This window comes from Leptopilina heterotoma, unplaced genomic scaffold (assembly GCF_015476425.1).
Source record: "Leptopilina heterotoma isolate Lh14 unplaced genomic scaffold, ASM1547642v1 Lhet_171, whole genome shotgun sequence".
In the NCBI taxonomy this organism is placed as follows: Eukaryota; Metazoa; Arthropoda; class Insecta; order Hymenoptera; family Figitidae; genus Leptopilina; species Leptopilina heterotoma.
Genome location: NW_025110887.1, coordinates 7,393 through 295,750, shown reverse-complemented (window position 1 = coordinate 295,750; position 288,358 = coordinate 7,393). Strand labels below are relative to the sequence as shown.

Below are 288,358 nucleotides of genomic sequence, written 5' to 3'. Positions count from 1 at the left end.
TTAGTTTTCCCGTTAGCTTCCCGCAAAATATGGTGCTATGTGGGCTGTCTCACAACTAGAGGTGTCTCACAACTGGAGACTCTCCTCTAATTTGCATATGAGTCATTCATGCCAACTAATTTTAAAAAATTATAATTTTTGCAGGATTGATTCTAAAGATATTAGGATCATCGAACAAAAAGAATTTTTTAAATGTTTTTTATATTTATTATAAAATAAGCATCTAAAGTGTATGAAGTCGTAAAAACTCTCAAATTTTCATCTATTAGAAAATATTAAGGAAAACACATAATTTACCATAAAAACGTAAAAAATTATTAGAATTTATTATGAATAAATTATTTTATTATTATAAATTAATAGAAACAATTATTAATAAGAAATATTAAATAAAAAATTATTTTAAAGTTCACCTGTCAAATAAACTATTTTTGCAAATTTAATTCGCTAAATGTGAGAAAGAGAAATCATTTAATTGAACAAAACCTTATGAAATATAAAGAAACTTTTAATAACTTTTAGTTTTTCTTATCACTTTCTTCCTTTTCTCTTCACAAATGTTAAAAAATAAGCAATTAAAACTGGCACTTTGCTTATTTTCACGATTTTGATTTCGATGATCCTAATATCTTTAAAATCATTCCTGCAAAAAATTATAATTTTTTTAAATTAGTCGGCAACGACTTTAGTCGACATAGAATGGAATGACTCATATATATAATATTTATTATGGATTTTAATTTATAATTTAATTTAAATAATAATAAATTACTAAATGTTTTGAAATTACTACAAAAAAATGTTTACTTAAGAAAAATAAAATTTTACTGTAGAACGTTATTTTTATTTATTTATCTAAAGTTGAAAATAAAGGCAGAAAAATATTTGACTTTATAATTTTTTAATATTCGCGGTCTCACCGATGCGCATGTGCGCAGGGTGCGCAGCCAATTTTTCCAATATTGCTGAAAATGTACACTCGTGCTCATTAATGCCTTCTCTCAGGGAAGGCACTAATTTGACGCGTTTTGCCCACTTTCTATATTTTTTATAGTTCGTGCCAATAATTCCATAGGAATTTTACTTTTCCATTTGCTGATTTTTTATACAATATAGATGGTAGGCAAAGTTCGTGAAATTAGTGCCTTCCCTGAGGGAAGGCATTAATGAGCACGAGTGTACTTCTTGCTGTCCGTCTCGAGTCACATGACGTCCAGTTTTATCGTTTGGTGAATGTCGTGATTGTTTGTTATTTATAAAAAGTGCGTGTGCGAATCACAGTTTTGTTTCTTTTATGTTTTATAAATATGTGTGCTTGTTTAAACTCGTTTTTTAATTGAAAAATTAAAAAATATAATGGTCATATCGCATAAGGGCATTTAAAGTTGATTTGCTTCAGATAGAAAGGATTGAAAAGTTTACATTTATTACGAATTATGATCTCAGCTAATGGTTATTATAGGTTATTTAGGAGATTATGTATGTTCAAGACTAAAGAGAAAAATGTTCATTATTAATGCCATGTTTATATAATAATATATTATATTTTTCATTACAATAATTATTCTTTTAATGTATGATTTTCAATTATCATTTAAATTGACCATAAACAAAAATTTATAAAAATTTCTCATGTTTAGTTTTTTTATCTTATTTTGAAATTACGTACAATTAAAAAAAATGAAAAATTTTTTATACAAATTGTTTTACAAATATGAGTCTTGTGCTTCTTTTAAATTACATCAAAAAACTTTTGTTCTAAAATTCGAAACTTGTTCATAATTGAAGATCGTTGTCGATTTTAATATTTTCTTTTTTAATACAATATTTTTCTTTTACATTTCTGAAACAAAATTTTGTAGGTACTTTTAATTTTACAGATAGAAAATATTAAATTTTTATATTTAAGACGCATTTTACATTTCAGATATAACAATTTTTAAAATGTGTCTTTATTTCTTATATTTTGTTGCTTTTAGTTGTTACATTTATGCAGTTTTCTTTTGTTCTCATGCTACATTTGGACATAATTTGATAATAGAATTTTGAATAATAAATTAAATTAAAAAAATTATTATTAAAAAAAAAAAAAATTATTATTTGACATGGGCGAATTTCCCTTTTTTACGGGTAGGGAAATTCTCGTCAAATTTTTTGTTTCACGAAAATAATGTGAAACCTTTAAGAGGGCAGTTTGAATTTTTATACTAGGGGATGGAAAGTTTTTTTTTAACCCTTATTGGGACTCGTAACCTTCTAGTAAGGTAGAGAAATCGGTGTGGTCGAACTCCGGACTATAGCAAGTGGAGAACGCCGGAGAACTTCGTGGGGAACCAATGCAACCCTCTGAATTGCATTGTGCAGTCACTGCTGCAGCGAAAGCCTTAGCTTGTCGAACCCTATCATGGTCGGCGAGCGAGATAGGGGGAAGGCGCGTGCGGGGCAGAGAGGCGGACAGTGGGGGCCTTAGTACTGCAGGCGGCGGGGGGGAGTTGATTCAGTACGTGGCACCGTGTCGGTCGAGAGCGATGAGCTGGCACCGTAGATAGGAGAGATTTGGCAGGCAGGCGGCGGGGGACCCAGGGCGGCTGGAGAGTGGCTTCCTTCCTTCCCTCCTTCCTTCCTTCTCCTTCTGGCTGATAGTTGAGGCTAGTAGCATGGAAATGTAGGAAATAGGTATAAGGACAAAAATCAGCAGACTTGCGTTAATTTCAAGTTAGCTTTTATTTTCTCAGTCAAACTACTTTCGACCTCTCCGTGCAATGAGAGGTCTTACAATAGTTCTCCAAGTACATCGTTCGGTGATCCGCTTATATGTCGACGGTGAGCGAAGTCACATTCGCACGAACCGTATACGCGCACCACACAGCACTTCATGTAATTCATTACTCAATTTTCGTTGCTTTACCGGTAAGTGGCCGAGAACAGGCGCCACCTACGGTGAAAATACCGTAAGGTCGCTCATTTTCCAGGATAAATCAAAAGATAATAATGAGAGGAAAATTCCCTCATGTCAAACCACAGGGTTGATCAATTCTGGAATTTGAGCGGTACAACCGAAGACTTAAAAACTAATGTTATTTACAATGTTGACGCGTCGATGAGCTGGGACCATTCACCTCGGTCGCCTCTACTCAACCTGGAGCGGTGAGGAGGACTTCCCTCGACGAACTGGGACCATTCACCTCGGTCGCCTCTACTCAACCAGGAGTGGTGAGGAGGTCTTCCCTCGATGTCGTTATAGTGGGGTTTTTCTAGGTCTTCCTCGTCGGCGAATCAGAGGATTACCAGAATGATTCACTGGATCGATTACCGCATTTTTCCTTGGGCGTCCTCGTCGGCGGATCGGGGGTGAGAATAAACCGTCTGCTTGATTGACGCTAGGGTTTGGAGGGAGCGGTGCTGATGTACTGTTGACCGTCTAGTTCAACGGGGTTTTTCGTGGTCTCCCTCTTCGGCGAATCGGAGGGATACCATCTATGGTGGTGTTGACCGTCTGGTTCAACGGGGTTTTTCGTGGTCTACCTCTTCGGCGAATCGGAGGGACACGAACAGGATCCTCTGGAGTGATCACGACCTTTTTCCTCGGTCGTCCTCGTCGGCGGATCGGAGGCGCTGCAGGGTAGATGTGGGTCACTATGGGATCTGATGGAGGCCTACTCTTAGGCCGCTCTCGACAACTAGTATCGGTTGGAGAGTTTGGGGAATTGTTGCTGATCTCCTGATCAGTAAGAGCGATGGTCCTGGGTCTCGCTGGCCATAATTGTGACGCGTGAGCTTTTGTTGTTCGGCTGAACAGGTTTACTTCATACACTTGCCCTTGTAGATGACGTATAATAGGGTATGGTCCTCTTCTTAGTGGAGCTAATGAGGCGTTAAACTGCTTTGAAGCGTCTGACAATTGGTAGTTTCTTAAATAAACGAGATCGCCCGGTTTGTAGGGAGAAATATCCGTCGGAGTCGTGGCGGTACTCAGATATTTGCCCTGATTTTCTCTGGCTTGAACAACTCTGTCCTTTGGATGTTGATAATTTGAGAAGGGGAGTGTCCAGTCACCAGGTCTTTTTAAATTGGATCCGAAAAGGATCTCACTTGGAGTGAGACCTGTAGCCGCATTTTTTCTTGTTCGGGTGTTATACAAGATTTCCGTTAAGTGTTGATCCCATCGTTGGTGTTCAGATGTAGAGAAAAGACGAAGTCGCATTCCTTTTTTGATCTCCTGGTTTCTCCTCTCCGTAGGGTTGGCCCTTGGGTGGTAAGGAGGGGTGGTCCAGCAAGATACGTCCCACTTGTCACACATTTTTACCCATTCGGCACTGGTGAATTGCGTACCGTTATCAGTGAGTAAATAACGCGGAAATCCGAAACGAAAGAAAACTTCCTTTTTCAGAACAGCAAGGATCGTTGAAGCTTTTGTTGAACCGATAGGGAATGCTTCTACCCAACGGGAGAATAGATCTGTGACTACGAGAAGATGTGTTTTTCCACGGGGAGTTCGGGGATATGGACCCATTAAATCTAACGCCACTGTTTCCCAAGGTTTCTTTGGATTTCGAGGACGAAGTTGATCTCGCAGTGGTGTTCGTAGTGGTTTACAGCATAAACAAAGATGGCAGCTTCTTACGTAGTTGGTAACTTCTTTTCTCATTTTTGGCCAAAGAAATCTTTCCTGAATTGCTCTGAGGGTTTCCTCGATACCAGGGTGTCCGGCAAGATCCGAATCGTGATATTCAGACAGGACGAGATCTCGTGATTCCTTAGGGACCAAAAATTGGTATTGATCTGGGGAATTTTTATTGCGTCGCCACAAGCCAAGGTCATCCACTCGATGGTCAAGAAAGAACATCTCCTCTGAGTTGGTACGGTTGATGGTGTTCTCTAGTCGTAGCCATTTTGAAACTAGACCCGAGATTTCGGTATCTTGTTGTTGAAAATCAGAAATTCTGTCATACAAACTCGTAGCTTGGATGGAAGTTAATTTGTGGGGTGAAGCTTCTTTCCCGAATGGTAATAGTCGATCATCTTCAGCCATATCTTCATCGGTGATCTTGTCTTCTGGAACCGTTGATTGGGCTATAGCAAGTTCGTCTAAGGCAGTTCTACATTTTTCTTGAGTGAAGCTGTACTCGTTCAACTGACAGGCCCATCGTCCTAGTTTTGCTCGGAGATGTTTGTTGGTATAAAGCCAGTTTAGAGCGTGTGGGTCCACCCGAAGAATAAACGGATTAGATTGCAATAGAACGGTATATTTTTTAAAGGACCAGACTATAGCGAGACAAGTTCGTTCATTTATGTCGTACCGAACTTCTACAGCGGAAAATTTTGCACTAGCGAAGCTGATGACCTTCCGACCTCCGGTAACTGGTTCTTGATAAAGAGCAGCTCCCATTCCTACGTCACTGGCGTGAGCTTGAAGAATCAAGGGTAACTCTGGATCAGGCCTATCCAAGTTTAAAGGGTTTCTGAATAGGTTTTTGACTTCCCAGAACGCTTGATCTGCTTGAGGAGGCCACTTCCATTTTCCAACATTTTTTCCAAGGAGTGATGTAAGAGGGGCTGTGATGAGAGAATAATTGGGGATATATTCTCGTAACCAGCCGCATACACCCAGAAATCGTTGAAGGTCTTTCTTAGATGATGGAATTTCTGCTTCCAGAATTTTTTTTTGACGTGATCGGTCTGTGGTTGATTAACTCTATCGGTGACCACATAACCATGATAGTCAATAGAGGTGACACCGTATCTACTCTTTTCTATTGAACATTGGAGCTTGTAAATAGAGAGTCGTTCCAACACTAATCCAAGGTGGTTCACATGATCTTCCCAGCAGTCGGAATAGATGATGATGTCATCCAAATATACCATGCAGAAGACGTGAAGATAGCCAGTGAGAACAATTTGGGTCATTAAAGTTTGGAAGGTGTTTGGGGCGTTCTTCAACCCAAAAGGCATCACCCGGTATTGATAAGTTCCTCCATCCGGTAAGGTGAAAGCCGTGTATTTTTTGGAAGCTTCATCCAACGGTACTTGCCAGTATCCTTTTTTCAAGTCGATCACAGAGAAGACTGTAGCTCTTCCCACCTCCTTGAGAATGTCATGGATCCGAGGGATTTCCGGAGTTGCATCCTTGGTGAACGAATTTAATTTTCTGTAATCGGTACAGAATCTTAATTTTCCGGCTCGATTGGAGGCAATGACGACCGAAGAACTGTAGTCGGCATCTGAAGGTTCGATGATTTTTTGCTTCAGCATTTCATCCTTTTGTTCCATCATGAAGTCTCTTTTTTCCTGACTGCAGCGGTAAGGACGAATTCGAAATGGCTGGTGAGGTAAAAGCTCGATTTTGTGGACCATGCAATTGGTTTGAGTCAATGGACCCACAGGGTTAACGGTTTCCCGAAACCGAGACAAAACATTTAAAATTAATGTTCGGTAATCTGTCGGAATGTCAGATACCGCCTTAATTAAACAAGGATCAGGATCCTCTACGAAGTAAGAAGGAGTTTGGTTTTCAAAATAGATTGTATCTCGGTTTTGTTTTCCCACATGGATACATCGGCGGGATCGGTCATAGACTACTTGGTGCTCCTCTATCCATGGGTCCCCTAAGACCATGGGATTGGAAATTTGATCCGAAACTAGGAACCTTGCTTCCATAGTCCGGTTAGTGATTTGAAATTTTAATTTAATTTCTCCGAGAATATTAAGGGTTACTCCTTTTTTTGCTACCTCTACTCTCTCGGTAAAAGGGGTTAACTTATTTAACTGTAGGGGAGAGAGGTAAGAGGGTTGAATAAAATTGTCGGTAGAGGCCGAATCAAACAAAACTCTAACTATTTTATCATTAAATTGAACAGAAAAAATTGGAACGAATGTTCTTTGAGTACATATACTCGAAAGGTGAGCTATTGGGGGGCAGCAGGGCCTCAAGTTGCCCCCTTTCGCCAGTTTCCCTGTTGGTCGGACGAAGTCTGCTGTTCCGGGGAAACTCGTTTGGGGCAATCACGGACGAAGTGACGATCTTCACAAAACCAGCACTGGGGAAGTTGATTCTTCTTGCCTTCAATGAGTTGAGAGGTAGTAGCACTGGTAGGATTCGAAGAGGGTTGTGCTCGAGGTTTGTCTGAACGTTTATTAGTACGATCAACATCTGCTTCGTCGAACTCAGCTTCAACTGCGCGTGTCATCAACGTTCCAAGGTCTTGAGGTTGGGAAGCTCTGATCCCCTGCCGAACTTGCGGACGTAGAAGCTCGAGTAGCGTAGCTACTTTGACTGCTTCCGGGGTCTCCGGTTGTAACCGCTGGAAAAGTAGGATCTTCTTTTGTAAAAATACTCCCACCGGCTCTTTCTCGGTTTGACGTTGAGAGTACAGCTGGGATAACAGCCGACCCGTGACAACTGGTCCATCGTATTTGTGAAGGAACAATTCGCTGAACCTAGCCCACTCGAAGGGAATTCCTTTGTAAGTGTCCCACCATTTTTCTGCTGCGCCATGAAGTCCTTCAGCAGCAAGGTCCACCTTCTGTTGATCTTGAGTGACCATAGTTACAAAATATTCCTCCATCCTTCGTAGGAAGTCTCGAGGATCTTCATGTTCCTTGCCGTGAAATTCCGGCTTTACCACGGTGGGATTAGTGGTGATGATCTGTAGTAGGTTTCTCAGCTCATCCCAATTTACAAGGGGTGAGTGCCTTGGTTGATTGGCACTCGGATTTACTGGACGTGGATTCCCGACCATAGGGGGTTGATTTCCAAGACTCGGATTTACCGGACGTGGAGTCCCGCCAATAGAGGGTTGGTTTCCAAGGTTGCCTGAAGTAATTCGTCTTGAGAATCCAGGGATGAGATCACTGTAGGCTGGCGGTGAAGTTCTCTCAGCTGCAGGTGTACGGTATCCAGGAGGCTGCGTTCCGGACGGGCCTGGTGTCGGTTCTTCCGTTCGCCGAGACATCATGGAATGGGGAGGGGGGGTATTTTCAAATCCCGCAAAATCGGATTGATCAAGAAGAGAATTTGAAATAGAGGTATTAGTTGGAGGTGTTCGTTCAACAGGCATTATTTTTAACCTTTGAAACGAAAAACGAAAAATATTTTAAAGGAGGGCGCCACCAGATTTAATTGGTCTGGACCATTGGAGGATTTAAAACAATAAGAGCTCCACAGGGTGGAGAGAAAAGAAAAAAAAATATTTTTTTTTTAACAATGTGCACCACAGGGGGTGACTGGTATTTTATTTTGAGCTAAGTCCCACAGGAGAGGGTGACTTAGAATTTTCTACCACAGGGGGTAGTTGGCATTTAATTTTAAGCTAAGTCCCACAGGAGAGGGTGACCTAGAAATTTTTCCACAGGGGGAAGAAAATTTTTTAAAAAATATTTGGAAGCCACAGGGGGCGGTTTTTGAAAGAGGAAAAATTAATTTTCTCACTGGAGAGCATTTAAGAAAAGAAAAATTAATTTCTTTCGAGAAGAGCATTTAAGACAAGCAGGGTGGGTAAAAGTAACTTTTTTAACTCGGGCCCCACGTTGGGCGCCATTTTGACATGGGCGAATTTCCCTTTTTTACGGGTAGGGAAATTGTCGTAAAATTTTTTGTTTCACGAAAATAATGTGAAACCTTTAAGAGGGCAGTTTGAATTTTTATACTAGGGGATGGAAAGTTTTTTTTTAACCCTTATTGGGACTCGTAACCTTCTAGTAAGGTAGAGAAATCGGTGTGGTCGAACTCCGGACTATAGCAAGTGGAGAACGCCGGAGAACTTCGTGGGGAACCAATGCAACCCTCTGAATTGCATTGTGCAGTCACTGCTGCAGCGAAAGCCTTAGCTTGTCGAACCCTATCATGGTCGGCGAGCGAGATAGGGGGAAGGCGCGTGCGGGGCAGAGAGGCGGACAGTGGGGGCCTTAGTACTGCAGGCGGCGGGGGGGAGTTGATTCAGTACGTGGCACCGTGTCGGTCGAGAGCGATGAGCTGGCACCGTAGATAGGAGAGATTTGGCAGGCAGGCGGCGGGGGACCCAGGGCGGCTGGAGAGTGGCTTCCTTCCTTCCCTCCTTCCTTCCTTCTCCTTCTGGCTGATAGTTGAGGCTAGTAGCATGGAAATGTAGGAAATAGGTATAAGGACAAAAATCAGCAGACTTGCGTTAATTTCAAGTTAGCTTTTATTTTCTCAGTCAAACTACTTTCGACCTCTCCGTGCAATGAGAGGTCTTACAATAGTTCTCCAAGTACATCGTTCGGTGATCCGCTTATATGTCGACGGTGAGCGAAGTCACATTCGCACGAACCGTATACGCGCACCACACAGCACTTCATGTAATTCATTACTCAATTTTCGTTGCTTTACCGGTAAGTGGCCGAGAACAGGCGCCACCTACGGTGAAAATACCGTAAGGTCGCTCATTTTCCAGGATAAATCAAAAGATAATAATGAGAGGAAAATTCCCTCATGTCATATTAAAAAATTATTATTTATTAATTAAATTGGTATAAAATAAGTAACAAAGTTTAATTTACTGTGTGAAAAAATTGAGTTTCAATTTCTTTTAGTGCAAAATAAGTATGTAGAATGTGCTTAGGATCTAAGATAAAATCATTACAAATTAAAAAAATTGGCGAAATTTTATGAAAATTGAATTTAAATTTGCGAATTTTTTTTAAAGAAGTATTTTTTTCAATTAGATTATTATTATAGTGAAAAAAGATAATTAAAAATTTTGTTTATTAGTTATAAAAATTGAATTCAGTAAAAATAACTTAATTTTTTAGTCCTTTTCTGAAACATAAAACTAGGAATAATTTTATACAAATAGTTATTTTTATAAAAAAAAACAATCCAGTTTTATTACTCTTGTTTAATTCGTGATAGTTTAAGTCTGTTTGTATGTACTATTTTTTGTTTATTTTTAACTTGTATTTTAACGTTTCCTTTATTTAAAATTTCTAATATTTTATGTGGTCCTGTATATTGATTTGCAAATTTATGAATTTTTCCTCCGTGTAGTAGAAATACTTCATCACCGAGTTTAAGATTTTGTGGATTACAATTTCTATCGTAATGAAATTTTGACTTTTCTTTTGCTAGAATCAAGTTTTCTCTAGCAATGTTTCTCATTTCATGAAGTCTCGTTATTAAGTCTGTTAAATATTGATCGTAAGTCTCCAATTTTTCATGTTCAAGTGGTGGATCGCTTGATGGCAATCGCGCTAATTTTCCAAAAATTAACTCGTACGGGGTGCACTTGGTGCCTTCATGAATGCTTGTATTATATGAGAACATGGCTAATTCTAACCAATCATCCCATTCTTTATTTTTATTGATAAATTGTTTTAAATATTCTCCTAAAACGTGATGAGATCTTTCGATTGATCCGTTAGACTGGGGATGAAAAGCGGTTGTTTTAAATTGTCGTATTCTAAATCTTTTTGCTAATCTTCTCATTAAATTACTTAAAAAATCTGTTCCCTGATCTGTTAATACTCCTTTGGGTGATCCAAAAATACAAATAAATTTTTTAATAAATGCATCAGCTATTGTACTTGCTTGATGATTTCAAAGTGCAATTGCTAATGAATATTTAGTTAAATTATCTTGTATTGTTAATATATATTCACTTCCATTTTTAGTTTTTGGTAATGGTCCAACGATGTCCATTGCTATTTTCTCGAATGCTGTACCTGGTGTATCTGTTATAACACTGTGTGACAAAATAAAAAAAGTTGCCTGCACTTTTATAGAGACCTAGTATAAGTTGTAGGTCTAGTAAAACTATGAACAATGATGTGTGAGAAATTTCCCAAACACCCCCAAAATTTAATTTTAGGGGCAAAAAACCGTTTTTTGCGTATTCGCATGTAAAGAATTACTCGTAACTTCCGTAATTTTCAACCGATTTTCAAAATTGTTCTTTTATTTAAAAGGGGATAAGCACACCTTTTTAACCGTGTATTGCTCGTTTACTCAAAGTAAAAATTGAGGAGCTGGATCGAAGAACCGGCTCTTCGCTCGAACTCACGCAGAAGATAGTCCCTTCGTCAGTTATGTCATGAAAATTTAAAACTCAAAAAAAAATATTTAAAAATTCTGACGTTGTAGAGGAGAAAAAAATACATCTTTTTTCTATTTACAATTTTTTTCTAGAATGCAAGTTATTAATACTAAAAAATAAAAACTAAAAAATTTTTTTCTGAAAAATTAATTACCTTTTGATAAATATATCGTCATTTCTCAGTCAAATATTAATGAAATGAACCGATTTTTTTTAGGCTTGCACAATACACCTTACCGAAGCCCACAGGCCAAAGTAAAGTCCAAAAAAACAAATTGTTTATTAATTATTAATTTTGAAAGTTGTTATTTACAACAACAGGAATTTCAATTTTCAACGAGAAAAAGTATGCGACGAAATTTCACATTATGAAAACTTCTCGCGAGAAAGTTTTTCCTTTATTATTCAGGAAGTTTTTCCAAAAAGAATTAAACCGATTCGATGAGAAATAAAGAAAATAAAAGAAAAATAGCGAAACAGTATTTTCGTTCGCAGCGAAAACCCTGTTCGGCAGCCATGTTTATCATATGACTCGTAGCTTACGCACGCTCACACACTCACGCTGCTGTGTAAAATAGAAATGTGTGCGTGCGTACGTTACAAGTCATATGACAAACATGGCTGCCGAACAGGGTTTTCGCTGCGAACGAAAATACTGTTTCGCTATTTTTCTTTTATTTTCTTTATTTCTCATCGAATCGGTTTAATTCTTTTTGGAAAAACTTCCTAAATAATAAAGGAAAAACTTTCTCGCGAGAAGTTTTCATAATGTGAAATTTCGTCGCATACTTTTTCTCGTTGAAAATTGAAATTCCTGTTGTTGTAAATAACAACTTTCAAAATTAATAATTAATAAACAATTTGTTTTTTTGGACTTTACTTTGGCCTGTGGGCTTCGGTAAGGTGTATTGTGCAAGCCTAAAAAAATCGGTTCATTTCATTAATATTTGACTGAGAAATGACGATATATTTATCAAAAGGTAATTAATTTTTCAGAAAAAATTTTTTTAGTTTTTATTTTTTAGTATTAATAACTTGCATTCTAGAAAAAAATTGTAAATAGAAAAATGATGTATTTTTTTCTCCTCTACAACGTCATAATTTTTAAATATTTTTTTTTGAGTTTTAAATTTTCATGACATAACTGACGAAGGGACTATCTTCTGCGTGAGTTCGAGCGAAGAGCCGGTTCTTCGATCCAGCTCCTCAATTGACAAATCCACAGTTGAAAATATTTGCTATTTATCGATTTTCATTCCATTTTTTCATCTTTAACGAGGTATTTAGAATATTATTCGAATTTACAGATTCTTTTCATAATAATTTCTTAAAAGTATACTTAATTCTGCGTAAAATGAGTATTTTTTGAAAACATTTTAATACAAATTGAGGGAGATACGTGAATTTAAAGATTTAAAAAATTTTTCTCCAAAGTTATAAATATTTCAATTTTGCTGTGAAATTTACATCAGGGCACTTTAAATTTTGTGTTCACTAAATTTAATTGATTAACTAAAATGGCATGCATGTCAAACTTGTTTTTGATAGATTTAAATAAAGACAGAGTCCGTATCGAGAGGGAGAGTCCGGTTAAATTTTAACTTTTCTATATTTATATTGTTTAAGTGTGTCAATGTTTTTCAAACATTATTTAGGATTCAAATCTATTCTATATTATTAACATTAATAAAATTATTCAGTATTGCGAAAAAAGCATATGAAAAGTTTGACAATAAAAAAGAATTTAAAAATCTGGTAGAAGTTCAAGTTTATATTTTTCGAAATTTTAAGGCATTCTTATATAAATTGTCAAATAATTATCTGTTATTCTTTATTTGAAGATTGTAGAATAGATTTTAATCCTAAATAAAGTTTGAAAACAATTAGACACACTTAAATAATATAAATATAGAAAAATTAAAATTTAACTGGACCCCCCTCTAAATACGGATTCTGTCTTTACTTAAATCTATTAAAAACAAGTTTGACATGCATACCGTTTTAGATAATCAATTAAATTTAGTGAACACAAAATTTAAAGAGCCCTGGTGTAAATTTCACAGCAAAATTGAAATATTTGTAACTTTGAAGAAAAAATTTTTAAATCTTTAAATTCACGTATCTCCCTCAATTTGTATTAAAATGTTTTCAAAAAATACTCATTTTACGCAGAATTAAGTATACTTTTAAGAAATTATTATGAAAAGAATCTGTAAATTCGAATATTATTCTAAAAACCTCGTTAAAGTTGAAAAAATGGAATGAAAATTGATAAATCGCAAATATTTTCAACTGTGGATTTGTCAATTTTTACTTTCAGTAAACGAGCAATACATGGTTAAAAAGGTGTGCTTTTCCCCTTTCAAATAAAAGAACAATTTTGAAAATCGGTTGAAAATTACGGAAGTTACGAGTAATTCTTTACATGAATACGCAAAAAACGGTTTTTGCCCCTAAAATTAAATTTTGGGGGTGTTTGGGAAATTTCAATCATACTACTTGTTTCAGTTTTTCAAGATGAACAAGTTAGAATAGGTCCGATTTAAAGTGCCATTTTACTGTCACACAGTGTAATCATTGGGTCTTTTGTTTTTACTCTAACTAATTTTTTTAATTGACATTGGAGGTGTTACGGTCTAATTTATAAAATAGACACAGTTTACTTTTTATCACTTCTGAGAGTGACAATTTATTATAATACTCAATATTACACTTTAAAGGCAGGAATAAGACTGAGTTGCAAATACGTTTTGCAGCTCATGTTGAATATAAAACAATTCAGGTGGGGATATATATTTGTGCTGACTATAACACCCCTCTCGCTAGATAGGATTTAGTCCCTAAAACCTAAGTTTTACATTTCTATTTAAATAAGGTTTAATATGTACTTCAAATTTCTATGTGGTTGTCTTTCGTAGAATATAACGACGTCAACATTACTCACTATTACATTACTCATTATTGTTACACATATTAGTCCTAATTTTTCTACTCAAAGATTTACATATTGTTTTAAACAATTAATTTAAATTTGTGATTGTTAACTTCATTTATGTCGTGTGGTAAATTGTAGTTTACATTTTGTGTTTACTGTATTTAATTCAGGTGTATAGTTGAGAGATACAGTTTTGGTTTTTTCTAACAGTGAATTACATTTAAAATCTTGTGATAACCTAGTGTGTATGATGTAATAGTATTATTTGTTGTCGCAAATGCTGTCTTGTCGTATTATTTCTCTGTAGCTTTAGTTAACCATTTTTCGTGCTTCTTTTTCCATTGATAGATTAATTTTGAATACTTCAGAATTGGTGAAATCATTTTTCTATCTATAAATTCTTTAACTTGATTTTCAAAATATTTTAACCTGTTTTCTTTTTTGAATGGGGGTAAATCTTTTGTTAGTCTTGTTTTGCATAATTTTCCTTGAACGTTAGGTTTTATTGTAACATTTCCAGTTTCTTTGTTCTTTTTCCATTCTTCAAAATTTTGTGTTAAAACATCTGTTTCGTCATAATGTTCGGTTATAATATCATTTTTATTATCGCTTGTTTGTGGAATGTCATCAAACCTCTGTATATCGGGTGACATATCTTCTTCTTCTTGTGTTGAATTAAGTTCATTGTCTTCTGCTCTTTCTGCTGATGCGGCTTTTTCGCTGTCCTCGTCTTGTATTGGAAATAATCTTGTTAGGCAGTCAGCTGCTTCATTTTCTTTTCCTTTAACATATTCTATATCATATTAGAACTCTTCTAAGCGTAATCTCCATCTTAATAATTTTGAACTAGGATCTTTTAAATTGTGTAACCAAATTAATGCTTTATGATCTGTCTGAATAGTAAAGGTCCGTCCCAATAAATATTGTCTTAGTCTTTTTGTAGCCCACACGATTGCTAATAATTCCTTTTCTGCTGTATTGTAATTTTGTTCTGCATGATTTAATAGTCTTGAAATATAGCAACAAGGATGTCCATCTTGATAAAGTACAGCTCCTATTCCTACATTACTGGCGTCTGTTGTCAAAACAAATCTTTTACTAAAATCTGGATATTTTAATACTGGTGATTTATACAGCAAATCTTTTAATAATTTAAAGCTTTCACTACAGTCTTTTATCCAATCGAAATTAGTTTCTTTCGCTGTTAATCTTGATAGTGGTTTAGCTATAAGTGCAAAGTTTTTAATAAACTTTCTGTAATATCCAACTAGTCCTAAAAATGATTGCATTTCTGTCACGTTTTTTGGTTGTTTAAATTTTTGAATTGCTTGTATTTTTAAAGGGTTTGGTTTTACTCCTTTATCTGTCATAATATGTCCTAAATATTCCAATTTTGGTCGAAGGTATTCACACATATCCGATTGTAATTTTAATCCCAATGTTTTTACTCTTTCCATGAATTTGGTTAAATTTTTATTATGTTCTTCTAATGTAGATCCGAAAATAACAATATCATTTAAGTATACAAAACATGCATCAACAATTAATCCTTGAAAAGCGTGGTCCATCATTCTTTGAAATGTGGCTGGTGCATTGTTTAAACCAATTGGCATTCTGATAAATTGATAATGTCCTCTAGTTGTGCTGAATCCTGTATATTGTTTACTTTCTTTTTGCTTCGGAATTTGGTGAAATCCTGAAGACAGGTCGAATGCTGAAAAGAATTTTGCTTTTCCCAACTGTGAAAGAACGTCTTCAGTCACTGGCAAAGGGTATACATCTTGATCTGTATCCTCATTTAATTTTCTAAAGTCATGGATTATTTTTCCAGTTTTTAATACAATTTTGTTACTAGTTAAATTTGTGCAGGAAGTTTCGTCGTTGTCTAGGGTGAAATTACTGTAATAATTTCCGATTATTCTCCAAATATCTTCTTTTGTATTTTTATCCAAATGAGCTAATCTTGTTTTATTTTTTAATTCAATTAATCGTTCAGGTACTTCTTTAGCTTTTAATTTTGTTTTATTTTTGAGCGTTTTATCGTTTGTGACGTCATAATCAGTTTTCTCTATATGTATTCCTTCAATTTTGTTTGGCACTTCCAAAGGTTGATTAGAATAATTATAAACAGGTGCCTTCATAATTCCGTTTTGTATTTTATAAACTCCGGTGGGAATATTTGGATGATCTTGTACTAAAATATCACTATCTTCTTTATTCATTATGATGTTGCAAATCCGCATTTTATTTTGCTCTACAAAATATCCATCTTCATGTAAAGGTGTCTTCCACTTTTCTATTATAAGGAATTTTGGGGTGATAGCATATTTTCATATTTTTGTAGAAATGGTAATCCAATTATTCCATCCTCGGGTAAAGGGAAATTTTCATTGACAATATAAAACAGTTGTTGTTTGCCGAAATAATTTAAATTAACAGCATATTCTGATTGGTACTTATCTTTACCCATACAAAAATTCTTTTTTACTTTAAAAGTCGTGTAATTGTTTCTGGGTATTTTATTTTCTTTTATTATGTTAACTGATGCTCCTGAGTCTATTAATAATCTGTATTCTTCTCCATTTTCAGCTCTCCGTATACGGATTGTAATTGTCCACTCAAGGTTGATATTCGACATTCTTGTCGTATTGCTCGTGGTGTTGCATTTCTTCCTCGGTCATTACCTGAAAGTCTGAAAATTCTTGGTCTTCGCGTGTCACTCTGATAACTTCCGGTGGTCTCTTCGGCAACCTGCCATCGCGAAAATTTACTGATGTAGTACATTCTTTTGTCATATGTCCCGTCTTTACACATTTGTAACATGATACCTGCTTTATCTGTGTTGGAACGTGCACTGCAAGTACATTTATTTTATTTGACAAATTCTGATAATCACTTTCTTGAAACCATAATTCTAATTCCAATGCTTGCATTTGAGCTTCATTTAAATTTAGCGGTCGTTGAGCTTTTATCTGTAATCCTATGTCTCGACGAATGTTCATCATGTATCTTTTTAAAATTTCACTTTCTTCATTTTCTATTGCAACTTGTCGTTTAATTGTGTTTGTGTATTCTGATTGAATTGCGTATTTTAATTCATGACAAATTTTCCTATATTTATTGTTGAAACTTTGAATATCTTCGGTAAGGTTTTGTTTGCAATTTAATAATTTTGATCGAAGCATTGATACTGAACCGATTTGCGTTAAATTTGCACGTAAAGCATTGAAAAGTTTTGCATAGCTGTCTAAATCTAAGTATCGTATTGCTCTTTCTGCGTTTCCGGTAATTTTTTCAGAAATTATAAAATCTAATAATAGGTCTGGTTGGTAACATTGTCCTTTTGCTCTTTTAACGTTTTTTATAAAATCTTCAACTCCACAATCATCTTGTCCCGTTAATGTTTTAATAGTTCTAATAATATCTTTAGCGGCAATTTTTCCTAAATTTTGATTTTGTATTAATTTTTTGATTATTTATTCTATTTGCTTGTTGTTGAACATCGGATTGCGATTCGTTATCACCGAAATGACTTTCGTTATGAAATGCATTTTCTGATTCGTTATCTGTTTCTTCGGTAGGATTTAACCCTAATTTTTTGCCTAATGTTATTATCTCATCTTTCCTGTTATTATTTTCATGAAATAAAATCGTAACTCCTACATTTAATCTTGAAAGTTGATCCACAGTTGATGAAAGAATCTGCTCCGTATTTGGCATTGTTGATGTTCCAAGTGGATTAAGGGTGGTTTTTGATTCGTTCTCCATATTTAAACTTTCGTCAGTAGAGTCAGAGTCTGTGTCAGATATGGAGTTTGTGTGTTTTAAATCCCTATAGGTGTGATATGTTAGACTACTAAATATTATTTTGTGTCGGGTGTAAATGAATGTTTCGCGTAACAATAATTATATGTGTGTTTAATTCTCTTCACTTGTTCAAGTGGCTACACACTTACAACAAGGTTAATCAGAGAAATAGTTTTATTTTATTGAGGAAACTAAGACTTACTAACACGCGTAGTCTAGTTACCATTTAATAAATCATACATATAAATCAAATATGATTCATTCGTTGAATAAGTATTACGTATTTCTGCTTCTTCTGGACCCTGGTGATGTGTGAAGAGTGGACGTAGACACTGCTGCAAAACACCCCCAAGTAAGTGGCTGACGTATCTGCCTAGTTCTCCAGTTGGATGAAATTCCTCCAGAAGTCGTCTTCTTCTGAGACTTATTGTCTAGATCGACAAGCTCAAGCACCTCAATTAATATGACGTATTAAATTTCTCGAAGGTATCCGTAGAGTACCCACAGAGCCTTTCCTCCTTAGGTTGAACAATTATATTTTCCGTAGAAAATCAGGTTCACACTCGAAGATAGCACAGTTTGACGAATTACTTTTACGTCGTTTGTTGCTATCCTGGCAGGATCGCCAAAATGTTACGGTCTAATTTATAAAATAGACACAGTTTACTTTTTATCACTTCTGAGAGTGACAATTTATTATAATACTCAATATTACACTTTAAAGGCAGGAATAAGACTAAGTTGCAAATACGTTTTGCAGCTCATGTTGAATATGAAACAATTCAGGTGTTCTTTCGTGGGATATTTTGTATGTCCACTGCATACAACAACGTTTACAAATGAATTTTCAAAAATTGACTTTATCATTGACAGGATTTCGTTCCAAGTTATATTATTTATTTGGGCTGTCTTTGCAATACTTATGCTTTTCAATTTTAATACTTCGCATAAATTTTTCATTGAAATAATTGTCGTTTTAATTCTTTTTATTGTATCAGCTAAATTTTCTTTTATTTCATTTTCTATAGGGAGAGCGATATGGTAATATATACCTCTCTTTATTTTTTCTGCTAAACCTAATTGAAGTTTACCAAAATTTGGCAATTTCTCACGTTTGGCAAGTGATCTGGAGCCATTATCTCGAGGATCTCCATTGACTGAAAGAAAGTAGGTTAGGTTGTCTCTACGCATTGGTAATTGGTCTCTACAGTCGACAATATATCTTTCTTGTTTTACATTTAAATTTTCACAATCTTCATTCTCCACTAAATTATCTTCTTCTTCAGATGATGCTTCAGAATTGGAATTTTCGTAGCCTTGATCAATTTCTTCGTGTTTCTTTAATTTTGATTTTTGTTTAATAAACTCAGGATCTGATTCAATTTCGTCAGGAATAACTTCATTATAAAATTTCTTATTTTTTGTATTACATACCTTTTTTGGTCTTCCCCTTCTCTTCTTGAAAAAGGAGGTATTCAAACGTGTGCTTTGTTTCTTCGGTCTACCTCGTTTCTTTGTTTTATGTGCTTTTATTACTTCATTTTCAATTTCTTGAATTTCTTCATTTTTCTTTTCTTGATTATCATTTTCTTCTATTTTTTTTTGATTTCTGGTTATAACGTTACAAGTTTCGTCACTTGTACAATAATTTCTTTTAATACTTTGGAGAATTTTTATTATCTCCGAATTCATGTAGCATTCATTGTCAATAATTATTTTTTCCATATATGGGAGACTTTTTCTTATCTCCAAATTCAAATAGAATGCATTGTCCTTAAATATTCTTTCAATAGATTGGAGACTTTTCTTTATCTCCAAATTCATGTAGGATTCATGGTCCTCAAATATTTTTTTAATAGATCGAAGAATTCTTAATATCTCCGAATTTTCATAGGATTCATTATCTTCAAATATTCTTTCAATATCATGGAGATTTTTTATTATCTCTGAATTCATATAGTTTTTATTTTCGTTTGCTACACAATGTATATATTCTTTAATTTTTTCTTGCACACATTTCATTACATTTTCCTGATTTTCCTGGGTTTTTTCAATTTCTTTTTCTTTTATTCCTTGGATTTTTTCTTCAATAATATCTTCGACTGGGTTTCTGGATAAGGCATCAGCATTAACATTGGTTTTGCCTGCTTTGTAGACAACATGAAAATCGTATTCAGCTAGTTTTAGCTTCCATCTTGTTACTCTTGAGCAAGGATCTTTTGAATTTTGAAACCAAACTAGTGGTTTGTGATCCGTAACTAACGTAATTTTTTTTCCATAAAGATATGGTCAAAAATGTTGCACACTGTAAATGATTGCCAATGCTTCCTTTTCATAGGTCTCATATATTCTTTCGCATTCGCTTAATGTTCGTGATGTATAAGCGACTGGTTGATCCTTGCCGATTATACCTTGTGATAATATGCCTCCTATTGCAAAACCTGAAGCATCCGTTGTAAGTATAAATAGTTGTGAGATGTCTGGTCTTTTTAATAGCGGTTCCTCACAGAGTTTATTCTTTAGCGTATCGAAAGCTGTTTGTTGTTTATCGGTCCAGAGAAAGGGTACATCTTTTCTTAAAAGTTGATTCATGGGATTTGCTATTTTTGAAAATCCGTCTATAAATTTACGATAATGTCCTGCTAGTCCTAAAAATTGTTTTACATTTTTTACATTTTTGGGTAGTGGAAATTTTTTAACAGCTTCTACTTTTTTCGGGTCAGGTCGTACCCCATTTTTATCGATTATGTGCCCTAAGTATCCTACTTCTAACCTCAAAAATTCACATTTATCTGGCTGGAGTTTTAAATTAGCAAAACGTAGTCGTTCCATAAGTTTCGAGAATTTTTCTTCATGTTCTTCTAAGGTGTCTGCATAAATCACAATGTCGTCTAAATAAACAAATAGTTCTGATCCTTGTAAACCCAACAATACCTGGTCAATAAGTTTTTGGAATGTGCTTGGTGAATTTTTCAGTCCAAAAGGCATTCTATCAAATTCATAGTGTCTAAATGGCGTTGAAAAAGCTGCCTTATAAGAATCTCTAGGATCCATTTTTATTTGATAGAAACCTGACGCCAAGTCAAAGACTGAAAAATATTGAGCATTTCCTAGTTGGTCAAGTAGGTCCGTAATATTAGGGAGTGGGTAAAATTGACCTACCGTTCGTTCGTTGAGTTTCCTAAAATCCAAAACTAATCTCCATTTTTTATTTCCCTGTGAATCATCTTTTTTGGGTACTATCCATATCGGTGTATTGTATAGTGAGTCGGAGTGTTTAATAATTTTTTGTTTCAATAATTCGTTCACTTGACATGTCATTTCTTCTTTATGGACAGGCGGAAATCTATATTGTTTAGTTACGATCGGAGTGTCATCGGTAGTTATAATTCTGTGCTTTATTAGGTCAGTCCCTTCTAAATATTCTCCAGGTATATGGAATCTATCTGAATAATTTTTTACTAAATTCATCATGTGTTGTAATTCTTCTTTATTTAAATGGTCGAGACGAAGTAATTTTTTTATTTCTTCAACTCTATCGTTGCCTGTAATGTTAAAAACATTTTCTGATTTAACATTTTTTGAAAATACATCAATGATTTTTTGAATTGATGAGTCTTCACTTTTAATATCAGATTTGTTTATTTGAGTTTCTTGTTTTATTTCATCAAAATCTTCTGAATTTACTTCAAAAATTGGGATGTCTATTGATTCATTTAGGGTGTTAATTGCTTTTAAATAAGCTAAGCCTTCTATGTTTGAAACTACTGCATCACCTAAGTAGACACCATCTTTTACTTTTAGTCTTGGAATATAACTTTCTTTTTTATCTTTATTTAAAATTTTTACATGAATATTATAGATTGATCTTGCCGGTATTGAAAAATAATTTTTTGAATCAAAATTAAATTTTTGTTTATTGATTTCTACATGTCCTTCTTCGTAATTAATTTTTACTTTATTTTTGACAAAAAATTCTGTTCCTAATATACCGTCATGTTTAATTGGAACTTCATTAGATAAAAGGTTAAAAGTTGTTGGAATTTCGAAAATATTAATCTCTACTTGTCCTGAAGTATAAACTGCGTGATCGTTAATTCTTGTTAATTTAAGACATTTATTTTCATCAATTTTTATATCAGAATTTAATGCGCGAAATTTCAACAGATTTGGTCCTGCTCCTGTGTCAATCATCATTGTTGTTGGGACTTTTAAATCTTTAGTGTCAATTCGAATATATGGAATTGTATTAGTTTTTGCTAAATTGATGTTTCTGGATGCATAGTAATTTCTTCTTAATTCTTCCTCAGAGCACCCTACTGAAGAGGAATTTTTGAGTTTTCCTGATTTTGTGTTTGTGAATTTGTTTGTTGTTGTTTATTGTTATCATCCCACATCTTTTTTCTACAATTGAGGCGTTCAGTCAAATAACTCGATCTTCGCTCGGCTGAAATTTGTGAAGCCAGTCAATGGCATGAAACATAGGGGGAAAAAAATTTCAAAATTTCGATATTTGAAAAACGCTATCTTAAAGAAAATCAAAAAGCACAACTTTTTTCTTATTGTCATTTTTTTATAGAACGATTATTTTTTACAAAAAAAAATAAAAAGTGAAAAATTTTTATTCTGAAATTTAATGAAATTTTTAAACATAAATCGCATTATCTATTACAAATATAAATGAATTTGATTGCAATTTGGTATGTATACTCATTAGGGTCTCCTGAAACTGAAAAAGTCTTAAAATTTTGAAAAATTATTCATTGTTTATATTTTTTTTATTATAAATGATGACGTGTCAACAATGAAGCTTTGTAACTTTCAACGAGAAAAAGTATGCGGGGAAGTTTTGAGTTCAGCAAAGTTGCAGTGAGAAAGTTGTTCCTCAATATTTAAGGAAGTTTTTTGGAAAATTTCAAATAAATTAGTTAACAAACAAAAAAGTTATGTAATTTTTAAAGAATGCGCGCGCTGCGCGTTGACTTCAACTTAACCTATAGAGACGTGAAATATGTCTATTTTCACAATTTTACCACTCACATATTATGCAGTTCATTTATTTCCATGCTTTATTATTTGAATAATAATAATTTTATTTGTTTACAAAAATTAGCACATTAAATTTAAAATTTAAAAATTTAAAAATTGCATATTTTTAATAACAATTTTATAAACAATTTAAATTATTTATGTTTTCTACCGCTCCTGTTGCAATGAAACTCATAGCAAGTATACTCAGTAGTCTCTTCTTGAAACCCAAAAAAAAATTTTTGTATTTTCAATTTGGAATGTACATAACGAATTTTTTATTAGAAACGCGCGTCCACTCCACAATGGGAAAAATTTGATTGTCGTGGAAAATTCAGTCTAGAAGTAACAAATATTATTTGTTTTTAATAATTTTTTTTTAAATGAAAGTTTATAAAATTGTGCACCCATCAGATTAAATCTGATATATTAACTTTAAAAAATATTAATGCTACGCATTTGTTAACTAATATTTTGGAATTTTTTTTCTCTTTTGTTCATATATGGGTGACTTCAAATAAAAGGGAATTCTGCCTTCGGTGCATGTAAAAAAATAATTTTCAATTAAGGGGTTATCAATATTATTTTCGGATGATTTATATTCTCAAAATTACGGAAATAAAATTCACCGAGCATTACATGCCAGAATTTTTATAAAAAAAATTATTTTGTTGCAGAATACCGTCAAAATACTGAAAATAAGGGACAGTAATGACATTCTGGCGAAAATTGAATTTCAGTCATTACATAAGTGTTTTAAAATATTCTGTGCAATGGCATTCGAAAATACTTGCAAATCTACCTGGAAATTCGTTATTCCTATAATTAATTTCTACCATTTCCTGGATTTTGGGGGACGGGACAGTAATGACTAAATAAGATCGAAATATTCTGCCGTATTTTCTGCCTGCCTGTCAAATAATAACGATAAACCGAAGGTAGCAAATTTTTTTTTTATTTTCGAGATTATGAATCAATATTATAGAAAATTTAACTCTAAAACCTATAACTGAGAGTAAAAAATTTTAAGGAGACTTGAGAAGTAAGTAGGTTTTTTCCAAGGTAAAATTTAAAAAGTGAGAGACATCTGTTCATGATTTTTTTTGCGTACAAAAATTAAAAAATTTTATCAAAATGTGTCGAGTTATCAGACTATAAGGGTAGATAAAGCAGTGGAAATTTTTTTAAAGTTTGAAAAGACATTTGAGAACATTATGAACGTTTGAAACTTACAGAAGTAGCCCGGGGACAGGGACAGCAATGACATTTCTGCCTATTTTTGTTTGTTTCTAATGGGTTATCTCGTTTTCTATTCTGCCAATTGGTATTAAACTTGGAGGGTAAATTTATTTCATCACTAACTACAGAAAAAAGCTTTACATTGACAAAAAACCAACTTGTAAGTCAATTTATGGAGCGGGGGACAGCAATATTCCCTTTTATTTGAAGTCACCCATATATTGTTAAATAAAAAAAATTAGTTAACAGTTTTCGAAATTCTACCGCCACAGATGGGAGCGCAATTTTACAAACTTTCATTTAAAAAAAATTATTAAAAACAAATAATATTTGTAACCTCTAAACTGAATTTTCTACAACAATCAACTTTTTCCCACTGTGGAGTTGGCGCGCGTTTTTAATAAAAAAATTCGTTATGTACATTTTCCAAATTGAAAATACCAAAATTTTTTTTTGGGTTTCAAGAAGAGACTACTGAGTATACTTCCTATGAGTTTCATTGCAACAGGAGCGGTAGAAAACATAAATAATTCAAATTGTTAATAAAATTGTTATTAAAAATATGGAATTTTTAAATTTACAATCATGCAAATATTTTCTTTTAAAAGAGTGAACAATTTTGTGTAAATAGTGTAAGTTTCATTATTTTAGTGTAAACGGCTTTTGAGTTATTAATTTTTTTTAAATTTTGTAAAATTTTGTTAATGCAAAAAAATAACAAAAATTTAAAATTTCAAAAAAACGGATAAATTGTTTTATTGTTTTGTTGTGAACTACAGATTTTCATAAAAGTTTTAACAGTTTAGAAAATCAACGAAATTTTTTTAACACAGTTGACCTGGCCTGACCCTACTATTGACAAAATTACAAATAGCAACAGTAACAAATTCATAAAAATATCAATTCCAGAAATGCAAATTAGGTTTCTATGGGCGTGAATATCAATCCGCGTTTTCCAAAACATAGCAAACTGACAGCTCAATATGGGAGGTTAGCCATGGCCGACTATATCAGGTTGCACCGTTTGCGTAGTACAGTAGAAATGAACGTAAGGAACAAAAATATTAAATGTCAATTATACTCTCATTGTTTACTATTACATTTATTATTTGTTTATTTATTTATTATTGTTATTATATCTATTATTATTTATTATTTTACTTACTTTTTTAAAATATTATTATGGAAATGTATTAAAACAATAAAGGAAAATTTTTTATGAAAAAATTATTAAACAAATAAAATTTCTAAACAAAAAAAAAGTAAATAATAAAAAATTATGAAATGTATAATTTTAAAAATTTTTAATGGTTATTTTTATTATTGATATTTTTAAGTATATGAAAAATCTAATTTAAATATTCCACAAAATTAGTTTTAAAGTAATTTTTTATAAGGAATTCAACGGTCATAAAATAAAAGCGGACAGAAAATATTTTGACCCTTTTTCAATTATCATTTTTCTTAAAAATTGGTGGATTTCGAAACACACGCGTAATTTGGTAGAAAATATGTTTTTAAATCCATGAAAAGAATTCCAAATGAAATCGATGATTTTCATAATTACCTATAGAAGTATTGTTTTGAAAAAAATCTTTGTTTTTAAACTGAAAATTCTAAAAATAACATTGTTATTCAATTTTTCTATATGGAAAATTATTTGTTTACTTATTTAGTTTCTGATCAAAATTTAATCTTAATTTTTCTGTATTTCTATTTTTCATCAATAAAAATTATGATATGAAATTATTTAGAAAAATAAATGTCAAAAAATGCCCTTTTTTAATAAAAAAAAAAGCTGCAATGTATTGAAAAAAGACGAAAATTTAATAATCTACTTCAAAAATTGTTAGAAAAAAATTGCAAACATCAACGTCGTTTTCTCAAGACAAAAATGGTTTTCATAATTGGAAATAAATTCTGAGTACCTCCGTGTTTCAGAAAAAGGACTTTTTTCATAAAAAAGATCCAATTTTATGACAAAAATTATGTTTAATAATATTTTCATAAAAAATTTACATTACTTTGTTTTATACTTTTCCATTATAATATTTCTAAAAAGTAAGAATAATAATAAATAATAATAGATAAATAAACAAATAAATATAATTATTTATATAATATTAAATAATAAAAGTAATGACTTATTATTTTTGTTGATCATCTACGTCCCTACATTACCATAGCGTAAATACTTTCAACACAAAAATGGTGCAACCTGTTATGGTCGGCAAAGGCCTACATCGAGCTGTTGCTTTGTTTTGTAAAACGCGGATTCATATTTACGCTCCTAGAAACATCTAATCGTCATAAGTAAGTTTGAATTATATTCTCTATTAAATATTATTTTTCCTTAAATCGCCCTTTTTTTCATTTTCTGTCTGAATTTTTCAAAATTAATTATCAAAGTCTTTTGGTGTAATTTTTTACTTTGATAATTAATTTTTAAAAATTCAGACAGAAAATGAAAAAAAGGTCGATTTAGGGAAAAATAATATTTAATAGAGAATATAAAACAAATTTTCTTATGACGATTAGATGTTTCTATGGGCGTAAATATTAATCCGCGTTTTACGAAACATATCAAACTGATAGCTCTATATGAGAAGTTGGACATGGCCGACCATAACAGGTTGCTCCGTTTGCGTGGTACAGTAGGAATGAACGTGAGGAACAAAAATATTAAATGTCAATTACTCTTATTGTTTACTATTATATTTATTATTTGTTTATTTATTTATTATTGTTATTATATCTATTATTATTTATTATTATACTTACTTTTTAAAAATATTATTATGGAAAATTATTAAAACAATAAAGGGAAATTTTTTATGAAAAAATTATTAAACAAATAAAATTACTAAACAAAAAAAAAAGTAAATAATAAAAAATTATGAAATGTATAATTTTTTAAATTATATTAGTTATACAAATTTTTTTAAACAAAATTATTTCAAATACCAAGATTAATTTTTTTTATAGACAATTTGAAAATTAATACACTGGGAATAATATTGACACATTCAGAAAAAATAAATTTTAATGGATAATTTTTTTTTATTATTTATCAACTATAGTTTATTTCTAAAAAAAATTATACATTTCATAATTTTTTATTATTTACTCTTTTTTGTTTAGAAATTTTATTTGTTTAATAATTTTTTCATAAAAAATTTTCCTTTTATTATTTTAATAATTTTCCATAATAATATTTTTAAAAAGTAAGTATAATAATAAATAATAATAGATATAATAACAATAATAAATAAATAAAAAATAATAAATATAATAGTAAACAATAACAGGGTTCCTACAGAATCTGGAAATCATGGAAATGGTATGGAATTTTTAAAAGGCTTCTGGAAATCAGGAAAATAATGGAAAAGGCCTGGAACTTTTGAAAGTTTCTAAATTTTTTCTGTTTTCTATTTTTTCTCTTGAATAGAAATTCAAATAATAACAAAGCTAAATGGCATAAAAGAGAAGAAAAAATATTGAATTTTAAGAAATTCGATTTTTCGGATTTTTGATAATTTTATATAATTTTAGATTTTTTACCAAAGAGTCGAGACTATTAAATAAGTAAAGTATTTTTCAAGAGCCCAAAAATAATGAAGTTAAATCCCATAAAAGAGAGGAAAAAATGTTGAATTTTAAGAAATCTGGTTTTTTGAATTTTTTCGAATTTTTGATAATTTTAGATTTTTTACCAAAGATTCGAGACTATTTAATAAGTAAAGTGTTTTCCAAGAGCCCAAAAATAATGAAGCTAAATGCCATAAAAGAGGAGAAAAAATATTGAATTTTAAGAAATTCGATTTTTCGGATTTTTGATAATTTTCTATAATTTTAGATTTTTTACCAAAGAGTCGAGTCTATTAAAAAAGTAAAGTATTTTCCAAGAGCCCAAAAATAATGAAGCTAGGCTTCGAAGTGACACACTTTTCCACTTTTTTTGGTCAAGCCTACTTTTTGCTACTTATTTTGTCAAAAAGCTACTAAATGCTACTTTTTTCCAAAAAAAGGTAAAAAAAATTTACAGAATTCAAGAATTTTAGTTTTTTTGGTGAATTTCGTAGATTTCAAAAAACCCGCCAAGTGAATTAAATTTATTATTGGACGCGTGATTATAATATATTATAATAATTACTAATTGTGGATGTTTATTAAATTACAACTTTTTAACGTTTCTAATTTTTCGTATCTAATTTTATTATTCTTTAAGCTTCTTAAAAAAATTAAAAACTAAATTTTTCACTATATAATTTAATAGTAATACCTTTTTTGACTTTATAAAAGTTCCATCAAGTATAGAAAAAATCAATTAAGAATGAAAACTTAATTCTTTTGGTTATATAAATTGTTTGATTAAAAATCCAAAATAATATTTGTTTAACGTGATTATTTATTATATTATGTTTACAAACTTTATGTCAAATTTAAAAATATTAATTGTATTTTCAATAATACAGTGTTTTAAGTCGGTTGTTCAATAATAAAAAAATCATTTATAAAGATTTAAGATCTATCTAGAAAAAAAATTATAATTTTTTTTATTGGAATTAAATTGCTCATAATTTATTATTGTACAAAATTATGGCTATGTGGATTCTAAAATTAAAAAAATTTATATGACTAAAAACAATCCATTTTTTTCCATTTTGATAGTTGTTATTAGTAAATTACTAAAAAATGTTTACGTTTCATTTTTAAAAATTAGATGGCTGATAAAAAGTTATTGATAGTTTTTTAAAAAATAATAAGGAGAAAGAAGGTGTCAATTTAACTTCTCAAAATTATGAGCCTGTTATTAAAAAACAAATTCTTATGAAAGATCTCATTTAAGTATTATTAACAATTACATTTCATTATGTAAATAAAACTTTCGAATGTAAAATATCGACAAAAAAGCTATTATATTTTCATGTTTTATGTTTATTTTTGAATTTTTGATAATTTTCGATAATTTTAGATTTTTTACCAAAGAGTCGAGACTATTAAATAAGTAAAGTATTTTCCAAGAGCCCAAAAATAATGAACCTAATGCCATAAAAGAGGAGAAAAAATGTTGAATTTTTTAGAAATTCGGATTTTTGAAATTTGATAATTTTTGATAATTTTAGGGGAGAGTCTCCAGTTGTGAGACACCTCCAGTTGTGAGACAGTCAATTTTTTTTAACATGCAATATTAAAAAGCAGATTGGTTTATATAAAAACATTTCTTTTTTTTTATAAGAGCCAACTTTTTCGTGTACACCGAAGCGGATATATAAACTGTTTTTGTTAAATACTAACACTGAGGGTGATAATCGACTAAAAAGCGTTTTTTCAATAAATGCAAAGTTCTTTTTTTCCAAGTTAATTAATTGGAAAAGGTAAATGTAATGCATTTTCTTTTAGGGTTTTCCTTATATTTTGTGATGCAATATTGCATTGTTCCAATCTGCGGTTGAAAATAATTTAACTTTCCTTTTTCAAAATAGCGCCAATTTCTGAGTGTGAGACACAGCATATCACCAGTTGTGAGACGGTGTCACCCATCTGGGCAGCATAAAAAATACGACTTTGCAGGCATACTATTTAAATGTTGTTTTGATTTTTTTTCTAGTATTTTTGGGCATGTCAAGTGGAAAAAAGTCAATTGATTCAGAAGAAATCAATTTTAATGCTCTTGTTGAAGCTATTAAATTGTGTTTATTTGATAGTCATATTTTGGCGAATAAATATTATTATTTAGTATATAATAATATATATTATTAATATATTTAATTATTTCTACTAAACATAACGTTTTATGTCAAACTTATTAAATTTTAGCAATTTTTAATGAGTGTCTCACAACTGGAGACATTTTTTTTTTTGAAAAAAGCGATGTGCTCGGAAAATGTATCGTAAATTTTTTTGAGTTCAACGAAACACTATACTTTCTTTTAATAAAAGTTGCGTATTTCTGTTACCTTTCGAACGGTGTATTTTATTTACAATTTTGTTTACCCGTTTAAAATTTACGGGTCAAAAATAAAACCCGTCTCACAACTGGAGACTCTCCCCTACATTTTTTACCAAAGAGTCGAGACTATTAAATAAGTAAAGTATTTTCCAAGAGCCCAAAAATAATGAAGCTAAATTCCATAAAAGAGAGGAAAAAATGTTGAATTTTAAGAAATTCGGATTTTTGAATTTTTGATAATTTTAGATTTTTTACCAAAGATTCGAGACTATTTAATAAGTAAAGTGTTTTCCAAGAGCTAAAAAATAATGAAGCTAAATATTATCAAAGAGAAGAAGTACTGTTGAATTTTAAAAAAATCGGTTTTTCGAATTTATGATAAATTTTGATAATTTTAGAATTTTTACCAAAGGGTGGAGACTATACGGCCATGACTATAGTCATGGCCGACTATATCAGGTTGCACCGTTTGCGTAGTACAGTAGGAATGAACGTGAGGAACAAAAATATTAAATGTCAATTACTCTTATTCAGGATTCCTACAGAAATCCGAATTTAAAATTCCATACCTTTTCCATGATTTCCAGGTCAAATTTTTACGAAATTCCAATAGAATTTTAAATCTAATTTCAATATTTTTGGGCTCTTTAAAAACACTTTACTTATTTAATGGTCTCCACCCTTTGGTAAAAATTCTAAAATTATCAAAATTTATCAAAAATTCGAAAAACCAATTTTTTTAAAATTCAACAGTTTTTTTTCTCTTTAATAGTATTCAGCTTCATTATTTTTGGGCTCTTTGAAAACACTTAACTTATTAAATAGTCTTGAATCTTTGGTAAAAAATCTAAAATTATCAAAAATTCAAAAAACCGAATTTTTTAAAATTCAACATTTTTTCCTCTCTTTTATGGGATTCAGCTTCATTATTTTTGGGCTCTTGGAAAATACTTTAGGGAAAAGTGCGGATAGATGCCCCCTTTCTCAGTTCTCCAATATGAAAGAAACTATATTTATGGATTATTAGTTTCTTTTATATACCTATTGGCCATAACAATTTTACTGTAAAGTACCAGCTCGCTGGCACCCCGGGGTTATTAGTTATAATAATGTAAAAATTTCAGATTGCTGAAAATGTCCAAAAATTTTCAAACTGCTGGACAAAATTCCTCATTACAAAAATCGAGGATATTTAACATGTAAGAAAATATTTTCAATTATTTAATTGTTTCAATTTAATCAGAGAAACATATTAGATCGACGTTTTCCATTTTTTATAATAATAGTTGTAATAAATGATAATAACTTACCGCGGGGGGCGTCTTACCCACCCAGGTGGGATATATGGCCAAATACAGACCTTTTGAATTTTCGTTCTGATTAATTTATTATTTATTGTAGGTATTTGGTCCTTACATATGTTAATGATAAATAGTAATAGTGTGTAAAAATCGAATAGTCAATTAAAAATATTAATATTTGTTGAATTTAGATGTAATTTTCGAATTGGGGGGGCATCTATCCGCACTTTACCCTACTTATTAAATAGTCTCGACCCTTTGGTAAAAAATCGAAAATTATCAAAAATTTAGCTTCATTATTTTTGTGCTCTTGGAAAATACTTTACTTATTTAATAGTCTCGACTCTTTGGTAAAAAATCTAAAATTATGGAAAATTATCAAAAATCCAAAAATCCGAATTTCTTAAAATTCAACATTTTTTCCTCTCTTTTATGGCATTTAGCTTCATTATTTTTAGGCTCTTGGAAAATACTTTACTTATTTAATAGTCTCGACTCTTTGGTAAAAAATCTGAAATTATATAAAATTATCAAAAATCCGAAAAATCGAATTTCTTAAAATTCAATATTTTTTCTTCTCTTTTATGCCATTTAGCTTTGTTATTATTTGAATTTCTATTGAAGAGAAAAAATAGAAAACAGAAAAAATTTAGAAACTTTTAAAAGTTCCAGGCCTTTTCCATTATTTTCCTGATTTCCAGAAGCCTTTTAAAAATTCCATACCATTTCCATGATTTCCAGATTCTGTAGGAACCCTGTTATTGTTTACTATTATATTTATTATTTTTTATTTATTTATTATTGTTATTATATCTATTATTATTTATTATTATACTTAGTTTTTAAAAATATTATTATGGAAAATTATTAAAATAATAAAAGGAAAATTTTTTATGAAAAAATTATTAAACAAATAAAATTTCTAAACAAAAAAGAGTAAATAATAAAAAATTATGAAATGTATAATTTTTTTTAGAAATAAACTATAGTTGATAAATAATAAAAAAAAATTATCCATTAAAATTTATTTTTTCTGAATGTGTCAATATTATTCCCAGTGTATCAATTTTCAAATTGTCTATAAAAAAAATTAATCTTGGTATTTGAAATAATTTTGTTTAAAAAAATTTGTATAACTAATATAATTTAAAAAATTATACATTTCATAATTTTTTATTATTTACTTTTTTTGTTTAGTAATTTTATTTGTTTAATAATTTTTTCATAAAAAATTTCCCTTTATTGTTTTAATAATTTTCCATAATAATATTTTTAAAAAGTAAGTATAATAATAAATAATAATAGATATAATAACAATAATAAATAAATAAACAAATAATAAATATAATAGTAAACAATAAGAGTAATTGACATTTAATATTTTTGTTACTCACGTTCATTCCTACTGTACCACGCAAACGGAGCAACCTGTTATGGTCGGCCATGTCCAACTTCTCATATAGAGCTATCAGTTTGATATGTTTCGTAAAACGCGGATTAATATTTACGCCCATAGAAACATCTAATCGTCATAAGAAAATTTGTTTTATATTCTCTATTAAATATTATTTTTCCCTAAATCGCCCTTTTTTTCATTTTCTGTCTGAATTTTTAAAAATTAATTATCAAAGTAAAAAATTACACCAAAAGACTTTGATAATTAATTTTGAAAAATTCAGACAGAAAATGAAAAAAAGGGCGATTTAAGGAAAAATAATATTTAATAGAGAATATAATTCAAACTTACTTATGACGATTAGATGTTTCTAGGAGCGTAAATATGAATCCGCGTTTTACAAAACAAAGCAACAGCTCGATGTAGGCCTTTGCCGACCATAACAGGTTGCACCATTTTTGTGTTGAAAGTATTTACGCTATGGTAATGTAGGGACGTAGATGATCAACAAAAATAATAAGTCATTACTTTTATTATTTAATATTATATAAATAATTATATTTATTTGTTTATTTATCTATTATTATTTATTATTATTCTTACTTTTTAGAAATATTATAATGGAAAAGTATAAAACAAAGTAATGTAAATTTTTTATGAAAATATTATTAAACATAATTTTTGTCATAAAATTGGATCTTTTTTATGAAAAAAGTCCTTTTTCTGAAACACGGAGGTACTCAGAATTTATTTCCAATTATGAAAACCATTTTTGTCTTGAGAAAACGACGTTGATGTTTGCAATTTTTTTCTAACAATTTTTGAAGTAGATTATTAAATTTTCGTCTTTTTTCAATACATTGCAGCTTTTTTTTTTATTAAAAAAGGGCATTTTTTGACATTTATTTTTCTAAATAATTTCATATCATAATTTTTATTGATGAAAAATAGAAATACAGAAAAATTAAGATTAAATTTTGATCAGAAACTAAATAAGTAAACAAATAATTTTCCATATAGAAAAATTGAATAACAATGTTATTTTTAGAATTTTCAGTTTAAAAACAAAGGTTTTTTTCAAAACAATACTTCTATAGGTAATTATGAAAATCGTCGATTTCATTTGGAATTCTTTTCATGGATTTAAAAACATATTTTCTACCAAATTACGCGTGTGTTTCGAAATCCACCAATTTTTAAGAAAAATGATAATTGAAAAAGGGTCAAAATATTTTCTGTCCGCTTTTATTTTATGACCGTTGAATTCCTTATAAAAAATTACTTTAAAACTAATTTTGTGGAATATTTAAATTAGATTTTTCATATACTTAAAAATATCAATAATAAAAATAACCATTAAAAATTTTTAAAATTATACATTTCATAATTTTTTATTATTTACTTTTTTTTTGTTTAGAAATTTTATTTGTTTAATAATTTTTTCATAAAAAATTTTCCTTTATTGTTTTAATACTTTTCCATAATAATATTTTAAAAAAGTAAGTAAAATAATAAATAATAATAGATATAAAAACAATAATAAATAAATAAACAAATAATAAATGTAATAGTAAACAATGAGAGTATAATTGACATTTAATATTTTTGTTCCTTACGTTCATTTCTACTGTACTACGCAAACGGTGCAACCTGATATAGTCGGCCATGGCTAACCTCCCATATTGAGCTGTCAGTTTGCTATGTTTTGGAAAACGCGGATTGATATTCACGCCCATAGAAACATCTAATCGTCATAAGAAAACTTGTTGAATATTCTCTATTAAATATTATTTTTCCCTAAATCGCCCTTTTTTTCATTTTCAATCTGGATTTTTTTTAATTAATTATCAAAGTCAAAAAATTTCACCAAGAGGGACGAAAAGAGGGGAAAAGAGTGGAAGTTGAGGAGAAATCGCTCGCTACGCCTATGCGTACTTTTAAATATTTCCCACCGTGCAGCGTCCTTAAGACGTTTTCGAAGTAAGACACTTTGAATAAAACACATTTTCTGTATTCGAGTATCTTCGGTAATATTCGTCTTGCCTCGTCTCGATGAAAGTTTCCCGCGCAATATCAATGCATACATGAATTTTTAGGTTATGTATCGATTCAAGCAGAAATTTCATCTGAATGAAGACACTTTAAACGTCTCCAAAATAGTCACTTTTAACGTTGTAATGATTGGGTTTTTATTTGCTGGGAATTCGCTCGCCGGATGGAGTCCGGGTTCCCTTAAATATTAATTAAATAAATAATTAACCATAGTTAATGGCGTGAAGCGCCATCTAAGAATTGATTTGCTGTAATTTCGAGGAGAGGTGTAGTCAATAATGAGACAATTAATTAAACCTTCGTAAGATAAATATATTGTAACAAAATAAAGAATAAAAGGTTTAAAACAAAATTAACAAAGAAAAATGAAATAAGAATAAAATAAATGAAAAATAACAAAATAGTAACGTAGCCTAATATAAAGAATATAAAACAAAAGAACTAAAATATAAAATAATAATCGTTGTAAAAGAATAACAATAATAAAAAAATAATAATAACAAATGTCTCGCCTCGTGTCGCTTTACCCCGAAGTGACTTCCCCCTGACTTGCAGGTTTTACACCCAAGTTCTCTCGCCTGAAAATAAAATAAAATAAAAGAAACCATTGCTTAGCTAAGCTCAAGATATTGAATTTCCCTACGCGGAACTAATCTAGAATTCGCCCCATTGCCCAACGTGACAAACGCGACTAGTACGTGCACTCTGAGGGAGTGGCCTGACTGGTAACCGAGTGACCAACTCCAATGTCGGTACGCTGCCGACATTCTTGCTTGACGCGCAGGGGTTGCGAAAGGAAACTCAACGGACGACTTCTTATCCAGGGTGCTCCCTGAGGGAAGAAATCGTCTCCGTCGCTTAGCCTCAGGTGTAATATGAGCTCCTATATACACCTGGGGGGCAGAGTTTCAGGTTGCAGGTGTCACCCTTTACCACGAGGTCCTCTCGTGAGAGCTCCCGCAGGGAGGTCCAAGTAGTAGAGTGCATTGGTCTCCGCATCTTCTCGTGAGAGCTCCCGCAGGGAAGTCGCAGAGACCAGGTCGAGAGAATGAAGGTGTTCACCTTAGCATGGTTGCTCCCATAACCAGGTGTACTTAACCTTTCTCATCGATAGCTTCACCAAGAGCCCCTTGAGTGAAGGTATCGATGTATCAGGAGGAGTGAGTTCGAAGCTCCTTGCCCGAAGTGCTCCTCGAGGCGTCGAGCCGCGAACTGAAAATTGAGAATCGTGCAACGAGAGATATAGAAAGACGGCTGCCGAGAGAGCGGTGACGGTGCGGGAAGGGGAGTCAGCGACGCAAGGCTTGTGCGCGTACGTGTCTCTCCTTCACGCTGCCGAGTGCACTGGTACCGCTGCATTTTATATGCGCGTACGCTATCGTTACAACGTCTTCCTGAAAGACATCCCAAAACGTCTTAAAAATAAGGACAAAAGTGTCTCAAATATAGACACCTGTTTTTGCAGTGTTTGTATTAGAATTCTTGTCAATTTCATAGTTTATGAGGCGAACAAAATAGTCACTAAAATTCAGACTTTTCCTATAAATTATAAAAATTAAATTTTTTCTAGTACTTTTAGTAAAAATCCTTGACTTTTCCCTGACATATTCTACTTTCCCTGACTTTTCCCTAAATTCCTTGACTTCCCTGACTTGTGATAACTCTGTTACACATATTTAAATGTCCTGGAAAAATAAGAAATATGTCCTGAAAATGTCCTGGAATTTTAAGTCATATTTTCAATAGACACCTTGAAGCTTTTTCATCCTAAATAAAATTTTTTCCAAATAAAAAATCGGTAATAAAGCAGAAAGCTTTTTTTCGTGAATCCTTTTAGTTTTTGTAATTACATCCGCGAGTTCGTCATTTTCCTTTTTTTTTTTTTTTTTTTCTTTTTAAATGACTTTAAGCAAGGCCAACTGTCAGAACACACACATTTATATACCATCTAGATTTGCGTTTCTACAGAACGACTTTTAAGGTTAGGAGTACTCGCATTTGCCTGGACCACCCGTCTAATGGGTTTTCTCGCCAGTGGAGAGGGAAACTGTAGAAAACCTCTCCGAGTACAACTCCGAGTTCGTCATTTTCCTTAAAAGTTAAAACTGGAATCTCATTTCTCGGAGGGAAAATTTCTAAGTTCTATGTCCAAAAGACGTCCCGGGGACGTCAATTGGACATTCTACACAGCAATTTTTCAGTTAAGCTTTTTCATACTAAATAAAAATATTTTCAAACAAACTGTCGGTAATAAAGCAGAAAGCTTTTTTCGTAAATCCTTTTAGTTTTTTGTAATTACATCGAGTTTGTCATTTTCCTTAAAAGTTAATACTGGAATCTCATTTCTCGGAGGGAAAATTTCTAAGTTCTATGTCCAAAAGACGTCCCTAGGACGTTCCGGGGACGTCAATTGGACATTATACACAGCAATTTTTCAGTTAAGCTTTTTCATCTCAGCAAAAGAATTCGCACTTTTTTATTAGTAAAAACTACTATTTTAGATTTAGAAAGGAAATTTATTTATACATAAAACTGAATAATTTTAAATTAGAGGAGATAAGATAAACAGGGAAGAATGAAGAGAAAATAGGGAATTTTGTTGAACAAAAATAGTAGACACCCGTTTCAGAAAGAATCAGGTTTTTCTCCTTTTTTCTAGTCAATACAGTGGAACCTCGATTATCCGAACCGAAAATCATTTTATCCGAACTTCTGTTATCCGAACTTTTTTTCGGTCTCTCGAATCTTTCATAGGAAAATAACGAAATTTATGCCAGAAAAATCTTTAAAAATTCGGAATTCTATGTTTTATTAATATATTATTATGAATTAATATATATTTACATATATATACTTATGCATATTTATAAAAAAGTATTAAATTAAATATATATAGTCCAACTATCCAATTTTTTTACTTTAATTATGAAAAAAATTAAAATCTCTATTATCCGAACTTTCGATTATCCGAACCTAGCCTTGCCTAGGTTAGTTCGGATAATCAAGGTTTCACTGTACTTTTATTAAACAAAATATCTTCATATTGTGCTGTTATTTTGTTACACTAAAATACTTGTTATTTTAAATATTTGTTATACACTAAAATATCTTCATGTTTCTAAAATATTTAAATATCTAAAAAGTAATTAAACAAATTGGTAAAAATTTGAAATTTTAAAAATTCATGATTTTAATTTTTTGAAAATTGTCATGATCAAATTGGACAACAATTTTTAAAGAAAATTCTATTATATTCAGTGGTTTAAGTAGTTACTAGTAATACTAAAGATTGTGGAAATATTAGTCCGATTTGCCAACTATTACTTTTGAGCTTAGTACACTTAAGAAAATTTGCCCTATATACAAATGCACGTTTGCAATTTAACATTTGTATATATTTCAGAGAATTCAAGGCGAATCAAAGTTTGTCATCAGCGATGTGTCTGCTGTAAGTGTCATTATGATGTATTGCCATAGTAATGTAATATTATATTATATTACTATCTATATCACCTCTAATATTTATAAATGTTGGAGGTGTAGAAAGATCTTAAATCTCAATCAAGTAATTTCGAGCTCATTTATGATTTATTCATTTTTTTCAGATAATTGCGACTTAATGCAGGAAATAAGAAAGTCGTCAATAATTATACATAATGGTGTCAACCATATAATAAATTACCTCGAATCGGGACATGAAGTCAGATCAAATTTAGCATCTGACACAACAAGTCACGAAACTCTGCCGAAGCAACCTTTAAAATCAGTTAAGGAACTTGAAGAATTTGATAGGCTGATTCAAAATAATTCTGTTGCCTTAGAACAATTTGTAATTTTTAAATTTACTAAATTTAATTTCATACTATCGACGTAAATTTTATAAACATCTGATTTTTAACACCACAGAAAACAATTATTGTCCAAAAACTATTAACTAAAATTTTTCTTCTTTGCCAATCATCCAAATCAGTCTTATTTTACAAATAACATTATTGCTGGTCCGTTTTTAATGTTAGCAAAGGAAAGTAAGCCGACGGGGTGGAAAGGATTTTGCAGCAGCCTGTAGAGCAGTAATGTCACTTATTATGACAGATACCTTAGCAAGGGAGTATTCGTGGAAAGGCGTGAAAGGAAACAGAAAATTTGAAGACAAAAATATAGCAGCAACTGTTATAGGTTCGAAATAAGCTTCAAAAGTTTTAGATTTCTAATACAAAAGCTGTTGCAGACTTAGTACATTTCAAATCAGGCAGATCGAATAAATTTGTTCCACTTTCCAATTTTTTTGCAAATAATAATAACAAAATAAATGTTTTTCCTGGTATCTTTTAGATTTTTTTGCATTCTTTTTAATGTTGTTTTAAATTTAAATAATGTTTTAAAATTAACAATGAAAAAGATGATTGTCTATAAATGTAAATAGAATCACAGCACAATATTTTTATTTATCAAAGGTTTTAACTATTTTTTGTCCGATCTTAAATTTCTATAATAATAAATGTCTTTAATATTAAATGTTTTTTAAATATTAAATTTGAAAAGCTTACTCTTAAATCATTTGTGGTGCTACCCAAAAGACAAAAGAATTTCTTGCATTACTTAAAAATAAAAATTATATGTGAAACAAATTTTCAACATTACTTTTTTGTGTTTTATTATTCAAAATTTTAATGTTGACTGTTGATGTTATTCAGTTTACCTAGTTTGAAATTGAATTAATATGCAATAATTCTACAGACAGTAATTTTTTTATTAAAAAACATAATGTTCTTGATTTAACACTTCTTCAGACTCCGAAAAGTAATAAACTTTGATTGAAAAAATAACATTATTTACTTAACTACGAAATACTAAATTATTAATTTAAGAATTCTGGTTAATACTAACAATTACTCGGCCCACAGTGGTCTGAAACCCGAATCTAGGTGGACAAAAGTAAAAAAATCAAAGTCTTCAAATAATTTTTTTTTTGTGAAATTATATTCTATGGTATCTAAACCATACGTTTTTGCTTATATAAACCGATAAAAAAAATTTATGTTGATGTTTAAACTCGTGAAATGCCAAGAGTCACGCATAGCTGGTTTTGTCGTAAAAATCAAAGCTTCAATGAAATGTATGTAGTGACCTTCTAAATCGTTACATTTAGATCAAACGAATATTGGTTTAAAGGTTTGATAAGTAGACTGTAAAATAGTGCAATAAACATTGCTATATTCACAATATTTTTATTTTATAACGCCCTTAAAGGTAAGTGTTGGAGACTTGTACATTACAAAATTCAAATTGACAAAACTTAATTTCCTTAGAATTTCTTAAAAATTTGTTTATGAGGAAATGTTCACTGATAGGTTATCTTTCATATGTGACATACACATCTTGCCCCTTTTTGAGATTTTCATAGTTAAAGCCCTTTGAACATGGTGATTATAATCGTGAAATCGGCTAAACGGAACTCTTTGTGGAAAATTATTTCGATAAATGGTTACACAACTGTATGTTTGATAGTTTTTTTAAGTCGATGATTTTTAATTTGAAGTCAGATTGCAAAAATTCAAAATGGCGGACTCAATATGGCGGACATCAAATTATACAATTTAATGGAATTTGATACAACTTTGTATTTAAAGGTTTTTAGGGTTGCTGATTACAAATCTGAAGTTAGTTTTTAAAAATTCAAAATGGCGGATCCAATATGGCGGACTTCAAAGTTAAAAAATTAATGGATTTCAAGAAAACGCAGATTACGAATCTGAAGTTAGTTTTTGAAAATTCAAAATAAATAAAAGAAAATCTATATCTTCCGGATATGATAAGTGAAATTGGTTGGAGCATATTTGACTATCAATTGGAAAATCAATTACAGTTATTAAGATAAAAAAAAAATTTTTTTTTAAATAAAAATATTTCATCACTTAAATTTTAATTTACTATTTTCTATTATTATTAATTAATAGCAAATAAAAACATTAATCTAAAAAGTAAATAAAATTTTAAAGTAATTTTCCCGAAGTTATAAATAAATATAATTTTTCATTAAAATCCACTAAATTTTTACATTTAACCTTCATCCTTTTTGTATCTGTTATTTTGAATTTTCAAAAACTTATTTCAGATTCGTAATCAGCGACCTCGAAAACCCCTAGATACGAGGTTTTATTAAAATTAATTAATTTTTTAACTTTAACGTCCGCCATATTGGATCCGCCATTTTGAATTTTCAAAAACTAACTTCAGATTCGTAATCAGCGACCTCGAAAACCCCTACATACGATGTTTTATTAAAATCATTAATTTTTCAACTTTATCGTCCGCCATATTGGATCCGCTATTTTGAATTTTTAAAAACTAACTTCAGATTCGTAATCAGCGACCTCGAAAACCCCTAGATACGATGTTTTATTGAAATTCGTTAATTTTTTAACTTTATCGTCCGCCATATTGGATCCGCCATTTTGAATTTTTAAAAACTAACTTCAGATTCGTGATCAGCGACCTCGAAAACCCCCGAGTAACGAATTTCAGCTCAATGAATTAAAGCATTTTTGAGAAAATAGTTTTGTCCACCTAGATTCGGGTTTCAGACCACTGTGCGGCCCAAGAAAATAAGTTTCTTTCTTTAAATAAACTCAAAAAAAAATTTTTTTGCAAACAACGAAATTCTAGTTGAATCAACCAATTTTCTTTCGTAGGAGAAATTCTGAAAAGTTTTCCAACAACCACGGAAAGTGCGATTGAAGGAGTTATTGCGGATTGGTTCAGGAGGACTGGAGATCGAATTAAACGAAACATTTCAAAAGGTGGACGTGCTTAATAACTGGACGAAACAGCCTTATTTGCGTATTACTTTGTTCTTAATAAAAAAATTAAAAATCAAAAGTTTGTAGTAAGAGAAATACTATTTTAATAAACAAAAAGTCACTGAAATTTGAACCCATCTTCTTTTTAACTTATTACAGTGGAACTTCGATTATTTGAACCCTCCATTATCCAAACTGTAAATCAATTTGTCCGAACTTTTTCGTCATCTTAAACAAAAACTTTCAATTTTTACACCTATTGGTACAAAAATCTCATAAAAATAAAGAAATTTTAGTGATTATTCGGTGAATTTTAATGTAATTTCCTCAAAGAAGACTCTTAATAAAAGATGTCTCTTAAATGAAAACATTATTCGCGAGAGCGTTTATAAAATACGTAACTCACGAAAACAAATAGAAAACATGCTCATTTAAAGTGACAGCTTTTGAAGGCTATGTTACAATTTGTAATATTTATTATTTTTAAAGTGTAAACAAATCGCAAAAATAGAAGTTAACAAAATTGTTTTATTAAAGCTAAATTAACTTTAAATAAAAAAATTCTTTGTTTGGCATTTTATATTGGCTTCAATTAAATAGTAAAATTTTGAAAAATTTGCCTAAACACTATTTCATATGAATAACGCTTTTTCTATTTTTTTCTTGAGTTATGTGTTTTATAATTTCTCTCGCGAATAATGTGTTTTCATTTAGGAGCCGTCGAAATGCCATTGAATAGTGTAAAAACATTTTAAAACAATCATTTATCTATAAATATAAACAAAAATAATTGCAATTTATATCATCCGAACCAGATCATGCCTATAAATTAGTTCGGATAATCCAGATATTTAAAAAATTCGGGAATTTGGTTTTTAAAATTTTTTTAGACCTGGAAAACCTGGGAAAATTAGAATTGTCAGGGAATTTTATAAAGTCTTATTCAGAAAATTCAATTTTTTTAATTTGAATATTAAAAATCTCAAGTTTTCAAGTTCACATTGTACAACATTAGTGCTTACATTTAAAATCAATGTAGCATTTCCAAAATTTTAGCTTCTTCAAGTCAATATTTTCCTTTGAGTAAATTTTAAATCAATATTTTTAAATGCATTTTAGAAAAACCAAAAATGTTATTAAAATGTTTAAAATACTCGATTAATTGTAAAAATTCTAAGCAAAACTAAATTTTAAAATTCCTATTATTTTTCTGTTTATTTTTTCATCTACTTTAAAATAGGTAAAAGGGTACCTTAGAAGCAAAAAATTGTACGTTATTGTTCATAATTTTTAGAATGAAATCTTCATTAAATCTTTATTACAGCTAAAATTAATTATTTATTTATTCATTACTTAAATTTTAATTACTCATAAAATTAAAAATTAATAACTTATGTTATTAATAATTTACTTGAAGAATTTTATATTTTTTTGTCGTAAAATTAGATAAAAATTTATCAAAAAAATGTTAATTGTGAGTCTCGAATTTTTTAAAAAGTGGTCTGAAAAACCTGGAAAAGTCATGGAATTTTAAAATCCATCTTCTGTGGCAATTCTGAAACATTTTTAGTGTATGTAATTATCTCTTATTTTTATTCTGCTCAACAACATAAAACAAAAAGCTTTATTATAAATATTTCTAGTATCTGTAATTGTGTCGAATTTTTTATTTTCGTTAATGCTGGAATCTTATTTCTCGGAGGAAAAATTTCTAAGTTCTATGTCCAAAAGATGTCCCTAGGACGTCCCGGGGACGTCAATTGGACATTATACACAGTAATTTTCCAGTTAAGCTTTTTCATACTAAATAAAAGGATTTTCAAACAAACTGTCGGTAATAAAGCAGAAAGCTTTTTTTGTAAATCCTTTGAGTTTTTTGTAATTACATCGAGTTTGTCATTTTCCTTAAAAGTTAAAACTGGAATCTCATTTCTCGGAGGAAAAATTTCTAAGTTCTATGTCCAAAAGACGTCCCTAGGACGTCCCGGGGACGTCAAATGGACATTATATACGGTAATTTTTCAGGTGGTCTTTCTCGTCCTAAATAAAAGGTTTTTCAAACAAATAGTCGCTAATAAAGCAAAAAGTTTTTTTGTAAACCTTTTTAGTGTCCGCAATTATCCGAAAATTGTCATTCTGATCAATATTGCATTCCAATTTGCACGTAATATTACAGTCATTTAAAAATGGCCGCCTAATTCTAAAAAATTCGAAAATCGACATCTCTATAAGGCTTCCCTCAAGAGGAAGCAAAATGAATAGATTGTTTCAAAGTTACGAATCTAAAATCACTTTTTAGAAATTCGAAATGTCGGATCCAATATGGAGGACAAATTATCATATTTGATTAGATTAAACATTGAAGAATAAGTTTTTACAATTAAAAAGTTTCATTATAAATATTTTATTATAGAAATAAATACTAAAAGTAGGCAGTTTTTTAGAAACGCGCCAAAAATTAGATTTTTAAAAAATAGTAGTTTTTGTAATTTTTAACTAATATTTTACATTTCCCTACTAAAAATAAAATCAGGAATGGTCAGACAAATGGTCAGGCCGCCTGACCACTTTAATCCACTTTTCTTACGATTCTGGATGGATCTCGTCAGAAATCTATCACAACTGATCAGGAGGAAGTTTAAAGTGGTCACAAGTTTGCTACTATCCCCTCCTCTTTGTTGACCCCGCCCATAATTGGTGACTATTTGAGACCATTTGTATCTCATTTTTGACCATATTTTTAAGCCACTTCTGTTTTATTTATTTAAACAATATGCAAAAAGTTGCAACAAATTAATTTTAAAAAATATATTTTATTAATTAATATCAGTTTGTTTACATACGGAACAACTTGAAACTAATTCCCGGAATTAAATTAAAATTTGGACCCTACGGGGATCGAACCCCGACGCATGACCTAACCTAGTGCCTAAACTAACTGCCCTAACGACTGCGACTACCGAACCGACTTACATATTTCTGGATTCAACTGTCTATATAAAGAGCAACTGTAAAATAGTAAAATTCAATTACCAATATTATCAATAAATCAGAATAAACTGTTAAATAATTTTTATTAATTAATTATATTTCAATTTAGTCATAATAGGTTATGTGAATTAATAAAAATTAACATTATTATTTGAATCAATAATAAATTAAGTCTTAACTTTACAATTTGGAATGTTTCATAAACTATAATACGAATACAGATTAATAATAATTATTATTATATCTGCATTTAAAATGAATTTAGTATTTAATATTAATTTAATTTAACATTATAATTTATAATAATAATGAATTATTAATGCAATATTGAAATTTTTATAAATTTTAAATTTAAATTATTAATAATTATTATAGTAAGAAATTATTCTATTAATGATTAATAATAATTTAAATATAACTGTATTTCAATTATAATGCAAATACTTCTCATAATAAGTACTGACTGGTATAGTAAATTACTAATATTATGAAACAAAATTTATTATTAATTAACTATATTAAATAATTACAAGTAAATATACATAATATATTAAATTAATATATTATAAATATACATTAAATAAATATATTAAATAATGTTAAAAGAATGGTCCGAATGTTTTGATTTATTTACCTACTTTTGGTGTATAATTAATTCGATAATTATTATACCAATTTGAAAAATGAGAACTTTTGTTAATAGCACAGCCACACAAAAAAAAAAAAAAAGTTCTGATCTGGGGGTCTCACTATGTAGACTTTATGTTTTTTGGGTCGCTGAATCCGAATCCGAGGTCCATTTAACCCCATCAGATCAGGATTTTGACATAACCTCAAAAAACTAATATGGCGGACACATTTTTGAAAAGTTCATCGGATTCGCTTGAAATTCGTTACTCGGGGGTTTTTGGGGTCGCTGATTACGAATTTGAAGTCTGATTTCAAAAATTCAAAATGGCGGATCCAATATGGCGGACAAGTTTTTGAAAAATTCATCGGATTCGCTTGAAATTCGTTACTCTGGGGTTTTTGGGGTCGCTGATTACGAAATTGATGTCGGTTTTTCAAAATTTTGAATTTGAAAAAATTTTGAAAAAAAAAAAAAAATTTGAATTTTGAAAAACCGACATCATTTTCGTAATCAGCGACCCCAAAAACCCCAGAGTAACGAATTTTAAGCGAATCCGATGAATTTTTCAAAAACTTGTCCGCCATATTGGATCCGCCATTTTGAATTTTTGAAATCAGACTTCAAATTCGTAATCAGCGACCCCAAAAACCCCCGAGTAACGAATTTCAAGCGAATCCGATGAACTTTTCAAAAATGTGTCCGCCATATTGGTTTTTTGAGGTTATGTCAAAATCCTGATCTGATGGGGTTAAATGGACCTCGGATTCGGATTCAGCGACCCAAAAAACATAAAGTCTACATAGTGAGACCCCCAGATCAGAACTTTTTTTTTTTTTTGTGTGGCTGTGTAGTTAAAAGAACAATTTTTATAATAGAATAATGTATTCTGAAATGTAAAAAATAAATTTGAAAGATTTTATATGTATATATAAATTTTCATGAGACTTTACCAAAATTAGAAAGATGTACCAAAATTTTTATAGGTTATGTGTTCACACATTTTAGAAATAGTCAAGAAAATGGTCACAGCTTCGAAAATGGTGGGAGTAAAGTGGGAGGAGCTTGGAAAGTATTTGGTTAGGAATGGTGAGAAACGTTCGAAAACGTCAGAAGTGGTGAGACTGTTCAGGAATGTTCAGAAATTCTGACCATTCATGACGATTCCTGATTTTATTTTTAGTAGGGTTGTACTTTTGAATAGTGGTACAATAAAATTAAAATATATTTTATGCTGCAGTTTTTAAAAAAAGCATTATAATTATTATATCCTAAGACAATTACTTTTATGTGATCACTGATTACGAATCTGAAATCACTTTTTAGAAATAAAAAATAGTTGATCTAATATAGCTGAAAAAATGTCAAAATTTAATGCAATTCGCTTGAAAAGTGTACCCAATAATAATATAATTTATTTTCATTATAGAATAGTATGATTCTGGGATTTCTCAATAGTGACTTCAGAGTCAGAATCAGCGACCCTATTAACCCCCGAATAATAAGGGTCCGTACACATAATACGTCACGCGGCTAGGGGGAGGGAGGGGGTCTGAGAATTGTGACTAAGTGTGACATGGGGGAGGGGGGGGGGTGAACTCATGTGTTACGTCACAATCTTTTAAATTCAAAGATTATAAGAAATTATATGTGACAATGTCACTTTTTCTAAATAAAACAAGTTAAAAATGCTTTAAACTATTTAATATCTATTATGTACCTATTTAACATCTATTGATTTATTATTTATAATATAATATGATAAATAATATATTCTCTTAATTTGAATCAGTTAAAAATCTTGGTTTTAACTGACAATCAGCAGTGACTGACTTTTTGCTTCTGAATCAGTTAAAAAAATAACTGAAAAATTATCCACAAAACACCGAAACATTTCTAAATATGTATATTAAAGATTTGCTTGCATACTTCAAAAAATTTACTTGCAAAGTTTAGTTAAAATTGTGTAAAGATTTAAATTTTTTACTACAATAAATGTTTATCGTCAAATTTTCTTAAAAATATAGCTTGAAACATTCCTGAACATTTTAATTACATTTTCGACTATAATTTCGTGAATATTTTCAGGAAAGTTTCGCGTTAAACATTTATTGAAGTGGGATATTTAAATCTTTACACAATTTTCACTAAACTTTGCATTTAAATATTTCGAAGCTTGCGAGTAAATCTTTAATAAATTTTTAGGATAGTTTCGGTGATATGTAGGTAGTTAAACGTGACTAAATGAATCAATCAAAAAAAATTGTATTGAAACATCAGTTATTTTTAACTAATTGTCAGAAAAAAATATTTTTAACTGATTCAATAATTTTGAGTGTAGGATATAATATATAATGTCAAATGTATAAAATTCACATTAAAATTTACGTGTGTGACGTGACGTTATAGGGGGAGGGGGGGGGGGGGGTTCAAGGTTTGTGACGAAGTGTGACATAGGGGGAGGGAGGGGTTAAAAATGGTCAAAAATCGCGTGACGTATTATGTGTACGGCCCCTAAGATTTAAACGAACCTAATCAAATTTTAAAAACTATCAGCCATATTGAATCCGTCGTTTCCAATTTCTAATAAGTGATTTCAGTTTTGTTATCATCGACCCAAAAACCCCCGAGTAACAAGTTTTAAAAGAATCTGATCAAATTTGATAATTTTGAAACAATCTATTAATTTTATTTGTTAGCATTTATTCATTTATAATGCTCTAGTGTCTTATAAAAATTTTTAATTAAAAAAAGCCATACGGTAAAAGTAACTATATATTACAAGCTGTAATTTTTGAAAAATTACAATGTTAAAAAGAATGACCCATATACATATACATATACTCAAGTATAAAATAGACTACCAATGCAACAGTAACGCTCCTGTATATAATTTGCTTGAATCTCACTCGCACTCATGCTTACTACTAATTCATAGTTTCTCTCTCTCTATCTCGGCTCACTGGTCACTCAATAGACTGCCTACTGGTTAAAAGAAACCCTTCAAACAATAGGCCAGGTACTCGAGCAGATATATATATATATATATATATATATTTCAAATATTTATATATATATATATATATCTTTCAAATATTTTACTGTCTCCTTCTTTTCTAGATACTAAATAACATTATCGGTCTCTGTTTATAACGCAGAAAATCTAACGCTATTGCTTTCTTCCTCTTTCAAAAGTAAATAACATTAGAATGTCTCTCTTTACCTAATTTGCATATCTACTGATTTCATATAAGGATAAATGAATCTAATTTGGGATGAGGATAAGTCAATGAGCCTACTAAATGTACTGAGAGAATAATTTATTTAAAAACCAACAAGAAAGAAAAGAATTGACAAAATACAATGAGTATAATTGAGTTTAGAAAATCTTACTTTTAAGGAATAACGATTACTGGTGTTGTATGAACTGGTGGTTGTATCTGGTTGTCCGATCTCCAATGGTGTTGAGGGCTAGACGCAATGGGGCCTGTGTCAGTTGTCCTTAATGGTTGAGTGTTGATCCTCTTGTTTACACTAATGATAGTGTATTGTATTTTGAAAATATCTGCTTTCTTCCAGACAGTTGTCGCCTCTTGAACAAATTTCGATGCTTCGAAATTTGTAATACTTCGATAAAAGATTTGTTGAAACTTGTAACTGCGTTTCAATATTATACTTTCGTTGATACTTGGGTTTATTTCCAATTTAATATATTTTTGGAAATTATTAAGTTGTACTTTAAATCACTGATTCGAACTTCGTTTCAAAAATAAAACTTGAAGATGTAATTCACTCGTTGATGATATACTCTTTATACTAGAGCGATGGTTTACGATGTGTACAGGTTGATTCCCAAAAAAATTACTCTCTGTACTGAAGATGTTATGAGGTTGGCTTTCAAATTATCACTCTCTGCTTTAATGAAACTGCTTGCCCTTTTTATATTGAATTTTCATAACTGTAATGATGCCGAAAAATTGTACACGTGCTAAAATTTGTTTCTCCTTGTGCTAGTTAATAGCGAAAGAATTTCTCTATGCGTTGTCGATATTTCCTCCAGGAGATTGTACGCATCGCCTTTCATTAAGTTTCTCGGCGTTTGTTGTTCACCTAAACTTCTCGGGATTTCCTGCTTTTCCTTTCTTTCGCTCGGCCTATGTTTTAGAAGGTTGTCGAATTGTCGCTTCATCGTTATTCTTTTTACATGAGTAATAATATTACTTTCCTTTCTTGGATTGTTATAGTTTCAAAATACATAGTAAAATATGCAAATAATATATGACAATAGAATACAATATTAAAATAGAAAAATGTATTAAATATAATACTAAAATAGAAATGTGTATAAATGATAATTACAATATTTTAATAGAGAAATATACTAAATATAATGCAATAATTAAAATATAGATTATAAGAGTTAAAAATATATAAGGTAAATACAATATAATATAAGAACACACATACATTAGTAATATAATTTATAGAGTAATAGGTTACGGACGTAACATAGGTATAAATTAATAATATTAATTAATAACATTAATTAATAATAAAAAATATTAATAATTATTAATAAAATTAATTAATAATATTAATAATTAATAAAATAAATTAATAACATTATAATTAATAAAATTAATTAATAAATATTTACAATCATTTATAATAAATCTAAAAATAATAAAATTAGTTAAAAATTAATTTTTTAAATTTCATTTTAGTTTAATTATAATTTTCTATTAATAAAAAATTTAATGGATTTATTATTATTAATTAATAATCAATTAATCATATTAAATAATAAAATTAATTAATAAATATTTATAATAATTTATAATAAATTATTTAAAATAATTTAAAATTTAATTACAGTAATCAATTTAGTTATTGATTGTTAACGTTGCAAATTAAATTACTAAAAAGTTATAATAATTAAAAAATCATTTAAACTGTTTTATTACATAGAAAATATTAAAAGTATATACCAATGCTTAAAATCTCTACTTACGGCACTGAACTGAAACATATGTGCAGTAGTTATTAATTTTCAGTATCCATTGCGTTGAACGGCCGAGTGCGTTAAGCGGTGCGACTTTAGTCCAGCGGGACCCGGGTTCGCTCCCCGTTACCCCCCAAAATTTTTTTGGTAAAATTGCGTTATCGTTTTAAGGTTTATATAGATTATAATTGTTTATACTAATAAAAAATATTTGTTTCAGTGTTATTGTTAATAATAGTGCATTAAAAAAATGGAAGTTTTTTGAAAACAGTAAATATTTAGGATATTCGAATTTAGAATTTTTTTTTAATTGAATTAAAAATCAAAAAGTAATATAGAAAATTACATGTAATAATTTACTATTTACATTATTTTTATATAATAAATTAACTAATTAATTAAAAATTATAAAATATTATATAATTTTTATTCTATTCCATTTATTATGTATATATTATTATGGATACAGAAATTTTCCAAAAATATTTTTTATGGAATTTCTTTGGTGCTAAATAGAAATTTTATATTAATTGCATGAAATAAATGTGTTAACTACAGTAAATCTTAATATTAAACAAATTTTTAGTATTTTAAAAGAATTAATTTGTCTAGTTTTTCTACAGAACCGTTGACCAGAATTTATAAAGTTGGGCTAGATAATAACTTGATGAAAAAAGCGTGACACTCCATTCCAGTTATTAGCGAGTTGGCTTTGTAAAGTAACTAGACAATTTCAAGCGCGACTGGACAGTTCCTTTATAATAACTAGGACAAATTTCTACTAGGGATGGACCCTTTTCATGTGGACGTCCACATATAGGTAATGAATTGGAGCAACACGATTAAGAAACAGAAATTAACAACAATAGAGAAAGTTTTTAATTGATATTAATCGATTTCTTCTATAAGGGACGCCAATATCGTTGTGCAAGTAAAAGAAGTCCAGTACTAGTTCAATGTTGGCGCAGTACTGACTAGAGAACATTAAAATTACACCCACATAGCACAATAGTATGAGGTAAGGTTATGTTGAGTACTAATCGTAAGGCTCATAAGGTTACACGATATTGCTGTGGTAGACCTGAGGTGAACTAAAAACTTACGCCATGGAGGTAATGTTACATGTTAGAGTGTGGTAAGTATATGACGGGTTCCACGTTAAGTGACCCAGGTCAAAATTTTAAATGTTTGGGATCGGGTTAAAATTTTGCAGAAACAGTAGTCCTATTAGATACAATTAAAAATACCAAATATTATTAATTTATTTAAAAAAATATTAAAACTGGAGGGGGTCAAAGTTTAAATTTTTGGTCTAACATGGAATATTTGAAAAATTTGTAGTTTCTTTAAAACAAAACGAAAATACGTTTTCTATTTTGGGTTTTTCTGCTGTTTTTCAACACTCTCTAATGGTGTAAACAAATGTAGAGAAAAAAAAGTGTTTGCCCTTGAAAAATTAAATTAAAAAATAAAATTTCATTTTTTCATCAAATGGACAGTTTTTATTTTTAAAAAAAAAATTTTATCATAAAGGTGAGGTTTTTTCCTAAAAAAAAATGTATAGGTCAAAACGTGGGACAAGAACTTTTAACTGGTCAAAATAAACATTTACTTCTGCAATCCACCGCCCCTGCTCGTTGTTGGGCTATATATTGTTTATAACAATTGAAATAAATTATTTTATGCTTTATTAATTATCTGGTGGTCATATTGGATGAATTTAAATTGATTTAGATCATGTGCATCAACGAAATAAGAAAATAAACCTCCTTTTTTTAAAAAAGTGTATTAATTTGTTAACTTTGATTTAAAAAAAATTATAAATAATTAAAATCTCCAAAATCTGCCTCGAAGGATGTCTTAAGAATTTATTCCCCTTTAACTTAAGACAAAGAACACTCAAATCGGTTAAAAATTGTAAGCTATAGACATTTTTTAATAGTAAATTGTAAAAAAAATTTTACTGTGGGACGGTGCACGGCAGAAGTAAATGCTTAATTTGACTAGTTAAAAGTTCTTGTCCCACGTTTTGACCTATACATTTTTTTTAGGAAAAAACCTCACCTTTATGATAAAATTTTTTTTAAAAAAATACAAACTGCCCATTTGATAAAAAAATGAAATTTTATTTTTTAATTTAATTTTTCAAGGTCAAAAAATTTTTTTTCTCTACATTTGTTCACACTATTAGAAAGTGTTGAAAAACAGCAGCAAAACCCAAAATAGAAAACGTATTTTCGTTTTGTTTTAAAGAAACTACAAATTTTTCAAATATTCCATGTAAATTTTTGACCTGGGTCACTTAACGTGGAACCCGTCATATATGATAAGGCTCAACCTTACACGTTAAGGTTGATATAACCTTACACGTTAAGGTTGATGTAACCTTACACGTTAAGGTTGAGGTAACCTTACACGTTAAGGTTGAGGTAACGTTACACGTTAAGGTTGAGGTAACGTTACACGTTAAGGTTGAGTTAAGGTTATATGTCAAGGTTGAGGTAAGGTAATTATTAAGTTGTAAGGTTGAGGTAAGGTTAAGGTAAGGTTGTGATAAGTTTACCAGTTATGGAAAATATTGACAAAATAATTAATAATATAATAAATAAATATTAAATTAGAAAGTTAAGTTTGTTGCTCTTCTCTATTTTGGAAACGTGACATGAAGCAGAAAATTTTGAAAACAAATTTGGGGGGACTGGGATTCGAACCCGGGATCGACGCGCATAAACCTAACATCCTAACTAACTGAGCTAAGTGGAGAACTGGTAGCGAGAAAATTAATTTTGCCTTTAAGGAGTTAATCATATTCTTGGTTCACCTTAAAGGCAAAATTGATTTTCCTTCTGACAGTTCTGTACTTAGCTCAGTTAGTTAGAATGATTGGTTTATGCGCGTCGATCCCGGGTTCGAATCCCAGTCCCCCCAAATTTGTTTTCAAAATTTTCTGCTTCATGTCAGGTTTCCAAAATAGAGAAGAGTAACAAACTTAACTTTTTAATTTAATATTTATTTATTAATTATATTATTAATTATTTTGTCAATATTTTCCATAACTCGTAAACTTATCACAACCTTACCTTAACCTTACAACTTATTAATTACCTTACCTCAACCTTGACATATAACCTTACCTCAACCTTAACATGTAACGTTACCTCAACCTTAACGTGTAACGTTACCTCAACCTTAACGTGTAAGGTTACATCAACCTTAACGTGTAAGGTTATCTCAACTTTAACGTGTAAGGTTACCACAGCCTTATCATATATACTTACCACACCCTAACATGTAACCTTACTTCCATGGCGGAAGTTTTTAGTTCACCTTAGGTCTACCACAGCAATATCGTGTAACCTTACGAGCCTTACGATTAGTATTCAACATAACCTTACCTCATACTATTGTGCTATGTGGGCATTGTGTTAAAATTAATTTTGCTGAATTATTTTTCTTATTAACGGCATATTAGTACTGAGCCAGTAGGTATACTCAGCAAGTACTGCAATTTCGCTATATTGTCGATTCTATGTTTGATAACGAAATTTTTGTTTCTAAACATATACTTTAAATAAAAATTAATTATTTATTGTTTTTTAAAAGTTAATATTCTCTTATTAAAAATGTTGACAAATTTTATTGAACAAAATAGTTAATAGGTAACAAATTCCATATTGTTTACAATAATAAAATTAACAATTATAAATGTTATTGTAGTTTTTTATTAGTATCTTTGGGATCACTATTTAATTCTAAAAAAATAATGACTAAACTAAAAATGGTTTTTAATAAAATAACTATGGGCAATTCCACGTAAGATTTCAGTTGACCTCTTAAAATCGACAAAAATTTTTTTTATCACTCATTTGTTCGAAAATGGCGTCCATTTTCTCCCATGTGCAAAAGTAACAGCTGATCCCATGCGTTATTTTTGCCCTTGGGAGAAAACGGCCGCCATTTTCATATAAGTCGAACAAGTGACTGACTTTTATTCCCTTTCGTCTGCTATCTGAAATCGCCACTTTTGTGCATTAGGAATAAAAAATATCGTTAGTAACATGGGAATAAAAGCATCCCAATTTGTTTACGATGATTTTTGTGACACTCGTTCCGGTCTCGGGGCGCCTACGGCGCGCTCGACCCCCACTCGTGTCACAAAAATCACCATAAACAAATGGCTGCCTTTATACTCTTGTTGATTAATATACTATTTTTTATATCCTGTATTGAAAAAAAAGATATATACGTATTTTTTATTTTTTTTGAGACCAAAGTTTTGAGTTATGAATTTTAAAAATTTTCGTTTTTTAAATGTAGATATATTTTTAATGTCAGATAACTCAAAAAATATTGCTTCTTTTAATTTTTTGACAGAAGAAAAAAGTTTTGTTTTTCTCTCTACTTTTGAATGATCATAAAAAAAATTTATGTTTGCATTTTTTATTAAACAAATAAAAAAATTTTTAAGCAAATTAATTTTTTTTAACTTTGGGTATGATACATTTTTTTTTCTAAGAACATACCTTGAAATGCTAAAAAGGTTTTGCAAAAAGTTTCAGAGTGGGCCTGACAAGTTTGATGGGATAAAATAAATAATTAAGCTAACCGTGCAGGTCGCTCGCACGCGACATACTGGGATTTTTTTACAATTTAGGTACTATTCAAAATTTTCTAGAGCCTACAAATACCGGATTTTGATTTCTTAGTCTTAAATTAAAGTTGATAAAATTCTTAAGACATTCCTAGAAGCTGATTTTAAAATTTTCATTGTTTATATTTTTTTTGTTATTCCATGTTAACAAATTAGACCATTTTTTGATAACAATTAAAAAGAACAACTATAACGACTCTTTGTTGACCGATGAATTAAAAAATTTTAAAAATTCTAAACGTTTTTGGGAGATGATCAATAGGGCACAGGTTAGAGGTATAGGAGTAGATTATATAGAAATGCAAATATGGGAAGACTATCTCAGATCACTCTTCCCACCATTGAGCCCACTTATAAGTTCAATATTAGATAACAATGCTTTTAACCCCCTCTTGGACTCAGAAATGACAATAGAAGAGGTTATTTTGAGTCTAAGAAAGTGTAAAAACGGTAAATCGCCGGGACCTGATAAAATACCCTACGAATTTCTAAAAAACTTGCCAGGAAATTTGATCTTATATTTAAATTCGTTATTTAATAAAATAATGGACAAAGAAAATGTACCGAAATCATGGGCCGAAACCTATCTTGTAATGATATATAAAAAGGGTCAATTTTCTGACCCCGCGAATTATCGTCCCATAGCTTTGATAAATTGTATGGCAAAGGTATTCTTGCAGATTCTATCAAAAAGACTGAATGTTTGGGCGAAAGAAACAAATCTCTTGCCAGAATGTCAGGCTGGTTTTAGAAAGCAAAGAAGTTGTGCTGACCACATATTTACTTTGTCTCTATTAATTCAGAATCGTTTACGCCTCGTGGACTTGAAGGGGGCTTTTCCCTCATTGAGTCATAAAATTCTTTGGGAAAAACTTTTAAAAATGGGATGCGACTCGAAACTCATTATAATAGTTAAAGATTTCTATGCGAAAGCCAGTGTTGCGGTTAAGGAACAAAGAGGGACATCACAATCGGTGAATTTCAATAAAGGTATAATGCAAGGGGAGGTGTTAAGCCCTATCTTATTTACTCTATTTATCGCGGATTTGGAAAAATTTTTAAAAGCTAAGGGTATTAGAGGGGTAGCTATAGACCATCTCACGGAAATTCTCCTGTTAGCTTATGCCGACGATCTGGCAATATTGGCAGACTCCCATATAACGATAAAAAAAATAATTAAAGCCTTTCATCAATATTGCCTCCTAAATGAACTAGAACTCAACATTTCTAAAACCAAAATAGTCATTTTTAGAAAAGGAGGTTTTGGACATAGTAAAAATTACTCCCCCTTTTTATACAATAAGTCGGAAATCGAAGTTGTCAAAAGTTATAATTATCTTGGTGTAGCATTCTCGCAATCAGCACTTTTTAATAATGCAACTGAGGACATATTACGTAAATCGAATATCGCTGTAAATTCTATGATAACTTTGATTAACAGACTGAGAATGGACTCCTGGGACTCAATTATGCACCTTTTTTCAAGTCTTACTTACAGTGTTGCGAAGTATGTCAATTTTGTTTGGAGTCTTAGGTATCTTGACGAATTGGAAAAATTACAAAACAATTTTCTTAAAATAATTCTTCAAGTCCCTAAAAATACTCCGGGATATGCAATAAGGTTGGAGTCAGGAATGCAACATTTATCTATTAGAGTCCTGGAGTCTGTTCTCGGTTGGATTGAAAAAGTTGAAAAAATGTCGCAAGATCGTTATCTGAAAATATGTATGAATCGAATGATAGCATTGGGAAAAACCGATATAAATAATATAAATGGAGGAAAATATAATTGGACGATACAGATTTCGAATATTTTTAAAAGTGCGGATTTAGAGGTTGATTGGAATTCCCTTTGGGATGGTAATAATAAAATCAAATTAATAAATGAATATAAACAAAAAATTTATCAATTAAATTTACAAAGGGCCCAATCTTCCTCTTCTCTCTCTTTATTTTCTCAGTTAACTCTGCAAAAAGGTCCACAAAAATATTTGAATATAGAAGGGCTGCCTTCTTACTATAGGAAAATATTTGCTCAACTCCATTTAAACAACAAATTCCAAAAGAAAATAATTATAAATAAGAAAATATTTATGATAGATCATTGTGATGTATGTAACTTTTGTTATCAGGATATTTCTCATACGGAATATCTTTTTCAAATTCTAGCCAATTATCAAGAGAGAAATCTATACATAAGCGAAAGTCAAGACATTATAATAATAAAAGAAACATTGCTTGATATTTTTGAAAACCCAAACATTAAATCGATTAAAAATATAGTTAGATTTATACTTAAGATTTCCAACACAAACTGTTAACGAATGAATCGAGTGGATGTGTGAGTTCTTCTGAGGCGATCCTTTCTGTTTTCTTTATTAAGTTTAAATTGTCAATTTTGTAAGAATCAGTTGATTCAAAACAAATAAATAAAATATACTATAAAAATTAGACCATTTTTGGGTAAAAACAAGTTTTATTTTTTTTCCATTGCACATGATCGACATCAATTAAAATCAGTGTACTATGACCACCAGGCATATATTAATACATAATGCAATTTATTTAAATTGTTATGAACAATGTTAATTAACAGAAAGATAAGACAATTTTGGTAAAAATAATTCTAGAGTTACTAATTATAGTAATTATCATTATTATTAACAATTATATAAACAATAATCAAGTTTATTTTGATTATTATTGTCCAAATAATTGTTATTGACAATGATAATTATTAACTCCGATGACTTAAGAATTTTGTTCCCTTTAATTTAAGACTAAGAACATCAAAATCCGATCAAATTTGTAGGCTTTAGACAATTTTGAATAGTAAATTGTAAAAACATCCCAGTGCATACCGCGTGCGAACGACCTGCATGGGCACACGGAAAAAAATAAAAAATTAATGATAATTAAACTTATTATGAGGAATGTAAATTTTACACTCCTCAGGTTAAGTTCTAAACAGAACTAAACAAACTTTTTTAAGTTTGACACTCCTGATAGTAAATTTGATCATTCTTTTTTCTCCGTGCAGCTTAAATATTTATTTAAACCCATCAAACTTGTCAGGCCCACTCTGAAAATTTTTGCAAAACCTTCTTAGCATTTCAAGGTATGTTTTTAAAGAAAAAAATAAAAAATTTATCATAATACCCAAAGTTAAAAAAAATTAATTTGTTTATACATTTTTTTAATAAAAAATGAAAAAAAAATTTTTTGTTATGACTTTTTTAAAAGTAGAGAGAAAAACAAAACTTTTTTTCTCTTGTCAAAAAATAAAAAGAAGCAATATTTTTTGTTATCTGACATTAAAAATATTTATCTACATTTAAAAACAAAAATTTTGAAAATTTATAACTCAAAAATTTGGCCTCCAAAATAAAAAGATGCGAATATGTTTTTTTCAATACAGAATAGAAAAAAAACATTTTTGTCCGATTTTAAGAGGTCGACTGTTTCTGCTCTAATTGAGCCCCTGGATTCCATAACTGCCGCTACGCGCGGTCTGGAAGGGATAATACCAGTCAGGTAGCAGTGAATGGCCCAGAGGCGCTCACTGACACCTGACTGGTATTATCCCTTCCGGACCACTGCTGTCTGAAGTGAAACCTAGTAATCGTATTGTCCGTATGATCAAAGTTCACTTTAGCTTTTCCGACGAATTTGATTGCTGCTCTCTCTACGCTCGAGCATCAACTAACAGCCTCGTAGGAAAACGGCTTCTTTCCGCACTCGGTGCACAATGTACTATTTTATCATTATAATTATTCAAATTATTGTTGAAAAAATATTATAAAGAATAGTTTTGAAAATGTCAGAAAAAGATAATAGAAATATTATGTTATTTTTTAATGTTTCGAAACTGCAGTGAACCCTTTGGTCGCAGACAGAACAAGCAGCCGTCACGGAGAAAAATGGAAAAATGATTTATGCAGTCAGTGTAGTACTCCTTTATAGAATAATATGTGACAGGTACACACTATAGTATTAGAAGTTTCATAGCTGAACAGTTTGGGACTCAACACAAGTTATCCCATTCATCAGCTTAAACAAGACTATTTATATAGTCTAAGAGGATGAGAAATTACTTTCTTATGTAATTGTTAAAAGAACGCGGACACACTGAGAAACTGGAGTATTGGACTAAACATCTGGAGGGACAAAACGTTGATATTTGAGAGTTAGCTATTGGATAACAATCTAAATGTTCAAATACACCATTAACAGATATTCGTGCCATTTCTCTTGGAGGGAAAATGAGTTTATAACAGAGGGACAAATTAACCATCTTGAGAAATCCCTTCCTTATCCGGCGCGAAATGAATAAATATGGCAACCTAACCCCTAAATTAAATACATAAAATGTCAGAAAAATAATTTCGCGCGCATCAGATCGTACACATTTTCTGCGCAACTTTTAACCCTCAGATATAATGGGAGGGAATATACAAGTAGATTTCCATTATCAATTCAAAATTTATTTTAGAAGGACTATTTAACTCTCTTCATAAGCAAAGGAAACATACACTTTTTGAACCTCTGAATTTGACTCTCCAGTTTTCTCAGTGCAGTGACTGTACAAAGCACAAGTCAATAATAGAAGCGAATATTGAACAACTAGTACTCAGTCCAGTTCTTTCGAAAAATGAACGCCGTGCACATAAAGTAGATACACTCGACTCTCGGATCTTTTGCATTCAGTTCTTTTACACTCTCGAGTCTTTTGCAATTTTTCTCCCGCACCTTTTACCTTTTACATTAAATAAATTAATGACTATCAAAGTGTCAAAACATTTATTTCACGATAACTTTGGTTATTTAAAGTAAATTATAACAGTTTCTCCATTATGTGATTAAATAGTATATTAAGCAACAAGAGGATAAAGGCAGCCATTTCCTTACGGTGATTTTTGTGACACGAGTGGAAATCGAGGGCGCCCCGAGACCTCCACTCGTGTCACAAAAATCATCGTAAAGAAATTGGCTGCCTTTATCCTCGTGTTACTTACGATATTTTTTATTCCTAATGCACAAAAGCGGCGATTTCAGATAGCAGACGACAGAGAGTAAAAGTCATTCACTTGTTCGACTTGTATGAAAATGGCGGCCGTTTTCTCCCATGGGCAAGAAAAATGTATGTGAACAGCTAATTTTCTTGCCCTTGCGAGAACACGGCCGCCATTTTCATACGGTCGAAGAAATGAATGACTTTCCTCCCTGTCGTCTGCTATCAGAAAGCGCCATTTTTGTGCATGTGGGATAAAAATTATATTAAAATTTTAATTATTATTAATGTAAATAATATTAAAACTAAAACATAAATACTGTCATTAATTTACATATTTGGTTATACATATTTTATTGTCTTGCGTTACCATGGCATTTGTTTTGGTAAAATGTATGAGAGGATTTGGTCCCTTAAGTGCAAAAGATCCGAGAGTCGAGTGTACCTACTCGAAAACCACAAGTTATTCCCTCTCTCTCACACTAATTAATTAATTATACATGGAAAAATGTAAGGTGCACATGCTATACCTTTCAGAAAATTTATCCAACAATTAACTTCACTTCATATAAAAACAATAGGAAATAATAAGTGTGAAGTGAATTGAATAGTAAAATTTTTAGACAGGGATAACCAATGCACCAAAAGGTACAGATACTGTCCCAAACATTTTTCCGTGTATGGGTGATTCTACAAACAAAGGACGAAAATCAAGAAAATTTGGACACAACATTTTTTTCTCATTTAAGGTCTGAAAAGTATTTTAACTTCAAGTTAATGGTACTAATAAAAACATCCATAAGTGGCCAGACAAAATATTAAATTTTACAAAAGTTATGGTTATTTATAAACAATTTATCCAGAGAATTAAAATCGTGTCAAGAAAATTCACATTAACATAAAAATTAATTAATGGATTTTTATAAAATTGGTTACTCGGGGGTTTACGGGGTTGCTGATTAAGAATCCAATGTCAGTTTTTCAAAATTCAAAATGGCGGATCCAATATGGCGGACGACTTTTGAAGAAACTGATTGTATTCGTATAAAAATCGTAACCCGGGGGTTTTAGAGGTCGCTGATTAAGAATGTAATTAAATGAATTTTAAAAAAATTGTTCGATTTTTATTAAATTTTATTTTGTAAAATATATTTAAACGTTAAATAAGTTATTAATCTAGAGGAAAAGTTAGAACTAACAATTTACAAGTTACCACCATTTTCGCAACTTTTGAATCAGATTGTTCAAGATTATTTAAAATACGGAATACTTGATGCATACGGAAATTTCCGAGGACTGAAAAGAAATCGAGTACCCGAAAAAATCGAATACTAAATACTTTGAGTACACCTCTAGTTTTTAACGTTGAGTTTAATTTTGAATTTACTTTTTAATAATTTATTAATTTATTTTTATTTAATTTATTTAAGTAATTAATAATTAATAATAATAATAATAAATTGTAATTAATTAGTTAATTATGATTATTAAAAATTATTTAAAATTTATTTATTTATTTTTATACATGTATGAACATGTAATATAGTAATATAGTAATATAGTAATATAGTAATATAGTATGTAATATAGTAGTAGAACTAAAAAACATAATTAAATTGTTTAAACAAATTGTAAAAACAATGGTTAATTTGAAAAAAGTTGACCTCGGATTGGTAATAAGCGAAACAGAAAATCACCGAGTAACGATTTTCAGACGAATATGTTAAGTTTCTCCAAAATCGTCAGCCATATTGGATCCGCCATTTTGATTTGAAAAATTTTAAAAACTGACATTAGGTTCTTAATCAGCAACCCCGAAAACCCCCAAGTAACGATTTTTACAAGGATCAATAAAAGTCATCAGTTTAATTAATTTTGGTTGTAATTTAATTAATAATTGTTTATAACAAATTACGGATGGTCTATTTGTTTCTATAAGCACAATTTCACAAATCATAGAATTGTAAAAGTAAGTTTAAGTGTCTAATAATAAAGAACTGCTTTGATTTTAGTGGGCTAAACTTTATTCATATTTGTTTGTTTATGTCAATGGGGCCGTACACATAATACGTCACGCGATTTTTGACCATTTTTAACCCCTCCCTCCCTCTATGTCACACTTCGTCACAAACCTTGAACCCCCTCCCTCCCCCTACAACGTCACGTCACACACGTAAATTTCACTATAAATTTTATACATTGGACATTATATATTATATCCTACTCTCTAAATTATTGAATCAGTTAAAAATAACTGATTTAGAAGCAAAAAGTCAGTCACTAATTCAAATAGTAATATTTTTTTTCTGACAATTTGTTAAAAATAACTGATGCTTCAATACATTTTTTTTATTGATTCAATTAGTCACGTTTAATTACATAGCACCGAAACTTTCCAAAAAATTTATTAAAGATTTACTCGTAAGCTTTGAAATATTTAAATGCAAAGTTTAGTGAAAATTGTATAAAGGTTTAAATATTCCACTTCAATAAATGTTTAGCGCGAAACTTTCTTAAAAATTTAACTTAAATTTTCAGGAAAATTTTCACGAAAGTATAGTCGAAAATGTAATTCAAATGTTCAGGAAAGCTTCAAGCTACATTTTTAAGAAAATTTGATGATAAACATTTATTGGAGTGAGAAATTTAAATCTTTACACAATCTTAACTATACTTTGCAAGTAAATGTTTCTAAGTATGCAAGCAAATCTTTAATATACATATTTAAAAAAGTTTCGGTGTTTTGTGGATAATTTTTCAGTTATTTTTAACTGATTCAGAAGCAAAAAGTCAGTCACTGCTGATTGTCAGATAATACCATGAATTTTAACTGATTCAATTTAAGAGAATATATTATTTATCATATTATAAATAATATACCAATAGATGTTAAACAGGTTCATAATAGATATTAAATAGTTTAAAGCATTTTTAACATATTTTATTTAGAAAAAGTGACATTGTCACATATAATTTCTTATAATCTTTGAATTTAAAAGATTGTGACGTAACACATGAGTTCACCCCCCCTCCCCCATGTCACACTAAGTCACAATTCTCAGACCCCCTCCCTCCCCCTAGCTGCGTGACGTATTATGTGTACGGACCCAATATAATTATTTATGCGAAATGAAAATTGAAAATTCAGTTATAGCAATTTCTTGCAAATTTAATTAGGATTATTTTAAGACCAGAAAATCGAACAATAGTTGAAAATTGTTAGTTTTACGCTATTTTTAGTGATATAGTATACATCCTATCTCAAAAGTGCCAGACGAATGAGAACCAGACGAATGAGAATTTGGCATTTTTTGTTTAAAAAAATAGAAAAATAACATTAAATGAAAAAATCCTTCAGTACTATCTTATAGAGAATAATAATCTACAAAACATAAGTCTATACACTGAGAAAACTGGAGTATTGGACTAAACATCTGGAGGGACAAATCGTTGATATTTGAGAGTTAGCTATTGGATAACAATCTAAATGTTCAAATACACCATTGACAGATATTCGTGCCATTTCTCTTGGAGGGAAAATGAGTTTATAACAGAGGGACAAATTAACCATCTTGAGAAATCCCTTCCTTATCCGGCGCGAAATGAATAAATATGTCAACCTAACCCCTAAATTAAATACATAAAATGTCAGAAAAATAATTTCGCGCGCATCAGATCGTACACATTTTCTGCGCAACTTTTAACCCTCAGATATAATGGGAGAGAATATACAAGTAGATTTCCATTATCAATTAAAAACTTATTTTAGAAGGACTATTTAACTCTCTTCATAAGCAAAGGAAACATACACTTTTCGAACCTCTGAATTTGACTCTCCAGTTTTCTCAGTGTAGAATAACCAAAAAATAAAATATTTTTTTAAAAAATGTATGCCAGACGAATGAGAATTTGTCTGGTCACAACACAATCTCCGTCACAAATTGAGAAATCTTGGTTAATAGATTAGAAGATTCAATAAAACCCGATTGGTATCACATTTAGTTTAGTTTGATTAACAACTACAACGAACAGTCACTTCATCAGAATGTTGATTTTTAATAATTTTTACATTTTTTGCACTGCCAGACGAATGATAAAAAATTCAGGGGACAAACTTCGCGAAGATATTTTATAAATAAGATGATATAGAGAAACGTCATAATTATTTTCATATTAGTAATCTACAACTATTCAAAATTACTAATTCAGTATGAAATTTCCGCAAAACATTTGAAAAGTGATATTTATTCTCAATATGAACTGTCATTCTCCCAAAGGGACATGCCAGACGAATGAGAATTTAGCACTATAATGTGTATTTTTTGCAAAAAAATATTTTTTTCATCAGTTTTTTTTCTGTGCCATAATAGAAACCATTAAGATTTACAATTTCCATTAAAAGTAAAATTATTCTTTCCAAAATTAATATACAAAACATGCTTCAGACATCAAAATTCCCTCTTTTGTAGAATCACCCGTATATTTCATTCAAGGTCAATTCACTATTTTGTACACGGAAAAAAAAGAATAATCAAATTTACCATGAGGAGTGTCAAACTTGAAAAAGGTTAAGAAAAAATTAATGTTTTTTATTTATTTATTATTAAATTCTAATAACCGTATCAAACTTAAATTATGAATATTGTTGACATCCATACTTACATTAATTACAAAGTAAAAATCACGCATGATCTAATTTATTTCATTGGTAAGGGATGTTTCTTGAATAGGAAACACTCGCTTCGCGTCGCGTCGGCCATTTATTTTGACAGCAGATGCATCTAAACAACTGTTGCTTGCTTGCTGGCAATTATATTTTTCGTTTATTTACGTGACAAATAAATAATTTAAAAACATTTTTAGCAGGAAAAATGGTATTTTATGTTAAGTTTACCTGCTTCAAATTTATACTCATCGAAATAAGCAGCTCAACATTAAAAATTCCAATTACTATAATATTATCAATACGACATCCAAACTACAATCAAAATTTGCGTCTTAACTTCAAATAACAGCCAAATAGCTTTTTTTCAACAAGACTTTTTAATCCCACTCTATCCTATTTATTGTAAAATATTTATTTTACATATAATTTTATTATATTTAAGGTAGTACGCTCGCTACAGTCACTCTCAAAAGTGAATTTTAATAAAATGCTATAGTATGGTGCAGTTACTGTAGCATTTTCTTGCTTGGACTGTACTGAATACATAGTCAGCCCTATGTACAGACACACTCACACACAAGTATACTAGTCAGATTAGAATATTATATTATATTATATCTTTTAACTGAAACGGTTTATATTGTTAAATCTTTTTGTTCTAAATTTTTCAAATATTCATTTATAATATATTAGTTTTTGAAAACAATCTATAGAAAATTTTAGAAGTTATTAGAAGAAATGTGCCATTTATATTCACTCTTTATAGGTTAACCATATTAAATGACAAACTTTTAACTTAAATATCTTGTAAAACAATATATGAGAATATATCAATCAATCCAAGTCAGGTTAATAATAAAAAACACATATGTCTATTTTTACGTTTCGACAGTCACAGCCGTCCTCTTCAGAACTAAAAAAAATTTTATTTTAATTTAAATAGAATTTTTACAAAAGAAAATATAAAAAAATTAAATAACAATTAAAAATTTATATAAATTAATTATTACCGAAAAAAGACATCACGAGCACTTATCAATTAATATTCATTGTCGGACATCACATATTAAACTAACGCAGAGAGAAAAATTGTCATTACAATAATCAAACTTTGTTTATAATTGCAAGTCAATGACCTGTAGAATGAATGCTAATGAGATTTCTTATAAGTGTTAGTGTAAACACACTAATAGAGAATGATCTATGAAAATATACTATATTGATAGAAAATAATTATGAATAATATAAAATTAAAAATAAAAATTAGTGTAACATTATTATCGAAAATTCTTAGAGAAAAATTTTTTATAACTTTGATTTAAATTTATAGTATCTTCTTTTCTATTTAAAGATTTTTTTTGTAAATTTATATGTATCATTTCAGAGATCAATCTCTTACGCCAAATAGGCTCACTATCAAGAATCGATGTACCATCCTAATCAAAATCGTGTTTTAGGACTCGATTATGCGCAGCAATAACATTTGTTTTGGATTTTTTATGTTCGTCAATTCTCACATTCAACATTCTCTTAGTTTCCCCCACGTAAGAAGCAGAATAGTCTTTACATTTTATTTTATAAATAATCGAAAAATGAACCACTTTACGAATTACATAAAAATAAAAATGCTTAACATTTTTATTGAGGACAATTGTATCCATCTAGAATTTTTACAAAAAAAGTTAAGCGAAATAAATGTATTATTAAATCAGAATTTTTCTCCAGAATTGTTAAAGCAAATTTTTAAAATTAATGATTGTTATATTTTTAATTATATGCGTAAATTTAGCAATAAATATGATAATAAAATCCAACTTCTAAAAAATAGAACAAACAATTATGAAATAAAAACTCAACCAAAATGGTTTATAAACATTTCTGGTATTGAGATTCCAGATAATGTAATAACAATCGCATCTTTGGGTAGTAAATTTAGTTTTGGTAATGACATCTCAACGAATTTGTTCATTGATTATATAAAATCTGTTGCATATTTTTTTAATGTAAATGAATACGACAATGATATTACCAACGAATTTAGAGATAAATTATTGCATTTTTTTCTCTAAGTTACAAGAAAAATTCCAATGAACATATAAGCATAGACCGTAAGATATTGTTAAAAAAACTAGAGGATACAAAAAAATTCATTAATAGTAATAAAGAGTTAATGTTTATGCCAGCTGATAAGGGTAACACCACTGTTGCGATAAATAGAACGGACTATATCACAAGGATAGAAACAATGCTTTCGGATGACGACTCATATGTGATTGTCAACGATAACCGATTATACAAATTGCGATCTGACTGTTATAATTTATTGAAGTCTTTAAATGAGAATGAACTTTTGGATAGAATCTATAATAACAGAGAATTAACTCAGACTAACACGATATTATCAAAATTTTATGGACTCCCCAAAATTCATAAAGACGGTTATCCTATGAGACCAGTTGTGTCAACTATTGGTTCTCCTACATATTCGCTTGCCAAATGGTTACATAAATTGTTAAATAGCTCAATTAATTTTCCGGATTCATATATTAAAAATAGCTTCACTTTTATTAAAAAAATAGAAAATGTAATTGTCCCTGATGACTATATCTTAATTAGTTTAGATGTAAAATCTCTTTTCACAAATGTTTCATGTAATCTAGTGTTACAAAGCATTGAAAGGAGATACTCATCTATTTCTAAAAAAATTGATATCTCGTTGGACGAACTTCAGAATATAATACGGTTCCTTTTTAATAACACCTTTTTCCAATTTAATGGAAAATTTTACAAACAATTGAAAACGGCCATTCTATTAATTTCCTTGACGTACTAATTATTAAACAAAATGACACCTTAATAACTGACTGGTTTATGAAACCTACTTTCTCTGGACGTTTTTTAAATTTTCACTCCCAACATCCTATATCACAAAAAATTGCGATCGTATATAACTTAATTGATAGAGCTATTAGACTTTCTGACAAAAATTTTCATGAAAAAAATATCAGAATTGTTAAAAAACTGCTGTGTCAAAATGGTTATCCATTGATTTTTATTAACAAATTTATTAAGAAACGCCTTAACGTTATTCATTCAAACCAGGAACGCAAAAATAAAACATTTTATTACAAAAAGGTTAAAAAGATTACTTTGCCATATTCAGAATTTTTATATAATAAAACTTCAAATCTTTTACATGAATACAATATAATAACAATTCCAAAATCTAATGACAGTTGTAATTACATAAAAAAAGGCAAAGATATAACAAATAAAAAAGAAAAAACTAATTGTGTTTATAAAATAAAATGTAAAGACTGTTCTGCTTCTTACGTGGGGGAAGCTAAGAGAATGTTGAATGTGAGAATTGACAAACATAAAAAATCCAAAACAAATGTTATTGCTGCGCATAATCGAGTGCTACAACACGATTTTGATTAGGATGGTACATCGATTCTTGATAGTGAGCCTATTTGGCGTAAGAGATTGATCTCTGAAATGATACATATAAATTTACAAAAAAAATCTTTAAATAGAAAAGAAGATACTATAAATTTAAATCAAAGTTATAAAAAATTTTTCTCTAAGAATTTTCGATAATAATGTTACACTAATTTTTATTTTTAATTTTATATTATTCATAATTATTTTCTATCAATATAGTATATTTTCATAGATCATTCTCTATTAGTGTGTTTACACTTACACTTATAAGAAATCTTATTAGCATTCATTCTACAGGTCATTGACTTGCAATTATAAACAAAGTTTGATTATTGTAATGACAATTTTTCTCTCTGCGTTAGTTTAATATGTGATGTCCGACAATGAATATTAATTGATAAGTGCTCGTGATGTCTTTTTTCGGTAATAATTAATTTATATAAATTTTTATTTGTTATTTAATTTTTTTATATTTTCTTTTGTAAAAATTTTATTTAAATTAAAATAAAAATTTTTTTAGTTCTGAAGAGAACGGCTGTGACTGTCGAAACGTAAAAATAGACATATGTGTTTTTTATTATTAACCTGACTTGGATTGATTGATATATTCTCATATATTGTTTTATATATTTGACCAAGTGATAAATTCTATTGATATTATTAAATATCTTGTTTTAGAAACAATCAATTGTTTTAAAATTCCCGTGCAGAAAATGCCCCACTTTGCCCTATTTAAAACAGGGTTCTGGTCGGGGCCTCGACAGTTTTCCCTATTAAAATTTTTTTTTAATAAAGTTTTTAGAATTCCTTTTTGTTGTAGAAGCTATTAACAATGAAAGGCAATCATTATTTTAGTTATTTAATAGTTTTTTTATTTTGTGGGTTTGACCAGTATTTCTGGCCAAAACCCCAAGTGGGGTGTTCACTAAATATGAAATAGGACTCTGATCAGGGCCTCGACAGTTTTCTTCGTTTTAAAAGCATGTAAATAAATTTAATTTTTTAAAATTAACTTTTTTAAAACAGTTATTTAAGTTAAAAAAGCGTGTTCTTTAAAAACACTTTATAAAATAGTTATGGTAATATATTTAAAAAACGAAAATACATATAACATTTTTTTCCTTTAAGTACAAAATTATAATAAAGTTTATTTATTAATAATAACAACTAAATTATAAATAACGAATAATAATAGTTATTAAATCATTAATTATTATACATTTATTTAAAAATAAAAATTATGAATTTAAAAAATAATAATTAATAAACAATTATTAATAAATTGTACTTAATGAATTTTAATAATTATTAATTTATAGGATGAATTTATCATTTGGTTTGTATATATATAGTATATTATTTTAATAATAATAATTGAGCTCCCGCGGGCAATAACTCGATCTGCGCTTGAACTGAAAAATCCAAGCCAGTCAAGCCGTCAAAAAATGAAAAAAAATAAAAGTCGGAATTTTTAATTTTAAAACATACTACCGTATAGAGCATAAAAATGCGCAACTTTTTTGTCTTTGAAATTTTTTTGTAGGACTTTTATTTTTAATAATAATGGAAAAAACTGAATTTTTTTTATTCTTCAATTTCAATGAATTTCAAAACATAAATCGACTTTTCTCAAACAAATCTGCATAAAATTAATTAAAAATTGATATACTTACGTATCAGGGTCTACTGAAGACGATAAAATGATTAAAACATTTTAAAAAATTAATTGTAAAATTATTTGTTAATGTAAATAAAGACCTGTCGGTAAATACGTTTTCTCAACTTTGAAGAGAAAAAGTATGCGGTGAACTTTCGAGTTGACAAAACTTCCAGTGAGACATTTGTTTATTAACATGTCAAGAAGTTTTTTGGAAATTTTTATTTAAATCGAATGAAAAATAAACAAGATACTTAATGTTTAAAAAAATATGCGTCGCGCGGCGTTTTGACATTTTGACGCGAAAGCTTTACGATAGGAGGAAATTATTGGTAACTATTGCTATTTTCTGTTGATTTATTTAAAAAATAATTTTATTATTAATATATCTGACTTTTTAAAATATATACATAACTTAAATTCTTTTGTTCTTAAAAATTTGTTAATACTGTTTGGTTTTTCAAACCAGATTAAAACATTAAATAATAAATAAAAGTGTTACACAGAGAAAACATACTCGATTCAAGTAAAAAAATAATTTTAATTGATTTTGTTTAATTTAAATTAGTTTGTAAGCTTAATCCTAATATATAGAAAATATCTACTACTTTGATTCAAAAATAATATTTGTTTGAATAATTATGTTTAATTCAAATATATTTTTTGTTTTGGTTTAAACAAAAAATACCTACGTTTAAAAATTTTATGTTTAATTTAAACTTAAAAGTTGATTATAAATAATTTAAAATCAACCATAAATTAAATATATTATTTTTATAAATGAACCAAAAAATATGTTTGAATTAAACTTACATTTATTTGACTGTAAAGCAAAAATATTTTAAGTTTGATTTAAAAGAAATTTGATTCAATTAAATAAATTGTTTTCTCAGTGTATTCTTAATCTGATTGTTTTACTTCTTTGGTCGTTTTCTTGAAGCACCTTGCACACACTCTACTTCTGACATTATTTAAATTTTTTTATTAATTTACAATTAATTTTCAATTTTAAAACACATGGATTATTAAAAAAACTTAACGACAGGAATAAAGTAAACTGTATTTTCTTCAAAAAAATACAAGGACCTGCTATGTTTAAATTAATGCACAGTATATAGTGCATCAAAACAATCTTAACCTTGGATTGAGTTAAAAGTTGGAAATAAGATTCAAAAAACGTAAAAAGCTGCCTATCATATATAAATGTACAGAATTGGTTTTATTTTAAATACAATACATGCATAAAATTATTTTTTAAATAAATCAACAGAAAATAGCAATAGTTACCAATAATTTCCTCCTATCGTAAAGCTTTCGCGTCAAAATGTCAAAACGCCGCGCGACGCATATTTTTTTAAACATTATGTATCTTGTTTATTATTCATTCGATTTAAATAAAAATTTCCAAAAAACTTCTTGACATGTTAATAAACAAATGTCTCACTGGAAGTTTTGTCAACTCGAAAGTTCACCGCATACTTTTTCTCTTCAAAGTTGAGAAAACGTATTTACCGACAGGTCTTTATTTACATTAACAAATAATTTTACAACTAATTTTTTAAAATGTTTTAATCATTTTATCGTCTTCAGTAGACCCTGATACGTAAGTATATCAATTTTTAATTAATTTCATGCAGATTTGTTTGAGAAAAGTCGATTTATGTTTTGAAATTCATTGAAATTCAAGAATAAAAAAAATTCAGTTTTTTCCATTATTATTAAAAATAAAAGTCCTACAAAAAAATTTCAAAGACAAAAAAGTTGCGCATTTTTATGCTCTATACGGTAGTATGTTTTAAAATTAAAAATTCCGACTTTTATTTTTTTTCATTTTTTGACGGCTTGACTGGCTTGGATTTTTCAGTTCAAGCGCAGATCGAGTTATTGCCCGCGGGAGCTCAATTATTTTATATTACAGTAGCTTAAAGTGAGAAAATGATTTGGAGAGATTGTTAAATTTAACACCTTCAATAGTTGATAACTATTTTTTAAACATAATTAATAAATTTGAATAAAATATTTATTAAATAAATATTAATTATTACTTATGGGTCAGTCCATTGACTTTCGTCTGAGAGTCGTTGCGACCATATTTTTAAAAAATCTAATTTTCATATATGTGAAACTCGATGATCTTCTGAGTTCATTAATCATAATATAATGTTACAAATTTTATTCCGTATAATAATATTAATTATCAAAAGTAGGTGGTTCACGATGTGATTTCGTAACCTTAAATTTTTCAACTTTTTAAAAGACGTTATTATTCAAAATCTATTAAATATTAGGGGTTGGTACTTACCACAAATATAAATCTTTCCATTCTGCACGTTCTAACGACCAAAATGAACTAAAAATTCTATTATTTGTGGACGAAAATTGATTTTAAAAATTTTTTTATCCAAAAAAATTACACTTTTTGTTTTACTTACAACTTTTTTGTCGGACCTCAAAAAAATTTGGGGTTTTGCAAATATTTCTTTAAGAACATAATTTATCTTCTATTGAAATTTAACGAAGGTGTTTTTCTTCGTTCTCAAAATAATAATTATAAAAAATTTTGTTCAAAAAGGTTAATTATAATGCTTGAAATAAACAACAAGCATTGTTATTTTAGTGTCAATATCAACTTCAAGTCTTAGAATTAACCTTTTTGAACAAAATTTTTTATAATTATTATTTTGAGAACGAAGAAAAACACCTTCGTCAAATTTCAATAGAAGATAAATTATGTTCTTAAAGAAATATTTGCAAAACCCCAAATTTTTTTGAGGTCCGACAAAAAAGTTGTAAGTGAAACAAAAAGTGTAATTTTTTTGGATAAAAAAATTTTTAAAATCAATTTTCGTCCACAAATAATAGAATTTTTAGTTCATTTTGGTCGTTAGAATGTGCAGAATGGAAAGATTTATATTTGTGGTAAGTACCAACCCCTAATATTTAATAGTTTTTGAATAATAACGTCTTTTAAAAAGTTGAAAAATTTAAGGTTACGAAATCACATCGTGAACCACCTACTTTTGATAATTAATATTATTGTACGGAATAAAATTTGTAACATAATATTATGATTAATGAACTCAGAAAATCATCGAGTTTCACATATATGAAAATTAGATTTTTTTAAAATATGGTCGCAACGACTCTCAGACGAAAGTCAATGGACTGACCCTTATACATTTGAAAACAAAAATTATAACCTTTATTAATATTATAAAATTAAGGAGGCAGAAAGGAGCGACAACCTCCAAAAGAAAAATGAATTAATCATAAAACCAAAATTTGTTAAGTTTTTCTATTCTTTAAATTATATTATTTTTATCATTTTCACTTTTAAATTAGTCAAAATGATTATAATATCTCATTATGTTATGTATGAATATGTTGTATATATAATGAATATATATGTTCATTTTTTTCCAATATAATAATATTTTTAATTACAGTAATTTTATTGTAATTTCTTTTGAATAAAATTAACCTCACAAAATAGGGCAATTTTAAGAAAAACTGACGAGGCCCTGACCAGTTTTTCCCTAAGCAGGGCATTGGTCGGGAATAGCGTCACACAATAGTCGGGCACTGGTCAGTTTCTCTACCCAGAGCCACACCAGAGATCGGGAAAACTGTTCAGTACCCTATCAGGCCCACATTTTAATTTCTGCACGGGTTGTGCAAGTTTGTAGATCTTGTTATTAACTATTCAGATTTTAAATTTCAGGGAATTCTATAGAAAAGAGGTAGGTAAACCTACAAGTACCACTTTCACAAAAAAATTTTTCTTCTATACCAGAATTAAGAACTAATTTAGTGCTAATTTAGTACCATATTTAAAAATTTAGAGCTGCTAAACTTTTAAAAAAAACATATGGTACTGCCAGCTTGACGTATAGCTACAAGTACCATACCCTAAAAAATAACAATTTTTAAGAAACTTTTTCAGAGGAATTTAGAACTAATTTAGTGCTCTAACATAGCATTAAAAAGAATTTTCCAAAAACTACCCTTAATCTCAAAAACTACCTAACGAAAAAAAAATATTTTTTCAAAATTTTTTTCATAGAAATTTAGAATTAATTTAGTGCTCTTACATAGAATTAAAAGGAGTATTTTACAAAAACTACCCTTAACCTCAAAAACTACCTAATAAAAATTAAGAAACAAATTTAAAAAAAAAAATTTTTCGATAGAATTTTAAAGCTAATAAAGTTCTCAAACTTAGTACTGAAAGATATTTTCCAATAACTAATTTTAACCTGAGCTAATTGAGTTCTTAAACAATGCACAAGAAAAATTTTCACAAAACTACCTTTTACCTCAAAAACTACAAGAAAATAAAGACATAATTATTTCTTAAAAATTTTTTCAGAGCAATTTAGAGATAATTTTGTGCTCAAGAATAGAAATTAAAAGTAATTCACAAAAACTACCTTTTACCTCAAAAAGTATCTACAGAAATTAAAAAGGCACATATTTTCAAAATTCTTTTCATATGATTTTAGAACTAATTTAGTGCTCTAACATAGCATTAAAAAGAATTTTCCAAAAACTACCATTAATCTCAAAAACTACCTAACGAAAAAAAAATATTTTTTCAAAATTTTTTTCATAGAAATTTAGAACTAATTTAGTGCTCTCACATAGAATTAAAAGGAGTATTTTACAAAAACTACCCTTAACCTCAAAAACTACATAGCAAACATAAAAATGTATATTTCTTCAAAACTTTTTTCAAAGGAATTTAGAGCTAATTTAGTGCTCTAACAGAGCATTAAAAAGAATTTTCTAAAAAATACCCCTAACCTAAAAAAGTAGACAAAGGAAATAAAAAGGCATTTTTTAAATTCTTTCTTCACAACAATTTAGAACTAATTAAGTGCTAATTTAGTACCATAAATAAAAATTTAGAGCTGTTAAACTTCTTAAGGAAATGTATGGTACTACATATGCTTGACGTATAGCTCCATAAGTACCATACCCTAAAAAATAAGAATTCTTAAAAAACGCTTTCACAGGAATTTAGAACTAATTTAGTGCTAATTTAGAACCATGTATAAAAAATTAGAGCTGTAAAATTTTTTAAGAAAACGTATGGTACTACAAGCTTGACGAATAGCATAGTACCATACCCTAAAAAATAAGAATTTTTAAAAGACGCTTTCACAGGAATTTAAAATTTAATTTAATTAGCACTAAATTAGTTCTAAAACTAATTTAGTGCTAATTTAGTACCATATATAAAAATTTAGAGCTGTTAAACTTCTCAAGGAAACGTATGGTACTACATATGCTTGACGTATAGCTACAAGTAGGTACGATACCCTCAAAAATAACAATTTTTAAAAACTTTTCCACGGGTATTTAGAACTAATTTAGTGCTTATCTAGTACCATATATAAAAATTTAGAGCTGTTAAACTTCTTAAGAAAACGTATGGTACTACAGGCTTGACGTATAGAGCTATAAGTTCCTTACACTATAAAGTAAGAATTTTTAAAAATCTCTTTCAACGGAATTGAGAATTAATTTAGAGCTCTAACATAGCATTAATTGTACTACATTTTAGTCTAAAAGTACTCATTTATTAGTGAGAGTCTACTAACTTTATTGTAAAATACCTACTAATTAAATGTAACTCTTTGCATACGTATAATTGGTTTTTTTCTATAAAATTATTAAGCTTCTAGTGTTAATTGAGTAGGTTCATACTAGAAATTAGTAAATTGTTCTATTGAATTAGTAAACGTTTCCATATTTTCTACTTAGTATAGAAATTTCTAATTCTTATTTAGATTGTGTAATATTATGTTCTGTATTAAGGTAGGTACTACTACACTTTAGAAGGCTCTTAAAAGACCAAATTTAAAAAAAAAATTTCTCAGGTCTTTTATTATAAATATTTAAAAAACTTTTTTGCCTATATTAGTTCATATTTGGAGAATAAAAATAATGGTTTGTTTTTAATTTTTATTTAATATCATAATTTGCAGACAGCATTCAGATCGAAACTCCAAAAAGTTAGTTGTCCAATTGCGGACAGTTTATCTCAAGATTGACAAATCGGAAACAAAAAATCCAAATTGCTTTTTAAAAAGGAAGGTGTCTTGCATAGAAATCTACCACCAATAATGAAAAATCGACTAAAATAAAAAAATAGCACTGTTACATACATTAGCACCAATGTTTCTAGTGGTCGTAACAAAAAGCTGGACCCCACAATCCCCTTAAAGACTTACTTAATTTGTCAATGACTTTTTACATTAATTGAATATTTTTTGAAAAATTTACTTTTATTTTTTACAATTGGTTATAAATACTTTAGGAGGTGTTTTCTGAAGTCATAAGGATTTAAAAAATACAATAAAAAAAATAAAATTTTTTTAAATTCTAAAGTGTAGTAGTACCTTAAAAAATAATTTTTGCTTTTCTACATATTTAACTGACGTTTATAACTTTTACTACACTTCAGAATTTTTAAAAATATTTATATTTAAATAATATTTCGTTTATTTGATTATTGAGAATTTTCGAAACAAAAATTTACTGGGGGAACTGTGAATTAAGTTTTCTTGAAGCTAAAATAAAAAAATGTGATTGTAAATTGTTGTTTCAAAGCTTTATGTCATTGTTTCACATCAAACAGTCACTAGAATGCGTAAAGTAATCATTTTACGCACTGAAAATCACTTTACACACTGTTTTCAGTGTTTAAAATTCAATTTTACAGGTTAGTGTTGCAAAAAATATGTTTCCTATGGAAAAAGTTTTTGAAAAATATGCCTTTTTATTTGTGTTAGGTAGTTTTTGAGGTTGAGGATAGTTTTTTGGAAAATTCTTCTTAATGATATGGTAGAGCACTTAATTAATTCTCAATTCCTGTTTTAGTGTACCATACGTTTTCTTAAATAGTTTAACTGCTTTAAATTTTTATATATGGTAATAAATTAGCATTAAATTAGTTCTAAATTCCTGTGAAAAAGTTTTTTAAAAATTCATATTTTTGAGGGTATGGTACTTGTAGCTATACGTCAAGCATATGTAGTACCATACGTTTCCTTGAGAAGTTTAACAGCTCTAAATTTTTATATATGGTACTAGATAAGCACTAAATTAGTTCTAAATTCCTGTGGGAAAGTTTTTAAAAATTCTTAATTTTGAGGGTATCGTACTTGTAGCTATACGTCAAGCATATGTAGTACCCCAAGTGCGAAATGCCAAGACTGCAAAATAACAGCCCATCATTGGTGCAGTAATGTCTGCCGAGAATTGGCAGTAGTTACTGGGCCATTATTGGCATAACGACTTCATTTTGGTCTCACTTGATGTTAAATCACTTTTTACAAACGTTCCTAAAGAATTAGTTTTGAAATGCACAAAATTAAAATGGAGAGAAATCAGGCAGCACACAGATATTCCCGACAATATATTTTTAGACATTTTAGAATTTTGTATTGATAGTGCGTATTGTTCTTTCGATGGTAAATTTTATAAACAGATTTTTGGTACTCCGATGGGTTCTCCATTATCTGGCACCATTGCTGACTTAGTGATGGAGAAACTTGAATCGGATGTCCTTAAGAAATTAGATTTTGAATGTATTTTTTATTTTAGGTATGTGGATGATGTTATTACATGTATCCACAAGGATAACGTTAATTGTCTTCTTGATGCCTTCAATGGATATAATAATAATATACAATTTACCATTGAAATTGAAAATAATGGTCGCATTAGTTTTTTGGACACCCTTCTAATAAGAGAGAGCAACTCTATCATGACTGATTGGTATCACAAAGATACTTTTTCTTGTAGATATTTAAACTACAATTCCAATGTTTCTGTTAAAGATAAAATTTCCATTGTTTATGGCTTGGTGGACAGAGCCATTAAATTGTCTGATAAGAAATTTTTTAATGATAATTTGAAATTTGTTCACGATATCCTAATTGAAAATAATTACCCTGTAACCAGAAGTTATTAATGTTTTTAAATAATTTTATAATTAAAGAAATTCGTAAATAAATGTAACAGAAACCTTTTTTTTAATAAAATTTTTCCTTTATTATCTAAAAATTAAGAAACTTTTAATTTATTCAATAAATTATTTATTTTATGATCTACAAGTTTTGAACGTTCAAATGAACGAAACACTTTTTATTAGAAATATTTTTATAAATAACTGTTCGCAATGAAAATTAAAAACTTAAATTTTACACTTAAAAACTTTAATAAATAAATTTCGTTCATTTGAACGTTCAGAACTTTAGGATCATTTTATTTTTGCATTTAAATAATTAAATTCTCGTAGAATTTTCTAGTAAAAATTGATTTCAAAATTGATTCTAGTCAAATTTTTAGATAATAATTAAATATTAAAAACATAACATGAATTTTGATATTAAAATATTTTTAAATTTAATTGCCAATGATGTGACGAAGATTGGCCCATTAAAGGCACATTAATGGCACTTTAATGGCAAAAATTTTGTATCTTTGATGGCAAAATATAATTACCAGAATTGGGGCGTTGCTTGGACCAATAATGGCACATTCACGGCAAAGTTGATCAATCTTTAATGTCAAAATTCAATTGCCAGTGATGTGACGAAGATCGGCTCATTAATGGCTCATTATTGGCACTTTAATGGCAAAAAATTTGTATCTTTCATGGCAAATTATAATTATAAAATCTGTATCTCCTGAACCGCTTTATGAAAAAATTTGAAAAAAATCAAGGTAGCTCATTTCAAAGAGTACTAAAAGAAAAAAAAATGTTTAAAAAAAATTTGAGATGCAAAAGCAAAGTAATTACCGATTTGGCCTGGAATGCCCCATGGGTCAAATCATACCTAACAAATCAAAGTTGTCCCTCAGTTCTCCGATTTTTGTGAAACTTTGAGAAATTGTAGGGGAATACATGCGAATAAAAATTCCAAAAAAGATTTTCGAAAATTTTGAAAATTTGTCGTTGTTCAGGGTTTTCAAATTTTTTTTTTGAAATTTTGAAAACGCAATATCTCAGAGACATATGGATGGATTTTAATGATTTTTTCAGGGATAACTTATTATTTACAAACAATTAAAATGAAAAAAATTACAAAAAATTTTTTTTTTGTTTTAAATAAAAAATTTAAAAAATATTGTTTAAACAAATTTTTTGTTTATAAGCGTATCATTAATTTTTTTCTAATAGCGATATTTTGATTCCTTAGGATTTCACGAGTATTTTGACATAAAGAAATCGATGGAGACTCTTAAACTTTCGGAGATATTGTATTTTTTGTCTTTGCGCGCAGGGCCAGAAAGCGCACTGAAGCAAAGGCTCTGTGTACAAGGTAACGGTCAAAATTACCTAATACTCGCGTAAATTTCAAACGAATTGAATTCTTTCTTTTTTAAATCAATTAATAACATTTTATTAATAAATAAATAATAAATAAATAATATTTTAATAATAAATAATTAAATAAAAAATAAAACTCGTAAATTTCAATCGAATTGAATTCTTTCTTTTTTAAATCAATTAGTAATATTTTATGAATAAATAAATAATAAGTTATTAATAAATAAACAAATAATTTGTCTGCGTAAAATAAAATAAACAAGTTAATGTAAATTAAAAAACAGTTCCTAGTAGATTATGTGACTACTTTTTAACTACTCTGATTTGTTCAACAAGTCCTACATTAAATTAAAAAACCTGTTTTAATCATCAAAAAGTAGTTAAAATAAATCAGATAAATAGAAAAATAAAAAAGTAATATATAATGGAAAAGTAACATTTTATTCGTTTACATAAAGCGAAGACCTAGTTCGCGAATCGAGTAATTCTTTATATGAAGAGCGCGCATGCGTAGACTCGACTCGGATAACTTCGTTTAGTCTCGTAACGCGACTGCGCGTCTGGAAGAGTGGATTTGTCAAAGAGGGGGTTCTAAGAGTCTCATTTCTAAATCAGCATTTGTTCGAGCACCCTCAATGTTTGTAGCAAGTGATAATTGTAGAACTATAGGTCTTTTTAATAGTCTTTTTCATAGTTTCAGGTTTTATTGCATGTTTTTCAGTGTCATTTTTGTGGTTTAAGGTTTGTTTGTTTGATTTGAGTTTTCTGTTTTTTTAGGTTTAAGTAAATGTAAATAAGTTTCTTTGCGTTTCTTTTTAATTTTCTTCTTAGGTTTAAATTTATAATTTCTTTTTCCCTACTAAAAATAAAATCAGGAATGGTCAGACAAATGGTCAGGCCGCCTGACCACTTTAATCCAGTTTTCTTACGATTCTGGATGGATCTCGTCAGAAATCTATCACAACTGATCAGGAGGAAGTTTAAAGTGGTCACAAGTTTGCTACTATCCCCTCCTCTTTGTTGACCCCGCCCATAATTGGTGACTATTTGAGACCATTTGTATCTCATTTTTGACCATATTTTTAAGCCACTTCTGTTTTATTTATTTAAACAATATGCAAAAAGTTGCAACAAATTAATTTTAAAAAATATATTTTATTAATTAATATCAGTTTGTTTACATACGGAACAACTTGAAACTAATTCCCGGAGTTAAATTAAAATTTGGACCCTACGGGGATCGAACCCCGACGCATGACCTAACCTAGTGCCTTAGCTAACTGCCTTAACGACTGCGACTACCGAACCGACTTACATATTTCTGGATTCAACTGTCTATATAAAGAGCAACTGTAAAATAGTAAAATTTAATTACCAATATTATCAAGAAATCAGAATAAACTGTTAAATAACTTTTATTAATTAATTATGTTTCAATTTAGTCATAATAGGTTATGTGAATTAATAAAAATTAACATTATTAATTGAATCACCCTACTAAAAATAAAGTCACAAAACGACAAAAAAATCATCAGAATTTCTGACGTTCTGAGACTGCATTTGTTACGATTGCAGCCACATAACGTCAGGCTTGTGTCATTTTTCATCAGAAAGCTTCAAAAGTAGTCAGGTTTTTTATACAAAGTCGCTCTTTTACCTGGAAAAAGGTCAACTGACCGTCATAAAATTGAAGGGAAATCTTTTTATTTGTTTATGTTTATATTTATTTAAACATTATACTTGTTTTTCATCGACTTAGAATTCTTCTCACAATATGTTCTTGTTATATAAACAATAATATATCCTTTAGAACTTAAATTCAAAAATGATATCAGTTTTTATTTATCAATTACGGTTTTCGAGATACGTTACAGTTTTCTTAAAAAAATGTTTTTCAAAATAAATTTTAGATATTTGCAATCGTGAAGATTTCTAGATTCTGAATTTATATTCATTTCACCTGAAATGTTAAAATTGCAAAACTTTTGAGCAATAAAAATCAGATTGAAGACCCGAAGCACGTAACAATAGACCCAAAATTCTATTGTGAAAAAAGGGCTACGCACAAATTTGAAGTTTTTATGGTACTTTACATTTACCAACTATCTTTCGGTGGGGGACTGTAAATTAAAAAAATGAATTCAATGAGAAATAATCACAATCCATAAACATCAGTATTCAACAGTAGGAGCATAAAAAACCCTGTAGTCAGAATTAACCAAAAGCTTCAAAAAACGTCAAAGTAGTCACAGAACATTAAAATTTCTGACGTTTTTTCATTATTCCTGATTTTATTTTTAGCAGGGCAATAATAAATTAAGTCTTAACTTTACAATTTGGAATGTTTCATAAACTATAATACGAATACAGATTAATAATAATTATTATTATATCTGCATTTAAAATGAATTTAGTATTTAATATTAATTTAATTTACCATTATAATTTATAATAATAATGAATTATTAATGCAATATTGAAATTTTTATATATTTTAAATTTAAATTATTAATAATCATTATAGTAAGAAATTATTCTATTAATGATTAATAATAATTTAAATATAACTGCATTTCAATTATAATGCAAATACTTCTCATAATAAGTACTGACTGGTATAGTAAATTACTAATATTATGAAACAAAATTTATTATTAATTAACTATATTAAATAATTACAAGTAAATATACATATATTAAATTAATATATTATAAATATACATTAAATAAATATATTAAATAATGTTAAAAGAATGGTCCGAATGTTTTGATTTATTTACCTACTTTTGCTGTATAATTAATTCAATAATTATACCAATTTGAAAAATGAGAACTTTTGTTAAGTTAAAAGAACAATTTTTATAATAGAATAATGTATTCTGAAATGTAAAAAATAAATTTGAAAGATTTTATATGTATATATAAACTTTCATGAGACTTTACCAAAATTAGAAAGATGTACCAAAATTTTTATAGGTTATGTGTTCACACATTTCAGAAATAGTCAAGAATTTCAGAAATGGTCACAGCTTCGAAAATGGTGGGAGTAAAGTGGGAGGAGCTTGGAAAGTATTTGGTTAGGAATGGTGAGAAACGTTCGAAAACGTCAGAAGTGGTGAGACTGTTCAGGAATGTTCAGAAATTCTGACCATTCATGACGATTCCTGATTTTATTTTTAGTAGGGTTAACTATGAAAAAGACTATTAAAAACACCTAGTTCTACAATTATCACTTGTTACAAACATAGAGGGAGCTCGAACGAATGCTGATTAAAAAATGAGACTCTTAGAAACCCATCTTTGACAAATCTTCTCTTCCGGACGCGCAATCGCGTCACGAGACTGAACGAAGTTATCCGAGTCGAGTCTACGCATGCGCACTCTTCATATAAAGAATTACTCGATTCGCGAACTAGGTCTTCGCTTTATGTAAACGAAAAAAATGTTACTTTTCCATCATATATTACTTTTTACTTTTCTATTTATCTGATTTATTTTAACTACTTTTTGATGATTAAAACAGGTTTTTTAATTTAATGTAGGACTTGTTGAACAAATCAGAGTAGTTAAAAAGTAGTCAAATAATCTACTAGGACTGTTTTTTAATTTACATTAATTTGTTTATTTTATTTTACGCAGACAAATTATTTGTTTATTTATTAATAACTTATTATTTATTTATTAATAAAATGTTACTAATTGATTTAAAAAAGAAAGAATTCAATTTGTTTGAAATTTACGCGAGTATTAGGTAATTTTGACTGTTACCTTGTACACAGAGCCTTTGCTTTAGTGCGCTTTCTGGCCCTGCGCGCAAAGACAAAAAATACAATATTTCCGAAAGTTTAAGAGTCTCCATCGATTTCTTTTTGTCAAAATACTCGTGAAATCCTAAGGAATCAAAATATCGCTATTAGAAAAAAATTAAAGATACGCTTATAAACAAAAAATTTGTTTAAACAATATTTTTAAAATTTTTTATTTAAAACAAAAAAAATTTTTTTTGCAATTTTTTTCATTTTAATTGTTTCTAAATAATACGTAATCCCTGAAAAAATCATTAAAATCCATCCATATGTCTCTGAGATATTGCGTTTTCAAAATTTCAAAAAAAAATTTGAAAACCCTGAACAACCAAATTTTTAAAATTTTCGAAAATCTTTTTTGGAATTTTTATTTGCATGTATTCCTTTACAATTTCTTAAAGTTTTACAAAAATCGGAAAACTGAGGGACAACTTTGATTTGTTAGGTATGATTTGACCCCCATATGTATATTCAAAAAATATTTATTATTACAAATAAAATACAAAATTGTTTCTTACGTATCACAATTTTTCATTCTCAATAGTAAAGAAATTTTAATTGTTTATATGGATTAACTGTTTTTATATTCGAAAAAGAATCTAAGCTTTTATTAATTTTATTATTTTTGACATTTTCTTACAAACATGAATATTTTTGAACTATATTATGGCCGTTTTCGACACTCGCCCCGTGTTAACTCCCGGTTAACGGATGGTTAGATCCAACAGAATGTTGTTGATGATTGGATAATTGTTAACTCGGGGTTAACCTTGGGTGAATGCTGAAAACAGCCTATAAGCGTCAGTACTAGAGCTCGCAATCCCTCATAGCGGGATCCGGCAATCCTGCGGAATCCCACACTATTTGTTGAATCCAACATACTTATAAAAAAGGAGAGGATTTCTAACGGTCAGGGAAAAGTCCGGGAATGTCCGTTTTACAGAGAAATGCCCAATATGTATTTTATATTATATGTATTTATATATTAATAAATTTCGGATTTCGAAAGTCTGACTTCATATTTGTCATTAACGAAAAACCCCTGAATAACACGTTTAAATCGAATTCCATCATTATTTTAAAAAATTTCCCCCATGTTGGATCCGCCTTTGTGAATTTTAAAAATCTGACTTCAGATTTGTAATCAGCGACCCCAAAAACTCTCGAGTAAAAAGTTTTAAGTGAATTTGATCAATGTAAACAAATTTACGCCATATTTATTGGATCCGCTATTTGTTAATTTTAAATATCTGACTTTAGATTTGTAATTAGCGACCCCAAAAGTCCTGACTAAGAACTTTCAAGTGAATTTGATTAATTTTAAAAAATAAGTCCGCCATACTGGATCCGCCATTTTGAATTTTGAAAATCTGACTTCATATTGGTAATCAGCGACCCCAAAAACCCCCGAGTAACAATTTTCAAGTGAATTTGTTCAATTTTTGAAAAAGTCGTCCGCCATATTGGATTCGCCATTTTGAATTTTGAAAATATGAAAAATCCGACTTCAGATTCTTAATCAGTGTACCTGAAAACCCCCTAAAGTGTACTTGATTTTTAAATTCCTTGACTAGAAAAATGTATGCTTCAAAGGGTTAATGATGACTATTACACCAACTAGTGTGGAATCTGAACGAGCACTTTCTGCCGCAGAATATCTCTGTAATAAACTTAGAAGTAGTTTAGCAGATAATACCATCGATACTCTTTGTTTCTTAAGATCTTATTATCAAAATGAAAATTAGAACATTTTGGACTGTCACGCGCACTAAAAAAATAGTGGAGGTGCTGTCACATACGTTGTTCCGCTACAGTCCAAAAGGTCTCTCAGTGTAGGTCTAGGTATAGAACTGTTATTATTTAAAATTTGCATAGTAACGCCATCTATCAACAACACTTCTTATTAACTTATCCTTTTTATCAACTTATTATGGTAATTCCACATGATGATAAAAAATATTTGTAGCTATCTGATACTAATTATTTAAAGAATGTAATTTTTTATTATATCGCATTAGTAACTTTTTAATATTCTTGTCTAGACAGTAAATTTTCAAGTCAAATTTTATATTTTACAGTATTATTCTATTATTAATTAATTTAACAGTAACTACATTGCCTGATATTGTTAATCATTAAAGTAATACTATCTTAGATTATATTTGTGAAAATTTATTAAATATAATTGCAAATTTTATAATGTAGTAATACTTGTAAAAAAATCTGGTGTAAAATAACACGAAACTTGTAATTTCACACATCAAAATTATAGGTTGTACGTAGTAAATTTATTTCGTTCCAAAAGTAGTTTTACTATTTTTAATAATTTTACATTATACGACTATGTAATTTAATAGTTTTGTGTAAATTTACTACGTCCGACGTAGGAAAATTTGATCACTATGTCCGACGTGGTATTTTTACATTGCGTGTATTTCTACACTTTGACGTAATATTACGTCGCACGATCTGTACAATTACATGGCGAATGTAATTTTCTTATTCCTTTAAAATTTTCAAAAAATTTTCAAGTTTTTATACACTGTAAAAAAATCTGCTGTAAATTTACTATGTCCGACGTTGGAAAGTTTGGTCACTATGTCCGACGTGGTATTTTTACACGCCGACTGTAATCTACATAACCTGCAAATATTTTTTGAAATAATATTTTCAGTCGTAACTTTTTGTATTTATGAAATATAGCCCAAAACTTTTTGTTATATTATTATTTACTTATAAATTAGCATATACTTTCTATAAATGTACATTATATACACTTTTTTAGAGTTATTTATAAAAACTTGAAAATTTTTTGAAAATCTTAAAGGAATAAGAAAATTACATTCGCCATGTAATTGTACAGATCGTGCGACGTAATATTACGTCAAAGTGTAGAAATACACGCAATGTAAAAATACCACGTCGGACATAGTGATCAAATTTTCCTACGTCGGACGTAGTAAATTTACACAAAACTATTAAATTACATAGTCGTATAATGTAAAATTATTAAAAATAGTAAAACTACTTTTGGAACGAAATAAATTTACTACGTACAACCTATAATTTTGATGTGTGAAATTACAAGTTTCGTGTTATTTTACACCAGATTTTTTTACAGTGTAAATAACTCTAAAAAAGTGTATATAATGTACATTTATAGAAAGTATAATATGCTAATTTATAAGTAAATAATAATATTACAAAAAGTTTTGGGCAATATTTCATAAATACAAAAAGTTACGACTGAAAATATTATTTCAAAAAATATTTGCAGGTTATGTAGATTACAGTCGGCGTGTAAAAATACCACGTCGGACATAGTGACCAAACTTTCCAACGTCGGACATAGTAAATTTACACCAGATTTTTTTACAGTGTTGCAAAAATTGGAATTTGAAGATTTTATAAAACCTAAAGGCCTAAGCACAACTACTTCGCGAATGTCGTTCGCGAACGCAATGCTTGGGTCAAAAAAGGACAGAGATATATTTGTGTCCTTTTCTAACTCATGCTTTACATTCGCGAACGACGTTCGCGAAGCAGTTGTGCGTTGGCCTTAAATATCTCTACATACCTGTGTATCAATTACAGTTGTTATAGTTGCAATATAATTGGCATTAGTTATACTTATGTCAGTACACTAAACATATATTAATAATATAAACAGTTTGAACTAATAAGAAATATATAGTATTGTCATCTGGTGGCGGAGTTTCGAATCATTTAGAAATTCATCGGTAACTATCAAAATTCCCCAAGTGCGAATTTCCCCAAGCGGCGTTTGACCCAATATGCTATAGTGAGTGCTGTTTTCGATGATGTTAGAGAAATCTGTAAAAATGATAAAATTTTAGTTCTGAGAAGTTCGCGAGATGCCGATATTGTTTCAGTTTTGTAACGAGCGACTATTATCTCGCTCGAATCGTGATTCGATATTAATCGAAATGCGATTAAAAGTCGCGGGAAAATATAATATTAATTTTATATTTAAAATAATATCCTGTCCATAGATTGAGAAGAACTTTCTGCGTTCGATTTAGTAAATATGTTCCTAAAATATTGTATTCTTCAAATATCTCTCTATCAATAGCCGAAATATAACAAAAGATGAAATACATATGTTTCGCAGACACAGTATGTCTTTGAAAATATCGCTACAAAAAATAGTAAGGTTTAAACACATTTCCAGCAATATGAGTTTGTGTATTGTCACTCTGAAGACAATATACCCTTAAAACTCAAACACAATTGTCAACCATAAACTAAGAGAGATAACCCCAAAGATGTCATAAAAAACTGTCTTTCAATTCTCAAGTAGACCCTCTTTGGAGGTAAAACCATAAAACACATCGGTTGACCAACGTACATTTTATCCTTTTTCTCAGGATAAAATCACGTACTGGAAAAACCCAGTTTTCAATACTTTTTAGAAATGTTAATTATTCCACTACTTTTATAAATAATTGTAATTTGCATATTACATTATTTCTATCAATCTAACATCTAATCAATTATTATAATATAATTGATAATGAATTAAGACTTGTAAATAAACTACATTCAAGCTTTATAGTTAAACAATTAATTTGTTATAACTATCATGACCATCAACTATGTATAATTCTATATAATATTTACTATATTTGTAACACGTATGTGTCATGTACAGGTGTAAATATAATTATTATAAATATAAATATTATTATTAGAATGTATGCATGTGTATATATATATTGAAATAATTATCATGTGATAATTATTGGAATCATAATGTTATGATGAATGTGTATGTATCAACATCGACAAGTATGACGTATGAGTCAGTATTAGTATTAGTAAAGTGCATAAATGTATCTACTATATAGTGGGGATACTACTATACTATACTATACTACTGTATAGTGGGGGATGCGCGTCATTTAGAACATGCGCATTTCCTCCAACATGGACTAACAGCGGAGAACAAGTCCGCTGGACTGTAACTACAGATTAGATTTAAGTTGACTATTGACTAGAAAGGTTGCTTCTAAGCTTCCTTAGTCATAACTTGTATTCTTGAACTTTTAGTAAATAAATATTTGGGTTTACTCTCAAGAAGACTGATTTCCTTCAATAATTAATGTTATTAATTATTGAATGATTTATTCTACTTGTGAGATTTTTCCCTCCGTTTTAACGGAATATTCACGTTTATTATAAGGTAGTCCAAGTTGGGTGGGGGAAATGCAATATGGCTGACATCAGCTGATTTACCGGAGGACAAACAATGCATTGAATTCAATGGGACAAATCAGTTTTTTAACCATAACTTTTTAAATATTCATTTTTGAACTATAGTGTAATGGAAAATTATTCTTTATTTATCGAAATCTATTTTTTAAAACAATAAAACCAAAAAATTTAATTTTATTGTTTTAAAAAATAGATTTCGATAAATAAAGAATAATTTTCCATTACACTATGGTTCAAAAATGAATATTTAAAAAGTAATGGTTAAAAAACTGATTTGTCCCATTGAATTCAATGCATTGTTTGTCCTCCGGTAAATCAGCTGATGTCAGCCATATTGCATTTCCCCCACCCAACTTGGACTACCTTATTTGAAATTTCCCGGTTCCTGTCAAGGATTTAACCAAATTCTGAACTCAACGAATCACCGAGCAGTAATCGCGTTTGCGCGAGTAATTTACATTTGTGCTCGTAACAGTTTGTGTATTTGTGAAATTGACATAGGCGTAGATTCGTAAATATTTGGACTTTGGAGAATGCAGAGAATAATATGTGTTGAGTGTTAATTAAAAAAGTAATTAATTAATAATTAATTAATTAGAATTAATTAATTAATTAATTAGACGTGACAAAGTTATTGCCTGTGTTAGTTAATTATATGGATAAGTGTCAAAAGTTCTCTAATGAAAAAAATGAGAATAATAATGGATACCAATTTTGAGGTTAGTTTCAATTTTATTTTCTATAATTATTTTTGTTTACTAATAATTTATATTTAATAATAATTATAATTAAAAATTAATTGTAAAATGAATCAATAAAAAAATTAATATTCAATTGAAAGGGTACAAAAGTTAAATCGCATAACATTTTTTAAGCAAGGGAAAAATCCCAGTAAGAAACGAAACATTGAAAAGTATTAAAAAGATTCTATTCTTTTGAATGCCATTTCTGTCCAATACTTTTCTATCCAGTGAGAGCAATATAAATAGTAACGATATCAATCCTCTTGAATACCCAGTAAGAAAGCAAAGATTAAGAAGCATTAAAAAAATTCTATCCTTTTGAATACCATTTCTACCCTATGCTTCTGAATTTTGCGACAGTAGTATAATAATATAATACTAATATTGTTGACATATAGAATGTTCAATTACTTTCAAATAACTGAACTCATGAATTATTTGCTATTTTAAAAAAGAATAATTATTAAATTATCAGTTAAGAGGGTTAAAAGTGTTTAAAGGTCTCTGAAATTTTTAGGTTATGATTTATTGTCTAACAGAATAACGTCCCTGACTCGTTTAAATGACGTTAAATTGGTAAACAATAAGTTTTTCAGCAAGTTTTTCTTTGAACACAAACACTTTTTACAAAATCTTCCACTGTATGTATCTTATAAATTACAAAAATCCAGAAGATTGCTTGAATGCATGCAGAAACGCGGTTCCAATGAAAAATTGAAAAGTGATATAATGACAGGCTGTAATAATTTCGGATGGGATTGAAAAGCATTCAGAAAAAAATTTTGTCTTTGTTAAAAATTACAAAAAGAATTGAATAGCATTCATTTTTAGACGAAACGTGGTCCTATCATGGTATAGAAAAGTATTGGACAGAAATGGCATTCAAAAGTATTGGATAATTTCTACTACACCATACAGAGTTTGAATTATTTCAATCCTTTTCAATTTTTCGTTTCTTACTGGGATAATTCATTAAAAAATGTACAAAGCATATCTTTTTATTTGTCTTTTTTTATTATTTATTTATTTATTTATTTATTATTTTTCTTTTTATTTATGGTGGTAAATAAATAATTGTATTAATTGTACATTTTTATTTTAACGTTTTATACATTCATATATTTTACAAATATTATTTATTATTATTATTATTATTATTATTATTATTATTTACACTATTTGAATTTTTATTATTTTTACATCATTACATTTATTTTTCTTGTTAATAATGCTTTTTTTATTGTTCTAAAATAAAAAAATTTAAATTGTCATTGTTATAAATAATTATTTTTAATTAAAATGAAAATTTCCAATTAGTAATTAACGTTCATAAAATGATTTGCGTGTGGAAATTAACTTTTCATTAAATTATAGAACACAATTAAGTAAATTAATAAAATAATAATCAAAATTTTTCTAATAAAACAATTTTTTTTAGCTTTCTGCAAGTGGACAGAGACACCAAAAGATGTCGAATCAACCTCAAGGCAACCAGAGACGAGGAAACAATTGAAATTGACTTTAAATTGCTTCAAGACTTGCTATCATTAAAAGAATTGTCAATTAATTAATTAATTAATTAATTTGCAGGATATAAAATTTAAAAAAAATGTATATTATATTTTTATATAATAATATATAATACACTGTAATATGCAAACATTCTTTTAATTTTCCACGTGAAATATTAAAACATTTCCGTCCGTTCCGTTTTTTAGTAAAATTAGAGTCTAATTAAAATTAATTGAATATCAATTAAATATTACGTTACTACTACTGCTGCAGCAAAATTTAATTTTAATTTGATTTCCATTGCTATAATATTTAAAATCTAAAAAAATTGAAATAAATTCAGATTTTATAAAACAGAAAATGTACAGATACTATACAATTGACAGCAAAAACGAAAAAAGTAATTACAATAATTTTTGCATAAAGAAAAAAATATTTGACGCTTTCATAACAACAGATTCATCATTTTGTAAAAAGTTATGTTTAATGAATTTAGATATTTTCAGAACAATTTTTTACGTTCAATGCACTCAGCCAAAAAAAATACATAAAAAATTGCAAATTTTCAAAGACAGGAATTTTTTTTTCATCATCTAAAGATTTTCTAGTTTCTTTTCAAATATAAAAAGACGTTTTTAAAGGTTTCAGGAGAGAGCAAAGTAATCCAAAGATTTTCTGAAAAAATCTTGACATTCAAGAAAATTAACTAAAAAAAAATTACGAAAATTCCAAATTTATCAAGACAGGAAATTTTTTTCTCGTACAACTAAAGTTTTTCCAGTTTCCTTTCAAGGAGAAAAACATTTGTCAAAAGGTTTGATAAGGGAGCAAATAAATTCACAGATTTTATGAAAAAATTTTGACGTTTGAAGAAACTTAAGTTTGTCTAGTTTTCATTCAAGGAGAAAAACATTTTTCAAAAAGTTTCGAGGAGGGAGCAAAGAAATTTAAAGATTTTCTGAAAAAATTTTGACATTCGATGAAATTATCCAAAAAAAGTAGAAAATTAAAATTTTTAAAGACAGGAAATTTTTTTCTCTATCCACTAAAGTTTTTCTAGTTTCCATTCAAGGAGAAAAACGATTGTCAAAAGGTTTAAGAAGGGATCAAACAAATCCAAAGATTTTTGGAAAAATTTTTGCGTTCGAAGAAACTTAGACAAAAATAAATAGGAAAATTTGCAAATTTTTAAAGACAGGAAATTTTTTTCTCCATCCACTAAAGTTTTTCTAGTTTCCATTCAAGGAGAAAAACATTTTTCAAAAAGTTTCAGGAGGGAGCAAACAAATCCAAAGAATATCTAAAAAAATTTTGACGTTCAATGAACTTTGCCAAAAAAAAGTAAGAAAATTCAAAATTTTTAGAGACAGGAAATTTTTTTTTGCATCAACTAAAGTTTTTCTGGATTCGTTTCAACAATAGAAAGATTTTCCAAAAGTTTTCAAGAGGGAGCAAAGAAATTTAAATATTTTCTGAAAAAATTTTGACATTCGATGAAATTAGCCCAGAAAAATAGAAAATTCTATACTTTTTAAGAAAGGAAATTTTTTTCTTAATTAAAAAAAGTTTTTCTAGATTCGTTTCAACAATAGAAGGATTTTCCAAAAGTTTTCAGGAGAGAGCAAAGAAATTTAAAGATTTTCTAAAAAAATTTTGACATTTGATGAAATTAGCCAAAAAAAGAGAAAATTTTAAATTTTTTGAGAAAGGAAATTTTTTACTCAATCAATTAAAGTTCTTCTGGTTTCGTATCAATTCTAAAAAGATATTTCAAAAGGTTTGAGGAGGGAGCAAAGAAATCCGAAGATTTTCTGTAAAAATTTTAACATTCGAAGATCTTGGACAAAAAAACGAAAATTCCAAATTTCTTAAGACAGGAAATTTTTTTCTTAATCAAAAAAAGTTTTTCTAGATTCGCTTCAAAAATAGAAAGATTTTCCAACAGTTTTTAGAAGGAAGCAAAGAAATCCAAAGAATATCTGAAAAAATTTTGACGTTCTATGAACATAGGTAAAAAAAATTCGAGAATTCAAAATTTTTAGAGACAGGAAATTTACATCTGCAGCAACTAAAGTTTTTCCACTTTTCTTTCAAGGAGAAAAACATTTTTCAAAAGGTTTAAAGAGGGAGCAAAGAGATCTGAAGATATTCTGACAAAATTTTGACATTTTAAGAACTTGGACAAAAAATAAGAAAATTCTAAATTTTTTGAGAAAGGAAATTTTTTCTCTATCAACTAAAGTTTTTCTGGTTTCGTATCACTTCTTAAAAGATTTTTCAAAAGGTTTGAGAAAGGAGCAAAGAAATCAGAATTCAGATTTTCTGAAAAATTTTGACATTCAAAGAACTTACCAAAAAAAATAGAAAATTCAAAATTTTTAGAGACAGGAAATTTATTTTTGTAGCAACTTAAATTTCCCTAAATTCGTTTTAACAATAGAAAGATTTTCTAAAAGTTTTCAAGAGGGAGCAAACAAAATCCAAAGAATCTTTGATAAATTTTGACGTTCGATGAACTTTGCCAAAAAAAAGTAAGGAAATTCAAAAATTTTTAGAGATAGGAAATTTATTTTTGCAGCAACTAAAGTTTCTCTAGATTCGTTTCAACAATAGAAAGATTTTCCAAAAGTTTTCAGGAGGGAGCAAAGAAATTTAAAGAGTTTCTGAAAAAATTTTGACGTTCAATGAAATTAGCCAAAAAAAATAGAAAATTCAAAATTTTTAGAGACAGGAAATTTATTTTTGCAGCAACTAAAGTTTTTCTAAATTCGTTTCAACAATAGAAAGATTTTCCAAAAGTTTTCAAGAGGGAGCAAACAAAATCCAAAGAATCTTTGAAAAATTTTGACGTTCGATGAACTTTGCCAAAAAAAAGTAAGGAAATTCAAAAATTTTAGAGACAGGAAATTTTTTTTTACATCAACTAAAGTTTTTCTAGATTCGTTTCAACAATAGAAAGATTTTCCAAAAGTTTTCAGGAGGGAGCAAAGAAATTTAAAGAGTTTCTGAAAAAATTTTGACGTTCAATGAAATTAGCCAAAAAAAATAGAAAATTCAAAATTTTTAGAGACAGGACATTTTTTTTTGCATCAACAAAATTTTTCTAGATTCGTTTCGACAATAGAAAGATTTTGCAAAATTTTTCAGGAGGGAGCAAAGAAATCCAAAGAATCTCTGAAAAAATTTTGACATTCAAAGAACTTACCAAAAAAAATAGAAAATTTAAAATTTTTAGAGACAGGAAATTTATTTTTGTAGCAACTTAAATTTCCCTAAATTCGTTTCAACAATAGAAAGATTTTCCAAAAGTTTTCAAGAGGGAGCAAACAAAATCCAAAGAATCTTTGATAAATTTTGACGTTCGATGAACTTTGCCAAAAAAAAGTAAGGAAATTCAAAATTTTTAGAGATAGGAAATTTATTTTTGCAGCAACTAAAGTTTCACTAGGTTCGTTTCAACAATAGAAAGATTTTCCAAAAGTTTTCAGGAGGGAGCAAAGAAATTTAAAGAGTTTCTGAAAAAATTTTGACGTTCAATGAAATTAGCCAAAAAAAAATTGAAAATTCAAAATTTTTAGAGACAGGACATTTTTTTTTGCATCAACAAAAGTTTTTCTAGATTCGTTTCGACAATAGAAAGATTTTGCAAAAGTTTTCAGGAGGGAGCAAAGAAATCCAAAGAATCTCTGAAAAAATTGTGACGTTCAATGAACTTTGCCAAAAAAAAGTAAGGAAATTCATAATTTTTAAATACAGGAAATTTTTTTTTTTGCATCAATTAAAGTTTTTCTAGATTTGTGTCAACAATTGAAAGATTTTCCAAAATTTTTCAAGAGGGAGCAGAGAAATCCAAAGAATCTCTAAAAAAATTTCGATGTTCGATGAACATAGGTAAAAAAAATTCGAAAATTCAAAATTTTTAGAGACAGGAAATTTATTTTTACAGCAACTAAAACTTCCCTAAATTCGTTTCAACAATAGAAAGATTTTCCAAAAGTTTTCAAGAGGGAGCAAACAAAATCCAAAGAATCTCTGAAAAATTTTGACGTTCGATGAACTTTGCCAAAAAAAGTATGAAAATTCAAATTTTTTAGAGACAGGACATTTTTTTTTGCATCAACAAAAGTTTTTCTAGATTCGTTTCGACAATAGAAAGATTTTGCAAAAGTTTTCAGGAGGGAGCAAAGAAATCCAAAGAATATCTGAAAAAATTTTGACGTTCAATGAACTTTGCCAAAAAAAAGTAAGGAAATTCAAAATTTTTAGAGACAGGAAATTTTTTTTTGCATCAACTAAAGTTTTTCTAGATTCGTTTCGACAATAGAAAGATTTTGCAAAAGTTTTCAGGAGGGAGCAAAGAAATCCAAAGAATCTCTGAAAAAACTTTGACGTTCAATGAACATAGGTAAAAAAAATTCGAAAATTCAAAATTTTTAGAGACAGGAAATTTATTTTTGCAGCAACTAAAGTTTCTCTAGATTCGTTTCAACAATAAAAAGATTTTCCAAAAGTTTTCAGGAGGGAGCAAAGAAATTTAAAGATTTTCTGAAAAAATTTTGACATTCGATGAAATTATCCAAAAAAAGTAAAAAAATTCAAAATTTTTTAAGACAGGAAATTTTTTCTCTATCAACTAAAGTTTTTCTGGTTTTGTATTACTTCTTAAAATCCAAAGAATCTCTGAAAATTTAGAATTTTCGAATTTTTTTTACCTATGTTCATCGAACGTCAAAATTTTTTCAGAGATTCTTTGGATTTCTTTGCTCCCTCCTGAAAACTTTTGCAAAATCTTTCCATTGTCAAAAAGAATCTAGAAAAACTTTAGTTGATGCAAAAAAAAATTTCCTGTCTCTAAAAATTTTGAATTTTCATACTTTTTTTGGCAAAGTTCATCGAACGTCAAAATTTTTCAGAGATTTTTTTGATTTTGTTTGCTCCCTCTTAAAAACTTTTGGAGAATCTTTCTATTGTTGAAACAAATCTAGAAAAACTTTAGTTGATGCAAAAAAAATTTCCTGTCTCTAAAAATTTTGAATTTTCATACTTTTTTTTGGCAAAGTTCATCGAACGACAAAATTTTTCAGAGATTCTTTGGATTTTGTTTGCTCCCTCTTGATAACTTTTGGAAAATCTTTATATTGTTGAAACGAATCTATAAAAACTTTAGTTGATGCAAAAAAAAATTTCCTGTCTCTAAAAATTTTGAATTTTCATACTTTTTTTTGGCAAAGTTCATCGAACGTCAAAATTTTTCAGAGATTCTTTGGATTTTGTTTGCTCCCTCTTGAAAACTTTTGGAAAATCTTTCTATTGTTTAAACGAATCTAGAAAAACTTTATTTGATGCAAAAAAAAATTTCATGTCTCTAAAAATTTTGAATTTTCGAATTTCTCTTACCTATGTTTATCAAACGTCAAAATTTTTTCAGAGATTCTTTGGATTTCTTTGCTTCCTCCTGAAAACTTTTGGAAAATCTTTCTATTGTTGAAACGAATCTAGAGAAACTTTAGTTGCTGCAAAAATAAATTTCCTGTCTCTAAAAATTTTGAATTTTCTATTTTTTTTGGCTAATTTCATTGAACGTCAAAATTTTTTCAGAAAATCTTTAAATTTCTTTGCTCCCTCCTGAAAACTTTTCGAAAATCTTTCTATTGTTTAAACGAATCTAGAGAAACTTTAGTTGCTGCAAAAATAAATTTCCTATCTCTAAAAATTTTGAATTTCCTTACTTTTTTTTGGCAAAGTTCATCGAACGTCAAAATTTATCAAAGATTCTTTGGATTTTGTTTGCTCCCTCTTGAAAACTTTTGGAAAATCTTTCTATTGTTGAAACGAATTTAGGGAAATTTAAGTTGCTACAAAAATAAATTTCCTGTCTCTAAAAATTTTGAATTTTCTATTTTTTTTTGGTAAGTTCTTTGAATGTCAAAATTTTTCAGAAAATCTTCGGATTTCTTTGCTCCCTTCTCAAACCTTTTGAAAAATCTTTTAAGAAGTGATACGAAACCAGAAAAACTTTAGTTGATAGAGAAAAAATTTCCTTTCTCAAAAAATTTAGAATTTTCTTATTTTTTGTCCAAGTTCTTCAAATGTCAAAATTTTGTCAGAATATCTTCAGATCTCTTTGCTCCCTCTTTAAACCTTTTGAAAAATGTTTTTCTCTTTGAAAGAAAAGTGGAAAAACTTTAGTTAATGATAAAAAAAATTTTGTCTTTAAAAATTTTGAATTTTCCTTTTTTTTGGCTAATTTCATCGAATGTCAAAATTTTTTCTGAAAATCTTTAATTTTCTTTGCTCCCTCCTGAAACTTTTTGAAAAATGTTTGTCTCCTTGAATGGAAACTAGAAAAACTTTAGTGGATGGAGAAAAAAATTTCCTGCCTTTAAAAATTTGCAATTTTCCTATTTATTTTTGTCTAAGTTTCTTCGAACGTCAAAAATTTTTCCAAAAATCTTTGGATTTGTTTGATCCCTTCTCAAACCTTTTGAAAATCGTTTTTCTCCTTAAAGGAAAGTGGAAAAACTTTAGTTGATAATGAAAAAAATTTCCTGTCTTTAAAAATTTGCAATTTTCCTATTCTTTTTTTTGGCTAATTTCAATGAATGTCAACATTTTTTCAGAAAATCTTTAATTTTCTTTGCTCCCTCCTGAAACTTTTTGAAAAATGTTTTTCTCCTTGAATGAAAACTAGACAAACTTTAGTGGATAGAGAAAAAAATTTTCTGTCTTTAAAAATTTGCAATTTTCCTATTTATTTTTGTCTAAATCTATTTGAACGTCAAAAATTTTTCCAAAAATCTTTGGATTTGTTTGCTCCCTCCTAAAACCTATTGAAAAATGTTTTTCTCCTTGCAAGGAATCTAGGAAAACTTTAGTTGATAAAGAAAAAAATTTCCTGTCTTTAAAAACTTTGAATTTTCTATTTTTAGGGTTCCGTACACCATAGGTGTACTGACGGAACCCTTATGAAATCACTCGTGTGTCCGTCCCAGCTACGCAAAATGGGCTGTCCCCCCCCCCCTTAACTTTTACAAATCTCAACCTAGTGAGCTGAAATTCGGTAGGGATCTTCAGTTTTAAGTGCAGATTACAGGAAAAATATAGCGAACCCAATTGCCGGACATATTTGCGAACTAGGAGGGAAAGAAATTGAATTTTTCAGAAAAAATTACAAAAAATGACCCTGTCCCCCCTCCTTAATTTTTACAAATCTCAACCTGGTGAGCTGAAATTCGGTAAGGATTTTCAGTTTTAAGTGCAGATTACAGGAAAAATATAGCGAACCCAATTGACGGACATATTTGCGAACTAGGAGGGAAAGAAATTCAATTTTTTCGAAAAAATTGAAAAAATTACCCTGTCCCCCCCTTTAACTTTTACAAATCTTACCTTGATGAGCTGAAATTCGGTAGGGATCATCAGTTTTAAGTGCAGATTACAGGAAAAATATAGCGAACCTGATTGGTGGAGATATTTGGGAACTAGAAGGGAAAGAAATTGAATTTTTTTGAAAAAATTGCAAAAAATGACCCTGTCCCCCCCCTTAACTTCTACAAATCTCAACCTGGTGAGTTGAAATTCGGTAGGGATCTTCAGTTTTAAGTGTAGATTACAGGAAAAATATAGCGAACCCGATTGACAAACATATTTGCAAAATAGGATGGAAAGAAATTCAATTTTTTCGAAAAAAATGCTAAAAATGACCCTGTCCCCCCCCCCCCTTAACTTTTACAAATCTCAAAATTATGAGCTAAAATTCGGTAGGGATCTTAAGTTTCAAGTGTAGATTACAGGAAAAATATAGCGAACTCGATTGACGGACATATTTGCAAAATAGGAGGGAAAGAAATTCAATTTTTTCGAAAAAATTGCAAAAAATGACCCTGTCCCCCCCCCTTAACTTTTACAAATCTCAACATTATGAGCTAAAATTCGGTAGGGATCTTAAGTTTCAAGTGTAGATTACAGGAAAAATATAGCGAACTCGATTGACGGACATATTTGCGAACTAGGAGGGAAAGAAATTCAATTTTTTCGAAAAAATTGCAAAAAATGACCCTGTCCCCCCCCTTAACTTTTACAAATCTCAAAATTATGAGCTAAAATTCGGTAGGGATCTTAAGTTTCAAGTGTAGATTACAGGAAAAATATAGCGAACTCGATTGACGGACATATTTGCGAACTAGGAGGGAAAGAAATTCAATTTTTTCGAAAAAATTGCAAAAAATGCAAAAAATGACCCTGTCTCCCCTCTTAACTTTTACAAATCTCAACATTATGAGCTAAAATTCGGTAGGGATCTTTAGTTTAAAGTGTAGATTACAGGAAAAATATAGCGAACTTGATTGACGGACATATTTGCGAACGAGGAGGGAAAGAAATTCAATTTTTTCGAAAAATTTGCAAAAAATGACCCTGTCCCCCCCCCTTAACTTTTACAAATCTCAACATTATGAGCTAAAATTCGGTAGGGATCTACCGAAGTTTCAAGTGTAGATTACAGGAAAAATATAGCGAACCCGATTGACGGACATATTTGCGAACTAGGAGGGAAAGAAATTCAATTTTTTTGATAAAATTATAAAAAATGACCCTGTTCCTGCGGTTAACTTTTACAAATCTCAACCTAGTGAGCTGAAATTCGGTAGAGATCTTTAGTTTCAAATGCAGATTACAGGAAAAATATAGCGAACTCGATTGACGGACATATTTGCGAACTAGGAGGGAAAGAAATTTAATTTTTACGAAAAAATTGCACAAAATGACACTTTTCTCTCCCCCTTTTTAACTTTTAGGAATCTTAATCTATATGTAATAAAAATACATATGTGTACCGAATTTCAGCTCAATATGTTTATATATGTTAATATTAATGTGGATTATAGTTATAGTTTTTTTTTAATCTATATGTAATAAAAATACATATGTGTACCGAATTTCAGCTCAATAGGTTTATATATGTTAATATTAATCAATTATGTTTCTTATATATATTTTTTTTTATAAAAAATGAGTTTTATTTTGGTGTACGGAACCCTCGATCTTAATGCGAGTGCAACTCGCACTTGCCCGATTTTTTTTGGCTAATTTTATTGAATGTCAAAATTTTTTCAGAAAATGTTAGAATTTCCTTGCTCCCTCCCCAAACCTTTTGAGAAATGTTTTAATACTCGATACGAAGCTAGAAAAGCTTTAGTTGATCGAGAAAAAGTTTCCAGACTTTAAAAATTTGGAATTTTCTATTTTTTTTGGCTAAGTTCTTTGAATGTCAAAATTTTTTCAGAAAATTTTCGGATTTCTTTGCTCCCTCCCCAAACCTTTTGAGAAATCTTTTAATACTCGATACGAAGCTGGAAAAACTTAAGTTGATCGAGAAAAAAATTTCCTGACTTTAAAAATTTGGAATTTGCTATTTTTTTTGTCTAAGTTCATCGAATGTCAAAATTTTTTCAGAAAATTTTAGAATTTCTTTGCTCCCTCTCCAAACCTTTTAAGAAATCTTTTAATACTCGATACGAAGCTGGAAAAACTTTAGTTGATTAAGAAAAAAATTTCCTGACTTTAAAAATTTGGAATTTTCTATTTTTTTTGGCTAATTTCATCAAATGTCAAAACTTTTTCCAAAAATCTTTAGATTTGTTTGCTCCCTTCTTAAACCTTTTGAAAAATCTTTTTCTCCTTCAAAGGAAACTGGAAAAACTTTAGTTGATGATGAAAATAATTTCCTGTCTTTAAAAATTTGCAATTTTCCAATTTTTTTGGTATAAGTTTCTTCAAAGGTCAAAATTTTTTCCATAAGTTTTTGGATTTGTTTGCTCCCTGCTCAAACCTTTTGAAAAATCTTTTTCTCCTTGAAAGGAAACTGGAAAAACTTTAGTTGATGAAGAAAAAAATTTCCTGTCTCTAAAAATTTTGAATTTTCTTTTTTTTTTGGCCAATTTCATCGAATGTCAAAATTTTTTTCAAAAATCTTTGGATTTGTTTGCTCCCTGTTCAAACCTTTTGAAAAATCTTTTTCTCCTTGAAAGGAAAGTGGAAAAACTTTAGTTGATGAAGAAAAAAATTTCCTGTCTCTAAAAATTTTTGAATTTTCTTTTTTTTTGGCCAATTTCATCGAACGTCAAAATTTTTTCCAAAAAATCTTTGATATTGTTTGCTCCCTCCTCAAGCCTTTTTAAAAATGTTTTTCTCCCTGAAAGGAAACTGGAAAAACTTTAGTTGATGATGAAAAAAATTATCTGTCTTTAATAATTTTCAATTTTCCTTTTTTTTTGGTCTAAGTTTCTTCAAACGTGAAAATTTTTTCATAAAATCTCTGAATTTATTTGCTCCCTTATCAAACCTTTTGAGAAATGTTTTTTTCCTTGAAAGGAAACTGGAAAAACTTTAGTTGTACGAGAAAAAAATTTCCTGTCTTGATAAATTTGGAATTTTCGTAATTTTTTTTTGGTTAATTTTATCGAATGTCAAGATTTTTTCAGAAAATCTTTGGATTACTTTGCTCTCTCCTGAAACCTTCAAAAACGTCTTTTTATATTTGAAAAAAAACTAGAAAATCTTTAGATGATGAAAAAAAAATTCCTGTCTTTGAAAATTTGCAATTTTTTATGTATTTTTTTTGGCTGAGTGCATTGAACGTAAAAAATTTTTCTGAAAATATCTAAATTCATTAAACATAACTTTTTACAAAATGATGAATCTGTTGTTATGAAAGCGTCAAATATTTTTTTCTTTATGCAAAAATTATTGTAATTACTTTTTTCGTTTTTGCTGTCAATTGTATAGTATCTGTACATTTTCTGTTTTATAAAATCTGAATTTATTTCAATTTTTTTAGATTTTAAATATTATAGCAATGGAAATTAAATTAAAATTAAATTTTGCTGCAGCAGTAGTAGTAACGTAATATTTAATTGATATTCAATTAATTTTAATTAGACTCTAATTTTACTAAAAAACGGAACGGACGGACGGAACGGACGGAAATGTTTTAATATTTCACGTGGAAAAATAAAAGAATGTTTGCATATTACAGTGTATTATATATTATTATATAAAAATATAATATACATTTTTTTTAAAATTTTATATCCTGCAAATTAATTAATTAATTAATTAATTGACAATTCTTTTAATGATAGCAAGTCTTGAAGCAATTTAAAGTCAATTTCAATTGTTTCCTCGTCTCTGGTTGCCTTGAGGTTGATTCGACATCTTTTGGTGTCTCTGTCCACTTGCAGAAAGCTAAAAAAAATTGTTTTATTAGAAAAATTTTGGTTATTATTTTATTAATTTACTTAATTGTGTTCTATAATTTAATGAAAAGTTAATTTCCACACGCAAATCATTTTATGAACGTTAATTACTAATTGGAAATTTTAGTTTTAATTAAAAATAATTATTTATAACAATGACAATTTTAATTTTTTTATTTTAGAACAATAAAAAAAGCATTATTAACAAGAAAAATAAATGTAATGATGTAAAAATAATAAAAATTTAAATAGTGTAAATAATAATAATAATAATAAAAAATAATATTTGTAAAATATATGAATGTATAAGACGTTAAAATAAAAATGTACAATTAATACAATTATTTATTTACCACCATAAATAAAAAGAAAAATAATAAATAAATAAATAAATAAATAATGAAAAACGCTGTGTCTATTTAGCCCGCTAGCGGGATACAAGTAATCACGGTAAGTTATTTAGCCCGCTAGCGGGATAAGTAAGGATTTTAGGCTATTTATCCCGCTAATTTAAAAAAATAATAAATATAAAGTATTTACTTGCCTAGATACATGGTAAAAATTGTTAAGTATATTAAATATTAATTATTTCATTTTAGGAAATGATAGATAATAAATTAATAATAAATGTTATATTCGCACTGAGAAATCTGGAGTATTGGACTAAACATCTGGAGGGACAAAACGTTGATATTTGAGAGTTAGCTATTGGATAACAATCTAAATGTTCAAATACACCATTAACAGATATTCGTGCCATTTCTCTTGGAGGGAAAATGAGTTTATAACAGAGGGACAAATTAACCATCTTGAGAAATCCCTTCCTTATCCGGCGCGAAATGAATAAATATGGCAACCTAACCCCTAAATTAAATACATAAAATGTCAGAAAAATAATTTCGCGCGCATCAGATCGTACACATTTTCTGCGCAACTTTTAACCCTCAGATATAATGGGAGAGAATATACAAGTAGATTTCCATTATCAATTCAAAATTTATTTTAGAAGGACTATTTAACTCTCTTCATAAGCAAAGGAAACATACACTTTTTGAACCTCTGAATTTGACTCTCCAGTTTTCTCAGTGCAGTGACTGTACAAAGCACAAGTCAATAATAGAAGCGAATATTGAACAACTAGTACTCAGTCCAGTTCTTTCGAAAAATGAACGCCGTGCACATAAAGTAGATACACTCGACTCTCGGATCTTTTGCATTCAGTTCTTTTACACTCTCGAGTCTTTTGCAATTTTTCTCCCGCACCTTTTACCTTTTACATTAAATAAATTAATGACTATCAAAGTGTCAAAACATTTATTTCACGATAACTTTGGTTATTTAAAGTAAATTATAACAGTTTCTCCATTATGTGATTAAATAGTATATTAAGCAACAAGAGGATAAAGGCAGCCATTTCCTTACGGTGATTTTTGTGACACGAGTGGAAATCGAGGGCGCCCCGAGACCTCCACTCGTGTCACAAAAATCATCGTAAAGAAATTGGCTGCCTTTATCCTCGTGTTACTTACGATATTTTTTATTCCTAATGCACAAAAGCGGCGATTTCAGATAGCAGACGACAGAGAGTAAAAGTCATTCACTTGTTCGACTTGTATGAAAATGGCGGCCGTTTTCTCCCATGGGCAAGAAAAATGTATGTGAACAGCTAATTTTCTTGCCCTTGCGAGAACACGGCCGCCATTTTCATACGGTCGAAGAAATGAATGACTTTCCTCCCTGTCGTCTGCTATCAGAAAGCGCCATTTTTGTGCATGTGGGATAAAAATTATATTAAAATTTTAATTATTATTAATGTAAATAATATTAAAACTAAAACATAAATACTGTCATTAATTTACATATTTGGTTATACATATTTTATTGTCTTGCGTTACCATGGCATTTGTTTTGGTAAAATGTATGAGAGGATTTGGTCCCTTAAGTGCAAAAGATCCGAGAGTCGAGTGTACCTACTCGAAAACCACAAGTTATTCCCTCTCTCTCACACTAATTAATTAATTATACATGGAAAAATGTAAGGTGCACATGCTATACCTTTCAGAAAATTTATCCAACAATTAACTTCACTTCATATAAAAACAATAGGAAATAATAAGTGTGAAGTGAATTGAATAGTAAAATTTTTAGACAGGGATAACCAATGCACCAAAAGGTACAGATACTGTCCCAAACATTTTTCCGTGTATGGGTGATTCTACAAACAAAGGACGAAAATCAAGAAAATTTGGACACAACATTTTTTTCTCATTTAAGGTCTGAAAAGTATTTTAACTTCAAGTTAATGGTACTAATAAAAACATCCATAAGTGGCCAGACAAAATATTAAATTTTACAAAAGTTATGGTTATTTATAAACAATTTATCCAGAGAATTAAAATCGTGTCAAGAAAATTCACATTAACATAAAAATTAATTAATGGATTTTTATAAAATTGGTTACTCGGGGGTTTACGGGGTTGCTGATTAAGAATCCAATGTCAGTTTTTCAAAATTCAAAATGGCGGATCCAATATGGCGGACGACTTTTGAAGAAACTGATTGTATTCGTATAAAAATCGTAACCCGGGGGTTTTAGAGGTCGCTGATTAAGAATGTAATTAAATGAATTTTAAAAAAATTGTTCGATTTTTATTAAATTTTATTTTGTAAAATATATTTAAACGTTAAATAAGTTATTAATCTAGAGGAAAAGTTAGAACTAACAATTTACAAGTTACCACCATTTTCGCAACTTTTGAATCAGATTGTTCAAGATTATTTAAAATACGGAATACTTGATGCATACGGAAATTTCCGAGGACTGAAAAGAAATCGAGTACCCGAAAAAATCGAATACTAAATACTTTGAGTACACCTCTAGTTTTTAACGTTGAGTTTAATTTTGAATTTACTTTTTAATAATTTATTAATTTATTTTTATTTAATTTATTTAAGTAATTAATAATTAATAATAATAATAATAAATTGTAATTAATTAGTTAATTATGATTATTAAAAATTATTTAAAATTTATTTATTTATTTTTATACATGTATGAACATGTAATATAGTAATATAGTAATATAGTAATATAGTAATATAGTATGTAATATAGTAGTAGAACTAAAAAACATAATTAAATTGTTTAAACAAATTGTAAAAACAATGGTTAATTTGAAAAAAGTTGACCTCGGATTGGTAATAAGCGAAACAGAAAATCACCGAGTAACGATTTTCAGACGAATATGTTAAGTTTCTCCAAAATCGTCAGCCATATTGGATCCGCCATTTTGATTTGAAAAATTTTAAAAACTGACATTAGGTTCTTAATCAGCAACCCCGAAAACCCCCAAGTAACGATTTTTACAAGGATCAATAAAAGTCATCAGTTTAATTAATTTTGGTTGTAATTTAATTAATAATTGTTTATAACAAATTACGGATGGTCTATTTGTTTCTATAAGCACAATTTCACAAATCATAGAATTGTAAAAGTAAGTTTAAGTGTCTAATAATAAAGAACTGCTTTGATTTTAGTGGGCTAAACTTTATTCATATTTGTTTGTTTATGTCAATGGGGCCGTACACATAATACGTCACGCGATTTTTGACTATTTTTAACCCCTCCCTCCCTCTATGTCACACTTCGTCACAAACCTTGAACCCCCTCCCTCCCCCTACAACGTCACGTCACACACGTAAATTTCACTATAAATTTTATACATTGGACATTATATATTATATCCTACTCTCTAAATTATTGAATCAGTTAAAAATAACTGATTTAGAAGCAAAAAGTCAGTCACTAATTCAAATAGTAATATTTTTTTTCTGACAATTTGTTAAAAATAACTGATGCTTCAATACATTTTTTTTATTGATTCAATTAGTCACGTTTAATTACATAGCACCGAAACTTTCCAAAAAATTTATTAAAGATTTACTCGTAAGCTTTGAAATATTTAAATGCAAAGTTTAGTGAAAATTGTATAAAGGTTTAAATATTCCACTTCAATAAATGTTTAGCGCGAAACTTTCTTAAAAATTTAACTTAAATTTTCAGGAAAATTTTCACGAAAGTATAGTCGAAAATGTAATTCAAATGTTCAGGAAAGCTTCAAGCTACATTTTTAAGAAAATTTGATGATAAACATTTATTGGAGTGAGAAATTTAAATCTTTACACAATCTTAACTATACTTTGCAAGTAAATGTTTCTAAGTATGCAAGCAAATCTTTAATATACATATTTAAAAAAGTTTCGGTGTTTTGTGGATAATTTTTCAGTTATTTTTAACTGATTCAGAAGCAAAAAGTCAGTCACTGCTGATTGTCAGATAATACCATGAATTTTAACTGATTCAATTTAAGAGAATATATTATTTATCATATTATAAATAATATACCAATAGATGTTAAACAGGTTCATAATAGATATTAAATAGTTTAAAGCATTTTTAACATATTTTATTTAGAAAAAGTGACATTGTCACATATAATTTCTTATAATCTTTGAATTTAAAAGATTGTGACGTAACACATGAGTTCACCCCCCCTCCCCCATGTCACACTAAGTCACAATTCTCAGACCCCCTCCCTCCCCCTAGCTGCGTGACGTATTATGTGTACGGACCCAATATAATTATTTATGCGAAATGAAAATTGAAAATTCAGTTATAGCAATTTCTTGCAAATTTAATTAGGATTATTTTAAGACCAGAAAATCGAACAATAGTTGAAAATTGTTAGTTTTACGCTATTTTTAGTGATATAGTATACATCCTATCTCAAAAGTGCCAGACGAATGAGAACCAGACGAATGAGAATTTGGCATTTTTTGTTTAAAAAAATAGAAAAATAACATTAAATGAAAAAATCCTTCAGTACTATCTTATAGAGAATAATAATCTACAAAACATAAGTCTATACACTGAGAAAACTGGAGTATTGGACTAAACATCTGGAGGGACAAATCGTTGATATTTGAGAGTTAGCTATATTGGATAACAATCTAAATGTTCAAATACACCATTGACAGATATTCGTGCCATTTCTCTTGGAGGGAAAATGAGTTTATAACAGAGGGACAAATTAACCATCTTGAGAAATCCCTTCCTTATCCGGCGCGAAATGAATAAATATGTCAACCTAACCCCTAAATTAAATACATAAAATGTCAGAAAAATAATTTCGCGCGCATCAGATCGTACACATTTTCTGCGCAACTTTTAACCCTCAGATATAATGGGAGAGAATATACAAGTAGATTTCCATTATCAATTCAGAATTTATTTTAGAAGGACTATTTAACTCTCTTCATAAGCAAAGGAAACATACACTTTTTGAACCTCTGAATTTGACACTCCAGTTTTCTCAGTGTTCTATTATTAAATATTATATTATATTTATTTAGATATAAAATCTATCAAAGTATTTATAACATTTTATAAAAATGCAACTTATGAAAATTTAAATATATATTAATTTCTCAAAAGAATTTTATTATTTACAAAAATAATTGAATTTTGCCAAAAATTTTACAATTTATAGTAATAATTGAATTTTTTCGAAGACTTTTATATCAGAATAATTGTTGAAATTTATTGAATTTAAATAATATTTTTAAAAATAATTGTATTCTTTCAAGAAATTAATTATTAAAATTATATTGGAAATAATTATTCCTTTGAAGGGTTTCAGTATTCAAAACTTTTGAAAAAGTTTTAAAAATCTCCTATTTAAAAAAATCATTATTTAATAAAATTCCTACAAAAATTCAGATCAAATTCTTCGAAACAATTCAATTATTTTTATAAAAAATAAGAAAATTCTTTGCAAGAATTAAAATATTTTTTGAATACTGAAACCCTTCAAAGGAATAATTATTTCCAATATAATTTTAATAATTAATTCCTTGAAAGAATACAATTATTTTTAAAAATATTATTTAAATTCAATAATTTTCAACAATTATTCTGATATAAAAGTCTTCGAAAAAATTCAATTATTATTATAAATTGTAAAATTTTTGGCAAAATTCAATTATTTTTGTAAATAATAAAATTCTTTTGAGAAATTAATATATATTTAAATTTTCATAAGTTGCATTTTTATAAAATGTTATAAATACTTTGATAGATTTTATATCTAAATAAATATAATATAATATTTAATAATAGAACACTGAGAAAACTGGAGTGTCAAATTCAGAGGTTCAAAAAGTGTATGTTTCCTTTGCTTATGAAGAGAGTTAAATAGTCCTTCTAAAATAAATTCTGAATTGATAATGGAAATCTACTTATATTTTCTCTCATTATATCTGAGGGTTAAAAGTTGCGCAGAAAATGTGTACGATCTGATGCGCGCGAAATTATTTTCCTGACATTTTATCATACACTGTAAAAAAATCTGCTGTAAATTTACTATGTCCGACGTTGGAAAGTTTGGTCACTATGTCCGACGTGGTATTTTTACACGCCGACTGTAATCTACATAACCTGCAAATATTTTTTGAAATAATATTTTCAGTCGTAACTTTTTGTATTTATGAAATATAGCCCAAAACTTTTTGTTATATTATTATTTACTTATAAATTAGCATATACTTTCTATAAATGTACATTATATACACTTTTTTAGAGTTATTTATAAAAACTTGAAAATTTTTTGAAAATCTTAAAGGAATAAGAAAATTACATTCGCCATGTAATTGTACAGATCGTGCGACGTAATATTACGTCAAAGTGTAGAAATACACGCAATGTAAAAATACCACGTCGGACATAGTGATCAAATTTTCCTACGTCGGACGTAGTAAATTTACACAAAACTATTAAATTACATAGTCGTATAATGTAAAATTATTAAAAATAGTAAAACTACTTTTGGAACGAAATAAATTTACTACGTACAACCTATAATTTTGATGTGTGAAATTACAAGTTTCGTGTTATTTTACACCAGATTTTTTTACAGTGTATGCATTTTATGTATTTAATTTAGGGGTTAGGTTGCCATATTTATTCATTTCGCGCCGGATAAGGAAGGGATTTCTCAAGATGGTTAATTTGTCCCCAAGAAGACTATATACAGGAGAACCAACTCGCCTGCTTGTTCATAGAGAGCAGTGGTCCCGTTTTTAACGGACGACTGGGCGTACTACCCCGAGGCGCACTAGTCTTCTGCACATCGCAACACATGCATAACTGTATAAACTCTATCTGTGTATCTTTAAATAATGTGTGTTTGTTTTGTTTACAATTTTCTTGGTTATGTGCAAGTTCTGTGACAGTTGATTTTGAAAACACTAAATGAAATGCCATAAAAGAGTTTGTATCTTCTGAAATATTTTTGCTTGATTTCATCTTTATTAGTTTTTATAATTTATAAATCTCTTTTAAAATCTTTGAAATATCGTAGAGCGTTAAATCCGAAAACTTAGTTCAGTTGGAAAAATTCCTCTTTGGAGGTTATGGTTAACCTCAAATACAATGCTATAACAGAAATAAATATAATTGCAGCAATAATAAATATATAATAAATTATATATTACAATAGGATAGATAATAATTTATAATATAACATGCCCTTTTTTTTATTGTAAGATAAAAAATGGTTATGAAAATCCCATTACAACTTTTATTATTTAAATTAACACTCTTCATCAATACGAATCATAATTAAAAACACTAGTGTTAAATACACTTCTCACTTTTATTAGAAATTTCTGTATTAAAAATATTAAGTTCACTTAATATTTACACTTATTATTCAATATGAGGGGATAATAAAAACTTGCAGCTGTTACAGCTGTCAGATGGAATATATATAAAATATACACAGTTATGCATGTGTTGAGATGTGCAGAAGACTAGTGCGCCTCGGGGTAGTACACCCAATCGTCCGTTAAAATCGGGACCATCGGAAATACTCGAGTTGTTCCTCCTGTATATAGTCTTCTTGTTTGTCCCTCTGTTATAAACTCATTTTACCTCCAAGAGAAATGGCACGAATATCTGTCAATGGTGTATTTGAACATTTAAGGCGCTTGCACACTTCCAAATTTTTAGGCGAGCAGCGAATTTTCACGGCCTTGAAATGCACATTACTAAATATGATTGGCTCTGACAAAGTACATTTTCACGCAGCTTTTTGTAGAGCCAATCATATTTAGTAATATGAGTTTCAAGGCCATGAAAATTCGCTGCTCGCCCAAAATTTTGGAAGTGTGCAAGCGCTTTTAGATTGTTATCCAATAGTTAACTCTCAAATATCAACGATTTGTCCCTCCAGATGTTTAGTCCAATACTCCAGATTTCTCAGTGCGAATATAACATTTATTATTAATTTATTATCTATCATTTCCTAAAATGAAATAATTAATATTTAATATACTTAACAATTTTTACCATGTATCTAGGCAAGTAAATACTTTATATTTATTATTTTTTTAAATTAGCGGGATAAATAGCCTAAAATCCTTACTTATCCCGCTAGCGGGCTAAATAACCTACCGTGATTACTTGTATCCCGCTAGCGGGATAAATAATTTACTGTCACTATTCATCCCGCTAGCGGGCTAAATAGACACAGCGAATAAAAAAAGACAAATAAAAAGATATGCTTTGTACATTTTTTAATGAATTATTTTTCCCTTGCTTAAAAAATGTTATATGCGATTTAACTTTTGTACCCTTTCAATTGAATATTAATTTTTTTATTGATTCATTTTACAATTAATTTTTATTTATAATTATTATTAAATATAAATTATTAGTAAACAAAAATAATTATAGAAAATAAAATTGAAACTAACCTCAAAATTGGTATCCATTATTATTCTCATTTTTTTTCATTAGAGAACTGTTGACACTTATCCATATAATTAACTAACACAGGCAATAACTTCGTCACTTCTAATTAATTAATTAATTAATTTTAATTAATTATTAATTAATTACTTTTTTAATTAACACTCAACACATATTATTCTCTGCATTCTCCAAAGTCCAAATATTTACGAATCTACGCCTATGTAAATTTCACAAATACGCAAACTGTTACGTGCGGAGTTACGTTATTTACGCGCAGGCGTAAGATCCGCGATTTCATTCTGTTACGAGCCGCGTTACCTTTAATAACGTAACTCTAATAGTTCGCGATGATTCGCCGGATTCTACCTTGATTAAATCCTAAGGGTGGAGTCCCATGGCACCGTTTTGCGTTGCGTTTTGTAACTAGGCCATGAGTATGAGAGAGATGAAGATATAGGTTCGCTATATTTGCACTCATTGCCTAGTTACAAAACGCAACGCAAAACGCTACCATGGGACTCTAGCCTTAAAGAAGGAAGCGGGAATATTTAAATTAAAAGACGTTTAATTCCGTTTAACGGAAGGAGGAAAGCCCACTCGAGAAATTAGTTTTTCTTGAGTGAGTAAAACCCCCTTTATTGTTTATTAAAATATTTGTTAAATACAAACTGGCTAAGGAGTTTAGAAAACAACCTTTCAAGTCAGAGAGTAACTTAGAACTAACTATAACTATTCATTCCGCGGAGAGGTTCTCCGCTAAAGTCCATTTTTGTGGAAATGCGCATGCGTTATTCTACGCGCATTTCCTTGGCTGTACACTGTAAAAAAATCTGCTGTAAATTTACTATGTCCGACGTTGGAAAGTTTGGTCACTATGTCCGACGTGGTATTTTTACACGCCGACTGTAATCTACATAACCTGCAAATATTTTTTGAAATAATATTTTCAGTCGTAACTTTTTGTATTTATGAAATATAGCCCAAAACTTTTTGTTATATTATTATTTACTTATAAATTAGCATATACTTTCTATAAATGTACATTATATACACTTTTTTAGAGTTATTTATAAAAACTTGAAAATTTTTTGAAAATCTTAAAGGAATAAGGGTGAAGTCCCATTGAACCGTTTTGCGTTGCGTTTTGCAACTAGGCCATGAGTGCAAATATAGCCAACATATATCTGTATCTCTCTCACACTCATGGCCTAGTTACAAAACGCAACGCAAAACGCTATCATGGGACTCCAGCCTAAGAAAATTACATTCGCCATGTAATTGTACAGATCGTGCGACGTAATATTACGTCAAAGTGTAGAAATACACGCAATGTAAAAATACCACGTCGGACATAGTGATCAAATTTTCCTACGTCGGACGTAGTAAATTTACACAAAACTATTAAATTACATAGTCGTATAATGTAAAATTATTAAAAATAGTAAAACTACTTTTGGAACGAAATAAATTTACTACGTACAACCTATAATTTTGATGTGTGAAATTACAAGTTTCGTGTTATTTTACACCAGATTTTTTTACAGTGTAGCATACAGCATCGTTGCACCAACACTTTTCTGCACTACATTGAAACTATACTCACACACACATTCAAGAGAGATCATCTCTATACTCATGCAATATACTCTACATTCAAATAATATAATATTATTAATCATCTATAAAATGTTATGTACTATTTACTTAAATTGAATATTTCATACGACACTCAAACAATATAGTAATTACATTAATAATATACATATAGATGAAATGTATTTAATTACATAAACGTCAACGTAGTTTTAGATTATCCAAATAATACATTCGCACTAAATGATTATTCGAAATAATAATAATAATAATTATTATTATTATTATCATTATTATTATATTAACAATTCTATTTGTACTATTTATTATTAAATATTTTAGATCCTTATTCAACTAGACTTTTGTGACTCATCTCTTTTACTTAGTCCATTGCAATCCTGCGGTCCCAAGCATGTTGAACACATGTTCTATTGTCCTATGGAAAAGGGCACTTGAGATGTTTTATTTTTTGTATAACTCTTGACGGTTTGGTTTTATGACTTTAAGAAATTCGAGATTACTTTTTCCAACTTTTACTTGATTTACGACATTTCTAAGAAATGTCTTCGTAGTTAATATAAAAACTAAAAGTTTGGAATTTATTAAACCGTGACAATATTCTATTGACAAACATACAAAAGATTTCCTGTTTGTGTCTCAGAGATTTCTGCCTCAAACCGTGGGAAGAATATTTAAAAATTATAAATTAATTGATAATTAATAATTCAATTCTAGCGCGTTTATTTCGATAGTTGATATATCGAAATTATTCGAGCGAGATAATAGTCGCTCGTTACAATTCGATGTTCAATCTTGGTTTAATCCTTTGAAAAGGAAGGCGGAAATATTCAAATAAAACAAGCTGATTTCCGTTAAAACGGAGGGAAAAACCTCACGAATAAGAAGGATCAATTAATAATTAATAATATTAATTAATCATTAATCCAACTAAATTCGCGCAGAATCTTTGCGCATGCCCTGTTATAGAGTTTGTAAAGTCTATGGAGTGTTCAGAATCACAACACTAACACTGTATTGCACTAATACACTTATAAACATACTCTATGTATTAAAAACATGTATCACAACAAGTGAACATAACCCTTTTGCATTCACACTAATTACATAATTATTAATTATTTACATCATATCTAGTAACAATAAATCTCATATACTGCACTCATCATATTCAAATATAGACAATAATTATAACGATAACTAATTTGATAATATATCATAATATAATATTATAATTATATTAATACGTTACTAATATACACATATATACATACATACATATATACATCCAATACCATAATATTACAACAATAAATTAGATAAAGTTTACTAATAATATTATTTCCATATAATACATTCATACTGTACAATTAATAACAATATAATATTGTTGTTAATTGTTCATAACGTTCATATTATACAAGGTTCTGTGGTCACAAGTATGGTAAACACATGTTGCATTGTCCTATGGAAAAGGACACTTGAGATATTTTTTATATTCTTTCGAGGGTTTCTCGGTTTTATGACTCTAAAGAAACTAGAGATTACATTTTCTTTCGCTATTCTACTTGATTTATGGCAATTCTAAGAAATGTTGATTTTCAAATACATATTCAGAATTTGGAAACTATTAAACCGTAAAGTATTATATTTTTTATCCCACATGCACAAAAACGGCGCTTTCTGATAGCAGCCGACAGGGAGGAAAGACATTCATTTCTTCGACCGTATGAAAATGGCGGCCGTGTTCTCCCAAGGGCAAGAAAATTAGCTGTTCACATGCATTTTTCTTGCCCAAGGGAGAAATCGGCCGCCATTTTCATACAAATCGAACAAGTGAATGACTTTTACTCCCTGTCGTCTGCTATCTGAAATCGCCGCTTTTGTGCATTAGGAATAAAAAATATCGTAAGTAACACGAGAATAAAGGCAGCCAATTTCTTTACAATGATTTTTGTGACACTCGTTCCGGTCTCGGGGCGCCTACGGCGCCCTCGACCTCCACTCGTGTCACAAAAATCACCGTAAAAAAATGGCTGCCTTTCTCCTCTTGTTGCTTAATATACTATTACAATAGTCAAACTTTCTTGTTTAGTCTCGTCAATATTTGTCTAAAGTCGTGAGAAAATACTAAAAATAATTAAGTTTATTAACGAAATATTATAATTTCGCGCTTCGATAACTCGTGAATCGATATATCGAAAGTTAACGAGCGAGATGGTAGTCGCTCGTAACAAAACTGAAACAATATCGGCATCTCGCGGACTTCTCAGAACTAAAATTTTATCATTTTTACAGATTTCTCTAACATCATCGAAAACAGCACTCACTATAACATATTGGGTCAAACGCCGCTTGGGGAAATTCGCACTTGGGGAATTTTGATAGTTACCGCCCAAATCTTTTTGGGCATATTGTTACGAGCGGTACTATGGGTACTGTGCAAATTCACTCGTATTTGATTCGCGGATTCATTCTTAGTAATATCCCTGAAAAGGGACCGGGAAATTTCAAATAAATACACGGAAAAAATAAGTTCAGCAGATTTTACGAAACTAATTTCGCACTAGCGGATATTTAAGATTCCTTGACGAAGTTTTTCAAAAACCCAGAAACTTTCACTACTTTAAGCAGAACAATTTTCGAGAAACTGCAACCAGTGTTGTAATTTATAAAACAAGCTTGAATGTAGAAATGTTTTGTATTTTCTGGTGAACATTTTATCAGAAAATGGTAAAAATGTTTCGTGCAATCTAAAAACGCGTGGTTTGAGTTTTCACTTCGCTGTCTATCGTGAATTCTCGAACACAGAGTTTCGTAAAATTCTATACGGGGTGTACCAAAAGTCGCGTTATAAATAGATATGTTGAAGCTTGTCTCGTCGCGTCGGTATTAACTTGTCTGCTATATATAGAGATAATATGTGGAAGGAAAAAGAGAACTGCTTTACCTGCCGGTAACATTTGGATAATTGTTTTCTTTTACGTATTTCACATTTTTTTCATTGTTCCAAATTCGTAACATTTTTTATGTGATTTTGTAATCCAAACTTTTAATTATTATTAATTTCCATTCCAATAAATTTTATAGTTTATCATAATATTTACCGATGACAAGGGGCCGTACACATAATACGTCACGCGTCTAGGGGGAGGGAGGGGGTTTGAGAATTGTGACTAAGTGTGACATGGGGGAGGGGGGGGTGAACTCATGTGTTACGTCACAATCTTTTAAATTCAAAGATTTATAAGAACTTATATGTGACAATGTCACTTTTTCTAAATAAAACAAGTTAAAAATGCTTTAAACTATTTAATATCTGTTATGTACCTGTTTAACATCTATTGGCATAATATTTATAATATGATGATAAATAATATATTCTCTTAATTTGAATCAGTTAAAAATCATGGTTTTAGCTGACAATCAGTAGTGACTGACTTTTTGCTTCTGAATCAGTTAAAAATAACTGAAAAATTATCCACAAAACACCGAAATTTTTCTAAATATTGTATATTAATGATTTGCTTGCATAATTCGAAAAATTTACTTGCAAAGTTTATTTTAAAATTGTGTAAAGATTTAAATTTCTCACTCCAATAAATGTCTATCGTCAAATTTTCTTAATAATATAGCTTGAAACTTTCCTGAACATTTGAATTGCATTTTCGACTATACTTTCGTGAAAATTTTCCTGAAAATTTAACTTAAGTTTTCAGGAAAGTTTCGCGCTAAACATTTATTGAAGTGGGATATTTAAATCTTTACACAATTTTCACTAAACTTTGCATTTAGATATTTCAAAGCTTGCGAGTAAATCTTTAGTAAATTTTTAGGAAAGTTTCGGTGCTATGTAGGTAGTTGAACATGACTAATTGAATCAATCAAAAACAATTGTATTGAAACATCAGTTATTTTCAACTAATTGTCAAAAAAAAATATTACTATTTGAATTAGTGACTGACTTTTTGCTTCTAAATCAGGTATTTTTAACTGCGATTCAATAATTTAGAGTGTAAGATATAATATATATTGTCCAATGTATAAAATTTACAGTGAAATTTACGTGTGTGACGTGACGTAGGGGGGAGGGGGGGTTCAAGATTTGTGACGAAGTGTGACATAGGGGGAGGGAGGGGTTAAAAAGGGTCAAAAATCGCGTGACGTATTATGTGTACGGCCCACAGTGGGTGATTTTGCTCATTTTTGTGTCAAAATCGTAAAAGTCTGAGCAGAAACAACATAAAAGGATAAATCTTTTTCGAGAGTATAGATTAGTACCTACAGATTACGGAAAAAATAAACAGAAGCGTTAAAAAATTTTTTATAATCTTAAAATTTTACGTGGGAGTCAGAAGTTTCAGTAAACAATCAATATTATCCAATACTGCGCAAGTTTGCAAGTCGTTTTTCATCCAAAAAGTATTTTTCTTAGTAGATTTTGAGTCAACTTATTCGTACCTATGGTTCAAAATAATTAAAAATTATTTGGTTTTGAATAAATGAGGTTATAAATGTCATACTTTTTCTCACCTCGTTTAAAACAAATTAAAAATAATTTTTTTTAATACTGAAGGTATTTTAGGGGTTTTTGGGGTCGCTGATTACGAATCTGAAGTCAGATTTTTAAAACTCAAAATGGCGGATTCAATATGGAGGATGACATATATAAAATTTGATCGAATTGGCCTGAAATTTATTACCTGGGGGTTTTTTCGGTCGCTGATTACGAATCTGATGTTAGTTTTTTATAATTCAAAATGGCGGATCCAATATGGCGGATAATCCTTATTAATAAAATCAGATGTCTGTCTGTACATTGCTTAAAACTTCAAAATGTTAACATGATTAGTTATTATGGACATCAGAGATTCCAAAAATGTTCTTAAAAAATTTAATGTATGTATGTATGTATGTATGTATGTATGTATGTATGTTTGTCTGTCACAAAAACTTTGTACCCCAATCACACAAAAACATGTGAATCGATTTAAGTCCAACTTGGTAGGTTATTAGGTATTGACCCAAGGAAGGTTTATAAATTTACAGATTTAAAAAATATTAATTAGAACGGGAGATATTCAATTTTTTCAAAAAATTCAAAAAATCGAAAATTTCAAAATTTTTTATTTTTCATGGATTGCTTTTGAAGTTTATATACTTGAGTATTATATGTTATTTAGTCACATTATAGCATAACTTTGCAAAAAATAAAGTCCTATAACTAATATGTAAGTATAAAAATGTTTTCAAAAAATCGAAAATTTCAAAATTTTACATTTTTTTATGGATTGCTTTTAAACTTTCTATATTTGAGTATTACATGTTATTTGGTCACATTTTAGCATAATTTTTCAAAAAATACTATTCTACAACTAAGATGTAAATATAAAAATATTTTCAAAAACTTGAAAAATGGAAAATTTCCAAATTTCACAATTTTTAATGGATAGCTTTTAAACTTTCTAAAAATGAATATTATATGTTATTTAGTCAGATTTTATCATAATTTTGCAAAAAATACTATCCTACAAGAAATATAAAAAAATTTTCAATATATCAAAAAATCGATACTAATTACTATATGAAGTATAATTCAGTAGTATTTTTTGAGTCTCTGATTAATATTTTGATGTCAAAATAGTGCAATTCAAAATTATTTATCAAATCAATCTAATATTTTCAAGAAGTTCAGAAATATTAAAAATGGAAATTTTTTATGATTAAAATGATTTCGCAGGATGTCAAGAATTGTAAGTCACCTGTGATACAATACAAGCATATTATGCCACTAGGCAAAAACTTACATGTTAAAACGTTTTTTCATTTTAACTCTAGATTTAACTTTAAGAGATGTTTTGAGCAATGTAAAGACAAAAGTTAACACGGTGTCTATTTTTGTTTAACAAAATTCCCTGCTTTGTCCAAACTTTTCACGGTTTATCTCTTTTTTGTCAAATTTAAATTTACTTGATTTTATCCATAAATAAATCTACAAATGGCTATAAAAATTTACTTATTTTATGAAAATACTGTTTCTTAAGTTCATATAAATATAGATTGTATTACTTGCTGTCGTACAGTTTTCTGTTTATACTAATACATTTAACTGGGTATCTACCAAACGGGAAAAACTGTAAAAAGCTGGGAATATGCCGAACCGGGAATTTTCCTATCAAATTAAGAAAAAGTTTCATTATATTAATTCGCTTTTAAAAAATTGCTTTTTACTTCAATTTTTATTGATGTATAATATTTATGAAAACAGACCCGAGTCAAAATTTAAGCCCTACTTTTAGCCTAAAATTTAGGTCTTATGTTAGGTTTTAGCAGTCGTAACGTAGGGTCTACTTGCGATACAATTAGTTCCAATTAGACTCTACTATAACTCCAAAAACTGTATGGAAAATTTAATTTTTTTAATACATTAATTAAAGTACTACAAATTGATAAATATTGTTCTCTGCATTTGAATTGGTTAAAATAACTAATTTGATAACAAAAAGTCAATCACTGATTCAAATAGTAATATTTTCCTACTAAAATAGCTATAATGGTAACTAATTATTATTTTTTTCCGGTCAAATTAAATTCCCTAGCTATTTCCTGATTTTCCAGATTGGTAGAAACTTAAATGTATTGGTAGAAACTAAAACCCGTCGAAGACGGGTACGACAGCTAGTATATATATAAAAATTGATCGAATTGTCTTGAAATTTGTTACCTGGGGGTTTTTTCGGTCGCTAATTACGAATCTGATGTCAGTTTTTTGAAATTCCAATTTGCGGATTCAAAATTGATATATTTCAAAAATGTATACAAATAAATAAAAGATAGTATTAATTACTTACTTAACAGCTGCTATATATTTTCTTAAGAATAAACACATACACTTTCAAATACAAATGTTTAAACTATAATTTTTTAAATAGACATATTTTCTCATCCGTATTACAAATGTCAAAGCATATCAGAAAGTGTCTACTATTTGTTTTTTTGAATATACTTTTCGTTGATAAATTCTCTTTTTCTTAAATAACAGCATAGAACTGACATCAAATTCGTAATCAGCGACCGAAAAAACCCCCAGGTAACAAATTTCAAAACAATTCGATCAATTTATATATATGACATCTGCCATATTAAATCCGTCATTTTGAATTTTGAAAATCTGACCTCAGATTCGTAATTAGCGACCATAAAAACCCCCGAATAATGACTTCTAAGCCAATTTGATCAATTTTTATATATATATATATATATATATATATATATATATTATCCGCCATATTGGATCCGCCATTTTGAATTATAAAAAACTAACATCAGATTCGTAATCAGCGACCGAAAAAACCCCCAGGTAATAAATTTCAGGCCAATTCGATCAAATTTTATATATGTCATCCTCCATATTGAATCCGCCATTTTGAGTTTTAAAAATCTGACTTCAGATTCGTAATCCGCTGATTACCCTAAAAACCCCTAAAATACCTTCAGTTATCAAAAAAATTATGTTTAATTTGTTTTAAACGAGGCCGAGGTGAGAAAAAGTATGACATTTATAACCTTATTTATTCAAAACCAAATAATTTTTAATTATTTTGAACCATAGGTACGAATAAGTTGACTCAAAATCTACTAGGAAAAATACTTTTTGGATGAAAAACGACTTGCAAACTTGCGCAGTATTGGATAATATTGATTGTTTACTGAAACTTCTGACTTCCACGTAAAATTTTAAGGTTATAAAATTTTTTTTAACGCTTCTGTTTATTTTTCCCGTAATCCGTAGGCACTAATCTATACTCTCGAAAAAGATTTATCCTTTTATGTTGTTTCTGCTCAGAGTTTTACGATTTTGACACAAAAATGAGCAAAATCACCCACTGTGCGGCCCCCAATAAATGTACATATATATTAATTTCTCAAAATTTTAATTAATTCTAATTTTTATTAGTTTTAACTGTTATTACTTCAAATTTTAGACAATTTAATATTAAAATTTTTTGAGTTTGAATTTAATTTTGAAAATTTTTTTGCAATTTATTTATAATTTAAAATTAAGAATAAAATTATTTTTTAAAAATTGAAAAATTTTATAGAGATTTTATAACCAATTATAATTAAAAAATGTTATTTTAAAAACTATAAAATATTTTGTATAACTTTTAAAAAAATGATTTTTTTAAAAATTAATATTCAGTATATTGACATTTCTCACAAGCGCAGTTTTAATCTCCTCAGTTAGTATATAAAGAAACTCAATTCTTTCATCTACAAGTGCGAGTTATATTGTATGTGCGTTGCGTCAGAATTTGTTTATATGTATGCGTATTTCCGTTAAGTTAGTTGCAGAATAAAATAAGCCAATCCAAGCGAACCATTGGCAGTCACATGTGTCGAACCAATCATCTATCTCCTATAGAAGACGAGAAAAAATGGTCTTGAGTGCTCATTGGTACATTAAGAAATTCTTTTTTCTGCTTTATTCGTTTTTTTCTCCGTGAATATTTTTTTCCGTGGCGCATGCGCTTCAGGCTAAACATTTTACAAAACTCTTGAATTAGAACGTCCAACCGATCATTTGTGAATTCCACACTGTAAAAAAATCTGGTGTAAAATAACACGAAACTTGTAATTTCACACATCAAAATTATAGGTTGTACGTAGTAAATTTATTTCGTTCCAAAAGTAGTTTTACTATTTTTAATAATTTTACATTATACGACTATGTAATTTAATAGTTTTGTGTAAATTTACTACGTCCGACGTAGGAAAATTTGATCACTATGTCCGACGTGGTATTTTTACATTGCGTGTATTTCTACACTTTGACGTAATATTACGTCGCACGATCTGTACAATTACATGGCGAATGTAATTTTCTTATTCCTTTAAGATTTTCAAAAAATTTTCAAGTTTTTATAAATAACTCTAAAAAAGTGTATATAATGTACATTTATAGAAAGTATATGCTAATTTATAAGTAAATAATAATATAACAAAAAGTTTTGGGCTATATTTCATAAATACAAAAAGTTACGACTGAAAATATTATTTCAAAAAATATTTGCAGGTTATGTAGATTACAGTCGGCGTGTAAAAATACCACGTCGGACATAGTGACCAAACTTTCCAACGTCGGACATAGTAAATTTACAGCAGATTTTTTTACAGTGCATAGAATTTTTTTTGAGTTTTCGAGAAACGCAGTCATCATATATTAAGGCGCTCGCACAGCTCTACTGCCTGCCTGCCTGCCTGCAGGTCGTCATGGTAACACATAAGAGTAAGAGAGTCAGAAAATTCAAATTAAATGTTTTTTCTCCCTTACTCTCATTGCGCCTGCCTGTGCAGGCAGGCAGGCAGTAGAGGTGAGAGAGCGCCTTTACTATTGATTCTGTTTTATCTTATACTAAACTCCTCTCCGTATCCGCTATTCCAAAATTAGTTTCGTAAAATGTACTAAATTAATTTTTTCCGTGTACAGAAGTAATTCCGTTAAAACGGAGGGAAAAACTCTTACGAATAGGAGGAACCAATTAATGATTAATATTTATATTAATCAATTATTAGTTCTACTTTCTTCGTGAGGAAACCCTGTTAGTTTATTATAAAAGTCAACTTTACAAAATGCAACCTTTCGGTTAGAGATTAGTCTTAATGGAGAGTCCACAATAGGTGCAAAAGGCAAGAAGTGCAAGTGCGAACCAATGCTAAATGTATAGGAATCGCACTTGCACTGGGACTTGCTACCTGCATTTTGCACATATTGTGGACTCTCCATAATACTAAAGAACAACGAGAGGAGATCTGCGACTCCACTCTAAGTACATAATATTGTTCACTGCGCAAGTCCTGAGTGACGTACGTTCACCACCAATTCACTGTACATTTCTATACACTTCTCTTCTCATCAACAGTGCATTTTACACTCATACAGTCATACTCATTGTTTCTAAAAGTCATACATTATTCAGACATTACAAATCAAATATATTACATACTGTCTTATTCTATTTCATTAATTAATAACAATTATTGTATTTTATACACTAATAAGTTTTATAGTTTATTTACACTTAATAGTTTAAACATTAATTAATATTTATGAATACCATTACACATATTATTAACAAATTATTAACATTAGTTATGAATAAAGGAATGAAACGCATTTTGCCGAATTAATGCGTATTTCAAAACTTCTTTGTCAAAGGAAAAGATATTCGATACTTATTTAGATTTTGTTTATATGAAGTATTCCTAAGTGGAAATACCAAGAAGACTTTAGGGAAATATAATAGCTTATTTTACGAGTTAATTCTCGGAGCAGATAAAGAGGTTTTTGTGTATGTATTTTCCAATATTTATTCTATTTAATAAATTGAAAGACGATTCGTTTTATAATTCGAAATCTAAAAAGCTGTGCCATCTCTTACGATTTAGAATTAACATTTTACTTAAAATTATTAATTTATATTTAAATTAATTAAAAGAAATCTCATCGATATATCGAGATTCGATTATCAGTAGAGCGAGATAAACGTCGCTCGTTACAAATATACCGACTAAGGGTGGAGTCCAGGGTTCGGAAGTTACGCGTAACTTTGAGTTGTCTACGTAAATTACATATTCTACGTAATTTACGTAGAATACGTAATGTATGTAGACAACTTCAACTGTTACAACGAAATGCAAAGATACTGTCTAAAATCAACAAACGCAGAATTTGTTGACATTTATTATTTGACTTATTTTTATTTCTGTATTATTTAACCAATGTCTTCTAAAAATGAAAATAGCAATTTTAAATAAACATATACAGAAATTTCGTGGCTCGAAATGAAATTTGAAAAAATTAAAACTGTTGAAGATTAGACGGTAGCAAAGTGCTTAATTTGTAAAAAAATTTTAAAAAATACAAGTTACATGCGACTTGTTGGCCACAGATATGTATTAATAAAACTTTAAGTTTTTTAGATAAATAAATATTGTTTTTTATACGAAATTAAAATTTTTGCTTTAATATAAATACGGAAATTTCTGATAAATATAATATGTTTGCCATTTTCATTTCTTGATAAAGTAAAATTTAATTTATCACAAACTTCGTATTTGGGCCTGTCACCAGCACCACTACTACTTTTTGATATTTTAAGTTTTCTTTTAAATTTAATTGAACTGAAACTGAAAGCCAAATAATAAATATTTTCGTGTTTTCTCTACGCTTGTGAGCATGATCAACATGAACAAAGTGACATTAGAGGTTATGTTGTTAAGGGACGTAAACTACGTAGAGAACTAGACACGTAAATTACCAGGTACACTGTAAAAAAATCTGGTGTAAAATAACACGAAACTTGTAATTTCACACATCAAAATTATAGGTTGTACGTAGTAAATTTATTTCGTTCCAAAAGTAGTTTTACTATTTTTAATAATTTTACATTATACGACTATGTAATTTAATAGTTTTGTGTAAATTTACTACGTCCGACGTAGGAAAATTTGATCACTATGTCCGACGTGGTATTTTTACATTGCGTGTATTTCTACACTTTGACGTAATATTACGTCGCACGATCTGTACAATTACATGGCGAATGTAATTTTCTTATTCCTTTAAGATTTTCAAAAAATTTTCAAGTTTTTATAAATAACTCTAAAAAAGTGTATATAATGTACATTTATAGAAAGTATATGCTAATTTATAAGTAAATAATAATATAACAAAAAGTTTTGGGCTATATTTCATAAATACAAAAAGTTACGACTGAAAATATTATTTCAAAAAATATTTGCAGGTTATGTAGATTACAGTCGGCGTGTAAAAATACCACGTCGGACATAGTGACCAAACTTTCCAACGTCGGACATAGTAAATTTACAGCAGATTTTTTTACAGTGTAATATACGTGTAGACAACTATGTAGACTACATCGAGTAGTTTACGTTCCGAACCCTGGTGGAGTCCCATGACAGCGTTTTGCGTTGCGTCGTAATGGGAGAGAAAAAGACGCAAATATACGTTTGCTGCATTCTCTCTTATTACAACGCAACGCAAAACGCTGCCATGGGACTGCGGCCTTAGGCTAAAGTCCCATGGTAGCGTTTTGCGTTGCGTTTTGTAACTAGGCCATTAGTGCAAATCGTGCAAATATAGCAAACATATATCTCCATCTCTCTTACACTCATGGCCTAGTTACAAAACGCAACGCAAAACGCTGCCATGGGACTTCAGCCTTAGTCAATACTTTACATAAATTGTAAATAATAATTAAAAATAAAAATTAAATGCATATTAAATTGTTATTTTGTTTTATTATTATTTTATTTGTATTATTTTAATATTATGTAATTTTAAGCATAATACGTAACTATCTTAGGCTTACGCTTATCTACGTAACCATGGTTTTTGTATTTGGTAAAGTTGGCATCACTGCAATAGCAATTCAGTATTTGTTTTCATGTAGTGTGCATCACTGATTAAAAAACATCCGTTGTCAGTCTTTATTCTTTGGGTTTATTAATTATAAATATTTTACATAACTATTATCAAAACTAGTGAACAAATTGATGTATCAAAACTTTGTGAAAATGAAAATTTTCATTTGAATGATTTTCTCACATGATCAGATGAAACATCTGTAAGCGCAAGTGAAAAATTGAAGGAATCTATATAAAAATGTCACAAGAAAAGTGAAATTGCTAACCACAGCTATTTTTGGCCTTCTAAGGCACGTAGAATTCATTTATTTCTTGTCTAGTGGTCAAGAAAAGATTTAAAGGTGAGCATTTTGTACATTTAATTTACCTGTATATTTTTATGAATATACACAAAGTTTCCAAATAACATTTTTACAAATATAGTTTATGTGGGTGGTCTGGTTATCTACACTATAAATCATTTACAGACCAAATGTTTATTTTATTTACCTAATTATTCATTTCTAAGAAATTTCCTTTTCTTTGCATATATAATATTTTTGTCAATTTTTTTCTTTTAATCAATAAATATTTATACGTATGATATATGAATACGTATGATATATGAATATACGTATGTATATTCAACTGCTTTTTTCTATTCTTTATTATTGTCCTGATTAAAATTATTCTCTTGTTAGTTTCAAAAATCTGCGATTTGTGTTATTAGTACTATAAATTTTCTCTAACTAATATTCAATACAATCTTAATTATTCATTTTTTGATTGCATTTTTTTGACCTAAGTTTAGAGGTTATAACCTCTAAATTTTCATCTGAATAAAATGAAAAGTTTTGTTTAAAATATTTGCCTCTGTCACTGCAATTTTTAGCACACGTTTACTATAATTGTTTTGAAATGTAAAATTAAACAAAAAATAAAACTGTCAATTGACAAAATTTTGAAGGTTGAGACATTTTTAAATGTTTAAGAGAAAACTTAACGAAATTTGTAAAATCCTTGTTTTATTTCAATTGATAATAAGAAACAAATAAAAAATATGTGGGTGATTAAAATTAAAATGTAATTTTCATGTCCAGCCCGAAAATCTGAAATCCCATCGCTGTGTCTATTTCGCCCGTCACTAAAAATACGTAGGTGGGGGACAACGGGCGAAATAAGAGCAATGAATTATTTCGCCCGTTATATAGTTATTCCTATAATACCATTGAAAAATTTTAAATTTTTAAGGTGAATGACAGAAATGAAAAGAAGTGTGTTGAAGTCAGGTTAGTAACCTTCACACCAAATTCAAATAATTATGTGTAGCTCATTTTTAAAAAAAGTACAGTTTCTTTATTTAAGTTTTAAAATGAATTTCACACTTTATACCAATTAAAACGTTTTTAAGTGTTCCAATATAATCACACTTAATGTGAATAAATATTTATAAATTTTATTTTATTTAAAAATTTCGTAAGTCGATTATTTAAAACACATATTAAATAAAATCCATCGTTAAAAATTTAACGAAACAAAACAAATTATAGTAAAAATTATTTTAAAAACGTTTTAAATATAATCATTCGTTAAAAGGTAACGAAACAAAATTTTTAAGTGTTTTTACACTTCTTACAAAACCAATGTTTGGTTTTGGGAAGTTTTTTCAAGTCAATGCAGATTCCACTGTAGGAAATACGATAGGTAGTTTTTGATCCCAGTCGATTTTCGAATTGGCAAGTTCGAATCGAATTTTGCACACCACCAATTGGAACCCAAAAATAATATATTTCTTACGGGATTCTTTTAGATTTAAAATTAAAAAGATACAAAAATTATAACACTTTCTTTAAAAAAAATGTTTTTGTAAATCAAAATAAAAAAAAATAAAATTATTTCTAAATTTTTCTTTCAAAAATAGTATCATTAAACTTATTTTCCAAATCTGAATTAATATACTTTTGAACTGATTTGAACAAAAATAATAAGAATTTTCTAAAAATTAATGTTTTTAGTCTACATAGATAGGTAGAAAAAATATTAAAATACATAATCTAGTTTCTTTTATAAAATATTATGTAGAAAATTACTAATGAGCACCAAAAATATTGATAAATAAAGAAACTTTGTGAATTATTATAAAAATTCACAACTTTTTAAGTTTTTAATTCAATCTTCACAAAAATATACAAGTGACAAGCTAACCTTTTTCCCATTAAAATTAATTAAAAAACCAAAAACGGGCGAAGCAATGTGTCATTGCTACTTCGCCCGTTTTACATATTTTTACTTATTTTTCATGATGGGCAGTGATTTTGGTTTTTTTGTCACGGATTTTCCGAAAATCCGAGAATTTCAAGTAAATTAATAATTCCTCGTCTCGGTAGTAATTTTTATCTTTTGATAATTGTTTATTTTAATATTAGACACTGTTAAAAAAAATTCCAAGTGATTTCAAGTCGAGGAAAATAGTGATTTTTAATTTTTTTGTGTTACGAATTCTCCAAAAATTTCGAAATTTCAACTTAATTAATAATTCCTCTACTCGGTAGCAATTTTTTTTCTTCGGATAATTATTTATGTTAATATCACGAGCCATTTAAAAAAAATTTCAAGTTGTTCCAAGTCGGGGAAAGCAGTGATTTTAATTTTTTTAATGAAATTCCGGAATTTTTGGAAGATCTTGGACAGAAAAATTCAAAATCACTACTTTCCCCGACTTGATCCAGTATGACGGACTACTTGTTAAAAATCGATTCAAATTGCCTATAGAACTCGTTACTCGAGGGTTATCGGGGTCGTCGATTATGAATCTAACCACAGATTTTTTATTTTGATATCATAATTGTAATCAACGACCCCGAAAACCCCAGAGTAATAAATTCTAAGCGAATCCAAACATTTTTTAAAATAGTTGTATTTACAGACAGTGTGAGTCCATTTTTATGCTTGCTAACTGTTAAAAAAATCATTTTTGACGGCTAATTTAGTTCGTTGTTAGCAATATCGCTATATCTTTGTATAGTAGAGGGTTCAAGCTTTAATTTTATTCCTATGACAAGTCTCTAGCACGTCGGATTTACCCGGTAGAAATTTTCAAAAACTGCGAAAAACATGATTTTTAGGAATTTACCCCTACTTTTCTTAAAATCCTGACGTGATGGAAGGTTTTCGTTGCCAGATTCCGATTCAGCGCACCAAATACTGCGGGAAATGACTTCTCGATCTCAGGCAACGGAAATTTTTATTTTTTTGCAGGCTTGTGTTATCAAAAGAAAAAAATTGCTACCGGGGCGAGGAGTTATTAATTTAGTGGAAATTTCGTGATTTTTGGAAAATCCGTGAGAAAAAAATAACAACTTCTGTTTACCCACCTATTTTTTTATTTTAGGGTTTGGAGGGTTTACTTGGGTTAAAAATAATCATGAAAAATTTGTATCCTGAACTTTTTAGAGAAAATTTTTTTAAAAATTTTTTCGTTGAATCAACGTTGGTAACTTCAGTTCAAGAAGGCTAGAGACAGGAGGTGAAACTTCGGTAGTGGGGATGAGTCAAAAGCCTTTCATTAACCAGGCGTTTTTCGTTTCGAAAAGTCGCCGGCGCGGTGCTTCTGCACATCACTCACACATTCAAATTCTTGTATACCATGTTTTACATATGTGTATGATATGATTTTAATTTGAGGTTAACTTTAAAGTGCAATCAGTGCAATCGAGACACAATTGACAATGTGTGTCATAACGGATATATAGAAATAATGTGAGTGATTATTAAATTAAGTGTTATTCAAATAGTTAACTTTTAAATAGTCAACTTTTAATACACTTCATGCTACAGTTTACACATTTTTTTGTTTTTAAAACGTTTTTTTAATAACTAAAAGATGTTTGAAAATATGAACACTTATATTTCATATTGTATTTGTATAGAATATATTTTCCCGTGTTTACGTGTGTTAGATTGCGCAGAAGTCCGTCTGGTCTACTGCGGCGAAAACTTTTTTTGAAAGTAAACGCCTGACCATACATCAGCTGAGCTGTACACCTAAAAGTCTATATTTTTATATAATGATTGTACTAATAGAATAATTTTAACCCTGTGCTTGAAAAAAAATCAAAATCGCCTGTCCTTAAGTTTCATATTTTTAAATAAGTATAACAAATTTTGAACATCTTACATGATATTTAAATAACCTAGTGCATATAATTGTTTCACTAAGCGTTAATAGTAAGGGTCATATGTATAGAATCTTAAAGAAAAAATATTATAACATTCTAACACATTTATATGGGTGATTCTTCTAAAAGTGACATTTTTTATTCCTCGATTAATTTTATAAAATCTACTCTCTAATAGTTGTTAACCATTTTCATATATAGTAAAAATTTAGCACTTATCATTAGAAAAAAATTTAACAATTTTATTCTGCTGAATTTATGCAATAGCTAAAATAATTTCATCTCCGAAGCCTTCTTAGCATGTCTCCAATAGGTTTTCTATAAAAAAAACTAAATTTTTATGCTTTTTTCAAACTTTTAGAATTTTTTTTAAAATAATGTCAGAAAGTACAATGTTTTTTCTATCATTATGTGCTTTTTAAAAATTTGTAGACCTCCGTTTTATATATGTTAAAACTTTGTGTTTAGTTTTACACTGAAAGAAAAGGTCTGGAAGAGATATCCATAAAAATATTGTTGAGCAGAATATTGTTGTGTTATCCAATTCAATGGAAGAGACAACTGTCAGGATGGAAGCACTTTCAATATTCAATGGATGAGGGAGCCATATTATATTGTTGAATCAAATATGAATGTGACATCCATAGGCATGGTTGGGCTTACAATTCATGCTATGGATTTTCACATATGGCTGCCTCATCCATGTAAACTTTGGTTGGGAGATCCATATTTAGTTCAAAATTTCGATACATGTTGCGCTCAATTCATTATCATAACATCTATTTAAAAATGGTCGTCTCAATTTGTCCGTCGTGTCGATATCCTGTCACGTCTACACTGAAAAAAATTCTTATTAGATTTGACTACTTTTTAACTACTTTCCTTAGTTCAATAAGTCCCCAAAGATTATTTTGAACTTACATTAATTATCAGATATGTAGTTGAATGAAGTAATAATACAGTTGCATTAACTACTTTTCTTAGTTAAATAGGAACCAATGACAGTTTTGCAGTAGAATTAACTGCTGATATGTAGTTAAAGTTACTATAAGATAACTCAGTAATAAAGAGAACTACTGAAAATGGTAAAATAAAATTATTTATAATTTATTATAAATATTATCGAGTTGTATTTTTTTATATTTCCCCCTACCCACTTTTGTTTACCTATACCTTATTTATTTAATGTCTATATACCTAACGGAGAAAAATCTCTAAACGTCGGGAGTTGAACGCTCGACCCTAACATTCGTAAACCGATAACCTAACCACCTAACCACGCTCGCCCGCTACGATGAGTTGCTTAATACTTAAAGGCATTCCTGACACAGTTCAACTGATAACTGTAGTTAATTTTACTACTTAAAGTAGTTGCATTTACAACTTTTCACAGTTGCTAATCTTCTATAAAAACCTATAACATAAATTACATGGAAAATTATTTAACTCCTAGAAGAAGTAAAGACTACTACAAAATTAGTCTATCGAACTACTTTAAGTAGTAGAATCTACTACTTTCTGTAGTCATTTCTGTAACATACCTGCAGTTACAAAGTTAACTATAAAATTACATTAATTTAATTAATAATTTTTAACAACATAAAACAGTTAAAATAAGTATCAAAAGTAGCCAGACTAACTAAAAAAGTAGTTCGTTTTATTACTTTTTACTCTACTAAGGGGATGTAGTTGAAAATGTCTCATGTATTTTTTTCAGTGTATATAATCACGTTGTGAGTTTATTGTGTATAAATAGTGTTATAATTGTTTATTATTTATTATCGTTATTGTCTATTAGTTTTTATGTAAATTCATTTTCATGAAATATGTGTAGAGTATATAAGGAATATTATATGCTCAAATATTGTAGTTGTGTGTATAGTGTAGTGGATAGCGTTAGTGTTTAGTATGCGTTAGGTCTAGGGTTCGTGTCTCCCCCATCGGTTAATAATTTATTTCGAAAATATGCGGTTATTCAATAAGTCTGTGGAAGAAATGCATAACAGCATAACTGACATTTTTATCAAATTTGAGATAACATCAGATTTGTATATATTTAATATTGCTCTTCAAAGTTCAATAGCTGAAAAATCATTAAAATGGTTATTAATGTAGAAAATAATGGAAAACAATCGCATAATTGCATTTTTGACAAAAGGAGACCAGCATAATAACAACTGCATTCAGTTTAAAAAACAATTGACATAATTAAAAATGAAAATAACCTTTAAGAATAAAAACAATAAGAATTTTGTAATAAAATGTTTTTAGTAAAATACATTTTTTGTACTTTAAATTAAATATATTTATTTTAATAAAGCTGGAACAATTTTTTTATAACATAAATTGTGCATTTAATTATGTACTTATTTTTAAGGGTATTTCTATTCTAAAAAATTTTGGAAAGTATTTCAAAAAATAAATTGAAAAATTCTTTAAGTTGAACAGTAAAGTAACTTTTTTTCTCGTTTAAATAAATTAAAAACATTTTATAAAAAAATAAATTTTATAACTAAATAAATTCCTTTAATTTTTTCTAACGAATTAATAGTTTAATTTGTGTTTGTGTGAACAAATCTTATTATTATGACAAATGAAACCAAAATAAATTGTGACATTAAAAGTGTCTAAAGTTGGACTCAAATATACAAACTGAACTTGCATAACCGCATAAGTGCAATAAAACTCACGATTCCGATGAAAAATTATCAAAATTTATATCAAATCGTCTGTTTTATTAAATGTTATAAACGAATTTTGAAAATATATTAAATAATAATACTAAATGCAAAAGACCGAACAAATCTGCACGGAGAAAAATAAATAGTAATAATTATACTATTTTCGATGAAAAATTACTACTTTCAAGTAGTAATTTTGAAACTGCTCAAGAAATAGTATCTATTGCTTCGTTTTCAAACGATTTTTACTTTTTTAAAAAAGTATAATTTACTTCAAGGAATCTAAATTTTACTAAAGGCCGAGTAATATTTAAAATATCCCGACTCCCGAGCAATTATTACTCTGCGCGAAGCAACTTTTATTACGAAACAGAGCAATTATAACTATTTAGTAAAGATTTTTACTCGGAAAAGTAGTATTCCGTACCCACACAATTACGCGCCTCACACCGACGGGCGAAACGAATGCCGGCGCGCCTGCGCGTCTGTCTACGTCGTAACGAAGAAAATGCTGGTATAGAGAGCTATATTGTCTCGTTTTATTTTAATAAATTAAAATAAAATAATCAGTGCTTTCAAAAAATGTTTTTTCAAGTGATTAACACTCTACATGTGTATTATTATTCATTATTCATAAGCTTCACTCTTTTATCATATTCATACTTACAATTAACAACTTAACATATTGGAAAATCTTAACATCTATACAGATTCGAACCCTACCTAACTTATATCTAACGCAACCTAAAATCGCACGCATTTACACTAAGCCTCACGGCTACGCAATGGCTATGGAAAAAAATTTCAGTTACTTGCATATATTCCTTTCCCATGTAGCACGTAACATTACAGTAATATTACCCGGTAAAATTACTGTAATATTATGGTCATATTGAAATGTCCGCCTGATGGTAATATTACCCATCAATATTATAGTAACATTACAGTAATATTATGCGGTAATATTTCTGTAACATTACTCTATTATTACATACTTGAGATAAAATTGAAAAAAAGTTTATTTTAGATTATTATTCTCAGATTTCTTATTCTGATTTTGTACAAAATAAAAAAGAATTATTTCAATAAATGTTATAAATAATTTTATACAAAGCTAGAATTGCACATTTTAATTTATAAAACTTTGGAGTTTATAGTATTATAATCCTAATGACTTTGACTTCAGGTTACGATCGGTGCGTATGACAGTATGACGTCATCACACACACAGGTCTATAGTAGTAGTGGTACGGATTACTACTTTTCCGAGTAAAAAGTTCGCTCTGCAATAGTAAAAGTTGTTTCTTGCAGAAGTAATTTTTATTTTCAGAGTACTAATTATTAGAATTTCTACGAGTAATATTTACAACATATCGAATGTAAAAAGTAATACAAAATTTAATAAAATTTAGAATGACGATGTAAAAATTAAAATTTTTAAAGCAATTTTTAAAAGTGACTAATGTAATAATTACTATTAGTAATTTTTACTACCAGAAATAGTAATATTTACTTCATGAGAAGTACATTTTACTATGAATAGTAATTTTTAATATAAACCCGGTAAGAAGCGAGAAATTCAAAAGTTGTATTCTTCTTAATAGTCGAATTTACCTCGGAGCTCTATTTCACGGAAACGACCAAAATTTCAGAAAAGTCTATTATTCTGAATTGACTTCACAAAAATATGAAACGCGCATTCAAAAGAATGAGAAAGTACAGCAAATCAATAGAAATTTCTATTCCTCTGAATTAACTCACTGCCACTCAAGATTCCACTAGAAAGTGAGGTTAGGTTTCAAAACTTGACTTAAACATTTAACACTTGAAAATTTCTTTCAATAAGAGCATTTTATATTTTATCGTAAGCACTTTGCGTCTTTTAACCATATTTTCACTAGTTTTAATATTTAATTTTAATAGTTTAGCTGTTTAGCACTGAAATTACAATGAAATTCACACGACGCGAAACATAACTGTCACTGCGTTTTATTTTAAGACAATAACTAGAGGAGCTCTTACAGATTTACTCGTCGAACATTCTATTCTTTTGAATTGAATACCTAGAATCGTTAGCAGTCAATTCAAAAGAATAGAACTTCATATTTTTTTCAAGAACTTGCAATACCATAAAACTCTGCGCATTAGGAAAAATAGAAAATTTGAATTCTTTTCTATCTCCCGATCGACGAGAGCAATAGAAAAGAATTGATTTTTTTGAAATTTTGATGGTTCCCGTGGAATAGAACTCTGAGGTAAATTCGCGTATTCAGAATAATTCAAATTTCTCGTTTTCAAGCATATTTTCTAGAAATTGAATTCTTTTCTATTCTACGCTTCTTACCGGGAAAGTAGAATTATTACTATTCCATAGGAACTTTTACTAGAAACTCAGCACCATTTTTCTCCGTGCATAATAGTTAATTTTTGCTTTTAAACTTTAGATAAAGTTATTTTCATGTTATAAAAGATTAATTTTTTATTTTTTATTTTGTATAATATGAAACATGAAAAGTTTGGCAACTTTTCTTAAGGGGTAACACACTCTAGAGGCAGAAAAAAAGACCTATATCTTTGATGATTTGTTTTGAGAAAATGAAAAATGGAATAGGATTTCTTTTCAAGGCTTATTAAATACTTATTGAAGTACTACATTATATTTTAGTTTTTTTTGAAAAGTTTAAGTCCTAGAACAAAAAACAAAGAAAGTTTATAATCTTTATACTATAAACTTTGGAAGTACATATAGATTTTTCAATTTGATGTAAACTTTATGTTTTATAAAGAATTTACTGTTTATTTTTTGGCAAAAAATATCGATTATTTTACTTAAAAAATGCGCCATTTTTACAAGAATTGATATAAAAAAATTCCATTTGTACTACCAAAGTTTATATTATATAGATCATGAAATTTCTTTGTTTTCTGTTTCAGTACTTAAACATTTCAAAAAAATTGTCCGGCCATTTTGGTCATAAAGAAATAGTCAATTTTGACTATGAAATTTATCGCCGCCATTTTGTTATAAAATTTTAAATAAAAATTTTTTTTACACTTCAATATGTATTTAACAAACCCTCCAAAATGAAATCCTATTCCTTTTTCAATTTTCCCAAAACAAATTGTCAAAAATTAGTCGGTGATATTAAGTTTCGTGTGTTTAAATGTCGGTAATGTAGAAATTAATATTTATGACAATTGGGTCACATAAAAATTCTACAAATTAAATTCATAGCATTTGAACATTCTGAAAAATGGAAATTCCACTAAACAAAAATTCTGTTCATTAAAATTCCATTAGACAACGAATCTGAAACATAAAATATCGATCAAATTAACTTTCCGTGAAATAATATTTGGAAGAAATAAAAATTAGGTTAAGAAGGAATTCATTATACAATTTTTTGTCTATTAAAAATTCGTTTAAAGGAACATTTCGTTAAATAGATATTACAGCAAATAAAAATGTCGATAAATTAAAATTCGATCTAATGTATAAACTTTATCACATAAAATTTAGATTATTTAAAGAATTTGTCTAAATAAACAATCAACTGAATTTAATATCTATTTAATAACTATAACATGAAAAAAAATTGGTTGTAATAAAAATATTAACATTTAATAATTAATTTTACTAAACATGTAGTCAATTATAAATTTCTCTATATACACTGAAAAAAAAAAAGTATTGAACCAAGAAAATTTTTCTTGGTTGAAGCAAATCGTGGGATTGAATACGGCCAAGACTATTAAAGTATTGATTCAAGAAAACGATTTTCTTGACATAGGATATTTGGGAGAAGAACATATATTCTTGATCCAAGAAAATATGGAATTCGACCAAGAAGTTAGTCTTCTTATACGAAGTATGAAATGTATTAAATGAATAAAATATTTTCTTGTTCTAAGAATATATATAGATAATTGAATTATTTTATTTGATTCATTCAATTTTTTGTAACATTCGTTCAAGTAATTCAAGATTTAAATGAAGAAAACATTTATTTTGTGAGAGAACACAGATATTCTTGATCCAAGAAAATATGGAATTCGATCAAGAAGTTAAGTAGCATGTAAGAAATGCAGAATATATTAATTCAAAATCATTTATGTATCAAATCAAGAAAGTATGTTCTCTGTCCAAGAAAATATTTTCTTGATTTGAGAAAATTTATAGATTTCAATCAAAAAAATACTTTCTCAATACAAGTAAATTATTTACTTAAATTACCCCCCCCCCTTACCCCATCCCATCTTTTCTAATACTTAGGTCAAACATTTTTATTATTTAATTAATTAACATTTATATTTTTTATTTAAATAATTAAATAATTGTTATTTTACATATATATTTACATTTAATTATTACTTAACACAAATACAACAAATATACCTTGAAAGAAAATTTTCCACGGTCGGAGGAATTGAACTCGGGTTGCACGCACCAGAAGCCGTCACGCTACCACTATGCCATCCTAGCCTCAATGGACAGTTTTCAAAAACTGATATTTAAGTTGCATATACATTTGAAGAAAAATATTTTCTTGGATCAAGAACACCGGCATTGTGTTAAGTAAAAAAAAGTTTCAAAGCAAATAAATAAAATGATTCGATTCAAGAAACATGAATTCTCCACACAATACTTTATTATTTCGCTTAAGAACATGATATTCTAGATTCAATACTTTTTGGTACTTCGGAAAAGTAAAATATTTGGTTGAAATAATTACATATTGAGTTCTGCCAAATACTAAATTGTTAATTCAAGAATTCTGTTCAATGCTAATATTTACTTGACACAAGAAAATGAATTTCTTTATTCAAATAAATATGGGATTAATTGAATATAATTTTTAATCAACTTGAAACAAATATTTACTTATATTAACCTTCGTATTTTCTTGAATCAGGATTATATGAGCGTTGAATTAAGTAAAAACTTTTTTAAAGGAAACAAAAGAATGATTTAATTCAAGATCTTACACTTAATTGAATTGAATAAATAAAATATTTCATTCCAGAAAATATAATATTCTCGCAAGAAATTAATGATTTTGAAACATGAGAATATAGAAATGCTTCAAGTAAAAGAAATGCTTAGATTAATTAATATTTCTTTGAAACAAAATAATTTTTAATTGAGTTGAAACAATTATTAACTTGTATTAATCTTCCCATTTTCTTGGCTCAAGACTATGGGTGTTGGATGAAATAAATAGTTGCTTTAAAGGAAATAAAAAAATTATTTGACTCAAGATACCAAATGACTCAAGGTAAATTACTTGACGTGAGAACATGATATTCTTGATTCAATACTTTTTCGAGACTTGGCGCATGTAAAACAGTTCGTTTGAAACAGTAAGATATTTACTTATGTCAAACCCACATTTTCTTATTTCAATAACTTTGATCAATGCTCAAAATTACTTGACACAAGAAAATAAATTTCTTCCAATAAGAAAATATGGGTTTGTTTCAAATAAATCAGGTCAAGAAAATGCATTTACTTGATTCAATGAACTTTTTTTTTCAGTGTAATAATTTGCATACAATGAAAGCTGCTTAAACATAAATTCTGAAAAATAACATTTTGTTGCAATTTAAGTTTTGAAATAGGCAAGTTTTAATAAATGTAAACTTTCCATTATAAACTATTTATTACCAAAAATCTTTGGTAAACTATAATGCTATATAACAAAAATTTATCGAAACAAAGTTTCTCTTCAAAATTATTTCGGTTCAATAAAAATTTACATATTATGAAATCCATTTTTTTAAACATTCTATTATTTCCATCTTCATATTAATTATTATTTTCATTCATTAACATTAATTGAAAAAACATTGTGTTTATAAACAATTTTTAACACATTCTTATTCTTATAAAAGAAAATTACATGAAAAAGAAGTTTTGACAAATGAAATAAGGTCTATCGAATATTATACAGGATTTTTGTCGGGAATCGTCATGCGTCCCTGTACAATTTGTACTTTAAGTATCTTTGTATTTTTCTAAGTTGATAATAAAAATATTTTAAATTAATAATAGTCTTCAAATTGTAATATTAACCATAATTCTATAATGTTAGTTTCCTTCTAGGTGCTGTTACTTTCCTCCTCGGGGGTTAGGAGGAAAGTAAAAAATGCAGATGTCGTGAAAAAGTCATGCTGTGTACTGGTTATTAAATCTAAATGTCTAATTTAAATTTTATTTAACAGGTGAAAGTCAAAAGCTTGCAATTAAGGTATTAACAAAAATTGTTCGTTAAATAGTTTGAACGCTACAATGAAAAAACTGATTTTTGTTACTTTTCTCCTCGGTCTCCCCTACTTTAAAAAACGCAACGATTTGAACTCAAAAATAAAGCCTTTCTATTTAGAAATTGAGAGATGAAGCAAAATGTCCCCTCGAAATTTCGTTTCTTTCATTTTGTTATTTTATTTTTAATAAATCTGTGTTAAATTTATATTGTCATTTATAAGCTGATTTTATTCTCATCATTCAAAAAAAATTGCCAGTGAAATCTTTCAAAAATGTCAGTGGTGCTTCTCAATGTTCTTATGTTTTCTTACTCTTCAAAAGTTTATTATAATTTATGGCAAAACTGATTAGAAATATTTTTTAAGTCATGTTTAAACATTAATTTTGGTTATACAAAGATTGCTATTATTTAAAGTAGGAAGAATTTATTTTAGAAAAGGATAAACGTAAACAGAAAATTTCTTATAATTTATGTCTGTCGTTTTACACCTGATGAAAATTAAATTTATAAAATGTAGTAAAAAGTTAGCCGCGCGAATTGTTGCTAGTTCTTTATTATTTATAGAATTTTTATGTTTGTTATAATGTTAAACATAGCGTTATAATTATATCCCAATAATTTATTTAATGCTTTTTTTAAAGTACTGAGTAATAACCGAGGTAATAAGAACAAATTCAACAACTGACGTCCTATAAAGTTGGTGTTTAGTGATATTTGCACGCCGCGACTCGATGTCGCGCTCTCCGCGCTGTCTTTAAACCTTAATATTTTCCACATTTTTTACTAAATCAATCTAATATTTTCCAAAAAACTTCCTTATATACTAATAAACAAATGTCTCACTGGAAGTTTTTTCAATTCGAAAGTTCACCGCAGACTTTTTGTCGACGAAGGTAAGTTAACCTAAAATTGACAAGCCTTTATTTACATTAACAAATTAGTGAACAATTAGGAAATTTTTACATTCTGATCATTTTATCGTCTTCCCAGAACCCAAATAGACTTGCATACCAAATTTGAAGTCAATTCGACAATAATTGTCGAAGATACGATGATTTATGTTTTAAAAAGCAATGAAATTTGAAAAACAAAATTTTACCATTTTTCGTCATTATTTCCGACAATATTCATCCTACGAAAAAAATTCAAAGGAAAAAAAGATGCGCTATTCAATTTCCTACAAGGTAGTGCTTCTAAAAAATCAAAATTTCAAATTTTAATTTTTGTGACTTTTCTTAACGTTTGACTGGCGTTAGAGTGTTCATCCGAGCGTCGGGCGAGTTCTTGAATTGGGAGGCTCATATGAAGATCAAATCCAATCATGTTCGCTATATTTTTCCTGGAATCTACACACGAAAATACATAAAATAAGCAAAACTGCAGTCCAATAGGCCAAGAATTGTGAAAACCAAGGGGGGGTACACACTTTTTTTTTAAAACGAAAATTTTTTTTAGTTTTTCGCAAAAAAAATATGAAGATGATTTCCAATAATTTTTTCTGAATGTTTGTTGAAATCCACACGAAAAAATAAATAAAAATGTATAACGCCAGTCCACTAGATTAAGAATTGAGAGAACCAGCAAGGGTTAAAGAATTTTCGAGCTTGCAAAAAGAGATTTTAGTTTTTCGATGAAAACACCATGAAAATAAATTCTAATCACTTCCGCTATATTTTTTCTGTAATCTATGCATAAAAACGAATAAGTATGCCAATTTTCAGCTCTGCAGGTAAAAAAATTTAGGCGCCAGGGGGGGGGGGTACATGGATTTTTTTTCGAAATTTTCAAAATTTTTGACTTTTTCGATAAAAACAGAATGAAGATCAATACCAAATGTGTTCGCTATATTTTTCCTTTAATCCATTTTTGAAAATACATATGCATACCAATTTTCAACCTTCTAGGTAAAAAACTGTGATCGCTAGGGGGGGGGGTACATGCCTTTTTTTGCGAAAAATGGCCAAAATTTGATGCCCTAGCCCTTTCGCGACCCTTCGTTTATTAGTCAAAATGTCTGAAAAAATTCAAAAGTATTTTTTTAAAAATTGAGTTTTTCGAAAGGTCACCCGTTTTTTGTGCGAAGTAGTTGGACTCGATGCCCCGAAGGCGTAAAAAAAGTTTCATCGCCCTAGCCCTTTCGCAACCCTTCGTTTATTACTCAAAATTGTTCAAAAAATTCAAAAATATTTTTTTAAAAATTGAGTTTTTCGAAAGGTCACCCGTTTTTTGTGCGAAGTAGTTGGACTCGATGCCCCGAAGGCGTAAAAAAAGTTTCATCGCCCTAGCCCTTTCGCGACCCTTCGTTTATTACTTAAAATTTTTCAAAAAATTCAAAAATATTTTTTTAAAAATTGTCATTTTAGTTATAGTTATAGTCCTTGCCTTAAACTTCAATAAAATTTTATCGCCCTATCCCTTTCTTTTCTCGCTGTATTTCTTTTTATACATATATTAAATATATGTGACGTGACACATACACGGAAAGAAAATTATATTAAATTTTGTAAAAGTGCTTCTCAATTTAGGGAAAAAGTGCACTAAACCGAAATTTTGGTATCAAAAACACTAAACAGTGAAAGGAATAATTTGAAATTTAGTATAATAATATCAAATATCAAGAATTTTAATCTAACTTTACTAAATTTCAAATTATTTCTTTCACTGTTTATTACTTTTGATACCAAAATTTCGGTTTGGTGCACTTTTCCCCTAAACTGTAAAAACTTTTACAAAATATATATGATATGTGTTAATATATGTAATAAATTTTCTCTCCGTGTATATCGCTATTCCTTTACTCTTTCATGTGAATAAATCAAAAGTTGAAATACTTAGATAAGTTTCAATAATATGCCTGAAATTTAAACAATTGCGCGTAAATACATGAGTTTTGTGCACATTGCTTCGTATAAAAAGCTTCCCCTGTAAAATTTTCCTTTTCTCGTCGAAAGATCCCTTTTCTGTTAAAAGTTTGACAGATAATTTCAAATTTTCATAAATAATTTTTCCGATGGTTTTACATTGTAAGTATTTTAAAAATTTATGCAAATTAGGAACAAAAAGTATTTTAATATTTATTTGACAAAAATGACTGAAATTTGTAACATTTTATTTGGATTTTTGAAAGAAATTAAGTTTTTGAAAAAAAGTAATTAAAATTTTTTGAAGAAATATGGGGCCGTACATATAATACGTCACGCGATTTTTTACCATTTTAGACCCCCGTCCCCCCTGTCACACACTGTCCCATACATTAGCTCAATTTTTTCTATAGGTCGTCACAAATGTCTTGACCCGCTCTCCCCCTGTTCGCGTGACGCATTATTTGAATTCGCAAAAATAAATTAAAAAACCGCTGCCAAGTTGTATATTTTTTTTATAATTTTGGTGCTCATTTCATGAACACTTTACTTCCTCATGGAGATAAAAATAATAGAAATATATGAATAACTTTTTATAAATATGGTCAAAGTGATTGAATTTTGAGTCAATCAATGTATTTTTAAATACCCTACAAGATAGTTACAATAATTTAATAGTTAAACAAAAATTTTCAAACAAAAAGTTGAGAAAATGTCATTTTCACAATTTTTGGTTTTTAAAATACCAATAATTTCGAAATTTATTATCGAAGTAGGTTCAAAAATAGGTCAATTATAAAAAAAAAAAAAAAAAAAAAAAATTTATTTATTTAAAAAACGCTTCGGTTTTTTAATGCTCTACAAGTTGATAACAATAATTTTAAAGTAACTTCTACGTTTTTTAAGAAAATTTTCAAAAAAGTCTTATTTTCCAAAAATTTTGATTTTTAGAAGTTTAATAACTCCGGTTATAATGGACGAAAAATGTTCAATTAGGGCTCAAAAAATTCGTCTAAGAAAACTCTACAAAATTATGGAAAAACATTTATAGGTGTCCTAACATTTTTTTAAAGTTATGGGCAAAAAACGTTTTTTTGCAAAATTAAAAATAAAGAAAAAATTTAGTTAAACTTTATCAATATATGAGAAAGTACTCTCACTTTATGTCCGCAGGTGAGATCTACAATTTAAAAAAAAATTCAACCCAAAAGCTCTTCGTGATTTCGAGATATTTATGAAAATGTGATGTTTACACACACATACCCACACACACATACGGAATGACATTTTATAAAAATGTCATTTTTGAACTCCTGAGGTCAAATAACATAAAGATATGTCAAAAAATCGAACTCGAAAAATTTTGGTATTACAATACTTCCTCTATGAGGAAGTAAAATTGAAAATTTTGTAAAATTTTATACTTTAAAGAATTTTATTTTTGCATCTTTAAAAATTATCAATAAATATAATTGTATTTTTGAAAATGTATTATCTTATGAATTTACAAAAATTATTCTATTTAAATACAGGCAAACCTCGCTACGGCGGAAACTCGCCAGGTAGAAGTAGAAGGGATTATATCAGTGAGAGTTGTGACTGTGTGAGTGCCATGAAATTCAGGGCCGAAAAGTTTCTAATTGTAATTTTTATATGGATGTTTTTTTATTTAAATTATTTAATTTATATTTGATTTATAATTTTTGTTTATTTTGTGATATATTTTATATATTATAAAAAATAAACATGAAAAATAATAAAATAAATAGAATGACAAATCAAAGTAATTTAAAAAAAATAATTATATTTAAAATTCATCGCAAAAATTAAATTTTTTTTTATAAATAATAAAATTCTCCTAAGGAATTCAATTATTTTCAATACAATTTTAATAAACTTTAAAAATCAAATATTTAAAATTACCTACTAACAGGCACGATTATTTTGAAAAGTTGAAAAAATTCTTTGTATAATTCAATTACTTTCAAAATTTTCAATTATAACTATTAAAGAAACTCTATTATTTTAAAAAAGTTTAAAGATATTCTTCAAAAGAATTTAATTAGGATTTTTATAAATTTTAATTAAATTTTTCGCGAGAATTCGATTATTTTCATAAATAATAAAATTCTGCGGAAGAATTCAATTATTCTCAAATTTGTTGACAAAATTCTTTGCAAGAATTCAATGATTTTTAAATAAGGTTATTAATAAATTATCATAACTTCTATTTCATATTTAAAGATCATATGATTTAGTTCACTCACTAATAGCATTTTAACGAACCTCTCTACGGCGGAATCGTCAATTGCTTTCCGCCGCGCCGTAGCGAGGTTTGCCTGTATTTCAATTCTCATGGTTTAATTCTGATAGCAATCGATTTATAAAATATTTAAGTTAAAATTTTAGAAAATAATTGTATTTAATTATTTAAAGCGATATATGAGGAATTTTTTGGAAATTATTAATTTTCAAAAAATTTAAAATTAAATTCTTTGAAAATTTAACAAAAACAAAAGTATAAGAAAATAAAGAATTTAATTTAAAAAAATTATTACTTACATTATTTTTCTTTAAAAGTTCTTATAGTTTCTCAATAATTTAATTCGAAAATTCTTAAATAATAATTGGATTTCGGAAAAATAGCAATTGCAATTTTTAGAAATAATTAAATTTCATTGAAATTATTTAGAATTTTATTTCCTGTGGAAAAATAAATAAGAATAAGTTTTTAAAACTTTGCTTAACAAAAAGTATTGAAGTTTTGAGTAATTGCATTTAGTAATTCTGAAAAATTGTTTCTTGTAAAAATGTATTTAAAACTTTTTTAAAATAATTGTATTTTCAAAAACAATTTTAAAAAATGTATAAAGAAATGAAAAATTTTTGCAAATTGCATTAAAAAAAATATGACAAAGAAGTTGCATTTTTTAAAAATAGTCTATAAAAGTCGAAAGAGTCATAATATCCGACGCCTCCTTTTGCTATGAATCTGACCGAATCTGACGGAAGACGAGTGATTTTGTTGTGAAAAGCGGAGAGAATTTTTGGCGATGATGGGCGGGGAGAAGGACAGGCGACGCGACGTTGAGTGTACTATGTAGTGGGTCCTACATCGGATCAGTTCGGCAATGCTCGGATGGACTCGGCTGTAAAGCATCGCTAGTCGCTGCGTTGACTCAGCACACCGAACGAAAAAAGGCTGGAATGAATGAAATGCTTTTTTGAGCTATATTGCAGCCCTGCGTTCGACGTTGGATAATTGTTTCTGTAATTCTTTTATTGTTTTTCAGAATAATTAAATTGATTTGTTTATGAAAACGAAAACATTAAAAGTAGTTTGTTTACTTTAAAAAATTATAATAATAATTAATATTATTATAACACTTTTTAAAAACTTTTACAAATAATTTTGGAAAGATAATAGATTTTTCAGTTTAATTAATTAATTATTGAAAAAATAGCAATTAAAATTTTTTATAAACTTTGATTTCTTAAAATGTTAATAATTCTAAATATTAGATCTTTCTTATTTTGAATCTGTTAAAAATCATGTTTTTATCTGACAATCAGTGACTGCTTTTTTGCTTATGATTAAGTTAAAAAACTGATTTTTAGTAAGAAATAACTAAAAAATTAATTAAACTTGACCAATTAAATCAGTAAAAAAATTTATTGAAGCATCAGTTATTTTTAACTATAAAAAAAAAAATTTTTTTTTAAGTGTTAAAGAGATAGGTGGAACGCAGTAAAAAGTATAGGGTTTAACTTTTTAGTTGTTTATTTGATACAGAACTGGTGACTTTGACTGTCGGAGAGTAACTGAATTATAATATAGAAAAGGTTGATCAAGCGCATTTACTGCGCCATCTATATACCCGCGGATGATACAATTAAAACACCTGATTTGAATTGTCTTAACACTTCCCCTCATCCTCGAGGTATAACACTAACTATTCACATTTTTAATTCCAAGTCCCCTTGTACACATGTCGTGTTTTTGTCTCACCAATCCCTTGGTAAGGATATCGGCTATCATCTCCTGGGTTGACATGTATTCCACGTTGATTTGACCGTCGTTTAGAGCATCCCTGACGAAGTGGTGACGAATGTCTATGTGTTTCGTGCGTGAATGAAACACATGACTTTTAGCGAGTTTTTGCGCGCCCTGGTTGTCATTAAATATCGTTGTCGGTCCTTCCGACGTCATTCCTACTTCCTTAAGAAAACGGCGTAGGTGGATGGCTTCTTTTGTTGACTCTGATAGAGCCATATATTCGGCTTCGACGCTGGAAAGAGCTACTGTTCTTTGCTTCCTTGCTTCCCAGCACACTGCGGCTCCTGATAATTAAGGTATTTTTTAAGGTGTAGCCAGTGTATGATCGACGATCGTTTTGACAAGATCCCCAATCTGCGTCGACGAATCCCACTAACTCTTTGAGTGCCTTGAAGTAAGAAATGCCATAGTCGATGGTCCCTTTTAAATATCGCAGTATCCTCTTGCTGGCTATCCAGTGTTCTTTGGTGTGATTCGTGTTGAACTGACTTAGGAAGTTAACGGCGAATGCGATGTCCGGTCGAGTCGCCACGGCCAGGTACATGAGGCATCCTAGCAATTCACGAAATGGATAAATCTGATCTTCTTCTGTCGATGCTGATTCCGTTGGCTCGAATTTAACATTTGGTTCTAGAGGAGTTTGAACCGGATTTGCGTCTTCCATTCTAAACAGTTGAAGAAGATGATTGATGTATGATTTCTGAGTGATCTCGATTTTTCCCTTCTCTCGCTTGAACTCCATTCCAAGACAATGGAATTTCCCCTTGATCTTTCAAAGTAAATCTTCTCGCCAAGTTGGATTTCAATTTTTCGATGCCGTAGAGAGCACCTTTCAGTAAGAACACTTTACCTCCCTTTTCAATTTCTCGAGCTATTTTGCTGGCCTTCTCGAGTGTCTTCTTGTTTGCTTCTTTAAAATGAATCAGGTCATTTGTTGCTTCCAAAAAGAAATCCGGTATTTCCATGAAAATTTTCTCTTCCAGACGGCCGTTCAGGTACGCTGTCGTGATGTCCACTTGATGAATGATCATATCCTTCTCGACTGCTACGGCCATGACAACTCTCATGGAATCCAGACGTGCCACGGGGGCGAAGGTTTCGTTGAAGTCAACTCCGGGGCGTTGAGAGTAGCCCTTGGCTACGAGACGTGCCTTCCTTCTCTCGAGGTTTCCTTCTTTATCGCACTTTTCTCTCAAGGTCAGGCGGCATCCGATGACATTTTGATCTGGTGGTCGATCGTGAACTTCAAATGTTTCCTTCTCCAGTAACGAACTGATCTCATTCCGGATGGCTTTTTCCCATTCGCAAGAGTTTTATCCAGATAATGCGTCTTGCATTCGAATCTCGGAAAGTCCAACGAATTCTTCTCCAATTACTTGTGAATATTCCTTTCTCGGCCTTCCTCTCAATCCGGTCCTGATGTATGTCGGACGTCCTCGGCCTCTTTTCATTATCGGGTGTCCTCGTTCGGGTTGATTGTTGACGTCATTTTCCGCTTCGTCTTCTTCCATTATTTCGAGGTTCAACTGCGGCAAATGTTCGCCTTCCCTTTGAATGGCTCTTTCTTTTTCTCCATGAAGTTCAACGTTCAAAAAATCGTAATTCGATGACTGCTGGACATCAGTAGGTTCCGTTTCTGTAGTTCCTTGTGATGAGCCATGATCTTTTCCGACATTATTTTCGACGAACGTGACATCGCGTGTGACTTGCATCTTCCTTTCGATTTCGTTCCATACTTTATAAGCTTTCGATGCATCTGAGTATTCGACGAAGATGCATTTTTGCGATCGAGGTTGGAACTTCCGCTTGTTCGGTATTTTGTCAAGCATAAAAGCATGACAACCAAAAGTTCGAAAATATGTGACGTTCACCTTTCTCCCAGTCCATATTTCAAATGGGGGTTTTCCGTTGATGCTGTTCGACGGGCAGCGATTTCGAATATGATTCGCCGTTGCGATGGCCTCTGCCCAAAAAGAGGGATCTAAATTTGCTTCGATGAGTAGACATCTCGCCATTTCTGTCAGCGTCCGATTGCGTCTCTCTGCGATCCCGTTCTGTTGAGGGGTATAGGGAGCTGTCAGCCTTCTCTTTATGCCACAAGTTTCCAAATAGTCGTCGAACTCTTTATTGCAATATTCCTTTCCATTGTCCGACTGCAAGTTTTTGATTCTCATTCCAGTTTCGTTTTCGACCAGGGATTTGTACTTCTTAAAAGCGACAAGTGCCTCGCTTTTGCATTTTAAAAAACGAACTTCGCACCATCCAGAGTGATCATCGACAAATGTCATGATGTATTTCGATCCGCCCAATGATGCTTTGCGTATCGGTCCGCAAAGGTCAGTGTGAATGATATTCAATTTCTCGAGACTTCTTTCAGTTCTCTTGGGGAAAGGTGTCCTCGTCTGTTTTCCTATCAGACACGTTTCGCATGTTGAGAACTTCCCCTTCAAGTTTATTCGATTTCCCGCGGCGCCTTTTTCATTGCAGAGATTTTTCGTGTCCCTTTCATTGAGATGCCCCAATCGCTTGTGCCACAAATCTAATTTTGTCGATTTTGAAAAATTATCGATGGCGAAAGCCGTAGTTTCGAGTTTTTCTGCTATGTAGTATAGGCCATTAATTCTGTTCGCGAGCATTTTCTCCTTGCCGTTTTCGTCGAATACCGTCGCACGTTCCTTTTCGAATAAAACTTGATAACCACTGTCAGTCATTTTCCCGACTGATATTAAATCTGATCGCAGATCTGGAACATATAATGTATTCTCGAGTTTAAGCGTTTTCGGACTATCGCACTCATCGACACTAAACTTCACTGTACCTTTGCCACAAATGTTTGTTGACGCTTTATTTGCAAGATTCACTAAGCTTTGATCTGACACATTTAATTTTTCGAACTTGTTTTTGTCACTGCACATGTGGGATGTGCACCCACTGTCCAAACACCAAGCACTCTTCGATTCACTTGCTTGTGCTTTCAAAGCAGTTTGATCAGCTGACCGGTCCTCAACTGTCACTAAATAACATTGTTTATCGTTATCCTCTGTCGATTCACTCATAACATTATCACACTTTTCGCGCTTTTTACCGACTGTGGATTCGATTGTCGCGCCTTTCGAAGATTTTTCGATTTCGTGCTGAACGTTTATTTTACCGACCGCGAATTCTTGTGTTACGAAACAACAGAGTTCATCTACCTTACCAGCGTTCTCCTGGTTAAATCGGCTTCGCGAATTGCACTTATTCGCCTTATGGCCTAACTTTTTGCAACGATAGCATCTCAGTTTACAGGATTCACTGGGGGATTTTTCGCTGTCGCGATTTACCGTGTCATGAGTTTTCGATCCGAACGTTTTCTTATGAAAATTTCCCTTCCATTTGTTATTCGCGTATAGGGCATTTGGGGTAGATTCACGAACTTTGCTATTTCTCGCGTCACTCTCTTCGAGCACTTTTACTTTCAGCACTTCCGGCGTTGGCAATTCGTCTCGCGACTCTATCGCGCAACGAAAATTCTCGAAACTCGCAGGTAAACTATATAAGAGGAGGATGGTCAAAAGATCCTCGTTGACGGTTATTTCCATCTCCTCTAATTTGTCGACCGCATCGAAAAATTTTCTTAAATGGTCGCGCACGTCCTCTCCTTCCGACATTTTTTGCAGGGTCAATTGCTTCAATAGCGTCGCCTTTCTCGCGGGTCCCGTGGATTGGTATATCGACTGTAGTTTTAACCATACTTGTCTGCAGGTCGTGCATGTTTTTATCTGTTTGAGTTCAGACGGTGCAATTGATAGGATTAAATCTGATTTAGCCTTTGCGTCGGCTGTAATCCATGCCTGTTTCGCGGTCAAATATGCCTCAGTCGGGCGTCTTTCCTCGTCTAAAACTTCCGCTGGCTCAGTTATTGTACCGTTCGCGTATCCCCAGGCGTCATTTTTTATCAATAAGGCCTCCATCTGGAGCTTCCAGGTGTCGTAGTTCTCCTTTCCTAAAGGTTCGATTCGAGTTGTAATTGACGAACTCATCTTGAGAATAAAATGACGCGGTAAATCGAAACATACACTGACGCGCGTATCTTAACCTCACTTTTATTAATCGAAACACAGGAGTAAACGCGACGCACCCAATTTTGACGAAATGTTCTCGAATGATTATACAAAACGCGACCCTGGGCCCATAACCTGTTAAAGAGATAGGTGGAACGCAGTAAAAAGTATAGGGTTTAACTTTTTAGTTGTTTATTTGATACAGAACTGGTGACTTTGACTGTCGGAGAGTAACTGAATTATAATATAGAAAAGGTTGATCAAGCGCATTTACTGCGCCATCTATATACCCGCGGATGATACAATTAAAACACCTGATTTGAATTGTCTTAACATTAAGTATCTTAATTTCTGACTTATTATGATATTATCCTTTTAAGACAAATTTTATTTTTATTTATTCTCGAATAAAATATGTTTTGACCTTTGGGCAATAATATGTTATGATTGATGTTAATAATGTGACGTATTAATTTAACTAATTTTATTTTAGTGTAAAAATTCTGCTTACGTCAGGCAAAATCTGGCGCTTTCAACAAAAATATTAGATTTGAAATTTAGACAAGTAAATTTCGCCGTCAGGCGCCAATTAATTTTAAAGTTAATTAATAAACTACTCTCTGGCTCGGCTCAATTCTCAACAACAATTTCACACCTCTGAGTTTCTCTTTTACTCAGAGGGAATTCTGCTCGAACGATTGGCAAGCAGAAATGCCAACGACGAGACACGACTGGCACAGGAATGTCAAGCGACTTACCCACGACGCTCACTTCCTTGATTTCTGACCTTTTTCCGTCTCCTCCTCGGCCCTTCGTCTCGGTTTCTTCCTGGAGATGTCTGATGACAAAATTCCAATTTTGGAACAACACAAAGGGGGGGGGGGGTCAAAATCAAAGAAAATCACAACTATTACTCGTTAAATTCACAACTTTTAATTTTCTAAGTTCCTCGAGCTTCACGCTCCACTTCACAAACGTCTTCACTCAATTTTCTTACGAAAAACAAAACGATTTAATGTCCTCCTGTCGATACACAATGGTGGCGCGGCAGAATGAATAACCGTTATGGCGGCTAATATATGGAACACCTGTGGCGTCCAATTTCTCTCCACATGGCCCGTCTTCTTCTTCTCGTTCTCAAATTTCAATACTGGCCCTGCCACCTGTCACTTTCTCTTCCTACTAACTAGCCGCGCGACCCACTTTCACGACTTTCACTGGGTCGTCCGGCAGCGTCAAGTTTCCCTCATTATCATAATTCTGAATTCTACGGTTCAATGACTTCTGACAGGTGGCACCACGATTTCGATATTGGGGTTTTAAATGAGAGTGACTATTTACATCGTCACAATAAATAAATTGTAATTTATTTATTAATTATTATTATTGTAATTTCGAAATGAACATTAAAAATAACTGATTAGATCTTTCTTAATTTGAATCTGTTAAAAATCATGTTTTTATCTAACAATTAGTGACTGCTTTTTTTGCTTCTAAATCAGTTATTTTTAAATAATATTTTTAAATAATATGTAAATAAATAATTTTTAAATAATGGAAGAAGACGAAGCGGAAAATGACGTCAACAATCAACCCGAACGAGGACACCCGATAATGAAAAGAGGCCGAGGACGTCCGACATACATCAGGACCGGATTGAGAGGAAGGCCGAGAAAGGAATATTCACAAGTAATTGGAGAAGAATTCGTTGGACTTTCCGAGATTCGAATGCAAGACGCATTATCTGGATAAAACTCTTGCGAATGGGAAAAAGCCATCCGGAATGAGATCAGTTCGTTACAGGAGAAGGAAACATTTGAAGTTCACGATCGACCACCAGATCAAAATGTCATCGGTTGCCGCCTGACCTTGAGAGAAAAGTGCGATAAAGAAGGAAACCTCGAGAGAAGGAAGGCACGTCTCGTAGCCAAGGGCTACTCTCAACGCCCCGGAGTTGACTTCAACGAAACCTTCGCCCCCGTGGCACGTCTGGATTCCATGAGAGTTGTCATGGCCGTAGCAGTCGAGAAGGATATGATCATTCATCAAGTGGACATCACGACAGCGTACCTGAACGGCCGTCTGGAAGAGAAAATTTTCATGGAAATACCGGATTTCTTTTTGGAAGCAACAAATGACCTGATTCATTTTAAAGAAGCAAACAAGAAGACACTCGAGAAGGCCAGCAAAATAGCTCGAGAAATTGAAAAGGGAGATAAAGTGTTCTTACTGAAAGGTGCTCTCTACGGCATCGAAAAATTGAAATCCAACTTGGCGAGAAGATTTACTTTGAAAGATCAAGGGGAAATTCCATTGTCTTGGAATGGAGTTCAAGCGAGAGAAGGGAAAAATCGAGATCACTCAGAAATCATACATCAATCATCTTCTTCAACTGTTTAGAATGGAAGACGCAAATCCGGTTCAAACTCCTCTAGAACCAAATGTTAAATTCGAGCCAACGGAATCAGCATCGACAGAAGAAGATCAGATTTATCCATTTCGTGAATTGCTAGGATGCCTCATGTACCTGGCCGTGGCGACTCGACCGGACATCGCATTCGCCGTTAACTTCCTAAGTCAGTTCAACACGAATCACACCAAAGAACACTGGATAGCCAGCAAGAGGATACTGCGATATTTAAAAGGGACCATCGACTATGGCATTTCTTACTTCAAGGCACTCAAAGAGTTAGTGGGATTCGTCGACGCAGATTGGGGATCTTGTCAAAACGATCGTCGATCATACACTGGCTACACCTTAAAAAATACCTTAATTATCAGGAGCCGCAGTGTGCTGGGAAGCAAGGAAGCAAAGAACAGTAGCTCTTTCCAGCGTCGAAGCCGAATATATGGCTCTATCAGAGTCAACAAAAGAAGCCATCCACCTACGCCGTTTTCTTAAGGAAGTAGGAATGACGTCGGAAGGACCGACAACGATATTTAATGACAACCAGGGCGCGCAAAAACTCGCTAAAAGTCATGTGTTTCATTCACGCACGAAACACATAGACATTCGTCACCACTTCGTCAGGGATGCTCTAAACGACGGTCAAATCAACGTGGAATACATGTCAACCCAGGAGATGATAGCCGATATCCTTACCAAGGGATTGGTGAGACAAAAACACGACATGTGTACAAGGGGACTTGGAATTAAAAATGTGAATAGTTAGTGTTATACCTCGAGGATGAGGGGAAGTGTTAAGACAATTCAAATCAGGTGTTTTAATTGTATCATCCGCGGGTATATAGATGGCGCAGTAAATGCGCTTGATCAACCTTTTCTATATTATAATTCAGTTACTCTCCGACAGTCAAAGTCACCAGTTCTGTATCAAATAAACAACTAAAAAGTTAAACCCTATACTTTTTACTGCGTTCCACCTATCTCTTTAACACTTAAAAAAAAATTTTTTTTTTTATAGTTAAAAATAACTGATGCTTCAATAAATTTTTTTACTGATTTAATTGGTCAAGTTTAATTAATTTTTTAGTTATTTCTTACTAAAAATCAGTTTTTTAACTTAATCATAAGCAAAAAAGCAGTCACTGATTGTCAGATAAAAACATGATTTTTAACAGATTCAAATTAAGAAAGATCTAATATTTAGAATTATTAACATTTTAAGAAATCAAAGTTTATAAAAAATTTTAATTGCTATTTTTTCAATAATTAATTAATTAAACTGAAAAATCTATTATCTTTCCAAAATTATTTGTAAAAGTTTTTAAAAAGTGTTATAATAATATTAATTATTATTATAATTTTTTAAAGTAAACAAACTACTTTTAATGTTTTCGTTTTCATAAACAAATCAATTTAATTATTCTGAAAAACAATAAAAGAATTACAGAAACAATTATCCAACGTCGAACGCAGGGCTGCAATATAGCTCAAAAAAGCATTTCATTCATTCCAGCCTTTTTTCGTTCGGTGTGCTGAGTCAACGCAGCGACTAGCGATGCTTTACAGCCGAGTCCATCCGAGCATTGCCGAACTGATCCGATGTAGGACCCACTACATAGTACACTCAACGTCGCGTCGCCTGTCCTTCTCCCCGCCCATCATCGCCAAAAATTCTCTCCGCTTTTCACAACAAAATCACTCGTCTTCCGTCAGATTCGGTCAGATTCATAGCAAAAGGAGGCGTCGGATATTATGACTCTTTCGACTTTTATAGACTATTTTTAAAAAATGCAACTTCTTTGTCATATTTTCAAAATATTTTCTTCCAAATATTGCAACTAAATACTACATTTTTAGTAGAAATTGTAAATTATTTCGATTTTTCTAGTCTGAAAAATAGATATAGACAAATCTTTAAAAATTATTCAAGAAAAATTTTTCTAGTTTAAATTTCGAAATATACAATTAAAAAGATTTGAAATAATTAAAAAATAAAAATGATAGATTTTTTTGCTTAATGTTTATAAAACATATTAGAAAATTGTAAATTGTTAAAAAATTATGATTATTGTATTTTTATATTTTTGTAGAAAATTCTCAATTTTTATAAGAAAATAATTTGCATCATTTCTATTTCTTAATTGCAATTGCTTTAATAAAATTAAAATTTTTTTAAAAATAAAGAGAAAAAATGTTCATTAATAATTATATATCTGTGAATTTCAAATTTTATTTGAAAACGAAAATTAAATTTTTAAAATTTTCAGAAAATAAAGGAAAAATTTTAATCAAAAAATGATCTGTTACATTCATTTATAAATTTCTTTAATCGTAAAATTATTCGAAAACTTCAATAACTTCTTTGTTTTGAATATTTAATTATTATTTTCCCACGGGAATTAAGATTTTTAAAAATGTCAAATTCAAACCTTTTTGAAATAAAACAATTTATAAAAGTATTATAATTATTTTATATTAAGAATATTGCTACTGTTATTTCTTAAAAATTATTTTCATCTTTTCAATTCAATTATTATTTTATAGAATTTTCAACTAAAATTCTTCTCTAAATCAACTATTTTTAAAAAATGTTTGAAAAAGTTCTTTGAGAATTTTCAAATACATTTGTTTAAAATTCAATTTCACGAAATTTCGATTATTTAAAAATTTTTCAATTGACTACAGAATAAGAAATTGTTTTGAAACTTTTCCAAAAAAATTTAGGAAGCAAATTCCAGTATTAATTATTTAGAAAAATTTACTATAACATAGATAATAGAATTTTTCTAAAAAATTATCGAAAAATTCCTAAGAATTTATTCTCATGAAATATTTGGAAAATTTTCCATGTACTTACCATGTAACTTCAAATTATATAAAGAAAATATTTATATTAAATTTCTTCAAAAAAATTAATTCTTCATAAAATTGTCATTAAAAAGTTTAGAAAACTGAAATCTTCAAATTCAAAAATATTATTTGTTTGAATAATTATATTTATTTCAAACATATTTTCTGTTTTTGTTAAAACAAAAAATATGTTTAAAAATTTTATGTTTGATTCAAACGTAAAAGTTGACTATAAAAAATTTAAAAACAACCATAACTTATGTTTGGATTAAATATATTATTTCTTTAAATGAAACAAAAAATATGTTTCAATTAAACTTAAATAAGTTTGCCTGTATAGCAAAGATATTGTAAGTTTGATTTAAACGAAATTTGTTTGGATCAAATAAATCGTTTTCTCAGTGTAAATAATATAATATATAATACATTATAATAATCGTAAGTTTCCTTTCCTTTAGCAAATTATCTGTATTCATTTGTTTTTTTTTTGAAAATTCATTTTTGTGGGTTATTGTCATTTTTTTAATGTCAAAAAGAAACCAAAAAAACTCGTTTTATTCACTTCACAAAATTGACAAAAATTCCATTCCATATTTTTTATTTTCCTGACTTTTTCCTAATTTTCATAAAAAATATTTACTTTTATCTTATCCTGCTAATGAATTGAATTTATGCTACGAATTTTATTATTCATGAGAGAATTTAAAATAATTTAATTCTTGTGAAGAATTTAAAAAAATATTTGAAAATAATTGAATTTTCAATGAGAAATGTTATATTATTTATAAAAATAATTGAAATTTTCAGAAGAATTTTATTATTTACAAAAATAATTGATTTCTTTAGGCAAATTTTGTTATTTATGAAAATAATTAAATTTTCTTGAAATATTTTATTATTTATTAAAATAATTGAATTCTTGCGAAGAATTTTTAAAAAAATTTTGAAAATTAAAATTTTCTAAAGAATTTTATAAATTTTAAGAAAAATTGACTTTTTTTTGAAGAATTTCATAATTTAAGAAAATAGTTAAATTTTTTTGGAATATTTTTCTATTTTTATATAAAAATAATTGAATTCTTGGGAAAAATTTTTAAAAAAATTTGGAAAATAATTGAATTTTTCTGAAAAATTTTATAAATTTTGAGAAAAATTGAATTTTTTGAAGAATTACATTTTTTCTAAGGATTTTGTAATTTATGAAAATAATTGAATACTTTCGAGAAATTTTATTAATAATTGTTGAAAAAATAATTTAATTACTTTCGAAGAATTTTATTATTTATAAAAATAATTTAATTCTTTCAAAGAATTTTATTAATTAGGTAAATGATTAAATTCTTGCGGCGAATTTTATTAAAATTGATGAAAATAATTGAATTTTTTCCTAGAATTTTATCATAAATTTTTTTGAATAGTTGAATTCTGTTTGGTAATTTTATAAAAATAGTAGATATTGAAAATCATTGAATTGTGAAAAGTTTTTAAAGATAATTAAATTTTACAAAGAATTCTATTAAAAAATTTGGCAATAATTGAATGTCTGTGGGAAATTTTATTAAATTTTTTTGAAATTAATTGGATTTTCCAAAAAAACATTTTATTATTTCTGAAAATAATTGAATTCTTGCGAACGATTTATTAGAATTTTTTAAAATAATGGAATTTCCAAGAAGAAATTTATTACTTTTAATAATAATTGAATTATTGTGATGAATATTGTTATTTATGAAAATAATTGAATTTTGAAAAGAATTTTATTGAAATAACTCAAAATAATTGAATTTTCGAGAGTAATTTTTTTATTTATCGACATAATTATGTCGATAAATAAAAAAATGTTTAAAAAGAATTGAATTTCTGTTGAAAATTTTATTACTTTTGAAAGGAATTGAAATCTTCATAAGAATTTTATGAACATTGTTTTAAATAATGAATTTTTAAATGTTATGAAAATTTTATTAGTTTAAATAATTGAATTCTTGTCAAAAACTATATATTTTTAAAAGTAACTGAATTTTACGATAATGAAAATAATTAAATTCATGCTTAGAATTTAATCAAAAATTTTTTTGAAAAAATTGAATTTACATGAAAAATTTTATAATTATTAAAAGTAATTGAATTATTGGGAAAAATAAATTCCATAAAATTTTGTTAAATAAAATTGATTTTTTTCAATATTAGCGAATTAAAAGTAGTGAAATTCTCTAAAAAAAATATTGTTTATATTCTTTGTTCGGAAAGTTAAATACCTATATATCTAATAATTTTTTTACCTTCTCTATTCTTTAGAATAATTAAAATTTTCGTAATGAAGTTTTTTTAATTTAGGTATCAGATAACAATTTTTGTGAAATTCAATTTTCCTCGTACAAGAAAGTTTAATTATTTTCAATTTTGAAAATCTGATGCCAAATTTGAAATTAGTATCGAAATTTGTTAAAGTTTTTTTTATATACTTTAAAGTTTAAAAATATGGGGAGTTCCACTCGAACCGTTGTCGAGTTCGCACGTATTTTCTGTACCTCTCGTACATTGTTTGTATTTTCTTTTTGTTTCGTCGCTAAAAGTTTTATTTGTGACGGATACTTATTTTTTTTCTTTTACACGTTTTCCTGTGTCAGTTGAACATTAAAAAGAAACAATTTTTTAAATTATGTGAACGTTTCTATAGTTTTTTCCCGATTTTTGACTTTGAATTTTGTGGAATTATTTTTGGCCCTGCTCATTTCTCAGTGATTATATTTAACCACTTCAGCGGCATGGCGTTCCAATTGGCGTCGCGTGAGTAGGTGACAGAAGCGGCAAAAAATGCGAAAATGGCGTTCCAATTTAAACTTGATTTCTAAACTCTGTAAACAAATTAAGTTTACTAAACCAAATGTTTTTTATTATTTGAGATTATGAATCTTAAATTGATTTTCAAAAATTCAAATAGGCGGATCCAATATTGTGAACTATTTTGGGTGAATATTGGAACGCCATTCGTAAAAAGTGTTAAAAATTGGCTACATTAAAACCTTTATAAAACCATTTAACACCTCCAAAAAATAATTTTTTTTGGTCTATTCATCTTCATTTATCTTAAATAATAAGAATATTCAATTTTGGCAAGTTTAACTTGACTACAGACTTTTGAAATCGAGTTCAAGTAGGAACGCCATTTTCGCATTTTGTGCCGCTTCTGCCACTTACTCATGGAACGCCAATTGGAACGCCATGCTATAGCTGATTTGAAACAACAATCTCTCTCTTCGTCTCAGCAACTAGATATATTGGGAAATAGAATGTCAAATAATGAAGTGAGAATGGAATTTCTTTCTGATTCAGCTCGTGCAAAAAATATCGTTCTTTTCAATTTAGACGATACAGATAAAATTAATAAAAATTTATTTTTGACTCTTCAAAAACTTTTTGCTGAGGTCAACTTACAAATTCCGGATGTAGTGATCGAAGACGCTTTTCGCATGGGGAAGATCACTGGCAATCGTCCTGTATTAATTAAGTTTGTTGGTACCAGATGGGTCAGGCTGTTGTTCTCCAGGGTTAAGGAATTTAATAACCTTAACCTCAGAATTTCCAACGACCTTTCTAAGGAGGAAAGGGAGAAGCGGAGGAAGTGGCTTTCTTTGATCAACTTCGAATGTTACTCGATTTATCTTAGGTTTAATCTATGAAGCTCCCGGTAGTAATTTTAATTTGTTTGTTGAAAACTTGTCTTCAATATTAGATATGATTTTACTTAAGTTTCCGAATGTACCCGTTGTGCTGGGGGGTGATTTTAATGGTAGAGTGGCGAATTTGAACCAATCAGATGCAAGGACCTTTGAAAGTGTGTATTTTTTTTCCCCGAATAGATCTTCTCTCGATGTAACCGCAAATTTTAGGGGCAAAAAACTTGTTGATATTATGGAAGCGAATGAATTTTTTCTGCTAAACGGTCGCTCGCTCTTGGACTCACCTGATAATTTCACTTTTGTGGGGCATCAGGGAAACAGTATTGTCGACTTGATCTGGTGCAACATCGATGCTTTGTATTTGTTTACTAGCCTCCAAGTTCTGCAAATTACTGCTCTTTCAGACCATTTTCCAGTTGCCTTGTCCTTTTCAGGGGTTGATCAATTTGAGCCTTTGGAGCGTCCCGCTTCCACTGTGTGGTCTTGGAACGCTCACAAAGCGACTCTTTTTGCTGGATCTATGGCTTGGAGAAGGGAGGTAGCAGACATAAACTTGGAGGTTGATGAAATGAGTGAGACTCTTGTCGATTCTATAAAAGAGGTAGCGTCGGTTTTGGGCATGCAGAAGCATGTTAGCAATGCGAATACTAAACGTTGCCCGTGGTTTGATTTTGATTGTAAATCTGCGCGTAGAAATGTTAAGACTGCACTTAAGTTTTGTAAGCAGAATGATTTTGCTGTGGGTCCAAGAGAAATTTATATGAAGGCAAAAAAGGATTTATCAAGGGTCTTAACCATTAAAAGAAAAGAATATATGAGGTCTCGCATCAGCGATATTGAAAATAGTAAAGATTCGTCTAGATTTTGGAAAGCTGTCAACGCATTGCGACCTAAAAACCGAAGTGATTGTCGTATAAACCTCGACATTTGGTATGATTACCTGCGTAATTGTTATCCTGCATCTAATTGTTCTCCGCGTGGCGTGGTGTCATTACCTATTTTGTCTCATCCTGTACTTGATGAAAGTATCACTACAGAGGAGTTGATTAGGGTTTTATATAATTGTAAAAATGGGAAGGCCCCTGGATTAGACGGTATAAATTACGATTTTTACAAAAATTTGCCCCAAAATTGGCTTCTCTACAGTACCGTCCGAAATTGTCAGTCCACCCATTTTCAAAGGAATGACAAAATTTTTTTAACATAAAATTCATAAAAAGTAAAATTTTTTTTGGTTTATATTTTGAAAGACGATAAAATTTTGAAAAGAATAAGACCTTACAGAAGTCATTTGGCCAAAATTTGTAGAAGATATTCTTAAAAATCGTCATTTTCAATGTTTTACAAAAATTTGAATAACTTCTAAAATAATGAACGCTTTTTAATAATCTTAGGCTTATTTTAAAGACCATTTTCTACAGAATAAGAATTACTTATAGGCATTAACCTGTCATTTTTAACTTGGAATAAGCATGACGTCAAAGTTGGACAAAAAAATTCAAAAAATTTGAAATAATATTATTAAAAGAAAAATAATTTTTGAAATTCAAACATATATTTTTATTAAATTTTCTTGAAAAATCTACACCATATCATGTTTTATATATGTTCTAGAATATTTTTTAGTACAAAAAATTGATTTCAAATTTTTCCAATTTTTTTGTCCAATTTTGACGTCATGCTTATTCCAAGTTAAAAATGACAGGTTAATGCCCATAAGTAATTCTTATTCCGTAGAAAAAGACCTTTAAAATAAGCCTAAGATTATTAAAAAGCGTTCATTATTTTAGAAGTTATTTAAATTTTTGTAAAACATTGAAAATGACGATTTTTAGGAATATCTTCTACAAATTTTGGCCAAATGACTTCTGTAAGATCTTATTCTTTTCAAAATTTTATCGTCTTTCAAAATATAAACCAAAAAAAATTTTGGTTTTCATGAATTTTATGTTAAAAAATTTTTGTCATTGCTTTAAAAATGGGTGGACTGACAATTGCGGACGGTACTGTATATGCAAAACTTGTTTAATAAAACTGGCTTAATAAAATAATTATTATGGACTCTTCAAGATACCCTAGACTTTGTCTGGTTAGACTAAGGTCTTTAGCCTTGAAGAATCCATCTTCAAAATTTAACTGGTTTTGTCAACTAAGATCCTTTTTTAATGTTTGCGGCTTGGCGGAATATTGATCTCGGTCCAAACTCCTTAAACATTGAATTTTTTGTTGATAAGTACGAGTATTTCCTCAGAGAGCGAGATTCGTCATCTGTCTTGCGTTCTAAAAGTTTGTTGATCTACCCAAGTCTTTCCCTCATTCCGAGAGTCCAACCGTATTTAAATACTAAATTGCCTTTGTCCTACAAGAAAGTGATAGCACAGATCAGGCTCATGAATGTACATGTGTGTAGAATTATTTATGAAAAGAACAAAATTTATCGTTTTGATGTAAATTCGTATTGTAAGCTTTGTAAATCGGAACGTGAGTCCTTATATCATTTTTTGTGTAACTGTTTGTCGTGTAAGCATTTATGTGAGTTTGAGTTTCCTTTACCCTGTACTTGCGATTCTGTGGATTTTTGGTTGGAAATGCTTTGTTCTGAGAACTGTTCTCAAATTAAATCTTTGGTCCGCTTAATTAAGAAAATTTTGTCATCGAATCAAACTACGTAAAGTTTAAAGAAAAAACGAATATATGTGGAACTCTCTTGTACGCATTATTATATGCACAAACAAGTATAAATAAATAAGTTTAAAAATATAATATATTTTGAAAATTTATTTATAATTAGTTTTTCAGTTATGTGTCATAATAAGTATTTCTTTAAAAATTACTTAAATTAAAATGACTTGAAATTGTTTACAATAAACATTGCAGCACAACATTCCCGCGCGCTTGCGCGCGGATAATTTGGCTAGTTTATTAAATAATTGCATGTTTTTTTAAATTTAATTCTTATAAAGAATTATAATAACAAATTTTTAAATAATTGAATTCTTTTGACGAATTTAATAAAATTTTTAAGAATAACTATATATATAATTAAATTTATAATAATAATTTATTATTTCTTTTAAAGAAATTTTGTAATTTTGTAATTTATAAAGATAATTGTGATTCTGAAGAGAATTTTTTTTTAAACTTTGAACATAATTAAATTTTTGTAGGAACAATTTTATTACTTCTGAAAAGAATTAAATGTCTGCAATCATTTGTAAATTCTTTAAAATTCAATTTTTAAAATGTTTTAACTACAATTTTACTATACCTAAATCCATTATTTTTAATAATTATTTAAATACGCATACATAATATATTGGAAAATCATCAACGAATTAAATATATTAATACATAATTCATTTGTGAGTAAAACATAAATCAATTAATAATAAAAATAATTGAATTCTCGACAAACTTAAAATTTGTTTCAAATAATTTAAAAGAAATCATTTGTGAAAAAAATGTTCATAAATGTTCTTAACATGATTAAAGCATTGTATAAAACAAATTTCTCTATTATTAAAAAAAATATTTTTGAATTTTTTCAGATATTTTGACTAATAAACGAAGGGTTGCAAAAGGGCTAGAGCGATAAAACTTTTTTTACGCCTTCGGGGCATTGCGTCCAACTACTTCGCACAAAAAACGGGTGACCTTTCGAAAAACTCAATTTTTAAAAAAATATTTTTGAATTTTTTCAGACATTTTGAGTAATAAACGAAGGGTCGCGAAAGGGCTAGGGCGATGAAACTTTTTTTACGCCTTCGGGGCATTGAGTCCAACTACTTTGCACAAAAAACGGGTGACCTTTCGAAAAACTCAATTTTTAAAAAAATATTTTTGAATTTTTTCAGACATTTTGAGTAATAAACGAAGGGTCGCGAAAGGGCTAGGGCGATAAAACTTTTTTCACGTATTCGGGGCATCGAGTACAACTATATTGCACAAAAAACGGGTGACCTTTCGAAAAACTCAATTTTAAAAAAAATATTTTTGAATTTTTTGGGGGAATTTGCCCCATAAACGAAGGGTTCCGAAAGGGCTAGGGCGATGAAACTTTTTTTACACCTTGGGGGCATCGAGTAAAACTACTTTGCACAAAAAACTGGTGACCTTTCGAGTTTCTGAATTTTTAAAAAAATATTTTTGATGTTTTTGGGGCAATTTGCCCCATAAACGAAGGGTTCCGAAAGGGCTAGGGCGATGAAACTTTTTTTACACCTTGGGGGCATCGAGTACAACTACTTCGCACAAAAAACGGGTGACCTTTCGAAAAACTCAATTTTTAAAAAAATATTTTTGAATTTTTTCAGACATTTTGAGTAATAAACGAAGGGTCGCGAAAGGGCTAGGGCGATGAAACTTTTTTTACGCCTTCGGGGCATTGAGTCCAACTACTTTGCACAAAAAACGGGTGACCTTTCGAAAAACTCAATTTTTAAAAAAATATTTTTGAATTTTTTCAGACATTTTGAGTAATAAACGAAGGGTCGCGAAAGGGCTAGGGCGATAAAACTTTTTTCACGTATTCGGGGCATCGAGTACAACTATATTGCACAAAAAACGGGTGACCTTTCGAAAAACTCAATTTTAAAAAAAATATTTTTGAATTTTTTGGGGGAATTTGCCCCATAAACGAAGGGTTCCGAAAGGGCTAGGGCGATGAAACTTTTTTTACACCTTGGGGGCATCGAGTAAAACTACTTTGCAAAAAAAAACTGGTGACCTTTCGAGTTTCTGAATTTTTAAAAAAATATTTTTGATGTTTTTGGGGCAATTTGCCCCATAAACGAAGGGTTCCGAAAGGGCTAGGGCGATGAAACTTTTTTTACACCTTGGGGGCATCGAGTACAACTACTTTGCACAAAAAACTGGTGACCTTTCGAGTTTCTGAATTTTTAAAAAAATATTTTTGATTTTTTTGGGGCAATTTGCCCCATAAACGAAGGGTTCCGAAAGGGCTAGGGCGATGAAACTTTTTTTACACCTTGGGGGCATCGAGTACAACTACTTTGCACAAAAAACTGGTGACCTTTCGAATTTCTGAATTTTAAAAAAAATATTTTTTTTCTTGGGGCACTGTACCCTATAAACGAAGGTTTCCGAATGAGTTAGGGGGGCGAAACTTTGTAGGACCATGTTTGACATCATTTTGAACAAGACTGCGTTGAAAAATTTTTACTTTTTTAAATTTTAATTTTTCGTTTTTTAATTCGTTGCGGACTTCAGCCTCATACAATTTTCATTCAAATTAAGCAATTTTTTTTTAAAAATCTTCGTTACTAAATTCTCTATCGATTCTTCCAGGTCGATTTTTTAATTTTTGTTTATTTATATTTATTTGTTTATAACAAAGTGTAAAAATCGATATGTTGCTATAAAATAAAGTTTCTAACATTTAAAAATTTTTTATGTACATTAGAAATCATGTTTTAGTATTCCTGAAGTGAATTTTGTTATATAATTACACTTTTATTAAATAAATAATACGCTAATTAAATAACTTTTGGAAAAAAGAACATGATTAAAAAAATTCAATTTGTAGTATATTTCTTCGAGTTTTTTACCTGAAATTTAATGGGTAATTAACATATAGATATTAAGTATTAATTTAATAAATTTTTAAAATGTTTAAACAATTTTTTATTGTTAATTGGAGCTGTTTTTAACATTAACCAAGAAATTTTTTTTTACATTTCTCAACATTTTACGCAGGAAATAATTAAATACAAAATTAAAAGGTATCGTGTAAGTATTTAACAATTGTTTAAACAAATTAATTATGTTTTTTGTTAAATTTTATTTAAAAAAAATTAAAATTTAGATTTTTTTTATTCCTAACAATTTTTTTATTTAAATGAACTAAACTCAAAAGTGTGTCTTGCAAATGATAACTTTTATAATTATTTAATCAAATTATTAATATTTTTAACTTTTAATAGAATCAAGATACTAATTTACATTTTATCGTGATTTCTAAAACATTTATATTAAGAAATTGTAAGAATATGTAACCGTAAAAATAACTTCCTTTTATCTAATTTCAAAATTGTTTAAACAAATAATTTTTGTTATTTTAAAAAATTTGAGTGGCTTAAAAAAAAAATTTTCATGTTTTTTAGTTTTTATATTTTTTCTCAGTTAAAGCTCGAAATAAAAAAAAAATTAAAAATTTTTTCTATTAAATGTATGTAACATGCAATTTTAAATTCTTTTTTATTACGAGCTCTAACTGAAAAAAAATATAAAAACTGAAAAACATGACAATTTTTTTTAAGCCTCTATCTTTTTTCCAAAAGTTAATTAATTAGCGTATTATTTATTTAATAAAAGTGTAATTATATAACAAAATTCACTTCAGGAATACTAAAACATGATTTCTAATGTACATAAAAAATTTTTAAATGTTAGAAACTTTATTTTATAGCAACATATCGATTTTTTACACTTTGTTATAAACAAATAGAAATAAAAAAAAAATATAAAAAAAAATAAAAAAATAAATAATAATAATATAATAAATAATAAAATAATATAATAATAATATAATAATAATATAATATAATAAATATAAAAAAATATAAATAAACAATAATTAAAAAATCGACCTGGAGGAATCGATAGAGAATTTAGTAACGAAGATTTTAAAAAAAAATTGCTTAATTTTAATGAAAATTGTGACCTCTAGACTGATTTTGACACAAAAAGTACATTTTTTGGCCCCACTGTGTGGCTGTTAAAAATGACATTTTAGAATTTTGGCCATTTCCGGGTCTCATTTTGTCACAAATTAAAAAAAATTAGATACGTATTTTTTTTTAAATTGATATTTAGTGGTGCCTGTACACGGAGAGAAATCTGCTGCTAATATTACTCGAAAGAGCACATTACTTAAATTGCTTAACGTTTCTCTTATATTTTTAGCATCGATTCATATACTTATTGTAAAAATACTTTCAATGCAATAAGCATAAGAGACAGTAGCTAATTTTGCACGAAATCTTTATTATAAATACAAAGAGAACGTGCTGTAAAAGTATTAGATTCTTCTTATAAGAATCGCTCGAACTCCGACTGATTTTCAGGCGGACTTTATACAACACAATCTTACCTGTGTATACGCACATATAACTCACACACATATATATTTCTTTGGACAGTTTTGTCGTCTGGTAAAACATTATATATTATATGTAGTATTTAATACTTGTTGCTGTTATAAAAAGATAATATTTATTTAATAGTAAGTATATTATTTAAAAATTATTGCATTTTTATTCGTGTTTGAATATATAAGCAACATGTGAAAATTGTTAGGTTATGTTATTGCAAACGTCACCGCTTTGTACGCGTTCCGTTCCTCGAAACCATCCAGAGAAATATATGTGTGTGTGAGTTATATGTGCGTATACGCAGGTAAGATTGTGTTGTATAAAGTCCGCCTGAAAATCAGTCAAAGTTCGAGCGATTCTTATAAGAAGAATCTAATACTTTTATAGCACGTTCTCTTTATATTTATAATAAAGATTTCGTGCAAAATTAGCAGCTGCTTTTTGTTTTTATTGCATCGAACTCTCCATTACATTAAATAGATGATTTCGTATATAAATTATTATAACCTCAAGCTAAAATTCTATTCAGCAGTGACTAATAAAATTTGTAAAGATTCTGCAAGCAATAATAGCAACAGATTTCTCTCCGTGTAGGCTATTGAAATTTTGTATGTATTTTGCATGGGAAAAAAACTTTTTTTCGTAGATTTCCTGTAAAATCGTTGAAAATTAATATTTTTTGACTGGACTACTCTGTTTCTCTTCATAAATGTTTATAGAGTAATATACAATTTTTAACATATGAAATTTGTTAAGTTAACTATTTTTTACATGACCCAAAAGTTGACCAAAAAAACCAAAATAGGTTATTATTGGCAAAAAATATTAATTCTAAAAAAACGAGAAATTTAAACTGTTAATTATGGTTTCTATTGTTTTTGAGGTCGCTGATTACAAAACTGAAGTCATATTTCAAAATGGCGGATCCAATATGGCGGCCATGAAAATTTTAAAATTAATACATTTCTAGGAAACTTCGTATCAAGGGGTTTTGGGGGTCTCTGATTACAAATTTGAAGTCAGATTTCAAAAATTCAAAATGGCGGATCCAATAAGGCGGCCATGCAAATTTCAAAATTAATTAATTTTTATGAAACTTCGTATCAATGTGTTTTTGGAGTCCCTAGTTCCAAATCTGAAGTTAAAAATTTAAACAGGACCTCGCTGCTAATAAGAAATTAGAAGGTTAGTATTTATTAGCTAGATAAGGTTCATTCCATCCTCCTTTGTTACACTTTCTATATAGTAAAAATTAGAAAATTACATGTGCTGTTACACTTAGATAGTTACACTCAGGAAAAAGGGTACACGGAGAGACCAAGATTATTAATTTTTGTATAAAATCACACTAGAATTTACTATTTTCACATTGCAACCACCGGAAAACTCAGAAATATTTTGTACATAAAATTACTATAGTCGTTTGTAAATGCAGAAAGAAAGAGTGAAAAAAATACATATTTTTATCGCCGGTTTTCCGTCAATTCTTGACTAATGGAGGTAAACTGGAAGGATTTTTACAGACACAGACACACACACACTTATATATTTGTTGGATAAATATTTGAAGACACACACATGTTTATTTCACTTATATGTATAGACGCGGTTAATTAATACACTAATACACAACTGCACGCACGACAACGAATTTCACTGAAAGTATACATCTTTGTTTCCTTGTATATTCAATGATGAAAATTTACAGCACTTACGAGAAAGCAGTTTACTTTTAACAACTTATTATAAGACATAGTTTTTGGGACAGGAATAAATGCAAAATTTATTAATTTATAATAGTCAATTTCTGAGATAACGAACGATCTACGTTTCACTTTATATTTAATTATTGTAGATAATATCCAAATTTATTTTACATACGCGAAACATAGTCACTGTCAATGATCGGATGGCATTGGCTCATTTACGGAGATTGACGAAGTTAGCAACCAATAAAAATTCAGGCGCCATATGACTTTGTCTTTTTTTTTTTGATTGTTTTTTTGACTGCACTCGCTAGCCACACTTGCTCACCAAAAATTACTACAGTGGATAGTAGGTTTTAGTAGAAAATGTTTTTCTTTTGTAAGTTTATCTATTTCTGTAGTACATTATGATAAAAGTCACCTTATTTCCGGTCATTGCAACCATTTTTAGTAATTTTTACAGATGTGGGTCTCTTCGTGTACATAAAAGTATGCTTTATTAGTTCACTTTAACTAATCGATTTATTAGAAATATTACTATTTGAATCAGAGATCAACTTTTTGTTATCAAAATAGTTATTTCTAATTAACTTAAATTTAGATAGAACTTTCACAAAAATTTTGTTGGCTAATGGGATAAAATATTCCATAATTAAGTTCATAAAAAATTATTAATTTTTTAAACATTATGCCCGCCATATTGAATCCAAAACATTGAATTTTTGAAATCTGACTTCAGATTTGTAATCAGAGACCCCCAAAACCCCTTGATTTCATGGCCGCCATATTGGATCCGCCATTTTGAATTTTTGAAATATGAGTTCAGTTTTGTAATCAGCGACCTCAAAAACAATAGAAACCATGATTAACAGTTTAAATTTCTCGTTTTTTTAGAATTAATATTTTTTGCCAATAATAACCTATTTTGGTTTTTATGGTCAACTTTTGGGTCCTGTAAAAAATAGTTAACTTAACAAAATTTCATATGTTAAAAATTGTATATTATTCTATAAACATTTATGAAGAGAAACAGAGTAGTCCAGTCAAAAAATATTAATTTTCAACGATTTTACAGGAAATCTACAAAAAACAGTTTTTTTCCCATGTAAAATACATGCCAAGTTTCAATACCCTACAGGCACCACTAAATATTAATTTTAAAAAAAAATAAAAAATACGTATCTAATTTTTTTCAATTTGTGACAAAATGAGACCCGGAAATGGACAAAATTCTAAAATGTCGTTTTTAACAGCCATCCTAACGTCCACATATATTCGCCTAACATACAGATAAAGTAACGCACACTGTAATCGACGGAACGCATATATAATTCATAACGAGAAAATAAGTAAGTGTTCTTATATACTAATCCAACAATTGTATTACCACTTGGGAGAAAATTTGTATGCATGTTAAATGCCATTTAAACAATATTTGTTAGTTATACAAAATTGATAAAATCAATTAATTACTTAAAATAAAAAAGGTCAATTTTTGAAATGAACAGAATTAATTTTCATCAAACGGGATTCTATTAATAAATTATAAAAATGTTTGACATATAGAAAAATAAAATATAATATCATTATTATTTCGTAAAATTATTTATTCTTTTTATTAAATATTTATTTAATTTAATTGAATAATATTATTTAAATAATTAAATCATTCTTTTTTATTACTTATATAAAAAAAAATTTACATTAATAGAAGTAATTTAAAATTTTTTCCATTAATTAAAAATAATTATGTAAATATTAAGAAATTTAGAAAAATCTTCTTAAATCTAATTCAAATATTTAAAAAATTTCAATTTATAATTTAATTTCAAATTTTAATTAAAAAAACAATTACACTGAGAAAATTATTAATGGTCAATATCTGTGACAATGAAACATTTTGGTCAAATTTAAAAGACTTGTTCAAATATAACCTCACATTTACAGATAAAAGAGAACCAGGTGGAATTACGGCGGCCATTTAACTCGAACACATGTATATGAGATTAACCCACACAGCACCGAAGATTTCCTGAAACTCGACAGGGCCTCGTTCAGCGAGGTTAGAAACATTGAGTGGCGATGTTCATGGGAGATTGTGTGGATGTTCAAATGTCCACATACAGTCAACTCTATCAATAGTGCCGCAAAATTGCACAGCGTTTACGACTTTTCTTGGAACTGTAGTACCCCCACTGTTTGTATATTTCTCTCTTAGGGGAAACTCGAAATTCAGAAGCCGTGCTAGAGTCGCTAAAGTGGGGGTAGAGCTCGAGCGAGAAAGAGGAGAAGTGGCACTATTGATAGCGGCACTATTGGTAGAGTTGACTGTAAACAGAATATTAAATATCAACCTTCAGAAAAAATTAAACTCTAAATATTGACTTGCGATGTTCAGTCAATATTGTATCAATATTGAATGTGATTTTCGCATAGTTATAAAAATTTCGTTTGATAATTATACACGTATAAATCAATATTGTCTGAATATTGTATGCGTGCAGTTCTGATAGTTTGACTATTAAATTGTAAACGCGGCGCGAAGAAAATATCATTCTTACGAATATAGAAAATAAAATTTTCACATTCACTTTTTCAACATCTGTTTTTTCTCGTGCATCATAAACGAGTTTCTCTTAACTTGACTACTAAATATTAAAAAAAAGAGAGCATGTATTATTATCGAAAGTTCTATTAAATAAGAAATTTCGTCCATTGACCCACTTTAGTAGTCAATTTACTAGAAATACATTGTGAGTTTAACGAAAACTGGTATACAAAGTTTTTTCGTGTATTCTAGTCAACCTAAAAGAGTATCAATAAGTTTAACTTCCAACGTCGAATAATCAAAGCTAGTAGAATCAAAAATGACATTTTAATTTTAATCACCCATGTACAAATAATTGATAAAATTAAAAATTGACCCTGATATTTAAAAGGTAAATTAATGAAATTAACAAATGGTTGTATTTTGTTTTGCTTTTTAAAAAAGATATTCATTCAAACCATTATTTCTTTAATTTGCTATTAATTTCTGTTACTTTTAGTTATTTGCATTTATATGTGTTTCTTGATTTTTTTGAGTTGAAATTTTGTGCAGAATTATTGGGTCTTGTTAGAAGGAGGGAATAAAAGCAAGAGAAAAACAAAGTTCGACTGGTTGGTGAATGGTTTTGCAGATAGACTCGGTGTGGGGCTGGGCGTCACCCCCGCTGCGCCTCCAGGTAGCCGGGGGGACTCGCGGCTCTTCGGGGAGCGCGGGTATCAGTGCCCAATCCTCCCAGAGGATGGGCGAAATGGTCGTTGATCGCGCTCCCTCACCAGCACGCCTCAGTCATACCTCCGAGAAACATCCCAGAGCAACACTCACCGAACTCAATGTTCTACGCCGTCATCGGGAACTCTGCGACGTTGTTTTAAATGTTGGTTCGAGGAAAATTTTTGCACATCGTGTCATTCTCTCCGCATGCAGTCCGTACTTTAGGTAAAACTCTCTCTTTCTTATTAATCATAAAAACAATTACAAAACTGGTTTTCATCTACAATTTCACCTCTTTTGACAATATTTGTCACCTTTATTAACCTTTTTTCATTTTATCTAAAATAAATTTTACAAAAAGTAGTTTTTAATTTTTGAACTAGAACTTAATTAACGAAATTCTGATAGTAATGTGTCAAAAATAATTTAATTTTTAATGCGAAAAAGATTGTTTTTAGCTCAAGAGGATGGAGAATAACGAGATTTTAAATTAAAGATTTGTATCTTTTTTTGGTGAAAAATTTAGAAAATAACCGTTTTTCTAATTTTTGGATATAAAAAACATGTTTTGCTGTAAATTTTATTTTTGATGTACTATCATTTAAATTGTACCCCGTTTCCATAAAATTATTCAATTCAGATTATGTGAAAATTTATGAATATGAAAATAATTATTTAGGGTTGCCACGGGTCAAGGAAATCAGGGAAAAGTCAGGGAAAGTAAAATTGGCTATAGGGAAATCAGGAAATTTTACCAAAAGTAGGGGAAAGGTGTACGAGATGATCCCCCTAAGGGAGAAAACCTATTATTCAAAGAAAAATCAACATATTCGAGTTTTTTGTACGCACTACTAGATAATTAATCTATCTGACTATTCTGATTTGAAATATATGCAGTTAAATAATATTTTACTATTAAATTTAATTTTTCTAAAACCTTACAAAAGGATCATCTTGGATCCCCATGGTATGGGCAAGATGATCCGTAGGGTTACCTTACCCCAATTATTGGAAAGGGAGTCTAAATTAAAGGAATAACAGTGTATCAATATTAAATATACTTTATTCAGGCCATAAACGCTTTTGACCACTCACCACGATTCGTTTTCCTATTTTATAATTACGAGACATTGTCTACAACGAGAAAATTAATAAAATAGATGTAGATGTCAAATTGAATTTTTTATTAATACTAGATAATTCAATTTGAGGTGAGGCGAAATACATGGTAATCAGGGGGGATCATCTTGTACACTTGTGTTCATCCATGCCTTCCTCGGACGAACGTGTTGCACTCATATATTTCTATAAGTGCAACACGTTCATCCGACAAAGGCATCGATGAACACAAGTGTACACCCATTGAGGGATCATCTTGCTCCAAATGCCACTATTTTGTAATTTGTTCGTAACTTAACCTACGAGCTCTGTTATTCCATAATACCAATCAGAACACTTAATTGAAGATATACTGAAGCCGTGAGTACAAGAAACATGGAATTTCAGCTACTACAACAAAAGTTATCTAAGCCCAAAGTTAAGCTTTCCTTAGATCAAAAGTATGAAATTTTTATTTTTCCAATAGAATTTTTTTATTGCCGCGTGTTGTCATGAAAGTTTGACTGATTCATAGGTATGTCATTGGCAACGTATTACCGTATTTGCCTAAAAGGTGTCGCTAATAGGCTCTCCAAAATTCAGAAGGATCATCTTGCCCCAGGGGATCATCTCGTACACCTTTTCCCTACTGGAAAAATATTAAATTTATCAAATTCTTATAAATTCTATAAATTTATTACTTATGGATTCTGGTGTCCAGGAGCTTTTGAAAATACATAGGTATTGAAAAGATTTAATTCTTCTTGATTTTTTTTTGTTTTATAACTTTGGAATCATCACGAATTTTAACCTCCCTACGGTTTGTTTCGAGTTAACTCGGGGTAAATTGACTGTACCAAAAACGGTTAACCGCGAGTAGGTATACTCGAGGTAACTAAATATTTTATAACTCGTCAACAATACATCGGAATTACATGATCTAAAGTGGAAATTGAAGCTAATGCTATAAGCTTTTCAAAAATATTTGTTAGGAATGATAAAAAATTTTTTTATGAAAGTTACATAACTTTAAATGTTTGTTAAACAAGCAAGTTTTTTAATAAGTGGGTAATGTGCATTTATTCAAAAAGTTTATGAAATCGAATCGAATATGGCGGATATTAAAAAAAAATTTTTTTGATTAAAAATAAAATTTTTTTGAAAAAGATCCGCCATTTTGAATTTTTAAAAATGGACACTGGATTCGTAATCAGCGACCCCAAAAACTATTAAAGCATATTGAGATATAAAATTTTCTATGCAGGGTAAATTGAACCATTTTGGCACCGATTTCAGCAATTTAATTAAACAATAAAGTAACTTTACAGAATGTGAAATTAAATTTATTTTAAAGATTTTTAAAATTTTCTACAATTATTTAATAAATTATTTTTTTCGATTAAATTAACTTTTATTTTTTATTACACTGAAACTCCCGAACTCTATACTTCCGAACATTAGACTGTGTTGACATCAAGTATGGGCGAGGCAGGGAGAGGGGTTGTGGGAATGTAATGGCGGATTTTAGGTTTGGACCAGTAGCGTAAATTTAAAGTGTTCCTTTTTTTGGCTTTATTTTTTGCGTGTAAAAATTTAAATCGTATTTTAATCGAAGATAAAAATACGTAGCATTCGAAATTGAAAATAAGTGTGAAATATGAAGGAAAATAGACGTGTTAGTTGAAAAAAAACATTTTAAAGAAATATAAAATTTATACACGGAGAAAAAGGAATAGTTGACACATCCAGATACATGGATATCACAGCCATATTATATTGAAAAATACGGGATATCCATAGTTAAGGTTGCTGCTTCCATATTCTATGGCTGGCTGTATATTGTTGGAGCAGCAAAAGATCTATGGTTGGGTGATCCATAGTAATGGATTAATTAATTAAATTCTATGTCACTTGAGATATTTTATACACATTTTTGTTAATTAATACACACCACTTATTGAATAACCGCATATTAACGAAATAAATTATTAACCGATGGGGGAGACACGAACCCTAGACCTAACGCATACTAAACACTAACGCTATCCACTACACTATACACACAACTACAATATTTGAGCATATAATATTCCTTATATACTATACACATATTTCATGAAAATGAATTTACATAAACACTAATAGTCAATAACGATAATAACTAATGAACAATTATAACACTATTTATACACAATAAACTCACAACGACAAATTGAGACGACCATTTTTAAATGGATGCCATGATAATGAATTGCGCGCAACATGTATCGAAATTTTGAACTAACTATGGATCTCCCAACCAAAGTTTATATGGATGAGGCAGCCATATGTGAAAATCCATAGCATGAATTGTAAGCACAACCATGCCTATGGATGTCACATCCATATTTGATTCAACAATATAATATGGCTCCCTCATCCATTGAATATGGAATGTGCTTCCATTCTAAAAGTTGTCTTTTCCATTGAATTGGATAGCACAACAATATTCTGCTCAACAATATTTTTATGGATATCTCTTCCAGACCTTTTCTTTCCGTGTATCGAACACAATTTTTCTTACATACACCGTACGGCTCTGAGTGTTTATATTTTTTGGCGTCAAGGTGTCCACCCCGAACTTTAGACACCAGTACCGAGCAGTTTAAAGTTCGGGGATCTGTCTTAGTACTGTCTTAGTACTGAGAATATAAAATTATAATTTTTTTATTTTAAGAGTTATAAATAAAAAAAAGAAACTAGGTGAGCAAACTCTTTACCACACGGAAAGAAAAGGTCTGGAAGAGATATCCATAAAAATATTGTTGAGCAGAATATTGGTGTGTTATCCAATTCAATGGAAGAGACAACTTTCAGAATGGAAGCACATTCCATATTCAATGGATGAGGGAGCCATATTATATTGTTGAATCAAATATGGATGTGACATCCATATGCATGGTTGGGCTTACAATTCATGCTATGGATTTTCACATATGGCTGCCTCATCCATGTAAACTTTGGTTGGGAGATCCATAGTTAGTTCAAAATTTCGATACATGTTGCGCGCAATTCATTATCATGGCATCCATTTAAAAATGGTCGTCTCAATTTGTCCGTCGCGTCGGTTTCCTGTCACGTCTATATAATCACGTTGTGAGTTTATTGTGTATAAATAGTGTTATAATTGTTTATTATTTATTATCGTTATTGTCTATTAGTGTTTATGTAAATTCATTTTCATAAAATATGTGTAGAGTATATAAGGAATATTATATGCTCAAATATTGTAGTTGTGTGTATAGTGTAGTGGATAGCGTTAGTGTTTGGTATGCGTTAGGTCTAGGGTTCGTGTCCTCCCTCCATCGGTTGATAATTTATTTCGTTAATATGCGGTTATTCAATAAGTGGTGTGTATTAATTAACAAAAATGTGTATAAAATATCTCAAGTGACATTGAATTTAATTAATTGAGTGATTCCAATTTTTTGTTTCCCATTTCCATTACTATGGATCACCCAACCATAGGTCTTTTGCTGCTCCAACAATATACAGCCAGCCATAGAATATGGATGCAGCAACCTTAACTATGGATATCCCGTATTTTTCAATATAATATGGCTGTGATATCCATGTATCTGGATATGTCAACTATTCCTTTTTCTCCGTGCATGCGACGCACAGTGGGGCCAAATGTACTTTTTGTATCAAAATCAGTCTAGAGGTCACAATTTCTATTCAAATTAAGCAATTTTTTTTTTAAATCTTCGTTACTAAATTCTCTATCGATTCCTCCAGGTCGATTTTTTAATTTTTGTTTATTTATATTTATTTGTTTATAACAAAGTATGAAAAAATCGATATGTTGCTATAAAATAAAGTTTTTAACATTTAAAAATTTTTTAAGTACATTAGAAATCATGTTTTAGTATTCCTGAAGTAAATTTTTTTATATAATTACACTTTTATTAAATAAACAATACGCTAATTAATTAAATTTTGGAAAAACGAACATAATTGAAAAAATTCAATTTGTAGTATATTTATTCGAGTTTTTTACCCGAAATTTAATGGGTAATTAACATATAAACATTCAGTATTAATTTAATAAATTTTTAAAATGTTTAAACAATTTCTTATTGTTAATTGTAAATTTTTTTCAACATTAACTAAGAAAATTTTTTTTTACATTTCTCAACATTTTACGAAGGAAATAATTAAATTCAAAAATAAAAGGTATTGTGTAAGTATTTAACAATTGTTTAAACAAATTATGTTTTTTGTTAAATTTTATTTTTAAAAAATTAAAATTTCGATTTTTTTTATTCCTAAAAATTTTTTTATTTAAATGAACTAAACTCAAAAGTGTGCCTTGCAAATGATAACTTTGATAATTATTTAAACAAATTATTAAATATAAATGCCTTAATGTAAACACACGTGTTACAAGTCTATTGTATTATTTCTTCCATCCTGAGAAATTATTTAACAATCGGGAATTTAATTTGATTGGGAAAAACTAATAATTAGTTACATTAACTACTTCATTAGAAAAATATTACTGTTTGAATCAGTAAATGACTTTTCCTATCAAATACTATTTTCAACTAATTCAGATTTACAGAACAGTATTTGTCAGTTTGTAGTACTTTATGCGTTTGTAGTATTTCAATTAATGTATTAAAAATTAATCCTAATTTTCCACCAGCTTTTGGAGTTATGTAGAGTCTAATTTGGACTAATTGTATTGCAAGTAGACCCTACGTTACGACTGCTAAAATCTAAAATAAGACCTACACAGAGAAAAATGAAAATTCAGATTTCGGACTGAATATAAAACAATTTGAACAATTTGTATTATCATAGGAAGAAATATTAAATTTTCGTTCTCTATCGAAAAAAGTTTAGTAACGATTTTCAATGAAGATCAATGCTAAATATCTTAATAAACGCCAATAGTCTTCTTTCAACAAGTGCAATCAGATTCCGTAATTAATTCAAAGGTGAAAAGAATTAGGTACAATTATTATTATTTGCATTTATTTTAATTCAGCTACTCAATTGCTACAAACTTTGTATCAACGTTCACTTAAACGGGGACTGTTCTGTGCGAAAGTCCTTAGATTCATTCCCAAACAGTTTTTAGGAATGCGAAACTCTGTGGCGCGCCTGCGCCCGCGTTTGTTCAGTTTCTTCGTTTTTGATATACACGAAAGTCTCGGTGTAGTTCGTAGTATATTAATTGTCTCAATTAATAAAAATTTTAGTTTTAAATATAATAGTGAGCGCAGTTTTGTAATAAAGTTCTAGTGTTACAAATGAATGTAGAAGAATATCTATGTGAAATGTTTGATCTCATTTTGAGGTTAGGTGTGTGTTTATTTTGTTTTTAGCCGGTTATGCAATGCCTAATTGTTATTATATTTTATTGTAATGTTCAATTTAGGCAACTAAATGTAAAGTCTAAAATGAAATAATATTTAAAAAATAGAGAATACTTTGAATTTTAAAAATCTTCGCATTGGAATTTTTATTTAATCTGTAGATATTTAAATAAAATCTCTTTCTTTAAACGTTTTAAAACAGATCATTTTAGTAAAAATGGCAAAGGACTTGTATTTAATTTTTAAAGAGATTCTACGTTTAAATATCTAAAGAATAATAAAAATCCCAGTGAGAAGTTTTATAAAATTCAAAGTATTCTAATATTTTCAGTTGTTTCATTTTTCGATTTTATATTTAGTTTCAAATTGAATATTCCAATGAAAGTAAATATTTTGACAAATAAAAGTAATAATGTAGGTCACTAGAAGACCTTGGACTCCGCCGCCTATCAATGTGTTTAGTCTGCTTTGTTCCGCGTATAAGTATGCATAAGAACGAAAACATTTTAAGCCTACTGACGTGCTTTAAACCTTTTACGATTCATTTCCCTGTTTTCTATCCTGGAGCCGCAAAGGTAGACAAGTTTGGGAATGAAATCTAAGTTACTAGCGCTGAACTCCACAATTTTCAATCGGATTTTTCTGCGTGTATATTGTAGGCTGAATGTAGGGCTTAAATTTTGCCAAATAAAAATATTACATCAATAAAAATTAAAGCAAAAAGCAATTTTTTAAAAACGAATTAATATAATAAAACCTTTTTTAATTAGATAAGAAAATTCCCGGTTTGGCAAAAAATTCCCGATTTTTCCTGGTCGAATTAAATTTCCGGCTATTTCACGGTTTTCTTTCGCGGTTGATAGACATGCTGTTAAATGTATTGGTAGAAACTATAACACGTTTTCGATTCCTACATGGGAATCTACATGGGATCCACTTTCATAAAGGAAACCATTTGGATTCCCATGTAAAACCGTATGATAAATTGCGACACGATTTTGAGTGATAACTACACCTTAAATAAACCCAAAAAGCCTATATTTATTTAAGAAAAAATCCCATGTAAAATCTATTTTTATTTTTCAAGTAGGTATAATTTTTCCATATCCTTATTAAAAATTTCCACATGGGATTTTACATTTTACCCGTTTTTGCTTAATGCCCAGATAGAATTTTGGAAAGCAACAACATGCCCCAAACATCTCTAAAATTGAAGAAACAAAATTTTAATTTATAAATAGGAATTTGTTATTTATTTTTGTAGTCATTTTTAAAACATTTCTAGAATTCAAAAATAAGAAAATTTTGATTCATAAATCCCAATTTGCCCTAATGACGTTTTAAGGACTTTATATGGGCGAATCTCTGGAACTTTTAACCTTTATGTCCCTCACATTATTTTCACTTAAACAGCCTAAATATAAAAACTAACGATTTTTAAATATTTACATGTTTTTAAAAAGAAAATAAGGATTAAGATTTAACCATTGATATAAATTATTTTGTTTATTTTTTCTATGTTTTTCTTTATTAAAGTTCACAATACCATGAGTTTGCAAATGTCACTTTCACTTTTTCTAAAAGTATTTTAACTGTTTAAATAAGATTTTTTTGAAAAACACGTTTTTTACTGTTATAAACTATTTAAAAATATCTTAAGAATTCCATAAACAAACTTAAAAAAAAATAAAAAGTAAAAATTATGAAAGATATAATCTTCTAAAAAGTGTCCCTCAGTTTTTGTGTCGCTGGTCAAATCAAAATGGTTTTATAAAATAAACATTTAAAAACTAAATGAAAAAATTTGAAATAAGAGGCACAATTGAATAGTAATTGAAATTTTATGTGCGTGATTTTTATTTTTATTTTGAACTATATTTTAAGCAAAATAATTGTTGGATACTTGTGATACTGGTGTAGTACGAAAAATATGTCGCTGGTCAAATCATTAATTTCTCCAAAGTTTCTTATTTAATTTGCTCCAAAATTGGGGCACATATTACTTTAGATGTATTTAAAACTGTGCATATGTTTTTATTTATTCTAATTCTTATTTAATTATTTTTTTTACGTGGATATTCAAATTGTCGCTCGTCAAATATGTCGCTTGGTCAAATCAATAGTTTTCCAATCAATCTGAAGTTTCGCATTTATTTGTTTCGTGTTATTTATCATGAAGTAACCAAAAATGTAATAAAAAGTGACAAAATGAAAGAAAATCAAAGAAAAGAAAATAAAAAGCGAGAAAAAGTAAACGCGGAATGAAAAATTGATCAACGGAAGGCACTTAAGTAATATTTATTTATTTTTACATTCTCATCACATGAGAAGGTATTAGTTTTGGTCGAATTTTGACTTTTGCTAATTTTATGAAATCTTTACGTTTTGAGGTGCCCTGAGTCCGAAAAACATAGTCCGGCGAGTGCGTCTGTCTGTGTGTCTGTCTGTCTGTCTGTCTGTCCGTCTGTAGACGGTAATATGTTGTTCCCACGATAACTCTTGAAAAACTTATCGGATCGTTTTTAAATTCAACACACTTAAAGTTGGTGTAAAAATGAAGGCTAAGTTCGTTAACCAGCCATTTTCGTTAAAAACTACAAAAACTACGGTAGTTTCAAAATTTTGAAAAATCAATTTTTTCAAATTTCAGAATTTTTAACTTTATTTTATTTTAGATTAGAAAAATACAAACAACTTTTCTCTATAACATTTTTTCATAAAAACTCAATTTTCGAAGTTATAGTCTCTTAAATGGTCAAAAAACTTTAAAAATCCTAAAATAACAGTAAAAATCGAATTTTTTTAAAGGAATAAAAATCAGTCAATTGATTTTGACATATTCTCACCCTAAAATACTTGAAAAACATACTTGAACACAAAAAACTCGTAATTTCCAGAAAAATCACTCTCTATATATATTTTTTGTGCACTTTTTTGATAAAAAATCAACATTCCGACTTCATTATCTCCGACGTTCTTGCATATGCGATTTTGCTACCACAGACTTTTTTTCTCGGCTTTGCATCAGCTACAACTTTGCTGTTGACAACTTTTTGCCCAACGCAAAACTTTTCGAGTTATTTTTTAAAAACTGTCAAAAAACTAAATTTTTTACATTCTCATCACATGAGAAGGTATTAGTTTTGGTCGAATTTTGACTTTTGCTAATTTTATGAAATCTTTACGTTTTGAGGTGCCCTGAGTCCGAAAAACATGGTCCGAGAAGTGCGTCTGTCTGTCTGTCTGTCTGTCTGTCTGTCTGTCTGTCCGTCTGTAGACGGTAATATGTTGTTCCCACGATAACTTTTGAAAAACTTATCGGATCGATTTTAAATTCAACACACTTAAAGTTGGTGTAAAAATGAAGGCTAAGTTCGTTAACCAGCCATTTTCGTTAAAAACTACAAAAACTACGGTAGTTTCAAAATTTTGAAAAATCAATTTTTTTAAATTTCAGAATTTTTAACTTTATTTTATTTTAGATTAGAAAAATACAAACAACTTTTCTTTATAACATTTTTTCATAAAAACTCAATTTTCGAAGTTATAGTCTCTTAAATGGTCAAAAAAACTTTAAAAATCCTAAAATAACACTAAAAATCGAATTTTTTTAAAGGAATAAAAATTAATCAATTGATTTTGACATATTCTCACCCTAAAATACTTGAAAAACATACTTGAACACAAAAAACTCGTAATTTCCAGAAAAATCACTCTCTATATATATTTTTTGTGCACTTTTTTGATAAAAAAATCAATATTCCGACTTCATTATCTCCGACGTTCTTGCATATGCGATTTTGCTACCACAGACTTTTTTTCTCGGCTTTGCATCAGCTACAACTTTGCTGTTGACAACTTTTTGCCCAACGCAAAACTTTTCGAGTTATTTTTTAAAAACCGTCAAAAAACTAAATTTTTTACATTCTCATCACATGAGAAGGTATTAGTTTTGGTCGAATTTTGACTTTTGCTAATTTTATGAAATCTTTACGTTTTGAGGTGCCCTGAGTCCGAAAAACATAGTCCGGCGAGTGCGTCTGTCTGTGTGTCTGTCTGTCTGTCCGTCTGTAGACGGTAATATGTTGTTCCCACGATAACTCTTGAAAAACTTATCGGATCGTTTTTAAATTCAACACACTTAAAGTTGGTGTAAAAATGAAGGCTAAGTTCGTTAACCAGCCATTTTCGTTAAAAACTACAAAAACTACGGTAGTTTCAAAATTTTGAAAAATCAATTTTTTCAAATTTCAGAATTTTTAACTTTATTTTATTTTAGATTAGAAAAATACAAACAACTTTTCTCTATAACATTTTTTCATAAAAACTCAATTTTCGAAGTTATAGTCTCTTAAATGGTCAAAAAACTTTAAAAATCCTAAAATAACAGTAAAAATCGAATTTTTTTAAAGGAATAAAAATCAGTCAATTGATTTTGACATATTCTCACCCTAAAATACTTGAAAAACATACTTGAACACAAAAAACTCGTAATTTCCAGAAAAATCACTCTCTATATATATTTTTTGTGCACTTTTTTGATAAAAAATCAATATTCTGACTTCATTATCTCCGACGTTCTTGCATATGCGATTTTGCTACCAGAGACTTTTTTACATTCTCATCACATGAGAAGGTATTAGTTTTGGTCGAATTTTGACTTTTGCTAATTTTATGAAATCTTTACGTTTTGAGGTGCTCTGAGTCCGAAAAACATGGTCCGGCGAGTGCGTCTGTCTGTGTGTCTGTCTGTCTGTCCGCTGTCTGTCTGTCCGTCTGTAGACGGTAATATGTTGTTCCCACGATAACTTTTGAAAAACTTATCGGATCGATTTTAAATTCAACACACTTAAAGTTGGTGTAAAAATGAAGGCTAAGTTCGTTAACCAGCCATTTTCGTTGAAAACTACAAAAACTACAGTACTTTTAAAATTTGAAAAATTCAATTTTTTCAAATTTCAATATTTTTAACTTTATATTACTTTAGATTCGAAAAATACAATTAACTTTTCTCTATAACATTTTTTCATAGAAAATTAATTTTTTTTAAGTTTTTGTGTCAGGCCATTCATTTGTCCACTTGAATAAAAATGGCGACCTTTTTTTCCCCTGGGCAAAAAAACCGCTAGTCCCATGCGTTATTTTTGCTCATGGAAAAAAAGGCTGCCATTGTCGTACATTTCGAACAAGTGACTTCACTTGTGTCACAAAAATCACCGTAAATAAATGACTGCCTTTACGTACCTTGTTGCTTAATATACTATTTGCTAATTTTATGAAATCTTTGCGTTTTGAGGTGCCCTGAATCCAAAAAACATGGTCCGGCGATTACGTCTGTCTGTCCGACGATAACTTTTGAAAAACTTAATTTATTTAAAAAGTTTTTTCGAATTTTTGTCCCATTTCAGTAGAGGTGATTTATTTTTGCTTGTTAAAACGACGAGAAAATTTTGAAGGATTGTTTTTATTTTCTTACATAGTTCAAAATTCTGTTTGAAATGCTGTGCTATTTCTTATTATTTTGTTCTAATTTGGGTATCCTACCTTTGCTTTGCTTTCTAGTTACCAGAGTAACTTTTCTAGGAGATAAATACGTAACTAAAACAAAAATGTCCGAGTAAATCAACAAAGAGTGAAAATTTAGCCATTACGCTCCGATCTACACTATACAAAAAACTTGATACTAATACTTTAAAAATATTTTATTTGCTTCTGCAAATCATGTTTCTGCTAAGAGAGTTATTATAATTAAAAATAACTCCACAATTTTATTCATCAAGACTAAAAATATACATTTAAATCCACTTAATCTCGCAATCATCAGCAAAGAAAAACATGTGATGAGAATGTTATCCTTAAAGTCGTAGTAACTTTAAGAAAAAAAAATGTTTTATGAAACATATAATAGGAAACAAGAACAAGAACACAAATAATGCACAACAAATGCAGACTACCGCGAGCGAAGCGAGCCATTTGCGCGCGAAGCGCGCAACAACACACGGAGCGCGAAGCGCGACGTGTGAAATAATCGCCGGAGCGCGAAGCGCGACGATCAATATTTGCGCGCCCCGAGGCGCGCTGAAACTTGCGAGCGAAGCGAGCCCCCGCGCGAAGCGCGGATGAGAATGTGTCCGCGCTTGCGCGGACAGATTTTTTATTAAACGTTTATGAAACTGTTAGTGTTTTTTCAAGGTTATATTAAGATCCTCGATATTTTTTCAAAACAATTCAGCCAATCAAATAATTAGAAAATTTCATGTTACTAATTCAAATAATTATACGTAAAAAATTGTCATTAAATTTTTTTATTGGGATTTTGTCCTTATTAGTTGTATTAGACGTTTATTATATTTATTTTCATGTTTAATTATGTTTTTGTGATACTGAGAAATAACTTACTTAAGCGTAGGAGATAAAATGTTTACGTATATCTTGTTACAGATTTAGATAACCTAACATTATTTTCTTTCCAAAAATTTATATTTTAAAATAGAAGGCAACAAAATAATGGTTGTACAGTAATTAAAATGAAATTTATTTTGGTCAAAGATGTAAGACCAAAAATATCAAAATTGTGCACACAAAAAATTTTTTTAAAAAATTAAAATTCGAATGTTAAAGTTTCCAGAGATTTGCCCATATGTTACCGTACCCGCTGAAGTTAAATTTCAGTTTTATTGATACTTTTAATGTACCCTTTATATGAACAGATATATTTTATTTTTTACGTTAAATATGATAATACATACTATGAAATTTTCAAACTTAAAACCTGAAAATATCAATATAGAAATGCAAAAACAAAATTATGCAAACTCACGTTCATTGATTTTAGAAAATTTGTAATCGACATCAAATTCATGACTCTAAACTTGTTAATAAAACAAATGTAATGAATGTTATTTAAAATTTAAAAACCTCAACCGATATCACTACCAACTTAATAAAAAATTAAACAATATTCAACAAAAAAAATTAATTAAAAATTTTGTCGAAAATCAAAAATATGATTTTGGCTTAAAAATTCAAATATATTATTTATGTTTCATTTTTATAGTGAAAATTAGTTGTATTTACACGCAGAAAAATCCGATTGAAAATTGTGGAGTTCAGCGCTAGTAATTTAGATTTCATTCCCAAACTTGTCTACCTTTGCGGCTCCAGGATAGAAAACAGGGAAATGAATCGTAAAAGGTTTAAAGCACGTCAGTAGGCTTAAAATGTTTTCGTTTTTATGCACACTTATACGCGGAACAAAGCACCCAGTGAGAAATTTCTCACCGGTCCAATATCGGTCCAATATTGGGAGCCAAGAGACCGATCATCGGTCCAATAAAGGCTCCCAATATTGGACCAATATGGGCTGATGCTTGGGATGTAACGGGTTCGCCAAGCATCGGTTGTTAATATTGGTCCAATATTGGCCGAATATTGGCAACCAAGAGAAAAAATTTTTTTAAATAAATTTTTTTAATTAAATAATAATAATAAAAAATTAATGTTTATAATTTTTTTGTTTAATATATTTATTTGTTTAATTATTTATTTTTAATAATTCATGTAAATAATAAATAATTTATTATTTATAAATTATAATAATTTAAAAATGCAGCAGCTATTAGAAAATAGCATTCTGCAAAAAAATTCTATCATTGAAAAATCAATGATAGGCGAGAGAAATCCGCGTTTTTAAATAGATTCGCAGATGATAGACAAGAGATATCCGCGTCATTAAACGGATTCGCAGATATACTCTGGTCTCTGCGACGAATCTCTCGATACTTATATACACTGGAGTCGCCGTGTCAGTTGCGAAAACGGTTACAGCGTCCCTCTTTCGGCGGAGATAAGAATTGTCACGTAAACTGCGGGTATAATAAGGCGGTCGGTAAAGCGATTTAGCAGTTTACGTGACAATTCTTATCTCTGCCGCAAGAGGGACGCTGTAACCGTTCTCGCAACTGACACGGCGACTCCAGTGAATATAAGTATCGAGAGATTCGTCGCGAGACCAGAGTATATCTGCGAATCCGTTTAATGACGCGGATATCTCTTGTCTATCATCTGCGAATCTATTTAAAGACGCGGATTTCTCTCGCCTATCATTGATTTTTCAATAATAGCTGCTGCATTTTTAAATAATTATAATTTATAAATAATAAATTATTTATTATTTACATGAATTATTAAAAATAAATAATTAAACAAATAAATATATTAAACAAAAATTATAAATATTAATTTTTTATTATTATTATTTAATTAAAAAAAATTTATTTAAAAAAATTTTTTTCTTTTGGTTGCCAATATTCGGCCAATATTGGACCAATATTGACAACCGATGATTGGCGATGCCGTTACATCCCAAGCATCAGCCCATATTGGTCCAATATTGGGAGTCAATCGGCGCCCAGCACGGCAACCAATATTGGACCGATATTGGACCGATTAAAGTCTATTGGCAATTTCTCACTGGGCAGACTAAACACATTGATAGGCGGCGGAGTCCAAGGCAAGTCAAGTGCCGAGTCGCATACTGAATATAATGTGAGCAGATCTTCTAATGACCTACATTATTACTTTTATTTGTCAAAATATTTACTTTCATTGGAATATTCAATTTGAAACTAAATATCAAATCGAAAAATGAAACAACTGAAAATATTAGAATACTTTGAATTTTATAAAACTTCTCACTGGGATTTTTATTATTCTTTAGATATTTAAACGTAGAATCTCTTTAAAAATTAAATACAAGTCCTTTGCCATTTTTACTAAAATGATCTGTTTTAAAACGTTTAAAGAAAGAGATTTTATTTAAATATCTACAGATTAAATAAAAATTCCAATGCGAAGATTTTTAAAATTCAAAGTATTCTCTATTTTTTAAATATTATTTCATTTTAGACTTTACATTTAGTTGCCTAAATTGAACATTACAATAAAATATAATAACAATTAGGCATTGCATAACCGGCTAAAAACAAAATAAACACACACCTAACCTCAAAATGAGATCAAACATTTCACATAGATATTCTTCTACATTCATTTGTAACACTAGAACTTTATTACAAAACTGCACTCACTATTATATTTAAAACTAAAATTTTTATTAATTGAGACAATTAATACACTACGAACTACACCGAGACTTCCGTGTATATCAAAAACGAAGAAACTGAACAAACGCGGGCGCAGGCGCGCCACAGAGTTTCGCATTCCTAAAAACTGTTTGGGAATGAATCTAAGGACTTTCGCACAGAACAGTCCCCGTTTAAGTGAACGTTGATACAAAGTTTGTAGCAATTGAGTAGCAATTGCAATTGAGTAGATATTTAGCATTGATCTTCATTGAAAATCGTTACTAAACTTTTTAGGATAGAGAACGAAAATTTAATATTTCTTCCTATGATAATACAAATTGTTCAAATTGTTTTATATTCAGTCCGAAATCTGAATTTTCATTTTTCTCCGTGTATATTAAAAAGTAGCTACAAAAAGTGTCACATCAATTTGACAAAAAATAAAAGAATTTACATTTTTTCAATTTTTTGAAATTTGTGAAAAAAGCTATAACTTTCGTTCAGCTTAATATTTTTCATTTGGATATGGCTAGAAATTTAAGTTAAATCAATACCTAAGAGACTGTAAAGTTTCGTTCTAATCTGTCAAGTAGTCTTTGTGTTTATCCCGGACAAAATATCGCGGACAGACATACATACATACATACATACACACATACATACATACATAATTTTTTTTATTGGCATTTTTTGAATTCTTACTACTTGAATAGAAAAACTAAATATGAATTTTCAATTTCTATGCAATGTACAGACAAAAGTCTGATCTTATTCATAAAGATTGTAAGAATATGTAACTATGAAAATAACTTCCTTATATCCAATTTATAAATTGTTTAAACAAATTATTTTAGTTATTTTAAAAAATTTGAGAGGCTTAAAAAAATTGTCATGTTTTTCAGTTTTTATATTTTTTTCTCACTTAGAGCTCGTAATAAAAAAGAATTTAAAATTGCATGTTACATACATTAAATAGAAAAATTTTAAATTCTTTTTTTATTTCGAGCTTTAACTGAGAAAAAAATATAAAATCTGAAAAACATGAAAATTTTTTTTAAGCCACTCAAATTTTTTAAAATAACAAAAATAATTTGTTTAAACAATTTTGAAATTAGATATAAGAAAGTTATTTTCACAGTTACATATTCTTACAATTTCTTAATATAAATGTTTTAGAAATCACGATAAAATGTAAATTAGTATCTTAATTCTATTAAAAGTTAAAAATATTAATAATTTGTTTAAATAATTATAAAAATTATCATTTGCAAGCCTGACTTTTGAGTTTAGTTCATTTAAATAGAAAAATTTTCAAAAATAAAAAAAAAATCGAAATTTTAATTTTTAAAAAATAAAAGGCCGTAGCAGTATTAGCATGTAAAAATGGCCCCCTCTTAGATTGGGTCCATATTTAGGGAATAATTTTGACCTATTATGAGACTTATTTTCACCAAGTTTCAACTCGAAAAAAAATTTTGTTTTTGAGTTATACAATTTTTTTTCCCTCCGAAATGGTTGAACCCATTTTCATGAAAAATTTTTTTTGTACAATACAATATAAACAGTTAATAAAAAAAAATTTTTCGACCAAATTCTAACAAAGAAAGTCAGTAAAAAGTCAGTAAAAAAATTTTTTTTAAATTTTTTTTTAAAAAACATTTTTTTTCATTGAAATTTTTTTTGCACAACCGCCATTTTTTTTCTATAAAATAATAGTCATTTCAAGAGTAACATATATTTTTTGCAAGATGATTGAAATGGTACTTCATACTTAAAAAAATAAAAAACCGATTTTTGGCCTCTAAATAGTACAGTTTTCTATATAAACGAGGGGCCAACATTTTTTAAAATTAAATTAAAAATTATTTAATACTTAAATTAAATTTCTAAAAAAGTTAATAATATGTATATGCCTGTTTATTGTAAATATTGATTTTTTAGTATGTACAAGGTTTATTAAAAAAGTAAATGGACGTACACTACCGTCGGGAATTGCCGCTACGGCTGCACGCGCACGGCCCAAAAACATGTCAATCACTGAGAAAACGATTTATTTGATTCAAAAAAATTTTGTTTAAATCAAACTTAAAATATCTTTGCTATACAGTCAAACAAATTTCAGTTTAATTCAAACATATTTTTTGGTTCATTTATAGAAATAATATATTCAATTCAAACAAAATTTATGGTTGATTTTAAATTATTTCTAATCAACATTTAAGTTTGGATCAATCATAACATTTTTAAACATATTCTTTGTTTAAACCAAAACAGAAAATATATTTGAATTAAACACAATTATTCAAACAAATATTATTTTTGAATCAAAGCAGTAGATATTTTCTATATATGAGGCATTCCATTTCAAAACGACCCCCTTCGTAAACAATTGCCAATGTAAGACAATTTTTAAATGAATATTTCTTCCATTCTGTAGAACCAAATTACTTTTTATATTAGTGATTTCGAAAGTAGAATTTCTGAACTTTCTGATAATAAAAAAATATTTTTTTTTAATAATTTAATTTAAATAGAAAATTGAGTTTAAAAGTTAAACTTTGAAAAACCTTAAAACACGTTATCTCCGATTTTAATAAAATTCATATCAAACGAAAGCTTGAATATTCTTCTTTTTATTTATCAAACGATAATAATGGACAATTCAGTGGATTTTGAGAAAATAATTAATTTTACAAACATTTCGAAGGTTATATTGAGAAAACCATTTATTAAGTATAGGGCGGCATTTGTTTTTCTCAATTTATGCATAATAACCTTCTAAATGTCTGTAAAATTTAATTAATTAATTAAAATTTACTGAAATGTCCATTATTATCGTTTGATAAATAAAAAGAAGAATATTCAAGCTTTCGTTTGATATGAATTTTATTAAAATCGGAGGTAACGTGTTTTGAGATTTTTCAAAGTTTAACTTTTAAACTCAATTTTCTATTTAAATTAAATTATTAAAAAAATATATTTTTTTATTATCAGAAAGTTCAGAAATTCTACTTTCGAAATCACTAATATAAAAAGCAATTTGGTTCTACAGAATGGAAGAAATATTCATTTAAAAATTGTCTTACATTGGCAATTGTTTACTAAGGGGGTCGTTTTGAAATGGAATGCCTCATATATTGGGATCTCACGAACCGATTAAGATTTTTAAACTCTTTTGGTCTTAACCTTCGCGCTACCGGCTGGCCACACGGTGTGGCCAAGTATACATAATGTTGTATATCTGCTCGACTTTTGTAATCAATCGAATCGCCATTTTAACTCACTGGACAAAATTTTTCAGTTAATTTGTATTAACACATAACTATATACAAAAGCTTTGATGAATTTTAATCGTTTTGGGAACATAAAAGTAAAATAGCGTTTGGCCACACCGTGTGGCCAGCCGGTAGTCCGCGTATACAAAAATCTTTGGTAGCGCGAAGGTTAAGTTAAAGATAAAACTTAAACCTATGTAAATTTCAAATTTTTTCTACAATAATTAAAAAATATGCCAAAGTTGAAAAAACTTCAAAAAAAATTTTTTTTTTTTGTAAATTTTTTTGAAAAGTTGACTAAAAAATCAATATTTACAATAAACAGGCATATATTATTAACTTTTTTAGAAATTAAATTTAAGTATTAATTAATTTTTAATGTAATTTTAAAAAATGTTGGCCCCTCGTTTATATAGAAAACTACTATTTAGGGGCCAAAAATCGGTTTTTTTTTTAAAGTATGAAGTACCCTTTCAATCATCTTGCAAAAAATATATGTTACTCTTGAAATGACTATTATTTTATAGAAAAAAAATAGCGGTTGTGCAAAAAAAATTTCAATAAAAAAAAAAATGTTTTTTAAAAAAAAATTAAAAAAAATTTTTTTTTACTGACTTTTTACTGACTTTCTTTGTTAGAATTTGGTCAAAAAATTTTTTTTTATTAACTGTTTATATTGTATTGTACAAAAAAAATTTTTTCATGAAAATCGGTTCAACAATTTCAGAGGGAAAAAAAATTTTTGAATTTTTTTGAATTTTTCAAAAAAATTGTATTACTCAAAAACAAAATTTTTTTTCGAGTTGAAACTTAGTGAAAATAAGTCTTATAATAGGTCAAAATTATTCCCTAAATATGGACCCAATCCAAGAGGGGGCCATTTTTACATGCTTATACTGCTACGGCCTTTAACAAAAAACATAATTAGTTTGTTTAAACAATTGTTAAATACTTACACAATACCTTTTACTTTTGTATTTAATTATTTCCTGCGTAAAATGTTGAGAAATGTAAAAAAAAAATTTCTTGGTTAATGTTGAGAAAAGTTACAATTAACAATAAAAAATTGTTTAAACATTTTAAAAATTTATTAAATTAATACTAAATGTTTATATGTTAATTACCCATTAATTTTCGGGTAAAAAACTCGAAGAAATATTCTACAAATTGAATTTTTTCAATCATGTTCTTTTTTCCAAAAGTTAATTAATTAGCGTATTGTTTATTTAATAAAAGTGTAGTTATATAAAAAAATTTACTTCAGAAATACTAAAACATGATTTCTAAAGTACATAAAAAATTTTTAAATGTTAAAAACTTTATTTTATAGCAACATATCGAATTTTTCATACTTTGCTATAAACAAATAAATATAAATAAACAAAAATTAAAAAATCGACCTGGAGGAATCAATAGAGAATTTAGTATCGAAGATTTAAAAAAAAAGTACATTTGGCCCCACTGTGCATGGGGGTGCCCGATTTACCCCAGGGGGTGGGGCGAACCGGCCCGTTTGCAAATTTTTTTAAAGTTAACACAGCAACTAAACAATAAAAGATAAAGTATAGGTTAGGGTGTCCCAAAAAAATAAAAAGTTTTTTTTTATTGGGTCTCATCCCCTAAAATTCTTTCAAATTGTGTAAAAATAAGAACACAATATTTGGAAATAAAAAATTTTAATAATTACCCGTGGTTCAGAGCCTTTGAACCATAAAAACGCTAAAAATGTAGTGTTTTTTCATTTTTAACATAAATATAAATGTCAAAATATAATTAATAGGGTGTCATTGTAAAGATAATTAAATTACCTTTTGATCCATATGTCATAGTTTAAGATTCAATGAAAATTAAGTGTTACAGTCGATTAAAGATCAAATTTCATAAAAATTTTGATGATTTTTATTTTTTAAACACTTAAGTAACTTGTACTTTTTTTCACATTAAACAGTAAAAAATATTTAGGTTTTAATTTTTTTATTGAGAGTCTAACATTACGAAAATTTTTAGCCCTTGTGGACCTCGATTTGATTGAATATGACAATTATACACTATATTTAGTGAACGAAACTATTTTTTTATTTTCTATCATTCGTTCAACATTTGCAGCAAAAATTGAAACAATAAATTTAGATATAACCACTAAACTTACTAAAATCAGTGATCAAGAAATACTGAAGTCGCTGATTTACAGTCCAATGTCAGTTTTTCAAATTTTAAAATGGCGGAGAACTTCATAAAAGTCGATCGAATTCGTCTCAAAATCGGGTAAGGGAATTTGAGACGAATTTAATCGACGATTAAATTACGGATTTTTGTAATGTTAGACTCTCAATAAAAAAATTAGAATCTAAATATTTTTTACTGTTTAATGTGAAAAAAGTACTAGTTACTTAAGTGTCTAAAAATCATCAAAATTTCCAAGAAATTTAATCTTTAATCGAGTGTAACACTCTTAACTTTCATTGAATCTTATACTGTGACATATGGATCGAAAGGTAATTTAATTATCTTTACAATGACACCCTAATCATTATATTTTGACATTTATATTTATGTTAAAAATGAAAAAACACTAAATTTTTAGCGTTTTTATGGTTCAAAGGCTCTGAACCACGGGTTAATATTAAAAATTTTTATTTTCAAATATTGTGTTCTTATACACAAATTAAAAGATTTTTAGAGGATGAGAACCAATAAAAAAAAACTTTTTATTTTATTGGGACACCCTAGTATAGGTGTCTCTGGGAAAAAGTTGCGCAATTAAATGATCTTTCAAACAAGCCATCGAAAAATGAAATCGGTTGATTCGTTTAGTCACAAGAGTAAAAAAAACCGTAGGTATGGCCGGTTGCCCCACTCTCCCCTACATTTTACTTTTATAAAATTATTCATGTTTTGAATACATATAATTTTACAATTAAAGATAGTATTCATAAATAAATGTACAACAAACACTTTTGGTGTATCTATTCATTTTTGAATTACATGAATTGGGTCAGAAAAAAAGTCAAAATTCTGTTTGGAAATAAGGAAAATGTTAGAAAAAATTAAAATCAAATTTTGGTGGGAAATATTACTTTGAAAAAAAATATAATTCGCAACGAAAAATAAGAAGAATTTTGATGATCTCATTACAGGCAAACCTCTCTACGGCGGAAAGCAATTAGACGATTCCGCCGTAGAGAGGTTCGTTAAAATGCTATTAGTGAGTGAACGTTCAGGGATGTATCAACCATTTTAAATCATATGATCTTTAAATATGAAATAGAAGTTATGATAATTTATTAATAACCTTATTTAAAAATATCTATTAAAAATCATTGAATTTTTGCAAAGAGTTTTGTCAAAAAATTTGAGAAGAATTGACAAAGAAATTGACTTCGCAGAATTTTATTATTTACGAAAATAATCGAATTCTCGCGAAAAATTTAATTAAAATTTATAAAAATCCTAATTACATTCTTTTGAAGAATATCTTTAAACTTTTTTATAATAATGGAGTTTCTTTAATAGTTATAATTTAAAATTTTGAAAGTAATTGAATTCAATTACTTTCAAATGAACAAAGAATTTTTTCAACTTTTTAAAATAATCGTATCTGTTAATAATTTTAAATATTTGATTTTTAAAGTTTATTAAAATTGTATTGAAAATAATTGAATTCCTCGGGAGAATTTTATTATTTATAAAAAATAATTTAATTTTTGAGATGAATTTTAAATATAATTATTTTTTTTAAATTACTTTGATTTGTTTTTCTATTTATTTTATCATTTTTTATGTTTATTTTTTAAAATATATAAAATATATCACAAAATAAACAAAAATTATAAATTAAATAATTTAAATAAAAAAACATCTATGTAAAAATTACAATTCGGAACTTTTCGGCCCTGAATTTCATGGCACTCACACAGTCACAACTCTCACTGATATAATCCCTTCTACTTTTACCTGGCGAGTTTCCGCAGTATAGAAGTCCGCCGTAGAGAGGTTTGCCTGTATTTTTAAAAAATTAACTTTTTCTAAGAGGACAGTTCCAAATAATTAAAATTTGAAGCTAACAATAAAATAGTAAATATCGTCTCATTATTTTTTGGATTTTGAAAACGTTGCGGACTTCAACCTCAATACTTATTTTAAAAATTACTTGCGAATGAAGTTTGAAACGTTTTTAAAAAAAGAGAAATCAAAAAATAATTTTTTTCAAATTAAATTTATCTGTAATTTTCATATGCATAAATTTTTAAGAAATTTATTCTTAATAATTGAGGGTCCCTATCAAAGAACCGGTTATAAGTTTTTGAGACTCAAAATTCTCGACCTCTAAATAAAAAAAGGATTTAAAATTTTAATTTCTTGAAAACATTTTGTATTGGTATAAAGATTACCCAAATGTTTCTCAAAAAATTGGAATTAGAAACAGTTTAATTTTTTATTTACAGGGCAATGATTTCGAGCTTAAAAAACTTATAACCGGTTCTTTGATAACCCTCAATTTTTAACCCTTATAACCCAACGGGAAGTTGCCAATGTTAACGATTGGTTCAATAATGGGCCATGCTTGGTACCCAATGGTTTTTTCTTGGCAAAACAATTGGCAACCATCATTGGACCACCAATGGTTTAAACTTGGGATGATCACGCTACTGCCAATGATCGGTAGCCAAGCATCGGGCCAATATTAGTTGCCAAGGAATTGCCAAGGAAACAAAATCGATTTTCAAACGCTTGATTTTTTATTGGCAGCCAACAAAAAACCAAGGTTTTGAAAATTGATTTTTTTTAATTGAGCGGATGGGAAGAAGAACTCGATGTGACGCTCCGCTGCACGCTGTATTGTCAGTCAAGAGTTCCAAATGCCAATAAAATTAAAGTTAGAAATTTTGAATTTTAAAAAGTGCTACATTATAGAAAATAAAGAGGCGCATCTTTTTTTCCTTTGAATTTTTTTTATAGGACAATTAGTTTAAATAGTAAGTGCAAAAAACTAAAAAAATTTTATTTTTATTTTTCATTCAATTTTAAAACATAAATCATCGTAGTTAAGACAAATATTGATAAAATTAATCGGTATTTGATATACAAACTCGTTAGGGTCTATAGAAGACGATAACATATCAAAAAACTTAAAAATTATTAATTGTTTAATAATATTTAATTATTATTAATTATCTACCAGCAATCACATTTTCTTACCTTCGCCGACAAAAAGTCAGTGGGGAAGTTTCGAATTAAAAGAACTTCCAGTGAGACATTTGTTCTTCAATGTATAAAGATGTTTTCTGAAAAATTTCAAATTGATTTAATGAAAAGTTTAGAAAATATCGAAGTTTAAACAAATTGCGCGTGGCGCGCTAGCGAGTCGCCGTGTATAGAGAATTATATTCTGTGTATAAATGATCTGCTTCTCATAACTTTTACATATACATTTATTTACTATCGCAAATAAATTGTTTTCAATTATATTAAACTTTTATAATAATAAATAATAAAATTATTTAAACATTTTTTAAATGTAATATATAATATTGAAACCTTATATTAAATTATTATAATTAAACACATTTTAATATGTGAAAATAAAAATAAATAAAATATTTTTTAAATACTAATAAATGTTAATAAATAACTCAAACTAATGTTAAGGCATTTCAATAACATATTTAATGAAATACTAGATATACATTAATTAAATTTTTCCACTTTTCTTTTGACGCATCATAATATTTCCTTTTTCGTTCTGATGACATATTTTAACAATAACGTTAAAGGTAATATTTCACATTCTTAAAGCGTAAAAATTTTTAACAATAATTAAAAATATTTAATATAATAATAATATTATAATATAAATAATATTTTATTCTATTCATTTAGTAAAACTTTATTAATTTAAACATTAAATCAATTTTAATTTATCAATATAAATAAATTGAAAACAATTTATTTGCGATAGTAAATAAATGTATATGTAAAAGTTATGAGAAGCAGATCATTTATACACAGAATATAATTCTCTATACACGGCGACTCGCTAGCGCGCCACGCGCAATTTGTTTAAACTTCGATATTTTCTAAACTTTTCAATAAATCAATTTGAAATTTTTCAGAAAACATCTTTATACATTGAAGAACAAATGTCTCACTGGAAGTTCTTTTAATTTGAAACTTCCCCACTGACTTTTTGTCGGCGAAGGTAAGAAAATGTGATTGCTGGTAGATAATTAATAATAATTAAATATTATTAAACAATTAATAATTTTTAAGTTTTTTGATATGTTATCGTCTTCTATAGACCCTAACGAGTTTGTATATCAAATACCGATTAATTTTATCAATATTTGTCTTAACTACGATGATTTATGTTTTAAAATTGAATGAATAATAAAAATAAATTTTTTTTAGTTCTTTGCACTTTCTATTTAAACTAATTGTCCTATAAAAAAAATTCAAAGGAAAAAAAGATGCGCCTCTTTATTTTCTATAATGTAGCACTTTTTAAAATTCAAAATTTCAAACTTTAATTTTATTGGCATTTGGAACTCTTGACTGACAATACAGCGTGCAGCGGAGCGTCACATCGAGTTCTTCTTCCCATCCGCTCAATTATTAATTAAAATTTATTTTTAAAAAATATATTTTTCAAAAATTTATTTTAAAAAAATATATTTTTTTAAATTAATAGAACATATTAATTTAATTTGTCACCTCTGGTAAAACAAAGATGAAAGACTGATAAATTCCCTCACTTTATATTTTACAGTGGGGGGATAACTGTGAATGTCTTTGCGAGAGAGGAGCAGGTACTTATAGAGCCAGTGTAACAGGTCACAAGCGAGAAGAAATCACTAACATGCACTCTGGTGGCGCTTGTCGGAAGTGGCGCAACGTTGGTTGCCAAGCGCTGCCCAGTAAACGAAAACTAATTGAAATGAATTAAAAAGAATTCACAAAGAGCTTTCGTGAATCCCGCTTTGTGACAAATACGAATTGGAGCCATGATGCAATTTTCCTGAATTCGTGAAACTGTATTGAACTTCCGAACCTTCTATCCGTACCAATTCACTGGACAAGTTTTGAGCCTTTAATTTTTTTCAATTCGTTAGCACGAATTCAATGCATTCCTTGGCCATTTCTTTCGAATGCGAATTCGTTTGGACAAATTGGTACATATTGAATTAAATTCAATTGAATATACAAAGAGCTTGAGTGAATCCCGCTTTGTGACAAATACGAATTGGAGCCTACCAAAAATGTTAATTCGTTTCAATTCATTTGAATTAGTTTTTTTTTACTGGGTGTGTCGATAATGTCAGGATATGCATGCGCGCCAGAAAACAGTTCCGAAAAGCGCCGCCAGAGTGCATGCTAGTGATTTCTTCTCGCTTGTGACCTGTTTCACTGGCTCTATATAAGTACCTGCTCCTCTCTCGCAAAGACATTCACAGTTATCCCTCCACTGTGAGATACGGTGAGGGAATTTTTATCAGTCTTTCACCTTTGTTTTACCAGAGGTGAAAAATTAAATTAATATGTTCTATTAATTTAAAAAAATATATATTATTGAAAAATATATTTTTTTAAAATAAATTTTAATTAATAATTAAAAAAAATCAATTTTCAAAACCTTGGTTTTTTGTTGGCTGCCAATAAAAAATCAAGCTTTTGAAAATCGATTTTGTTTCCTTGGCAACTAATAATGGCCCGATGCTTGGCTACCGATCATTGGCAGTAGCGTGATCATCCCAAGTTTAAACAATTGGTGGTCCAATGATGGTTGCCATTAATGTTCCAATAATGGAACGGAGTTCGCCAAGCATGGCCCATTATTGAACCAATCGTTTACTTCCCATTGGGAACCCTCAATTGTTATTTAAAAGACAGTCGCTCAAAAATAACATAAATATAAAACCAAAATAAAACAAATAGTCGCATTTTGAACACCATAAAGTTACATGGTTTAATAAATTTGATTAATCTAAGAATTGAGTTTAAAGAGTGTTTTTCCATTTTTATAGAGCAATGTTTACTGGCGAATTGGCTGAATCGCGGCAGACTGAAGTCACGATTCGTGACATCGACGAAATGGCAATGGAGTTGCTGATAGACTTTTGTTACACCTCGCACATAATTGTTGAAGAGGCGAATGTCCAAACACTACTGCCTGCCGCGTGTCTCCTGCAATTGGCGGAAATTCAAGATATTTGCTGTGAATTTCTCAAACGACAATTGGATCCTTCAAATTGCTTGGGAATTCGAGCGTTTGCCGATACGCATTCTTGTCGAGAATTATTGCGTATTGCCGACAAGTATACGCAACATAATTTTCAAGAGGTGATGGAGAGTGAGGAATTTCTACTATTACCAGTGGGCCAATTAGTCGATATCATATCGTCCGATGAATTAAATGTGCGTACGGAGGAGCAGGTTTTTAATGCCGTTATGAATTGGGTTAAGTACAATGTTTCCGAAAGACGTCAACATTTGGCACAAGTTCTTCAACACGTGCGACTGCCACTCTTGAGCCCAAAATTTCTCGTGGGAACGGTTGGGTCTGATTTGCTAGTCAGATCGGATGATGCGTGTCGAGATTTGGTGGATGAAGCGAAAAATTATCTTCTTCTGCCGCAAGAGCGGCCATTGATGCAAGGACCGCGAACGCGACCAAGGAAACCAACGAGACGGGGTGAGGTTTTATTTGCAGTTGGTGGATGGTGTTCGGGCGATGCGATCGCCAGTGTCGAGAGATTCGATCCAAACACGGCGGATTGGAAAATGGTGGCGCCAATGAGCAAGAGAAGGTGCGGAGTCGGTGTCGCAGTTCTCAATGATTTGTTGTATGCGGTTGGTGGTCACGATGGACAAAGTTATTTAAATAGTATCGAAAGATATGATCCTCAAACGAATCAGTGGTCGTGTGATGTTGCGCCCACCACGTCATGTAGAACGAGTGTTGGAGTCGCTGTCCTGGACGGGTTTCTTTACGCTGTCGGCGGACAAGATGGAGTTCAGTGTCTAAATCACGTTGAAAGGTATTGTTTACAGTGTTTTTCCATTCCCCCTTTTTCCTCTATTTCCAGAAGTTCCACTCTTTTATCCATTTTTCCCCTATTTTTATAGGGTACGATAATATATTATAAAGTTTTTTCATGCAGACAGCCATGTTAAAAAAGTTTTAAAAGAACTTTCCAAAATGTGCAAATTTTACTTCACAAAATCCTTGCTATTGATATTTTCAATTTCGATAATTTATTAATTTATAAGTTGATTAATAATAATAAAAAAACCATCACAAAATTTTCAGAAAAATAATTGAACTTCAGAAGGTTTTAAATTAAAATTATTAAAAATATCAATTGCTGTGTAAAAATGAATAATAATTAAAAAATTTAAAAAATTATTTACGTTTTAAATATGTACTTTTATTTATAAACGACGAACGGAGATAGGGGCCGTACACATAATACGTCACGCGATTTTTGACCATTTTTAACCCCTCCCTCTATGTCACACTTCGTCACAAACCTTGAACCCCCTCCCTCCCCCTACAACGTCACGTCACACACGTAAATTTCACTATAAATTTTATACATTGGACATTATATATTATATCCTACTCTCTAAATTATTGAATCAGTTAAAAATAACTGATTTAGAAGCAAAAAGTCAGTCACTAATTCAAATAGTAATATTTTTTTTCTGACAATTTGTTAAAAATAACTGATGCTTCAATACATTTTTTTTATTGATTCAATTAGTCACGTTTAATTACATAGCACCGAAACTTTCCAAAAAATTTATTAAAGATTTACTCGTAACCCAGTAAAAAAAAACTAATTCAAATGAATTGAAACGAATTAACATTTTTGGTAGGCTCCAATTCGTATTTGTCACAAAGCGGGATTCACTCAAGCTCTTTGTATATTCAATTGAATTTAATTCAATATGTACCAATTTGTCCAAACGAATTCGCATTCGAAAGAAATGGCCAAGGAATGCATTGAATTCGTGCTAACGAATTGAAAAAAATTAAAGGCTCAAAACTTGTCCAGTGAATTGGTACGGATAGAAGGTTCGGAAGTTCAATACAGTTTCACGAATTCAGGAAAATTGCATCATGGCTCCAATTCGTATTTGTCACAAAGCGGGATTCACGAAAGCTCTTTGTGAATTCTTTTTAATTCATTTCAATTAGTTTTCGTTTACTGGGAAGCTTTGAAATATTTAAATGCAAAGTTTAGTGAAAATTGTATAAAGGTTTAAATATTCCACTTCAATAAATGTTTAGCGCGAAACTTTCTTAAAAATTTAACTTAAATTTTCAGGAAAATTTTCACGAAAGTATAGTCGAAAATGTAATTCAAATGTTCAGGAAAGCTTCAAGCTACATTTTTAAGAAAATTTGATGATAAACATTTATTGGAGTGAGAAATTTAAATCTTTACACAATCTTAACTATACTTTGCAAGTAAATGTTTCTAAGTATGCAAGCAAATCTTTAATATACATATTTAAACCAGATGTTCATTACATGAACATTTTGCTTCCTCTTTACGATCAGCAAAAAAAATTTGCTTCCTCGTGGAGGAAGCATTAACAATAAGAATATTTAATTTTTAAATAACTTTTAATACAATTTAACATTTATAAAATAAAGTGCATTCGTCTTAATAGAAAGAATAAAATTTTCTTAAACAGTAATATGAATCTAAATAAATAAAAAAAATTTTAGTAAAAAAGTGAATTTTTCAAATTTGATTGTAATTAATTCTATATTTTTCAATAGATTATATACTTTATATACATCAATCGATTCGTCTTGATGCAAAGAATAAGATTTTTGATTTATTTTTCAATAAATAATAACATTTTATTGTACAGCAACATGATTTTTAAGAAAAAATGAATTTCTATTAAAAGTGCAAATTTTTTGTCTATAATTGGTTTTAATTCTATAAATTTAAATACAATATATACTTTATATATACCAATCGATCCGTCTTGGTGCAAAGAATAAGATTTTAGAAATAAATGAGTAAGATTTTCTTATACGGCAACATAATTTTGCGGAAAGCACTCATTTTTTGATAAAAACGCGAATTTTTCAGCTTTAATTGTGATTAACTCTGCAAATTCTCATACAATTTATACTTTTTATATACCAATCGATTCGTCTTGATGCAAAGAATAAGATTTTATTATTTATTAACTTCAATAACCAACTTAAAAAAAATTGTTTGAAAAAAAATTTTTTTTAGAAAAAAGTCAAAAAAAAATTTTTTTTTGAGAATTTTTTAAAGTCTATCAATCCATTTCGAGATATTTTTAGGATAAACATACCTGGTAAATTTTAGCCAAATTCGTTAAAACCTTTTTGAGTTATCGTGTTCACAAAAATCGGGATCCACACACACACACACACACACACACATACACACACACACACATACATACATCCGGACAATTGTTCAGGGTCTTATATAACATAGTCCCATATAGAAGAAAATTTGTTAAAAGGATTTTTAAAAATTTTGTAAATTAAACGACTACAAAGCTTCCTCACGAGGAAGCAAAAAGTTTCGGTGTTTTGTGGATAATTTTTCAGTTATTTTTAACTGATTCAGAAGCAAAAAGTCAGTCACTGCTGATTGTCAGATAATACCATGAATTTTAACTGATTCAATTTAAGAGAATATATTATTTATCATATTATAAATAATATACCAATAGATGTTAAACAGGTTCATAATAGATATTAAATAGTTTAAAGCATTTTTAACATATTTTATTTAGAAAAAGTGACATTGTCACATATAATTTCTTATAATCTTTGAATTTAAAAGATTGTGACGTAACACATGAGTTCACCCCCCCTCCCCCATGTCACACTAAGTCACAATTCTCAGACCCCCTCCCTCCCCCTAGCTGCGTGACGTATTATGTGTACGGACCCATATTTTAAGTTAAAGTTACAAAATTATGTGACATTCGCGCAGATTTTTTATTCCTAGCAACGTCAAGAAGTCTCATATCGAAATAAATTTTTGGTAATATAAACTAGAGGATATTGAAATCATTTTCACTCGATAATATGAAAACGGGCTTTCCTTCTAACGCTCTTCTAGCACCCAACGTTTCAATTATGGTTATTGAGACATTTAAATTAAATTTTTTAAAGGAGATATAATTAAAATTTGGTGTAATCGAATGGAAAATAATTAAATTTGTTAAAAAACTTCATTAGAGATTTAAAAAAAAATTAATTTACGAAGAATATTAATATTAGTATATTACATATTATAATATATATATATATATATATATATATATATATATATATATATATATATATATATATATATATATATATGATATTAATGTCAAAAGTATTGTTAAATTGTTCAAATTATTATTATTAAGGGCATGTGGGAAATATTCCTCCAAATATTGTTTTCCCGCGTGTCGTCTCACTCCTAAATAATTTGAGATATATCGTTTGGATTTATCAGGATAATTAAGAGAATTCGTGCTGATAAAGAATATTCTCGAATTTTGCAAGTATTTTTTAAAATAAGCATTGAAAAAGAAAGTTAAAAAGTTGCATTTTTGGCGAAAGTGACGGACAATATGGCGGCGAGCACACAGACAAACTACCCCACTTTCAATCGTTAATAAAATAAATTCCTCGCAAAATTATTGCAAAAACAGAAAAGGGCGCGCCTCAGTAAGTGAAATTCCTCTATCACCCCTCCAAATATGATCAATTTCTTTGATGATAGACCTCTGAGAATAGAAAACTTTCGTTCTATCCAAGAAGAACTTAATTTGCCTGCTTATAATTTTGTTAAACACGTCAGTTCTAGATGGCTTACCCTTCAAGATGCATCAAAACGTTTAATTGAACAATGGAAAGCAATTATGAAGTATTTTCTAGAATATATTCCTCTCCGACAAAATAACACACTTAAAAGCAAACAATATCAAGATATTGTCGAACTCATAAAAATGAAAAATATGAAGGCTCAAGTTCTATTTGTTTCTTCTAGTGTTAAAATTTTCAACCGCTTCACAGGAACTTTTCAGAAATCGGAACCTCTTATACACATTTTATATGATGAGCTAAAGCGACTGGGAAAAACTCCCATTGGAAAAATATGCAAACATGCATCCATAAAAAAATTTGGACTCGTCGAAAAAGTTCTTGAATCGGAAAATCTGCTTCTTGCTAAAGATATAAAACTGGATGATGAAGTAGAGGTCGAATTATCACAAGTAGGTTAAAATTTTTTAATAAATATTATATTTCAAGTAGAAAGTCTATTAATGCTTCTTTTCTGTTTTTTTAGTTGGATGAAACAATTCAGTTAGAAATCAAAATTCGACCCCAAAAGCATTTCGTTGTCGCCTGTAAACATATGCTACAAAAAAGCGCAATCAATAATGATGTAAAATATTGCCAGTGCTTACAAGCAGAGCAACGAAGGTTGTCATAGTATTAAACAGATATCGAAACTTGCTCGAGTCCTTCCATTGGACATAGACATTGATTTGCTTCAGGATGAATGGAAATTTCTTCAAGAAGAAAAGATAAGGTCATTAATGTTCGTACCGACAAATATTGGTCACAGTTTTTTGACTTAAAAACAGCTCTTTGTGAATTTAAGTATCCAACAGTAACACGTTTTATAAAAGTAGTCTTATCTTTAACCCATGGCAACGCTGAAGTAGAAAGGGGGGTCTCGCATTCTGCCAAATGGGTCAAATCATACCTAACAAATCAAAGTTGTCCCTCAGTTCTCCGATTTTTGTGAAACTTTGAGAAATTTTAAAGGAATATATGCAAATAAAAATTCCAAAAAAGATTTTCGAAAATTTAAAAAATTTGTGGTTGTTCAGGGTTTCCATTTTTTTTTTTTTTTGAAATTTTGAAAACGCAATATCTCAGAGACATGTGGATGGATTTTAATGATTTTTTTAGGGATTACTTATTATTTACAAACAATTAAAATGAAAAAAATTGCAAAAAAAATTTTTTTTGTTTTAAATAAAAAATTTAAAAAATATTGTTTAAACAAATTTTTTGTTTATAAGCGTATCTTTAATTTTATTCTTATAGCGATATTTTGATTCCTTAGGATTTCACGAGTATTTTGACATAAAGAAATCGATGGAGACTCTTAAACTTTCGGAGATATTGTATTTTTTGTCTTTGCGCGCAGGGCCAAAAAGCGCACTAAAGCAAAGGCTCTGTGTACAAGGTAACGGTCAAAATTACCTAATACTCGCGTAAATTTCAAACAAATTGAATTCTTTCTTTTTTAAATCAATTAGTAACATTTTATTAATAAATAAATAATAAATGAATAATATTTAAATAATAAATAATTAAATAAAAAATAAAACTCGTAAATTTCAATCGAATTGAATTCTTTCTTTTTTAAATCAATTAGTATATAATATTAGTATATAAAATAAACAAATTAATGTAAATTAAAAAACAGTTCCTAGCAGATTATTAGACTACTTTTTAACTACTCTGATTTGTTCAACAAGTCCTACATTAAATTAAAAAACCTGTTTTAATCATTAAAAAGTAGTTAAAATAAATCAGATAAATAGAAAAATAAAAAAGTAATATATGATGGAAAAGTAACATTTTATTCGTTTACATAAAGCGAAGACCTAGTTCGCGAATCGAATAATTCTTTATATGAAGAGTGCGCATGCGTAGACTCGACTTGGATAACTTCGCACATTAAAGTGCAAACCACTAAGCTGACTACTTTCTGGGAAAGACGGACAGGGGTGCTTCCTCATAAGGAAGCTTTGCATTCGTGACGATTTTCAATTTTTCAAAAGAAGGTTATATGGACTCATTTTCATCTCTAACATATGTATATTCAATTCTGAGCAAATGTCCAGATGTATGTGTGTATGTGTGTGTGTGTGTATGTCACAAAAATTGTGTACAAATTATCTCAAACAAATTTTGATGAAATTTTGCAGGTTTATTGCAGTCATTAATACCTAAAATCTAACACAAGGATTTTCAAAAATATCTAAAAAAAAAATTTTTTATACAATTTTTTTAAAATTCAAAAAATTTTTTTTTTGTATTTTTGTAAATAATTTTTTTATCTGTTAATATTTTAATTAATTATTCTCAAAATTACATTCCTGACAAGAAAACGAATCGATTGATGTATACAAAGTATATTTTTTATCAAAATTTATAAAATTAATAGAAATTTTTCTTTTTCACAAAAAATTCAAATTTTGTATTTTTTCATAATTTATTTAATATTAATATTTTTAAATGATTATTCTATCATAAAAAAAGAAGCTATTTGCATATGAAATAGAGGTGTGTATTTAATCGAACCGAACATTAATCGACTCGACAACAGAAAATTCGAATCATTTCGAATTGCAAAAGTTTGCAAACCGCAATATAATTACATTTAATTTATGAATATATCTTGCTGCATCAAAAAGAAATTTCCTTAAGAAGAATGTATGCTTTGATTGTTATGCTTTTGAAAAATCATAATTTGGTTTTCATTTTTCATTTAAAAATTTTTTGATATAACAAAGGTTTTTTACAAGAAAAAATTACTAGAATCTATAAATCATTTATTTATGATAATGTTTGATTAAAATTAGAATAAAGTTTTAAACATAAAAAAACATTGTTATAAAAATAAATTAATATAAATTTTTTATTTTTAAACAAAATTGATAAATGTTTGTATGAATGTGTGTGTATGTTCCCGATTTTATGGGATAAATTTAATTTTATACATATGTTTAGATGGAGTTTGCTAGAATTTTATAAGTGAATTACGTCACGAATTTATATTTTATATGTTGAGGAAGCTAAATGGTCATGAAATGAACAACTTGTTAAATCAGCATTCGTTCGAGCTCCCTCTATGTTTGTAACAAGTGATAATTGTAGAACTAGGTGTTTTTAATAGTCTTTTCGTAGTTAAAAAGAAATTATAAATTTAAACCTAAGGGAAAAATTAAAAAGAAACGCAAAGAAACTTATTTACATTTACTTAAACCTAAAAAAACAGAAAACTCAAATTAAACAAACAAACCTTAAACCACAAAAATTACACTGAAAAACATGCAATAAAACCTGAAACTATGAAAAAGACTATTAAAAAGACCTAGTTCTACAATTATCACTTGCTACAAACATTGAGGGTGCTCGAACGAATGCTGATTTAGAAATGAGACTATTAGAATCCCCTCTTTGACAAATTCACTTTTCCAGACGCGCAGTCGCGTTACGAGACTGAACGAAGTTATCCGAGTCGAGTCTACGCATGCGCGCTCTTCATATAAAGAATTACTCGATTCGCGAACTAGGTCTTCGCTTTATGTAAACGAATAAAATGTTACTTTTCCATTATATATTACTTTTTTATTTATCTGATTTAATTAAATTCTTTTTGATAATTAAAACAGGTTTTTTAATTTAATGTAGGACTTGTTGAACAAATCAGAGTAGTTAAAAAGTAGTCAAATAATCTACTAGGAACTGTTTTTTAATTTACATTAATTTGTTTATTTTATTTTACGCAGACAAATTATTTGTTTATTTATTAATAACTTATTATTTATTTATTCATAAAATATTACTAATTGATTTAAAAAAGATTGAATTCAATTCGATTGAAATTTACGAGTTTTATTTTTTATTTAATTATTTATTGTTTAAATATTATTCATTTATTATTTATTTATTAATAAAATGTTACTAATTGATTTAAAAAAGAAAGAATTCAATTCGTTTGAAATTTACGCGAGTATTAGGTAATTTTGACCATTACCTTGTACACAGAGCCTTTGCTTCAGTGCGCTTTTTGGCCCTGCGCGCAAAGGCAAAAAATACAATATCTCCGAAAGTTTAAGAGTCTCCATCGATTTCTTTATGTCAAAATACTCGTGAAATCCTAAGGAATCAAAATATCGCTATTAGAAAAAAATTAAATATACGCTTATAAACAAAAAATTTGTTTAAACAATATTTTTTAAATTTTTTATTTAAAACAAAAAAAAATTTTTTTGTAATTTTTTTCATTTTAATTGTTTGTAAATAATAAGTTATCCCTGAAAAAATCATTAAAATCCATCCATATGTCTCTAAGATATTGCGTTTTCAAAATTTCAAAAAAAAATTTGAAAACCCTGAACAACCACAAATTTTCAAAATTTTCGAAAATCTTTTTTGGGATTTTTATTCGCATGTATTCCCCTACAATTTCTCAAAGTTTCACAAAAATCGGAGAACTGAGGGACAACTTTGATTTGTTAGGTATGATTTGACCCAAAATATCTTACCGAAGAAAAAGCGTCAATGAACGAACGAACATTGAATGCAGCAATGACTGTAAAAAGCGGTTTAAAAAGATATTCAAACAAACCGGAGCTGATCTCACCGAGCAAAAATCTTTTGAGTCTTGCGAGAAATGCATGTGCCAGCTGTAGGCGATACCTTGAAGGAGAAAGGAAGAAATTAGAAGACAGAGTTCAAAAAAAGAAAGATGATGCATCAAAGAAAGCAGAAGAAGAAGAAAATATGAAGCGAATGACAGTGGAAAAGAATAGAATAACATCGGAAGAAAATATCGTAAAGGAATTTAAAAAAAATGAAGAGTCAAAGAGGAAAATAGAAAATAGATTTTTTAAAGAAGCAAACATAAAGCTAAAGGCAGCTATACAGAAGAAAGACATTGTAGAAGTGGAAATAGTTAAAACTTTGTTGGATGGAGTGAAGCAAGCGCAAAAAGAAGCAGATAGCCAAAGAAAAGAAGCCGACACGGTAGAAAAAGAAAACTTAATTAATAATTGAATTTTTCACGAAATAAATTTTCTGTGTATCTTTCTTGTTCTATTTAATGTTAAAAAAATTCCAAAAATGTTTAATTTACAGTTCATAAGTAAAATTTTATCATAAAAGCATAAAAAATGTTACTTTAATTTTAAGAAGATTTTTTAAACTAATAAAAATATGCTAATTGAGATTCATGTGATTATTTAAACTATATCATTATATTTTACGATTTAAAGTCGACACATTCAATAAAATCAATAAAAAAAAAAATTGGACAAGTGCGAGTTGTACTCGCACTGCAATGGCGGGTTCCGTACAGAAATATATTAAAACAATACTTGAAACATTTATCGGTAATTGGTAGAATTAAAATAAAAAAAAATATATTAAAATTATTTGATAAAAAAATAACTAAAAAAAATTAAAGTATTGTATATCTAATATTGTAAACAATAATAAGTAGAGGAACTAATTTTGAAAATTTTGTTCCTCTACTTATTATTGTTTACAATTTTACATATACAACACTTTAATTTTTTTTAGTTATTTTTTTATCAAATAATTTTAATATATTTTTTTTTATTTTAATTCTACCAATTACCGATAAATGTTTCAAGTATTGTTTTAATATATTTCTGTACGGAACCCGCCATTGCAGTGCGAGTACAACTCGCACTTGTCCAATTTTTTTTTATTTTTAGTTAAGAAATTAAAGGGATAAAACAATCTCTCATTTATTCTCTTGAAATTTCGCTCGTCCTTAAAATATTTAATGCCACGTGTTATAACTAAATAAAAAAAAAAATTTTTGAAAAAAAAAATTAAAAAAAATTTTTTTTTTAAAAGTTTCTTAAATAAATTTTTTGTCGTCAGACTGTAATAATACATTAGTGTACCAATTTTCAGCTAATTAGGTCAAATAATGTAAAAGTTAAAAAAAAAAATTTTTTCAAAAATTTTTTAGTTTTTCCTTGACAACGCTATGAACATTATTACATATCAAGTTCTCTATATTTTTCCTGTAATATTCGAGTGAAAATACACCAGCATGCAAAATTTCAGCTCTCCATGTCGAATAGTTTAGAATGGTAGAATGATGGGAATGGTCACTTTTTATGCATTTTTGGCCAAAAATCTTGTTATTTACGAGTGAAAATACATATCTGGACCAAATTTGAGCTCTTTAGGTCAAATAGTTTAGCCGCTAGGGGGGGGGACACGATTTGGCTACGGACACAAGAGTCTCACCAGTCACCAATAGGGTTCCGCCGATACACCGTAGGTGTACGGAACCCTAATAACAAATTTTGGTACGTAAATTGGTCACTATTTTTTGGTTTTTGGTATGTAAAGTACGTAATTTTCAATACCAAAGGCAGTTCGAGGCCTGCGAATGTTTAAACAATTTTTTCAATAATTATTTATCAAAATTTTGCAAAATTCCGAGAAGGGCGTGGGTCCCAAAGCGCTACTCTATATTTTCTAAAAAATCCCGACTCATAATATTTTTTTCTTTTTAAATGAGACGTCGGTCACGAAACCATTTTTTCTCCCACCTGCCCTTAGTAAAAGCAATTTTAATAACTAATTAATAAATAATAAATGAAAAAATAAGCAAATTCGATAAATAATAAAATAATTTAATTTATTTAGATATGATCCCAAGGAAAACAAATGGTCGAAAGTGTCGCCAATGACGACACGAAGACTTGGTGTCGCGGTCGCTGTATTGGGTGGTTATTTGTACGCGATCGGCGGTTCGGACGGTCAATCGCCATTAAACACTGTGGAGAGATATGATCCGAGACAAAATAAATGGTCACCCGTTCCTTCTATGTCCACGAGGCGAAAACATCTTGGCTGTGCTGTATTTAATAATTTAATTTACGCCGTTGGCGGACGAGACGATTGTATGGAACTTTCTAGCGCTGAGCGCTACAATCCTCACACCAATTCCTGGAGTCCAATTGTTGCCATGACTTCAAGAAGAAGTGGGGTATGTTGATCAAAAGTTTTTCTTGAACTAAGATAAGAAACTAATTTGAAAATTTTCAAAATCTAATTCAAAGAAAATTAATAACTGTCATGGAGAAAAATTTATTTATTTTTTTATTATTGTCAATTTTTCTTTCCCATAGGAAGCTTTATTTTTAGAAATTTTCAAGTGTGGTGGATATATTTCGACATAAGGAACAATTGTCCGGATGTGTGTGTGTGTCACCGTTTTTTGTGGACAAATTTTCTCTTGCACGTTTTGATAGATTTTGCTAATATAGGATTTTTTAGGTGTATTACGGTCACCAATATCTAAAATCAGATACAAGGATTCACAAAAATATCCAAACATTTTTTTTCATCAATTTTTTAATTTTTGAAAAAATCGTTTTTTCTGTATCCCCTAGCCGAAAGTACGGTCTTTCCGTTTTAATTTACTTCCGGAAATAGCGACTTTTGTGGCCAGCTCGACTGAGCCAACGCGATCTCTGATTGGTTACAAGATTCTCGACACACGTAAACTGTAGCATAGCAACCACACAGACACGTTCATTAAAGAGCTTGTGTTTTGACGTGAACTGAACATAACCTCAAAACTCAATCACATTGTAAAAAGTCTTAAGGAAATTTTCCTAAAGTTAGTAATTTTATTTTACAAAATCCTTGGCAAAAAAACTTCATTTAATGCGTCAAAAATACAGAATTTAAACTGAAAAATACGAAATCTTGTAATTTTGCCATATTAAATATGGCGATTGTCAAATCTCCGGCGTATTTAACACTTATACTGTAGGTAATAATAATACCCACTTTTGATGTAGCGAAATGACAAGTGACGGTGAAAATACAGCAGATGGGAAAATTCCCAAAGACATGTCAGTTATCCAAAATATGGAACTTTTTTTTCCTAGAGACAAAGGAATATTGCCGTTTTTAACATGGCACAATCACAAGTTTATACCAAAATACATAAGATAAATACAGTGCATGTAATTGAAATAACCAAAGTAGTGCATGAAATTTATTATTTTCTATTATTGTTTTTTAATTATGTAAAAATATTGTAATTTAAATACGAAGAATTAGGCTGGAGTCCCATGGTAGCGTTTTGCGTTGCGTTTTGTAACTAGGCAATGAATGCAAATAGAGCAAACCTATATCTGTATCTTTCTCACACTCATGGCCTAGTTACAAAACGCAACGCAAAACGCTGTCATGGGACTCCAGCCTTATCATGTTAAAAATTTTGATTGAGATTTGAACGATATTTCACAGATGTCACTTGATCGGTAAAGTAGGTAACTAGGGGAAGTGCGCCGGTTGTGGGCACCCCTACGTAAACTTCGACGGCAAGCAGACTTTACTGAACTAAGTATTGCAAGTCGTGTTCGTTGACAATACGGACTTTTCGTATTGATAACGAAACAAATATATGCATTTGTGTAATAGCTGTGAGCATAATAAAGAAAATTTGCATTAAATAAATAAAAAAGTAATTTTGTATTGTTTTCGAAGAGCAACATATGGGTGTAGATTCGTTCAGAAAAAAAGGGTTTAATTTTTTTTTTGCAGTGTTGTCATTATATTTTGTGATTTACCTTCGTGTTTAACCAAAATCCTGCATCACAAAATGTGTTGGTCTTTTTAAAAAATGACTGTCATTCCCGGTTGTGGGCACCTTTATGTTAAGGAGGCTCTACCATCTGACAATGATGAGGACTACTGTCTCATCTATCTAAACTTTCTGCCAAGGAAAGTGACAGCCGCAAACTCCATTAAATGCGATGAATATAGTCGTTCAGTGCATTAGAAGTGCGTTATGGTATGCGTACTAGCTACTTCACATGCAAGCATTATGCTTTTGTTAGCGATGAGCATAGTGTGAAAACGTGTCATCATTTTTGTTCTTTATCCCGGCAAATTCTCTTAAAATAAAGAAACTTTCATTTCTTCTTTATTTGTGTTGGTTTCCTTTAATATTTTTCCATTTTTAGCGGATTTTTCAAGGGTGCCCACAACCGGGTACAAAATTTTTTTTGTCAAAAAATTCCCATTTCACTAAATTTCTAATAAAACTTTTTTATTTAAAGGAATCAATTTAATTCCTTCACTGACAGTCACCTTAGACCTCTAGCTTTAAATTCGTACACATATATTTGAATAATATGCACATGGACAAATGTTATGAGGCAAAAACAAAAGGGTGCCCACAACCGGAACACTTCCCTTACTCTTAATTGATAAATATTTCGATGATTGTAAAATAGGAACAGTGCCGCTCAATAACATTTGCCCACCCTACAGCGATTAAACACTTTATAGAAAGTTTTATATTTTGTTTATTATTAAAGATAAAAAGCTCAAGAAGGTCTCCTTTTAAAGCTCTTTTCCTGAGCTTTAACACTGTACAAAACAAAAATTAATTTAATAAATAGTGAAAATTAACGATCACTCCGAGTCAAGGAAAATAAAAATAAAAGAAATTCAATTCTTTTTACGTTTCGGCAGCACAGCTGCCGAAAATTAATTTTTATCCCACATGCACAAAAACGGCGCTTTCTGATAGCAGCCGACAGGGAGGAAAGTCATTCATTTCTTCGACCGTATGAAAATGGCGGCCGTGTTCTCCCAAGGGCAAGAAAATTAGCTGTTCACATGTATTTTTCTTGCCCAAGGGAGAAATCGGCCGCCATTTTCATACAAATCGAACAAGTGAATGACTTTTACTCCCTGTCGTCTGCTATCTGAAATCGCCGCTTTTGTGCATTAGGAATAAAAAATATCGTAAGTAACACGAGAATAAAGGCAGCCAATTTCTTTACAATGATTTTTGTGACACTCGTTCCGGTCTCGACCTCCACTCGTGTCACAAAAATCACCGTAAAGAAATGGCTGCCTTTCTCCTCTTGTTGCTTAATATACTATTGTTAATGTTTAAAAAATGTTATTGCAACATAAAATTTTTCAATTTTTTTTGGTTTTTTTAAAGCGATACAGTTTTTTAGGAAATCATCGCATGTAAATCACACTTATATCATTTTAAAGCTAGTTTTATCACCTATAAACGTATTTAAAAAATTTTTTTTTTGATAATTTGTAAGAATAATATGATCATTTGTTTAAATAATTAGCCGTTTTTTTCAATTGTTGATTACTCAAAAACAATTCGTTTAAAAAAAATTTTTCAAAAACATAAATTGTTCATTTTTTCATGTAGAATCAGAAAAAAAAATTTTTTTGGCATTTTTTATATTTTTAAGTTTTAATCATAGAAATTCGCAACTTTTACTCACCACAACAAACAAATAAATTTATTGTCGTATTTATGTAATTATTTTCAATAATTTTAACTCAGCAATCATTTAAATCACTTTCCCAGTTAAAAAAAAAGTATTGGAAGAGAGCGAATAGCATTGGCGGTGAGTTTCTGCCAATACGTTTTCGCGTGAAAACCGTATTGGGGGCATTCTTCCAATCCTGCTTTTTCACCGTCAATACTGTCCTCTTGAATCTTTCGATTTCACGTTCATTGACTCGACTTGAGTGTGTACTGTTGATCTATTACCACATGATTTAGTGAGCTTTTGACGTTCGCACTAGGGGCGCTGTGAGTATAAGGCATAGCGCTTATCTAGAAAATACCCTAAATCATATGGTAATAGACCAACAGTTTGTCACATTTCATTTATTTACATTTTAACAAAATTTTATATTACTTCCTCATAGAGGAAGTATTGTAATACCAAAATTTTTTTAGTTCGATTTTTTGACATATCTTTATGTTATTTGACCTCAGGAGTTTAAAAATGACATTTTTAAAAAATGTCATTCCGTATGTGTGTGTGTGTATGTGTGTGTAAACATCACATTTTCATAAATATCTCGAAATCATTAAGAGCTTTTGGGTTGAATTTTTTTTTAAATTGTAGATCTCACCTGCGGACATAAAGTGAGAGTACTTTTTGATATATTAATAAAGTTTAACTAATTTTTTTTTTTATTTTTAATTTTGCAAAAAAACGTTTTTTGCCCATAACTTTAAAAAAATGTTAGGACACCTATAAATGTTTTTTCATAATTTTGTAGAGTTTTTTAGACGCATCTTTTGAGCCCTAATTAAACATTTTTCGTCCATATTAACTAGAGTTATTAAACTTTTAAAAATCAAAAATTTTGGAAAATAAGACTTTTTTGAAAATTTTCTGGAAAAACGTAGAAGTAACTTTAAAATTATCGTTATCAACTTGTAGAGCATTATAAAACGCTTCGATTGACCTATTTTTGAACCTAATTCGATAATAAATTTCGAAATTATTGGTATTTTAAAAACCAAAAATTGTGAAAAATGACATTTTCTCAACTTTTTTGTTTAAAAATTTTTATTTAACTATTAAATTATTGTAACTATCTTGTAGGGTACTTAAAAATACATTGATTGACTCAAAATTCAATCAAATCAAAAATTTTGGAAAAGAAAACTTTTTTGAAAATTTTGTTGAAAAACGTAGAAGTAACTTTAAAATTATCATTATCAACTTGTAGAGCATTAAAAAACGCTTCGATTGACCTATTTTTGAACCTAATTCGATAATAAATTTCGAAATTATTGGTATTTTAAAACCAAAAATTGTGGAAAATGACATTTTCTCAACTTTTTTGAGTGAAAATTTTTGTTTAACTATTAAATTATTATAACTATCTTGTAGGGTATTTAAAAATACATTGATTGACTCAAAATTCAATCACTTTTAACCATATTTATAAAAAGTTATTCATATATTTCTATTATTTTTATCTCCATGAGGAAGTAAAGTGTTCATGAAATGAGCAACAAAATTATATATCACATCATGCAGGCATTCCGACGATATAAATTGCGAATTATTTTCACAATGACATATGTTATCCTACTCAAAAAATAATAAAATGCGTATTTTTTTAAATTTTGAATAGGATTTTGTTTGCACTTTTTACAAATTTTTTAAGATTTTAGCAAAAAAATTAATTTTTTGTATTATCTTCTATAAAATTGCATAATTTTAATATTTTTTGTTGCACTTGGGGCTCATTTTTTTCTTTTTTATACTCTTTTATGTAAAATTACGCAAAATAGAAAATAATAAAAAACAAGTGATACAAATTCAATTTAAAAAAAAATTTTCTTAAAAAGGACATCTTTTTTCTCTCTTTATTTTTAGGAATTACTGGTACTCATGTGTAGTATTTAACATAAAAATACTATTTTGTATTTTTTTTGCTTATCTATTAAGAGAAAAAATTAGTTTCAATTTTTTACTAAAAATTCTAAAATTTCGCAACTTTTCAGGTTTCTATACTTGTACTATCAACAATGTTTTACAAAAGGCAAGAAAAAATTCTTCTACTTATTTCTTTTATATTGGAATTCATAAATACAATTTTTATGTTATTTTTTTAAGTTCTTTAAAAAAATATTCTTTTTTAATAACATTACAATTTTATTGACAAAAATTTTAACCTTCATTCAAAAAATTTGAACGTCTTAATTAAACTAACAGGGATAAATAACATTTTCGAACATCATTATCATATAGATAATTAACATAATTTACGGACATCATGTCAATTATCAATATTCTTTACTATTGACCAGATTTTTCAAACTGATGTTAAAAATTAAAAAATAAGCGATGGTACGAGTATAGAAACCTGAAAAGTTGCGAAATTTTGGAATTTTTAGTAAAAAATTGAAACTAATTTTTTCTCTTAATAGATAAGCAAAAAAATACAAAATAGTATTTTTATGTTAAATACTACACATGAGTACCAGTAATTCCTAAAAATAAAGAGAGGAAAAAGATGTCCTTTTTAAGAAAATTTTTTTTTTAATTGAATTTGTATCACTTGTTTTTTATTATTTTTTATTTTGCTTAATTTTACATAAAAGAGTATAAAAAAGAAAAAAATGAGCCCCAAGAGCAACAAAAAATATGAAAATTATGCAATTTTATAGAAGAAATTACAAAAAATTAATTTTTTTGCTAAAATCTTAAAAAATTCGTAAAAAGTGCAAACAGAATCCTATTCAAAATTTAAAAGAATACGAATTTTATTATTTTTTGAGTAGGATAACATATGCCATTGCGAAAATAATTCGCAATTTATATCGTCGGAATGCCTGCATGATGTGATATGGATCCTTTCATAATAATTTTGCCGTAAAAGTACAAAAATCTAAAAATTCATACAGTGTTGAACTTTAACTTTAAATAACTCTTAAAGGAGATAATTTATCAAAAAATCATAAAAAAAACCTTTTTTTAGAGCGTTTAACGAAATTTCCTGCTTTGTCCAAATTTTTCACGGTTTATCTTTTTTTATCAAATTTAAATTTATTTGATTTTATCCATAAATAAATCTACAAATAGCTATAAAAATTTACTTATTTCATGAAAATAATGTTTCTTAAGTTCATATAAATACAGATTATATTACTAGCTGTCGTACCCGTATTCGACAGGTTTTTGTTTCTATACTAATACATTTAACAGAGTATCTACCAAACGGGAAAAACTGGGAAAAAGTCGGGAATATGCCAAACCGAGAATTTTCCTATCAAATTAAGAAAAATTTTCATTATATTAATTCGCTTTTAAAAAATTCCTTTTTACAAAAATTTTATTGATGTATAATATTTATGAAAACAGACCCGAGTCAAAATTTAAGCCCTACTTTCAACCTAAAATATAGGTCTTATGTTATATTTTAGCAATCGTAACGTAGGGTCTACTTGCGATACAATTAGTTCAAATTAGACTATTATAACTCCAAAAACTGGGTGGAAATTTTTGATAAATTTTTAATACATTAAATTAAAGTACTACAAAATTGACAAATATTGTTCTCTGCTTTTGAATTGGTTAAAAATAACTAATTTGATAATAAAAAGTCAACCACTAATTCAAATAGTAATATTTGTCTACTGAAATAGCTAATGGTAACTACACTGAAAAAAAACTTTATGGTATTATTAACTATAAACCCAGGGTTAATCTTAACCTAGTAAAGTTAATTAGGATTCCCAGCAAATTCAACAAGTTTCCCTGATCAATTCCATAAATTCAAACTTTGTAAAAGTAACTCTGCATTCCCTGGTCAAATCAACTAGGATAATTAGTTATTTTGAAAATTTTCTGAACTGCGCATGCGTCTATTTATTGTTTGACAGTATTCAGGTCTGTCTTTTGTGATTCATGATTATTATTTCGTAAAACGATTTTTATATTCGCACGGAGAAAAATGGAAAAATGATTTATGCAGTCAGTGTAGTACTCCTTTATAGAATAATATGTGACAGGTACACACTATAGTATTAGAAGTTTCATAGAGAAATTACTTTCTCATGTAATTGTTAAAAGAACGCGGCAGTGTACAAAACACAAATCAATAATAGAAGCGAATATTGAACAAATAGTACTCAGTCCAGTTCTTTCGAAAAATGAACGCCGTGCACATAAAGTAGATACCTACTCGAAAACCACAAGTAATTCTCTCTCTCTCTCACACTAATGGTCGTTCACTTATCTTACCGTTTCACTTACTCTTACTACTCTCAACTATTATGCAGTGCAGTTAAGTTCATTAAATTATTAAATATTGCTGTGAGAATAATTAATTATACATTTCATTCAAGGTCAATTCACTATTTTGTACACGAAAAAAAAGAATAATCAAATTTACCATGAGGACTGTCAAACTTAAAAAAGGTTTCAAGGTTATTAAGAAAAAATTAATGTTTTTTATTTATTTATTATTAAATTCTAATAACCGTATCAAATTTAAACTAGTTGACAATATTATTTATTCAATATTATGAATATTGTTGACATCCATACTTACATTAATTACAAAGTAAAATCCACGCATGATCTAATTTATTTCATTGGTAAGGGATGTTTCTTAAATAGGAAATTTCCCCCATCGATTGCGTAGCCGAGAAGCTTAATGTAAAAGCGTGCGATTTATAATTATATGCGTATATTTAGTTGTATGGTTAGATAGGTGTTCAATCCCGTATGATTGTAAGATTTTCCGATGCATTTAGTTGTTAATTGTAAGTATGAAGATGTGGGAAGAATAAAACTTGTGAATTAATGAATATGAATATATAAAGAGTGCATTTAACATATTTTTCTTTTTTTTTAATGATTGGTTATTGTTTTTTTTTATATAAAATTGACGAAGTGAATAAAAGGAAACACTCGTTTCGCGTCGCGTCGGCCAGTTATTTTGACAGGTTCCGCGCCTGCGTTCCCTCATTGTGAAAATTTCGAAGTAGGGGACTGAGTCCAGTTTCTCTACTATGCACACTGCAGCGCGCCTTATAATCTTCGCCTGTGTTTCAATGCTCTTTACAGTGACATTTGGAACTAAGGCCCTCTATACACTATACGCAACACCCTAAGATGCTTGATGGAAATGAATTAATGTACACGGAAAAAATAAATTCTGTAAGAATTCCTGAATTTGTTCCATAATTGAGGATTTGTGCAAAGTTCCAGAAATTTTTAGAAATTCAATGTAAGTATATCTGAATCGTTCCGAACTAATTACGAAACGGTTTTTGTGAGACTTTCAAAATCAGCATTGTAAATAAATTCCTGGAGAAATACAGGACTGGTCTATAATATTATCGAAATTTTGTCGTAGAAATTATATTTCTTCTAAAATAGTATTTACAAGCGTCTAATCAAGGAGAACTCCAGTTTAAATTTCATAATAATTCCCGAACTTCATCGAAAGAAAAGATGTGCCGACCCCGTTTCTCACAAGCGCTGAATAAAAGTAAAGTCTAGTATATAAGAGACTTCCCAGGTCCCTACAACCAGCGTGCGATTCAATGCGTCGTGTATTTGCGTTTATTTGTGTATAAATTATGTGTGCATTAGAATATATGTAGGTAGCTATAAGTGTATTATGTATGTATGTGTGTGTGTATCCTCCTCAACCAATCACAGTTCGCCTTGCTTGACGAATGTCGATCAAGTATATACGTGTATACACAACTTCTTTTTTTATTTTCTTTGCTACGGAATTGTTCCGGAACTATTCTGTAGCCCTTATAAGAGCTTCTTCATATATGAAGCGACCCTCTGAATTTTTCCCGAACTCATCGGAAGTTCTACCGTCCAGACTATCTGAAATACTCAGCCGCTACATTTCGTAAAAACTATCACATAAATACCGAGTTCTTACCATATAATTCCTGAATATCTATTTTGAAAGTTCGACATATCTTCCAAATAACAGCTCTATAATAATTACCGACTTTTGCTCATATCCTCAATTTCGGAACGAATTCAGGAACTATTTCCGAATTATTTTTTTCCGTGTACTTTTACTGGACTGAGTCCAGTTTTTTCAATATTGACTCCCAGTTTTTCAAACTCTATTTTTCTCAGTGGCGTTAATCGTAGTTATTTTCTGTTCAAAAAATATATTTTCTGCGTATTTCACATTTGCCATTTTCATAGAGTAAATCGAAACAGATAATTAAAGTTAAGATATTATATATTTAATAATTTTAATCGTTCAAACTTTATAGCTAACCTAAAAAGCCTGAAATTTCACACAAGTGTAATCAAAATTTTTTAGTATTTTATTAACTGTGCTTAAGTGTTGTACCGTTATAATAATGCTTGCATTTTAATGTTATAATTTATTGTTTGTTATTTTTTTATTAATTACTAATGACACATAAATGTCATAAATAAATAAACGTAGACGAAGACGGGTCGACAGCTAGTACATTATATAATTGAGGGCGTGGAACGGATAACTGCCTGCTACGCATGGTTGAAAGGGACTATACCAGTCAGACAATAGTGAGCGCCTCTAGGAATCTCAATGATGTCTGACTGGCATAGTCCTTTTCGACCATGCGTTGTAGGCAGTTATCCGTTCCACGCCCTCAATTTTTAACAAAAGAGTTATTGTTGTAAAAATGTTATAAACAATTAGCCTGCATTTTTATACTGTATGAGGTATAAGGATAGTTTTTGACGTTCAAATTTTTTTAAACAAAATTTTTACCATTAAAAACTATCCTTATATCTCATACAGTATAAATGCAGGCTAATTGTTTATAACATTTTTACAACAATAGGGAGCGTTCATAAATAATGACACGTTTTTTTTTGGGGGGGGGGTCTCTACTAAACGTGACACAATGTATTTTTACATGTGAAATTGCGTGACAGGGGGGAGGGGGGTCTAAAATCCCGAAAAATTGCGTGACATTATTTATGAACGCTCCCATAGCTCTTTTTTTAAAAATTATGTAATATACGTTCTCGTAGTTGTTTTTCTGCGTAGAATCTTATGGCGCTATAAGTTTTTTATGAAAATCAATTTTTCTTCCTTTGTTTATAACAAATTGTTTGAAAAAATTTTTTTAAACAAAATTTTTAACGCCAAAAATTATTGTTAAACTGTTAATAATAATAATATATATACGTATATAATTAATAAATGTATTAGGGGCGAGCAGTAAAGGTCATATCGTCTTTTAAAATACACTGTTATAGGCGTTGCTTAGTTTTCGTAACACACAAATACTCGTAGCGTAAACTTCAAAAATTTTTATAAAAAACATCAAAAAGCACTTCTTTAAAAATTTAACCACTTATTAAGGAAGGTTCAAATTTTGAGAAACTAATTTTTCTAGGAAATTCCATGATGTTCCTAGCATGTTTTTTTAACAATAAAAAATTATTGTTAAAACAAATTACACTGGTTTACAGTGAAATTGTCAATCGAACAAAACAATTTTTTTTCGAATAGTAGGTGTTTTTTGAGTAAGAAAATCATAGTTTTAATTTTTTTCCCTCGTGCAGTTTTTCTGTAGCTTCAAATTTTGCATTTTCGAGGTGCGACGCCACTTAAACTTACATGTAGGAAAATTAGCTTGTCAAAATATAATAAATGAGGTATCATTGGAAAGGTTATTAAATTACCTTTCGATACATAGGTCACAGAATAAAGTTCAACAGAAAACGAGAGAGTTACAGTCGATTAAAGATGAAATTTCATGACAATTTTGATGATTTTTAGACATTTGAGTAACTTCTACTATTTTTTTCTACATCAAACAGGAAAGAATGTTTAGGTTTTAATTTTTTTATTGATGGACTATATCATTACACAAATTTTGAGCCCTTGTGGACCTCGATTGGATTAAAAATGACAATTCTACACTAAATTTAGTGCACGAAACTACATTCTTCATTTTTAGTATCCCTTAAACATTTGCAGCAAAAATTGAAGTAATAAAATTTGGTTAAGTGCTAAAGTTACTAAAATCACTAATAAAGGATTTCTGAAATCGTAGATTTCGAATCCAATGTTAGTTTTCTAAATTTCAAAATGGCGGATCCAATATCGCCCACAAGTTTTTAAAAATCGATTGAATTCGTCTTGAATTCGTTACTCGGGGGTTTTCGGGGTCGCTGATTACGAATCTGATGTCGGATTTCGAAAATTGAAAAGGATGGATTCATAATGGTGAACGAGTTTTTTAAAATCCATCGAATTTGCACCTATTGGATCCGCCATTTTTAATTTTTAAAATCTGACATCAGATTCGTAATCAGCGACCCCGAAAACCCCCGAGTAACGAATTCAAGACGAATTCAATCGATTTTTAAAAACTTGTGGGCGATATTGGATCCGCCATTTTGAAATTTAGAAAACTAACATTGGATTCGAAATCTACGATTTCAGAAATCCTTTATTAGTGATTTTAGTAACTTTAGCACTTAACCAAATTTTATTACTTCAATTTTTGCTGCAAATGTTTAAGGGATACTAAAAATGAAGAATGTAGTTTCGTGCACTAAATTTAGTGTAGAATTGTCATTTTTAATCCAATCGAGGTCCACAAGGGCTCAAAATTTGTGTAATGATATAGTCCATCAATAAAAAAATTAAAACCTAAACATTCTTTCCTGTTTGATGTAGAAAAAAATAGTAGAAGTTACTCAAATGTCTAAAAATCATCAAAATTGTCATGAAATTTCATCTTTAATCGACTGTAACTCTCTCGTTTTCTGTTGAACTTTATTCTGTGACCTATGTATCGAAAGGTAATTTAATAACCTTTCCATTGATACCTCATTTATTATATTTTGATAAGCTAATTTTCCTACAGGTAAGTTTAAGTGGCGTCGCACCTCGAAAATGCAAAATTTGAAGCTACAGAAAAACTGCACGAGGGAAAAAAATTAAAACTATGATTTTCTTACTTAAAAAACACCTACTATTCGAAAAAAAATTGTTTTGTTCGATTGGCAAAAAAAAGTTTTTAATTTGTAAACCTGTGTTATTAAATTAATATTAATATTATAAAAAATTGACATTTTCTCTATAATTTTCAATAAATGAGTTTTTCTTGTAGAATCAATAGTTTTCGAAATAAAAATTCTCGAAAAAAGTAATTTTTTTCAAATTCCGAATTTTAAAATGTAGGGGAAGTAGGTGCAGTTGTTACAATTTTGATAAAAACAGTTACTGTGATTAGAGTTTAACTCCAATTTGTTTCGTCAAACGATTAAATCAAAGGTATATTATCTAGTTTAAAAAGGCCATAATTGATTTAGCTCTATATCTATTATTTAATTAACTAGAATCATTTGAGTGACAGCGTGTAAATTGTAACAACTGCACCAAGTGAATGTCGGTTGTTACAATACTAAAAATCATCTATAAAATTTCTAAATTGAAGACAAATAATTTTTTATAACCATTTTTATTAATTATTTATTTATATTTACAGTCAACTCTATGAATAGTGCCGCAAAATTGCACAGCGTTTACGACTTTTCTTGGAACTGTAGTACCCCCACTGTTTGTATATTTCTCTCTTAAGGGAAACTCGAAATTCAGAAGCCGTGCTGAGTCGCTAAAGTGGGGATAGAGCTCGAGCGAGAAAGAGGAGAAGTGGCACTATTGATAGCGGCACTATTCGTAGAGTTGACTGCATATATTATTTATATCTTGCAAAAAAATGTTTTTTTGAAAAACTGTTTGGCACAGTTGTTTAGTACCCCAAGTACTACAAAATTACAGAGTTTAAAAAAAATCGGTGATCCACCATTTGGTTTTCCTATGGAACTGCCCTATTTTATTATTAATCATTAATCATAATGAGGAAGCAAAATGGTCATGAAATGAACAACTTGTTTCTTTTGTGTTATTTCTTACAGGTCGGATTAGCGGTAGTGAATGGTCAACTTTATGCAGTTGGCGGTTTCGATGGTACAGCATATTTGAAAACAATTGAAGTATACGATCCAGAGCAAAATCAGTGGAGACTGTGTGGCTGCATGAATTATAGGAGACTCGGAGGTGGTGTAGGAGTGATGAGAGCACCACAAACTGAAAACTATATTTGGTAGCTCAGGCCCCCCTCTTCAGTCCACTCGGCTGAATCTCCAGTAACCCCGGTGACTCCAGTAACACCAGTTACACCCCCGGCACAAGTGTCAGCGCCAACTGTTACTACAAACACTAGAAAACGTTATCGTCGTTCAATGAGCATTATTTAAATCGCGATAACAATTTTCAAAGACTTTTTTTCTAACAGCTTCACATCATCCATTTCCCTTCTTCTTTCTTTTATTCTTCTTTATCATTCATTTTCATTTTTCTACAAAAAATTCCGTTTTCTCAGATTACTCTCTTTTCTACAGTATCTTTCTTCATGCTTTCTTTTTAATATAAAAGATAAAAGACTTTTTTGCACATAAATTTTAATAAGTTAAATTTATTAAATTAATCTTTTAAAAAATTAGTAATATGAATTAAATTTTTATTTAATTTTATAAAAATACGCTTTTTTTCGATACGCTTGGCAGGTTTTTCCATCGAATAAAACTTCGGAGAAAAACTTTTGTGATTTCACTTGAAAAAAATACAGAATGACGGACGAATAGAAAAAAATTATTTCAAAAGACTTGATGGCTAATAAAATTAGTCAAACTAATATGTACAGCTTCCATTTCGTCTAGGGACGAATTGACTTTTAATATTTAAGAGATATTATTTATCAAACAAAAAAATTTCAGGATATTTTTCCTATTTAAAATACTAAAAATTCATTAAATTTTTCCAAAAAAAATATTGGGATTGCATTAATAAAAATTATTTTGAGTAATTGAAACTTTCGCTTTCCATTTATTACAAAAAAAGCTAAATGCATTTCAACTTTTCAAGAAATCTTAATTTTTTTTCTTAAATTTCAACAATCCTCGTAATTAATAACTTCCAATAATTTAATATTGTAATTAAAAATCTATTAAATTAAAATTATAAACAAAAATGTTAATCGAATGAAAAAATAAATTTACAGAAAATATAACAAAATCAATTTGAATGAAATTTAAAAGAATGGAAAGCTGATAAAATTATGTAATTTAAACAAAACTTTGTGCAATTGCACAAAAATTGAAATTGACTTAAATATAAAAATGTTGTTTAAAACAAAGTTAAAAATACATAATTTACTAAGTAAAATAATACCACTTTTGTTAAGCATAAATATAAATTTCTATCAGCTAAGAAAAAATTTCTAAAGTGCAATAGTTATTACAATGTAATGTAAATGTGGAAATGTAAAGAATGAAATTATAGAAAATAATTTAAAAAATTGGGGTGTCAGAAATCTTTTTCGAATTACTTTTGTGAGCCAAAAGACTATTTAAACTGAAATTTACTTATTAGTAAAATTATATTTTTATGTCTATTTTTTAATATTTTCATTTTTCTGGTAACAATTTAATTTATATATTCACAGTGGAACCTCGATAACTCGAATTTCAAGGGGAATGCCAAAAACTTCAAGTAATTGAGCTGTCACTTAAGGGGGCAACCCTAGTTGAAGCGCGCAAAAATTGACCATTTTCATAAATCAAATAAAAAAATATTTATTAACATTTTTAAATAAAACAATTTATTGTCTAAAAATACACAATTTAAACCACAAATTCCGATAATAAATTTTTAAAAACATTTAAAAATGGAGGCGTGGTGCGCGATCTTGTCGAGGTCTGCATAGTTTGCGGTGACAACGATTTAAAGAGCTGGTTCATCTGAAACACAAAATTCAAACGAATTTAGTTAAAGTAGAATATAATCTAGCCTTTAGTCGAAGGATTTATTTTTTATAAATAACTTTTTTTTACAGCTGAAAAACATTTTTTTTTTTTGTGAAAATTGAAAAGTTGAGTTTGAGCCGTTGCCATTTTGTCAAAAATGAATTTTTTTTAGCTTTCGATTAAAGACTAGATAATCTTCTACATTAACTAAATTCGTTTGAATTTTGTGTTTCAGATGAACCAGCTCCATATAATCGTAGTCACCGCAAACTTTTTTTTATGCAAACCTCGACAAGATCGCGCACCACACCTCCATTTTTAAATGTTTTTTAAAATTTGTTATCAGAATTCGTAATTTAAATGGTTTACTTTTAGGCAATAAATTGTTTTATTTAAAAATTTTAGTTGTCTTTTTTATTCAATTCATGAAAATGGTCAATTTTTGCGCGCTACAACTAGGGTTGCCCCCTTAACGAGGATTGCGAATTATAAAGGCCACAATTTAACAATTAATTTTAAAGACCACAAATATAATTGACCACAATTTCGACTTACAAATTTTAAGGAGAGTCCAGAATAGAGTCGACGTCGGTATAAACGCGATGATACTAACGCGCTCCTCCTATGTATTCCATATAGACGAGCGCGTTACTATCAGAGCGTTCGACTCTATTCTGGACTCTCCTTTAAAGTAGATTTTTCGAGTTGAGTTATATAATTCAACTTAAGTCCATTGAAGATTAATTAACTTCAATGGACTTAAAGTAGAAGGTTAGGAAAAATCTGTTATTTTTCTTTGTGTCAGAGTATCAGAAAATTGTTTGTCAATACATAATTCAAAGTGTGATATAATTATTTTACAAAATTCGACTTACCGAGTCTACATTTCAAACTTCAAGTTATAGAGTATATAGAGTACAAATATTTAGCACTAAGTAATAACTTAGTAGAGGAACAATATTTTGTTCGAGTTACAAACTTAAATAATTGGAGATAATGAGTTTCTAGGGGTTCAACGGGAGGGGAATGCCATTTTTTCGATTTACTGAGGATTTCGACTTAACGAGGTTCAAGTTATAGAGGTTCCCTGTATATGTATAAATTAAGCTAGTAGATGTTTAATAATGTAATGTTTATTTTGCAAGTGATATGTGTGAGTGTTAAATCATAATTTTATGAAAAAAAATTTCAGCAGTTGCAAAGAAGAAACACAGATGAGAAAAAAAATAGTAGGTCAATTATTTGACATTTTGGTCCATCTTAATTCTCAATTGCGAAGTTTTGTCCTATGACACTGATATTGTATAAAAAAAGTAAATTGTAAATGTCTCATTGTTTTCTATGTATATATTAAAATTGTGAGAATGTTGATGCAAAATATATATTGTTAAATCATTTAAATGTATTATTTCATCCCAATTTTTATAGATTGAAAAAGAAATTAAGGTTTTAAATCTACAATTATTATTTCCCCAACACCTGCAGTAAAATTGAACTATTGTTCGCTAAGCACCAGTGGAGGAATGAGAATAGAGATATAAGATTAGAGTGCGCAGGAGGACTGAAAGCAAATCAACTCCGTAGAAGGAGACGGGTAGTGTTCTCTCGTACCCTCTTCTTTCTCTGTTTTAATAACGCCCGTGTATTAATTTTGCCATGGCCTTAATTAGGGCTGATCAGGCTTCCCTATTATGGCATGATCTGTTCCCAATCGGGCGAGGCGTTTCATGCCCTACACGAAGAAAAATGGATTATATGTGATATAATCCAGATTATACTTATCTTATGATATTTTTACATTGTATATAGGACAGATAACCGGGATTATAAAATTGAATATCTAAGTATTACCACTTTCAAATTATTGATCATATTAATTTAGATTATAAAACTTGCATCAATATAATTAGTCTTTAGGTTATTTTAAATAAATAAAATTTTGACAAATCAGAACTAACCCATAAATTTAAAAAAATTAATTTAATATTTAATTGCCTAATAATAAAATTAAAAAAAATAAATATTTTGAATTTGTTGTGTTACGTACAAAGTACTTAACAGGTACTATTTTATTATTATTTTTCTTTTTAATAAAGCTACAAAAGATAGGACAGAATTTATAAAACATAAATTCCTATATATTTTATAATATTGTTTATAAATTATATGCATAAATTTATAAACATTATTAATAATTAAAATTTTATATAATAAAAGAAGCCTCTATTTGAAAATAATTAAAGGTAATGCATTTCACACATATGCATTGAGACGACCTAGGTGTATACGTGCACATCCACTGGCTACAAGATCTAACACGACCACACCCTTGAGATCTTTGCGTTAAGGGCACACATACAAGCATGCTACACATGCCTCTGCTCATTGCCTTGTCTCTCCTATTGTCTTTCCTTGACTCTCCTTCCTTTTTCCCCTTTGGGCCTACAAACTTAGGGACTAGAATATCATAACAAATGCACATGCATTTGGAGGCTGACTCAACGCTTTCCCAGTAATAAAGGATTTTTTAATATAGCATTTTGGACGATTGAGCAAGCCGTCTGCTCAATTGTCCAAACGGCATTTGGACAATTGGACTGGTTGCTCAATTATCCGATGCATTAGGTCCAATCATCCCAAATGTTTTTCGTGGCTGAAAAACTGCTGAATTAAGAAAAAATGTACTGAAATGTTACAGAAACTTTAGAAAATTCTTAATTCCAGACAAATACAGAAAAATTAGGTATAAAAATAACTCGAGTGAGGAAAAAGAACAAGATTTCTAAAATATCACTTTTTAACTGACAGTGCAATGCTGTACTTGGAATTTAGTTGGCAAAGAAGTGAGGATTCTGATAAAGAGAAACACTTCATTATACACTCTCAATACTCCTCATGTGGTAATATATTGTGGATTTCGGATTCTCATTTTAAAAAAGAGATAATTCAGCAAAATAAAATATTATTGTTAATACACTATTATTGAAAATCTACAAATATACATATTACCACATGAGGAGTATTGAGAGAGGATAATGAAGTGTTTCTCTTTATCAGAATCCTCACTTCTTTGCCAACTAAATTCCAAGTACAGCATTGCACTGTCAGTTAAAAGTGATATTTTAGAAATCTTGTTCTTTTTCCTCACTCGAGGCATTTTTATACCTAATTTTTCTGTATTTGTCTGGAATTAAGAATTTTCTAAAGTTTCTGTAACATTTCAGTACTTTTTTATTATTTCAGCAGTTTTTTAGCCACGAAAAACATTTGGGATGATTGGACTTAATGCATCGGATAATTGAGCAACCAGTCCAATTGTCCAAATGCCGTTTGGACAATTGAGCAGACGGCTTGCTTAATCGTCCAAAATGCTTTATTAAAAAATCCTTTTTTACTGGGTTATGAAGCGTATATATTTTATTCGTTTTATGCACTATTCCAAATTTACAGAAAATAATTTGATAATAGCTAAACATTTTATTGTAACTTATTGTTAACAATAAAATGCCGGAGGACTGTAAGTTGCATGTATATGTGTATATGTATAATTATGAATGCAAAATACATATACTAGTAGGGTAACACGGGACGGGTCAGGCTATTTTTCTCGCGATATTGCTTAAAATATGTTATTGATTATGCAAAAGTATCGTATAATTTATTTTCAGAAACAAATATAATTTTTAATTTTACTTAAATTTTTGTGATTAAAGTGATTTACAAATAAATACAAACAAATATGTAAAAGTGAAGCCTCTGACCCGTCCCGCCCCGGGCTTGGGGCGGGACGGGTCACCAACCGGGGCGGGACAGGTCAGTTCGAAAAACACGTTTATTTTATTTATAAATGAAGTTTTTTACATAAAATAAATAATTATTTAATGCAGAACGATTTTTTAAATATTTAATAGTGAGTGGAACAGACGTTTGTAAGTATTGTTTCACAATTTTATTGAAAAATTTGGCATCATCTAACGTGTTACAGAAGAATAAAGATTAACTTATAGAATTACATTAAATTCATTTAAATTAGTGATCTTTTTTTAATAAACAATACATAAAATCAATATTTTTAAATCAAAACTTAAAAGATTAATTTAAAACTCGTCGGATTGTTAACGGAGATGACAATGATGATGTAGCGGATTGCACTGGATTTTGATTATGAACTGGTCGAATTGTTATAGTGGATGTAATAACTGGTTTAACGCACTGTGTTTTGTTTTGGCTGTATAATGGACGAATTGTAAGAGATGACGAAGGTATAATTGGTTGAACTTTCGGAGCAAACATCCGTGGTGCTGGTTGAACTGTCGGAGAAAACATTTGTTGTCCTTGTTGAATTCTCGGAGCAAACATTTGTGGTGCAGTTTGAACTTTCGTAGGAAGCATTTGTGGCGCTGCTTGAACTTGAACTGGCAATATTGCAGGTTTGGTCGAAGTATTATGATTTCTTTGAGTCGGTAAAGTTGACAATACTGGAACTTCCTGTGGAGTTAGCATATGGAGAGGCGTATTCCATATCGAATTTTCATTGGCTTGAAAGTCTGTACGCGGTTGAAACGGCATTGGCAACATACACTGGACAAATTGCACTGGAACTTGCACATTTAGTGCATTATTGGCTACAGCAACTGGTTGACTAGAGTTCTCTTTCTTCTTTGGTTTTTTAGGTTGCTTTTTGGATTTACTCATCGCAAGCGTTTCTTTGTACTCTGGTGAACTAATTACAGTAGTATATCCATGTCTTTTTGACTTTGGCTTATCATTTTTTAGGCTTTGTTGAACATTTGGATCAATACCACTTAAGACTCTGACTGGTTCAACATTAACACTATCAGCATTGGTCACAGGTAAATTTAATTCAATCGAGTCTTCGAAATCAGGTAAAATATTCTGCAAAATATAAAAACATATAGTCTGTTGTAAAAATTTTTATTAAAAATTTGTTATAAATGTTTTAATACTTACTACCAAATTGAGATCAGAGTTGCTGCTTTGAATTGAATCGTTTTGACAATCAAACTCCTTCTGAATGAGACTCGAGGAAATATCATACTCGTGGGAATCAGTATTTCGAAAATCTCCAGTTTCTCTGGTAGCAGGTACTATTCTATCAAGCTCAATCTGCGCTTCTTCAATCTGCTGTCGAAATGATCTACTTTCCTCTAAAATTATAAAAATATAATTAAAATTTTGACTAGATTTTTAGAAAAAAGAAAGAAATGTAATTATAATTTCTCTTTATAAAAGAGAAAATAATTTTTTTAGTATTTCCTACCATCAGTAGCATTGCTGAAAGAACTGCTGTTGTTGGTTTCGTCGTTTGTCATGGGAGTTTGAGAGGCAGCAAAGTCTGCAGCAGAAAATAAATTTCTGTTAAAAGGCCAAATCCCAGTTTTTTGAAAACCATTTTTCGCGGTACTCAATGTTGCAGCTGCTTCAAATGCTTTGCCAAAAAGGCCAAAAATTTCGAACATTGTGACGACTCGGTTCGGGTGAGTTCTGAGCCACTTTTGCACTTCTTTCGAGTAATTGAGACTGAGAGGCTTCATAAACGATACATCCAGAGGTTGGAGGCGATGCGTGCAATGAGGAGGCAAGCATAAAATAATTACGCCATTTTCTTGAGCAAGGTCAATAACATCCATGTTCTTGACATGACTTGTATGTCCGTCCAAAACGAGTAACACCGGGGATTCCTGGCTGCATTTTGTGAATTTTATAAATTCTTTGAACCATTTTGTGAAAATTTCTGAATCGATCCAACCATTATGATTAAACTCGGCCCAAGCACCTTCTGGTTTCCCTTCTAGGTACTTCTCCTTATCCCTTTTTCGAGGAAAAATTAACATCGGTGGCATGTATTGCCCGGCAGCCGAAAAACACACTTCCGCAGTTACTAACTGGCCTCGTTTAGCAGATTTTCGAGAAGCAACTTGGTGTTTACCTTTTAAAGCCACGATTTTTGGAACACATTTTGGTACAACACTTGTAGCGAATTCGTCCACATTGAAAATTTCTTTTGCGGTTAATTTTTTCTTTTCTAAAATATCCTCGAGGAGATCGTAGAATATTGACACATCTTTTTCATTAAATCCAGTTGCCCGTGCAGCTGATGTTGGTTCGGGTTTGCGCAATGATAATTGAGGGTGTCGCTTCATGAACTTTTCAAACCAATCTGGTCCTGCGATTCCTTTTTCAGAATTAAAAGGGTGCTTTATTTTGGTTTTGATGGCCAACTGAAATGCCAATTTACGAATTTCCTCCGCTGTTAATCCGAACATCCTTTCTTCCATGTGTAAAATATAACTACATAAAACAGATTCTTGTTTCTCATTGAAAACTGTTGTATATCCCAGTCCTGCAATAAAATTATTTAAAATTATGACAGAAAATTAATTAAATTTATTAGTTGTGCATAAAGTTAAAATTTGAGTTGGAAAAAGGCAAACGAATTATAGATTATGTTTAGAACAGGATTATCGTGATTAAAAGTTTCTTTTTGTGTCAGTAAAATAAAAATCAGTTTTTATTGAATTAATTCTCTTTGTGAATTTTCGCTTTAAAATTTCAAGATATAACCTATAATTTTTTACTTTTATGACCTCATTATTTACAGCGCGAATCAGAAATAAGAAATACGGGGAAAGAAATATTGTTTTAATAAAGAAAAATATACTGATTATTGACAGATAATATGAAACAAATTAATTCTTATTTCTCCTACAGAAAATATTAACGAAAATACAAGACGTTATAGCGCAAGTTTGGCTTCCGAAAACTCTATCGAAATGTGTAATAATGATTAATATATTAAAACCGCTTAATTACCTTTTTTACAGATACTATCAATAGTCACTTCCTCTTGCCTGCATTTTAAAATTCTTTTCCTTAAACCTTCTCGTGGAACAGAGTATTTTTCAGCTGCTTGACGGCAACTTAAATCTCCTTTTAAAACTACTTCAATAGCGGAAATCATGTTTTCCTCCGTCCAATTTTGTCGATTAGACTTAGATTTAAATTTTCGTACGATATTTAAACTAATATCACAGTGGGTTACATTAATTATATACTAAATTAAGTTCTAAACACTTAACTACCGCTACAAGTAACTCACATGTTTTCATGTACATAACCTTAAACCCAGCGACCACCAACCACAGACTCTCGACCCGTTGAGCCCCGTTCTTATGACCCGTTGCGCCCCAAATGGCATTTCACAAAAAAAGTGAAAAATTTAACATTTTACTTTAACAATCTTATAAAAATGTGTTAGAAAATTAAAATAGAGTAAATAATTGAATTTTATCACCAAACTAATCAAGTTTTCAACATTTTTTAATGTAATTACTTACCTTTTTAAAAAGTCCTTAATTAGCTAAAACACTACGTCCAAAATTTAAACACTCGCCTATTTTTCATTTATTATCTAAAAAAAATTTTTTTTGTAGAAAGGTTTGTAGAAACGTTTCTTTATTCCAAATAAAAAATTCTTGAAATAAAAATAATTAAATTTTTAAAGATAATCTCGTGACGCGATCGACCCCGGTGACCCGTCCCGCCCCGTGTTACCCTAACTTATAAAATGTAGGACCAATATAACGTTATTTATACAACTTATATTAAACACTTATAACTATAAATAAATTATAATTATAAATAAAAAATTGTTTCTTTACAATATAATTATAATTTACATATTTAGTTATAAAAATTGTTTCTGATAAGTATCAAATTAACAACGCCGTTTCTGTTCTCACAGAAACTGCATGCAATTAGAAACGTCAGCATAATGCAAAGTCCAATGGGCCTGAAGAATTTCCCTACTTCTAATTCTAAAAATCCTTAGTTGACAAATTTACCCCACTTTGACATCAGGACAAGAAGTAGAGGCTTGTCGCAAAATTTCCATCGCTGCTGTACAATTTTCCTCTTCAAGCGATCAACACCTGTCCTGGCTGCGGCCTGATAGATCTGTTGATCGCAAGAAAGTAGGAAATGCCGCGACTAAGCCCGTCTGCGCGTCGGACCCCCGCGTATAACATATCAAGTACAACGCGAAAGACAGACGAAAAATTTAATAGAATCTTCTAACCGACGGAATCCAGTGAGAGCTGTTTTGAGTGAGATTCCAATTAATTAAATATTTAACAATTGTGAACCTTGTTTCTTAACCGGCCAGTCCGTATGTGTAGTACCTGCGCCGTCTCAATGCAGTGGCCCCACAAAATTCGCGAGTTCGCGTAAATAAAAATAAGTCGCATAGACGACTTAATTTTCGACATTCAACTTGTGTTTTGCCCGATGGAGGATCCCTGTTTCTCGACCGGCCAGTCCGTACGCGTAGTACCTGCGCCGTATAAGAGAAATTATGCCCTGTCGGTAGGATTAAGGATTTTAGCGGTAAGTCTGTATCGTTTCAATGATTTAATGTTACTTTCAACTTTAATTCTCTTTCAAACATGTGCAAGTTTGTAAATTTCTTAAAATCTTGTTAAAATAAAATTTTAATGTAAATGCCAAATCTGATTTTATTTGTTTTAAAACTCCTGAAATAAATAAAGTAAATTGAAATAATTATTTATCAGAGTTAAAACAAAGCTAACCCGGTAACTTTTAAAAGTGGAAAAAACGATCCCGCATAATTAAACAAGGTCTTTTAGACCTTGGCAGCTTGGTGCCTCCCCAAATTTAAAATAAAAGGGCCATCTCAAAAGCCCAAATAAATAATTTATTTCTGGTTTGTAACATGTTGTTGCTAATAATTTATAAATTAAATTAATTTATCAAAAATTATCAATCAATAAATTTATTTTTTTAACACATAAATTTATTTATTTATAAATTTCTGGTAATTTTATTTTTATAAATCTACAAAACTATTCACACTATTAAAAAACTATTTTTAAAATTTCTATCAATTAAATAATAATTGATCAATTAATAACACTGTTCGACAAAATTTTGCTACAAGAATAAACGAAAGTGATTCTTACAGGATTTTCGACGTACCGTAAGTGAGGCTAAATTCGCTCATGTAGGGTAAATTCGCTCAACCGATATCTATTTTTTAAAATTCGATTAACATACTTTTTAGACAGAAATATTTAAGATTTACAATTGTTTTGGTTAATATAAATGGTAAACTTTAATTTAAAATTTATTTGCAGCAAATTCATTGGTAACTTTCAGTAGAAATTATATTTAAAACACAAGTGAATAATTTTCATATTGAACAAGTAGTATGAAAAAGTAGGAAATAAAGCTTTACTTCAAAATTTTTAAGTTGAATACTTCTGAACATTACATTTCCTGTATCTCCAACATGATATTCATAAAGCACAAAAATTAAAGCAATAAGCAGATTCTGCAAAAAATCAATTAAAAAAAAAAAATTCAAATTTGTTGTGTAAATTCGCTCAGGAAATAAGTCTACAAAAAAGATGTTTGGGCCTGGATATTTTAAGTATGTTAATTACTTTAATTTATAATTCGATTTTTTGAAATAATAGTACTCTTATAACTGAAAATTAAACGATTTAAAACGGTTTAAGCACTAAACTGTCAAACTTAACCTTGTTTTTTTATGGTTATGAGTACGTTTGATTGAATGATTGAATCTAATTACTTATTGATAAAACAATATTAAATATTTATTCCAATAACTTTGAATATTGTTCTTAATTTTTTTCTTTATTGATTCTAAAGAATATTTAGTTTCATTTTTGCAGATTATAATATATTTTGCCAGAATAATAATGGTGAGCGAATTTACCCATCATTTAAAGGTAAATTCGCTCACAAAAAAACGGCTTATAAATAATTTTCTGCAACATATTTCAATTTCTTTATGCAGTAATAGGAAAGATAAAGGGTTAAAGATTATATATTTTCAGTGCCAATGTTTATTTTCATCGTTTCCCGAAGTTATTTAAAAAAGAATTGAAAAATTGAGCGAATTTAGCCTCACTTACGGTAGATTACGAATCAGTAAGTGAAATTGTCCCATCACGTCTCAATTTTAAGAAAAACGGGGTCAAAGTGCCAAAAAATGGCTTTTATGGCACTTTTTGAAGTACAATAAAAAAAGAACGCGACGTGATAAAAAGCTCAAATATGGCTTAAATGAGAGCTCAAACCATCAACTTTAACATCCAAAAGCAAAAAAACATGTAGAAATAACTCAAAATTGTTGGCAACAAGTTTTTGCCGCATGCGCGTAAAATAGCTATTATTTTAGCGATCATATAGGGTAAATTGGTAAAAAAGTTGTTCCCCACAATTTTGAATTATTTCTACATGGTTTTTTGCTTTTGGATGTTAAAGTTGAGGGTTTGAGCTCTCATTTAAGCCATATTTGAGCTTTTTATCACGTCACGTTCTTTTTTTATTGTACTTCAAAAAGTGCCATAAAAGCCATTTTTTTGCACTTTGACCCCGTTTTTCTCAAAATTGAGACGTGATGGGACAATTTCACTTACAGATTCGTAATCTACGTCAAAAATACTGTAAGAATCACTTTCGTTTATTCTTGTAGCAAGAAAAAACCTTAATTTTGTCGACCAGTGTAATAAATAAATTTACAGACAAATAATTTCTTACTACACACAAAATTTATGCTTTGTAAGTAATAAAAATACTTTTAAGAAAAGGTTAAAAATAATATTCGCTTGTAATATTTAAAATAAAAAATGGTTATAATCAATTAATCAAAGCTAATAATAAATATATGAGGCATTTTACGTGAAATGTCCTAAGTTGAAATTTCAACTTCTTGAAAAAAATTGAAACTCGAGGAATTTGTTGTTCTATCAAGTAGAAATGTGACCCAAAAAATATTTTTGATTTTTTCGAAAAATTGGAGGGGGTAGAGGGGGGTCAATTTGACCAATTTTGCCAACATCGGCTACTTTGTGAATTTTTTCTGAACATACTTGTAATGGGAAAAATTTTTTAGAATATGTTTCTGAAAGGTTTTTTCGTCCTCTTTCCAATGGTGTATTTTATTTTTTAATATTTTAAAAATTTACCCTAATTTTTGATAATTTATATTTAATTTTCAATTTCCCAAAAATCGGTCCGTTTTTTTTTTAAATAAATTATTGCAAACGAAAGCTGAGGTTTTTTCCTATCGGCATGTAAATTTTCAGAATGCCCTTTTTTTTGTTTTTGAGTTATTGAATTTCAAAGAATAAATTGCGTCGCGGTTGCACTGAGCCGCGTGGCAATCCATGGCAACCGGCGTGAGACGAGGCGCCCGGGACGCTGCGCGCCGCAATTTATTCTTTGAAATTCAATAACTCAAAAACAAAAAAAAGGGCATTCTGAAAATTTACATGCCGATAGGAAAAAACCTCAGCTTTCGTTTGCAATAATTTATTTTTAAAAAAAACGGACCGATTTTTGGGAAATTGAAAATCTCTTATTATATTAATTTGCTTCCTTCGTTCGTTCGTCGTTCGTCGTCCAAAATATATATAGTAATAGTGCGCAGTAGTGTTCTATGAGTATTACGCGTTTGCAGTAGTGTTCTGAGAGTATCACGCATGCGCAGTAGTGTTCTGGGAGTATTACGCATGCGCAGTAGTGTTCTGGGAGTATTACACATGCGCAGTAGTGTTCTGGGACTATTACACATGCGCAGTACTGTTCTATGAGTATCACGCATGCGCAGTAGTATTCTGGGAGTATTACACATGAGTACCACGCATGCGCAGTGGTGTTCTATGTTACGCATGCGCAGTAGTGTTCTAAGAGTACCACGCATGCGCAGTAGTGTTCTATGAGTATTACGCATGCGCAGTAGTGTTCTATCAGTATCACGCATGTGCCTGGGAGTATCACGCATGCGCAGTAGTGTTCTGAGAGTATCACGCATGCGCAGTAGTGTTCTGGGAGTATTACACATGCGCAGTAGTGTTCTATGAGTATCAAGCATGCGCAGTAGTGTTCTGGGAGTATTATGCATGCGCAGTAGTGTTCTGGGAGTATTACACATGCGCAGTAGTGTTCTGGGAGTATTACACATGCGCAGTAGTATTCTGGGAGTATTACACATGAGTACCACGCATGCGCAGTGGTGTTCTATGTTACGCATGCGCAGTAGTGTTCTAAGAGTACCACGCATGCGCAGTAGTGTTCTATGAGTATCAAGCATGCGCAGTAGTGTTCTGGGAGTATTACGCATGCGCAGTAGTGTTCTGGGAGTATTACACATGCGCAGTAGTGTTCTATGAGTATCACGTATGCGCAGTAGTGTTCTATGAGTATCACGCATGCGAAGTAGTGTTCTATGAGTATTACGCATGCGCAGTAGTGTTCTGGGAGTATTACACATGCGCAGTAGTGTTCTGGGAGTATTGCACATGCGCAGTAGTGTTCTATGAGTATCACGCATGCGCAGTAGTGTTCTGAGAGTATCACGCATGCGAAGTAGTGTTCTGGGAGTATTACACATGCGCAGTAGTGTTCTGGGAGTATTACACATGCGCAGTAGTGTTCTATGAGTATTACGCATGCGCAGTAGTGTTCTATCAGTATCACGCATGCGCAGTAGTGTTCTATGAGTATCACGCATGCGCAGTAGTGTTCTATGAGTATTACACAATTGCAGTAGTGTTCTATGAATATTACGCATGCGCAGTAGTGTTCTGGGAGTATGACGCATGCGCAGTGGTGTTCTATCAGTATAACGCATGCGCAGTAATGTTCTATAAGTCATTTATGTTATGTTTGTGATAAATATATTTTTTTAATAATTGAATTTATTTATATTATGATTGAATTCTTAGCATTAATGCAGTTAAACATTTGACAATTCCGACTAATTTTAGTAGAAACGAAATTTTATTTAAAATTAAATTATTACGCATATTCATTTTTTCTCAAAACCCTCCAATGTTAGCCGTTGTATAAGTTCTTTTTTTCTTTTTCCGTATAAAATTTTTCTGTACAACGTTGCCCAACTCCCACGACGTGGACGTATTGGATGGGTGCATGGTGTTTTTAAATTATTATATATTATATATTTACATAAAATTTAAAAACCCTTCGGGAGTTTTATTTTTTGGCGCAGCCTTAAGTGGTAATGTTGAAGGCGCAGCCATTATACTTGGCGCTGCCTATATTGAAGTATATCATGTTTAAAGTGATGCTATTATACCTAGTGCTTCCTTTAATATTTAAAAATTTTATTTTATTGTAGTCAAATTCAATTATTCTATTTGGCGCTGCCTAATTTTATCATCAAGTTTAAGGCGCTGCCATTATATCTGGCGCTGCTTTTAATATTATGATCATCTATTTAGATAGTGTTGAAATAAATAATACTATTTCCAATTTTAATCCAACACTTCGTGAAAAACAATGTTTTTTACATATACTTCATTTTTTGAGGTATTTTTATCTTTTTTAATACGTGAAACATTACTTAATTGTATTTTTAAATTTTCTTTGTTTGTAACTCTTGATACACCAACATATAGTTGACCATGAGAAAAGACAGCTAAAGGTAAGTAAAGTCCAACTTTTTTAAAAGATTGTCCTTGAGATTTATTTATTGTTAAAGCAAATCCTAGTCTTACTGGAAATTGTTTTCTGGACATTTGAAATGGCACTTCGTCATTAGAAGGTGTTAATGTGATTCGTGGCAAAATCACAATTTCATCTTTATGATTTCCACTTAGCACTTGTCCATAAATAGTATATTTTTCCATTTTTATTATTTTTAATCTAGTACCATTACAAAGACCTTTTTCTAAATTCATATTTCTTAATAACATAACAATAGCTCCAATCTTTAACTTTAATTTATGAGGAGGTAATCCGTTTGGAGTTAAAGTATTTAAAAATTCTGTTGGTATAATTGAATTTGTTAAAATAATTTCATCATCTGCTTCTGATGAATCAATACTTAAATATTCTCTAGATTCTCCAATAATATTATCCAGAATTTTATTATTTATTTCAAAAACATCATTATTACGGGGAGCTAATATTACTTTTTCGTGAATGTCATTATCCGTTGGATTTATATTAATTCCATAAATTTCTTCAATAAGATCGCCATTACATAACATTTCATTTGGTAATTTTGTAACTTCATTGTCATGTTCAAATTTAGTTTTAAAATTACCATTTCCTACTTGCATAAGCCAATTTTTAAATTTCGAATCATTTTTGGATACACGTATATTTTCTTTTAATGTAAAATATTTAAATTTTGTCCATAATTCACTTTTTTTAACACAATTATTAACTATTACAGTTCTATTTCAATGTTTAATAATAGGTAAAGTTTGTCTGAAATCACCTGATACAATAATGATTTTGTTTCCAAAACATTCATTTGTTTCACATAAATCCCTTAACATTCTATCCACTGCTTCAAAAGCATATTTTGAAGTCATTGATATTTCATCCCAAATAATTACACGGCATGATTTTATTTTTTTTCCTTCATTTGAATCAGGTTTTATATTACCAACTGTTGTTTCAGATATGGATAAGGGTAATTTGAATGTTGTATTACCGTTAAGTAATAAATTTGCTGCTATTCCTGTCCATGCGACTGCCAATACTGGAATTTCATTATTATTACAAAATTGAATTAGTGTATTAAGTAAATAACTTTTTCCAGAGCCTCCAGGACCATCAATAAAGTAACATTTGTTTACATTATTATTATACACTGAATTCATGACTGTATCAAATATTACTTTTTGAGAATTTGTTAAATTGTTAATATTTATTTCATTTTGATGATTTTGTAAATATGATGTTTTGATATCGTCATCACATAATGATGATAATTCGATATCTGAAATATTATCTAGAGTTGGCAAATGGAAATCTTTTAAACATAAATTATTTTTTTTAAGAATGTTATTAATAATTATTAAGGCCCATATTTCTCCTTCCCGTGGTTTTAACTTTGGATGATAAAAATTATCTTTATATTTGTCAAATAATTCACCAGTATTTATTGGATTATTGTATATGCATATATATGCGAAGAGTTCACATATTGCTTTTGGAAATTTTGTTGCACATGCTTCATTTAAGCATTTGTCCCATTCTTCGTCTGTTGAAATCAATTGTCTTTCTTTAGCAGCATCAAAGAATGTTGGATAAATAACATTATTGAATGTTCGTAATTCTTTGAATGATGTTGCACCTTTCACATGTAACAGTAGTAACCTGATGTAAAATTTTTCTCGTTGACGAGGATTAACTAAATACATTCTACTTATGACAGGTTTATTAATTTTCTTTCTTTTATTCCATAATTTTGACATTTTATCAAAAACATAATATTGTGGAATATTGGAATATAGTATACCTCTTGCTTCAGACTCATTTTTATTTAATTCAAACCATGCTGTCAAAGTTGTATTAATATTTTTACCTAAGCATTGTTCTTCAGAACCTTCTTTAAAATACACATTTTGCTCATTTTCATTATGAACAGCTAATCTATAAATAGTATGCGACATCTCATGTAACTTTTGCTCATTTTCATTATGAACAGCTAATCTATAAATAGTATGCGACATCTCATGTAACTGAAATTCAAATATTCTGTATATTGCTTCAGGAGGGCATACATATCTTGTATTTAAATATTGTTTGATTTCATCATATTCAATATTATTTTCTTCATTTTCTATATTTATATGTGCATCACTATTTTCTTGAATTTGATTAGTTGTAATGTGTTTCATTTCAATTAAAGCACAATCATGGCCTTTAAAACAGTATTTGAATAAATATTTAATTGCACGTTCAGTTGTGCAAACTAGTTCAACATTGATATGACAAATCAATTTTAAAAGAAGATAGGGACTGTATGGCACTACGAATCTATTGTCAGCAATTCTATCTTTTGAATATGTAATTATTTTGTCATTATTCCTTCGCCTATATGTAGGATATCCTGTTATGTTGAAATCTGTTGTTTCGTTATACTGCTTTGGAAAGTTTTTAGAACATTTCCCACTAATTTCATCAATACAAGGTGAATTTTTATTTTGTTTACCACATGGTCCATGAATCATAAATTGTTTAACAATATTAAATAATCGTGGATTTTGTTTTTCATCTGGTATTTCTGCACTAATAAATTCGTCTACTCTGTCTGCAGTAAATATTTTATCTTTTTTATCTAGAAACAATAATAAATGAATATGAGGTAAACCTCTTTTTTGAAATTCAATAACGTACGTATATGCAATACATTTTCCAAAAACTCCTTCTTCTATAAGTTCTTTTTTTAATTCTTTAACTTTTTGGTTAAATACTCTCGCAACTACATCTGGTCTGTTTATCACATCTTCATAATTTTCAATATTATCTAAAATTTCTTTCCATTTTGGATTGCAAGTCATTGTTATAAATAAATCTGGTTTTCCATATTTTTGGACTAAACACATAGCATCAACAAAATTCTGCTGCATCGCTCTTGGACTTCCATTGAAACTGGATGGAAGAATAAACATTTTTCCTATTTTTGAATTAATATTTTCGTCCTTTTTTTTGCAAATAATCCATTAAACCGGAATATAATTCAGTTCGTAGTATATGTTGTTGCTTTTTCAAAAAGTATAGTCTTGATCCTTCAATTTTCACCCAAGCGTCAACAATATATTGCTGTGTTAACTTTCCTAAATTTAAAAATGGACTAAATGTACCTCTTACATTAAGTTTATAAGAATAGAATTGTAGTGCTGTAATATTTCTTTTTCCTTCAGTATTTTTTAGTTGTGGCATCCAACCGTTACCACCCGCTGGATATATTAATGGATATGTCATTGTATCCACATGTCTACTTATAGAAGGAATGCTAATTGGTTTATCAAATTTCGAATAAACACAAAAATCTCTTTCCACTGGAGGTTCTCCATCGTTGTCAACAAATATAATAGCCACTTCATTTGTTGTAGGATTATTGTAACGATTTTTATCGAATTTGTTATCTCTTTTTAAAATCATTTTAATTTCCCTAGGTTCTGTTTTATTTTTTTGGGCTAATTGATGTTCTTCTTTTTCTACCTCATACATCATTTTATATGCATCAGAATAAGGACTTAAATTTATTATTAAATTACCTAAGTCATATAATAATTCAATATTGCAATTAATATCATTATGACTGCGATGTTGTGTTGCAATCTCATTGTCAAGTACATAAAGTTGTCCATATTTTCTTTCTTCATTTTCATTTGGATGTAATGCATATGTATTATGGTAAATTTGTCCACAAATTCGAAGAGTTTGTGGTCCTTTATTTTTTAGTGGAATGTAACTTGCACCAAAACTTGCAAATGCTAATTCATTATTATAATTTCTAATGTATTTTCTAAAATGTAAACTTCTTTCAGAATTAGATGTTGCTAAATTTTTTAATTGATCTGGATACAAAGGATCGTCAATCAATTTCACCTTACCTTTATGACAACAAATATTAAATGTCTTATCTTTCGAGAGTTCAAACTCGAAATGTTTTGCATTACAAAAGTGACAAGTAATATTCATGTTTCCTAAATAATTTTCGGTTATCAAAATTTCATTTTTTGTTGTTGCAACATGCTTATGAATTATGACATTCTTATCTTCTAATACTTTTTCTATACAATTTTTATATTCTATATCTGAATTATTCAATTTTACTTTATCTCGTAATTCAGCATACTTTTCTCGTCTTCTTTTATTAATAATTTTTTTTTTTCATTGACTTTTTCAATATTATTATCATTATATTTTTGATATTTCTCTCTTCTTTTTTTGTTTGTTATTTCTTTATCTTCTTCTAATTTTCTTTTTTTGTATAATGTTTTTTTTCGATCCTTACATTCCTCTTTTCTTTCAGTGCTAAGTTTAACATATGCTTCTTTTCTTTTTTCATTTTTAATTATTTTATTATCTTCTAATTTATTTTTTTCATAATATAATTTTTTTTTCATTAATTTTCTTCTTTTCTTCAACATTTAATTGAGAATAATTCTCTTTTCGGATTTGGTTTTTTAATTTATTGTCTTCTGTTAATTTTTTTTTCATAATGCATTTTTTTTGTTTCTGCTATTTGTTTTTTTTTCGAGACTTATTCTAGCATATTTTTCTCTTCGTTGTTGATTTTTTATTTCTTTTTTGTCTTCTAATTTTCTTTTTATATTATTTATCTGGTGCATTTCTGAATTTTTAGTTTTCTCATTAATATTTAAATGGCAATAAGAATCTTTTTTAGTTGGTTTTAATATTTCATTATGTTCATGTATATTTGGTTTAATTTCATCGTCAATTTGTATCACTTCAAGGGAATGGTTTATTGTCCTTTTCATTTTATCCATAATGCTGATACTCGTATTAGTTTTTGACTTTAAAGTTTCAAATTTTATAATTCGATGACTGTGAATTGAACTTGATAATAAAATATGGTTTTCACTTGTTAATGGAAACATATCCAAAGTAGAAGTTTCATATAATGTTAATAAATGGCTCCTCATATTAGGAATTGAAAAATTTAAAGAACATGGACATATATTGTTAGCTATTGCTATTGCAAATGCAATAGCAAATACTCCGCAGTCAAAAGAATTATTTTGATATTGTACTTTTTCAAAAATAATTTGTAAATCTGTATTAGGAAATAATTGATATATAAAAATTTTATGTTCATCTTTTAAATAATTTTCATTATTGCTATTATAGACATGTATTTTTTTTTCATCATAATAAATGCATATCCAATGTCCTTCATCAATTTTTCCAGAAAATAATATTTGCACATATTTCTGATCTAATGTTATTGGCCTAATTGAAAATGGTAATTGTATTAAAACTGGAGGTTGCATGGAAAAATTCGTATTCGATTCTAAAATATCATTGAATTCGGTTATGTGTTTATCCGTTAACATACTTTTCTTGCCAGCATAAGCACCTCTACCTAACACAATTAGCTTATCTTTTTCTGTTAAAACCATGTTTAATGGATAATTGTAAATTTACAATCAGCTACCTGGAAAATGATTAATGTTATTATTTTTTTACGATGCGGAAATAAATTTATTTTTATATTTTCTATTGATTTCAATGAAACATCAATATATTAATATCAATTATTATTAATATTAACTAAGGGGCCGTACACATAATACGTCACGCGATTTTTGACCATTTTTAACCCCCTCCCTCCCTCTATGTCACACTTCGTCACAAACCTTGAACCCCCTCCCTCCCCCTACAACGTCACGTCACACACGTAAATTTCACTATAAATTTTATACATTGGACATTATATATTATATCCTACTCTCTAAATTATTGAATCAGTTAAAAATAACTGATTTAGAAGCAAAAAGTCAGTCACTAATTCAAATAGTAATATTTTTTTTCTGACAATTTGTTAAAAATAACTGATGCTTCAATACATTTTTTTTATTGATTCAATTAGTCACGTTTAATTACATAGCACCGAAACTTTCCAAAAAATTTATTAAAGATTTACTCGTAAGCTTTGAAATATTTAAATGCAAAGTTTAGTGAAAATTGTATAAAGGTTTAAATATTCCACTTCAATAAATGTTTAGCGCGAAACTTTCTTAAAAATTTAACTTAAATTTTCAGGAAAATTTTCACGAAAGTATAGTCGAAAATGTAATTCAAATGTTCAGGAAAGCTTCAAGCTACATTTTTAAGAAAATTTGATGATAAACATTTATTGGAGTGAGAAATTTAAATCTTTACACAATCTTAACTATACTTTGCAAGTAAATGTTTCTAAGTATGCAAGCAAATCTTTAATATACATATTTAAAAAAGTTTCGGTGTTTTGTGGATAATTTTTCAGTTATTTTTAACTGATTCAGAAGCAAAAAGTCAGTCACTGCTGATTGTCAGATAATACCATGAATTTTAACTGATTCAATTTAAGAGAATATATTATTTATCATATTATAAATAATATACCAATAGATGTTAAACAGGTTCATAATAGATATTAAATAGTTTAAAGCATTTTTAACATATTTTATTTAGAAAAAGTGACATTGTCACATATAATTTCTTATAATCTTTGAATTTAAAAGATTGTGACGTAACACATGAGTTCACCCCCCCTCCCCCATGTCACACTAAGTCACAATTCTCAGACCCCCTCCCTCCCCCTAGCTGCGTGACGTATTATGTGTACGGACCCTAATAACGTATAATATTTCTATAACTAAACAGAGTAGGGGAGGATGGGGCAAGGATAGTTAGGTAAAACCTTTTTGGATCTAGCGGCCAAACTTGAATATGTATCTACAAATCAAAAGTATTTTTGGAAAGCCTGGTTATTTGGCTATAATTTTGCTGTACAATATTTTACTGTAGACTCAAATACCTACGAGATATAAATGAAAAAGTAAACAAAAATTTTTAACTATCCATGCCCCAGTACCGGGGCATGGATAGTTAAAAGAATTCGAATGATAAAAATGTTATAGAAAATCAGTAAATTTTTGTTTTCATTATTTTACTGGATTTAGACTATTCAATATTGATATCTCAAGTACTAAAAATATGTATGGAACATTTTCTGAATTGCAATTATTGTATTAAAATTCATCTGAACTAGAATCAGAGATTTAACCAATTTTTTCAGACGACCACCAATTTCTTGCTCATAAGCTTCGTTTTCCGTATATAATTATGTACCATTATGTATATCAACCTAAAAAAAACAATTAATGACTTTTTAAAATTTGCAATGGCATTAAAACGATTTCACCGTGCCTTATTATCTCTAACTATCCTTGCCTTGTGAGCCCATATTTCAGTTTTTTCTAAATTTTAAGGAACGACTTGAATTAATTTAAAAATAAATACGATATTCGTGTTCAGCAGGAAATTTCACTCCTAAAAACACTTACGTAAATAAATATTCTGAAATTTTAATGTAAAAAAACAACTTCGCAAATGGTGACAGATTGACTTGCAATTTTTACAATCATCTTTTGGTGTTAAAACGCGAATATACCATGAATTACGCGATTTTCGATCAAGCCGTCTAAGTATAACAGCAACTAACTATTCTTGCCCCTTAACTATCCTTGCCCCGTCCTCCCCTAATAATTATGTACATTACCGTCGGAAATTGTGGAAACGCTAACATCTCGAGCTACTAAAAAACACACCCGCCTAGAAAGAGTGATAACTCCGTTAAAAATAAAGCTAGATGATTTTTTTAAATTGCATTGAAAAGCTTATTAAATTTCCAATGAAATACCACTATTTTAAGTTGTATTGCATACATAGGAAGCGAGATATCATGTTACAAAGACAAAAAAATAATTCTATTTTTTTTTTAATATTTTAACCTGACTTTGACAACTGGCAAAATTTAGAAAAGTTGATGAAAAAAATTGTTAATTTCACAGACTATTCCTTGTAACCTAAGCTTTAAATAGAGAATATAGTTGGTAAAATTAATTTTTGACACTTTTTTCACAGCTACGCAATTGACTCAACGGCGAATTAGAGAAATCGATGATTAAAAATTTTGCTTCGCACGGTCCGACTCTTTTTATAATATCTCGGGAACCCGTTAATATTTTATTATGTTCTTGGTTTCTATTTAAAGCTTAGGTTACAAGGAATAGTCTGTGAAATTAACAATTTTTTTCATCAACTTTTCTAAATTTTGCCAGTTGTCAAAGTCAGGTTAAAATATTCAAAAAAAAATAGAATTATTTTTTTGTCTTTGTAACATGATATCTCGCTTCCTATGTATGCAATACAACTTAAAATAGTGGTATTTCATTGGAAATTTAATAAGCTTTCCAATACAATTTAAAAAAATCATCTAACTTTATTTTTAACGGAGTTATCACTCTTTCTAGGCGGGTGTGTCTTTTAGTAGCTCGAGATGTTAGCGTTTCCACAATTTCCGACGGTAGTGTATGTCTGCTTAGTCAAGCAAACAAAACTAATTCTGTTTAAGTTTCTTTAATCAAAATATTAATTTAAATTTAAAAAATATAATAAAATTAACGAAAATGCTATTAGAAATTGATTAAAAAATTAATTCAAAAATTTAATTAAATTATATTAATATAAATATAAATTAATTAATTAATACGTTAATTTTTTGTTAACATAAAATTTAAGTTTATTAATATTATAATATTAATTATAAAATTAAATTATATAATATTATATAATATAATAATTATAAAATATAAAAATAAAATTAATAATATTAATGATGATTATAGGGTAAGAAGGGGAATTTTAATTAAATACCATAAAGTTTTTAAATTAAAAAATATTAAAAAATGAGGTTTTTGAAAAATAATAATTAAAATTTTATGAAGTTATATCATTTTTGGATTCATTCAAAAATGATTTAAAAAAGAGGTGTATTCTCCGAAGGTTAAAGTTGAACAAAAACTGAGTTTTTTTTGTCTTAACGAAATTTTTGTAAATTCAATAATTTTTATGTTGTAAGCCATTTGAAAAATGTCTACTTTTCAAAAATCAAATTTTCAAAAATTCTTAACTCGGAAATTTGTTCACCAACAAAAAATTAATAAATATCCATTTTTTTCACTAAAGAATGACAAAAAAGATTATTTTGATCAAATTTAAATTGTGAACTGAAATCTGACGTGAAATTGCCTATATCCAATGTCAGCTACAAAATTGCTACTGACTAATAAACTATAAATGATTTGTTTTCTTTCAAAATAAAATGTATCTACTAATATAAAAATTAAATAATATAGTTAGTAAAGTATTAATCTTAACTTAAATTACCAAAATATAATGGAACATATAATTTACTGCATTCATTAATATTTGATCAGGTCAACAAAAAAAAACTATAACGTAAATAATTCTTCAATATTAAAAAGCAATATAAATAAAAAAAATAATTCGTCAAACATTGTACAATATTAGAATTATGCACATATGCAATAAATTTTCTATATTTGTATTTAAATAATTAAATTCTTGTAAAATTTTCTTTTAAAAATTGATTTAAAGATTAATTTCAGTTCAAATTTTTGATAATAATTGAATTTTTGAAAAGTTACTAATAATTACAATTTTTAAAAATAATTTAATTTTGTAAAAATTTAAAACATTAAAACTTTTAACTTTCCATACTTTAAATTAAAAATTTTATATTTCTAAATTTTTTCAAAAGCTTAATTGAAATTTTTGAAAATTGTTTCAATTTTTCTGCCTTCTCATGAAGATGTTTTGCGTTTATGACGATTTTCAATTTTCCAAAAGAAGATTATATGGACACATTTTTGTCTAGAATACCTGTATATTAAATTATGAGCAAATTTGAAAAGTGAGGGAAGTGAAAAATTATTGTTTGTGGTAATTATTTGATTATAAAATCAAATTTTTATTTTTTTCATAATAATAATTTTTATAGTAGGTGGACAAACGAAATTCCATTAGAAAAAAAATACATATAAATAAACTTGGCGATTTCAAATGAATGAATAATAAATTAATTTGTTTAATAAATTTTTTAATTAATTTCGACTTATTTTAATGATTAAAATAAATATTAACACTGTATTATGAGAATGTGTGAAATATTTTATGCTTAACACTTTTTACACTATAATAAGAGTGTCAAGTAAATTCTGGGCAATAGTGTATTATTATACTTTATCCCAAAATAATTAAACTAAATTGTACTCACTTTTTGACGTGAATGTGTAGATTGGTTTAATTAAAAATATAATTGTTATATTTTTTAACCTCTTCCACTTTATTTTTTATAATTGAAAAAATAAGTTATAGAATAATAGTTTTAAAACTATAAATATTATTTTCAGTAGAACAAAATTAAATATATATATATATATGTATTTAGTTTCAACTACAAAATGTTAATGACTAGTGAACTATTCAAGATTTATTTTCCTTCGAATCATGATTCATTTACTAATACCAAAATTAAGTATATATATATATATATATATATATATATATATATATATATATATATATTTATTTAAAATTAATTATCAAGTGCGAAGTTTGAAAATAATAATTTAATTAAAATTTTAATAATTATAATTTCACAAATTACTTGTGTAATTGAATATGAATATTTATTTATTTGAATATATCGCATTTAATATTTATCTACAAAACAGGAGTTTAATGATATCTAATATATGTCATTAGCTGTTGATAAGTTGATAAAGTTAAATTCTTCGAAATAGGAAAATATTGATTTATCAAAGTTTTGACAACTTGTGTTTAAATTTAGGTGCTCATATGATAATTATATCGATAAAATTTACTCGTCAAGTAATTATATGAGAAGAAATGAATGATAACTTAACTTTAAAACAAAACAGTTCAATGGTATCTAATAGATGTCCCTAATTTGTTGGTAAAATTGAATTCTTAATTCATAATACATATATTTATTGAATTAATAAAATTATACATTATTATATTAATTAATTAAAAAAAAATATATATATATATATATATACATATTGTTGAATTATTTTTAAGTTTTTTAATTAATTAATATATATACCTCGTTTAGAATATTAACAACAATCACAAAAATTTAATTATGTATTACATTTCTCTGACTTTATACAACAAGTTGTGAATCCAGATCTCCATTACATGAACAATTTGCTTCCTCTTTACGATCAGCAAAAAATTTGCTTAACTACAAGTATATTTAATTTTTATGTAAATTTCTATATAATTTAACATTAATAAAATTAAATTCATTCTTCTAAATGGAATGACTAAAATTATATTATATATTAATATCAATCAAAATTAACAACAAAATTTTTAATAAAAAATGAATTTTTAACTGTAATTGTAATTAAATTGATAAATTCCAATACAATATATACTTTGTAAGCTTTAATTGATTCGTCTTAATACAAAGAATTAGATTTATGTTTTTTTCAAATAAATAATACTGTTTTATTGCATAGCAACATAATTTTTCAGAAGGAAATGATTTCTAATAAAAAATGCAAATTTTTGAGCTTTAACAGATTTTTGAAAGTAAAAAGTAAGATTTTATTTTACAGCAACATAATTATGCTAAAACAATAATTTTTTTATAAAAATGCGAATTTTTAGCCAAATTTTTGAAACATTTTCGAAATATGAAATATTATTGTTATTAGATAATAGTGATGGAATAAACAAAAATTTTTACATAATATTATTCATAACCATGAATTTAATATTATATCATTTTATTTTTCTTTTAGACAGGAGAAATACTAATATTTACATTATAAGTTATTATCAGTATCATAAGAAAAGTTATAGTGATAAGTTCGATGCAAGCAGATATTGTAATTCTCAATAAAAATTTTGAATCTCTGACATTGAGTAAGTATTTTTTAAATGTAATTATTTATTTTTATGTAAATATAAAAACCCTTGAATATCTAGTGCTGTATAAATTTATTAACTTCTTTAAAATTTTGCCCGTTATATTCGATATTTAGAAATGAGTATAGCAAGGTTTCTTCTATTATCTGATCAATAAATAAAACAATAAAATTAATTTCTAAAATTAGTTTAGAAAATAAAAATTAAGTTTTCAAATATATAAAATTTTTAAACTTGTATCGATATATCTATATATGTGGTACATATTACTTATGATTCTATTGTTATTTTTCTAAAAATTATAGGTAATTCCGAAATAATTGAGATACCGACAAAAACAAATGATGATCAATCACAGACATCATCACAACAACATATTCAGGATGGACAACATTCCCATGATGAAAGAAATGCAAGGAGCAAAAAAAGAAAAAATTTACAACCATTAAAATTAAATAGATTGGAAAGCAGTACATCATACAGAATTTTCTCATTACAACTGCACATTCACAATTTAATGTTTTTAAAAATAAAATTGAAATTCAATTAAACTCCGATTCAATAGTCGAAAGTGATGTTGATGAACAACTTTTTATGCTCCCACAAAATGCCTATAATTTTAAGTCTATTGAGGAAGCAAAATTGTTGGAACCTGGAGAATTTGTTGGTGAGAATTTAATTATTTTTAAAAATGATTCATTTTTAACACTACATTCGTTCATATAACGCATAATCAATATTATTCTAAGAATCAATTAAGAATTTACTCATATAATCAAAATTGATTGCATGAATTGTGCAATATAATATTTAAAAGATGTTTTAAAATTTACAAGAATATAGGCTACGGGTCTTAAAGTGGCACATGCTCTCATTTCCGGTTTAATTTGTAGGATATGATGGCTAAACCTTTGAAACATTTAAAAAACAATTTAAAAACTTCTTTGTCATTTTTAAAAATTATATAATTATTAAAGGGAAGTAATACCTTTAATGATTCTTTTTAATCTATTTTTCATGGATTTTTTTAAAACATGAGAATAAAGTAAACAAAAGTAAATAAAGTAAAATAAAATAAAGTTTGGAAGATTTTATTTGTTAACTTTTGAAATTTTACAAAATATATTTATACTTGAAAAAAATTTCAATTTATTACATATAAAGTACGCAAAAAGAAAGAAATCGACTTTTTTACGGGTCAATTTAAAAATTTTTGAAAAAAAATTTAATAATTTTACAGTCAATGACAAAATATTAAGTGAGAATTTAGAACTAATGCCGTTTTAAAATCCGAATCATTAATTATTCAATGTACAAAATTATTGTTGAAATTGTTTTACAAACATATTTTTGTTAAATAATTAATGTTATTTTGTAAAGTAAAAAAATGTATTATAATTTTAAGACATTTGCGGCATAGTTACCAAAGTTGATGACATACAGGACATCACTGTAAAGAATGGAAGCAAGCTAACAAAGCGACCAGTAATTATTACTGATGCTAATTGTAATACAGTATGTATTTCTCTGTTATGGTATTTGTTTGTTTTGTGTCATACAACCATTAAATGGTAATTTCTTTCATTAATGTAAATTATAAATTTTTAGATTGAAATAGCTCTGTGGAACAATTTATCTAAAACCATCGAACTGAATTTAAAAGATATTATAATAATAAAACGAGGAAAAATAGGAAACTTTAGAAACACAAATTATATCTCAGTTTTGCAGTCATCAATGTTGAAAATAAATGATATGGAAAACGAAGAAAGTAAAAGGTCAGTTAATTTATTATATTTGCGTCAATTTATTATTGTAATTCATTAATACATTTATTATAAATGTATTATTGAATGAATTATTTTAATAAGAAAAAAATTATTTTTATTATAAATTTTCAGATTATCGGAACAAAACAAAGACGACATTAAATAAATTTGAATTCAAATTAAAGGAAAGGAATATTATTAATTCCCAAATATCATTTAACCATATGGAAGTTAACAATAAGCTTTCTACATAATGTTAGTGATTACAATATAAGGTTACCATAAGCTTGCTATAAGGTTAACATATTTATCATAAGGATAGGATATAGGGTTACATAAACTATTATTAATTTTGCTCTATGTTATCAAGCAATATTAAAGTAAGCTTACCTTACGACAGGTGGAATATTTTAACCTCATAATAAGCTTACGATAATATTGCGCTACAATGGTAATGACATTACGCGGCATGCTGGTGGTAAGCTTATCATAAACTACATGTTTTGGAAAAGGTTGATTTTGTCTTACATTAAAAAAATTTGATTTTTGTTAAAGAGTGTTATAAATTAGTTTTTAAGTACTTAATGAATTATGTATTTATTCAGAAAAATTGTTATAAATTTATTATTGTGAGTTATTGATTTATTATTGTGAGTTATTGATTTATATTTCTTTTGTGAATGAAATATACAAAAAATTTCATTTTACAATCATTTAATAATATGATTACATATTATAGTACATTTATTTTGTAACAAATAAAAACTAATTGTGTATTTACAAAAGAATTTCTTATTTATTTAATTACAATGAAAAATGTTATAAATTTTCAGTTTAATTAATTGCGTATTGAAATTTTTTTTCAATATTTTAATTTAAAAAAATTTTATTTGCAATTTCTTTGGAAGAGATTTTTTAAGAAACATAGTTCTAATAAAAATTTTATGAAAAAATTAATCATTTATTCATTATTATTTATTAATTGTTATCTATTGTTAAATATTTTTTATAAGGATTATAAAGTACATAGACTTATTTTACAGAGTTTAAACTATATTTTTTAAAAATTCTTAAGTTAATCAGATGAACAGTTAAAAATTGGTTGAGCATTCAAAAATGATTTAAAAAAGAGGTGTATTCTCCGAAGGTTAAAGTTGAACAAAAACTGAGCTTTTTTTGTCTTAACGAAATTTTTGTAAATTCAATAATTTTTATGTTGTAAGCCATTTGAAAAATGTCTACTTTTCAAAAATCAAATTTTCAAAAATTCGTAACTCAGAAATTTAACCACCAAAAAAAATAAATAAATATCCATTTTTTTCACTGAAGAATGAAAAAAAAGATTATTTTGGCCAAATTTAAATTATGAACTGAAATCTGACGTGAAATTGCCCATATTCAATGTCAGCTACAAAATTGCTACTGACTAATGAACTATAAATGATTTGTTTTCTTTCAAAATAAAATATATCTACTAATACAAAAATTAAATAATATAGTTAGTAAAGTATTAATCTTAACTTAAATTACCAAAATATAATGGAACATATAATTTACTGCATTCATTAATATTTGATCAGGTCAACAAAAAAAAACTATTACGTAAATAATTCGTCAATATTAAAAAGTAATATAAATAAAAAAAATAATTCGTCAAACATTGTACAATATTAGAATTATGCACATATGCAATAAATTTTCTTTATTTGTATTTAAATAATTAAATTTTTGTAAAATTTTCTTTTAAAAATTGATTTAAAGATTAATTTCAGTTCAAATTTTTGATAATAAATGAATTTTTGAAAAGTTACTAATAATTACAATTTTTAAAAATAATTTAATTTTGTAAAAATTTAAAACATTAAAACTTTTAACTTTCCATACTTTAAATTAAAAATTTTATATATCTAAATTTTTACAAAAGCTTAATTGAAATTTTTTAATTTATTAAAAAATGTAGAATCTAATTGATAACTTTTTAAAATTAAAAAAATTGATAAAATGTTATACATGGAAATTATGTTAAAAGAAATTTATTTTATATTATTATTTTTATTTTAAAAAGTATTTGAAATTCAATTACTTTTAGAAGTAATAAAAGTTTTCTTCGCAATTTCATTATTTAAAAAAATTCTAATAAAATCGTTTGCAAGAATTCAATTATTTTCAAAAATATTTAATAAAATTTTCCACAGACATTTAATTATTATAAAAAATTGTAATAAATTTCTTTATAAAATTTAATTATTTAAAAAAAATAATATTATGCAGCAACCTTTCTTCACTCAAAAAATAATATTTTCTAATATTAATAATAATAATAATTCAAAGTTAATAATTACTATTATTTTTAGATATGTACAATCAGATACACATGTATACTCACATATAAATAAATCCCATACACTTGTATATTCACACATAAAAACAAAACACATATTATATGGATACCCACCGTAAACACGAAGAATCACACACATATATAATCACATATATACACATATATGGGTGATTCTCCTGAAAGGGACCACTTCACGTGTCTCCAACATGAGGTTCATTATTTAAATTAATTTTTCATTAATATTTTATCAACTTTAAATTTTTTGAAAAATTTATTTATAATCTACGAAGATTTATCTATCTTTATATAATCTTCTATTGCTTATATTTAAATTTCTTCCTATTTAAAAAACATATTTAATTTTGTCATCGAATTTTGGTTAAACAGAATGTATATTTTATAATTATATTTTAACGTATTTAAACAATTTCAACATATTTATGATATATATCAAATTAAAGTTCAGAATATAAGGATTATTTTTTACTTACATTTGTTTAAAATAAGGTAAAAAAAGTTATTTAAATTATTAATTAAAATAGTATTATCAATGAGAGTAAAAATTAAATTCATCTCCGAAGCCTCATTTTCTATATAATAACATCATATTTTTTAACGTTTTAAACATAATATGTAATCGATGTGAAAATATTTGATGATTAAAACTAAAAATATTGTTTAAAAAATTGTAATATTTTTAAAATTAGAAAAAATGAGAATTTTTTCAATAAATTATCAATTCATCTCCGAAGCCTTTTTTATATTTGATAGGCGTTTTCTTTTGTTTTTAATTTTTTAATCATTGTTTTGAAATATTTAACCCTCAAATTAAATTATTAATTTAATAAAAATAAAATATACAAGCAAAAAGTGCAATAAATTAAAACATAACAATTTATTATTTAAAAAAAATATTCCTACCGAGTTTTTTTTACAAAATAATTAATTTAAAAGTTATAATTAATTATACTTAACCTCTAGAACACATGATAGTAAAATGTTCCTGGAGGTCTTATTTCTGAAAATTAATTTTGCGCAACTTATATTTTTATCTTTAAACATTTTCTAAACTTATTTATGAAAGAAAAGTAACAAAAAAAGAATAATTTGATTTTTTGGAAATTCAACCAAAAAAGGGTCCCTTTCAGGAGAATCACCCATATACATATATAATATTTTTATTTTTTCGATTATAATAGAAATATCTATTGTTTACGAATATGTATATCTTAAGTTTTCAAAATTATATCAAATCAGATATACATTTAATTTTATTAAAATTCGTCGAAAGAATTTAATTATTTATAGAAAGTGTAAAAAAACTCTTCTTAAGAATTTAATTATTTCCATAAATAGCAAAATTCTTTAAATTTACTACATTCTTTTAAATATTATTTTTAAAAAATATTCTTCACAAGAATTCGATTATTTTCACAAATTTTTCTTAATTGAATAATTTGTATTTCTATTATATTTTAGTAAAATTTCCAAAAAGAATTAAATTATTTAAAAACATTTTGACAAAATTCTATAAGAATATTCAATTATTTTCTAAAAGAATTAAACTTTCATAAGAATTGAAATATTAAAAATAGAATTTATCTAAATTGTTATTAAAAAATCAATTATTTAAAACTTTTTTATAAAATTCTCACAATAATTCAATTATTTTTATAAATAATAAAACTCATTGCAGAATTTCAATTATTTTAAATTCAATTTTAATCAATTTCCTCGAAAAATGTAATTATTGAAATTATTCTTAAAAATTTGATTAAAATTCATCAAAAGAACTTAATTATTAATTTAATAATATGCAATTACATACAAAATTAATATTAATATGTACATATACTACTTATATGTATATATTAACAATGAAGATGCTATTCAATAAATAATAAATTTTCAAATATTATAATAATAATGTAAAATAATAAATATATATGTAAGGAGAAATAAGTAAGATGACAACCGAGCGAGCGTTAGCGAGCGAGGTGTGTGTCGCTAGTTAAATATAAATTATCAAAAATTAGGGTAAATTTTTAAAATATTAAAAAATAAAATACACCATTGGAAAGAGGACGAAAAAACCTTTTAGAAACATATTCTAAAAAATTTTTCCCATTACAAGTATGTTCAGAAAAAATTCACAAAGTAGCCGATGTTGGCAAAATTGGTCAAATTGACCCCCCTCTACCCCCTCCAATTTTTCGAAAAAATCAAAAATATTTTTTGGGTCACATTTCTACTTGATAGAACAACAAATTCCTCGAGTTTCAATTTTTTTCAAGAAGTTGAAATTTCAACTTAGGACATTTCACGTAAAATGCCTCATATGCATAATGCTATAATAGTTTTTAGATTTAAAAACATGTAATTACCAGAAATTTACAAACCTGCGGAAAATTAAAATAGTAGCTAGGGCTTTCAATCCCACACTAACGTCAATCCCGCGGGACTAGAATGCGGGATAACTCTCAATCCTGTGGGATCCCGCAAAATCCCGCATAATTTTATGTTATTAGCTATATTCTAATTTTTTAATAATTATTAGATAAAATTTTATTAAAACGTTTTATTTATTCAATTAAATACATTGTTACAATGACTTAGAACCAATTTGAAATCTTAATTTTTATTTAAAATTTTTTTAAACTATTGAAATCTTCTTTATAAATAAGATCAGACTTTTGTCTGTACATTGCATAGAATTTGAAATTTCATGTTTAGTTTTTCTATTCGAGTAGTAAGAATTCCAAAAATGACAATAAAAAAAATTATGTATGTATGTCTGTGTGTATGTATGTATGTATGTATGTATGTATGTATGTCTGTACGCAATATTTTGTCCGGGATAAACACAAAGACTACTTGACCGATTAAAACAAAACTTTACAGTCTCTTTGGTCTGAGTCTAACTTAAATTTATAGCCATATCCGATTAAAAAATATTAAGCTGAACGAAAGTTATAGCTTTTTTCACAAAATTCAAAAAATAAAAAAAAATGCAATTTTTTTAAATTTTTGTCAAATTGATGTGACACTTTTTGTAGCTACTTTTTAATGTAAATACAACTAATTTTTACTATAAAAATGAAATAGAAATAATTAATCCGAATTTTTAAGCCAAAATCATATTTTTGATTTTCGACAAAATTTTTAATTAATTTTTTTTGTTGAATATTGTTTAATTTTTTATTAAGTTGGTAGTGATATCGATTGATGTTTTTAAATTTTTAATTACATTCATTACATTTATTTTATTAAAAAGTTTAGAGTCATGAATTTGATGCCGATTACAAATTTTCTAAAATCAATTAACGTGAGAGTTTGCAAACAATTTCTATATTGATATTTTCAGGTTTTAAGTTTGAAAATTTCATAGTATGTATTATCATATTTAACGTAGAAAATAAAATATTTATGTTCAATATAAAGGGTATACAGTAAAAGTATCAATAATACTGAAATTTGACTTCAGCGGGCACTGGGACACAGAAAGTCCTTAAGATGCTATAGGGCAAATTGGGATTTATGAATAAAATTTTTTTTTTGAATTCAAGAAATGTTTTAGAAATGACTTTGAAAATAAATAACAAATTCCTATTTATGAATTAAAATTGTTCTTCTTGAATTTTAGAAATGTTTGGGGTATGTTGTTGCTTTCCAAAATTCTATCCGGGCATTACGCAAAAACGGGTAAAATGTAAAATCCCATGTGGAAATTTTTAATAGGGATATGGAAAAATTATACCATACGGTTTTACATAGGAATCAATATGGTTTCCTTTATAAAAGTGGATCCCATATAGATTTCCCATGTGGGAATCAAAAACGTGTTATAATTTCTACGAATACATTTAACAGAGTGTCTATTAATCGCAAAGGTATTCCGAGAAATAGCCGGGAATTTAATTCGACTAGAAAAATCGGGAATTTTCTTATCTAATTAAAAAAAGTTTTATTATATTAATTCATTTTTAAAAAATTGTTTTTGCTTTAATTTCTATTGATGTAATATTTTTATTTGTCAAAATTTAAGACCTACTTTCAGATTACAATATAGGTCTTATTTTTGATTTTAGCAGTCGTAACGTGGGGCCTACTTGCGATACAATTAGTTCGAATTAGACTCTTATATAACTCTAAAAGCTGGTGGAAAATTAGTATTAATTATTAATGCATTAATTAAAATACTACGAACACATAAAGTACTACAAATTGACAAATACTTTTCTGTAAATCTGAATTAGTTGAAAATACTATTTGATAGAAAAAGTCATTTACTGATTCAAATGGTAATATTTTGATAATGAAATAGTTAATGGTAACTAATTATTAGTTTTTCCCAGTCAAATTAAATTCCCAATTGGTAGACACCTGTTCAAATATATTAGTAGAAACTAAAACCCGTCGAAGACGGGTACGACCCTATTGAAAATCCCCATATGGGAAACCACATGGGAAACCACATGGGATCCTATGTCAAAAACCATGTAAAACCCTACTTCCATGAAGGAAACCACGTGGTTTACCATGTGGTTTCCCATGTCAAACCATATGGGAAATTGAGACAGGATTTTAGTTAGGAATAGACATGGGGAATTTGAACAGTTCATCTATGCATAAAACCATATCAAATCCCACATGTTTTCCCCAGTCAAATCCTAAACCGAATTCCATGTGAAAAACAGTATCATTTATTTATAATTATTTTCCCAAGTCAATCCCCAAGTGAAAAACAGTATCATTTATTTATAATTATTTTCCCATGTCAAATCCTAAACCAAATCCCATGTGAAAAACATTATCCGCCTTATTGAATATCCCTACATGGGAATCCACTTGGAATTTTACAAGGGATTTCACATAGGATTTTATATGGGAATTGACATAGGATTTTATGCAAGATTTCACCTAGGATTTAATGAGACATCACATAGTATTTTATTAAAGATCCAATGAAGAAATTTTCAAAGGATTAAAAATTATTTAATAAAAAATTAAATAATAAATAGTATTAGTGTTACAAGTCATCAAAAAAGTAAAAAAACGATCATTTGAAACACGTCCTCTCTGCTACAGGTTCTCAGCTTTTATATACTTCCAGAGTCGTCTCAACAGCGAGAGAAGTCACTTTCGCCACCTAGCGGTGAAAGTATAGGAGCGACAGTAATCTTTAACATTACTAAGGAAACCATGTGGAATACCACATAGGATTCCATGTGGTTTCCTACATGGGGATTTACATGGGATTTTACTTAGGAATTCATTTGGGAATTTATTTCTACTTAAATTCCTAAGTAAAATCCCATGTAAATCCCCACGTAGGAAACCACATGGAATCCTACGTGGTATTCCACATGGTTTTCTTAGTAATGTTAAAGATTACTGTCGCTCCTATACTTTCACCGCTAGGTGGCGAAAGTGACTTCTCTCGCTGTTGAGACGACTCTGGAAGTATATAAAAGCTGAGAACCTGTAGCAGAGAGGACGTGTTTCAAATGATCGTTTTTTTACTTTTTTGATGACTTGTAACACTAATACTATTTATTATTTAATTTTTTATTAAATAATTTTTAATCCTTTGAAAATTTCTTCATTGGATCTTTAATAAAATACTATGTGATGTCTCATTAAATCCTAGGTGAAATCTTGCATAAAATCCTATGTCAATTCCCATATAAAATCCTATGTGAAATCCCTTGTAAAATTCCAAGTGGATTCCCATGTAGGGATATTCAATAAGGCGGATAATGTTTTTCACATGGGATTTGGTTTAGGATTTGACATGGGAAAATAATTATAAATAAATGATACTGTTTTTCACATGGGATTCGGTTTAGGATTTGACTGGGAAAAACATGTGGGATTTGATATGGTTTTATGCATAGATGAACTGTTCAAATTCCCCATGTCTATTCCTAACTAAAATCCTGTCTCAATTTCCCATATGGTTTGACATGGGAAACCACATGGTAAACCACGTGGTTTCCTTCATGGAAGTAGGGTTTTACATGCTTTTTGACATAGGATCCCATGTGGTTTCCCATGTGGTTTCCCATATGGGGATTTTCAATAGGGGACAGCTAGTCCTACATATTTTCGAAGAAATTCTTATATAAGTTTGGCTATGTCTATAAATAAATTTTTTATTATTGCACAACCTCACTTGTTAAACTAAGTTTGAATGTAAATTAAGTATTTTTAAATTAACGTAAATTTTTCCATTAAATGGAAGTTTCTAATTTTCATTTTGAAAATAAGATCTTAAGAAACAAAGAGTATCGATGGTATTATCTGCTAAACTACTTTTAAGTTTATTACAGAGATATTCTGCGGCATAAAGTGCTCGTTCAGATTCCACACTAGTTGGTGTAATAGTCATTAACCCTTTGAAGCATACATTTTTCTAGTCAAGGAATTTAAAAATTAAGTACACTTTAGGGGGTTTTCAGGTACACTGATTAAGAATCTGAAGTCGGATTTTTCATATTTTCAAAATTCAAAATGGCGAATCCAATATGGCGGACGACTTTTTCAAAAATTGATCAAATTCACTTGAAAATTGTTACTCGGGGGTTTTTGGGGTCGCTGATTACCAATATGAAGTCAGATTTTCAAAATTCAAAATGGCGGATCCAGTATGGCGGACTTATTTTTTAAAATTAATCAAATTCACTTGAAAGTTCTTAGTCAGGACTTTTGGGGTCGCTAATTACAAATCTAAAGTCAGATATTTAAAATTAACAATAGCGGATCCAACATGGCGGAATTTTTTTTAAATAATGATGGAATTCGATTTAAACGTGTTATTCAGGGGTTTTTCGTTAATGACAAATATGAAGTCAGACTTTCGAAATACGAAATTTATTAATATACAAGCCAAACTATTCGCGCGGAAATGTTCTACTGAACTGTTTATTTTAAAACAATTTGAAGGCATTTTATTTTTAAAAATTTGTAAAGAAATAATTATTATTATTACCTAACAAATAGTTTGAACTAATTAAAGGTGGAAAAAGTTAACAATTATAGAGAATTAAATTTTTATTTTATATTGTTTAGAAACTTTAAAGTTTACAAAAAAAAATTTAACAAATTCGAACTTCCATTTTTTTAAATTCTTATAATTTCCCTCAATGGTCCCAATTTAAATAGAATTTATATTACTGGACCTAAACTATGGCTAAAACAATTCCAATTAATATCTGGGTCATAAAAATGAATTTAATTCACAATAATAAAAAAATATCCACAGCCGATAATCATCAGGAGGTGAAAAATTATTTTTTGAGCGAATTTTATCTTTTGTATTCCTTATTTTAAACAATATAAAGCCATTTTAATTTAAATACTTTTTAAAGAAATAATAATAACACACTGAAAAATTTTTGACTTGAAACAGCGATAATTTTCTCTAGAATAGCGAAAGTATTAATTGAAGCACTAAATTAAAAATTTAAATTTTGTAAAGTCAAAATAACGAATTTAACATAGACATTAATTATCTCAAAACTTTACCAAATTCACCCCAGAAATCACTGAATCCGATAAATTAGAAAAAAGTCATACAATGGAAGTTCTATTTTGAATTTCTAAAATTTAATGTTATGTTTACCGCATTAGAAATAAATTTCAAGTAAATCCGATAAATTTTGTTACTTTCTTGTAGTACAATTGTAGTAAAATTGAATCTCGCAAAAATTGTTACATATTTTATACTTTTATTTCAAAAATAATTTTGATTACAAACATTTAAATTATTCTAAAAATTACTCTAAAAATTAAAAAAATAAATATTTATTTAGCTTTTTAAACAAAGAATTCCGTATCTTTAAAAACTAAAATAACTGTTAGTTATTTTCACAAATAAAGTTTTCCACAAGAATTCAATTATTTTAACTAATAACAGTTTCATAATATTTATTATATATCGAAAAAATTAATTATTATTTAAAACAATGTTCATAAAATTCTTATGAAGAATTCAATTACTTTTAAAAATAACAAAACTTTGCACAGAAATCCAAGTCTTTTTAAACATTTTAATAAACTTTTCCGTAATAATTCAATTATTTTCAAAAATAATAAAATTTCTCAAAGGAATTTAATTATTTTTGAAAATTTTAATAAAATTCTTAGCAACTATTCAATTATTATTATAAATAATTCTTTAAAAGAATTCAATTATATCGATAAATAAGAAGATTATTCCCGAAAGTTAATTTATTTTGAGGTATTTTAATAATATTCTTTGCAAAATTCAATTATTTTCATAAATAACAATATTCATCACAATAATTCAATTATTTTTAAAAGTTATAAATTTCTTTAGGGAAATTCCATTATTTTAAAAAATTTTAATAAAATCGTTCGCAAGAATTCAATTATTTTCATAAATAATAAAATGTTTTTTAGGAATTCAATTATTTTCAAAAAAATTTAATAAAATTTTTACAAACTTTTTTCATGAATAATAAAAATTTTTCAGGAATTCAATTACTTAAATTAGAATTTGCGTAAAATTAGTCGAAAGAAATCAACTATTTAAAAATTTTTATAAAATTCTTCTCAAGAATGACATTATTTTTATAAATATTAGCTAAATTCTTTCATGAATATTAAAATTAATTGCAGGAATTCAATTTATTAACAGGATAAGAAAAAAGTAAATATTTTTGATGAAAACTAGGAAAAGTCAGGAATAAAAATACAAATTATAAAAATAATTATTTAAAATTAATAACTGATAATAATATAATAATAATTTTATACTTGGGGAATCTAGAAGTAAAAATAAAAATGAATTAAAATAAATTTGATCAAATATCTTTTAACAATATTATATTAAAATAATAAATAATATTAAATTATGGACACCAACCTTTAGACTAAATGATAAAATTATTTAGTTAATTAAAAATTTAATTCAATATAATAAATTGTATATAGAATTAAATATTGAGAACAGGAATGCGTCTTGTAAATTCTACATCGGTACCTAACCGTTAAAAAGTTTGACATTAAAAAAAATAAAAAATGCCAATAACCCACAAAAATTAAGTTTCAAAACAAACAAATGAATGCACAAAATTTGCCAACGGAAAGGAAACTTACGATTATTATAATGTATAAATACATATGATATAAAATACATATTGGGCATTTCTCTGTAAAACGGACATTCCCTGACCGTTAGAAATCCCGCGGGATTCCTCTCCTTTTTTATAAGTATGTTGGATTCAATAAATAGTGTGGGATCCCGCGGGATTGCCGGATCGATTGGGGTACAAAATGTCCAAACCAAAATGGCCAAGACAAAATATCCAAACTAAAAGGTCCAAAAGTCAATATGTCCAAAGAACTAAAAATCCAAAAGTCAACATGTCCAAAGACCAAAAATCCAAAAGTCAACATGTCCAAAGACCAAAATTTCAAATATAAAAAAGTCCAAATAATGAAATCAATTAATTGTATAAAAATTCATATTCATTTTAAAGATTTAAGTACATGTAGTTTAAAAAAGATTAAATAAATTCAAAAATGCAAATGGCATCCAAGAGTCTTTAAATAATCAATTTTCCGATGTCAGTAGAATGCTTCGTAAATAAAAATCCATTTACGTGCAGGTAACGAGTTTTACCTTTTGTTATAATTTCACAATTAATATTTTCACAAGCAGTATCCATCATTTTAATAAAAATTTAAATTGTTCAGAAAAGTAAATTTTTGAAGGCACAAGTAAAGACCGAGCGAGTCTTTATCTCATTCAGTACTAAATTCAAAATACAGTTTTAATAATGGACTAATGTTTCAAACTACTATGATTCACAGCTATTGTTTTCTTTCCTTCATTCAAAATTATCAATTAGTATAATTATCACGTCATTCTATTATAATAAGTATTTCAATTTTCGATGTTAGATAGAAATTTACAAAACTGAAATAATAAATAATAGAAATATAATTAAAAAATAATTTTAAATGTTATTTGCATGTACAATTTTGGACTTTTAATACAGCGGACATATTGTCATTGGACAATTAATTACTCGGATAATTTGTCTACGGACATTTAACCCTTTAACGACGAGATGTGCTACTTTTCAACATGAAATTCAATCTCTTACAATTAGTAGAAAAAAGCCATAAAAGTTTTTAAAAGTCCATACCCTACCATTTTTGGGGTCGCTCTTTCGAATGGTGTGGTAAAAATTTTCAAAAAATGATATTTTACCCTTCTTTTTTCAAAAATACTAAAAAAAGTCAAGTTTTTTTAATGTAATTTTTTTTAAAAGAATTTTTTTCTGTGTCTTAACGCTTTTCAAATAGAACAAAAAGTATCAAAAACGTGTTCCCGATAGTTGTACTTGAAAAATATTCATTTCTTAATTTTATTTTTTTCGATTTTGAATTTAAAATGGCGCTTGAAGGACAAAAATTTTTTCTTATTTTACGTAAGATGACAAACTTTTTCAAAATTGCTCAAATCTGATTGAAATTTGTTACTCAGGGGTTTTCGTGGTCGCTGATTACGAATTTGAAGTCTGATTTCAAAAATTCAAAATGGCGGATCCAATATGGCGGATGACTTTTTTAAAAATTGATCGGATTCGCTTGAAACTCGTTACTCGGGGGTTATCGGGGTCGCTGGTTACGAATCTGATGTCAGTTTTTCAAAATTCAAAATGGCGGATCTAATATGGCGGACGAAATACAAAAATTGTTCAGATTTGCTTGAATCTTGTTACTCGGGGGTTTTTGGGGTAGCTGATTACGAATTTGATATCAGATTTTCAAAATTCAAAATGGCGGATCCAATATGACAGATGACTTTTTTAAGAATTAATCGGATTCGCTTGAAATTTGTTACTCTGCGGTTTTTGGGTTTGATAATGACGAATCTGACGTTAGATTAAAAAAATTCAATATGCCGGATCCAGAATGGCGGACGAATTTTTCAAAATATGTCAAACCTGATTGAAACACGTTACTCGTGGGTTTTTGGAGTTGCTGGTTGCGAATCCGATGTTAGTTTTTCAAAATTCAAAATGGTGGAATCGATAAGGCAGACGAGGTGTAAAAAATATCCTTACCAATTCTTATAGCTATTTTATACCAAGCATTTTGAATTTTTAAAAACGAACATCGGATTCGCAATCAGTGGACCCGAAAACCCTAGAGTAACAAAATTCAAGTGAATCCGACTAATTTTTTAATTTCGTCTGCCATATTCGTTCCGCCCTTTTGAATTTTGAAAAACTAACATCGATTTTCTCGTACCATAGATCACTTTTAAATTTTCCTGTCACATATTGTGAAATATAGATAAGTTGATACTGGTAGAGTCAGAGCAAAAAGAGTATAATAATTCCGCCATTTTGAATTTTGAAAAACTGACATCAGATTCGTAACCAGCGACCCCGATAACCCCCGAGTAACGAGTTTCAAGCGAATCCGATCAATTTTTTAAAAAGTCATCCGCCATATTGGATCCGCCATTTTGAATTTTTGAAATCAGACTTCAAATTCGTAATCAGCGACCACGAAAACCCCTGAGTAACAAATTTCAATCAGATTTGAGCAATTTTGAAAAAGTTTGTCATCTTACGTAAAATAAGAAAAAAATTTTGTCCTTCAAGCGCCATTTTAAATTCAAAATCGAAAAAAATAAAATTAAGAAATGAATATTTTTCAAGTACAACTATCGGGAACACGTTTTTGATACTTTTTGTTCTATTTGAAAAGCGTTATGACACAGAAAAAAATTCTTTTGAAAAAAATTACATTAAAAAAACTTGACTCTTTTTAGTATTTTTGAAAAAAGAAGGGTTAAATATCATTTTTTGAAAATTTTGACCACACCATTCGAAAGAGCGACCCCAAAAATAGTAGGGTATGGACTTTTAAAAACTTTTATGGCTTTTTTCTACTAATTGTAAGAGATTAAATTTCATGTTGAAAAGTAGCACATCTCGTCGTTAAAGGGTTAATTACATGGACATTTTGTCACTTGGACATTTTAATTCTTTGGACCTTTGGATTGGCCATTTTGGTTTGGACATTTTGACCCCCTACCGTTCTAAAACATGAAAAGGTTGTAAATAGATTATAAAGGGTATTAATCAGATTATATTCAGTATGATCTTATTTTTTATATTCCTAATTGTATAATCCATTTTTCTCCGTGTATTATGGCCAACATTTTGTAGGAAAATTTATATTTTAAAGATGTATTTAACTATGAAGAAGTTTGCTCCTGTTTTTAGGCAACCTGTTTAGTTGCTCGGTCGTCTGACAATCCGAGGAAAAATTATGTATTTCGGGGAAACGCGTCGTGGATTTTGTTATATGATTTTTTGTCCCAAATATTTTAATTCTTTCTGCCCGAAAAAACATTTGTCGATTAAACAAGTTAGACCGTGAATCTCTAATCGTTCTAATACAAGATTTAAATGACGCATGTGATCGGTCCAATTTTGTGAGTAAATGATTATATCGTCCAAAAATGCCATACAAAAGCGATTTACGTATCCTCGTAACACGATTTGACTATAATCAATGTTTGGAACGTGTTTGGAGAGCCTTTTAAACCTAAAGGCATGACGCGAAATTAGTAAGTCCCGCCGTTTGGAATCGAGAATGAAGTAAATTGTTTACAATTCTCATCCATCGGTACCTGCCAGTATCCCCATCGCAAATCCAACACGGAAATAGTATATTACATTATAAGGGCAGAAAGTTCGAAATTCCTGCACTGCGCGAATCGCGTAGTTTAGGGCTTTCGAATTTCTACCCGTGTAATGTTTACTATTTTCCTTTATATACGGTCGAAAATACGCTCGCTAATTTATTTTTTAAGAAAATTGCAATCGTGTTTCATTTGACAGCCTTTATCTTTATTTACTTTTTCTTAGGGTTGTAAAATTTCATGAAATTTTGATTTTGTGAAATATTTCGTGAAATATTTCATGCAAAATTTGAAATATATGAAAAATTGAAATATTTTAAATAAGTTGGCGGGAAAATTTGAATTATACGTGTAATATAAGGTTTATTATTATCGTTTATTTATTTATTATGTTATTATTATTTTTTATTATTAGAGGAGAGGGCCTCAAGATGGACAGGGCCCCAAGATGGACATTTCCTATAAAATTTTTGTTTAAAGTGACAGCATCTTCTCAATTTTTTTATTTTTGTTGTTTGTATAGACGAAGATTTTTATGCATATTTGAAAAATAAAACCAGTTTTTTTTTCTACTGCGCATATCACCTGAATTTTTTGTCAAAAAAAGTTTTATTTCCGATTTTTCTCAAGTCGATAAAGTTATTTAAATTTTTGATTTTAGATAGGTATTTATCGTTATAATATTATTTATTTATCATATAATAATATTCTAAAATGATTTTATTAATATTTTGTTTGTATACAATTTTTTCTGGGTTTCAAAAAATGGTGTCATTTACCCTAAGATGGACACTTTCGAGACCCTAAGATGGACACCACATTTCAATGTATTTATTTTCATGCTTTCGATTACACATTTTTTTAATAATTTTGTAAGCCTCGTAATTGAGATTTTTTATTTTTACCGCCATAGAATGTAGAGCTATCGATAGAGAATTCGATATATCGATATATCTTAACTTGTCAAATTAAAGTTAAATATGTTATTTTTTTTATTCTCAAGTTATAAAATTAAGATTTTTAATAATGTTATTCCTAGTAAATAGAATAAAATGATTAAACATTAGTTTAAAAATTAATACAGGATGTTTATCTTTAATTTACCACACTTTAAAGTGATTTTTAAGAAGGTGTCCATCTTGGGGCCACTTTTTTTTGGTCAAAAATTTTAACAATTAGAAAAAATGCTATAAAAAATGTTTAAGTTCAAAATAAAATTTTATCTCAGTGGCCATAAGTTACCTAATAAATTGTACTTTCATTGAGTATAAAACATTTTAACATATCTTATTCGGTTTGGATTTTAGAGCCATCAATCTAAGAGGTGTCAATCTTGGGCCCTCTCCCCTACTTATTATTTTATTAATATTTAGCTATTTATTTTAAACTTTTTAGAAATAAATTACTAATTCTATAAACTTAACAATTAAGGAGGAATTTTTCAGTTTTATTTTTAATTAATAATTTATAAAAATTTTTAAAAAGGCAAAGATAATGTGTATTTTTTGTAATTAAATTTATTAATTTCGTATTTCTGAGTATTATTTTATTTCAAATAAGTATTGATGTTTCTGTAAGGCCGCAGTCCCATGGCAGCGTTTTGCGTTGCGTTGTAATGAGAGAGAATGCAGCAAACGTATATTTGCGTCTTTTTCTCTTCCATTACGACGCAACGCAAAACGCTGTCATGGGACTCCACCCTAATATACTTATTATTTTTTCGCATAAATACATATGTATTTCTTTAAATTTAAAGACGTAATAGTATTATGCCTATTTAAATAAACTTTATTAACGTTTAACTCTTAATGTTTTTAAATATCTCATTTATAAATTCGGTCGATATAAAACAAAAAAATCAAATTTTTAACATAAAAATATTTAAAACTTAGTAATATTGAAATTAACATTTTTAAGACACCTATTTGTAGGTCTTTAGACCTATAAAACTTGTTACATATATAACGTAAATAATTTTTTTTATAAATATAATACTTTTAAAACACAAATAAAAGTAATTCTCATTTTTACTTATTCGAAATGTTAGAAGTCTCAAAAGAATTTGTAAGATCATCTAAAACCTGGCTGTCCTCCTCTTGTTGAAATTGCTCATCGTAATCTTCTGCTAGCACGTGTTCGTTTTGGACGTCATTCTCTTCTTCTAGGAATTCTTCATCTAGAAATTCTACTAGATAATCATCTTCTTGATTGTCATGTCCATTGTCAATTCGGTAGTTTTGCATCAATCGCTTCTCAGTTAGGTTCAAATACTAATGTTCTGAATTACAACAAAACAGATATTATACTCTGGAGCCGATACACGGCATCCAACGAGAACTAGCTGATGAGAGACCTTGTACGAGGTAAGATGCGCAGAAGAACCGCGCAGCTGGTGATAGAATTTGGTACTCTTTACAATTCAAGGTAAGAATCGTAAGAATTAAGGCGAATATTCAATAGCATCTCTCATGAGGATGCCGTGTATCGGCTCCAGAGTATAATATCTGTTTTGTTGTAATTCAAAACATTAGTATTATACTCTTTTGGCCGATACACGGCATCCTCATGAGAGACGTGTTTGTTTTCTGCTGGTGATCTCAATGTTATGTGATTATTAAAATAGAATTATACGGTAAAAGAAGAGAAAATAAAAGATTTGTGTCTTACCCTTGCTCTAATGAATAAAGTTTATTGGTTTTATTCAAAAACTATTATACATACCAAGGAAAGAAGCTATCAATTATCCGAATCAAATTTTTACTAAATAAATTAAATATCTTAAATAAATCTCTATATGCTCTTAGATTTCATATGTATCGACAGCACAGCTGCCCGAATACAGAAACCTGCCTAATCTGAAAAATATTTTCGAAATTAATTAATAATTTCAAAATTATCAAAGAATCCAGAAAAAACGGTAGCATGGTGGGATACGAGCCCACGACCTTTCTATTGCCGGTAGACTGCTCTGACCACTGAGCTACATGCACCCCGAGATTCTCCGAATTCTTTGACATATACTATCCCTTCCTACGTTATTTTAATGATAACGCAGGAAGTTTCTTAAAGATGGTAAGCCTAGTATTTCAATTCATAGGCAATTATAATTATAGAAAGTGAATTTATCATTCGGCAGTTAAATATTAAGAAGAAAGAAGCTATCAATTATCCGAATCAAATTTTTACTAAATAAATTAAATATCTTAAATAAATCTCTATAAGCTCTTAGATTTCATATGTATCGACAGTACAGCTGCCCGAATACAGAAACCTGCTTAATCTGAAAAATATTTTCAAAATTAATTAATAATTTCAAAATTATCAAAGAATCCAAAAAAAAACGGTAGCATGGTGGGATACGAGCCCACGACCTTTCTATTGCCGGTAGACTGCTCTGACCACTGAGCTTATAGAGATTTATTTAAGATATTTAATTTATTTAGTAAAAATTTGATTCGGATAATTGATAGCATCTTTCTTCTTAATATTTAACTGCCGAATGATAAATTCACTTTCTATAATTATTATACATACCCTTGTACAAAAGGAAACTTTTAATATTTGAAAAATATATAATAATGAAAAATGAAACAAGTATTTGCTTTTGAAATAAAAAGAAACAAGTTGTTCATTTTATGACCACTTAGCTTCCTCAATATGTAAAAATTGCGGTTTTGCAAACTTTTGAAAAATTATGTACAAAAGGGTTCGTCCAGAAGATTTGTTAAAAATAAAATTATATAAATCATTTATAAGTTGTTGTATAAATATTTGGTGAAATTTACACTTTCATTTGCCAATTGCTTCTATTTTATGATAGAATAATCATTTCAAAATATTAATATTAATATTAAATTAATTATGAAAAAAATACAAAATTTGAATTTTTTGTGAAAAAGAAAAATATTTATTAATTTTATAAATTTTGATAAAATATATACTTTGTATACGTCAATCGATTCGTTTTCTTGCCAGGAATGTAATTTTGAGAATAATTAATAAAAATATTAACAAATAAAAAAATTATTTCAGAAAATACAAAAAAAAAAATTTTCTGAATTTTAAAAAAATTGTATAAAAAAAAATTTTGTGAAATGAATGAAAATGAGTCCATATAACCTTGTTTTGAAAAATTGAAAATCGTCACCAATGCAAAGCTTCCTCATGAGGAAGCAAAATAGTAATATAATGAAAAAACTATAGAAAAAGTTTGTTTTCAAACGGAGTAACAAATTCAAATGCTTTCGATCAAAATAGATGTTCTAGAAACAAAACTCTTAAATTGGTTTGAAATTTTTAAATAATTATCCTGGAGAATCCTGTTTTCTTGCTACTACCTGTTTATAATAATGATTTCGGAAGGTTTCTGCACATCGCCAGTTACCTCTATCGAGTATTTCCTGAACCGGTAAGTTCTCAAGCCATCCCTTTGATGCAACTGCTGCTCTGACACTGCCTGGCGGAGCTTGTAGACCTGCTTCCACTAATATCGATCTAATCCATCCAGAAATTACTGTCCTTGATGCAGGTTTTGATGGTCAAGTGACTGTTATGAATAATTCATCCAGATTACTGTCATTTGTCTCTCTTCCGATATTTTCAATAATACTTGTATCCAAGTGACTGGACATACCCATTTATTTGGATGTTTTGTCAAGCTCCAACCTGATTGCCTGAATGCAGCCTTATCCGTTTTCGACCCGAATGTCGGCCACAGAATAATTTCTTTTCCCGAGTTAATTAGAAAGTTTTTTGATACTTTCAAAAGGGTGAAATCGTGAATCCTTCTTCCAGAAGATAATAAAAGGATCATAGCTGTTCTTCTGGATACCTCGAAAAGAGATAGGTTGTCGGTCTTCTTCAATAGCCAGCCAAAAACAATCTGGACATCCCAGATTTGAGGATGTGACTCCCTCGGATTTGCTATCGATATCGATTTCAGAACCTGGCGGACCAAGAAGTCTGATGATATCTTCTCAGTTCCTCGACCAGCACAAAACGTCACAATAGCTGATTTGTGTACCAGGATGGTGCTGTATGCTAGGTTTTCTTTTATGTGTAGATTTGCTAAAAATCTAGCCACCTCCTGGGCTTCCGGGTCCCTAGGGTTGACGTTGGATTCCTGGCACCAATTAATCCACCTCTGGAGAGGAGCTCCATAGGTATTTAAGGTAGATTTTCTCCAGCTCCCCTTGACAAGGTCTTTTTCCTGCTCAGACCAGTCGCTAACTCTCTCTCCCTACACCCAATGATCCACGCTTGTAGGATCAGTTGATCTACCTGTGGAGGAGGAAGGTTTGTTGACAAATCGACTAGAACGTTCCTGAGGTTCTCGATTGTAATCGGGGGTTCTTTGCTTCGATTCATTAGATCTGTCATCCAGTAGGTCTGTTCCCATTTTGGCGGAATGACGATGAACTATCCTTTGCTCCTGTTGAGCTTGGCCAAGACTCTGGGCATTAGATTCGGTGGGGGAAACACCCAAGCTAGATTGTATTCCCAATTTCGACTGAACGCATCGATAAAGTTTGCCGATCGATCTTTGCAGTCGATCGATACGTATCTCCTGGCGACTGAAGACTTCGAGGATGCGAAGAAATCTATTTCTGGTATGCCGAATTTTTTGAAAATTGCTTTCGTTGCTAGAGGCAGTAAGTGCCATTCTGGTAGGGATGTTTTTCGAGATAAACGGTCCGCTATCCCGTTGTACCTTCCCGGAAGGTAAAACGCAGTCAATGTTAAATTCAGCTTGTCTGACAATTCCAATAGTTGGAAGGTCAGGTCGTACAATTCTAGCGATTTTGTTCCTCCTTCCTTCCTGATGTACGCAACTACTGTGCGGTTGTCTGATTGTACTAAGAGGTGCGCCCCTCTCAATCTGTGAGACTGTTGCTTTATCGCTGCATATACTGCATACATCTCTTTTTTGTTTGAATGCCAGGTCTTCTGAATTTTTGTCCAGCCTGCTGACATTTGGATACCATCTAGTTCTGCTCTCCAGCCAGAATCTGCCGCGTCTGTTGTCAGGTAATTGGATACCGGTGACTTGTGTATGCAATTTGTCGAGGCTGTGGCTCCGAGCCACCAATTTAACTCCTGTATTACCTGCTGGTTCAGGGGCGATTCTGTCTGAATTAAGTCATAAACCTCTGCAAGTATCGGCAGTAAAGTCGACCTCTGAAGATCACAAAGTCGGCGAAGTTGAGATGACCCAGGAGTTGTTGGAGTTGTTCCAGCGTGCAGCTCTGTTTTTTTAGAATAGTGTGAATCAGGTGCGTAATCCTGTCGGATTTGTCGATTGGAAGAGACATCTGATTATTTCTGGTATTCCACAAAATGCCTAGGAATACCAGCGACTGACAAGGATTCAGAATGATCTTTTCTCTGTTGACCTGCCACCGCATACTCTCCAAGAGATTGAGCGTTGTTGTCGTTTGGATTGTCAAAGTTTCCTTGTCCTGAGAGACCAAGAGGAAATCGTCTAGGTAGACTACTACCCGTATTCCTCGAGACCGAAGGACCTCCGCGATCCAATTCGTTACTGTCTGGAAGATATAGGGTGCAGCTGAGAGGCCAAAGGGCAGACTCGTCAGCTGCAGAAAAAGCAACGAACTGGTTGAGACCCCTGAGGTCTGTGATTTCCCTCAATCCTCCATCTTTTTTCTTGACAAGGAACATTCTTGATATAAAACTTGGACTCTGTTGTTCGGGATATTCCAGGATGCCATCCTTCAGTAGAAGATTGATTTGTTTTGTCATTTCTGGAGTCAACTATGTCGCATACCTTGAGGATCTCCAATCTGCTCTTAGTAGTGGCCTTGAAGCAAAAGGAATGTGGCAACCTGAAATTATTTTTATTATTGTAGGAGGAGCTCGCAGGTCTCTCCATTTGTCCTGGAACCTGAGATGCTGGCCTCCTGTGAATGTTCTTGGATTCGAATGGTCATTTGTCGGATTTTTTACAAAAGGACTCAGAGGGTTTAGGTTTCGAAAAGTCTCTTTTGTTATTCCTATGTTTAAAAGTGTTACCTGCTGATTTTTGCTCGGTGTTGCCCCTGGAGCGTTGCAATATTTTCGAAGGAATCTGAAATGAACGATAATTTTTACTCTGACCTGGTTCCTTTTGTTGAGAGGACTTTTTTGTCATGGCGTAAGCTGGGGTATTAAGCCATGATTGTGTACCTCCCAATCATTGGACTAAAGAAGAAAGGCTTTCCTTGTTGAATAAATATTCCTGGCTCGGAGGAACTCTGCGTAAAGCCACTTGAACATTTTTATTTTGGATTTCTCCCAAAAGGCGATCTCTTCTGGCTTCAATGCATTCTGCACGCTTTCCGCATAGAACTTGCAAGGTTTGCTCAGTGTTCTTGAAAATTGGAGAATTTGGACCAAAGTAAAGTGAAATGATCTCACTTATTGATTCTACATCTATCTGACCGCCATTTTCACGAATAGTATCAATGATACCCTGCAAATTTTTCTTTAATAATTCTCTCTGCTCGAGTACAGCGTTTGTTAGTCCTGCCATAACACGCTCCGTCGTTAATAAAGAATACTTATTTTTATCCAAATAACACAATTCTTCATTTATTTTTAGTTCCGTAAATCCTGGATTAGCTACTAAATTCTTTTAAGAATTTGCGTATCTTACTTCTTTCCATTCGGGCGTGTTGAATCTTTGCAAAATGTTCAGGGTGTCTAATCTCTCCTTGCAAGATGGACGAATCACTTTTTTCTCATCGATATCTGTTTTCAACTGTCCCAGGTCCAAAATGCCCTCTGATGTATAAGATCCTTCGGTAGATTTCCCGGGGGTTAGTTGGTTTGAAATTCCTTGACTTAATAAATTTGTTAAGTAGTCCACTTTTTCACTTAATTCTTGAATAACTACATCCAATAAATTATTTGAAAAAGCATATCTGGTTGGAGGTTTGAAAGATGATCTCATTTTACTTAAAAATGTAATCCAACAGTCATATTCTGTAGTTGACAAAGGTAAACTGGATACGTACACAGCCATTGCAAAAAGTAATTCCAATTCTAACTGAAAAAACAAAGATTTATCTTTTAATTATTTTATTATTATATATTAATTCCTTAATTTATTATTGCAGTATGTAATGTCGTATACAACACATTTTATCAGATTTATAAAAAATAAAGAACAAAAGATAAAATAAAAATTTGAAAAATATTTATAAACTTACTTGAAGAGCCTCATCCACAGGCTTATTTTTATAAACGTATTTGTCAATTGAATCATTATAAAGCTTTCGTGGAACTTTTGAACCGGCGATATTCTCACGTTGTTTATTTGTTTGAGAATTTAAATTACTTATTGTTTCCGACTCGCGGTTTTCATTTTCATTCAAGTCCAAAACATTTAAATTTTGCTTTACGTTATTACCTTCTATATTTAAGCCGATTATTTCTGCTTTGATTTCACTCGAGCAACCGGCACATTTATTTAATAAATGTGACATCATTCTTGTAGCATTGTTATCTGTTGTCCACTTACAATATTTACACACTGATTTTACACTAATTCCTTTCGATTTTCTTTTATTTTCATGACAGGAATGATGCGTAAAATGACGATAAACAATATGCTTTATTCTACCCATATATAATGTTTAGAAAATACTTTCAAATAAAAAAACCTAGATCTCAAAACAATAACGGCTGATAACGTTAACGGCAAACTATTGGTATGAATTTCAATAAGTAGGGGAGAGTGGGGCAAAATGGGGTACCTTTTTGAAATTGGCTTTTTACAGAGAACCAAACGAATAAATCGATTCAGCTAAACTTCAGAATTCTTCTTTGTACACTTAGCTTTGAGGAAATTATGATAATAGCGGAGAAAAAAATTTTTGAAAGAACTTATATCGTATTTTCTGAGAAAGTGCTAAAATCCCATTTTGCCCCACCCGTGGGGCAAAATGGGGTGGTATCAAATAACTGTACAAAACATTGAATTTTTTTTCAAAATTCATTAAATTCTTGTTGTATGAGATTATAAATACAAACAAAAAGTAGTATTCTTTATTATTATGGAAAAACAAGTAATATTTTTTTTTATTGTTTATACTCCTGCCCTATTGGCCTTACGCACTTCGACAAGAGTCCCCGAGAAATACTTTTTTGGATTAAGCATAACCATTCTACTTTAGAAATTTTCTATATATTAACCTAATTTTGCGTCTACAGCCGACTTTATTAGGAGTACTCGCATTACGCCTGGACCACCCGTCAATGGGTTTTCTCGCCAGAGAAGAGGGAAAACTGTAGAAAACCTCTCTGAGTACAACCGGTTTTCGACAGTCGAGTTCTAATGGTGTGTACCGGACAATAATCGACGGTGCACATCATTATACCTCGACGTCAAACCTCCCGCTCAGATTGTCTCACGTGCCGGAAAAATACCAAGCCAAGTGGGCGCGAACCAAGGGTACTTATACCCTTGGTCCTTAAACGACCACCAACGCCAGGCATCTATCCGACTGAGCCAATCTGTCGGTTGAAAAACAAGTAATATTTATTAAAATTTAACAAAAAAACATGGATATTGCAAAATATCGATATATCGATAGTGAAACATCGATAGAAATGCCTCGAAACAAAAATATCGATTCTTCTGCAGGAAACCTTTAAATATTCATAATATAATGTTTTTAAATAGTTTTAATGAAACGGCGTAACTTCCGGCATGCCCCACACTTAGGTACCCCATTCTGCCCCACACTGCATATTAAAACAAAATGCAATGTTCACAAGTTATTGTAAACAATTAAACAATCCATTCTATTGAAAATTACTCTAGAATAAGTACTGAAAAAGATCCCACACTTGCCAAATTAAATGCATTGTCCCAAAAAGTTTGGTAAGCACTTTAATTTTGAAAAAAATTCATATTTTTTTTGCTTAAAACTTAAAAGTTGTATTACTTTCAAAAAAAAAATTTCTTTGGAGTGTCTTCATAATTAATAACAGTTTCTTATCAACATGAATGATATATGTCGAGGATAAAAAAATTAAAAGTACCTATCATGGAAAAACAGAGGTACCCCATTTGTCCCGCCTACCCCATTTTGCCCCACTCTCCCCTATATAACCTAACATAACCCCAGGTAGAGTTGGAGCATGCTCAAAGGCATCTTGAAATATTGCAATAAAATTTATAATCTATGCAATGAAAAATTGAAATATTTCAATGAAATATTTCAATCTTGCATGAAATCTTTCATGGCTTACAACCCTACTTTTGCTCCTCGCTTCAACGCCTCTAGCCGACACTCGTGAAGCTCTGGTTTTTTCTCTGTCTCTCTCTTGCAAACAATATTCGCCTGCCCCGACATTTGATGCACGAGCGAAGCGAATGCTTCTGGTCGGGGAAGTCACGAAAAAAATGTGAAAGATAAATTAATATTATATTTTCAAAAGAATTTTTCTGTTGGTACAAAATTATTTTTTTATCCCACATGCACAAAAATGGCGCTTTCTGATAGCAGACGACAGGGAGGAAACCCTTGCGAATTGAGAACACCGAGAAACCACCGTATACGGTGGTTTTGCGGTGTTTTGTAATTAATATATAAAAAACCAAATAAAACCACAAATTTTATTAGAGAAATTGAAAGAGGACATTCTGATGAACAAATTTATATAAGTATTTTAATAAAAAATGTTAATTTTGTATGTGAAAATAATTTTTAAAGTAAGAAACATCGTCGGTGATTATTTACACTGACACGGTGTTTGGTAAAATAAGCATGTAAATGCACTTTCTTGAAACTTAAAAGTATTTAAAATAAAAAGCCAGTAAACTACAGAATAAATTAGAAACAAAAAAATTACCAATTAATATAACACTTTTTGTAAAAATAAATAAAATAGTGGAAAGTTTGCTTCCGAGTGTGATACAAATTTTGTAGGTAAATGGGTGAGTTAAATGATCATTTACCAATAGAGCTCGCTCGATAACATGGAAAAAAAAATGTTACCATAGTGCAAATATCAACGTTTTTTCTCTCAATAGGTGGCGGACTGAAAGAATTCTAAGTGACAATTTTCAATGTTGCTGTAAAGTGTCTAAAATAAGTTTTAAATTTTGCATTCAAAAGGTAAGTATGGAAAGTTAATTTATTAATTCACGGCAAGACATTTAATTTAAATTAAATAATTATTTAAATAGAAAACTTTAAACTTTTAAAAAATAAAATTTAGTTTAAAAATTATAAAAACTAAAATTTAGGAATTTAATTTCTTGTTGACAATAAAATTTGATATCCTTTTTTCTGAAAAAAAACTAAAAAATTACTAATTAAAGATGGTGGATTAATAAAATGTTTAAATTTTGCTACACTTCTAAAAATTAATATTTGAGTTTTATGTCGCTCGCTAATTTCTTTTTAAAAAAATTGTAATCGTGTTTCATTTGACAGCCGGCCATCTTTATTTACTTTTACTCCTCCAGGGTTGCCACAGGTCAGCGAAGTCAGGGAATTCAGGGCAGTGGCGTAAGAACGGGAGGGCAAGGGGGTCAGTTGCCCCCCAGTTGTATACATATTACATTGTTAAATATATCTATATATGTAGTTTGCCCCCCCCCGGAAAATAATTCGTTCCTACACGGCTGATTCAGGGAAAAGTCAGGTAAATTAGAATTGGTCAGGGAAATCAGGGGAAAGTCAAGGATTTTTATTAAAAGTACTGGAAAATATTAAATTTTTAAAATTTATAAGAAAATTCGGAATTTTTGTGTATTTTTTTGTTTGCTTCATAAACTATGAAATTTACAAGAATTCTAATACAAAACCTTCAATTTTTTCTATTTTTGAAAATAGTTTCTTTTTAAATAACTTAATTCTTGTACAACTATCATAAAATTGTTACTTATAACTTATTTAATGAATAATGTTACTTCAGAATTTCAAAATTAATTGGACTTCAAAAGAGTTCCCCAGGCGCGAAAGACCAATGCTGACGATAGATTAAAGGTTGATTGAGTCTTGAACGCTCAGTGTGGGTAACTCACAGTAGAAGCAGTCTTTACATCACTGTCAATCAATATTAGTTCAATATTGGTTCAACATTGGACCCAATGCTCGTCCCATGCTCGATTCAAGACTCGGTCAGTCTTTATGAGTGAAGCTCGAACATCTAATCTTGATTCAAGCTTGAATCAATCTTTACTCAATATTCAGTTTATCTTTATTTATTACCGTGTTCACTTAATTAAATAATATTATAATAATTATAATTATAATAATTGTTTCAAATAATAATAATAATAATTAACATTAAGTTATCAATTGATAAATAAATATATTATTAATTGTAACATTCATATTTAAAGAAAGTTAAATGGAAAATTTTTTTTTATAAATGTTTTCAAAATTATTATAGATAATTAATAAATAATAATTAAAATGTGCAATAAATATTCCTGACACTGCATCATATTTAATCATTTTATTAATTATGTTAACTTTTAATATTAATTTAATTAATTATTATTTATTTATTTATTAATTATTATAATTTTAATAATTATTATTCAATTAATAAATATTATTATAATTAATAATAATTATAATATTTAACATTATAATTCATTATTATTCCAAATTATATTTATTTACATAATATATTATTAATATATCTAATAATAAATGTTAATAATTTTGTTACTGAATAATAAAAAATATCAATTATTTATCGATGTTTATTAAATTATCCATTAAATATTTTTAATTGTAAAATGTTTTAAAAGTTGAATTTTGTAATGATTACAATTTTATTATGAATTATTTAATATTCATTTTTAATAATTAAAATAATTCAGGAATAGTATGTGTAAAATTTTTAGTCATAGTTTTCACTTTGCCCTTATAAGTAACAAAGTATACGGCACTGGCATTAATATATTACATTAGCCCGAGGTCTCATCGAGACTCAGTGGCCGTGCGGATTAAGTGGTTGCGTCTAGGACTTCCGGAATGCGTCTGGGGCGGGGGGACGTGAGTTCGATCCCACATGCGAGCGGATTTTTTCATTATAAGCGGTTACATAAAATAATAAAATTACTATTTAATCTGTATAATTAATAAGTGTTGTGAATAAAAACTTGTGAACTTGTTTGTAAATAATATTAAAAGTCTGTCAAAAATGAAGTTAAAAAATGTACAAATTATCACAAATTGTGTTTTTTTTTTGCTAAAATTATTTTTCAATATTATTATGTTAAATGACATTTATTGTTAGTCATATAATATTTATATGAAAATAATATAATTATTATAATAATAACTTATTGTCATTAAATATGTAAATACATATATATTAATAACAATACTGTTTATTATTAATAATAATAATTAATATATTCACGTTATATTGAATGAACGCGTGAGAAGCGTGTAAATTTGGGAACAGTGGAAGCAGTCTTGTTCAGTCCTGCTTTCGGCTTCCGCAGCATTGATTGAAGATTGAACGCCAGTCTTCAACAAAGACTGAGCGTCAGGTTTACATCGATGTTACTATTCCGGACTCAAGTAGCCTTGCTTTCGCTGTCCCACCAATCTTCAACCAATACTGACCAAGTCTCAATCAAGCTTCGTAAAGCCTGAACTCACTGTCAGCTCGCGCCTGGGTCCGTTTACAATTTTTATAAATAGTTCAACTTCAAAGAAAACAATTTGAAATTTTAGAAAATATTAATTTTTAATGAATTTAAAATTTTTAATAGGAATTTTAGGAACAACTAATTACAGAAATTCAATTATTTTCGAAAGTGAGTAATTTTTTCGCCTAAATTCAATTAAGTTCCAAAAATTTTCAAAATTTCAATTATCTTTATAAATAATACAATTCTTCTCCGAAATTTAATTATTTTCAAAAAATGTAATAAAAAATAATTTTTTCTTGGCAAAATTTCAATTATTATCAACAATTTTCCTCATTTCAATTATTTTGCTTCCTCGTAAGGAAGCTTTATAGTCGTTTAATTTACAAAGTTTTTAAAAATCCTTTGAACAAATTTTCTTCTATATAGGACTATGTTACACGGAGAGAAAATTTATTACATATATTAACACATATCATATATATTTTGTAAAAGTTTTTACAGTTTAGGGAAAAAGTGCACCAAACCGAAATTTTTGTATCAAAAATACTAAACAGTGAAAGAAATAATTTGAAATTTAGTAAAGTTAGATTAAAATTCTTGATATTTGATATTATTATACTAAATTTCATATTATTCCTTTCACTGTTTAGTATTTTTGATACCAAAATTTCGCCTTGTCGCATTTTTTCCCTAAATTGAGAAGCACTTTTACACAATTTAATATAATTTTCTTTCCGTGTATATAAGACCCTAAACAATTGTCCGGATGTATGTATTGGTGTGTGTATGTATGTATATGTGTGTGTGTGTGTGGATCCCGATTTTTGTGGACACGATAACTCGAATAGGTTTTAACGAATTTGGCTAAAATTTACCAGGTATATTTGTCATAAAAATATCTCGAAATGAATTAATAGACTTTAAAAAGTTCTCAGAAAAAAATATTTTTTTGACTTTTTTCTAAAAAAAATTTTTTTAAGTTGGTTATTGAAGTTGATATATAATAAAAATCTTATTCTTTGCATCAAGACGAATCGATTGGTATATACAAAGTAGTATAAATTGTATGAGAATTTATAGAGTTAATCACAATTAAAGATGAAAAATTCGCATTTTTATCAAAAAATGAGTTCTTTCCGCAATGTAATGTTGCCGTATAAGAAAATTTTACTCATTTATTTCTAAAATCTTATTATTTGCATTAAGACGAATCGATTGATGTATATAAAGTATATATTCTATTGGAAAATTATAGAATTAATTTCAATTAAAGTTGAAAAATTCACTTTTATACTAAAAAATTTTTTGTTTATTTCGATTCACATGTAAGAAAATTTTATTCTTTCTATTAAGACGAATTAACTTTATTTTATAAATGTTAAATTGTATTAAAAATTATTTAAAAATGAAATATATTTATCATTAATGCTTCCTCCACGAGGAAGCAATTTTTTTTTGCTGATTGTAAAGAGGAAGCAAAATGTTCATTTAATGAACATCTGGATTTACAACTTGTTTAATATTTACTACTATTTCAATAAAACTTTTCAAAAGAATTCAATTATTTAAATTAAATTTTAGTAAAAATTTAACAGGAATTTAATTACTTACCAAATTTTTATAAATTTTTTTTCACCAATTCGATTATTGAGCAATTCCACGCCAAGTGATCATAAGAATTTTCGATGATTTTAGCAATATTAAAAATACTTTCAGAATTTGTTCCTTTTTATACATGGAATAAAAGTGTATAAAAGTTTTTTCAAAATTTTCAAAATTTTTTGAGTTACCTCTTACTCAAAATTTTGGTCGGTTTTTCAAAAAAGGCACATAACTTTTTTTCTTGTTAACCGATTAAGATAATTTTTTTTGGAAAATACTCATAATAAGAAGTACTTTAAAGAAAAAAATAAAAATTTAAAAAAAAAATTTTTTTTGCCCGAAAAAAATTTCAAAAAATTTTTTGAATTAAAATTTTGAAAAAAATATATCTTCGATTTGAAATTTTTTTTTTGGTAAATATTGTCAATAAAGTAAAGAATACTTCCTGTAAATTTAATTATGGGACAACAATAACTTTACGAGAAAAAAAATAAAGTGTCCAGCGCGGCGTGCTGGGACTTGTGCATGTATTCACTTATGGCGGCGCAAGTTTCGTTTCAAATCACTCTACAGGTCACAATTCTTTACCAAAACGCTTTTTCTTTTTTTCTAAATCTTCGTAATTAAATTCTCTATCGATCTCTCGAGCCTTATTTTTGAATTTTTGTTTTTAAACATTTTTTAAATAACAATAAGTATTAAAATAATCAAAAAATCGTAAAATATATTTTCCTTAGTTTTATTGATTAAAAAAACTATTTAAAAAACCTATTAAAATAATGTTTTATTGATAAAAAATAAAAAATTATTTAGTTAAAAATTGTTATACAATAAAAAGTTATTATTTTGTTATAAACGGTACTTAGGGTTAAAAATTTATATTTTTTCTGAATTGTGCAATTTTTCGTAAGTAATACATCTACTGATGATAAAAAACAATTATTTATTAAAACATTGTTTAAACAATTAATTGTTACTATTTTTTACATAAAATATTTATACTTAGGGTAAGAAATTTATATTTGTTTCTTATGTAATTTTTTTAATTTTTTCACACTAAAAAAAAAGTTTTACTTTCAGCCTCTTTTTGAGGCTGAATTTATGATGTAAACGGAGTCAGCCCCGTTAAACAAGGACAGACTTATGTGAAATACATGGGCTGAATTTAAGGTGTAAACGGAGTCAGACTTTTTTTTTCCTGTGTTCATAAGTTTCATTTGGGTTAGAAATTTCTAATTTTTTCTAAACAATTAATTGAAAAGTTGAAAACTATAAACTGTTTAAACAAGGGTTAAATAATTAATTTTTAGTTTTTCTTTTATACTTGAATACTTTACTTATGAAAAATTGCACAATTCAGAAAAAATATAAATTTTTAACCCTAAGTACCGTTTATAACAAAATAATAACTTTTTATTGTATAACAATTTTTAACTAAATAATTTTTTATTTTTTATCAATAAAACATTATTTTAATAGGTTTTTTAAATAGTTTTTTTAATCAATAAAACTAAGGAAAATATATTTTACGATTTTTTGATTATTTTAATACTTATTGTTATTTAAAAAATGTTTAAAAACAAAAATTCAAAAATAAGGCTCGAGAGATCGATAGAGAATTTAATTACGAAGATTTAGAAAAAAAGAAAAAGCGTTTTGGTAAAGAATTGTGACCTGTAGAGTGATTTGAAACGAAACTTGCGCCGCCATAAGTGAATACATGCACAAGTCCCAGCACGCCGCGCTGGACACTTTATTTTTTTTCTCGTAAAGTTATTGTTGTCCCATAATTAAATTTACAGGAAGTATTCTTTACTTTATTGACAATATTTACCAAAAAAAAAATTTCAAATCGAAGATATATTTTTTTCAAAATTTTAATTCAAAAAATTTTTTGAAATTTTTTTCGGGCAAAAAAAATTTTTTTTTTAAATTTTTATTTTTTTCTTTAAAGTACTTCTTATTATGAGTATTTTCCAAAAAAAATTATCTTAATCGGTTAACAAGAAAAAAAGTTATGTGCCTTTTTTGAAAAACCGACCAAAATTTTGAGTAAGAGGTAACTCAAAAAATTTTGAAAATTTTGAAAAAACTTTTATACACTTTTATTCCATGTATAAAAAGGAACAAATTCTGAAAGTATTTTTAATATTGCTAAAATCATCGAAAATTCTTATGATCACTTGGCGTGGAATTGCTCATTTTCAAAGATTAAGAGTTTCGTTTATCTGAAAAATTATTAGTGAAAAAAATGTTCTTTAGGTAGTAATAAATATTTATGCTTAGTAATTTTACACTAGGATTAACTGTTTAGTAAATATTATCAAAAAACTATTTTTTGGCAAACACGCGCAGCTAAACACAAATAACCTTGAAACTCCAGCATTACCAACTCAACACATACGTTAAACTCTTGAGTTGGCAATGCTAAAGTCTCAAGGTTATTTGTGTTTAATCGCACGCGTTTGACAAAAAATAGTTTTTTGATAATACATATTTACTAAACAGTTAATCCTAGTGTAAAACTACTAGGCATAAATATTTATTACACCCTAATGAACATTTTTTTCACTAAAAATTTTTCAGACAAACGAAACTCTTGAACTTTGAAAACAATTATTTGACACTGTGCAAGAAAAAAATAATAATGTATAATTTAACTTTATTTATATAAATCTTATATAATTAATAATAATAATAATTATTATTATAATAATAATAATAATTATAATAATAATATTTAATATTTTTTTATAATAATAATAATAATAATCATTATTATTAATAAATTAATAATTAGTATAAATATTATACACTAAATAAATATTAATATTTATTTACCAATTGATATCTTAATAATAATAATTAATAATAATTTTTAAATAGTATACAAAATTATCATAAAAAATATTTTAATATTAATTAATTTATAAATATTTATATTTAATATTTTTAAGTGCACACGTCAATAAATAAACTGTCAAGATTGATTCAGGCTTGAATTAAGATCAGATGTTCGAGCTTCACTCACGAAGATTGACCGAGTCTTGAATCGAGCATGGAACGAACATTGGTGTCCAATGCTGAATCAACATTGAGTGTCAGTGGTATAAAGACTGCTTCAACACTGGGTTACCCAGGCTGGGCGTTCAAGGCTCAATAAATCTTCAATCCATCGTCAGCATTGGTCTTTCGCGCCTGGGTTCTTTTAAAGAATATATGTCTTTTTTGCTTATAATATAACTTATTTAAATATTTAATATTATATATCCGTGGTCTTTTAACATTATCTAAAAAAAAGTAAACGTGAAAAAAAATTTTTGGTGGAAAGGAACAAAAATTAACTATTTGTTAATTAATATTATTTGTAACCATTTAAATAAGTTATTTTTTAAACAAAAAGGACACATATTTTTAAAATGAACTTAAATTAAAAAGTAGACGTGAAAAAAATTTTTTTTGGTGGACAGGAACATAAGTTACATAACTATTTGTTATTTAATATATTGTTTATAACAATTTAAATAAGTTATTTTTTAATTAAAAAGGACAAATATTCTTAAAATTGACTTAAATTAAAAAGAAAATGTAAAAAAAAAAAATTTTAGTGGAATAGGAATCAATGTTAACTATTTGTTAATTAATATTGTTTATAACAATTTAAATAAGTTATTTTATAATCAAAAAGGACAAATATTCTTTAAATGAACTTAAATTAAAAAGAAAAGGTGAGAAAAACATTTTTTAGTGGAAAGAAATCAAAGTTAACTATTTGTTAATTAATATTGTTTATAACAATTGATATAAATTACTTTCTGTTTTATTAATTGTGTGGTGATCATATTGTATTAATTTGAACTGATTCAGATCATATGCAGCAACGGAATAAGAAAATAAGCCTCCTTTTTTGAAAAATTGTATTAATTTGTTAACTTTGATTGAAAATAAAAATTATAAACAATTAAGAACTAAAAAATTGACCTTAAGGGATGTCTTAAGAATTTATTCGCCTTTAATTTAAAATAAAGAATACTGAAACCGGTTAAGAATTGTAGGCTGTAGACAGTTTTGAACAGTAAATTGTAAAAAAATCCCATTGTGCGCTGTTTGTAGATCCTTGGGCAAACCCGGCCTGGTCCTGGTCGTGGCCACGAAGTCGGGGCCAGATCATGAAAACCCGACCGGGGCCAGGGCGGTAATCGGGAACAAAAGTGGCGATTTCTGCACGGGTAGAAAAAAATGGAATTTTTTCGAAACGTGTTTAAATTTTTTAAAAAATTAAAGTCTCCCGAGGAATTTAATTACAATTGTTTTAAAAATAATTAAATTTTTGTGTTTTTTTTACTGTTAAAAAAATAATTGAATTGTTTAGAAGGTTTTATTAAAATTTTTGAAAATTATTGAATTCTTTCGTGAAATTATATTAAAATTTTTTAAAATATGAACAGTAATAATTAATGTTGTACTTAATAAGTGAATTTTTTAATTTTGATTATGAAAGTAATTGAAAAAATTTATATTAGAAAATAAACAACAAAATTTTTCTCATAAAATCAATTTTTGTAAGGAATTTTAATAAAATTCTTTTCCAAAATTTAATTATTTTGATAAATATCAAAATTTATCACAAGAATTCAATTCTTTTGAAAAGTAATAAAATACTTTGCAGAAATTAAATTATTTTCAATTTTTTTTTTAAATTTTCGTCAAGAATTAAATTATCTTTATAAAGAGATAAGGGAGAGTGTGTCAAGACGGGGTACTTAAGGTTTCAAGCGCAAAAAACGAAAATTATCGAATATATATTTTATTATTTTATTTAATAACCATCTTTGGATATTAGTCTTTCGTACTAAAGGCGTACAAAGACCATCTGTTTCATAAAAAATCATAAAATTAATAATATGGAAAAAATTGCAAATCTCACCATCTTGCTCTACTGGTGGGTAAGATGGGGTACTAATAAAGCAACATATTCCCTAGTAGAAATTTGTCCTAGTTATTATAAAGGAATTGGCTAGTCGTGCTTTAAATTGTCTATAGTTACTTTACTTGCCAACTGGCTAAATAACTGGAATGGAGTCAAATTAATCCTTTTAAAGTACTGAAAATTTGTTTAATATTAAGATTTATTGTAATTAACACATTTATTTCACGCAATTAATAGGAGTGGATGGGGCAAGGATAGTTAGGTAAGACCTTTTTGGATCTAGCGGCCAAATTTGAATATGTATCTGCAAACGAAAATTATTTTTAGAAAGCCTGATTATTTGGCTATAATTTTGCAATACATTATTTTACTGTAGACACAAATCTCTACGAGATACGAATGAAAAAGTAAACGAAATTTTTAACTATCCTTGCCCCAGCACCGGGGCAAGTATAGTTAAAGAATTCAAATGTTATAAAAAATCAGTAGAGTTTCGTTAACTTTATTTTATTTGATTTAGACTATTCAATATTGATATCTGAAGTATTAAAAATATGTTTTTGAACATTTTCTTAATTTTAATTATTGCATTAAAATTCGTCTCAACTTGAATCTCAGTTTTAACAAATTTTCTTTAGAAAACTACCATTTTGTTGGTCAATAAGCTTTGTTTTCCGTATATAATTACGCACTATTATGTATATCAGCCTAAAAAGAACAATTAAACAATTTTTTTTATAATTTACAGTCGCATTAGCAGGATTGTACCGTGCTATATTAGCTCTAACTATCTTTGCCCCGTGGGGGAAAAAGGACCCATATTTCAAATTTTTCCTAATTTTTTGTAAAACGACGTGAATGTAATTGAAAATAAAAACGATAGAACTCCAGAAAACATTTACGTAAATAAATATTCGGAAGCACTAATAAAGAAAACAATGTGATAACACGTGACAAAGATTCCGTTGACATTTTTAAAAAACAGGTGTTTTTAAAAATAAACTCCTAACTTCGCAAATGGTGTCAGATTGGCTTCCAATTTTTATTATCATCTGTTGGTGTTAAGACTCGAAAATATCATGAATGACGCGCTAATTTAAACAAACCGTTTAAGCAATACAGTCACTAACTATCCTTGCCCCCTTGCCCCATCCTCCTCTATAAAAATTCTATTTAGCACCAAAAACATACAATAAAAATAGTTTTTAAAAATTTCTGTATCCATTATAATGTATACATAATAAATGGAATACAATAAAAAATTATATATTAACATTTTATAATTTTTAATTAATTAGTTGAATTATTATATAAAAATATAATGGAAATAGTAAATTATTACATGTGATTTCCTACATTACTTTTTGATTTTTAATTCAATTACAAAAAAATTCTAAATTCGAATATTCTAAATATTTACTGTTTCCAAACAACTTTAATTTTTTTAAGCTATTATTAACAATAACACTGAAACAAACATTTTTTATTGCTATAAACATTATAATCTATAAAAACCTTAAAAGAATAACGCAATTTCATCGAAAAAAATCTTTAGGGGTAATGGGGATCGAATTCGGGTCCCGCTGGACTAAAGTCGCACGTTTAACGCACTCGAACGTTCAACGCAGTAAATGCTGAGGATTAAGAACCACACATGTTTCAGTTCAGTGCCGTAACTAGAGATTTTAAGCATTGGTATATACTTTTAATATTTTTTATGTAATTAAACATTTCTTATAAATAGGGGAGAGTGGGGCAAACCGGCACGGTGGGTAAACCGGTCAGGTGTCAATATCTCTGAAATGGCGAGATTGTCAAAAGTTCTATTTAGAAATTTGAAACAACCATGTGTAGTATACCTAATTTTTCAATTTGGCAATTTTTACTTTTGTTTGTGGAGAAAAAGTGGGAGAAACGCTGGGAGAAAAAGTTTTTTTAAAGTTTTTTTCTACACTTTTACGAATTTTTTCTTAAGGAAATTCTAAAGAAATCGTATAATATTTCCAAATATTAGGTCTTGGGTTTTGAAGGTACACACCTCAGGAATATTTACCACCAAAAACTTTGTTGAATTTGCAAAGCGTTTCTTTTAAACAAATATTTATTCTCAAAATGAGCCTGTGGAGCAAAGAGGCCAGTTTTCGGTGTGGCAAACCGGCCATAGGATATTTTCATTGTATTAGAGTTTTAAGAAAATTATTATTATTAATTAGAATGTTTTTTTCATTAAAATATTTACTGTCAATGAAAAATAATTGTCTTCCAATGAGAATTAGACCCTTTAATATTGTTTCTCTGATAATTTCAAACATTTTTTTTGTTATTTAAAAAAATTATTTATTTAATTAAAATTTGATCCTGTATTATTATTTACATTATTACAAGCATTGTTCACATGATTCTATATGTTTGTTGTTATTGTAGATTATTATACAAATGCAATATTACAGATAAAAAAACCCAAGTGACCGGTTTGCACCATGGGGGTGGCCGGTTTACCCCAGGGGGTGGGGCAAACCGGCCCGTTTGCAAATTTTTTTCAAGTTAACCCAGAAACTATCCATTTTAATAATTTTTTAAACAGGGTAGGAGTACTTTAAAGTAACATTAAAAAGACTAGATGGAAATTATATCTAGCCAATATCAAATTCAACTTGAATCTTTGACAAAGAGCGGTGGTCAGTAACTTTACAGTTATTTACAAGTCCGCCTAGAATCAGCGTCGGTGACAAAAACTGTCCAGTAA

General features: G+C 28.9%; 6 protein-coding genes and 1 long non-coding RNA gene across 12 annotated transcripts; 5 read left to right on the top strand and 2 right to left on the bottom strand.

The window, feature by feature from the left end:
* The first annotated feature begins 38,091 nt into the window (after nucleotides 1-38,091).
* LOC122499679 lies at nucleotides 38,092-41,587 on the top strand. Its single transcript, XM_043608153.1, has 4 exons — nucleotides 38,092-38,207; nucleotides 38,365-38,525; nucleotides 38,776-38,935; nucleotides 41,452-41,587. The coding sequence occupies exons 1-4, from the start codon at nucleotides 38,126-38,128 to the stop codon at nucleotides 41,571-41,573; spliced, it is 525 nt and encodes a 174-aa protein (XP_043464088.1). The 5' UTR covers nucleotides 38,092-38,125; the 3' UTR covers nucleotides 41,574-41,587.
* Nucleotides 41,588-87,612: 46,025 nt separating this feature from the next.
* LOC122499677 lies at nucleotides 87,613-90,388 on the top strand. 2 transcript variants are annotated; one of them, XR_006301360.1, is made up of 3 exons: nucleotides 87,613-87,827; nucleotides 88,387-88,712; nucleotides 90,175-90,388. It is a non-coding gene; the product is annotated as an uncharacterized LOC122499677 (long non-coding RNA). The 2 variants fall into 2 exon arrangements; XR_006301361.1 differs by having other exon boundaries at nucleotides 87,796-87,810.
* Nucleotides 90,389-101,275: 10,887 nt separating this feature from the next.
* On the bottom strand, nucleotides 101,276-110,845 carry LOC122499676. 2 transcript variants are annotated; one of them, XR_006301359.1, is made up of 2 exons: nucleotides 110,318-110,845; nucleotides 101,276-101,492 (listed from the first exon to the last, which is right to left on the bottom strand). XR_006301359.1 is itself a non-coding variant. In XM_043608150.1 (2 exons), the coding sequence occupies exons 1-2, from the start codon at nucleotides 108,864-108,866 to the stop codon at nucleotides 101,418-101,420; spliced, it is 333 nt and encodes a 110-aa protein (XP_043464085.1). In that variant the 5' UTR covers nucleotides 108,867-109,747; the 3' UTR covers nucleotides 101,276-101,417. The 2 variants fall into 2 exon arrangements, 1 of the variants encoding a protein (XP_043464085.1); XM_043608150.1 differs by lacking the exon at nucleotides 110,318-110,845 and adding an exon at nucleotides 108,609-109,747.
* Nucleotides 110,846-124,396: 13,551 nt separating this feature from the next.
* On the top strand, nucleotides 124,397-222,471 carry LOC122499672 (kelch-like protein diablo). 4 transcript variants are annotated; one of them, XM_043608145.1, is made up of 6 exons: nucleotides 124,397-124,717; nucleotides 168,144-168,258; nucleotides 169,297-169,680; nucleotides 196,299-197,312; nucleotides 207,779-208,121; nucleotides 221,362-222,471. In XM_043608145.1, the coding sequence occupies exons 3-6, from the start codon at nucleotides 169,364-169,366 to the stop codon at nucleotides 221,551-221,553; spliced, it is 1,866 nt and encodes a 621-aa protein (XP_043464080.1). In that variant the 5' UTR covers nucleotides 124,397-124,717; nucleotides 168,144-168,258; nucleotides 169,297-169,363; the 3' UTR covers nucleotides 221,554-222,471. The 4 variants fall into 4 exon arrangements, with proteins under 4 accessions (XP_043464080.1, XP_043464079.1, XP_043464081.1 ...); XM_043608144.1 differs by lacking the exon at nucleotides 168,144-168,258; XM_043608146.1 differs by lacking the exon at nucleotides 168,144-168,258 and having other exon boundaries at nucleotides 169,376-169,680; nucleotides 221,362-222,470.
* LOC122499674 lies at nucleotides 200,936-202,171 on the top strand. The gene is made up of 2 exons (XM_043608148.1): nucleotides 200,936-201,552; nucleotides 201,627-202,171. The coding sequence occupies exons 1-2, from the start codon at nucleotides 201,037-201,039 to the stop codon at nucleotides 201,771-201,773; spliced, it is 663 nt and encodes a 220-aa protein (XP_043464083.1). The 5' UTR covers nucleotides 200,936-201,036; the 3' UTR covers nucleotides 201,774-202,171.
* Nucleotides 222,472-227,171: 4,700 nt separating the features above from the next.
* LOC122499682 lies at nucleotides 227,172-230,743 on the bottom strand. The gene is made up of 4 exons (XM_043608156.1): nucleotides 230,086-230,743; nucleotides 228,533-229,615; nucleotides 228,223-228,419; nucleotides 227,172-228,147 (listed from the first exon to the last, which is right to left on the bottom strand). Exons 1-4 carry the CDS (start codon nucleotides 230,231-230,233, stop codon nucleotides 227,344-227,346), a joined length of 2,232 nt encoding a protein of 743 aa, XP_043464091.1. The 5' UTR covers nucleotides 230,234-230,743; the 3' UTR covers nucleotides 227,172-227,343.
* A 17,773-nt stretch (nucleotides 230,744-248,516) lies between these two features.
* Nucleotides 248,517-250,968, top strand: LOC122499675 (replication protein A 70 kDa DNA-binding subunit A-like). The gene is made up of 5 exons (XM_043608149.1): nucleotides 248,517-248,640; nucleotides 248,949-249,310; nucleotides 250,049-250,158; nucleotides 250,252-250,421; nucleotides 250,545-250,968. Exons 2-5 carry the CDS (start codon nucleotides 249,238-249,240, stop codon nucleotides 250,576-250,578), a joined length of 387 nt encoding a protein of 128 aa, XP_043464084.1. The 5' UTR covers nucleotides 248,517-248,640; nucleotides 248,949-249,237; the 3' UTR covers nucleotides 250,579-250,968.
* Nucleotides 250,969-288,358: the final 37,390 nt, after the last annotated feature.

Bases quoted from the DNA above. Each gene is read 5' to 3' on its own strand.
- LOC122499679 (XM_043608153.1), top strand. From the start codon at position 38,126: ATGCACGTTTGCAATTTAACATTTGTATATATTTCAGAGAATTCAAGG. The intron at 38,208-38,364 runs GTAAGTGTCATT...CATTTTTTTCAG, and splicing joins TCATCAGCGATGTGTCTGCT to ATAATTGCGACTTAATGCAG. The intron at 38,936-41,451 runs GTTCGAAATAAG...TTTCTTTCGTAG, and splicing joins TATAGCAGCAACTGTTATAG to GAGAAATTCTGAAAAGTTTT.
- LOC122499676 (XM_043608150.1), bottom strand. From the start codon at position 108,866: ATGAAATCAAGCAAAAATATTTCAGAAGATACAAACTCTTTTATGGCA. The intron at 101,493-108,608 runs GCGAGTTGGTTC...AATTTTTTTTAG, and splicing joins TGCTCTCTATGAACAAGCAG to CTTTCTGCAAGTGGACAGAG.
- LOC122499672 (XM_043608144.1), top strand. From the start codon at position 169,364: ATGGTTTTGCAGATAGACTCGGTGTGGGGCTGGGCGTCACCCCCGCTG. The intron at 169,681-196,298 runs GTAAAACTCTCT...CCATTTTTATAG, and splicing joins GCATGCAGTCCGTACTTTAG to AGCAATGTTTACTGGCGAAT. The intron at 197,313-207,778 runs GTATTGTTTACA...TAATTTATTTAG, and splicing joins TGTCTAAATCACGTTGAAAG to ATATGATCCCAAGGAAAACA.
- LOC122499674 (XM_043608148.1), top strand. From the start codon at position 201,037: ATGATCAATTTCTTTGATGATAGACCTCTGAGAATAGAAAACTTTCGT. The intron at 201,553-201,626 runs GTAGGTTAAAAT...CTGTTTTTTTAG, and splicing joins TAGAGGTCGAATTATCACAA to TTGGATGAAACAATTCAGTT.
- LOC122499682 (XM_043608156.1), bottom strand. From the start codon at position 230,233: ATGATTTCCGCTATTGAAGTAGTTTTAAAAGGAGATTTAAGTTGCCGT. The intron at 229,616-230,085 runs GTAATTAAGCGG...ATTTTATTGCAG, and splicing joins TGATAGTATCTGTAAAAAAG to GACTGGGATATACAACAGTT. The intron at 228,148-228,222 runs GTAAGTATTAAA...TATATTTTGCAG, and splicing joins ACTCTGATCTCAATTTGGTA to AATATTTTACCTGATTTCGA.
- LOC122499675 (XM_043608149.1), top strand. From the start codon at position 249,238: ATGCTCCCACAAAATGCCTATAATTTTAAGTCTATTGAGGAAGCAAAA. The intron at 250,159-250,251 runs GTATGTATTTCT...ATAAATTTTTAG, and splicing joins CTGATGCTAATTGTAATACA to ATTGAAATAGCTCTGTGGAA. The intron at 250,422-250,544 runs GTCAGTTAATTT...ATAAATTTTCAG, and splicing joins GAAAACGAAGAAAGTAAAAG to ATTATCGGAACAAAACAAAG.